We start from the raw sequence: 288,358 nt of genomic DNA on the forward strand, positions 1-288,358 counted from the left end.
CAAACCATTTAATCTGTTCTCAATGCATATCAATATTTGTTTGTTTGTGTCAATAGGTGCTCTTTGTTTGAGATCTAATGTGGAAATTATCCAGAGCAAATTTGGTGTAATTTAAAAGACATCCATCAGTTTCTTTGGAGACAGAAATGAAGATCTCGGGGCTGAGCGGCCATTTTTTTCTACCAATAGAAAAAGATAAAGTTGGCCTCACATCTACAACGGGAAACAAATTAATGGAAAAAAGGACAGCAGAGAAACACCGAGATGGAAAAGTCAAGTCAAGTGTCTCCAGAGTCAGTTAAATGATGTATATACTTATATGATATTGCGGTGCCCCCTCCTCTTTAGCTCTGGTAGACTTTGCCCCTCCTCAGTCGATGATCACAGCAGAACAAGCCAAGGCTGCATCTCTTCAATCACCGCAATCAAACAGAGGCAATCGGCATAGCTAGAGAAGTAAGAGAGAAGCTAAGCGAAAGCCCCCTGGGATCGCCTTTTTTTTTTGTTTCTTTTGTACATGAAACATGCCAAGAGGTCTGTATTTGTGGAGGGGGGGGGGGGGGTGTTCATTCTACAAATGACATTTAGCCACCCTGCCGTTGGCACTGGAGTCTCGTGCTGCACGGTGCGTGGTGCTGAATGCAGGAAGAACAGCTTGGCGGTTCCCTCAGGAGCAGACCTGCTGACTATCTTGCAGCTGTGCTGAGAATTGTCATTTTTGAATATTCACATATTTAATCAGCCAACACACTCAGGCTTAGTACATAAAAACGGAAATTGGGCTGGTTAGTCAGCTGCGTGCGAGGGAGGGCTCAGGCACAAGAGAATCAGGATTGTGCAATTTAGGAGATTGATTTTACTTTTACAGTTGTTGATTTGTCATCACAATGAAGTGCGTTTGGTTTGACTGTGAAGTTTCATAATTCACATTCAACCACAGATTGGTCTCCATTAGCAGTGAGCACTGAATGACCCAGCTATTGTTAGAAATCATGAGAAAAACCATTGGACTCTCCCCTTTGTGTCCGACCGTTGAACTCCTGTAGGTTTACGACCCATCCTGCAAACAACTGTCAAAAATTTGTGAAATCAGAAACCAAGTTTTTCGAGCTGGTTTGATATAACAGAAAAAAAAGAGGCTGTTTTAGTTTGTTCTCGAAACAAACTAGCAAAAAAAGAAATATATGCAGGTGTGAATCAGAAATTGAAAATCTGAAAACTGAAAATCAACGCATAAAATATCTGGCCTCCTTTTTCCTTTTTTTTGTGAGGCATGAACTAAATGAAAGTGATTACTAAAAGTAAAAGACTAAAAGTATTTTAACAAAAATTGAATTCTGCCAGGAGAATAAATATGCACGCTAACAATGCGAAACCACCAAATGTTTCTGATACAGTGGTGAGATTCAGTGGCAGCATCAATTAGCTGTGTGCATTGCTTTGACCTGTCACCGGGACATCTGAGCACCTTTTATCACCGAACACAGTGTGGAGTGTGAGAGGCATCATCTTTAATCATGTGTAGTTGTTTTTTTTTTTTTTCCTATCCTTTTTTCCTTCTTCTTCTTCTTCTTCTTGTTTTCTTACTTGGGTAAAAATATGTCCCTACACCATGCAGAGTCCCCAGACAGCCATGTTGTTTACAGCCGATTAACAAAGGGAAGGGAAGTCAAGACTGTGACACCAGTAACGTGAATGAGGTGCCACAATACGACCGCAGGAACACAAGAAGAATTTCAAAGCAGCAAGACTAAAAGAGAGAGAGCATGGCACAGAGGAGGAAAGAAAAAAGGAGGGCAAGAGGAAGACAGAGCAGCAGAGCTATACCTCCCTGTCTAACTTCACTGCCAAATCCTTCCTTACGGAATAATAATACAGACAAAATTAGCAGATTAGCAAGATTGTGCAGCGTTTTGCAGACATATTTTTCATGGGGCTTCATCAGACTATTAGAGCTGAATGATAGCAGCCATTGCTGAATAATGAACCAAGCAATACAATAACTTAGACTCTATTCAACTCGTTTCAGCTTCATTTGATGCACGGCAGCTGGATCTGAGTCACCTCACTTGACAATAGTTAAAATCCTTCCACTCTGCTGGGCTCACGGTGTTCTCACTTGACGTACACTTTCATTTGGATGAGACATGCTGGTGTTGTCAGGCAGTCAAGATGCTTTGTGACAACTATGCTGACTCTGAAAATTTTGTTGATATTCACTTACTACTGGATATATTTATATTTCTATATATATACATACATATAATAATGTACGAGTTCATCAGCGCTCAAGGTTTCACGTAAGTGCTATTAGTCTGACAGTGATGCTGTAATTCGTCAAAATGGTTCACTTCATCTTCTCCACTCATTTTCTAACTGCTGCCAAATTTGAAAAATATCTCAGTGGAGTTTAAACCAATATAAAGCCCATTAGCCACATAGTGTCACCTTTAATGTTCACGAATTATATCATGTCGTGATATTGTTTAATTTGTGCAAAACTAAAATGAGATTTTTTAACTATTTTACAGACATATAGAAAAGAAGTATTGATTTTCCAATTGAAGGCTCAGCAAGAAAGCAAATCAGTGAGTTTCCCAAATTGCTGACCTGCTTCCTTAAAAACAGCAGGCCCGCGAAAATAGCAACTGTAATTAAAATCCTGATATTGTAGCATAATATCCTGTCAAGTAAAAGTTAATTTGTGCATATTTAGGTGACAAACTACCACAGATTGTTGCTTCTTGTTCTATTGGCCATCCACCAAGGTGTAAGCAAGAACAGGCCACACACATACTGTATAAACAACACAGCATGCCCGAGCGTTTCCTTTCCTTGACCCTGAAGCACGTGTTTGACTCTGCAGACATTTTCTGAGAAACTAATGAGAAATGACATGACAACTAGCGGAAACAAGATGACACATCGATCCAACATTACTGTGGGCCATATCGCGTCTACATTTTTCTAATACTCTAAAAATACACTTCAAAAAGGATGGAGAGTCTGCCAAAGGATCAAACAGGCACAAGTGGTACACCAGCTGGTACCACGGAGAATACCTTGGATTCCTGCAGCACAGCAACTGACGTAGCCAGCACAGGTCAAAGGATTAGCAGGTTTGTTGGTGACAAAGATGAGAAGCAGGAAGAAAGAGGAAGATAGAAAGTGATTGCTTCTGTTTGAGGTACTTTCTCATCAGCCATTTGCTGTTGTTGTTGTTGTTGTTAATTTAGTTTTTTGGGGGGATTTTTGGAAGCAACTACAACTTATTTTTACAGCCTCCTTTCCCTGAGATCGGTGGTATGCCTGTTTGGGTAAAACGTATATATATCTTAAAAGGTAAATAAACCTAATTAGGCTTAAATATATGAATATTCAATAAAAAAAAAAACACATCACAACGTATTTATTATTTTTACCTGGAAGAGCTCTGTCCTAATTATGCCTTCGTATAGCGGGATCATTGTGAGCGTTATCATGGCTGAATCATAATTCAATGAGATTACATATAACATCAGTATGACATGCTACATCTTCTTCTATAATTAGATTAGCATGTCTCGTCCCTGAGGAGGCCTCTGTCAGTTGGGCTGTATTATTCTCCTCTTCTGCTCTGCTCTCACTAGATGTCTATCATCACACCTGAACAAATAAGATCACAGCTCTGTGCATAGCACTTTTGCTGGGAAAACTTCAACCAGCACAAGAGTATACTCAGTAGGCCAACATTCACCCCAACTGAAAATTCAATTGACAATGAAAAATCCATGGAAATTGTGAATTCATAATGTGTCACCAGGACTCGTCCAAAATGGAATTCTGGGCTAACGAAAATCCTGCCTCCATGTCTTCACAACAAGGAATGAAATCATAAGGGTCTGCATGGGATTTGATTGATTTGGAGATATCACATCCTGCACAGAAAATACTGGTATACTTTTAAGTTTCAATATACTCTACTTCTCACTTAGTCTCACTTTGCTGTAATTCACAAAAAAGTATGGAAAAAAAAAATATTCAGGTACAAACAAGCATCATTATTCAATTTCGGAGACAAAATGTTTGGTTAAAAGATTTTCACTTAACAAATGTAAACTGACAATCCAATTCATTTTGTTCCACCATGAGAGTAATTCAGAATAGTGCAAGTAATGTCTGCTGGGTCTGCTTCTTTTTTTTTTTTATGTCTTCTTCTATACTGTCTTTTGGGCTGCTCCCAGATTTGCTCTTAATTTTTACCTGAACAGGTTTATTCCCTGTTGGTGTCATTGTGGAGGATGTTTTTGGCAGTAAGCGAGTTGGAAACCAAAACGAACTCAGTTCAAGCCTGGTACAGTTAGTATCTGCAATTTATATCAAAATCACTCACTCACGCACTCTGGACAGGTCGCCAGTCCATCACAGCCAACACACAGAGGCAGACAGAGACCAACAACCACTCACACTCAGAATTACGGACTAATCTAAACATGCATGTCTTTGGATGGCGGGAGGAAACCAGAGTTATTACATCTGTCAGTTAAGTTTGTCTCCTTGTCAGTTTTCTAGTATTTCCTGTTTTATTTGGTACTCACCATTGTCTCTAATTTCCGACTCCTTACTTTCTGCCCCTGTGTGTTTCCCGCCCTGATTACCTGCCCTGGCCCAATTGATTTCACCTGTCCCTCATCACCCCTCCTCCCTTGTGTGTGTATATAGTCCCTGTGTTCACCTGTGTCTTTGCCAGATTGTTCTCTGTTTTAGTCATCCAGCGGGTTTCCTCTGTTTCTGTGTATTGAGCAGTTTTTGGATTATTGGCTTTTGAGCCTGCCTTACCCCCCTGTACCTTTGCCTGATTCAGACTGACTACCTGGTGTTAAAAGACCTTTTGTTTATACCCTCCTCACGCTTCTGTGGAGTCTTGCTCTTGAGTCTAGATTTGTTGGCCTGGCCCTGATAGGAGGAAACCTATGCAGCCACGTGGCAAACGTGAACACAGAAAAAAAACACAAACGTATGCAATTTTAGCTCCAAATGAAAATTTCTGACTGGTCCGATTTGGGTTGGCCAGTCAGCTAAAGCCTAAAAGGGTTGCTGAATTAGTCCCCCTGCCATCCTGAGCAGATTGTGTACATCGGGTTCTTTGAGATTTTTTAATAAAAAGTAGCTGCTTGTGACTAGAAACCACATCATGAGAGCAGTGAGAGTGAACAATAAAGTGACAAGCTGCAAAACCAAAAGATCAACCTGAAAAACAAAAGAGCTTAGGAAGAAGTCAAAAGTGAAACAATTTTTACAAAAGGTGCCTTTCAGTAACACAGATGTGAGCCATTGATGTTATACGTTGGCTGCTTTAAAAGCCAATCAGATGACACCATTTCCATTTATCCAGATTTTTTTTAACCACAGCTCTGTTGTACATCCAGTCATGCAGCGAGGTGAAGGGGTGGAGCCTGATGAGGAACCTGTGGCAGGACAAGACTTGGGTGGATACAAATGTCTGAATAGTTGACCTTTTGTTGCTCCTCACTGTCTGTGAAAGCTCCATGGAAATAGAAAAGATAAATGAGAAACATTATTTCTTGAACTTATGCCTCTGACCTTTTTCTACCACGTTCTCTCTATTTTTATTCAGACTTTATTCTTTTCTTTTATTTATCTACATTCTATTGACATTCAAGGATACAGGTGAATACAAGATTATGTTATCTACTTCTGACAAAGAAACCCGCTGAAAAAAAGGAGGAAAAACACAATGAAAAGTCTGTTTCCTGTTCTTGGAGGAGTGGCAGGCAAATGCTGCTTTGCAAGCCCATACTTTTGGGTCCTTTCATATTTTTGAAAGCTCAATTCTGTTGCAAAATCACTCACGTTTCAGGTTTTCATGATATCCATTCTCTAAAATGGTAAAGATAAATGAATATTATATGTTTCTAAATCACTCTGCTTTTCTGCTTTGAGTGACCACAATATGTATTAATGTTCGTATGTGAGTTGGAGGTGCCAGCGCAGAGATAATTTGACCAGGTTAAAATGTATAAATGTGTGGCATACAAGTGCTGAATAGAAGCACATAAAGACTCAAGGCTAAACAAGAAAAATTAGACAGCTTGTCCTCCATTTCCTCTATTAGGATTCATTTCACAGGAGATAGCTATCAGCTCAGTGATGTAGGTAGAATATATTTATTTTTTTCACCTTTTATTTATTTATATGTAGTTTTAAATACCACCCACGTCTGCTCCACATTCCTCTTGTCTCCTCACTTGTTAAGATCTAGATACTGCAGCAACGGAGCTGATAGTCTTTACCTTTGTGAATCATTGATCCAAATGCCTTACGATCTGCATATGTAGCCTTCTAAAACTTCAGAACTAACAGGAGAGTTTATATATATATATATGTATTTATTTATTTTATTTTATTTTATTGGTAAAATATTTATTTTTGCGAGAACAAAGTCAATGCACGAGCTTGAAAAAAAAAAAAAAAAAAAAGCTATAATGGCAAGAATTTGGTGCCACAGGTTGTGCTATCTTGAGTTCCAAGCAGAGAATTTAAATCATCCGAGCCCACAATCCGAGAACAACTGGTGAGGTGAGATGTTTGGACCACCTTCAGTAATACTTGCACAAAAGCTGAAAATGCTGAGAAGGTAATATTAAAATTAATCTTAACAAGGCTGATAAACAGCAATGAAAATGATGACTAATCATGATCACTAATGTAACCAGAAAGTTAAAGCTGTTACAGCCAATCTGGTTTGTTTCGGCTAAAACACGGAAATCGTGGATTATGTTTGAACATGCTTTTTGTAATGTGTGAATCAGAGTGAGAAGCGGCCTGTGCTTTCTTGCATCAGCTTGTGTCTCAGATGGTGAACCAGAGAAACTTCAGTAGAGGCTACAGTGGAGGGAGATGAGTCTGCACTGAAACCGTCCAAGAGGCTTCCCTCTGCAAACACATCCTTATTTAGAACTTTAGAAATGCACATAAGACACGGCTGAAGCTGCTGAATGTAAGTCTGACTGTGAACAAAGGCTCATATATCACTGGAAATTTACTAAAGGCCTCAGTTTTGGAGAAAGGAAACGAGGCAGACTGAAACAAATGCAGATGGCCACATTAATTTCCAAAAAGCATTCCATTTTATAGTCTTTAACTGAAGAAAATGCATGTGATATATTCATTTTATTCTCTGAAACAGAATCACATCACTTTTTACGACTGAAGCCTGAATTAAATCACTTGCTGAACAAGGACATCTATGGGTCATACACAATAATACAGGTTCATGACAGACAGATGTTACCTTTGGTGTGCTTGCTGAATCACAGTGTAGGACAGTGGTAATTACCTCAGTTTGTTTTCAGAGGTACAAAGTTGTACATTTACGAAACCCTTTAATACCGTTCATTTATCACATTCATAATTTCCCCATGATTCAGTAAATACAGCCAATGCACATGCTTATTTACAATAAATTGTATCTGTCAGAATAAAAGCTCCTGAAGAAAAATTGCTTGCATGTAGGTTTAGCCCTGCTGTCCTTTTCACTCAAGTGCTCATGGCTCACAACATGTGAGATAGAAATGACTCACATGCCTCAGAACAATCTTACAAATGGTGAAGGAAGGAAGGATGCCGAACATTAACCTGACCTAAGCTGCTGTTTTTCTTGAGGGGATTTTATAGGGTTTGTTTTTTATACTTAAAATTGGACTGCATACTTCAGTGGGAGGCATGGACATGCATGGGCTAAAGCTATTTAGCCAAACTGAATAAACTACACTAAACTACAAAGTGTTTTTTGATGTCTTTGACCCAGTTAAGTTGCATAACCGGGGCATAAATGGAATTGTTCACTTCATTCAGGGGATGAATGACTACAACGCATACAAGAATTACTCATGACTGTGCTTTAGTTATTATTTGTTTTAGTTATTATTTTTTCCTTTTCAGGCCAGAAATTACATCACACACTGTAAAGACCACTTCATGTCTCTGAAGCCTCTCACTCAAACAGACAACATCAAGGCGCACTTTATGGGAGTGCTGATTTTCCTCATCGTGCTCAATCAGTAGAACATTTAGCGGTTTTGAGTTAGAGTCAAGAGGCAGTTTTGACCTTTGAGGCCCGAACAAAGAAAGATTAAGGTCTCCGAGTGATAACAATGTTAAATGTTGCATCGAAGAGTTAAATTATATTTGTCGAGCCGTGAACATAAACTGTCTATATTTCTTTTACATACCTAAAGGGAAGATTTTGTACTCGTGCTTTTCAACGTTACGTCATGACTCATAAAAACTCTCATTCACTTTTGTCTTTTTGAACATTTAAACTCAAATAATGACTGCTGTGATCCTTTCATTAGCAAATGATGTTCCCTATCAAACTCAAAGCATTTTCCCTTTATTTGCACTGTGGCGTTAAACAAACCACCAAGTCTTTAGAGCACTTGACAGTTTGAGAGATGAATAAATAAAGCAACACTAAGACATTCCTTTATCCGAGCACATCCCCATAGATCCGCCTAATGACAGCTGCGGATATTTAACCGTCCTCCTCAAACAGAATTATTTCAGTTCTGCTTGTGCCCGCTCCCAGTCTTCATTACTATTGCATGGCCCATGGCCACTTTTACTCATCAAGACTGCATTACATTATTTACAAAATGGAAACAATTGAAGGAGCACTGTATTACAGGACTGGGAGTCACCCATTAAAAACCTTATCCTAAATTATGAATGAGCAATTCATTTAGTTTGTCATGTTTCATAAAGCACCTTTATATATGAGGGTTTGTTTTCAGAAGAAAACAAGCACAGAGAAAAGGACGAATTCGGGACAAGAATTTTTTATTTGACTTGTTCTCGACAGACATTGAGCAAAGAAATACTTACAGAGGCTAATGGGATTGAAAGATTTCCAACAGCGCCTTCATGGCTGCAGGGAATTCAGAGAAGATGGGACAATCCGACGGACAGACAGACTCAATAAATGGTTGGCTAGAGACAACGTCAGTCAGATCAGCTGATGTAACCAATGTGGACACTGAGGTAACCCAACTCAAATGACCTGAGCCGTGGAGAGCAAATCCTTTAACTTAAATTTCCAGCATGATCACTCTAATGCACTGAAATGCCAAACATGAAATCAATGCAACAATAAGCCCCCCAAAAAGAGCCACACTGCTATATATATATATCTACAAGTGATAATCACTGGCCAATATTCTTCACAAATCCTTCACTTTGTGTCTAATTTTTCAAGGCAGCGCCCCGTGTTTGCTGACTTGGATTTACATCATTGTTAGAGATAGAGCCAATTCCTCTGATCTTCCCCATCAGAGGGGAGAAAATGTGTATACAGAAGATAAAACTGTATTCTAAAGGTTTGCCTCACCTAAATTAAATACTGGCCCTTAGTGATGTCTAGCCATGCATATATCTTTGGTTTTATTTTCAGTCTTTTAATGAGAAATCTGTCATCCTGGTGCAATAATGGCGAATAAAATTTTGTCCCATTTACATTTTTAGATCATCAGTAGAGCCAACTGTGGACTGTTTTTATTGCAATGGATGTTGCAGGGGTTTTTTAATGTTATTTAAAGGAAGCAGTTCAAACAGTGGAGGAAAAAAGGAGTCCATCGCCTTGTTGATATGTAGTCATGGAAGTTTTTACCTGCTTTATTAAAGCTATGAAATCAAGTCTGTCCTCTGGGAAGCTGTAAATCACCTGTATTAGTTTGTAGCAAGGACTTTACAAACAAAGTGATTTCTTATCTTAGATCTCAACATTACAAAGGAAATTGATAGAAAATCATCATCATGCGTATCAAATATCTGCAAGACTGAAGTAACTTTTTTTTTTTTTTTTTTTTATCAGAATTGTCCAACCAGCATTACAAGAAATTACCTTGCTTCACATTGATCTAGAGAACGTCATGCTATGATCAAGGTTTTGGTTTGCTCGTTGGTTCTTTGAAGCTTGTATTGATGTGCAGCTTCACATGCCTGAATAATAATAAGTGAGTCCTTTAGCTGGAAATTTCAATGACAAGTATCAGAGGCATTTCTAAAATCGTTAAATGAGAACTGAGGCGGCAGCTCAAGGTGCTAGAACAAATTACTTTGCCACCTAATGCAGTTTATTTCTAGAGATGGGGATTTTATTATCACCCAGTGTTGCCAGACCCATCGACAGAGACAGTGTAAGGTTAAAGGGAAACAGGCTTGTCAACTTGTTGGCAAGGTTTAAGAGGAAGTTTTCATTTATTGAGTATGTGTAAATGAGAAGCAGGAGCGCATCAAACCAAAAAAGAAACATTTATACTTTCACCTAGAATGATCTGAAAATGGCCTAATGAATAGATTACCAAGTAAAGGTTTTAGGCACCAAAAGCCCATTGGTGATTTAAGTTTTTCCCCTAAAATTGCTAGGCTCTTAAGAATTTATTTATTTTCATATTTTGATGAATTTCAGCCAATAATGTAAAGTAGCACAATTAGCATAGTGATTAGCTGTGATGCAGCTGCCTTGGAGCTGTGACTACGGAGAATAAGTCTGAGTCCAGCTGTCACGTAGAATAAAAATGATAGATTGTTACTCTAATGGAGAAAATAACATATCAAAGAAGAGAAATTCCAAGCCTTCCTTAAACGATTTCAAAGAAAAAAAAAAAGAAAAAAAGAATGGCAGCACATGTCATGTGAGAATTGGGATGCCTTTCTTCCTGCTACAATGGGCTCTGGCTCAGTGTGAAAGCCACAAAGCACATCGGCGCACTCACTGTGCGGCAAGCAGGTGCCATGTACCGCCGTGTACCAGAGGTGTGGCAGACTGAGACAATGAGCTCATCATTGCACCAAGGGTTCAGAAAGCCCCAGCTTGAAAGGAGGAAGATGGGGGGGGGGGGGGGGGGGGGGGGGGGCAGCCATGTAGTGTGATGCACTTAGAAGTATGGAGAGACTTCAATTGCTCAGCTACATCTCAGTTGAGAGAACACTTGTGGGATGGTGGCAGTTCAAAGAGTGGAGAGTATGGCAGCAATTTAATCAAGGTACAAAATGATGGCAGCTTGGCCCTTGACCAAAAACAGATTGGAGTCAGGTAAGTCATTAAGTGTGCATTGTTCATTTTCCTCTGGCAGTGCACTTTTTGTTTCAGGTAAGTCTTCCATTTATAACTGCCAGAATGATTTAAACCAGCGTTGTAAATTGTGATTTGTTAAGCTTTATCAGCTAACCTCTCTTGTTCTGGATACAGTGTGAGAGCCACTGAGACCTGTGAGCAGTCTGGTAGTGGTCCTGCTGTGAGGGAGTAGTCCATATTGCTCTGTTGGCTATGCTTTCTCAGATCTACAGGGGAACTCCATTGCTCGCTAAACGACACACCGCCACCTGTTCTCATTTCATCTCTCCCATCCTCGCTGTACTTCTTGGACTGCCAATGAAGGGCAGAAACCCAGGTACTCCATGAGGAATGGAGACAAGTTTCCCATTCAAAACATTCCCTATCTATTTGCTGATGGCCGCCACCTGTTCACCCCCCCCTTTTTCCCACCACCACCACAACACTGCCACACACACGCCACACCTTGCTCCCAGGATGAAGGATGGGCAGATTGCTGGGGGGATGAGGGTGGATTGTCACTGTCACAGGGGGCAAAGGAGGGAAGGAGGCAGGTAATCCGTGTTGCTCAATGGCCCCCAAGTTCCAGATGTCACTCTTTTTAATGACATAATTATGACAGTCTTATGGCTCCCCTTGGCCTCCAGACTGCACTGGAAGCAACGCACACTGCACAAGCACACACAACCACACACTTCCTGCATATGATTAGCATCCAAATCTTTTGTTCCTTGCCATTTTTAATTACAAAGATGTCTCTCTTTAACCTGGGTAGAAAATATTAATGTATAACATAATATAAATTTCTTGGTGTGAAGTAAGATCACAAAAAGATGTGTTATAGATGACATTAAGTCATCAGTCAAATATCAAAACTGGCCTGCCTCTTCTTTTCCTGCTACCCCGGAGCTGAGGCCATCTGGATCAGCCATTTTCTGGTCATTAACGACACTCACTTCTCAAGAATCTTGCAGCACTTGCTCTTCTCTGAAACCGAAACCGTTCACAGCAAGATGCACTTTGCCCACTAGATTCTATCTTTGCTTGGTGTTGGAGAGACGCTGCTTTTTGGAAAAGGGGCCGTGATGAAAAGCGTTTTGATGTAGAGCCACACTCCAAAACAGTGTGAGATGTGCAAAGTGGAAGCCAACAAGCCAACTTCAACAAACATGTTGTCCCAGAATACATGGGAAACTGTGACGAATGAGCAGGACGAATGCCACAATGAGCTGTTGTTTCAGCATAGACCTGGTAATGATGAAGGCAGTCCCGACCCTAACAGGGCTAATTGGGGTTCAGAGGCATCTAATCCATGATGTACGGAGAGGGAGCGGGTCTCTGTGGTATTTGGCTTTGATGGCATGAGATCACAAGCATAAATAGAACTGCACCTTTCACTCCGGACTGAAAGACATCTGTTGCCAGCAGGTCACCTCAGCTTTATCATTACCAGCTAGACCGATCAATGCTTTCCTGGCATGACAATTTAAAGCAATATATGTGTTTGCTGGCTAATTCAAGCTGTCAACATAATCCCTGTTTGAAGGTGAAAAATGGATGCACCACACAGTGCGCCAGATGGTGTGAATTCATCGTCAATCTGAGACAGCAGACATGTGATGGATGGATTCCCCCAGAGTAAACAGTTTCAAACTAAGAAACCACACAGAGAGCAAATTTGCCCTCAGATGAGTGCTTTTGTGCCAACATGCGGTGTAAGAACAGTGCATTTGCTTTCTTTCACTGGTTATGTTTTGGACTTACTCGGTATGGTGGAAAGTGCCAATCAAAGGGAGATGCAGTCTACCAAAAGATAAAAAAAAAAGGGGTGAGAATAGTGTATGTTAACGTTTTCAAATACAGGACATTCAAAATGAGGACTAACACTCCCCAATAAGCAAGCTAAGCTTTCAGGAGTTGGGGGCTGTGTCTGTGTTTGTGTTGGACATAGCTGACCTATTTTTGACTCACCTGTGCACCTGATGATCATCCCACTGATCCCACCTCCTGCTGCATAAACACCCAGTATGGACGTCTTCTTCTGACTTCTGTGGTAAAACTCTGTTGCCAAATCCGGGCTTAAATGTGTTTCATTGCTCATTTCGGCTCAAACCTGCTGTCTGCTGCACTTCAGGTCTTCCAGCATTCACCCGCTCAGCTCCAGCCACATCCGGCGTCTTTGGTTCCTGTGCACCACTGAAACGTCCAATCCCGGATCTCGCCATTTGGCCTCCACCAGCTGCTCAACTGCCCACATCCGAAGTCTGGACAAGCAGACAAACACCTATTAGCATCCTGACTACCCAACTCATGCCCATCCCTACATAACCTCCACTATTTACTCTGCTCCCCTCCTCATATAAGAGACTCCGTCTCATTCGTCCCATTCAATTTCAATTATTCTAAATTGGTGCTAATAAACTGGTTTAATCTTATCTGTAGTGTCTGAGTCTGCACTGTGGGCCCAACAACTGTGACAAACACAGATGGACCCTGTTACAATGCTTTTATCTTGCTTTTATCTTACTTTCATCTTAACAATCTACCAAATGAGGATGTCAGAAGGCTCTTCTGTAGTACGGGGAGTCATCTCACAGCTCTGATGGCACTACTTCTAAAATCCTGTTGGTTTTTAGGGGGCATATATTGGTCAGATGGCCAGAAATAAGCTGCAAAGAAATGCTAATGCTGCTCTGCGTCTCTTGGACATGATTCAAGAGCTTACCCAACAAGACACTGTTTGTCCTATTTGGACAAAGTGTGAAACCCTACTGTGCAGCTCATTCTTTGTGAGGCTTTTGAGATGTCTGGTCTGGCAAACAAAGTTAGCTTACCTTAGCACAAAGAAACCAGTAACCCTGCCCCCATTAGCGATGGCAAAATCCCCATACCAGGACCGTTTATAGCTAACTGACACATTATCTCATATTATTTTAACACAAATGGGGGGAAAAAAAAAATTAACCTATATAAAAGCAGTGTACATATTGTGGTTTCTCAGTGGGTTTTGGACCGTTAGTTGACATAATTTGGTTTGAGATTTAGCTTTTTCTGTGAATCAAAGAAACTCAATATTAAGTGGCGCACTCCAACTTTGATTCACTGCTATCATAATGTTTGCTGAAACAGCAACACATCAGACATTTTGGCCAGAAATGGCTCCCTTCCAAATTTACCTAAACAACAAAGCAGTCTGAGGAAGTAGGCAACATCCTGAGTATGAGGTGGCAGAGTGAACAGGTTGAATATCACGTTTGCCGATAACTCAAAAACTGCTGAGATGCTGTGTCACATAATGACAAGTTTCACTCCTCCAGCAAAGAAACGTTTCTCCTGGTAAATTCTAAATATAAACAGCTTGAAAAGCAAGAAATAAAAAAAAGTAAAAAAGTAACAGTGGATAGCAGAGACGAGGGCTTTTATGGTGGTGGCATCTCCATATAACATGCGACCACCAATGTGTGCTATGAATAAATCATGATGAAACGGGCAGAGCAAGAGAGAGTAAACAGTTGTGCATCTTCACCTCAGATGCCTGGAGAGGCCTGTCAGACACAGCAGTTAACAAAGAATACCTCCTCATCATCATGCCGGCCATGTTTCAGGATATCCAAGTCCAAACCTGACACCATTACCTCGCCCCCACCCTCTCCTCCTCTACAATGCAAGAACTCTGTTTCTCCAGAGTCGACTTAAAGTGAAGTTAAAGCAAGGATGGTAGCATGGCTGCTAATCTTTCCCTAGAGTCTCTGCTTCACTCAATTGCATTTGTAAGACCACCCAGTCTCTCTGTAATTTAGGCAACCAGAGCTCTGGGATTAGCTGCAAATTTGTACCCACTGTGGAAGGAATCTCTTTAAGACCTCCATGATTTGATCCATTAACACACCTGCAAGCACAATCAGGCTCCTGTCAGGTGCATCACTAGCTCCAAGCCAAAGAACGATCTGAACTCTGTTCAGCAATAAGTCTAATGTTGGTGATATCAGTAGGAGGGGAGAGGGGGGAGAGGAGAAAAAAAAAAAAACACTTTCAGAATATAGTTTTTTTATTTATAATTTATACTTGGCAGATACAAAAACTCTTGAACTGTATCCAAAATGTGCAATAAATCACTGTTGATTTTTTTCCAAAAGAAAAATACAAAAAGACCATCTACTTTGGAAAGTTGACAGTTGACAACTGATGTAAACTGGAGTGAACTGGTAATTCTACAGAGGGTTTTCTAATTGCTACTAATGCTCTTTTAACTGACTACGGTGGTTAACAAATTGCAAATCTGCTTTGCTCTCCCAGGACGATAACCAGAGTTGTCAAGTGTACATACATCTACACTGGTGACATTCTATTTCCCCATTGTTAAATACAAGAAAGGCAATCATATCCATAAGCAGCACAAATGTGTCCAACACATTAAAATGAAATTAGTTTGTTTTCTTTCAACTTGTACCAAGATGCTCACGTGTGGAAAAAAAACTGAAAGGGAGGGAAATTTCCAAACAATGTTGTAAACAATCACCTTCACGCACAAAAAAAAAAAAAAAAAAAAAAAAAAAAAGAAAGAAAATAATGTTCAAGCTTGTTAAGTGCTTAACAGCCGTTATTAACAAGCATTAACCTCTGGAATCAAACACTGAAGGCAATAATGCTTAATAATAAACAAAATAGGTATTTTGAGGAAAAAAAACAAAACAAAACAAGATCACAGCAGTAAAACCATATGAAGCTGGTTCCTGCTCGTCATTTGCAAATGAACAATCAAATACAATTAAAGCAACATTGTATTAAAAAACACTAAAATTTTCCATTCACATTTCAAATGAAACACACAAACACACACACTCACTCAAAAGAAGACAAATTAAATTTATATCCATCTTCGTGCTCTGATCCCATTCCTTGACAGCCCATGAGCATTAGCAGAGGCTTAGATATGATGCTGGTGCCTTACCCTTTATATCCCACAGAAATGACAAAATCAAAACAATACCATTTAATCTAAACACTTATATGAACACATATGGACAAATGTGTGACTTTATTTCTTCTTCCTTTTTTTTTTTTTTTTTTTTTTACAGTTTTTTTTTTTTTTTTTTAAATGCCATCTGAAGGACAGCTCCAGGCAGGAGAGGATCCAAGCGTGTCAATGGAGAATATTCAAGTGCAAAAATGTGTCAATGGTGTTTCTTCTATGATTCTCATGCTTTCTGAAACTGGTTTGCAGGCAGATAAAATGGATACCTCAAACAAGTGTAAATTCCTTTTTTACAGCCCGATCCTTCAGATGGCAAATGTCATAAAGGATTGACTAAAAGATTCTAAAAAGAAAAATACATTTCTTGTACACAGAATGTCCAGCCAATGTTTGTAAAAAAAACAAAAACAAAAACAAAAACATTCTTCTATACAGCCAAACACACATCCTAAATCCTTCATTCCTATACAACTCAACGCTTTAAAATGCTAAGTCTTTAAACATGCAACACCACTCAAAGTTCCTATCTACTTTCTGCTGTGCTAGATTCGTGGTAACTTCCTCAGACATCAACATTTCTAGCTCACTAAAACTACGCGCTAACAACCTACCAAAGTTGTCCAAGAGACCATTTTCCAAATACTTTTAAGGACACTGATGTCAAAAAAGATGCTCATTCATAATGTGAAAAAAAGAATGCAAAAACAAAAAACAATTCCCTGTCAAAATATCCATATAAAGCACTTGCGTAGTGTACTGTGTGCTCTTCCCTTTACTCTGGCAACAACAGCCCAGTAGCGAGACAATCTGTGGTGTAGTGCAGCTCTGTGGGGACTGAAGGACAATGTGAAAAAGCAATGGTAAAAATTAAATGTTTTTTTTTTTTTTTTTTTTTGGAAACGGGGAAATCGTGTGACACTAATGATACCATGCTGTGATAGAACTTTTGCCATTGCCAGAAACCTAGCAACACTCCCAAGATGGTGAGAATGACTTAACCCTAGCTTTGCCAAATCACTTGACCTCAGCTCATACCATTTCCCCCCCCAATTCCTTTGATCTGCGTCCAACTCAGTCCTGGCATTAAGAGATGAAAAGGCAGCCATTCCTGCATACAGATGCAGGTCAATTGACTGTAGATGGGTTTTCATTTTTAGGGTAATTGAGGGCAATTTTCTTTACATCTGAACTGCCTTCAGAAAACACAATTGTGCATTTAACAGCCTTTTACTTGGGGGTTGCACTTTAACAACACAGCCAAACTTTTACACCCATTTACTGTGACATCTTCACTCATTATGAACAACTCTACGGTGCCTCTAACTGACAGTCTTAAAGCCTTTACTACATGCAGATACAAGCATTACAGACAGTGGCAAAGTTGTTGGGCCTGAGCTGCGTTGCAGTTTTTGTAACATTCCTAATGCAGACTTTTAGTGTTAACACATTTTGAAGAGTCTATACATCGATTGCTGTCGTTTCTGCAAAGAGCGCAACATGAAAAATCCAGCATCGTCAGTACCTTTAGGCTTGTACAATGTATAATGGCTACATGCAGCCATATAATTTAAAGCTACTTTTCTAACCAACTGTTAATAGCCTCTGGCAGACTAGCAAACTTCAGCCATCTTTTGCAAAAAAAAAGTTCATGTTGTGGACCTTGTGTGTACGACTCCACGTTTTGTTTTTGTTTTTTGTAATGGTAACATGTTTATCGTTAAAACTTCTGTTTCATCTTACACCACAAACAAGACAAAGCACACATCAGTAACTATACTGATGCACAAATGCAATGTTAATCTGGTGTAACATGCAATGACAGAATGCAATAATGCTTTGTGAGACAACATCCACTTAAGAATTAGGTGTGTAAATTAAGTAAAGAATACCATGAATGCAATTTTGAGCAAAACTGGTTTTGCTTCAGCTTTTTACAACAAATAAATACAACAAACTGTTGGGCACTATCACTTGTACTACAGAGTCAGCTAGCATTTGCAATTCAAGTAATTGCATATTATGAATGCAGAGTGGTGTGCTAATTTGAACTCTGGTCATGCTGACATAGATATTAGCATTGCGTAATCTACGAAGTAATAAGATGCAAAAGATGATCAAAATTGGTCAGTCGGCTGAAAGCTTAAAATCGGATTAAAAAAAAAAAAACCTCACAAGAGGAATCCCATTTCACTTCAGAAATCGGTTCTGAAATGTACAATTTGGTGGATAAGAATTCAATAAAATTAGAAGGGGAAACTTATTTTTCTGACTGGCCCAACTTTAATGCAGATGGCAAGATTGTGAAAATTTGCTTTACTTGCACAGCTCGATGTTACACCTAACACAAAGCATGCCTAACGTCTGCAATTAATGTATGGGACTAAGATAACTTGACTGTAAACCTCTGCTATATTTTTGCAATAGATTATGTGCTGGCTTGTGTTTTTGGACGTGGGGGCTCCTAAAACCAGCGATAAACCCCAGAACAGTGTAATGGAGGACTAAACAGCAACAGGGTCACCTAGACACAAATCAAGAGCCACCAAAACCAATCATGTCAAAACTGTGGTTGACTGTAAACCTTGTGTAAATCTCTCAACTGAACACAAAAGTGCAAATTGCTACCACTGTCTTGTCTGTGTCCTCAGTAGTGCTTCTCCTGCAGATAATCTTTCATCTTGTTAGGTAACGGCAGTTTCTGGATCAGGTCTATTCTAGTGTATTGTCTAATGACAAAGCGACAAAGATACTGCAGGGAGCGCACTTGCATAAACCGAGATACTGGGTTGGTTAGTCTGACAGGGTAGGTTGCAGACCCTGGCAAGCGAGACCTGGAATAACAAAAAGCTCCATTCTCTGAGTCTTTGATAGAGTGTTCAATTAAGTCAACAATGGACGTGTGCCCCTCCACATCAGGCTGCTCGTAGAAGCTGAAGCGTCCATTGGAGTGTTCGATGCGGGTATGGAGGGTTTTGCCTTGCGACCTGAAACTCAGGCTGAGCAGGTACCTGTCGTCTGAGCTGTCTCGGACCAGGAATGAACCATCAGCCAAGTTGACAAGCTTTTCCTCTGCTTCCCAGCGTGTGATGGGGCCCCAGTACCAACCCTGCCTTGCCAGCTTCTTCAGCTCCTCCGTCAGGCTAGTCACAACCATTGGTCCACTGCTCTGGACCGAGTCATATACCCGACTGACCCCAGGAGCTGAATTCGGGTCAAAGTTGAGGTGATGTCTTACTCTCTCAGCCACCTGGCTGTCTGAAGAGCTGAACCCCGAAAAAGTCCTTGGGATATGTCCATTACTTGCCATGGGTGGCAGGAGTGGAGAGAGCGGAGGTGGGACCTCGACTCTAGAGCTTTGGAGCATTACACCAGCAGAACCAATGAGAAGACTATTAACTGAGGTTTCCATGAAGAGATCCGGAGGCAATCCACTAACCAGTTCATGCTCATCTTGTCCCTGGTCTGTGTGGAGGGACCCATTATCTGCTTCATTCACCACCTCCATAGGAGATGAGCTGTCCAGGCAGAAAGAGTGGGACCCTTCTGGGTACATTCCCTCATCTAAAGGCATTGTGTACTGGATGTAGTCCTGGGGTGTCAACCCCAGCACCACAGGCACATCATTTTCATCAATATTTAGATGCAGCTCACCATTTTGTGGTTGCTGGAGATTCTTTAAAGATTCTGCTTGGTCCTGAAAGAGCCCTTCCATCTGAAAATCATGAAATTCTTTACGGACACCGTTTAAGCTGGGACTGGGTCTAGGTGAGTGAACCATGGCTTTAACTTTCACTTCCATCTTAATACAGGAATCATCAGAGTTAACTGATCGCAGAGGCCACGGGGAGGGGCTATAATGGTGACTTCGTAATGATGCAGATCTAAGGGGTCTCTGGGCCTTCACTTCATTGAAGCTGATAGGTACTGAAGACGATGAGAAGGTGTCCTCGTCATCCACAGAGCCTATAGCAGGGGAGCCTCCTTTGACTTTTGCTTTTTGCTTGGCAGACAGCCTCCTCTTTAGCGATCCCATCAGACTTTCACTCTTTGATCGGCCTTTACTCTGGCCCCCTTTGTCGTCTTCGCCACCAAGGTCACAGCCAGAGAGCTCTTTGGTGTAGCAGCCCCCAAAAAGTGACTCTTCCTTAGAAAACTCTGTAGTCACTGAGGGCTGCTGGAGCATGACAAAGTCACCCTCCTCTTTGCCCTTTATGCTTAGGGACTTGCGAATGGTCTTAAGGCTTATCTTCTTCATTCTGACAGGCCCTCCAAAGCGGCGGCATGGGATGGCTCTCCTGGTTTCCCGATGAAAGTACTATCCACAGTGTCCTCCCATCAGGCCACACAAAACAATTCATGCATACAGTGGAGCCATCAAACCCTGCATAAGCACAAAAAACACAAACAAAATTTTGATATTTTACATTTAGTCAAAAAAAAAAAAAAATGTGCACACTGCAGGGGAAAAAACAAGGGTTGCATGTATATACATCCATTAAAAAAAAAAAAGGTATAATACAACATTAGGTTTCAGCAATAATTTCTTGAAAATCTCTATTTTTTCTGACAATCAAACAATCATTTCAGCTTTAAACTCGATAGTCCATGCACGACACACTTATCTTAAATTCCAGGTTTGTTTTAATATGATTTATATCTCTACTGATCGCCTAGGAATCACTAACCCTTTTCATGCACTGCCCAGTTTTAGGGAAACAGAGTTAATTTAGTCATAAATCATAAACATTATATTTCATATGTAGACTATTTGTGACCCCTGGTGTCTATGAACCTCAGAAAACAAGTGCAATTTAATTCTCAGTCAGTGTTGCTGATACCATTTAGGTTTTAAGACTATGCATCCATTGCTTCATTGTTTACTATGGTCTGTATTCACACCTACATCATGTCACCAACCTCAAAAAAAATAATTACAAATAATAAGATAAATGCAAGCATTTGCAGTTTATTGTCACGTCCTGATTAAGTGCAATGATCTGTAGCACCAAACAATAGTAAAATGTGTCATGTCCAAATGCTCATTGACCTCACCATATAAATCTAATAATTTTATGAAACAAATGAAAATCTTTGCCTCGCTGTCTGTGAAAGACTATGACAGAAGGAGACTCAAGCTGAATCTGGAGACATGTGCCACTTGAATCGCCTAAAATAAAGCTGCTTGATAATCAAGACAGTTGCAGTCCGATTACTCACCATTATGTGCAAGAAAATGGTGACTCAGTTGGATGGGTCAAGTTCCACTTCCACCACCTTTCATTTGATGCTATGAAAAACAAAGACAGCTGAATCGAAAACTCCTACACTTGTCATTCATGGGCCATATTTAAACAAAGGGGGGGAAAAAAAATACACAACTCGCATCTGTAATACTACTTAGCACAAACGGCGTGTCACAATTAAACCAACCTTAGCAAGATTTGTCCTGACCTGGCAAGGCCTGCGCACACAACAGCATGCCTTTAGCTTAGCTCTGCAGGTTAGCATGCACCTTCAAAAACAAAAATGTTGAACCTTAGCCCTCTAAAATCGACCTAACTGCTCATCGTCACTGTTTAGGGAACAGGAAACGACACCAAGGTGACAGATTTAGCCAGCCAACCATTTTAACCGACGTTGTCTTGTCTTACATGCTAATGTGTACTCGCTACCAACCAGTTAGTTTGTTAGCATCCCTGCAATCAGAGTACACCTGAAATCTGTACAGGTATGTTTTAATGCGCACCTCTTGTTGCCTCTTACCTGCTTTTCTTACGAGGCAAAAACAACCCAGTGGTGTCTGCATCTGTCTTGTGCAGCACCTTCATGAAAGGGGTCGCTCCTTGGACGAGTGTTGGCTAACGTTAGCTCCCTGCCTCAGCTAATCAGCTAGCCTTGTTAGCGCTCAGTGTCGAAAACATTGGCGTTGCCTCCCTCTGCTCAGCCTCTGCGCCAAAAACAGGGAGCAAAGAGTGTATGCGGCCGGATTTAATGCGTCTCTAAACGTGCACGTTTCCATCGCCCACTAGAAGGACACAATATTGTGTCATCTTTCCGGCTGGCTTGGCTAACAGTTTCTTAGCTCACGGCCTCTTCCTTTCTTCCTTTGTTGCCTGTTGAATTGTGGGAGCTGATTCAGATGCAGCGAATCAAAGCAGCTCCAGCAAGTTTTACATCCCGAGAGCAGACAGACACAAGCCGGGCCTGACAAAGCGTGTTCACAGCTTAATTAAGAAAAAATAATAATAATCAGGACCTAATATTTAAAATCATTTTTCCCAGGCTGCAGGTTTGCTAACATCTTAAGTCGTTTCTTCAGCAAAAGAGAAAATTATATCTATATATATAAATAGGACAAAGCAAGCATGTGATTTGTGGCATATGTTGTATATATATATTTTTTTTTTACTGGTTATAGTCTATTAATTTTCAAAATTGTCCGAAATCATCGATATGTACTCCGTCTTTCATCCAAACTATCATGTCTTGATAGTCTTCTGTAGAGAAATGTGATGACTCATTCTTCAAATATATATATGCATCTTATTTTGTTTCTCTTTGTTTATGTTCTGTTCTTGCTGGTTGATGGTATTTATGGTATTTGTAATAAGATACAAATCGGGAGGTTTATAATATGTCCAAATTAAAAATGATTGAAACAAAGTATATTTCAATGTTTACATTATCAGAAAAACTATCAGGGCTCTCTTGTGATTTATTCCATACATTTATCAAGCGTATGCCATGAGCCTAAAGTAATAATAATGATTTCATTTTCCACAGCATGTAAGTGCAGAAATATCGCAGAATATTTCACTTTTCCTACTTAATGTCAGCTGCTCTCTGCCTTTGCGGAGGAAAGTCTGTCTAATTTGTATTCTAGAAACATCAAATTGGTTCCTGAAGTGTTTTCAAGTATTTGATACAGCAACTAAAACTTGAACTCTGAAATGATACATTGGTTGCCTAATTAGTGTCAGTATTGTTTTAAAGTAGATTGTGTTTACCACTGGCAGACTAATTTGGCCCATATACTGAACATTACATTGTTTTTTCCACACTGTCAAGTGTATGGCAGTCCTTCCCCAACCTGCTTAGGGCAGCTGCGTGCAGACAGTCTCTATGCAAAGACTCTAATTACCAGGCCCTATTAGGGTTGATCAGGCTGCCTCCACTTGATGTGTTGGCACAGGAGGGGAGGGCTGGTGCATGGGGGAAGAAGGAGGGGTGGCAGATCTTAGACATAGCACCAAGGACATTGTGAGGCAAGGATGCTGTGTTTCTACAAGCTAAATTAGACCTGACAAACAAACTTTAGTCTGGTTGATATTTGTTGCGAGACAGTAAAAACAAGTTGGTATTCAACTGTGGGTATAACTTATGTGTTTTGTTATGACAGGGTAAACAGATCAACCAGTTAATAATAACAGCCTGTTTAGATTTTACATAAATCAAATGTTTGCTTTGATAGGTTGATTAGAATTGAGTATCTGTATGATTTTGTCAAAAATAACATAGAACAACCCACAAGGGCCCTTAGAGCATCTCTCCGTGTGAGCTGATCAATACTTCCCAAAGAATTTGAATTTATTTATAAGCACAACACATAACACTGAATCTCAAGTCAAGATGCTACACATGAAGCAGGCTGAACAGTTTAATAAGATACCATTGCATGTGGGGGAATTCCTTGTATTTCATCTTAATTTCAAATGAATGCTGCATCAGCCATAAATTATTTGCGCAATATGTCTGTGCTTCAGTCAGTTTGACTCAGTCCTTTGACTTGACTCCTTTGCTGATGGGGGATTGTCAAGGGCCCCTCGGTGCCCACCTTCATATCCTCAACACTTGCAGTGGAGCGGAAGACGGGTACAGCAGGCATGTCAAACAGTGACAGGGCCAGTGGGACCACTTGGGTTATGTTTCTAGAGTGACTGGAATAACATAGGAAAGGTTAGCCTCAAAATGCAGTCTGAGCATTTATGATAAGCATGATGTCCCTGTCTGCCTCATTCCTTTGTCTCACCGTGACTTCAGCAGGTATCTTTTTTAGCATCAGTTAAAAAGATCTAGTGACCAATGGCTAAATCAGAGCATCATATCATTTTCCCCTTCTTTCGATGGGAGATATTCAAACCTGTTTAAAACGGTATAGAATTTTCTTGTCCTGTTCTTTGAGACTTTAAAAAATATAGCCCTTGATGTCTCATTATTAATTCTGGTAGTAATTCCTTGGACTTTGTTGCCATATGGGGAGCTGGATTTTGGACAATTACAACAATTATATTATTAATTAACTGATTTGACCTTGTTTTATGCAAGAAAACCACAAAGTAAACAAGCAGTCTCCAGCAGTTGTTGTGAAACATTTGGTGATATATGATTTATTTTAATTTAGCCTTCTCTTTTTTTATTTACATAAAATTAAAGTGCTATGCAGAAAAGGATTCTACATAAATTATCAAGGGAAAAGTGGAAATCAGAAAAGAGGGAGGAAAATGCATTTCTTATTTTATTCTTTGCACAAGGGTAGTTTGAGACATTCTTTCTCTTTGGGTGTACACATTAAAAATGTTATTTCAGACTTTCTGATATCCACAATAGGATGAGTCAGTGTTTTTATAAAGAAAAAAAATAAAATCATTAATATTTGCAATATTTTACAAAGTCAAATTACCAAAGTCATGTTTATACAGTCTCCATTCTCTTGTGTAATTGTGGTGCTAAAGTCCAGAGACTGACAAGCTTTGCTTTTAAATTTGGCTTCAAAGTATTCAAACTGGCATCGTTTCCACTCAGCGATCAGACTTACATTCACTATTAGCCTGAGGTGTTTTCTGGCATGTGAGTAGTTTAGATTGATGTTGAACAACTGACAGATTTTCTGTATGATTTTAATTATGTAAAATTCTTGAACTGCATATTAAAATTAAGGCAATTAAAGCTTTGGCAAAGTGGAAAACATTAAATTTAAGCCAATGCTCACAGAAATGTTAACAAGGATAAGGAATATATTTTTTGGGAATGAGGCAAAGAATCTGAAAAACTGTGTGAAAAAGCATATCTATTCCCCTTTGAAGAGATGTACAAGGCCAAATGACATAAACCTTGCCCCACGTTTTCATTTATTGTAAGTGACATTTTGCTTTGAGTCTGCCATTGATTGTAATAAATGATCCAAGACTGACAGTGTTTGTCATATAAAAATGATGTGATGTATTGTTTGATGCAGCCTCAACAGCTTTTGAGAACACCTACCCTGACCTGGGGCAATGTATTTTTCCTTCAGGTAGGGCCTACTCAGCTGTTTGGATGTCAGAGCTTTCACTCTTGCTGTACATCTGTAGAATGTAGAAAACATCCATAAAACTCATTCCTATACACTGCACGAGAGGCTGAGGAAACTGGTATAAATTTTTGAACCTCTCCTGGTCAATGGGGCCTTTGGCAGGTCCATCAATATGACTCTGGTTGCGAAGACAACCGCTGTTCCAACCAACATAACTTCATTTTAAATTCTGGGCAAGATGCAGAAAACAAATATATCGTACCAAACTGAAGAGATGTGTGTGAGTTATTTTCCATTTAGTTATAAAGTTGTCATTCAAAAACAGTGTGTCAGATCTTAATATCTGACTTACAGTGTAGTAAATTTTATGTGTAAAACTCAAGAACAACAATAGATTTATGTGATGTTGTCAGAGACTATGAAGAAAATTATCAACCTAAATTTGAATTAACATCAAACTTAAGTAGACTGTTGGTTAAATGTACCACATGGATTATGGAAAGATAAATAATAATTCTCCTTCAACTTCCTTAAACTCAATATAGCTGATGGTAGGGTGCACGGCCGAATTAATTCTAGTCTGAGATCCCTCTGGAATTTTCAAAAGCTGTGTGATCGAATTATTGTCAAATCGAATTTTCATTAGCTAAGTAGTTAATTATCACCTTGTTGGTTATGCACATCATATCTCAAGTGTGAGAGCTGATGCAATTAGTGCAACTCTTGCATAGAGATTGAAAACAATTTATATTTGGACTTGTGTTAGGAAGCAATGCACATCAACTTTGAGTTTTGACACCATCAGTGTTTGATAAGATTAGTCTAATGACAGGACAATGTGGCTGCTGTCTAAACTTAACTCAACATGCCACCAATTCAAAAGCATTCAATGATTTGAAGCATGACTTGAAACACTAATGATCTGGGCAAGAAAAATCACATTACAATGTTTGCATTCCATTTCAAAAGACCAATGATGTGGCACACCATATGAGTCAGGAATAAAAAGAGTGAACAGTGAATGTAAAGGTCAGCTGGAGATGTCATTTGATCAACTGCGTTAATGTGGGGCCCATGGCAAATGTTCTAAGTAGTACTGATTTAATTTCTCATATTTTATATCCACTATCATATACATCTATAATATCATGTGACTTTGCAATCATTGTTTGTAATCAGACTATATAAAGTTGTTTGTGTCTTGGGCGCAGGTTTTGGATCTTTAGCGTGACATTGTCGATTATCAGATCTCTATGAGAAATGTCGAACTTCTTATAAACACAAGTCATGAAAATATACATTTTCTCTCAGATGTTTGCATTGTGGTCGCAGCACCCTGTACATACATGACTTTTAGCAACGGATCAGTGACTCCTGGACGCAGCTGCTCCTCTTGAACGCACCCTGGCCCCCCACCGGAAGCGGAGTGACGCTGGCGCGGTTGTTGAAAACAAAACCGGGCAGACGTTGTTGACATGATACAGGCAGGCAAACACCTGCTGAACTAAAAAAAAAAAACTTCAGCAGCTGATGAAGATTTCCCCCCCTTTGTCTCCAAAGGGAAGCACAATATTCAGCGGATATGGACTTATCGGCCCTTATAAAGAAAATCGGTAGGTTCTCTCAGCAGCTGGAGACCAGAGTGATGACTTACGAACAAAATGTATTAGCTGCCTTCATGTTTGATAAATAATTGTAACTCTTCCTAAATGTACATTTTTAGCTGTCTCTATTTTTGCTGATTGTTTTTTTTTTATGTAAAACAGAGCCAAAGCTAACTGGTTTCGCTAACATTAGCTCAGGACCCAAACTTCCTTCTCCTGCCACTCAACGTTTAGCCAACTTGCTAGCTATAAACAAAACTTAGCTAATTCTGCTGTAGTGTCTCTTCACAACTTAACAGCCTGCTTCCCACAAACTTCAGGCCACTCTTTGGTGGAGATAAGAGTTCGAGCACTGAAGAGCATCATCTGCAAGCTGGACCATTCCCTGATTTCCGTGTCTGACATTGTCCAAGAAAAGATGCTGTTTGTGTATCTGCTCGAGTGGTTTAATTTCCCCGAGGTGCCAATGCAAGAAGAGGTCCTTGAGCTGCTCACAACTTTATCAAAGGTAAATAACTCAACGTGTTATAAGACCATAATCTTGAAAGGACAGTGTGTTTAGACAGGGGAACATCTGATCTGTTCTGTAGCTGACCCTATAAATGTGTAACAGAGGGACATAAACTGTGTGACTCTGTGTCTATATGAAAGCCTGTCAGACTTTGGTTAAAGGGAGATTTTTCTTTGCCTTTTTTAATGTATATCACAAGTTTCATGATCAACATTGTCTTGGATAGTATTCTGAGATGAACAGGCTGTCAGTCAACGGGTGATGTGCTCACATTTGTTAGTACCGAACCAGTACTCCCTTGCTGCTTAATTCTAGACTCACAACAAGCAAGATGTTGGAGAGTGGAGGAGGCCTGAGTGTAGCAAATTGCATTCATACAGTTGAGAAGCAATGAAAGCATAGATCACTTTTCCAATGTCATGGAAGGGCAGAATTGGTTCGAGTTTGGATGTGGTTTTTAAATAACATTATACTGAATATAATTTTTTTCTATTTCATGACTATTTGCTTTGTAATTTTAACTTCAAAGCATCCTAGTGCAGCCCAGATGCTGAGAGACGTTGGAGCAGTGGATTTTCTCACCCAACTGTCTCCTAATGTGGAGCCCAGACTGCAAGCTGTCATCAGTGGAACCCTGGACCAGCTGTTCCAACTACCTGAGCTACTCCCCTGTAAAACAATTGTTTACTCACGCGGACCACTTGACACAGCTCCAACAGGTGTTACAATTTAAGCCAAAAACTTGTTGGTGTTAAGAGCCTGTGCATCTGCAAATGACAAAGGTTTTATAATGTAATGTTTTAAAGACGTGGGAGAGGATAGTGTAGATTGCAATTTTACTTTACAGACGTGTTTGATCAAATAATAATAACGGTTTATAAGATGTGATTTTAACAAACCAGGTCTCACTGTTTTAGCCCCCACAATTGCTCCACCTGAAGAGGATTTTCCTAAAATGGGATATTTCCACAAGAGTTTGCCACCCCATACAGATATACCGGCTTGCAAGATAGCAGGTACTCCAATTTTGAAATAAAATCCTTTTGCCCATTTTCATCTTGAGTTTATAAACTGATTTCTTTAATTGCAAAACATCATGTTCTGTTTGTTTCACAGTGCATGAATCTGTGAAATGCCTGAAGTTTTCTGTGTTCCCATGGCTGACTTTGACAAACACAGACAGACACATTCTGTCATCAAATGAAAGGTTAGAGACAGTAGTGTCTATGGCTAATAAAATAATAAATGCTTAAATAAAATGTAGTGTAAAATCATGACTTCATTAACCAACTTCACAAGTGTTCATTCTTGTTAATTGACTGACTGTTAGATATACCATTTCTTTTGATACAGTTCTTTAAGGAGCAACAACCCTCACTTGGTACGGACCACATGTGATCTTCTGTGCGATGTCATCATGCAAGACTTTCCTCCTGAGATCTTCCTGCAGAGGCCAAATATAGTTAAGGTACATCATATGACCATATTCATGAACCCAAGGAACAAACCTAAAGCTCTACCAGAGAGACACAGTTGGTGTGTAGGACTATTTTGGTGTCAACTCTAAGGTTACACAGATTTCAGATTTATCACTGAGTTCTTAATTAGAAATGTCTCTACCTCCTTACTCTTGCATTGCATAGAATCAGGCAGATACAGCTGAGTAACTTCATTTAATGCTCACTTCAAACATTGCAACTGGGAAAAATCTGTTGTACGATCTCAGCGACTTTGACTGTGACGTGCTTGTTGGTACCAGATGGGCTGATTGGAGTATTTCCGAAACTGCTGATCTCCTGAGATTTTCTCACACAACACCCCTTTGAGTTGATTTAGAATAGTGGGAAAACCTAAATGCATCAATTGAGCAGCAGTTTGGCAGACAGAAAGGAAAATGGCCAGATTGGTTTGAGTGGCCATAAAGGTTCCAATAATTCAAATAACAGCTCCTCACAACTGTGGTGAGCAAAAAGCAGCGAACCTTGAGCTTGATGAAGTACAACAGAAGAAGACCATGTCAGGTTTCCCTCCTGTCAGCCATGTACTGAAATCTGAGGCTTCAGTGGGAGCAGGCTTAGTGATGCAATCATATCAACGTGGACCAGAATCTCAAAGAAATGTTTCCAGTGTCTCTCTGGACATCAAAACATGGAGTGGACTTCAAGGAATTGAGGCTGTTTTAAAGCAAAAGGAAGCTCTATTCAGTGTTCGTATGGTGTTCCAAATGAAGAAGTTTTTAAAAATAATTTTTGTACCTTGCAACAGAACATTAGAATTGCTATCAGTGCTGCCATTTTAAATTTAAAGGCACTTTCAAAATGTGTACAGGTTATTTTTGTTAATTGAAATTCTAGAAGCTCTCGGTGCGCTGCCCATAAAAAGACAAATTTGCATTTTCTAAACTTAAAAATGCTGTTTTAAAATCATTCAACGTGGCTGTCCAAAGAGACAAATGAAAAATGGCCTGTGCATTTGCTCTAGGTTTGGCCTTCTACTATAACAACTGTCATTCAAAAGATTTTGCATTCTTTCTTTACTCACATCAATTAGAGGAAGTGTATTGTTTTGAGGGCGCAAAGGCTTCATAATGGATTTATGATGGTCACTCTAGCCGTTGCCAACCTAATATCCTGTCAAATAGTGGCCTTGAACAAAACATCAATTTATAATTCTGTGTCCCTGATCCTGTTGGGGATCAGGTTGCGGAGACCTCTGGAGACTTACTCTGCTTCAGCAGACACTAGATTGCTGTGAGGATAGCTTGGTCCTGATATACTTCTTCAATGGAATGAAAGTCCTTGGTGGAATCTTTTGATTTTTTTTTTTTTTTTTCCCGCTCCTACGGGTTTCTGGGATATCACATTCAGTAAAAAATTAGGTGTTTTGAACTGTCCTCAAAGAAGTCTAAATGGCTTTGGAGGAATGCCAGCTGTCCCATTTTGCAAATGGAGCATGTGAAGTTAATCCTGTAGCTAAACTCGTTCAAGTGATTTAATCTCCTACCATCTATGTAAAAATGGGTGTGACTTTTCTTTTGGTTGCTATAGAATGTCTTGGAAGAGACATCATCATGCCCCATGAGCCACTGTGAACATTACTAATTTGTTAATAAAGTGGTGCATTACATTTCATTGGTCTCACAGCTGTATTTGCATACTGTCACCCAGAAGTTTCATCGTCAAATACAAATCACGATGGGGAAGTGCTTGTCTTCTGGTGGCTTTTTTTGCCTCTCCTTTGAGTTACAAGAGCTATTAAGCTAAATTAAAAGACTTGGATTTAGAGACATGACATCATTAGCCACAGAGGGTAGAAAATCTCAATTTGGAACGAATTGCTCTTTCAATAATTCAATTACTCCTGCGCTTTTTATTTAGTCAACTTTATTACAACTTTTCTGTCACTGTCTGAGTTTGTTTTGTTTGTTTCAGCTTGGGCTCTGTTTTCTTTCTTTCTTCTTGTAAACTAGCCAATATGCTGACCCAATGTTGGCAATATCCTAACTGAATATTACGGGCTATTTTTGCCTTTACAAATCATTCCATTCCCATAATTCACAGTAATATAAAAACTCTGATATCCCATTCTTATTTCAGAGCCTTCTTTCCCTATTAAGGGTGGGTTCAGGTAAAGGTGAAGCAAGCTACCTCCACATGCAGGCTCTTTCCTGCCTGCGGCAGCTTTGTACAGGGCTGAGGAGGAAACTGCGCTTTTATCAAGATCCAGGCTTCTACTCTACAAAACAAGGTAGCATACCATATGAGTTAGGGAGTTGTACAGATCTTTTCATAAGTATTTTTTATCACTATAGTAGTGTGCTTAAACAGGGATTAGTTCTTTTTCTATGCAAGTCTTGTTAGTGTATGTGTTGTACTGTATGCTCCTATAACAATCCCCTGATGAAAATCAGCATTGCAATAAGCCTCTTATTTTTTATTTTACATTTCCAAATGATAAACCTTTAAAGAAATCAGCTTTTTTATATGTATGTATGTGTTTCTGTATACAAATGTGTGTGTGTGTGTGTGTGTGTGTGTGTGTGTGTGTGTGTGTGTGTGTATATATAAATAAATGTACAAACACAAACGCACACACACACACAGTAAAGCTATATCTATCCAATAGTTGTATGTTTCTTCTAATTGAAATAGGGGTAAAAAAATATATAAATTTTAAACTATTGCTCCACTACGGATGAATTTCTCTCAAAAGGAAATTTTAAATTTCACCATATCATCTCTTTGCTTTGTTACACAATTCTGTGCTTTAGATCCAGTGTCCCAGAACTCCTCCTTCTCTTACTCGCAAGAGGTTCGTGGTACCCAGCGTTCACAGGACTCCTCCCCAAGGGAGGAGTCAAGGGAGGAGTGCTCTCCCCGGCCCTCTGTAGTGGGACGCACTGGACAGAGAGCCCGTGGGGATGGCCAAGACGGAGATGCAGCTTCCAACAGGTGTGAGCAAATGAGAAACCCTGGGGGATCAATAAATGACATTATGATAAAGAAAAAAAACTGCATCCTCTGCCCCTAATCATGATGTGTAGAGGCAGAGATTCACTTTGGCTTCTGTCTCATTTCTCAGGGATTAGTGATATTGTGTCGTCAGAACTGTATGCTTCTCATAAGTACAACTTTGTTATGATTCCACATTCTAGTTAATTGTGTTCATCAAATCTTAAGTGGACTGCTATTCCTTTTAAACATTTGTGCACAGTATGATTTTTTTTTTCCAGCTTTGATAGTGACAGAATAGCTTTTGACACAAGGAAATAAAACTGCGTGGGAGAGGGGGGTCTTATTTTTCCTCATAAATATGAATAATACAGGGAGCCCTCTAGCGGCTACTCTGTAGTGTTGAAAAATCACTTTTGATTCCCGTGATGGCATATTCAGTTTCTATGATCCATCCCTATACAGCTCATACGTCATTCCTTGTATTTGAGTGGTCCAAGGACAGATCATGAATTTACAGTTGTCTCCCTCTTTTCTGTGATTCATCCAGTAGCAGCTCGCACAGAGGTGGAGTGGCAGCCCAAGCCCCCAGGCAGACTCCTCAGTCACCTACAGATGTGGCCCATTTGGACCTACCTGAACTAGGAGTAGAAGATGACCTGGAACTGCAGTTACAGCAGCTCACTGTGGCCCAGTTCACTGTCGCCACCATGGAGCATGCTGTACCACTTCTTAAAACAGGTAGGAGTCTCTCTCTCTTTTTTTTTTTTTTTTTAATAACAGAGGTTGGGGAGAAAAGATTTCCTAACCTATAGAAATCGGCGATGACTGTCTATTCCTTTTTTTGTTGGAAATACTGTGAAAATATTCCTTCACCTGTTTCCATACATGACGATGTACTATCAGCTCTTCTCAAAAAAATCCCACCCCTGCTCTGTTATCTATCTTTCACTCATTTCTCAGAGGGTTCGCATGTGTTCCATTGTGTTCTGGAGCTGCTTTGCAATGCCGTCCTCCTGCTTGGGGACAGTGTTTGTGAGCTGGTCTGGGACGATCGCAGCCTGGTGGGGATGGAGCTGGCAAGTCAAAACACCGCTCATGACAGCCTCTTATGTAGATGAATTGATACACTACACTGAAAAGGGGAAGTGGGTTGGCCACTAGACGATTGGCTACACACGCAGGCGTACCGCACTCAACTGTCAAGGAGAACTGTAGGCATGTGATTGAGCAGAATGAATTTTATAAGGTTATAAAAGCTTTCTGCTGGTTACAAAGAGGATCTCTCCCACACAAACACATACACACACACCTCTCATGGCCTGTACCCATGGGTTTATCTAAGCACAGAATTGTTGGGTTAGTAAATGTCTTCATTTATTATGTGTGTAAAATACATACAATAGAATGTGTTGAACTTGTGTGTGTGTGTGTGTTTTTTTTTTTTTTAACCATGCACAATCATTTGTTATCCTCCCTGACTGTTTAAAGAGTATGTTCCTCTGCAGGGGGACTTATACACTTGTCAAGTCCAGGCCCCTCTGGCCCTCTGCTGTTTAATACATGCCCAGAGCCTTGCAGCCTGAGCACTGTTTTGTCATCTTTATGTGGAGAGCAGCTTTTCTGTGCCAGACCTCTAGGTTTTTCCTATGGGAATGGACCTAACTGTTTATGTCATCCATAGCAATGCACAGGGCATCTACTGCCCCCTGCTGGCATTTATCTCCTATTGTTCAATTTCTGCTCTCACTACAAAGTGGCTGAGAATAGATTGTCCCAATTTATTCATACTGAGATAGGCTGGATCTCTATCTCGTCCCAAAATAACCCTAAAATCTGATTACATTCAATTCATAACCCCTGGAATGAACGTTTTTTTCCTCTTGGCTCTCAGTCAGTAGCTGTGCATTAGTTTGTGTCTGTAAATGTGAACGTGCATGTGATGTGCGTGCTTTGGTGTGTTTGAGTAGCTTGTGTTCTTTTGGCCACAGTTCTATTTGTGTGTGTGTGTGTATTTTAGAAGGAGAAGCTGCAAGCTTTCATGGGACTATTAGGGGATATCCTGAGCTACCACCAGAGCTATGCAGCAGACATTCCTGCCAGTTCTCAGGTTCACCACAGAATTGCCTACACAGGTACTGCCATATTCACCATCAAACTCCTACAGACTATCCTCCCCCCCGAAAAGGTGAGTATGTGTGGCGGACTAAATCTGTTACTTCAAATTACCTCTGAATCATCAGATATTAATTTTCTTCTCCTTGCACAGGCGAGTGACAATCTCCCAGAAAGCATTGCAACTGCTATTTTCCACCTATGTCTGGACACATCATTGGGAACTCTCCTACCCAGCGTAAAAGAGGCAGCAGTAGCCTATTTGGAGCAGGTGAACCCCGACAGCCATGACCTCTACAGGCAAGTGAACCGTGCTGCCCTCTGGATGGAGTCCACTTGCAACTTTATCAAGGAAGCACAGGCTGAGGTATCTCATGTAGACATGCAACTCTTTTAATTAAGAATAATTTAATTTGTATATGCACTATATATTAAATTCATCTATTTATTTCTTTATCAAGGGAGAAAAGAATTGGTTGGAGTTATTAGAACTGGCAGACCAAGCCATACATGGCCTTCCCTTTCACCATCACTTACCCATCATCAACGAATGTGTTTGCATCTGCTCTTACCTGTAAGATACTATAACTTTCTTAGTTTCTTGCTATGTAAGGTCAGTCACTTTTTGTACTGTGTTTAAATAGCAAATATTTAATGTACAATTCTTTTGTTTTTCCATAATTAGGTGGAAGTTCGATGAGCCGAGTCCGCTCCTCCAAACAGAGAGTCAGAAACTTCTCCTTAAGCTGCTGTCTCATCCCTTACTCCCTGTCAAGACGGAAACCTACACATGCACTCTAAACCTGGTCAAGGTCAGAGCAAGCCATCTTATCTAGGCAGACACTGTTTAAATAAGTGTACAGGGCAATAAATAATATGCCAGAGTAATATTATGGGTCTGTTTGGTGGGGCACCCATATGGAAATAAGTAGAGTGAAGATGGATGAATAACACATCTTTGATAGAACTCAATAAAAATACCACTTGACATTTGGATTGGGTCCTCTTTTTCATTTTACCAAGCACTTTTTAGAGTGCATGGCTACATTTAAAGTGAATTGAAGCTCTTGTATGCATGCACAAGTGAGACGATAGCGACACTTCATGATGTGCTTTGGTGTGATTATATACACCACCAGGACTGCCTTGGCATCCAGAACGTGTCACGACAGAATCCAGGAGCCTGTGGTGGAGTCAACTTCCTCTTGCACTACAGGGTACTCTACGAAATAAGCACTTTTGGACTCCAGGACTCTGCAGAAAAGGTAAGTGTTCTTGGCACTTGTGCTTAAATTAGAACCTATTAAGCTCTTTGGAATGAGGTCATTATGGGGTTTGTTTCTAGTCTGTGTGGGTTTAAAGGAATAAATGCAGGGAAAAGCAGGTACTTATGGGAGTAAAGGTGCTGAGATGATCATGTCTGGATTAAAGGGAATGCTAAGTGTACATTTCTTTGAGGTCATGTTAAAATGTCAAGACACACTGGAGTCATGTAATTTAGATGTTTAAATGCTGGTAATGCTAGTAAGTGCTTGATTTGAAGTGCCTTTGTAAAATCAGCAGCTTCTGTGATCTATAGGTGAATGTTGCTGCCAAGGATATCCTGCTATACCTTCTCAAGGGACGATTGATGATGACAGCCTCAACCTGGGACAGATTCAATGAGGCACTTTACCCGGTCATGCCCATATTACAGGTGTTGTGCTCTTTGTGAAGACTGTGCTGTATTTGTTGTACAAAGCTCATAAAGCAGCATAATATTTGGAACTTATTACATTATATTTATACAGCAAGGGTGAATGGTGTTCATTCTCAACAATGTAAACTGCTATGATCAAAAGTGCAATTTTAGCATTCTTGGCCCACAAAGCCTGCATATTGAGCTGCCAGTGAGAGAAATTTAGTTATTCTCTCATTTACATATTTTGTGTTATATTGTTTCCTTTTTGGGGAGAAAAAAACAAGCTTTTATTAATTGTTCAGTTTCAGGCAACAGAAAGCCTGGAGATTCTTCATGAATATACATGAGATTTTGACTAGGCTGTCAAGTGTGATTTAATTCAAGGAGGCCATTCAGAGATAGGCCCGCCATGTCAACAAGGCACAAAATGAAACCACCCGTAATCAAAGCGATGCATATATTATTTACTGTTGTGCTTCTTAGCTGGAATTCCCCATCGTTAGCCCCATTGTCTGCCAAAGCAGCCTAAGAAGTGTGTTTTGTTTGCGTGTGTGGCAGGGTTACGCAGGCACCGAAGACTCACTGGGAAACTGTGTCCTGCTGATAAGTGACATGTCGGACGTGGCAAGAGACAATATGTTTCCAAGTGCAGCCAAACTAAAAGCAGCACTCCGGCTCCTTTTCACCAAGCAGCCCGTGTGAGTCTGGCCTCTGGGCTTTTCTTTTGTCAATGTGTCTGTGACGCTATGTTGCTTCTGTGTGAAATCATTTGATTAATTTGTTTGAGTATGATGTAGATGTTGGCTTGATAACAGTTGTGATGGACATATTAACGCTGTCTGTTGCTGTCAGGTGACGTGCTCATCAAGTCATCTAAATTCTCTGTGAGGTTTGTGTAAAACAGCTATTCAGTCCCAGTCTATGAATATTAATGGAGGCAGAAATTAACACCAGACACTGGCCAAGAGACAAGCTCTCAAAAATTTTGGCAACAGCTAATGGATTTGTCTGCCCTGCCAGACACTTTTTTGATAATTGTCATTTGGATGCGGTATTAAAACAAAATTAAATATTGCTGACACTTGCGACTGTGTACCAGCACAATGAAGACAAAACTTTGGTTTATCATGTAAAATTGTAGTTGTTGTTGTTGTTGTTGTTTTTTTTTTTTGGCTATGATATTCAATTCCATTTTGAATCCCCAACAGTGTGAGAACTGCTGCAGTGCAACAAATCCTTCCTCACCTAACCAGCACTGATGAAGCTCAAACACCCAGTCTAGGCCTGGACCAATCGCTTATCGCTGCACTGCCAAATTTCTACTGTGTCAGAAACACGTTAGATATCTCATTGGATAACAGCAACAAGTCTGTACTCAAGGTATGAATCTAAAAATAGTTGCATATATTTTTACATGTACAGAAATAAGTGTTTACTTGCTGTGTTTAACAGGTGGAGTCTGTGGAGAAACTGTACAGTATCCTTTCATCAGACACCATTGACATTTCTCTGAGAAGATCAGCTGCAGAACAGTTGTGTGTGGTGCTGCAAAGTAAGTTACCTGTACAAGGTAAAAGAAAGGAGAAACGCTGAGAGATGGATTTTAACCAATAACTGGCTACATTTTGGCTCTTTTCAACTGCGGTATTTTTGGTCCCAGAAGACGTGTGCTGCGTTTTTCAAAGTGGAACCTCATAAGTTCCAACAAATCTATAACTATAATAATGTTACTGGAAAATGTACAAGTATAATGCAGTGGCTAATATTTCATAAGAGAATAATATTGAGCTTGACATTCCATAATGAGATACAGTATCAGTCAAAAGTTTCTCATTCAATTGAATGTAAATGTGTGTCCAACTGACTCATCCATCTGAAATGAATTATCGGCTGCATAAAAGGCAGTTTAAAGTTCTCGATTAACTTTCATGCTCTTGATAAAATGGAAAACAACTTCAAAAGTTTGTGTGATTGTAAGTGAAAACCACAGGCTCTCTTCTCAGCACCATATGTTTTAGACAGGCAGGAAAAGCAAATCATTGTCGATTGTTATCTCTTTGTTACTACTGGTTGAATTTATCTCTTACCTTCCTGCAGACACAACAATGCACCCAATCCTGAAGAGTCTTGGAATAACAGATAAAGTGATTTCCTTAATTATGGGGTGTGTGAACACGAACAAGGTAAATACAAAAAAAATTATCTGGTTATTATTTGGTCAAATTAAGAAGTTGACGTGTCCTGATCAAATTGCTGTTGAAGCCAAATACACCAAACCCTCTGAACTGCTATCATTTCTAACCATTTCCTCTCTCATACGTGCTCATGTGAATACATGTGTGGCCTGGGTTATATGTGAAGATGTGAAGGGAAATCACTGAGGCGTGCATGATGGAAGGATGAAATGGCCTGTATTAATAGTGTCAGACAGGCCCTGGTCAGCAGGGAGTTTTGCCCTCTAGTTACTGCAGTCTGCTGATCATTCCAAGGCTTTGAATCAGAAGCTGCTAACAGGGATAATTGTCCAGCATGTACAGCTACATGGAGGTGGAAGAACAGGGCCACAGAGAATGACTTGTCTCGGCTAACAAGGTTGTGTAAGAGGGATGCCTGCAGGTTGTTTTTGTCACAACCTTCCATTGCCGGCAACCTGCAAAGTCACAAAATTTGGATTTAGCTTATGTGAAGTGACAGTGATGAGATCCTGCACATTTGTATGTCTGAGACAGAGCATGAGGATACGGAAAGGAAATGTGTGCGTTTTTATGTGTTTTCCCTGCAATTAAACACCAAGTGTGTATGTTGCTGTTCTCCCCAGAGCATGGATTGCCTGCTGGAGCCTTGTATATGTATCCTGAGGAAGCTGGTGTATGCTGATCCATCTCTGAGGCACAACCTGGCACAACACAACCTCCTGCTCCTCACGCTGCTCAGGGGTATATTCACCAGACAGCTCATTAAGTAACAGCTACACACAGTGTGTTGTGTAGCTCCAGGGCACATTCTCAAAAAAAGATGACAGGGCATCCATTGATGCATAGCTTTTAACCATGTTTTCACACTGTAGTAGTAAGTGGCAGATCAGTATGATGCAACCGGTTGCTTTCGAGCTCATTCATTTGTAATGTGATCGCTTGTCAGTCCCTAATTTTAAATCAAAGGGTATTACATTCAAATTATAAAATCATCTTTGTGACTATTTTGGAGCTTTATTCAGATTTTGTACAAAAATACAATGGAGTCTAATAGCTGAAAACAATCTTCCATTCAAGTAAATTGGAAAGAGGGCATTTTTAATACACAAAATAGTTTATGTTTTTTCATAATATCATAATGTAAGCAAAACCAGTAGTGTGGTGGCAATCCTATTGATGATTTCAAAAAGTGTAATGAAATTTCAAATATGAAATTTGTGTAAATTTATTCATGAAGTAGGGATATGAAGTTTAGATAGTGGTTATTATTTATATTGTTGGGGTTGTGTCTCCATTTTAGCATCCTTGATTTTGAAGGAGAGCAAAAGCAGTGGAAATGAGATTGCTGTCCTGATGAGTTTACTGCTATTTGATGAAGTTGCTAGCATTGAAATGTGGTGAGTGTTTTTCTCCCCTCTATCAATGAAGCCATCCCTCTAATAACAACGGCTAAGTCCATGTTGCGGCTAGGTCTTACTTTATCCTCTTCTGCCACATTAGGTCAGACAAATCCAGTGCAGATGTGACACTCACGCCCTTCTCCCTACCACTGACAGTCATACGCAGGTAAAGTGGACTAATAAGCATTGAAGGGTGACTTTTTCAGGACTCCCTCACCCTCACCTACAGCCTTACAGTCAATATTTGCAACATTTTAATCTTTCCTTCCAGGTACAACATCCCATTTCAAGCAGCGAGTCATCACGCCGTTAGCCCATACTGCTGCATCCTGCCTTCGTCCTCTGGCCTCCTGACCTTGGCCCCGGCCCGCCAAGCCCTGCAGGTGGCCTGGAACATCGCATGGCATTCTGGGATAGACAACCTGCTTGAGGAGTTGTGTGGCTCCTCTGCCAAGGTTCCTGAGTAAGAGCTGTAATGTTTCTTAAAAACTTTAAATAGTTTACAGACCAAGGCAGATCAACGTTTTTACTTACTACAATCATATTTATATGATGGTGAACTAGTAATCTGTAGCTATTTGTGCTTTTACAATCCATTAATTTCTCTTTATTTATTTATTTATGTTTACATTTTTCTAAGATCTGCATTGGTTTTAAATTTTGTTTGTCTCACGCACGACAGACAACATTTCCATGGAAGGATCTCTTGAACTAAAGAAAGAGCCCTCTGCATACCCCACTAAACATGTTGCACTCTTTTATGAACAATTGTAGAAGAAGTTAGTTTCAGAGGCTTGCAGTCTTGAGGGTTTCATTTGTCTTCATTTATTCCTGATGTGACCTAATTCAAATAGATGAGGAGGTCTCTCACACAGTTTCATCCAGCTTGATTACAGAAAAGACATTTAAAGCACACCACACATGGATCAATTTATTTGAAACAAAATTTTGCACAGTAGTGTCATTGGGAGCAAAGTACATGTTTAATATGGGTTATTCAGAAAATTGAGGCATCTTCCTTGGACTCTTTGTCAAGTACAGCCTTATACACTAGTTTAACCCTTGATGATTTTGCTGTGTCTTTTGAGAAAGCCTAATAAAAGAACAATTGTTTCCTTTTTTGTTTTTAAACATAGTTTTTCCTGAGAAGTGCCTCTTCATTTTAGCTGGCATGATCATTGCTGCCTCTGCTTGTTTCAGTTGCAAGGGATTCTCAGAAATCATCATCTCTCTAAGGATGACTCATAAATGTCTCATCCCTCCAGATTGGTGATCAAATATGTTTGTTAATTCAGTCATTAGTATGCTTCTGAGCTTGCTGCTTATGAAACATACTTCTCAGTACATCAATAGTCTTGTAATCGGATTTTGAATGAATTTCTTTTTAAGCCATTTACATTTTGTTGCCCACAGTTTTCATCCGAACTTGAAGCTGTCAGAAGCACAGATTTTGTCACTAAAGGCAATGCACCTTCATGCTGCACTGCGGGACTGCATCCAGGCCATTGTCACAGCAGCAGGTCACAATTCTGTCACCTCTGCCCTCTCCAAGCTCAGCCTCTACTTGCTGATTGACAGACTTGCCACCCCTCACATCCCCATCCACAGATGTAGAGAAACCCTTCAATCCCTCAGTTGGCATACAGCAATGACCAGGTACACTGTCCACAAATTTAAAGATTCATGTGCAGTAGTTTCACATGCTAATAACCAAGTTCGTAAATATGTCTTGTTAATGTTTATGAATGCAGAAAATAACAGGAGGGAGAGTTTTATGGCTACCATTATTATTACTGCAGCTGTAGAACAACACATTACTTGCTGTGAACCAAATGCTTTCCATGGCTCAGTGAGAACAGTATGTCTTTGTCTTTTGTCTCAATTTGGGGAAAATAAATAAATAAATAAATAATATTAGTCGTGCTCAATGCCTTTTTGCTTTACAGTGGACTGCAATTACAATTAACATTTCTCTGAGGAAATAGGATGCATTATTTAATGTTCTACCCTTTAATGATCTGCATATTTCTGTTCAGTAATCCCCTGATTTCTTTCAGTTTTTTGGTGGTTTTCTTCACTCTGCAAATTTTATTTGTTTTTCTCATCAAGTAATGTTTCGTTTTTATTCTGAATTTAAAATTAAATTTACTCAGAAAATTTGATTAAAATTCAAAATAATAATGAGAAAGACTCCATTAAAGTACATTCATGCTATTTAGATTGTATCCAGCACTTAGTCTGTCAGTCAGTCAAGTTTTTTCCATCTAATAACACGTATTGTCATTGGTATGTATATTTAAAATTTCCTCTGTGCCATGATGCTCAATCAATGTATAAAATAGGGAAAAGACTGGTGGCTAAAACCTTGGCTTCCTTTCCAGGGTATTTTTACTATTATGAGAATCATGTTCCCTTTTTTTGACTTTGTCTTTGCTGTTTCCCCCTCCAGGTTTCTCCAGGTGCGCCCAGCCTGCGTTGAGGACGAGAGGTTGCTGGTGGGCATTGTTGCATTTTTGAATGCCTACTTCAGACAGACGCACACTGAGTCTGCATCTGACCCAGAGGACAAGGACCTATGCTGGATACTGGAGCTGCTTGTCAACCAGGTAGAGATAATTTACACACTCTGGACAAGTCTGAAACAAAAATCTCACTGCAGTGCTACAATATTTAATAACTATTTAAGGTTTTGGTTTTATCATTCTATTTAACTTTTTGACAGTGGTATTACTTTGAATATACACTGCTGCAGCCTACCGTTGGTGGGTGTATATGACTGCACAAGATGTGTTTTTGTGTGCATATCTGTTAGCTAGTAATCCATTTAGACACTTTACTCTCCAACGCAGAGAGCTATATACCTGTAATCAAAGCTTTAATAAATCACACACTGTCAGTTAAACCAAACATATTACGCTCTCATAACAACAGAAAAGCTGTATCACAGTGAACCACCTCAGTCCTGCAGCAGAGATTATTTCCCAAGCTCTTAAAACAAAGTTAGATTCATAGTTTTGCCCGAGGAGAAGAATCACCACACTGTTTTACCAGGGAGAGCGGCTTTTAGGATTTAATCAGTCTCACCTTGGCTTTCTCATTAATGTGTGTGTAAACAATAAGCCCTCCCCTGGCAGCTAAGGCAGACTCAGATTGAATGCCTGGTAGGGGTGAGCAGCTCTGCTCTGCTCCAACTTTCCTGTAATTACTGAGCTGTTTCAGGAACATCTGTCGCTCCCGACACTGGCATTAACTATCTGCTCAGTAAGAAATTCTGCATCTCACTTTTGAAGCAAGGAGAAGAGGTACACCCATCAGCCTCCTCTCCATCTTTCCTCAATGGGTCAATTTGTCCGAACTGAAGGGCAGCAGATCATACGTAGAACTTTTATTTACTATTAAAGTAAACTACTGTTATTACTATTAAACTACTAAAGTTATTAACCGATCTAACAGGTGCATCCTATCTGCGTGTGGTGACACAGAACACAAGAGTGTATAAAAAGAAACCAAAACTCAAAATAGTAAAAAACTAAATAATGTATTTCAAAGGTATCAGTACCCAACATGTAACAATAAGTAAATTAACTTAAAATAAGAAGTAGTTTCACATTAAAATGGACTAAATTAACAATAATGACAGAAAGTGAAAGAACAAATAATTAAAAACTGTCGGTGTCTATTTATCTATCAATTATACAGGAATCAGGGTCCCTCCTAAATTTGCTGCTTGTTGTGGAGACCCAGACTTCATCTCAGGGTCCAGGGGAATCAGAGGAACTGAAGAACCATGTTAACCAGAGACTGCAGAGGGAACTCACCGGCTTTTTTAAGACTTTACTCCTCTGCCTAGCACACACCACCGACAGGTAGGTGGCTCTCACCTAAACACTTGGTGAGCAGTTCAAAAAATCTTTCATCTTGCCTTCTAGTACAAAAAAATATATTATTTTGAAGTCATACAGGAAAATGTGTAAGTTTTATGATGAATTAAATTTTGACTTCATCATAGTACATGAGTGGCTATGAACTTATTTTTCAGTCGCTTATCAATAATCAAGTACTGAATATCTCAGTTGACTGCCACTCAGGGCTACAGAGGCACAACTGACCTGCAAAGACCCATCTTCAACTAGCAATATGCCATAATATTTTCTAAATCAATTCCTTCACTAGAAATAAATGAATTATTTACTGTGCGTCTATTGGAATGTACTCTCAGGTGGTGCTTTTCAGCCTTCCTGTGGTGTTGGAAAATTGATTACAATCCAGAGGAAAGAAATTATTCGGACGAATTCTTCCACTGTAGGGGAATTTTTGCCTTCAGTTAATTTGTGATGGAAATGCTGCTGGCTCACTTATTTACAACATGACAATCAATGTCAGTACACATAAGAAGCCACACATTTGTGACAAAGGCTTGTAATGCCGACTGTCTACATTTTCTTTTTGGGCTCTTGTCACCTTCCTGACTGTCTGGTTTGCTTGAATTTTTTCCCTCTCCCTCTGTCCTTTCTTGTCTGTCCAGGCTATGTCTGGCATTAGCAGGCCCTTTCAAGAGCCAGCTGGCAGTCTGCTTGCTTCGCAGCCTGCGGGTGTCTGACGCCCCACGCTTCTATGGCCTTCCCAGCCTTGAGAGGACACTGCAGGGCATGGTCAGCCTGACTGCCCAACCTGGCTGGAGCTCATACTGCCCTGACCTAGAGCCCATCTCCCTCTGCTCCAAGTATCTCAGCGGGCTATTGGAGGTGTGTGCATGTGTTTATGTATGGCACGTGTTCAAATCTGTGTCTGCACAGTGATTTGCATATGTTCAGGTGTTACATTGGTGTAAGCACGCCTGTCTCATCAGAGATGAGATGGTGTACAAAAATGAATAAAAGAAAAAGCACGGTACTTTCTAAGGAATTAATTAAATTAAGAGAAATGTGGTTATGGGACATGAATCACAGTTAGAAAAAATCTTGTTGATTTGATATGCCATACTGTGAAGATACTGATGAGATTAATCAACCTTGCTTATTCCATCTGTTCACTTGTTCAACAATCCATTAAATAATAGTACAACACACTGTAGACCAACTTGCAGAGCAGTCTGCAACACAGAGGTGTCCAAACTTTTATTTTGCCTGGGAAGGAAGCCCCCTGTGGAATACATTATTGTTTACACAATGTGCTGCTTTCGTTAGATGAAGACTAAAAGTTCATTTCATCAGATATCTAACTTTTTCACCTCAGCTGTCAGACCCACCTCTCACCCAGTATCCCTGGCACTGCAGGACCCTAAAGCTCACCGGGCCTTGGGCTCCTCGCTCTTCATCTGCTCTCCAGTGCAGGCCCAGATTCTGATGACACATCAAAGCGAAATAATTAGTCTCTGTTGTGTTTAACTTTTCTGATGTTGTGAGTTGCATGACAAGTATACAATACTCAGTTCTAAAGAAACAAGTGCTGATTTTTCAGTCAACTGACTTTGTCTTTGTTGTTTAAATGACAGAAACTGGGAGCCACTGTGATAACAACCATTTACTAAATCCAAATAATATGCTGTTCAGCCAGCCATGTTTTTGCAGGATGAAAAATTCTGGATGGGAAACAAGAAAATACATGATTACTCTACGCAGCTCCTTTTTTTTTTTTTTTTTTTTTTTTTTCAGTTTTCCCACTATTAATCTGTGTCCTTTGTGCAGGTGATCTCCTCATTTTATGTTGAATGGGGAGGCAACTCCATGTCTTTCATGGGGAAAGGTGTGACAAAGAATGCTGTCATCTGCTTGCTTCATCTGTCTTATGAGATGTTGGCTGAAAACAAGGAGAAGGCAAGTATTAAGGCTTGCAGTGCTGTGGGGGCATAGATAAGGAACTGATTGTCACCATACCATAAGCCATCTTTTGTCGTATAATTGACTCAGTACTACACAATATTAAAACATTGGATTTCAACCAAAGCCTTTCTCTGCTCCAGGACTTCATTTCCCAGTGGTCTTTGGGAAATGAGGCCGCCACTGAGGAAACTACTGCCACTCATTTGGGTTTGGCCTGGCTCATCCCACTGTGGGTGGACCGAGATCAAGAGGTGCACACAGTGTCTGCTTTCTAATTTTCTTTTGTTTAAAGTACTTTGTGCTTCAACACAAAAATACCCTCACAGTATGGGAAATGAAAGTCTTAAATATTCAACACTTTACTTTCTTCTCTCATAAGATGAAGGTTCTAGATACTTTGCTTTTTGGGACAAAGTGAAGCCCATGAGAATTGTGCAAAAACTCACAGTAAAAAAGAAACACAACATCAAATTCTGTTTCCAAAAATACATGTTCCCACACAAGCCATTCTAACAGGCTCCCTTGATGAGGTAGACTCTGTGTTTGCCACCATCAATTTAAATGCTTGTCTTGTATTATGATACTCGATGTGCCCAAACTCACTGCTATTATTGCTTTAGATAGGTCTCTCGTGACAATAACAGCTTCCACCTTGTCTTGAGGTTATTGTCCTACATCCTTCTCTTTCTGTTTTTTTTTCTGCATCCTCAAACATCCACTGTATTCTATGTCTTCCTTCTCATGTCAGGTGAGGTTTGCCAGTTTGGGTTTGGGTGGAGCTCTGTCCTCAGTGCCCAGCGGCTGCCAGGCTCTGTGTGCTAGCTGTCAGAACATCAGCGGAGGTCTGTGGGGCACATTGCTCAACATCCTCTTGGATCAGCAGGAGAGCAGCATGGTCCGCAGGGAGGTAGGAAGTTGGAGCTGCCTCTGTGCTTTCTTATTGTCTGAACAGCCCATTTTTTAAATTCAGAGTCAAAAATGAGAATGCCACACTGATCATTTTCTTATGAGCAGATAATTGACAAAAGCAAATATTATCCATTGCACATTGTCAAAATTCTGTGCACACTGTCTCTTCAGTTTTCACTGTTTCATACAAGTTAGTCTTATATCACTTTGACTGAAACGATGCTCAGAAAGTGTGGCTGGCCTCTTTTGTACTACCAACCAAAACAGGCAGATGGCAGTGTTGCTGATGTAGTCTCACTTGCTCTAGTGTGTGTGCATCTCCTTATTATTATTATTTTTTTTTTTATATATATATATTTTTTTTTTGTGTGTGTGCCCAGGCTGCATTTATCCTGCAGAATTTGCTGGTGATGCCCATGCCTGCCAACGCAGAGGAGGCCAAGGACTCCCACTGGCAGGTCAGCAACTCTGCCAGCCAGTTAAAAAGCTTGTATAGACCATGAACTGTTTTCTCTCTTTTTCTGTTTCTGTCACCTCCCTCCCATTCCTAACTCCTCTCTCAGTGAGCCCTGGAGGGGACAAACCCAGGGTGTTTCTAGAATTGGAGCTCTACTGGGGAACAGGCCTTCAGCCTTTACATCCAAAATAACAAGTTTAAACACCAAGAACATCTTAATTTTCAATGTCAGAACTCATGAAGGGAGCTGGATGTCAGAGGTGATAAAATCTTCTTATCATCTAAAAGCAAGGCTTGCTGTTTGCGAAATCTGCTCCAGTTCTAAGTGCCAGAAAAATGTTTATCAAGAGAGATATTCATAGCACGAATCAAGCCACAGTGAAAAAGAAAAAAAAAACCTCTTAGATTTGGTGATTGCTATGAAGGGATTTCTTTTTTTTTTTTTTTTTTTTTGTGGGGTGGGGATGGGGGGGTAAGTATGACAAAAAACTAGGACGCAAAATGTCATCAAGTTAATGTTAAATGCCTGTTGTATCACTGCCGCAACTGAACCTACCAAAGGAAATTTCAGTTATATATTCAAAGATATATATAGATTTAGTGACAAAGGTTCAGAGCAGTGGGATTTTATTTTTGAATTAGATCCTGTTTCTTATGTTGCTTTTGCTTTGTTTTGTTACTCTTTGGAACGGAAACATCAATTTCTTCTCATCACATCTTTCCCATGTTAACCATCTCCTCCTCCAGCACCCGTGTGTCCATGACGAGGTGTCTGGCATCTCTTTGGTGGGTCTTCCAGCCCTGCAGGCTCTGCTCTACCACTGTCAGTACTTCCAGCATGTGGCTCTCTCAGCTTCTATATGTTATAGAGGCAGATACACTTTCCACCGACAGCCTTGTGTTGGAGCTAGCAGTGATGCCATTTCTCAGGACAGTGATTCACTGTGTAAGCTCGATTCTTGTATCAGTTGTAAATTCCTATCCTTTTCATGAAATACAGAATGAGAAACAAGCCATTACTTTGACAATATGGGTTTGAAAATTTGCAACCAATAGTTTTACTGAAGTTTCTGCAACTTTTAGTTTTTCAGATGACATCAGAATAATGTTTTTTGTTGTTGTTGTTTTTTTTTTTTTTTTTTTTTTTCATTTTGTATTTGTGTAGATTCTGAGAATTCTCTTTCCTACTGGAGATGCAACCCACCAGCACCCACTACCAACTCCAGCAGACCCTCCAGCTCACTCTCTACATCCAGCACTGTGGTCAGTGATCTCCTTTTACCATCTGATACAGACATCAACAAATAAAAAGCTCAGTGAAGTCAACTGGAACCCCATATCTTAATGTTTTCCATCACAGATAAGAGGTTCAGGGCCGCACACTCCCAAGGCTGTCTCCTCATTGAGAATGTCCGAAGAGGCTCCTGCCAGCAGGCTGATGGCTCAAGGTACTACAGGGGGAGTGTGAAGGTGGATTTGCAGTCACAGTAACACTACATGGTTTAGTTCTTCATGCAATATAAACCAACAGATTTTCCTTTAGAAGCAGCGAGCCTCATTGTGGTTTGTGATCATTATAAACTAAAGCCATTCCCCACTTTTGTGTGTTTATGTTTCCCATTTAGAAGGTAGACTGATGTTCCCTGATATATCAAGTTTCACGTTTCCACCTTTGCAGTTAGAGTATCTCTTGTCACAGGGAGAGACGTGATCCACACAGTGTTCGGACCATTGGGAAGCCTTCTCTATTAGCTGTCTATTGATGTGTTTCATAGGCCAGAGTGACACAGAGACCAGCGGCTCAGTTACCTCCCAAGACTCCCGACAGGGCGAGCCCTCTGCCATTGAACCCGTTGTCATGGTAACTCCCGACCTTCTCACTGCCCACTGTGGCCTCCTGACTAATTTGCTGGACATCCTGTCAGATTATACCCTCACTGCTATCCGACACAACCGGCTCCTCGAAACCCTGGCCAGGTAAAAGGCCACATGCTCAGTGCCCACCAACAAAACATATAAAAGAGAAGAAAATTTAAGTTAATTGTAGTCTTACTCCCCTTTTTCTAGTATCATGCAAACATACAATTCATACATACAATGTCTATTTTGTTCCTCAGTCTGATGGATATCAGGCTCATCGAGAAATGTCTGACTGAACTGAAGGCACCAAACATCCTACCAGGAGAGAGAGAAGATATCAAGAGCCAGGTAAGGAATACTCTGTCCTGAGGTTATTCTGCTTTATTATTATTAGTAGTAGTATTAGTGGTATTATTATTATTGATATAACTTATTAGATTTTTGTGTGGCTGGAATACCGAACAAGCTCACACAACTGATGTTGCAGCTTGGAAGCTTTTTTTAGCCTTCCACGGCAAATCTCCAACCTTTCCTACTCAGTTAATTGTGCTTATGTATTTGATATGTGTTTGGTGTTTCTGTATCAATTTTCATGTGTATGTATTACTTTCTAGTTTGTCACCTTGCTGCAGTTCCTGTCCAGCTTCTTTAAGCTGCTGCAGTCATGTGTCACATCGAACCAGGAGCTGATCCCTGAGCTGGACTTCCTGAAACAGCTGTTGAACACTCTGGTTGCAGTGCTCATGCTGGACATCAAAGGATTAGGTCGGAATCTAGTTGGTAATTATATAGTTTATGGTGATTGTTCAAAAACATTTCACCGTATCCCCTGTACTGTATATGTCCTGTCCTGTATGACCTAATCCGAGTCTTATGCTGTCATTTGTCCCATTCTGTGTGTTGTACATTGTGATCTGTGTGTGACTTTGTGAATGTCTCTTGTCATAAAATTCGTGACTCACTCTTTTCCCTCTTCAGATGCGGCTACCCGGGACACGGTTTGTGCATGCTGGGCAGCCGCGTTTATGCTCCTGGCTACACTGGTGAGGAGGGACATCTCAGCAGTGTACCCATCTGTCTCTGCTGCACTGGGGAGACGCTGGCAGACATTTGCAGGTACACTGACCTTGTTCAGTTTATGTGTGTGGCGTGTGTCTATGTGTTAACGTGGCTCACTAAAAAATTTATAAAATGAAATATTTCTTTCAATGTAATAATTTGTCCCACTGAAATGGAAAATATCATGTATAATTAGACATTATTTTTTAATATAGATTATCTTCTACTTTGGTTAAAATGTTGGTGTTTTGTTCAATTTGAATCACCCTCTGCACTTTAGGAGTCAAGATTATGACACATAATGAAATTGGGCTGCAAAATAATTTCTCTCTCAAGTCATAAAGGCTGATGATTATGATTAGGGTAATTATGGTGAATGCAGCAACTGGATAAATAATTATTCGCATTTTAGGTTTTGTGCAGTTCACTCTGGTTCAAACAAAAGAAATTATATGATAATAAGGCAATTGTTGCGCCATTACCGACTGTATTAACTTCCCTTAACTGATGCCAGGATAAGATCATTCCAGCCTGTCTTTGTATTGCCTCTTCTCCTGCTCATCCCTCTGTGATTAATGGTGCAGCAGGGAAATGTGATGAGTCCAGTAACAGATGAATGCTGAGCCTTTGTCCATGTCTTTATGTCTGTGTGTACATGTATAAAATATCCGGGTATCTGCGTACACATTTAAATTATTGGTGTATTCTCCACCAGTGCAGACTGCCTCAGTCATGGACAAATAATCAGCTGTCAAGGGCTCTCAACAATAAATTTTCCATTTTATCCTATTGTGATTCAGGATGTACTGCCAGGTCATTCATTCCTTTTTTCCCCCCTGTGTGTGTCCCCAGGAACATTATCAGTGTGTGTCACTGAGAAGTTTGCAGACCCCCTTCTCCACACAGTGGCTCTGCAGTTTGTCTGTACAATTTTCACAGAGGAGGCAAAGAGTCGGGGTGTAGAGGCCACAACGTCCAACTTGAAGTGTGAAGCTACTTTGTCTGACATTGTGAAGGGCCCCTCAGCCAGCCAGCTGTGTGAGCTGTTACTGCAGGTAGGCAGAGATGGTGATCCATCCAGACATTGGTATATAGAAGAAACTGATGAAACTGGTTACTTTTCTATGGTCAAATATTTGTGTGTGATCATGGTAACATTACAATGACTTTCATAATATTTGTGCTCCTGGACTGTTAATTGCAGAGTTTTGATAAGAGGGCCTTTCAGGACCCTTTAAAGAAGCTGACAGCCAGAGCTCTGATGACGCTGCTTTCATGCAGTCCCACAGCTCAAAAACATGCAGCCAAAGGTAATTTCTTTTAACTCAGGCAAAAATTTGTCAGTCACAGTTTATTTAACTGTTTTTTCTTTTACTGCTTTAAATTAAAAATGAGTCAACAGCCAATTGTTTATTTCCCCAAAAGTGGTTTCTTCAGGTAAACCAAAATGATTTAGCTCTCTCCTGGGAGCTTCCAATATCACAAATATTTAGTTTAAAAACTGACTATGCTCACCCTAATGAATGTTTACCATCAATCAGAACTATGTTAGGTGATTATGGTGCACATTTTATGGTCAATCTTGAAATGATTTGAAGTTAACCAAATTAAACTGGTATAATTTTATCCGTTTTTGAACCTCTGACTTTGTTGTGTTCCAGCTGGTTTAATTGACAGCTGTGTGGAGCAAATGAAGCAAACTCACTCCCAGCTCCTCCTGGAGTCCGTCCGACCCGGCAAAGTTTCACACCGCAAAAAGGTGAGCTGAGCTGAGACTGGCTGGGGTTTTCCAGTCTCAGCTTTTCTGTGCTGCCAGTGTTTTTTCCATCAGGTAAAATAACAATCTGAATCCAGGATAAATTCATTTTTGGATAAGTATGTTGAACATTGACCTCCTCCTTCTTAAATAGTAAATGTGCAGTAATGGGTATTTTTATCTTGGGGTGATTACAAATATTGATCTTTGTGTTGTGTTTTATATGTTATCAGGACGAGGGCTATTTGAAGGAAGTCAAGCTGTCTGTGGAGATCCTGCGGAGTGCTCTTTACTGCAACGATGAATGCAAAGTCAGCCTCTGTGTTTGCTTTTTAATTCCCCACTACTAATTGTTTTTTAATGGAACCTCAGAGAACCAGTGCTGTGCCTGTAAATGAGATCTGCCTAAATGTGCATGGCCCTGCTAACATCTCAGCAAGTTTAGCTTTTTAAACCCTGTAATGGCATTACTTACGAAGCATATTATCTGGTTTTCATTCTCTAAGTGGATTTTAAGTCACCACTGGTTACCTCCGACTAAATAGCCGGCAAGGCTCCACTACCGTGCTCACCGTGCCTTTATTGTGCTCCCTACATGTTTTTCTTGCTCATTTAAAAAAATACTGTTGTGGCATTTATGTTGATTACTTCCATTTGTGTTTGTGCTTTGTGTACATCATGGTTTCTCAAATACATTTTATGCCTATAAGCAGTTGGACATCTGAAATCATATGTTTGTGGGCATTTTTCTGCATATATTTTGTATGCGTGGGTGTGATTTGTTTACATATGTTTGTATTTCTTTGTGTAGGGAGTGGCTGCTGACGCTTGCCTCACAGTGGCCCTCTATGCTCTTTGGCCTTGGTTGCTACTGGACGACACCACCATGGAGGCAGTGCTGGAGCTTTTGTGTGTCTATACGGCCAACTGCACTACGGGTCTGTATGCGTGTGTCTGTTTGGACTGTCTGTATGTCTTATGTGTTTGTGCAGGCATAGTGCCTGGCCCATGCCTGCCCATTGCCACTGTCTGTGGTTAGCAATCTGACTGAGTCACACACACTGTGCACTAAGAGCCCCATTGTCCTCTCCACTGACCACTGAACAACATTGTGTCTCACTGTATAAGACCAGGCCCTGCCTGCCTGCCAGTCACAATGGGCACAGTGTCAGGATCTTCAGATCAAACTGCAAGGCTGTCTCACTGTATGTATGGCAGCGGCTTTCAGAGAGATGATGTGGGAATGACAGAGCATCTCTGAGTTGCATTAAATGTCAGTATACCATCATGCAAATGTGAGAGCTGAGCATGTAGAAATTAGAACAGAAAAGGATTTATAGGAAAAAAAAAAAAAGCTTTTTGACTGTGGAAAATGTGAGATTCATGGGAAGATAAAGGCAGAGACATTTTACTTTGATAAATGACTTGTGGTCCCTTTGATTTGTCTATGTGTGGATGCATGTGTGACTGATGTAGTTGTGCAATGGAAATCAGTTTGTTTTTTGTTTTTTTTTAATCAGTGAAGGACAGGAAGTGTCATGCGTTATACTAGAATGTGTGGTTGTGGGTGCGTCTGTTGGATCGGCACCGGTTGCTAAGGAGGTGCGTGCGCTCTGAACTAAACTCACTCGCTTTAGACCCCCCATGAGCTCAAGCTGTGAAGTACCAGAAATCAGTGAAGTCGGGCACAGTATTTCCCTAAAGGTTAACTGAACAGCAGGTTGTGTTCAGGCTGCGTGCAGCCAACCTTAGTATTACACCATCCACCCTCAGGCTACCATTTCATCTCCTGAGACTGCTACATTTCTACTGAATGTCTCATCTCCTGTCTGTCTCCTTCATTCAAGGCTTTGTTTGCACTGCTAGCTGTTGTTTTCATCTCCATCACGTATTTTCATAGATATTTTTGTATCAGCTTCAAAACTGGCTCCCACAGACACACGGGGCGGGGGTGGGGGCGCAACATAAACAACATATTTCTACACTTCTATGGAATGATCAGCTCTATATTTTTCATGTTTTTGAAAATGAATCCGTTTTTGGACAGTGGAAACGCCTTTGCCTTCACATCAGTGAAGTAGATTCATTATGAAGCAGGCCTCCCTTGTCAATTTCACGATGCACCAGCTCTCTTGACAGGTATTGAGATAACCTCAGGCAAACATCAGTATGTGCCTGTTGCTGTATGTTACAATTTTATGGGTTTAGCATAACCAACTAACTGTCATGCTCTCCACTAAACAGCATCAATCAGTGTCAGACCTTTTCATTTGCTGTATCTGCATGTGCTCCCTATTGTGACAGCAATTAGTGATGTCAGTTAAACTGGTGGAAATATGTTGAAAAGAGAGATTATTTTTTTTTCCCATTTGTAACACTTATTTGTCTGTCTGTTTGGATTTACATTTCTGCATGACCTTGTAATAGAATAAATTGCAGGCATAGCCTAGGGCTTAATTTTCCTCCCTCCAAGAGTCAGAAGGTTGTCATCATCAGTCAGCGTGCTTTCATGGTGAATGAAGATTAAAAGCCAATTAAAAGATGAAAAACTTTGAGAAGTGTTTTAAAGCTCTTAAGCCTAAATCAGCTGTTGCCTTTAAACTCTCACTGTTTTGAGCAGACTACGAGGGGAGTTCCATTACTCCTCATCGTTTTTGTCATTTGGCTAGACAGCTTTTACATCAAAACAAGCTGTGCATGTGAGCGTGCAGGGATGTTTTGGTATGGCGGTCAGACAACCATGCAGGCCAGTCTGTATTTTTGCAGCCACTGGTGCCTGCTGCCCACCGAGTTGGCGTTAGCATAAACAGAAAGAAGCAACCAGTTCCATCAACAAGAGGAAAAGTTTCATATTTGCATTTGATGCTTCTTGCTGCTATAAGTGTCTAGTAGAGCAAGAGTATGTAGGAGTGGGGTGTAACTGAGTTACTATAATTGAAATACAAGTTTTAATGTTTTAGTTTTCGGGATCAAAATGCAAATACAGAGAGACTAATGCATGCTTGTATCACAAGTAGGCTAGACTACTGTAATGCTCTCTGTTCAGAATGCTGTATGTCCTGTTTTCCCTGATTAGAAGGGAAAGTAGTGGAGAAGCATGCTTGTGGAAGAGCAGCTATCAGAGTGTGTATGTGGCCTCGTTGGCTAAATAACCTTGCACATCGACAGTATTTCAAAATTATTTTGATGATGATGAGTTGTGAAAGTGAGTTTCCTCTCTCCCAGCATGCAGTTCTCTTTGTACCAGTGGTCCTGGAGTCCCTCCCGGAATGAAAGGCACCTCCAGTAGCTCTCTGATGCACGCTGTCATGAAGCTGGCCTCAGGGGTCGCTCCAGACAACAGCCCTGTCCAGAGGCTTGCCTTCTATCTTTTGGCAAACCTTGCCATATCCCGCGACTGTAGAGGCCTCCTGCAAAAGGTGCGACAAGGATTACCTTAGTGGACAAGACATAGTTGCTAAACGAAAGAAACAGTCAAACTGTGATTCATAGTCGAATTGCATCAGTTCCTATTCCTAAATACAAGCAGTCAGATGATCCACTTCAAATGAATTCTACAGTTTTTTTAAATTTAAATTTTTAAACTGGCTGTGAAAACAAGTTTACAAGTCAAACAAAGTGAACTTGTATGACATATAGAATAAACCACTTGTTATAAATAACACAAGCTTCCTCACACAGCTTGTCTGAAATCTCACCTTCAGTGTTAAACTATGTTGGGTGGGGAAATATTGTCTGAACTGGGGGTTATCCCTTCATCATCTGTCGTGACTTCTTCCATTTCAGAATAACTTCCTGCAGGCCTTTCCTTCAGTGCCAATGCCCAAGGCAGGTGGCGCTAAGGCAGCGTCCTTAGGTGGAGGTGGCACCCTGCTGGGCCTGTGGCTGAGGTTGCTGGTTAGTCTTTCATCTGCGGAAGACATTCAGCTGAGTATCCTCAGGGTGACTGGAGCCCTGGAGCTCCTGGCAGATCTGGCACCTCACCGACGCCACGCACTGCTCACACTTCACAACCTCTGCTTCTGCCCTGCCAACAAGCCACCCATCATCGCCAATGGTATGGAAGTAGCAAGTACAAACATAGAATCTCTCTCTCTCTCTCTCTCTCTCTCTCTCTATATATATATATATATATATATATATATAAAACTCTCTGCACTCAGACTGAATGCAAAAAATGGTGAATTTGACTCATTGAACTGGAGCAACGCAGATTAAAACTGACCTGTACTCTGTGTAAAGATGAATGATGCATAGGTAAAAAAGAGGAAGGAAGCTGCAGAGACGGTGAAAACCATGAAATGCAAGCTGTGAGTGGGAGTTAGGGGCCCACGTTTCCTGTACATGTTGAATAAATCACTTTGAGTTGTTTTGTTTAATTTCCACGTGCATATGCTTGTGAGGCTTGTGAGCCAGATATTGAAGTGGTTTGGTTTTCCTATGTTCAATATGCTCATTTATCCATGTCAACAGTTTTCTACAATATAATTACAATCCTGCTTTTGTCTTTCTGATTTAAGGAATGTAGGAGTCTTTTTTTTTCAGCAAATTGATGGTTATATCACACTTGAAAATCTCTGTTTATCTGCTTGTCTCTGTTTCAGACAAAGCCATGAAGGTATTGTTAAGCTGTCTGGAAAGTAAAGAGCTGGAGACTCGCTGTATAGGAGCTTCTGCGCTCTGGGCGTTGCTCCATAACAATCAGAGGGTACGTAAAGACAAACACACACTGACACAAATGTACATGCACCCTTAAGGTTTAGTGACCCTGCATTTATTGGCAGGAGTTGGAGTTTATCGCTGATATTTGTCAAATTAAATCCTGAAGCACCTTTATGAGATCTGCTTCTGTGTGTGCTTTTACAGATTTACAGATTTATTTATGCCATTGTACACACAGATGACTCAAAAATCAGTCAGCTTAGTCACTCAACAGCAGAACTCTTTCTAATTTGCCTTCCTAATTTCCCCTCAAAGGCCAAAGCTACTTTGAAGCATCCTTCTGTGCGACTGAGAATTGAAGAGGCCCTTAATGTCTCTAAGAAAGGTATGGATTTCTTCATTTTGAATGGAATATCAGCATCTGTCTTGAAACTAAATCTAAACTTATATTCATGTTAGCTGTCTTTTTTTTTTCCTCCTGACCTGCAGATGTGGAGACCAAACAAGAGCCAATATGTAGCTACCTGCTGAAGTGCCTTGAGAACCTCTCTCAGCTCTTACATAACTAATATTATTTATATTTTTGTATTATGTTATTCTAAATTTAACTTTAATACATTTTGATAATAAAGCGCTAAATGGCATATTTCAAATACTATCTTGTTTGGTCTGCTTTCAGTCTTACAAGTAGAAACAAAGTTTTATTTTTGAGAAGAGGCCCTCATTCAGCTCAGATCTTTGCCAACTCAGAACATGCAAAAGTTGTTTTTTCATGCTTATGTGAATATGTTTGGGTGTGCAGTGCTATAATATCCTTGCTAGCCTTGACATGTTTACATGCTCAGTGAAGAAGTCCGAATGTTGATGTTCACTTTTACTTTACTAATTATAATAATGAATATAATGAAAGCCACAATTAATGAACACATTTTAATCTGATGCTGGTGGCAGAGTAAGGGTCAGAGCAAGCGAATAGCAAATCATCTGTCAACCAATTTTCATGGCAGTTATTAGTTGAGAAATTTCAGTTAAAAAAAAAAAAAAAAGCATCCTGTTGGCATCAGAGGAAAATGGTATCACTCATATTTGTCTTCTGGGGAGCATGAATGTCCGTGCTAAATGTAAACGTTCTTCATTAGATGGTTACCAGGATAAGACTGAGTGAACTTTCTCCCACACTAAGTTGAATTTTGATTTTAAGCTTCAAGCTTGAATTCTGTTTGTTTTTGTTTTTAATTGTAGTGGTGTACAAGATAAACACAAGCTGCTTCATGATTTGCTGAAGTTTAGGCAGCTGCTGCAGCATTAGTGCAAATTAGAAAACTTTACTATCTGTCCCACTATGCACTATTACTCCATAAGCTTGCCTCCCATTGCCAGCCCTGGCGACAGAGTGCCCCTCTGTGTGGAATGAGCTAACACTGGGCTGCCATGAAGTGTGCCCCACTAGCTCAAGTGTTTCTGTGTAGCCAGAGAGTTAGCAGGAAGTGCAGCTTGGGTGCCTCTCCACTTGTCTGATCAATGCAGCTTTCATTCTCCCTCGGTGGGGCAAGATGGAAGCTGTACAAAAGGACCACTGGTACTTTGTGGTACTCATCTTTCTCCCATTTCTTAAAGGTATGAATTTGATATTTTTTCATTCATTATAATTACTTAATTTTTCCTATTACAGGTATATGATGACAACTGTTAAACGTGATGATCATTGTTGGCTTTCAAGAGATAACTAAGTCTTAAATCAGTGAACTTAAGATGGTTATTTTTGATATTTAATGATGAAGAGTAATGAGTAATTAAATCAGGGTGGGGTGGGGGGGTTAGATGCTGGTTAATGTTAGTTTAGTGTTAGTTGGAGTGCTTGTTCTAATAAGTTCAATGCTGTGAGACATTATTATTCCAAACCTGCACAAATACTTTGCAGAGCGTCACTGAGCTTGTAATCCTCTGTCATTCAGCCCAGAAAAAAGGGGCTTTGGAAACTTGGAGGCTCGATCAGTGACCATTGTTAGGTGTGTTTATGCGTACCGGCTCAGATTAACCTCATTACATAAGAGATGGCCTGGGAGGTGAGTGGCTGTGAAAGTCCTTTAGACGAAGAAGCACTTTACATAGACATGATACCGACAGCTTTAAGGTGTCAGACCTGATACATGTAAAATGACATAAAATAATTCCAAAATCTAAATAAAGTGGAGATTTACAGTGAATTTAAGAAATGTAAGGTCTTCAATGATGTGGGGATTTCTAGATTTGGTCCAGGTTCACGTTCATTGACAGAGTGCACTGTCTCCAGTTGCCGTCCAACAGAAAGAGGTTCTGACTGTACGGCTGGAGGAGGGGATGGTTCTGGACTGTCTGTGTCCCTGGGACGGCAACCTCAGCATGGTGTCCTGGATTAAACTGCCGGACAAGTCTCAGGTAGCTGTTTTCCATCCAGAGTACGGCGTGTCCCTCCCTCGTCATTACAAGGAGAGGATAGAGTTCCTGAGGAGCACGCCTATGGACGGAAGCATTTCAATGAGGAACGTCACCCATCAGGATATCGGCCTTTACCACTGTTCTGTTCAGACCTTCCCCCAAGGACCCTGGACCAGGAACGTCCAGGTGGAGGATTTAGGTAAAGTATCTGCTTCACGTCATCAAGTGGCTCAGTTTCTTGTCTCAGCTTCTATTTTGAGAATATAAATGGAAATTACATCACATCTACTATGTAAGAAATGAAACTCAAGATTTGGCGGGGATTTTTTTATTTTTTTTTATTTTTTGACAAACTGTTTCCTCTCTTCTACCTACCTGTGTTTGCAGATGAGCCCCCTGAAGATGTAGACATCACAGAGGCCCCCACCCCGGTCACCCCAGAGGTGACTGTAGCAGACACAGTGCTGGTGGCAGAGCAGAACAACAACCTGACCATCAGCTGTGAACACAAACACAACGGTACTGTTCACCAGGTCATCTTAGAGCGGATGGCGCACGGCCACCCCTGGGGCATCATCGGTGTGTGTAAGAAAGTGGATTTGGGCCTGGTGGGGGAGGACTACAGCGACAGGGGGAGGGTCAGTTGTGCCGACAGCCTGGACGTCAGTCTGCACCTGACTGGCGTGACCCCTGATGACAGTGGATTCTACCGCTGCACCTTCAGCACAGATGTGGGGGTGCAAACCACCACGGTGCTGCTCACAGTGTCCATGCCAGGTACGGAGGCAGAGCCCTTACTGTGACACCTACCTACCAATCCATACCAGGAAAATGTATCTCATGCATTACTGAAGCAAAATGGAAACACTGTGTTGTGTGTGAAACCACAACATCCTGAGGCCCCTCTCTGAGCACCCTCAGTGTTACTCTGAAGCTGTATTTGTGAGTGTGTTCATATGCATGCTACATTATTTTGGTCCTTATTTCATTGTTTGTCCTTTTTTTTTTTTTTTTAACCAGGTGGATTCAGCCTGTCTGTGTACATGATGTATATTTACATCGGAGCTGGAACTGCTGGGCTTATGCTGTTGATTGCCATCATCATAGTAGCGTTAAGACAGAGGTAAGATGCTCCTGCAAACACAAAGTACCAGTCTGTCTATTCTCTGACATGCAGTTTTAAACTCAGGGCTGAACAGCTTAATCAAAGGATATAAAGCAGAATTAGGCAGAAAAGAAGCTCAGCTTGATCTAAAAGCAAACATCAGAGGAATAAATGCTTATAATCACATTGTTAACAGGATGTTTGCTAGAATAATTCCTGAGTGAATTGTTCTAAAGTGGCACATTAGATTATAGACAATTTGCAGGATTTTCAAAATTTCTCAACCTTTGAATTTTCACCTTCTTAAGAAAATAATACACAGGCGCTCTAAACGAGTCACCAATAGATGGACCAATAGGGAGGTCGCACTCCACATCCCCTTTCCTCACCTCTCCCTTTGTGGGAGATGCCATAGTGGCCTTAACATAGAAACATGAAAGGACCCATCTAGCGCCAGTGTCTGGATTATCCCGACTGCTGAAGACGTTTGATTCTCAAACACAGTTCAGAACATCATTGTGGCGCTAGAAAAATGACCAGAGGATCACTAAGTCTGGAGGGATCCTCCTCTGGGGACCTTAGAACCAAAGCGGTGGCTCCTGTAAAATGTTTCCTTTAAAATTTGGTGGAGTGCAATGTTGATAAATGCCACAGTGCTGTCAGATGGTGGCGTCTCAGGTGCTAATATCTGACGTTAGTCTAATCATCACTGCAGGAAGAGAAGCGGGAGAGAAGAATACAGAGTAAAACTGCACCCATCTCAGAGACAGGTGAGCCTTCCGTTATTCATTATATCCACCCTCGTCTTTACGTTTGACACCTTTATGACTCTCCCCAACCTTCTGATGAGATATGCTCTTAATTACAAAACCATTACACTCTATTATTAATCTTATTTGACATAGTAGATCCCATCAACATGTAACTAACGTTTCTTTAATAACTAACCACTTTTCAGTAACATGAATACAGCAGCTTGTCAAAATTTAGATTAAATACAGTAATTGTTGGCCTAAAAATTTCATTTCATCTTATAAATCGTCAACAATCATATCACAGATTAATGATGTTAAAAATCAAATTCTTAAATGCTTTTATGTAGGTGTGATATAAAATAATACTGAATAAAAGTTGTCGAATCTTTTTTTTTTTTTTTTTACTTTCCTTTCAGGCCATCTGTGAATAACAGCTGTGATCCAATATGATTTACTGCTGTCTCATATTTAGCTTTTTGAAGTATATATATATATATATATACCATGCTTTGCCAAGCTGCTCCCATGTCAGTCCTATCACCTGCCACATGTCTTTGTGTCACACCTCAAATACTCACAATATTTACCGCATATTTACAGCCGCCCTCCTACAAGAACAGCCCTGTGTGTCCGAGGATTAGAAAGAAGCCCAGGCAGATAAGAGCTTGTCCTGTCTATGCCAATCTACAGACTGTACGATCGCACAAAACCAGACATCAGCCTCATGATAAACCATCATGTGTATGACGTACTGCTTGATGTTGAGAGCGCAGTTTGCTATCTGCCACAGATGCTGGTGCGTGCTAGGTGTTTTCCCAGACCAATCATCTGCAGGAACAAAAATAAAAGAATGTGAGAAGCCCAGAGCGCAGTTTCAGGGATTATGCTGACACACACTGATGCTCATAGTGCAGTTTAAAATACATGAACAGGCTGGAGCTCGTGTAAGCCTCAGAAAGTTGACAAGTTTGGTCAACGCTGTCCTGCAGTAAAATGCAGTGCGTGCTGCATAATTACTTCTGGAGAAATGTTTGTTTTAAGCAAAACAATATTTGACAGTAGCCGTCATGCAGAAAGAGCAGACAAAAGCCTGTATAATCATTCTTTTCACTTCCCTCACCCCTGAGTAAAACGATTAACAAAAGCTTGTGTAATTGCTCTCCTTTTACTTTCATCCCTCCTGGTTTCCATTCAAATCCTTACAATGGTGTCTAATCATCTAACAGGAAAGAAAAGCAGCCACTCAGCACTGTACCATCACTTGAGACTGTTGCGCTCCCCAAAGGGCTCTCTGTTTAGCTTGGCTGCATTCTAGTTGCAACATGCTCTTATTGTGAAAACTAAACTCTAATTAGCTAATCCTGTGCTTCAGTTTTTTGCTCTTTAGCTTCAGTTTTATTTACAAACCTTTAGCTCTGCTTTATGAAATGTAATATAAAAAAATATATATATCGTAAGATGTCACAAGTTCTCCAAGTTGTATGTATTGTTTTTATGATTTTCCCCTCATGCTATTGTAAATTAGTATTTATGGTTTACGGTAGTGCTATTAAACTGTGTGTTGTTTATGTGTAATGTGATTCATTTATCTCTGTAGAAATGGAGGCAGTGGCAGAGGCAGTAATGGATATGTGGGCTATTCCGCTAGGAAACAAGACAAATGTGGACAAGGTAGACATGTGAAACGAAAAGGGACAATATAGTTTTGAAAATTGCCAGTTTTTGCTTCCTTATCTCGTCTTTCTGTTCCCGAGAAAACAATAGACAGGCTGGTGCACATATGACTGTGATACCTGTGATGCTGTGTGTGTGTGTGTGTGACCAGCAGGACTTAAAGTTGACTGACTGTAAACGACACACTGATGTGTAAATAAAAATGAGTGCCAAAGCCAATAAAGCCACTCGCTTATTTGCTGCCATGGGGGAGTGTGACAGAAGGAAACTGAAAGAATAAATGCTGTGACTTAAGAGGTTCTTGGAGGAAATCAATCAGCTTACTGTTAAGTGTTGCTCATACGTTCTGTAGCACGCTGGTTCACACATCATGTTTCACTTGTGCTTAATCTACATGAAAAGGGTGAATTACAATGTGTGGTTTGCTGAATGGTTTGCCGAAGAATCTAGATTCTAAGCTCAACTAGCAGACAGCGGGCGGTGGCTTTACATCTACTGTGCTGTTATTTTACCATACAAATCCAATCCCCCTTTTCTCCTGTCAGTGGGAGAAGGAAAGAAGAAGGCCGATGTGAGATAGAACATTCAATTTATTACCATTTTCTCATCAAAAACATTACATATGTACAATTAGTGAAAACTGTAGTCCTACACTCAAAGTGCATTTAACACATATTCTGACAGGAAGAGAACACAAAACGTGGCCGACACTAACACAATTGTATAGTAACAATAACAAAATTATGACCTGTTGTACCTACAAACGAGTGAATGGCTACAATAAACAACAACAGCAACTGAAAGATGCAAATGATAAACGCTATCAGTTCACTTCCTGCATTCATTTAACTCAGCGTAGCTCTACTACTCCAGATGTAGAGGAATTATTATACATACATTTGCGCTACGATAATATTCAAAGACAACTAGACAACTACTGAGTGACTGTCTTTCTGTCCTAAAATCTGAAATTAAAGCTGACCCTTTTTTTTTTTTTTAAGATGGGAACATTATTTGGGGCTCAAATTGATAAGAAATTTCAGTTCTCTTAAATACAATATACAAAATAAAGTGGCTGCAGAATTCAACTTTAACAAAATCAGTGCTTGTACATTTGTTTCAACTTTTCCAGGGATCTAGTGCCTACTTTATTTATTTATATCTATAAACCCAAGACAAAGTGAAATCAACAAAAAAAAAAGGGGGGGGGGATTAAGGTTGTCAGGGCTGCTTCGCCGCCTCAATCTGTCATTAAAACGTCCTTTATTTTAGAAATTGCTGATGTGATTGCTGGATTTGAAAGACTTCTTTACTGAAATCAGGTACATTCATTTTTGAAGCATCAGTAACTGCTGACAGTCACCACAAGGATCTGCAGTTGAGTTTTTCTGTGTTTCAGGTGAGATACTGCGTTTGACAGTGCGGTCTACAACATGAGGAGGAACACAGGACTTTTCAAAGCTGATGCGATGCTACAGAGCTGTCGTGTCCACAGTGTTAAACTCAGCTCAACGGCGCTTTGATTGGGTTTAAAACTGTGGTCTCTGTCAAAAGGCACTTCTTACTGAAGGAGAACATTATCATCACAGCAGTCACATACTCAATGATACATGCAGTGGATTTTGTTAAAATATTCTGTTTTCTGCTGATATTGGCTCTTTTGTGCAACAATGTCGACTCTTTTCTTTTTGGTTAATACTGTTCCAATACAAAGGATGGCAAAGATAGAATGATATAGTTTCCCCCCCCCCTTTTAAAAAAAATGTTACATGGACTTGTGATGAAGCATTTTCCTTACTTTCAGAAGAATAGCTAAATGTTTTGGGAAGAGCCTGTTTTGTTTGTTTTGATAAGAAAATCAATATCACTCCCGTCTTTATCTTTATGCTCACTGTAAAGGTTAGCATTGTGCAAAGAGAAACAGTGCAAATAGTTAACAAAATGCACAGGCCAGCCCCTCCACAGCTCCACATTAGACCATCAGTCCAAAAGTGACACCGAACAAACGCAGGTTATCATTTTACTGCTGCTTGTCCCCGTCTTTCGTCTCTATGCTCGGCTAAGCTGCACGGTGGAGTGGTGTCAATATTCTCATCATACTCTTGGCAAGACAAAACTTCCAGAATATGAAACTAATCCTTTGATTATTTTGACTGTAATTTTGTATGTTACTGAGCGAAATAAACTAAGGCTATTACTTTTTCCAAGTGGAACTCTTGCATGAAGATGACAGGTAAAACCACTATGATGTTTTAGAAATGTTTTATCGCCTGGCACAACCTTCCCCATCAGGTCACCACCATTTCACTTCCCTCCTTTTAATAATGAACCAGTTATAAGATAGCGTATGAGGCTAGGGAAGAGTTAGGAAGCTATTAAAATCAAATTACACTGCCAGTGCAATGTCATTTTGGCAGCTTACAGGGAGAGATGGCTGTGAGAATACTGCATCAGTTCTGACATGGCAGTCCCAAACTCCGATATCCTCTGAGCACATTTCTGAGTGACTTTTTCCCCCTTTCTCTGTTTTTTTTGTATGAGACGTTGATCAGAAATGGAGTTAAAAGAGGCAAAAATGTAGATTTTTAGTCCTGAAAAGATTGCTGAGGCTGCAAATGGCTGAAATGAGCCTGATGTCACTTTGCCTGCTTTAGAACCAAATCCTTTTATATATTATTTTACAGTAGATCATTGCTTCTATCCTCTTGTGGGGTGTAATGCAGTAACTAAAAAAAAAAGGATCATGCGGCCTAATGGTAACATAACACACTTTAAAGCTACACTTAAAGGATTTTTGGTGCAATCATTGAAGCTACTGCTGCTGTCACACAACGCACACGCACGCACACACACACACACACAAAACGATCTTTTTTTTAGGACAACTTTTCATGTACCTCTCGCTCTACAGTTGACACTATTGTTAAATTATCACCAGGAAATGATATATTACACGTTTCACTATACATATTTCTACATCCTCTCTACAGTAGTGGGCAAAGAGTCCAGTTTTGGTCGAGCAATTCTCTGTCATTGAAGGGGCCTCAGGCTGCAACTGGATTCACAGCCACTAGAGGGTGATGGCGCCTCTTCTTGGTGCTGGATCTCCTCCTGTTCTGCCTCAGCAGACAGAAAGCTGGAAAATGTCTGTGCTCGGGGGATAAAAGTCATTGTCAGGCCAGTTCCTGTGGACAAAAAGTGCAGAAAGGGTTGTGATGTTTTACAAAATAAGATCATCTGTTTTGTTTAACTTGATGTTGCATTAAAACAATAGGTGCTGTTTTAGTGGACAGCAAAGTCATAACTGTTGCGTAGCTACTGTCCATGCCAGTATCTTTATAAAGAAACTAAGATTACAAGATCCTCCTGGCATTTTTATTTTAGGTAGGCTGATCTTTCAGAACACTTTGATATCAGCGATGTTACTGCGAAAAGATAAAGCTCAAGCTGTACAGTAGAAACAGTTGTCACGAGAAAAATCAACCTTTCGCCTCAAATAGAGAGCAGCATTTTCTCAGACCGTCTGCTGTCTTCTCGTTCTCTGCTCTCTCTCCCTCTGCACATTAATTTAAATGAATTGGACCGATTTGTTCTGCAGTGCACATTGGTTAACTGCACAGAGAGGGAGTAATGGATACTTGTGGGTGGAGGGCTATTCTGTGCCACTGTGAGGCCATTAATAATATATTAGAACGCTGTTTGGAGACGTGCACACTGAGGTAGGTTGAGGATAAAGTGGCTGGCAAGCTGCTGATCATGCACCCAACAAGGAAGAGGTGGCCAGTGATCAATATTTCAGGAGGAGCAAAACCTCACACAACACTGTAATCAACCCTAACCTATAGCATGTATGATGCTTACTGATGCAGCTGGCTGGGGGAAGTCGCCGCATGTCAATACATTTCAAATCAATTCACGCACAGAGGTTAATTGAAATTTGATTTCCAAATAAAACTTTGACTTTGTTTTCTTCCAGGGCCGAATCGTCAACATTGACAAAGAGATAATTTTCTCTTCTGCTGTTGGTGCTGAAATGCTTATTAGCAAATCATTCATAATATAGTGAATACAAATACTCACACACAGGCTGCTTCTCCTGTATGTGCAGCCTACAAAGCCAGTGAAATGCACTGCCACCTCACCACAACATGGAATATAAAACATGACCCAGTCAGCCTGGCAAGCTTTGTCAAATGGCTTGTGTGAGTGTGTTGGAGCAAAAGTGTTAAAAAAAAAAAAAAAAATCAAAAATGGGATGACAAATGATGCACAAGTAAAGAAAGGACAGGCAGGAAAGACAAAAAAAGAGCATTTTCCTGTGTGAACAGCTTGCAGGAAGAAGCTCAGAGGGGCCAGTGTGGGTGTGAGGATGAGACCAAAACAGTACCAGCCACAACAGGTGAGAGACACACACACACACACACACACACACACACACACACACTTCTCTGTCTGCTAGTCTTTTCTTTTCACCACTCCCTGAAATAAAGAAAAATGGGATAGGATCCTGTCTTTAGGTTGTAAATGCAGCTCAGTCCTTTTTCTAGAAAACACACTGCAGGTTAAAAAAAGGAGGGTGGGGGGTTGGGCCGCCTCTCTCTCCCCTCCCCGCTGTACTTAATAGATTGCTGAAACGACTGGTGCGCAACCAGGCATATCCTTTTCACATCTTTGCCAAGACAATCCCTCTCTTCAACCAAGGCCAATTTGGGCTGGAAAAAAGAGGCAGGGAGCCGAGTGCAGACAGAGAGGGTGAAGCAGATCTCATCATCTCCTTGGTCATAAACAGCGGTGTTTGTCATGTGGTGCCAGACCCCTGCAGAGAGCCATGCTTTTGGACAGGACACACAAATATAGACATGGTTGCAAAAAGAAAAAGAAAAAGAAAAAAAAAGATGAAAACAGAGTGAGAGGACAGTGTCAGCATCTCTCCTCTTCTCCTATTCCTATGAGGAGCAGACAGTGATTTGTCAGTGCCTTTTCATTACTGGGGAAGGTCATGTCACCCTATCTGGCCTGGGGTGGCAGCTGCTGGGCTGGGCACACACACACACACACACTTTGACAGATACAATGGTGGACCAGGACATACTAGCATCTATTCATGCATACATGTTGACAGACACGCACACCTGTCTGCACCTTCCTTCCTCACAGTAACTCAAATAGAAATCTTCTAACAGCTGTAAGCAGAGAAAGAGAAGTCGACTGTACCACAAACTCTGGATGATGCAACACTGCTGACATGCACATTTGTGGTGTTTTGTGTGTGTTTGTGTAGTAAGCCAGCTGCTAGAGCAACAATACACAACTGCAATAAATAAAATATCAATCCAATGCCTCCTTAAAGACTTGGTCAGCTAACTTAAATCTGGGTTCAGATATTATAAAAAAAAAAAAACTTTCTATGTATTGTACCAGTAGGGACCAAAACACTTATCCCTGGCTGTGATGAATTTTTCATGGGATTCAGTTGTTGAATCTACATCTGCTACATTCCATGTCGCCTGTTGAAGATAAGATAGTGTTATCATCCCACTCACCTATAATCTTGTCCCTATGCCTTTGATACTTGCTCCCCCTCTGTAAAATCCCCTCATATCACTCCCAGCCGATCAAACTAAGCACAGCACTTCATTCCATTAGAATTGCTAATATTACCACTAAATTGTGGAGCCCAATGAAATGCAGAGAGGGAGAAAGAAAGACAGAAAGTGTGTGTTTGTAAAGTGGCAAAAAAAGAAGCTTTTCCATTGCAATGCTCGGGTTGGTAATCGAACCATTTCTGACAGGCGTGTCATCTTGCTTTTAATACCTGAAAACTCTAATGTGCCCTTATTTCAATGCATCAGCAAACTCCAGGAGCACCAAAGCTGTACTAAAATACAAACAAGGGAACAACGGAGCTCTCATTCCCTCTCCATTCTTTCCTCTCCCCCCACCAGTCGGCAGATAGCCACCCATCCTGAGCCTGGTTCTGCCTTTATGTGCCTCCAGCTCTTCTCTATGTGTATAGTGACTTTGTTATGATTTGGCACTATAAACATTCAATTTCACGTGATTTGATTTCAGAGGTGGGTGTCAGTCAAGTTTATAGTTTGTAAAATTAAACTATATATCTTTGATTTCATGAAAAAGTAATATCCTTGAAAACTGATTTTTGTTTCATACAAGATGATCAAGGCAGTTTTTTTCCCTTTAACTTCACCTTCCTATTCTTTTTTTTTTTTTTTAATAAAAAGCATTGGCCAATTATTACTTTAAATTATGGCCAACAAGGCTTCTGTGATATGTTTTTGATCCATTTCCAGATAAATGAAAAGCAAATGTGAGATGCAATAAAACAGTTACAGTGCTTCATTCAGCATGTCACCCATTAACTAAAGCAAAGAAATAAACAAATAGGTGAATAAACTTCAACGGGACAGGAAACTGCGTTCCTTAATTATAGCCCAATACCCGCAGGGTATTTGAAAGCAACACGAGCATGACTCAGCAAATTTACTGTGCTGATTGGATATTCGTCATGCAGTGATAAAGCCAAGCAAACACAGGCAGCCATCGTGGTCCAAATTCCTAAATTCTTACCTGTATTTGCACTAAACCATAATTTCAGAGATTAATACTGTCATTATTATTGAAATAAATATATCAACAGGTGACCTGTGACTATGACCTCTGTATGAGTCTGTATGTATCTAAAGACAGGACGTGTACTTTGGGCTTTTTCCAGTGTTGAGTCATAAGAGATCACGCTAAGATAATCCTAATCAGTCAAACCTTTTCTATAATTGCCAGGAACTATTTATCCATAATACCCCAAAAACTACATGTTTAAGTTGTCTAAACAATAATGTAAATCCATCCATTATCTTTACTGCTTATCCGTTTTGGATTACAAGGGGCTGAAGCCAACCGCAGCCAACACTCTGGACAGGCCACCAATTCGTCATCACAGCGCCGACATGCAGAACTAAACAACCATTCAGAACTCAAACTATTCAGAGCCAGGTGCAAGTCTGTGGACTGCCCACACAAGCACCAGGAGAACATGTAGGCTCCAGAAACTGCACCACCATGATGTTAGTATTATAAGTGAATGGTGTAAGATGTGAAAGAGCTCCAGGGAAGTGGAGACCTTCTGCCAACGAGGAATCAATGCCATTATTGTTCTGGCTGGCGTCATCTCAGAATGTGTTTGCTTGGCTTAAAAGCAGCACCATCACCTGATGTTTGTAAGTTGCCTTTAACAGTCCAAACACCCCGTGTCACAGGTTAAACTCCTGTCACTCCCTTGAATTACCTTGTCGTCCCCCTTGTCTGACAGGACCCACGTCCTCAAACACACTGATGCGTTCAATTTATTCATGGGGAAGGAGGGGAGATAATGGTCCCGCTGAAAGTGTATGAGCATGAGAAGGTGGAGGATTGTTCCCAAACAGACAGACACACAGAGAAAGTGTGGGAGGACCTGTGGACATGCCAATGTGATGGATGAGAGAGATGCTGCTCTGCTCACTAGACTTTGGAGAGGAAGAGTTTAAAAAAGAGAGTTTACTGAGACTGGGCCTATAAATAATGACCCAGAGGTGGAAGCTTCTCTGTTTAATGTATATGAGTAAAAACACGATGATGTTTGGGATGGAAGACTTGCGTTTTGCTTTTAAGCTTATCAGTCCACAATTAAATGATAATGAAAAAAATCCAGCCTTTGCTATGCAAAAGAAAATTACGACGTCAGAGCGACTTTCATCTTTGCCTGGCTTTCTGTTTTGCTCTATCAGTGAAAGCCAAAAGGCCCATAATCCTTTGATAAGTCTACTAATAAACTAATACCATGGACAGAGCGTAATCTCATCAGCGCGCTAAACACCTTTCTGCCTCTGGTCTTCATCTAGACACGCGCGCACACACACACACTTTCTTATGTATATGTGTACTTTAAGTCCTTGTACAGCACTGAGCCTAGATACTGTGCAGCATCTACTGTGGGATAAACGTATTTAAAGTGACTTTTATCTCTTCCTCATTTCCACAGAGATGTATTTTAAAGAACACACATTGTATATTAAAGAAAAGACTGTGAAACTGAAAAGAAAAAAAATATTGGACTCAGTTCAAAACAATGTGATAGCAGTCAGTATTACTTAATAACATAACATAGAAACATAAGTTTAAGCCCTAAGTACTAAAACTGAAGTATAGAGAGGGAAGGAAAAAAAAAAAACACAACTTGAATAAACTATGTAAAGTAGTTTGTCAACAAGAGAAGTTCAAACTGGGAATATATAAGTGGATGTGTCTCAAAGCATTAATTATTAAAAACTATCTGTGGTTTGTGAATCTCTCCCCTGATAGGCTCAAATAATGTTATTTGTCACATAAACATGTTGTAATCTGCAAGTAGGCACGAATAGTCAGACAAAACTTCCCATCCATCACAACTAGAGATTCTGCAGAGGTAAAGATATCTGGAGACACACATACATGCATTCATGAAATCCCTCATTTGTGTGATATTTTTGTCTTTCTGCTTCTTCACCCGTCTTGCCTTCACCTGATCCAGCAGGCTCCACACATTACCACTGACACCAGCTGATAGAGACGTATCTGTGCTGTGTGTATGGTGATTAGTAACTTTGTGTCTGTACCTTGGTAACTGTAGAGATCTCCCACGCTGTTCTGACGCGTGATGTGCTGCCAGTAGGCGCTGCGTGGCAGGGAGATGGACTTGGTTAGTGTCTCTCTGGAGTGGATCTGAAACAGAGAGAGGAAGCTTGCAGTGTCTCTATCGTTCTGTCACTTTCAGTCACTCATTTGCTGGAGAGAAAATTGCTCTATGCACGGGGCTGTATATTTCTGGTTGAATGGCACGTTTCCACTGCGAATTGGCTGTTTGGGGGGTAAAAGCAGGATTTATTTGAAATCATGATGATGTTGTGCCACGGGATGCTGTGTTTTAGCCTTTTTTTTGTGTGAAAGTAAAGGCTTTATCTTCCAGACAGTAAACAACTTGAAATATTTCAATTTTTTGTGAAAGAAATATACACTTACTCAGCAGTAAACATGTTATTTCACATCCTATAACAGTGAGTGGGGAATTTTGTGTAGCAATCCATGTGATTTATAGAGCTGAGGGTAAACGCAATATTTGGAAATGTTCCCAAATGGTGGGGTCCAAGAGCAAGGCCATATGGTCAAGGCTCATCAAGCACTAGGCAGGCCTACATAAATAAAGAATAAAGATGGTCACGGGGAGCAGGGGAGGAAGGAAGGAAGGAAGGAGGGAGCAAGGAAGGGATGGAGGGGTGTTGTGATGGGAGGCGGGAGCCAACGCCAGGACCCCAGGATGTCAGAAGGCTCCTGGACCAGTCAGCACTTCTGGGGGAGCAGTGCCTACAGAGGACTGTGTATCCTTGTGTGAGCGTGTGTGTGTGTCTCTGTGTGTGAACAAACGTGATTCATTGCATTGAAATGCTTGTTTAATCTGCTTAAATCAAAAGATGAAGAAATCACTAACAAAAACAATGTGTGTGTTTTTTTAGCGCAAACATTTCTTCTGGAATCAGATGCAACAGGATGATTTTGTACACATAGATTGGTAGTATGTTGACACTTGCACTGACTGTCAGCTGTTACTAATGTTGGCAGTAGGAAAAAAAACTGCTGCCCTCTTTTTGAGCTGCTGTGGGGATCTGATAAACAAACAAATATGCAAAAATGTACCTGGGAGCTCTTCTCCATCTCCTCCATCATCCTCTCATGCTGCTGGGCAATGGCCAGCGTGGCCGAGTGGACCCGCTGGTAGATCATCTCCCCCTCCCGTGTCTGGAACGTGAACAAACCCTCTCCTGTGTCACACATCCTGCGCCAGGAACACACACACAGAGACAGAGAGAAGTACACACACTTTGATCGCGCTCACTCTTGGATTGCTGCTTTACAAATATGCACGGCTGAATGTGCACTTACAGAGACACATAGATATAAAAGCATACGGAAGTCAAACACACACACACATACACGTACATAAACAAACACAAAAGCAAGCAGATACAGTATACAAACAAAGACACACTTTCAGAGGCACCTGTCACATCATTGCCTGACAGGCTCTGCTGCAAATGTTGATATCCTGGGATGTTCTGGATACCCAAAGTTGCTTTGTTAAAGTTTTTATGGAATTTTTTAAACTAAGTTTTTTTCCCTCCCACCGACACCATTTCAATCACACTGACAAAAACACATTCATATATCTGCATGCATACACACCTTCCGGACTCAAAAGTAAACCAGGTGGAGTCGCGGCCATATCTGCGCAGAGAGCTGAGAGGCCACATGACAAGTTTTAGGCGAGCATTGTGAATGTCCCACAGGTAGATGTTTTCATGGGTGATCTGCATGGTGCACTCCCCATAGATGTCCAGGTTAGGGGTGGGCATTAGGTACACATTGAAACGTTCTGGAAAGATACAATATAATGAGAAAAGTGGCATTTTGCCTGTGGTGATCAGAGGAAAAAACAACAACAACAACAACAACAACAACAACAACAACAACAACAAAAACCTCAAAGGCACTACAGTCCATGAACAGACCATGCAATTGTGAAATACACTGCAGTAATATTTTTGCTTTTTGGAGGAAATTTGCATGAATGGCATTTAGGGAGCTGAACCTCTTCTCTTGTTCTCTTTCTATTGACTGCTGTCACAGTAAACAGGCAGATATATAAATATCTTTTTACCTTTGGGCAGAGCCAGGCTAGATGTTTCTTCCTGCTTGTAGTTGTTGTACAGAGCTAAGCTAAATTAGCCTCTGCATCCATATTCAGCACACTTAGTACTGCACACGGGATTAGTACTTATGTAAACCTCTACAAAAAAAGTGTTCCTGAAAATGTTGGATTTGTCTTTTAGGCTTAAAAAGACTTGAATTTGAAAAACTATTTAAAAGTACTAAGACAAAACGGTTGATTTTTTGGATTATTTCTGTTTCTATTCTTTAACAATGATTCCAAATCAAGCTGCCCAAATTAAACAGTTACAAACAGAGTTTGGTTTAAGCTTAAGTCTTAAACAGGGTTACATGAGAGTCTGATTAAGAAAGAGGATCAGCTTTTCTCAAGTGATGGACTACTCTTCATTCTTTGCTGTGTGGACCTAAGGTATGGAGTATTAAAGAGATGGGACATTTAGATTTGACTTTTCTTCTGAGAACGAGAGAACAAAACATAATGTTGCTACAAGACTGCAGCTGTATATTCTTTCCTATAGCCTATAGCACTCTAATGTTTATTAACAATACACTAAATTGCCTTTGATAGTATTTACTAATGACTTCAGGAACTATTTAAAAATGTTGTTGTTCTTATATAGCGACCATTGCAGCTTTTTATTTACTAGTCTAAAAGAAAAATCGCTTTAACTTCTTGCATCAGAAGCCTTACAATAGCAAAAGAGCTTGGCAAGACTAGTAAGTAAATGGCTGTTAATGCTAATAACATTGCATATGTAGCAGTAGCAAAACTTACAAATAGCTCTTTTAATAAAAGTATTTTAAATAGTAATTTCTTTGACTTCCCATAGAGAGGGTGCAACCATCCATTCGCTGAGCTGGACTGAGATCAAGGAGCCAAATCTGCCTGTTCGCTTTAAACTAACCCTCTGAGGCAGACAAAGAGAGAGGAAGAGCGATAGAGAGGAAGAGAGTTCTCCATAATCTAAATTAGTTCTCACTAATTACGCTTAATGATTCAAAATAAGCCATGTGTCTGCAGTGGATAGAAAATGGTAGTGTCATAGTGTGGCATATTTTTAGGGACAGTGAAAATGAACTCTGATCTAATTATCAGCCCCTGCTGTTTGGGGAGGGCCACTAATTGAAACGTGGTTGCAGGCCCAAGCCTCTTGTTCCATTCATTACATGCAGCACAGAGCTGCTGGCTCAGTTTGTCTCCATAATACACCGCTGAAACTTTTCTCCGAGCACAAAACAGCAGGGCTTCGGCCACAAGAGCAGACAGGAACTGTGTTGTTACAGTTCATCTGCTTCACCACAGCACAGTCAAAAATGTGTGTATTGGTATTTATTGAAAAAATGAAGCCAAGTTATGCTGAAGAGTACAATTTGCCCTTAATCGCTGCTGTAAAATGAAATCAGTTGAAATGACGCCATATTCTTTTCAACTGCTTGTCATTTTACAAGTTTAAACTGCTCTTCTTTGCCTGTTGCCTTTTCATATTCAAATCACAGAGAATATGCTCCACTGTGATTGTTGTGCCCTGTTGTCTCCTTCCTGTTCCATTTCCATTTCCTGTGAGTGGAATGTGTGGGGAAGCACATTTATTTCACATGGCTTTAGGAGCCATAATCTCATCCATCTCTGTGACAAGCTTCATTATGAGCGAAGCCAGTGATGCACAGCACTTCTCATTAGGCCTGGAACAGAGCCCCAACCGCAACCTGTGACCTGTGCTCCAATTCACACACACACACCCAAATGTATTTGTGACATTGGACAAATGTGCAAATGTTACCAAAGAGTGTTACAGCGGACTTAAAATCAGGTATTGACAAAAAATGTCCCCTATTAGTCGAGCCTAATTGGACAGTGACTGTTCTGCTTCCCTAACCTTCTGCGGGCTGAGCTGCATTAACACACATGGGCCTGAACTGCTAGGACTAACTGCATGGTGGCAGCTGAGTGAGAGAGATTGACCCTGAATGGCTGTCTGTGTTAGCAGGGACTAATTGGGCACTCACCGTTCTGCTCCCGCTGCACCCCCGCTGCTAATAGGTCTGGCTCTCCCAGGCTGATGTCGTTGAGACGGCTGCCCAGGCACTCCACGCACAGCAGCTTACACCATTCCTCAGCATCCAGCTCTGCACACAACCACACAGAGGCACAGCGTCAAACACACACACGCTTCCCCCATATGCAACACTGGACATAATAAAACATGTTGTCCAGATTATACTGCCACGGCTGTGCTGCCTGTAGTGTGTTGACTGCATACAAATCACATACGTATAAATCACCCAGGGAATTTCAAAATAAAATGCTACATGCACGGGACATAAGTACAGCTAACAGTAACCAAACGGAGGGGGGGGGGGGAGTGGATCAATTTGATTGATTTGCTGTAGATTAAAAGAGGCAGTGGGTTCAGCAACAGCCAAAGACAGATGAATGTTAGGTTTTCTCTACCTCCTTTGCCAATGCTCACTTCCAATACTGTACAATGTAAGTAGCTCTGCAAGGACAATGTGGCCAGAGTCCCAAGAGAAACTAGTGATCATCTACCAGGTCAATAAGACACTTTAGAGTCTCACAAGCCATCATTAGATAATAGATAGATAATAAATATACCTCTGGATAATCATGGAAAACTGAATGTACTGAAAATTAAATTATGTCATGAAAATGTAATAAATAATATTGCAATAGAATGAATGTGGGTAAATGAAAAAGCATTCTTATTTACTTGGTTGTGGAAGGTTACATGAGTAAATAGATAACTACCACATTAAATATGAAGCAGCAAGTTAGCTCTGGAAATTATGCAACAGTTAGCCTGGCTCTTTCCAAGGGCAACAGATAGCAGCTAGCTGACAGTTTATTCCTTTTTTGTTTAGTAAAGACAAAACCTGAAGCACACAATACTGACATTTTGCAATAGGGTGAGCTGACCGCTAACAGATAATAGCTATGAATTTAAGATATTGACATGGAAAACGCCATTGATCTTTTTAGTCTCTACCAGAAGGGAAGTGTAGCATATTTCCAAAAAAATTGTTATTTTAAGAATCATTTTGTAAAAACTTTAAAACACTATAATTGTGATTACTGGCACAATTTAAATACATGGTTTGTGTTTCAGGATTTACGTTTAGTAAATATTAAGTTATATCTACTACTTGTGGCAGCTGAGGCTAAAAGGAGAGGGATTTTATTGAAAGACAGTTTATTATTATTATTATTATTATTTAATTATTTTTCTACATCAGATGTTAAGTTGAGGCAATTTCATGAATAAAATCCGGAAGTTTTTTTCCTCATGTTAAATTAGAAAAAAATGGTGTTTACAATGGATAAGATTTCCATTTGTTTTATGTGAGCTTTTGGTGAGAGTTACTGAGGTATGAAATGAGGCAAACGCAGGAGTTGTTTATCTTTGTGAAGAGCCTTAACTCTGGGCCCTGTGGAATTCAGGGATATGTGGCTAGTGATGTGTGCAGAGACGTGGAAATGTGGGGGCACCATGTTGCCATGTGTGGGAATGTTTCTGTGTCTATTTATCAAAAATCTTTTTTTTTTTCCTTTTTTTTTGCTTGTATAATATGTGTGAGGAGTTATTCTCACTTCATTCAGTTCAAACTGTCTTGTGTAACCACAGGCATAAAGAAAAACGGCCTGTTTGTCAGATCACCGCTGATGTCCAATGGGACAGATCTTCACAATATTGTGGGGTAAAGGAAAGGTCTGCTGCAGGCTAAAGCGCTTCATTCACACACACAACACAATGCAGAAATAAAGATGTATACGCACACACACGCACACACACACAGAGCTACAGCAGCTCTGCACCACCTTACATCTTTGCTCATGCCTCCCAAGATTCAGCCCTTCTCATTCAGTAACTCTGGCCTTTAAGTGCCTATAACTCCCACACTTTTAAGGCCACTGAGTGGAAAATCGGCTAAACAAACACTTCATCAGCACTGAAGCAGCCCTGCTAGTCTGTATGCTATGCATGATGGAATATAGTAGGAGGATGTCTCTCTGTCTGTCAGAAGGTGTAGGTGTGTGATGGAAGAGGATGGAGATGCATTTTATGTCAGCAAAGAGCAAACAAGAACAGAAAAGAAAATGAGGTTGGAAGAAGGCAGTGTGTGAGAATTGAATAATGAGAGTGAGGATACCTTGTTTTTCCTGCTTTTTGCAGCAGGCTATGACAAATGCGATGTATGTACGCGGTTGTCTAAATAATTTCTCGGATATGATTCAGCAGTGGAATTTAAGGAGTTGACTCATTCGGTACTATTCATATCTCATCTCTTCTTGTATCTGCAGGTCACACTCTCAAATCTCTTTATGGTTTGTATTTGACAGACGCATCCAAAGCACACAACTGTCAAAACATTTAAGATCCGCTGTCGTCGTTTGTTCAGTGCCTTGTTTCATTGACAGCACGCTAAACAACATGACACCACTTGGGTGGAGCTAATAAAAAGTTATTTTTGAAAGTAGAGTATCAAGAGATTGTCGTGAGACCTTTTTTCTTCTAGAGAACAGGCAATGCTTATGCCTTTTTGGCATATTTGTATAGATATCTTGGAGAGTAACTTGCAGTTTACTCTCCAGTTGCCAGTTTCAGTTTTCAGGTCCAAGTTCCCATTGATGCACTGCAGTAGAACAGCTACACAGCAAATCAGCAATCCAAAGTACGTGTATGTGTCTCATGTAACCTGACGCAGCTGGGCCTGGGAATATTAGTTGTAGAATGACTATTTTCACTTTTTGAATTGACTCAAAGAAGTCCAGAAGACCCATTTTCACAAAAATTACAATATTTTCCTGTGTTAAAATGTCATCGTGAGAAAAATGTATACAAATAAGAAAAATTTAAATAGAAAATGCAAAAATGGTGAAGGAAGTGAAGAACTCTGGGAGGTCAGTGGGCTCAGTGGATGTGGGATAATAAAGACATCCATATGGTGTGTTGAGAGAGAAGGCTCTACACATGGAAATGAGCAAAACAGAGAAAGAGACAGACTGAGCCCCCATGTGATACAGAGAGAAAGCGACTTCAGCACTCTAAGTTCGATAATCTTCCCCCTGCGGTTTATTGATGCGCCTCTCCATCAACAACTATTTCATCATCACACATGTGCACACACACCCACAAGGCTTGAACGATTGTTCATCTTCATCTGTTAAGTGGTAGCACATGAGGTTACATCCACCTTGTCTGGCTTACTCATATCCTGCATTTGGACCTTAAGAATGGACTGCTGTGTACATCATCTGGCTTCCTGTCCACGTATCAGAAGCAATCCCTGTTGTTACAGTCCATAATTGGGTTGAAACACACTGCAAATGATGCTCAATATTCTTTTTCATACCTGCAATATGAAAATCAATACTTCGGAACAGATCCTCCCACTTCTTAATACAGCAGCAAATGAGTATGACTTGGCCAAAGTCCAATTTACTTCTGCCTTTTTCATCTCTTTCTTTCTCTCTCTGCCTTTCACTTAGGATTCTTTGCCTACCTCTTGCCAGACCTTTCATAAACCAGCCCTAATCCAGTCCTAATCTAGCAAATGCCCAGCCCAAAAAAGCCAAAGAGTGAATGCTTTCCTCCCATTACTGAAAGAAAAAATTTGAAATTTTAAAAGGAGGAAACAGAACTTACCCGATTCGCAGGCAAACGTCTTGGATGTGTCATCACAGAAGATAATCGCCACTGCATGCTTTTTTGTCTCCCGCGGCATCCGGGTAATGTTCTTGATGTTATGGAGCTCAGTGATCTAAGGAGGAAAGTGAGAGTGGCGGCCGCACATTAAACGAATGAACATGACCAGCTACAGCAGCAGCAGCAACAGCACGGCTGAAAAGCTATCTTGCAGTGATATCTTGTAAGTGTAAAAGTAGTCAGCAGTTTTACAAAGTAAATCAGAAATGTTACATAAATAACAGTAGTTACTTTACCAATTTCACAGAGTTCAGATCATAAATGTTGTTTGCTTGGTGCCTGCACTCAAAAAAATAATTTGTTCAATGTACTTAATATAGTTATGTCAACAATTTCCACAAAACTGTGTTGTGTTCAAACTAATTTAATACTACTATTACAGAGAAAATAATAACCTTATGTGAAACCAACAAGACTGTATTAAGTAATTTCAATATTATCTGGTCAAGTTAGCCTTAATTGATCAGGCAATGTTCAGCTAACTAAACAGGTGTTCATAACACTGACCTAACTCACTAATGTAAATGTAACTCAGCTGCATTGAGTAACACTAATTCAACAACCCCTTGTAGTTCCAACTTAACTAACTTGAATAATCCGTACTTAAACAGTTTTCATTGTTATCAAGTTAGTAAATAGCGTTGGACTTACTAAACCTAGTTATGTCAACAATTTCCACACAATGTAGTTAAGTAAATTCAAATTACAATACATTAGTTCTGTAGAAAAATGTTATTTATTACCAACAAGCACAAACAAACAAATTTAAAACCACAAACTTTGAATTTGCGAGAGTTATACCTTTAAAAATGCTCCTGCATATCAAACAAACGTTGTTTGTATAGCTTATGTATAGCTTATGTATAGCTTATTTTTATTTCCCCATTTCTAAATAAAAATGTTTATATTAAAATATTTTTTATGCTATAAAGTACTCTGTTTTGTTTACAGTTAAATTTGTATAAAATGCCCAATGAAAACAAAAATCTCTTCCAGGACCTACAAAACCAAACCAAACCTTAAAGCTATATTCTTTTCCCTTTTTTCCCCTCACAATTACTGAACACTGTACGATGAAACATTAGATACTGATTTTTTAAAGATGAACCATCTACATGAATAGGGTGAACAAATGTCAAGTAAAAATACTTCAAAAATATTTCTTTCCTCCCTGCCACTTCAGCATTGTAGGGGTAAAAAAAAAAAAAACAAATCAGTGCAGTGTTTTCTAAAATTAAACCACAAAGGGAAAAAAAGTCCAACATACATTTTCAACAGACAGTACCAAATCCTATGAACGGGAACTTGGTCAACATTTGATCACAGCACCATAAACACGATTTCCATTTGTTTCTCTCATCCTCCTTGCTACAACGTTCAATATTCACCTATCACTCTCCATTTCACATTGTTGATGTCCACTTCTGCAACTGACATGAATTCAAACTTCTCGTTTGTGTTTTTCAATTTTGTTACTGTCTCTTCTATTTGTAAACATTTTCTTAACTTAACAACTTAACATTCAGTGCATCTGATCCACTCTTCACTGTTCACAGTTCAACATGCAGGGTCCAAAAATCAGTTTTATGTCAGATGGTCTGAGATGGAGTTTGTCCTCCAAGCTTCATCTGTGCTGCTTAGGAGCACTACACTTGTCTAAAATGTTCCTTCAAGTAGTTTGTTTTTTAGCACTTGGGCCTTTGTTGAGAGTTTCTTGCCATCTAGTTCCATCACAAGTTTTTGCAGAACCTCAAATGTGTACTTCAGGTTTTTTGGATAGCTCAGGTCCAGTGAGTACATGAGGCCAAACAAAATGGCGACTGCATTTGCAATGTTATCAAGGTCATGGAGCACTTCCACACCTTCAATGATCATCCCAACATCTGCCAGGCCATCTGTAGACTCTGCACCTTCCATCTTTATGGCAAAGATTCCCAGGACTGTCTGGTCCATAGCCTCCTGGTTGTCTTCAACATCCTCAAACACAAAACAAATACACCTTCAGTTACAACATACACACCATTTATTATCTATCCAGCCTTCAGGCAATCTGATGCTTTTTTCTTGTTGTCCATATATATCATGTTTGGATCCAAGGCACTAAGGAACTGCCAACTAAGAAGTTTTGTATGTGTACCCTAAGCCTGCATGGTATCTTATTCTTCTGTGTGATAGACTTGTCAAAAACTACTAAAATAACAATCACATTTTCAGTTTCTAGAGAGAAAGTACAGTAGAAATCAAAGGCCAAAATACTCACCATGTACTCTCTTATGAGATTTTCAGGGTCTTCATTGAGGTAAACCATTAGTGCTTTCAGTACACAGGCTCTTCTTGTTTCAACAGCATCATTCTGCAGCAGAGAACAAGGGAAGTGTGTAAGAGAGGTTATATTGGCATTGCATTGTGCAGCAATTACCACTACAGATCATCACTGTTCAGCCAAACTGGTCAGACTACTAATTTTCAGCCCTACAGTAGCCAGCTGGTTAATCTTCATCATAAAAAATAAATAAAATAAAAAGTACCTTATCCAAGTCTGCCATGATAGTCCTTATTTTCCGCCCTGCTACTCCTCCTTTACTTTTGAAGATTGTCATCAGCCGTGTAGAATGATGATCCAGCTGTTGCATGAATTTCGATCTCAGTGGTACAGTGGTGATGCGAGTAAACTCTGCTTCTACCTACAGACATTTAAGAAAGTATAAAAACATCAACACAATACAGGTCAAAGAAAACAATCAAATTACCGGACCAACAAAATGTTGTTGTGACTTCCTAAGATTAAAATGTTGTCACGTGATCAGGTACTGTGTGAATATAGAACTACAACAAGGATATCCCTTAGTTATTTCTCAAAATATCTCAAAAGTTATAATTTTCAGATATGATTCTGTTGCCCAGTTCCAATGACCACCACATGCTTGCAGTACAACAAATTTGACACAATTATTTTCTTTTAAATTCATAATTCTAATTTTCATCTTTGGGTGAAGATTAGAGCAGCAAATAATCTTGAGATTTTTTTGCAGACAAAAAAATGCCAAAATTGTCCAGTTTCCCTCTTACTCTGAGTGTCTGTGTTGCAAATAAACAGACATTTGAAGACATAATTTCAAATTGAATTCATCAAATTGATGAAAATAATCTGTTGTTGCAGCCCTAGTGAAGATTCCTTTTAATGTCATCCCTTCACCCCCTAAAATGTAAAAAACTTAGTTATGACTGACCTCATGTTCAGAGAAAAGAGCTGGCCACCTTCTTTTGAATTCAGCAATGAAAGGCTTTTCTTCAATCACTTCATGCCGCCTGTAAGCAAATGTTTTTTCCATTTTCTCCTTAACCACCTGTTGGTTGTTGCTCTTTCTCACTTCGGACAATAATGCCAGTCTCTCTTCCTCAAAGCTCTCTTGGGATTGTCCTGTTGGATAATCTGGACAATAGTTCACCTCTGCTCTTCTAGCTTTCTTCACTTGATTTGGAGATGTGCGTGGATCACCTTGTTTACGCTTGAAGGAATTCACATTCAGCTCAGAACATCCAATATTGCGCAGTTTTGTGCGGTAGTTTGCCATTTTATATTTCAAGCTTATTTTCCACCCATAAAAGCCAGAAACAGAACCTTGCTCCTTTAAACATGGGTGTTTCTTCACGAGTGCTTCAGCTACTGCATCAAATTCAGCATTGTACGGATAAGCTTTATATTTGATTATCTGGGATGCCAAACTTTCAAGAATGTCTGACTTCATTCTTGGACTTGGACTGAAGAGGATACCATTATTTTGAAAGTCAGTATTAGCACGCTGGAGTTGGAGCTCGACATCATAGCCGAACTCAGGCACAGGGAAGACGTCTGGCCATGGCTCACATCTGAGGGACGATGATGATGAGCTAGAAGATGAGAGAATGTCAGTGTCCACAGATGAAATGGAAGCAGTGTCATCCCAACTGGGTTCCACTGAAGACAGGCAAGGGCTAGTAAGAGACAAAGCACTTGGGAGGTAAATCACTTTGAGAGTAGCTTTGTTTTGAATGTCTGAGGTGGACTTCAGGTTTATGAACTCATCAAAGTCACTGTCCTTGTATTGCAGTCTGAAGTCTCCTGACACCTCACATTGTCTCTTTATCTCACTTTTTATTTCCTCAACAGAATCAGGTATTCCTGAAGGCAGGCTTATTTTGGAAGAGTCATTTTGTCCAAGGATGATGCGAAGCACTGCCAATGTAGCCATATTGCTTGACAGGTTATTCTGAAGAAAAGCAGAAAAAAATTATTAAAACCATATGTAACAGAAGTTTGAGCAGACAGCATTCATTCATCATCAGTATGACTATCATGGAGATTAAAAGCATAGGGATAGTGTAAAGAAAGCATCCCTCAGAATGACGCACAAAAGTCAGACACTTGCTTCTAAATTAGCTTACTGTTTATTATGAATCTTGATTTTATATAAATTTACAAAGTCGTCATCAACATTATTTTATGATGCAGTGTAGTGTCATTGTAGTGTTTGTTCTGGCTCAAATAACCTCCTCCTGAAGCCACAAAAAGTCTTGTTCTACTTCTGACACATTAAAAGGCACTCATGTTCCTGTGTAAAAATAGCTCTTTGAAGAGTTATCTTGTGTATCATTTTAACTGTATTCCCATAAACACGGTCAACATCAAAAATAATCAAGAATAATTACCAGACACGTGTATGTATCTTTTAAGGGTTACCATTCGGCGGGTTCCACACTTGTAGTCAACCAGGGGATAGTCGTCAATTAGTTCACTTAATTCAGCCAACACAATCTCTGTTGCTGAGGATGCTTGTATCTCAAAAGCCCTGTAGTGCTCTCTGTACCATGATGCCAATTTTCTGCATATGAAGATCAATGTGTTTTCCAATATACACATTTGAAGTATCTCCACAAATTCAGGCAATCCACCAACTGATCCATGCACAATAATCATTCCATTTCTATATTGTGTGCCATTGGTAGAGACACTCTGTGCTAGAGTAACTGTTGTGAGATCAGGGTATTTTTGACATAGATGAAGCGCCACATCCTCTTTCATGACATCTACAGGAATTGACGAGACATGTGTCACATCAAAGGCTGATCTCGCATAACTCCCTGTATAGATGTGATGGCCAATCATCAGCTGGTGCTTATTTGCCAAAGACAGTGTGATGTTCTTGAAACACTTTGTGTGTCTGACAACCTGTTTGAAAAAACTGTGTTTGGCCTCAAAACGCATTGTCCAAAACATTACTATGGGGCCAAACAGCTTTATAATTTCTGGGTAATGCTCCAGAAAGTGATGTTTTGGTAGGAGTCTGTGACCTGGAAATACCTCCTGGTATCGCTGTCTGTGCTCTGAGATTTTATACTCTAAATATGCCACAGACTCATCACAGTGGACAGGAGCAACCACCAGCTCAACAATATCTTTTAAGTCTAGAATCACTTTCCAGGCTGGCTCATCTTCAGGGATCAAATGACCAATCATAAATGGTAACAATCTTAACAAACACCAATTCTCGTGTGCGTTACCACCAATTGTTTTGCGACATGCAAAAGTATGTGGCACCAAGTGAGGGCGATTTTTTTTGTCACCCCACCTGTATTGAAAGTTTTTAATGTGATTATTAAGGTCAACAAGTGAAAACAACTTCTTGGAAATGAGAAGTCCCAAGCACAGTGCAAGCTCAACAGGGACTATGCCCTCAAAAAGATCATGGACAACATCAGGGGGATACCCTGATGTGACACAGAAGTGGGCAAGTCTCTCTGTGAAAATACAAGCTTTCTTCACACCAAAAAAAGTACCTCCTTTTGCCTGTGCAGTATTAACATGTAAGTGTTGAAGTTCTTTGTTTCTGAGGGTAAATGCACCTGATTTTACTTCTTTGACTTGAGTTTCTTCCCGCTGAGCCGTGCAAAATCTACAAAAATACTGGCCAGAGAAACTTTCCACAAACCCAGCTATTCCATGTGCTGCAAGGTTGTCTGCTACCACACTCTGAAGTGTCCCCTTCACAAATGTACCCAAATGTGAGACAAAAACACCCTGTTGCTCTAGGGTAACAAGATCTTGGAGTAGTGGCTCAAATATTCTGTGATAGCCAAAGATCTTTACATCATCAGATTTACATAGAAGAGCCAGGTATATTGAGGCCAAAGAGGAATGGCTGCCAGGGGGCAAATTTCCCAAAACCCAATAGACAGCACACAGTTTGTGTGTTTTCCGTGATGTACCGAGGGGGTTACAAACTTCGAAATCATCTATGTATAAACAGAGAGAGATTCTTAGTTCCTCTCCTGACAGAAATAGATTATTCTTAAAGTGCTGGCCATCTTCAAAGAATCTGTAATGCTGCTGGTCACTCACTCTCTGTTGGAGTCTTCTCTTTTCAATAACTTTGCTAAGTACATCCTTTTGATTAAGTAGCTGCTGTAAAACCTTTAGCAAAGGGACATACTGAAAACTTCTATTAGCTTTTGCATCAAGTATAAACTCAACTGGATCAACAATATTAAAATGATTTCTATAATATTGCTTCCGCTTAAATGCAGTGGCTAATGGCCCCTCCTTTCCCAAAGCTTTTGACAAAGGGTTAGATGAAGAAAGTGTGCACTTTAACTCTTTGATGAGTAATTGGTCAACCTGCAAATTACGGTTCCTAAAGAAGTCAGCAAGAATGTTGTTAGCTACAGGCACCAGGGCAGAATTAACTAAATAATGCAACTCATTTAACAGCTCATCAACAGCCGAGGCTGGTACATGGAAACAATTCTCCAACTTTAATAAGACAGATGCCAATTTCTGTTCTATAACTTTGGGCACATCCTCAGGTTCTGGGATCAGTGCATCATCTTCAAGTTCAGCATTGTCAAGTGACTCATTACTATCTGTCAGACATGCTCCTCCAAAAGAACAATTTAATGAATCTGCTGTGGCATTTTTCACAATTCCAGCTTTTAAATCATTCAGTGTATATGTCCTATGTTTTCTGTTCTTGTGAGTTTGATATGTTCCGTAAATATTTGTTTGAAAGGAACAATTCTCAAAAATGCAACATATAGTTTCGTGTTTTTTTAGATGGCTATTAACATGAGTTAAAAATTCTTTCAACGAAGCAATGTGGCTATTTGAACAATGGTGGCAGTTGAATGTTGTGCAATCTACTGATTTTTGAGAGGTCTGATCAAAATGTGATCTACACAGGTGACTTCGCAGTGCATTCCACGTTTTAAATGTGCACGGGCAATTTGAATATGTGCATGGATAAGGGTGTTTGCGGCCAAAGTGGCCATGTTTTAACCTATAGTGCTTCAATAACTGATACCTTGTCGTTTCCTCTGCAGCACACTCTCTACACTTCCACATTCATAATACTGGAAATTAAACACAACCAAAAAAAAAAAAAAATTACCATCCCATATAGAGTATTCGATTTGAACATCTGTGGATACTTAAAGGGTAAGTTTGGATGTATTACTTCGTAACTGTACTTACCACTACTGAAGAGCCACAAACAAATCCAGACTGTCCAGTCCTCAAGCTCAGAAATGAAGACCTGTAAAATACAAGTACAGTCTATTAAATATCAGTTACACTTGTGATAAGCAAACTATTATAACATATTGAGAGCAAGCACATGTTCAGTTTTACAGTTGGAATAGCACTGAAACCTGAAAGTGATCATCATTCAACACATAACCAACTCTGGGCGTGGTAAAGAAAGCATTATTTGTTTTATATAAAATTGGTTATTCATTAGTAATATTATTATTTTCATGCATTTTGCACCATCATCCACATTTAGTTATGTATTATTAATGATACAGAATAACCTTTTGTATTCATAAACATATACATGCAGAAATAATAATATATACTAGGATAATATATTACATCAGTAATGTTTTCAAAACTCCTGCAGTACAATCATCTGACAGTCCCACGTGTGCAGGGATCCCTGCCTGGCTCATTCAAACAGCCTACCATATCCCTGTACGCTATGAGAGACAGACAGACAGCCAATCATTTAACAGTTATGTAATTCAGTAGTACCAAAACGGCTGTAGTGAGAACATAAGGCTGAAGAAGCAGAATGGTAATCAGTAGACCTTTATGGTGTCTGCCCCAATTCTGAAGCACGCAGCAACAGTTACGTAGTGGTGGAAAACTAACCATGCTAGTTTAAAATGTCCTTTGTATTTTGCTATCGTTTAGGCTAGGGGTAAAAAACGGTCCAAAATTCATTTTTCTATCACAACATACAGCCACATCTGACGTATTTCTCAAACTCTGCTTTCCTCAAAGGCACTGCATAGTATATTTTATCACAAAATGTGGCTCTATACTTACACACAACGCTATATTCCTTTTCAAATGCTGACTCAGCTCTGAGTGAGCAGCGCAGTCTGTCCTGACCAAGCCCTGACTGAACTCCCTCACTCTTGGACGCCCACTCACTCACTCCGCTAGCATAAAAAAAAAAAAAAAAAAAAAAAACGTCACTCAACTATCTTACCATTAGCTGCTGGCCTGCAGCTAAAACACAAGCTAATGACACTGTTTTTAACCAAGCTGTTTAAAAAACGCCATTAAAACTAAACCAATGTAATGTTGCATTTGGTGAGATGCTAAAACTAGAATTCCAGAATTAAATTGTTATTTTAATGTATGTCTGTCATCTGCCATTTTGTTAATTGGCTAGCTTGTTAGCTAGCTAGCATGAGCTAACATGTGCTCATATATGCTAGATTTTAGCAAGACAAGTACAATAGCACCAACAATATCACTCTAACCATTCACAAATGTTCCAACATCAAAAAAATATACTTACTCAGACAGAGATAGATGCCAATGGATGAAGGGTAAAAACTTGACCAGAACACAGCCCCCGCCAATTTGCACACGGCAACAGTTTGTGGAATCAGCTTCTGAGCATGCGCAGAAAGCCATCTAGAACATTCTTAGTTTGATTGTGCAATTCACTCAACAGTGTTATGTTGCATTTACTTAACTGGCTTCTTTTGCTTTGAGAAGTTTTCATTTTAAGTTAGACTTATTAAAGTGGACTTGGTTTTAAAACCAAACACAGAAATGTTAATTAAATGTAATATATGATCATTTATTTAATTCAACAACTCACAGAGTTCACTTTTTTGAGTGTGTTGTGATGCAGTGTATCGCATGTAACATGATGCCTTTAAAAACAACCTTAATTATTAAAATTAACTAAACCCTTATAGTGCATATACAGTGCATCCACTGTTAAACTGCCTCTCCTTGAAGCTGCTCTCGCAGACAAAAGGGGCTGCGATCAAAAGCATCTAAATCACTTTACCAAGAGATTGCCCATGAATAAAAAAAAAGAGAAGATTACATTTAATTGAATATAACCCACATTTACAGGCCATTTTGTTCAACAGTCTTCTCTGTGTTCACTATGCCTAGGAGATAAGGCCCATTATATTAATGTAGTCCATTGTGTGCTAACTGTGGGCCTTTTGCCAGTGCGTTGGGAATGAATTAGCTGGGCTCTCTGCCCGTATAGTAAAGCTTGGCTGTTTGAGGTTAAAAGAGCAGACCTAATAACATATGTGGTCTGCAGATTTCTTTGCTTGATAACATCATGTATAATAAATTGTAGCCTTTTGTCAGATATCCTGTGCTCAGAAATCCAACAACAGAGCAACAAAACGCAAAAAGGCCAGAATTATAGATTTTTCATTTGTTTCCTTGTATCCCTTTCAAAGATAGTATTTAAATATTTGATTATTTTTTTCTATGAAGACAGTATTTGGCCTCAGGCAGGCTATTCATATATATATATATACCCGACAAAAGTAAACATTAACATCAGGACTTTCTGAATTCCACCAGCTTCTTGTCTCGCTCTCTATTTTTGTTTAGTGCGTAACTGTGCATTTTTTCCATCTTTACTTTATGGATGTGTGTGTGAGAGAGATTTGGGTGCGTTCCCAGCATAAGGCACTGGAGCCTGAGCAAAGTGTTCCTCCTCTCCTCTTCTTTATTCAGAGGTGTAACTTCAATCTCACATAAAGACCAACAGTTGAAAGCCAGATTTAAACCACATAACAAGCAGCTGTGTGAGGAATGGTGAGACAGCCATATCAAAAACTTCCGATAATGTGTCAAATGAGCCAGTTAGGATGCACGGTGTTCTCCGTATCGGCCGACATTTGCTTAGAAATGAACGGACACGTCCGACAGCCGCCATTTTTAAAGGCCGATTTGTTAAAAGACCTCGACGCCATGTTGCCAGCACGTGGCCGACGTGCGTAGAGCGGCGCGATGACGTCAGACGCCATCTTTCTGCAGCAGGATGTCCGCGGTAAGGAAAGATTTCAGCGACCGAAATTACGTTTTTAGCCAATTTTGAATTGCAGCAACAGTCTGTTAAGCACATGGAGTTATTATTGACAAAGAGTGCACTTTAACTTTATTCACGTTAAACTGGTGAGCTGTGGAACATCATACTTTTCACGTTTCGTGTCAACAGAAGTTATGGTTACATTATTACTTGTAAAAATGTCCAGGTTTTCTCTGGCTGGGGGTTTTGCTGTGGTTATCTTAGGAAGAGCATCATCCAAGTCTTTTCTTTTTATGGAGGATATGATGTAAGCAATCCTCGTACATACATTAAACATTGTGTAATTTAAAGTACTTGTTTTTTTGTTTTTTTTTTTTGTTTGTTTTTGCATAGGCAGTGGCTATAATGTCATTTTGAGCTTTGTGTGTCATACCTGCATTTGCCTGTTGGCCAACATGGAGAAAAATATCAGAATCAGTTTTTCTTATTGGCCAAATTTGTTGTAAAATATTGGCATATTGGAGAATGACAGCTGGCTTTTTTTCCCTGGAGACAACCAATACCTATCTGTACATGTCTTTTTAAACATGGATCAAGATGGTTAATCTACAGACTGACATGACCACACCAGCTGAAAACAATTAGCTGGTTTGATCATGTTAGTCTGTAGGTTATCTAAGTTATCTTATATATGAACATCTGTATTCACACATTGAAATACAGCTCCGTCTTTGCAAGACTGTAACTGTTAAAGTTTCAGGAGAGCTAGAGAAATAGAGCACACAGAAAAACAACTTTTCAGTGGGCTAAGAGAATTGCTAAAAATATTCAGGGACAAACGTTCAGACAAAGCTGCACAGTGAGAAAAGGGGAAGGGGGGCAGAAAAAGTGAGGAGAAAAACCAATTCCCTTTGTGTTGATTCTGTAAATCAGCCACCAGTGCAGCCTATTTCCTTCTAAATCACTGCAGCGTTGAATGAAGCCCTCCTTTCTTGATCGTTGTGGCAATGCATTTCCAGATGCGGCAGTGCATGTGTGCACTCATCGCTCACTCCAGCACTTGGTGCGTGAAATGCCTCTGTTGAGGGGGTTACAACCACACAGGTTGCCCCATGTGACAGCATGATGTAGTGGGCAGGGAGGTACTTCATTCACGATATATGGCTGATACTGTAGTAGCAAGGGATTCTTACAGAGTGGATTAAAACCGCTACCAGAGTCATCTCTCAGGCATGAGCTTGTGCTCTGATGCAGTCTGGCAAATTGAGTGTTTTACAGAAAATGCAAAATGTATTAGTATCAAGTAAAAGAGATCTTTTGCAGAGTTTTAAATCAACAGTCAAACTATATCCACATGAGGAACCTGGGTCATAGCCCCCTATCATCTGCTGTTATCTCCTCTCATTGCTGTAATACTCTGTTCACAGTGCTCCTCTTTTGGTATCATCTTACCCACCATGAAAATGAGCCATAATTGGAGTATTTCAAAGGGTTTAAAATGCAGGAACAGCTAAATCATTCTGGATTATTACCTTAAAAATGGATGAAAAGGGCCTGGATAAAAGAGGAGAACGAGATGAAGTTGCAAAATGTATCTTTATAAGTCCTTAACTCCATCGTGTGTGACCAAAAGACATTTTATATGAAGATGAACACAAGTCTTGGTTGGTCTGTGTAATAGAACCTAGTGCTCAATGACACGAAGGGTAAAAAACACCAATCACCTCATCATAAGGACTATGATCAAATCACTCTGATCAAGTCATATCACAACATCATGAGAACACCTTTCATGTTGTTTTAATTAACACAAGGATTTTAAATATCTACTGAAGATTTCATGACATATATGCAGATTTAAAGTGACATCAAAGACCCCTATACAGTCAAGATGAAATGTCAGGGCATCACCAAATCATTGGGAGCCATATTCTCGTAACTATGCTAAAGTAAATTTAAATAAACTGTTTGCTTAGTGAAACTGCATTTTACACCACACAGAGGGGAAAAAAAATTAACACACAAAATGCTGAAAACAACTAGCTTGAAAATGTTCTGTATTTTCCACTATTTTCTGACATTTAGGTGAAATCAAAGCAAGTTAGGAATAACCTGAAGGACAATTACTGATCAGAAGGAAAGTTCTGATGTGTTTCAGTCGCGTGCGTTTACCTTGTGGAAGCTCCTGAAGTAGGCTGCCTTCTCATCTGGATACTTCTCTAACCGACGGGGTCCTTTACTGGAGGCTTTCTTGAACACCAGCCAGCACCTCCGGAAGATCTGACAAGAGAGAACGATGGCAGCCCCGTTAAAGAAACACAATTGTCCTGAAGCAAAGAAATACACTTTGGTAAATGAAGACCCAGACTAAAGAAAATCAAAAACTCACTCTCCAAAGAGGTTAACTGTGACTGTAACTGTCAAAATGAAATTAACTCAAATCCCACTACTCCAAAATGGAGAAATCAGTGCCAAGCACAATCTAAAATTCAAGTTTGTTATTAACCACTAAAATCCACCTCAGCAAAACATCCAAACATCAAAGCAGGTGATCACACCAAAGTAAATATGTAACCCTTTCCAAGTATAGACGGGCATTGACATAAAATAGGTAAGCCTGATCCTCATCACAGTTACGTAATTAAGCAAAATGGGTCCTGAAAGTCATTTTCTAGGAGAGTAAAAAGGAAATGTAACTATTATGCTTCTTTAATCACATGAGTCATACAGGCATAATATTAAGATTATATTTAATTAACAAGCTTTTGCACTTGATATATAGATACTAGTACAACTATTACAATTATTTCATTTGGGGTCCAGTAACTCTTCCTGTGAAGAGTTACTAGGAATTTGTAATGAACTGGGAATGAAGTATGGGCTTACAGCAATCAGCCATTAACAAACATTAGCAAAAGCATAAATAAAGCCACCTTGTCTTAAATTTAATCCAAACAATGCAGAAACACAATCTTTCACTTGTGGTTCACTCTTTGAGTTGGTCTATAAAAATATTAAAGGAAAACAGATATTTAATTAGTAAAAATATATTTTTTGGGAATACAGGTTAGCTAAAATAGACATCTTTTGATGAATTTATAATTTTTACAGTTATTATTAATATGCCAACTCAAACTTCGTAAAAATTATTAATTCATTTTCCAGCTGCTTCATGCATAGACTAATTTATTAATGTATTAATAAAAGAAATATGGCTTAAACTGACAGGAACTAAACAGAATTTCAGAAGGCATGCACAGACATAGACAAATATTACTCCAGAACTGAAATTATAATGAAAAATTTCTAATTCCCCAAATGACTTGTGTTCCTGACAGCTCTGAACAAACTGCATTCTGCTGTATGGGCCTAAAAACTTTATAGCTTAGATTCAACCTGGACTAATGTGCTTACATTTATTAAAGGCTTTGGAGCACTCTCACTTTCACTTTGTCATGCCAACACAACTCTCTCTCTCTCTTTCCCTCTTTGTGGAGCAAATGACCATAAATTGTATTGATTACTGGTCCACAATCTGGCCGATCCACTGGCTAAAATAGATACAAATGCAGCGTGTTGTATATCAGACTATCTCAAGGTCAAATTAGAAAAAGGAACACACAGGCACAAGCAGACAAACACAGTCCCACACTCATTCACACACAAATCAAGCCCTCGCCATGAAATGTTCTTTTGTTTGATTGCTAAGATTGTTCTTCCTACTCCACGTCTCGGTGGACAAGATGCTCTGTTTTCGCTTAATTGTGCCGATGATTCATATTCTTTATGGACTTATTCTTTAGACGTATTTGGAAAAAACTGAATTCAAAAACACCCTCACTCTTTGAAAAAGCTGGTGTCAAGAATTGAAAACCCAATAAAGTCAGACCAGTGCTATTGAGATGGAGAATGAGTGTGATGGCCAATAGCTTATGAGTCCTATGAGGGTGCCTATCTTTAATAGTAGGACCCTTCTATTTCCTGGTGGAGACAGCTGCTATCAGTCTGCCTGATGTATGATTGCCCTGGGCCTTATGGTTGTGTTGGGGAACCATGGATGCACGATTAATTTGTTTACTCAGCTGGTGTGCTTCATAAAATGCCCACTGAGTTGAACTTGGCACTTTGCAGTAATTGACTAGAGTGGATCCCTAGGTCCTTATCGGCCTTCCTTGATGGGCCCCCATTCTAGTTAAGTGTTGCCCAAGCACATTATAAACAGCGAACAACACAAAATGGTGTACTACACACTCACTAATGCACTGTGGATGATCTTCTACAATGTCTATAAAATGCTTTAAAAACGTAAGGAGACAAGGGGGTAGTAAAGCCCTTCTTCAAACTGAACACAATGTTTTTATTTTCATAATAATATTTCTAAAAATGCAACAAGACTGCAGTTTGGATGGAAACAGAGAAATGGATATGAATCCCCTTTTGATAATGGCCATTACTGCATTTGTCTCTTTAAAACACTAAAGTTAAAGCTAGACTGAATTCCCCCTTGGGAGATTGAGTCAAAGTGATGCTGCCTACTTGCCGCACACAAAGTAATTCACCCTAGGAGTGTTCAGATTAAGTAATTATGCCGGCACAAAGGCAAGCTCGGTGATATAGCTTGTGCATAATAAGAACTAGGGGGTATGAATGGAGAGGGCTTAATTGTGCCTGTTCCATAGTTGTCAATGTTTTGTCAAGGCAGCCCTATTCTCAGGCTGCTGTTGGGTCTTATTCAGAGACACTCTTACACTGATTGTAATTACACAGAGATGAATGAGAATCTGCTGGTTTGGTGTGACTCATTTAATGGCAGAAAAGTGCAGAATACACCGTTTGGCACTGAAAACAAATTCACTACTTCCAAGAAAAAGTAAGTAGTTCCCCCTCCACCCCCTGTGGTGAATTATGCAAACTATATTTGAAAAAAAAAACTGTGAATTACACAGATTTTGTCAAAGTAAGCCTCTGTTTAAAGAAAACAAAACATGAAATTGAATTTGGCATGTTTACATGGGCAAATGGCAGATTTGTGACAGAAATGCAACAAAGCTTTGGGCTTTGATTGTTGAAATGAGCAGATGCCAGCTATCCAACTTTCTTTCCAAAGGCCTCTTATAACTGGTTGTAGTTTTGATCTTAGGTCCTGTGAGCTTTGAGTCTTTGATTTTAATTTGATTTGATTTTTGTTTGTCTGTTTTCAGAAGTCACGTCCCATTCAACCACGACATACTTCCAATCAGCCTGGCCTTATTTCAACAAGGTAAGACGCCACAGGTGAAGAAGAATGCATATGATGCTTTTTATATTTGTTTTTATTGTGTTCAGCACTGCATCTCTGAAGTGGTGTTCTGAATCACAATCAAAAGGAATCTGAGAAGAGTAAACAGACATTAGTGGTCACATTGACTTTTAGGGGTATAATCTGATAACAGCGATGGTGGTGAGGTGGTAAAAGACCAGAGGCACAATACTGAACTGACTTTTCACAGAAAAGAAACGGGTACAATGGGTTCAAATAGATTACAATAGCATTGGTCCCAAAATACAGTTGATCCGTTAGGAGCACTCTCATGTATTTGCGCGTGCTTTACAAAATAACTATATATTGCTTTACAAAATAACTATATATTGCCAGATATGTCATAAATATGTGTGCAGTTCTTTATAGAATTCCTAACAGCCAGGTATTACAAGTGTTTCCTCAGAGCAATCAGGGAATATGCAAACTTCAATATAGATTACAAGTAATAAGGAAAGCAGCAGGTCTCATCACAACATGTCTTTTCATGTCAGCAGGAGTCATTTTAAGGGCCATATATGAGCATATAAGTCTGAAACCTTCCCAAAGGCCTGGATTGGCATGTCACATGGCAAGTCTATCTTAGGATTTCTCTCACACACCTCACCTGGGTCGACACACACACTGTTAGCACCATCTCAACACCTCCCCACAATGACAGGTCAAATATAGCTGCAATATTCAAGTCTCTTAAAGACAAAATTATTCATGTGATCTGCTGGTCATAGCAGCACCCTCTGTGATGAGCAAAATTCAGCAGGTCATGAGCATCACAAAAAATGAGAAACCTTATAGAGATTTTAAAGCAGCATTTTATTGTGTATTCATTTCAGTTCTGAGAGGTAGGATGAGCCCACAGGGCTACTGGTATCCAAATGAGACTGGGTCATTAAAATTTAACACTTCATTAACACAATCTTAGAATGATTTAATTTTAAGACAATGTTTTCAACACAACTTATCCATGAGTGTGTTTCTGTCCTCCTCATAACATGCAAACAGACCAAAACCAGAAATGAAGGAGGGATAAAAATTTAAATTTTGACCTTTCTTTATAGTTAAAAGAAAGGTGTCGGGGGGGGGGGGGGGGGTGTAGGGGGTGTAGGATGACGGTCAGTTGTCGTAGGTGATCTTGAAGAGGTGGGATTTCAGTTGACTTTACAATTAGGTGAGTGTGTCGGAGTTCTGGATGTTGAGCAGCAGGGAGTTCCAGAGGGTTGGGGCAGTGATGACAAAGGCTCTGTCCCCCAAGGTGTGGAGAAGCTTGGTGTCGGAGTTGGGGAGTGGCGATGGAGGAGATCCGTGAGGTATAAGGGGGCGCGAGTGATGTGTTCTCTGGAGCAGCAGTGGGTGAACATCCGGGCATTTGAGTTTTTGGAGGACATTAAAAGGGAGGGCATGAAAGATGCTATTGCAGTAGTCTAGTCTGGAGGTGATGAAGCTGTGGATCAGCATTTTGCCATTATACATATGTCAAATTGCCAGTATGACATATGTATCACCTTATCCTTACCAGATAATATACTGTCAGCTGTTACATTTAGCCAAGATGTAGTCAAATGGCAGCAGTTCTAAGAATCAAAATCTTTATAAGATCTTTGTGCAATCTCTATCTTGTTACATGATCAACTGCCTCCACATTATTCAGGAGTAAACTAAATGTATTCGGTTTTCCAACCAGGAAAGGACATATGGATTTCCATTTTTCAATACGACATTATGGAGATCTTATCCCAGCACTACTAGTACAGAATAATATTTGTGTTTTACAATAGTTAGATAGTATACAAACTGAAGCTACTGTCCAAACATTTATCAACTTTGAGCAGCCTCTTTCAAAAGTGTAGACTACCCATGATCTGTTTGCAAGGGACCTCAGATGTTCTGCAAGTAAATTAGTGTTATGTTTCATGTAGCGTTTCCCAGCCTGTCCCAGTGTAACCACTACCTGTGAGTGGAGTTCTTCTTGGTGTTAATTATTAATTCAACTCATTGTCTCGTAAAATTTGTAAATTCAAATTACTGTAACAGACCACGTTGAAAAAACTGAGCAACCAAGACAAGCTTTTTTAGTTTTCTTAATAAATAAGACAGCAGAAATAAAAAATAATAATAATAAAAAAAAAAAAACCCCAAAGCTCTGTTTTGGCATATTCTGAGGTCAGACTAAAGAGAGACCCAATTCTTCATAATACCAAACCAAGAAGGAAAGAAGGAAAGGGTGAGTTCCTAATCCATGTAAGTTCTCTGTATAATCATTCCTCCTGTAGGGATACAGAAAGAATGAATGGAGTTTAAGATTTTAAGATATTTGATTGGGATGTCTTGCAGCAACCTCTGAGGTGAACCCTGAAATACTTGTGGAGTGTCTCCTTATAAACCAACATTTGAATTCCACTGAAAATGCGTAAAATCTGAATCACTTGCAAATCAGTATCCACTAGAACTACCTATTCACTTTGTCTGACCTTGAGCAACTGTGTAAATCTGAATGAGGAAAAGAGCGTCCAAGAGTGTTTTCATTTTGTTATCGGCTTGTAGTGTTGTGTAGACCGTAACTAAAAAGTAAGAAATCTACTTTGTATTCAACATACAAAAAAAGAAATGTGAGACTAGTCAACAATTTGATTGCAGGAACACTAGACTAGATTTGAATAAAATACTCTTCCTTCAGTTCTGAAGTGCATCTCTGTGATTCTACGCCATAAAATAAATAAATAAAAAATAAAAATAAAAATGAGAGCATCATTACACATAGCAACACAGTGTGAAATATAGGTAGCGGCAAAGGCAGCGAACCGGAGAGAACATTTCAAGGGCAATCGCTTCACTTTTAGGGAGGTCTGTCTGTGGTGAGTAAAACACTTCAGGAGGCACTTGGCAAGGGACAGCAAGTTCGTCAACACCAACAACAAGTACAACCACACTGAGACTGTCATACAAGGGAGAAGGGAGAGGGATTAGAGCCAAAATATGATCAAAGAGAGAAATATGGAAGCCGACTGTTTGATAGTGCTCTTACAAAAGCACATGGTCATATAACATAACCGTGCTCTGTGTTGTAATGACGTTTAACCAAACAAAAAGTACTTAGGTTGCTGACAGGTAGTTTTGCCAGAATATATCATATAGCAGAATGTGTGAAGCCATGACTGAGAGGTCTGGTGGAGAATTTAGGAAGCCAGACTCCTTGTGGAACACTAAAATGAGTTAGCTCAGAAGTCTCGGTCAAACAAAGTCCATTCACTTCACAGAGCATTATCAAATTTTGGGCATTATTGAGGAACTGTCTCGCCTCTCAATAAAATATGGGTCCTATTCCCCCCACAGGAAAAATCTGTCATGATTTGGATGAACTGTGGAACTGTCTAAAGATATGAAAATGATTTCCAATGACAGCCTGCTTCAGGTAAATGACTAATCACAAGGCAGAATAAAAATAGCAGCCTGGTAAATGCTCTGGAATATTGAGAGACAATCACAATACATCAAAGGTCCAAATGCATTTATTATTCCTCGGATATTTGATTTTTTTTTTTTTTAAATGGGACAAATGGAGGAAGGGTTTGTAACCTCTCGATGAGTCATGTGTCCTACAACCTGATTTTGGGATGATTTTTTGATGCTCTTTCTCTGCAATAGAGAACATGAGAGCACTTCAATCAAGGTGGTGCTGCAATACTAAGGCATGACGGTAACAGACCAGATTTAGCTTCAACTCATACATAAATTACTATTTTTGGGAGGCCAAACACTGAAAACAAACACAGTATACACAAACATATCACTAATACACACTTTCAGCTACAATGAAGTCCTCCCAAAATTTTGATCTCCAGTATATTCAAGGAATCCAACCTTTCAGCTCGAAACATGAACTTATCCAAAACAAAAAAAATATTTTTTTGTATACAAGACAGACAAGTTTGGTTGGAAGCTCTGCTTGATATTTGAACACATCTTTTGAAACCTGCTCCAAAAGTCTCAAACATGACAGAACCAAAACAAGTAAACCCATGACTTCCACAAAAAATAAAAACAGCAGCCATTTGACCAAAATAATGCCCCAAATCTTCAGCATTTTCCTCACACTCATAAAGTATCTTAAATGTGAATCCAAAGTTGCTGATTTCATTTATCTTCAGCCTTCAACCACACCCTGTTTTTTTTTGTTGTTGTTGGTTTTTTTTTTTGGGTTTTTTTTAAGCAGTCTAGTGACGATTAGTTGTGTTGGTGAAATTAAATATTCAGGTAGAGTTCAAGAAAAGGTTAATTTCTGGATGCTTTATGTAAACAGTACGTGACATGTGCTATCCAGAATTTGAAATAGGCAAATACCAACCTTTACAAATTCAAGTCTAGGCATGAAGGAAACCATGATTATATTTTTCACTTTGAGCATACCTTTACCAAATACGAAAATGCCATCAACACATTTTCCATGCAAGAAGTGTGAAAATTGAGTAGCCGATGTGTAATATGGGCAAAGAACATTTATAATGAAACATGAAATTTGAAGAAAAACTTTCAGTCATTCTTATGAAGAAAGTAGCTTTTCACTGTCTCAGGATTAAAATGGTTTCCTTATTTTGGTTTTTATTTATCTCCACTACCTCCAAATACAATCTCTCAAAGGGCATAAATGAAGCAACAGTACACACAAAACTCGTTGCCATGTTGTGGAGATCAGAATAAATGAAAAGTCTTTTCAGACTGAATAGAGTCAGTGTCAGTGTCAACATCAACAAAAAACCAAAACACAGTCAAATGCCTCGTAATTGAAAATGTCAAGCAATAGCATCTAAATTGGTAGCTGCTTCGAAATCTCAACCTCACGACTAATTAGAATATATTTACACATCAACAAAGATTGTTAACATACTAAATATTAAACACGCTATGTCTGAGATAATAATTATCATTGTTAGCATGTTAGCAAGTCAATATTAGCTTTTGGCGAAAAGGATCACAAACCCCCTTGTTTGGATATGGATTCTTTTAAACCCTGTGACCACAGAGGAAAAAACATCAACAGCACATCCACCTGCTAAAAATGTTTCTGTTAGTTTTTTGTGTTTAACTCCGTGCTGCTCAGTCTTCTTCCGTGTTCAGTTCTGCATAAGCTTTAGTGTTCTCCTGGTGATAATTACGCCTGATGGACTATGACAGACCAGGCCCGGCAATATCAGTTCCCCGTGCTGGCAATCAATTTCAGACAGCGCTGGGGTCTGTGCTGCTGTGTCCATCTTTATAATTTGATTTGTTATCCCGTTGGACAGTTGTTACAGCTATCATCGCAGCAATCACTCCGCCAACCACGACCCCAGCCTCCGGCTCCCCTCCTCAAATCATCGCAGGACTGATGTACCATTTCAACAATTCTCTGCCAAATGTGACAGCTACAAAAGTTTGTCTTAATTGCACCCATGCTCCCTCTGACACTCTCCTCCCTTGCCGCTGGCTGTCACCTTTGACTTCATACATAACTCTCACCCCAGCCCCATCGTGCTGACATATATTTCCTGCATCTAAAATGTTTGGACATCTCATAATTTTGTAATTCGCCCCTGACTACAGCTGTTGGCAGGGCGGTGAGCCGGCCGCGCCCCAGTTAATCATAGATTACTTTATCTGGGCCATTCCAAATCCTCATGTGTAATGCATTGCTACCTCAGCAGCAAGTAATCACTGCCCCCCCAACTCCATCCCAAATACACACACACACACACACATACGCAATCCCTTTCCTCACTTGATCCCCAAGCCTAATTTTTCTCTGTCTCTCCTCTTGCCCTTCCCTCTCTTCTAAATTTCTCCTTTCCCATTCCTCATCTCTTTCTTGTGTCTATGCTTGATTGGACATTCTCATCAAACATTCATGAGCCAAACTCGTCCAGAAATGTAATATCATAGCATTAGAAGCCCTTATTTCATTTATTAAGGCCTTGGTAGCATTACACACAGACTATCCACAGCTGAAAACTAGATCCTGGTCGAAATGTGGCATTAAATATGATGGACAACAGGTACCAGCTGATTCTGTGCCAAAAGCAAAGGAGCCACCTATCCAAAGTGACAAAGGTCGTAAGAGGCGGGTGGTATTAAAATGATTAGGCAATGGGCAATAGAGGGATAATGAGGATGAGAGGATGAAAAACAAAATGAAAAAGAACATGAATGAAAAACTGTGAGAAAATGCCAGTTAAGAGCAGGAATTAAAACAGTTTGATCAAGACAAATTTTCCCAGAATGAAAATTGATTGTGAGATGGTGTTGAAAGAGTAAAGTTTCACACCGGAGCCATAGAGGGAGAAGCCCTCCATGATTAATGATAAATTACACTTTTAAATAGGACTTGTAGTAGATCATCAAGAGTACATCAAAATGACCTCCATGGCTGCGTATTTTAATACTGTAACTCTTCTTATACCAAATTTCAAATCCAACATCAAATATACCTTTTCAAACCACGAAGAGCTACAATCTTAGTATGTCATACAGAACTCCTTTCTATTGTCATGCAAAAAACATCATTGGGCACAGGGGAATATTTCTGCGGCTGTTTCTTATTACTGTGGGGGAGACAGGGGAAATGTTTAAACCATGCTGGGCAACACAACCTTGAGCTGGAAAACATTAGTTAAAATGTAGCACACTGCACGGATCGTGTCATCACAGTTACTGTAGCAGAGCATTTTTTAGGCAAGGCACAAAAATAGCAACCAAATTATTCTGGAGAAGATGTAGGTCAATATTGAAGTTCTTCTCACAGGTGTGAGGACGAAGAGGAATATGGAGAAGGGAGGATTGCTATGGCATTAACAGGGTGGCATATTGCTCATGTCGCAGCTTAGTTACATCCATTTAGAGAATTGCTCATGAACAAAACTGACGAGGCTGAGAGAGGGAGCATTTTTTTATTTTTTTGCAGGAAAGGAGAGGACAATGGATTACACTGTAATCACAGTCCCGTAACAAAAAGCAGTTTCATAATGTTGTTTACTCCTGTATAGTAAAGTTATTCTATCGTATATTTTAGGAACTATTGATTTTGAGTGTCACTGAGGTTGGCAGGCGCTGTATGCTGTAGCGTACAGGGCTGCTGCGGGTTTTGCGTACATGAGTAAAACATTTTCACGGTGGGACAATTTTGCTTTAAGTCATCATTATGACAATTGCCTGCTCTTTAAACATCCCTCATCCAAACCTCTTTATGCGTTACACCTTTCGTCAGCAATCCTCTGTACACACACGCACACACACATACACACACAGAGCAATTTCCATTTAATCCATGTACGCTGGAGCATTCACAGACAATAATACGCAGACAAAGAGGGATTTGACTGTAGCAGAATACTCTTGCCAAAAAGCATCCTGAGACCACCATAGACAGAGAGCTGCAATACATGCCAGTGTTATTGTCTTTATAAGATGGGAATGAGTTGTGTTCAGTGTAGTGTATCATCTTGCCTGGAAGCACAAATGTACAAACAGTGCAAATATTGGCGAAGCCTTATTTTTCTCTTCAGGATGTTGGTGTATGTACTGCTGGCAGGTTCCAGATGAGCAAAATTAGCATGTAGGGCAACAGGTGAGGGGCTGCTACATGGAAACTAAATACACTTCCTCAGAAATGACCCGACTAACCTGAGTGGGAAGAGAATATAAAGTAAGTGGATGAAAGGAGCTCTTGCCTACAACTATCACACAACTCCCTAAGTCGACTAGCTTAATTACCATTAGCTGACCACTTGATTATCATATCAATAAAGACTGTGAAATTGAACAAGGCAAAGAGCACTGTGCAGTGTTCCAGCAAATATATGCATGTTTAGTCGGATATTACGAAAGGCTGAGTGTTTTCCAGGACACTTTGTGCAAGCGTTTGTTATTTGAATTTCATCAGAAGCCCTAAAAGCAGTAATCCTCGTGCACTGGTACAGTCAACCCTCCCAACCCCCTCCCTCCAAGGATTAATTCTAAAGAGGTACTCGCTCAGTGATGTCTGGGCTGCTTCTCTGATATGGTTAGCTGGGAGAGCAGCGTGCTCTCTGTCTGCAATGACTATTCCCTCGCAACCAGAAAAGCAGAGATTTGTGCTTGCTGGAACTAACTTGACTCAGCCGCATTTGGTCTGCAAATCAAAGAGGGCATCATGGGAGTAAACACGCATGTGTGCAAGAGAGGGAGATGTAGAAGTGCACTTTTACGTCAAAGAACCGGGTCCAATGGAGTTTGTCATATTGTTTTTGTCTCATTTCCTTCCAAAGAACACACTCTCTTGGATTAAGTGGACTGTGATTCAGTGTCACTGTGTGTCTCAGCATGAAATCATTGAGGAATGCAATTATCACTTTGTCCAACAGACATTTTTTTCTGAAATGAGAGCGGGGAACTGGGAATGTAAGAGGGAGGGAGGTGCGTTTGTGTGAGTGGGGAAAGAATGGGGTAACACCAGTTAATGTTGACCCCGATTCCTATCTCACTTCAAACTTACTTTTGTTAGATTAGTTGAATCCCAGTTGAATCTGTTGGCATATTAGGTCCCCACAATGATTCATGTTGGGTCAGAAGTTTACCCGATTAACTGCTCTTTCATCTATCATGTGTTTCACTCCAAAACTTTGTGCTGTAACCTCATGTTTTCAATTGTTTTATGACTCTTAAGATCCATTTTTCCCCCTATTATGACCTTTAAATGGTCTGCTCAAAGTGCCACTGCCAAGGCTACTATTGTGTGCTCCATTTCCCTTGGCAGAACTTATCTAAAATTCATTCCCAGAACAATAATTCTTGTGGAAATATTAAAAGCTGCCTAATAGAAAGGGGATCAGATCGCCTTGGCCTGTACTTGAGGTCAATCTGGCTCATTACGATGGAGTTCAAATTTAAAAAGCAGGGCATTTTTGCATACAACATGGATGAGTCAGCTGTAGCTGGGCAGGTACCAAACTGTCGCCCCAGTGCTCAGCAAGAGGTAAACTGTCACCTCCTTGCTATTAAAAGAAGTCCCATGAGAAAGACAGAGGGAGGGAGAGGAGTGGAGAGTACAAACTCATCTCTAGACAATCAGAAACAAGCAGCGTTCCCACTCAGGCAAGTGACATGAACCACCCACCCCCCCCCCTCATCCCAGTTCAAGGTTGAGGGTTTTTTATTTATTTATTTATTTTTTATTAGCACATTAAAAATACAACGCTTAACAATTAGTGGTGCATAAAAACGTGTTTAGTCTGCGGCTTGAGCAAATTTACATTATCAAAAAACACTGATTGCTTGCATTTCAAACAGATGAGGTGTAATATATATATTTTTTTTTTCTTAGTAAGACCATAATAATGTTTACCTATGCACCACACTGAGTAAATTAAGAGAACAGGCACAACGACAAGCCCCTTAACACACATAGACACACAGGAGAGGCTATCTTTGGCTGAAAATTATACTGAATGTGCTTGGAAAGCAGGCTGATGAAAGGTAACAGCAGGAGAAGAACTCATTACAGATCGTGATTCAAATATAAAATGGTAGGTGGAACTTAGAAAAATATCCCCTTTTCCACTTTTTGTGCGGTACATAAACCATGCTTGTCAGCTCTGACAGCTCATCTCTGAAAACCTGATTTGATCCAATTTCTCAGTCACATTTTAACTAATTTGACACAGTTTGAGAGGGAATAGTGACTGTTATCATAAGACAATACTGACAACAACAACTAAAGGCAAGGACTTCTAAAAAAAAAAAGAAAACCATCTGGATAACGAGTATCCCCCCCATGCACACATAGACATAAAAATATCCATGGATATCCAGGTAATAAAGTATACATTGGCAAAATTCCCGCATACTGTATGTGCACACACACACAAACTGAAGTGAGCGTAGCTGCAGAGTAGAGCCCTGAGGGCTGGTCTGTTGATTAATGAGGGGCGGAAGGCGAGGAGAAGAGGATGAAGCAGAAGTGTTAATGGAGCTATGATAGATTCCTTTAGGCCTGGTGTTTTATAGGTGAGTCGCAAGTGTATCTGCACAATGTAACAAGACAGAATCACAGACAACTGAAAGGCCCAAGCCCTGTGTGGGAGGTGAAATATGTGAATCAGATAGACTTGAATATGGAGCAAAATACATTCACCTTTCCAAATCACACAGCTGACATTATCAAGGAATTTAATTTACCCGTGAGTGGATATCAGTGTAATACGACCGATCTTCTTCAACCACAAGACAGAGAATCAGCTCCAAATTTCACTAACACCATTCCAGGGGCAAATCCTGGAGGGCCAGTTGATCATAACAAAATCTATTTCTAAGTTTGTACAGGCCCACTCACATCAGTCTCTCTGCTCCCTGCATGCCCTTCATTCGGGGTGCACAGATGTAATGTAAAGAGCTGCTCAAGGGGGCTCATTTCACCTAGCAGGTAAAGGTTTACAATATTCAATGTTGTATTTAAACGTGATAGCTTGCCAACATTTGGAAGTGTATCTCATGAACTACTGGATGAAGCTTGTAGGGATGCCCTTAGCTTTGTGGGGTTTCTGTTTCAAACGAAAGTTGGACAAACATTTTGGCACGATGACAACTCAAGGTGAAAAGTCAGAGGAATCACAATTCATCCTAAGGGGAACATGAATGTTTGCACCAATTTTCATGGAACTTGTCATGGAACCTTCTAAAATTCAAACGCAAATCAAAAATCTAAACACCAAACAGGAAAAGTCATCAAAGTCTGTCAGCCTCATCCTCGGGGGACTATCACCGTGTGTACAGAACCTACTTATTCATCCATTAGTTCATGAGATATTCCAGTGTGGACTTATGCGCTGAATTAACCAACAATAGGCTCACATTGCAATCCGCCACCGAAAACATTTATAAAAGAGATATTTAAATTTACCCAGATAATGCGGCTGCTCTTTCAACTTTTCCTAAAATATATGGTGTTTTTATATTGCTTTGTGTGTTGACAGGATGCAGGGCTGCTGGGAGTGGAAAGATTAAATAACCATGGAAAGAGGCCTTTTCTAGTGAGCTGTGACTTCTCCTCCAATGGGATTATAGAACTTTGCACTTTACAAAGCAGCTCATCAGAAAACATTGGCAACACAAAGCTGTTATGGACAATACTGGCTTGGTGTAACGCGTCTGTGAACTGATTTCAGGCAAAGAGACAGAAAGCATGGCTGGGACAGCCAGAGAGAGAGAAAAAGATAAAACATGCAGAGGACTGAGCATGTTTTCAGAGCATGACATTGAGTGACGATAGGAAAAGACAGCGTTAATACAATGGGGCATTATTAGATAGCAATCTTTTTCTAGTGTATTCCTTAATCATTTGGATTTTACATAAAATCTACTAATATCAACATTTGTTCCTGTTCATGACAAAAAGCTTTTTTGATAATTAGAAACAAAGAGAATCAATGATGTGAAATGTTCAAGTGAGGTCCAGGCAGAGATTTATTTATGAAAGCAACTATATAATAGAAGCACATTTTTCACAATGAATAATGACTATTGGACTGTTGTTCCTATATCCTGTTAGAGATGCAATTCGTCAGGGCCAATAAGAGCTGGTGATTTGTCTTCTGGTCTCTGTCTGATGGAAGAAGCTGATGGAAACCAAAGGAAATGACCAATGAATATATATCCCTGGATATCAGTGAATTGATGCACTGGGATTCAAAACACCTATGGCAAAAGAGAAAACTAGGTATGTTAAAAATCCTCAATTTGGTAGAATATAAATTCCAATTTCTATCAACAAGAAACATGGACTGAAGAAAAATGTGGTCACGGACTTTTAGAACTTCTCGAAATGATATAATCTCTTTTCTTTGCACAACCCAAGTCACATTTATCCATGTTGTTTGGAAGTCTCAATTGCGACCACGAGTCTAACACAGCTGACTGTGTCTTTTTTACACTCCACTGACAAGCACGATTCCTGGGGTGGAAAATCTCCTGACATCCTCCATTCTAGACGGCCTGTCATTGTTAATAGTGAGTGCATGAAAGTGGCAAGATTCTATCTTAAATGGCTGTGCCATCTTGGACAATAAGACACATTGTTCTCTACTTTTTTTTTGCCTCTGCATTGGTGGGTGCTTGTAGACCAATAAGGGGAACATACCCACACACCAATACAATACACACTGTGCACATGAAGGCCACTGGGCGCTGAATACAAATGCCCTCTTGTAAGTCAAAAAGGGCTAAGAGACAAAGGAGACATAACTGATAAGGAGGGGAGTTATTGTAGACAGACACGAAAGGAAAGCAGCAATGGGAAAGTACTTAGGGTGATCTCTTGATTTTGTCTTCAAATCTAGAGGAAAGAAAAAAATAAAACTGCCTTCTTTGATTGTTCCTGTTTTTGTCAGGGACAACTGTATTTTTTAGTTATTCCATTAGATGTTTGGGAAACAACTTGTATATAAACATTTTTCTTTCGGTCTTGCAGTTCAGTTTTTGTGAGATTTTAAATGGTTAGACATGCTTTCTAGGCACCCAGAAATTTGGCTTTTGTTCAGCACAAATTACCTTTAATGACTTACTGCAGATGACTTAGAAGTTACTGTGTTGCTTCAATTGACTGCAAGCAGACAAGCCTTAAATGTACAGTGGCATTATTGAAAATATTTTGTGGTGTGGCATATGCAACAGAAATTTAAGGAAATTCACTCAACCTAAAATGAAATTTGGGCTATGTAGTGATTGCAAATACGTAAATATAATCTGTAGTGCATTGCCAACATTGGTGTTATCAGCTGTTTAGTGAGGAGTCTGAAAGATTAGACAAAGATTTCCATCAGTGGAGAACAAGGCCAATGCTAACGCTGACTTTGCTTCTCTCTCTATCAGTTTCACCATAGTGACTCAGTGGTATTGCAAGATGGACAGGGCTACCTGGTTAGCATGCTAACTCAATAGCTTTGCAACAAATTGCATTGATACATTTCACACAACAAATTTCAAAGTTTGTACATCTTCATTCTGTCTTCTCACTTTGTTGATTATTTTAATTAGTTTGTGAATTTAGTGAGCCAAAATACTTTTATTATTTATTATTTATTATTATTTTATAGCGTGAATTATAATCTAGTTTAGTGCTTAAGTTAGTTCTTCAGCTGTATTATTTACATTTGTAATTCCGTTCCCTGTAGAGCAAAAATGTGAAGCTTCATGAATTTAATATTTCTAACATGACAGGAGTATTTCACCATGTAATCTGATATGTTCAAGCAGTCAACAAAGGTACCAGTATTCTGTAAATTTCACACATTAAACTTCACTAGAGCCTTTTTACAAGGTCACAGGTGGAGCAATCCCATTAAGTCCAGTGCTTCAGTATTTTCTAAACAAGCAGTCCGTGAATTACAGATGGTTATTTGTCCCAAAACGAACTGTATGCAGACCCAAGCCTGGGAAATGATTTACTGATTTTAAAAAAAAAAAAAAAAAAAAAAGCTATTTTAAGATCCCAATTCACTTCAGTAAATCGATAAACGTGAGTGTAAATTGTCTTTTTGCAAATTATATGCTTGTATTAGAATGATAAATAACTTAAATTTTCAGTCAGCATTATTTGTTTACATCCACACTTTTGGCTGATTGTATTTTCACAGCGGCTCATTCCGGGCCACATGTAATGCATTTTTAATGTGTTTTCTGCGCTGACATTTAATGTTCTGGTTTGACCAATGCACCCTCATAACTACACGTTGGCAGTACAACTTTTCCACATTTGAATTTGTTCTTACTATTTGAAACTACAATAGCAGCGTATTATATGAGGCACGTATGTATATTTTTATGATCTTTCTTTGTTAGTCATTATTTTATTTGGTGAAGAATTGAAAGGACATAAACTGTGCAGCCCATTTGTACTGCACATTTGTTTGTGTTTAAAAGAAGTCAGTGTTTAGTTTACTGTGTGCTTTTTTTTTTTTTTTTTTGCAGTGAAAGCACTTGGTTATAACTGTAGTGTGAAGTAAAGTTTCAACAACTACCTATCTGTTTATGAAATATGGGAAGTGCTCCAGATTGTCTTGAAATATTATATATCTGCCCCTTAGTCAACATCGGATCTACAGCTTCTTTGAAGTGTCAAAACTGTGAATGGCAGACAGACTCACCTGCAGCAAACATAAAATTACCAGTTTTGTTAAGGCTTGAAGAAAAGCTGGACAGACGAGGGGAAAATATTAAACAGCTGACCTTTTCTGTTCACCACAGTGATCCTAAACCTGGAAAACATGCACCTGGACTGAGACTGACACACAACTTAAAGGTCATATTATTCAGCTTTTCAAGGGGGGTCCATCCCACAGATAACATCAGCCGTTTTTCACTGAACAGACAAAAGTGAAGCATGCGGATGATGGTAATATCGCATCTGCCATTTCTCAGACACGGTCGGAATTTATCGTTTTCTCTTTGCGAAGACACTTTACTTGTTTTGTTTAGTTTTTTTGACTCTTGTGAGCATTTAGGTTGTCTCCATGTAGTAAAAAATACTGTATGAAGCAAAGCCACAGGATTAAAATTAATTGAGAATCCACTCACTGTTCTCTGGCAGCAGATTGTTTACTTGTTTGTCGGGCGTATGTGTGTGCCAATTCTTCAACACTGAACCAAGCCAATTTGTGTGTGCATGTATGGGCCTCGCACAGTGTCAGGGGGAATAGCCTGTTGGGGTTATGGAGGGTGCAGTGTGGGGTGATGAATAGGATGCTTTTGTACTCAGTCTCTCAACTGTCTGCAAACCAGTGAAGGAGAGAAAGGTGAGAGCGAAAGGGGGATGACTTGAGGGAGATAGCCAGATAAAGGGGAAGAAGAGAGGAGGGAGAAAAAAGAGGAGTGATAATATGGGGGGGGAGAAGATGAGAGAGACATTGTGAAGTGTGGGGAGTATATGTGAGACTTTGGGGGACAGGAGGTGAGAGACGGGATGGTAAGGTGAGGAAGAGAAGGGGAATGTGAGAGAGGAACTACTTGTGCATTCAAGAACACCACACTGTTGTCTCTTCAGCCAACAAAGAGACAAAGAAGTTGGCTAATGTAGGAAATCGTTCCTATTCATGTCCATGGAAAAAGAAAACACATGTCCCAGGAGAAAGAAAATAGACAAAAAGAAAGCGAAAGGAGAGCAAAAGTGCCCCCCCCTCGCCTTGGTAATTTTGATCACTCTGCAGAACCCAGACCTGACCTCATGGCCTCAACCTTCACACATGATGGGGTCTGGAAATGAGCCAATCATATTGATGGATGCTGATGAATTCAGCCAAAGCTGCTGGTGTTGGCATGGCCACTTTAATGCGTATCACATAAGAGAACCATTCAACTGTACCACTTTCTAATAAAAAATAATGTATAATACATTTTAAATGACACAGCATTACAATAGAGCGCGAGATGGGAGCGTTAGAAGGTCAACTGTGATGCAAAGTCTTGATATGTGATATTTGAGAGACCTTTAAGCACTTTATAAAAATATTAACTACACGAGGAGAAAAACAGCCAGGACCTTTCTGGCCTAAAACTACATTTGAGAAGCTACATCTAGTGGCTCTGACAGCTAAGGCTGGGTTTCAACCCTGAATACTTCACTGTGTACAACAGAAAACGTCTGGGGATCTGATCCTCAGGAACTGTCAGAACCAAACGCTGGCACGTAATGATGATAATTCTCCGACTGCTTGTCAAAGAATTATTTTCACTCCAAACATGATGCTTTTCTTCATCTCATTGAACAGTGAAGTGACATTTTCAGGTCTTATACTTGTGATAAACAAAACAATAGATTAGATAGACAAAATGAGTTCAGCAGTTAATGATAGAATTCAAGAAAATAATTTTCAGATAAATTATTAATAAAAATAATTCTTTGTGGCAGCTCTTGTTTGATAGAGCATTGTCTAAATCGGACTTGGACTATATAGTCAGCATTAAAGATTTAACATTATGCTTCTTATATTATTTGTAAGTAAAACATTTGAGATTTATGTTTTAAAGATAAAATGATTAGTCAACCATTGGTTGGGGAAATAAGGATTTTCCAGAAATTATTTGTCAAGTAAAAATACATATGACTTCTTGTTTTCAGCTTCTTTTACGCAAGGATTTTTTCCAATTCATTTTTCTATGTCCTTAACCATAGTAAAATAAATCCTGGAAAATTTTTAGGGCAAAAACAAACAATTTGAAGTCCCCTTGGGTTCTGTCTTGTGACTAATGTAGCTTAGTAACTATTTTCTGACATTTAATTTACCAGTTTATACATTATTAAAGAAAACCAAACTCCACAGTTATGGATTAATTTGGATAATTATGTCAAATGTGTAGTATTTTGAGAAACCATCATATTGCAGACCTTTGAAATGATACTCAGCCCTACTGAAGATTGTATGGAGGCTGCACTTTTAGCAATTGTGTGCCAAGAAGTTATAACGACTTCCATCATCGTAAATCGAGTTTGGGGTCTGCATGTATTCTGTTTTTGCTCTGTTAAAATGCTCTGTACAGCACATCGGAATAAGGATTGATACATGTCTCTCTCCATAGCCTCAATTATTATTGAGCTGGTCAGTCATTGATAAATGTGAGAAATTACGCAAAAATAAAACAAACTAAATATGATTCCTGAGTTTATGTTGCAAACAAATCAACACTTTGCGGATTTTAGCCAACTCTGAATATAATTCCTCTCTAGCCAGATGTATAGCTGTCCAGCTCACCCACGCACGTGTGTCTGTCACACATTTGGCTTTTCATCTCTCTGAAAAACACAACACGAAAATACTTGAAATTATGCCATTGAGCACCAATGAGCTATTCTTTCCCCACAGCGACACTAATCAAACAAGAGGAGTAATCACAGCAATGTATCACTGCCTGTTGAATGAGCCATAAAAACCTATTCCTACTCCGTTTTGTTGCTTTTGTATCTGGTTGAGCATGCGAATTAGCCTGGAATAACTACAGGATAGATAAATATTTTCTGTCTACCCCCACCAGGGTCCTCTGAGGCCATCGCAGCATGGTTTTGTTTTTTGTTTTTTTTGATGAAACAAGAGTGAACGGTGGAGGGCTAAGGGAGTGGGCGACACAAAATGTTTTTTTCCACAAACAGCAGGATGAGATGTGGAACAGAGCAGAGACATGGCATCCATACCTTGAAGACAGCCAACACAGAATGTATCCCAACCAGTTTTGCAAAGTCAGAGTCCACATGCAGAGCTTTTCCTTACTAAATGCACCAAGTTATTAGCATACGTGAAATGTAAATAAACCGAGCCAACTGTAAAGGGACATGTTCATTTGCATGTTAACAAAAACAATGCCATGTGTTTTAATTTGTTTTATCGGGATTATGTTTTGCAAGTCCTTTGGATGCACTAAGGTTTCTCTTACTCCCTATCTATCTTTGATTACTCCCAAAGAGTAATCAAAGATAGCCTAACTAGGAACAAACAATAGTAGAAAACTGTTGATGAAGCCAGGTGATGATGTGAGGCGGCAGACATCATTAGCCTCCATCATCACACTTCATCAGAGGAGAGGGAGTGTAACCGCTCTGTTAACTTAATGAGCTGGAAGTATGAACAAAAGCAGATGGCTTTATGAGTCAGACAATAAGGCACACATAATTGAATATATATCATTCATTTCAGTGTAAGCAGTTTAGCCATTTTTTTCCCTCCTTGCTGTATCTCAGTGGAAATCCATTATCTTGGAATTGAGGAGCTGCAAATCAGCTAGAGTTCAAATGACACTTTTCATTATTGGAAATGATTCATCGAGGCAGAAAGAAAGTTAAAGTAGAGTAAGGCTGTATTGACTGATAACAGAGTGAGCAGCATCCATTTGTATAGTGATAAACGGCGTTCCAGGTTTTCCTTTTATGTCGCAGGAACTCATATGCCATGCTGTTCATTTGCTCCTAACACGATCATAAAAGGACGTATATAGCCTGTCGTGCTCAACTGTAAGTGACCGCATTAGATTTTAATACGTTATGGTGTAGTTAATATCTGTCATAATACTTCAACAGAATACCTCGGTCAAAAGTGAATGATTTCTGGGGCCCTTTTCCTCTTCTAGCTGAAATCTTTGCAGCCACGGATGTGTCCTAACTTTGCCAAAGAAAATAAAGTTCAACTGTAAACAAAAGACACAATGCCAGTCATGCAGACTTGAGCATCATCTCAGTGTGAGCATAAGTCTTTTTTTATTTTTTTTTGCACAAAGAGTGAAAGTTGGCCGCTGCTCTTGCTGCTCTAATCTGTTTTTCCTCTTGAAGAGCTCCCAGCAGGACGGACTGCCTATGTAGCAATTAAAGCCTCTTTCTTAATCCAGCTGCCCCTGATGCTAAAGGACGACAAACAACTGGAACCCCTCTTCCTCTTCTCTCCCCCCCCCCCCCCCCCCCCCCCCCCCCCCCCCCCCCCCACCACCTCCCTCCTCCAGCAAGTGCCACTGTACTCACCCCCAGCTTCTTGCTCCGTATCCTCACGTATCCCTGTTTGACTATGTCGTTGAAGTTGGAAGCCATGCTGATGAGAAGGGGGGGTGAGGTGGAGGGGGGAGGTGTGTGGGGGGGGGGTATCCAGGTGAAAGATGGGAGAAAGTAGCCTCTGTTTTTAGGGGGGTAGAAGCCTTCCTACTTGAGGCTCGGTCGGTCCGACATCCGGCGGGGAGGAGAGGAGAGCGGAGAGCGACCTGCTCTTGTTGTCAGCGCTCCGGCTGCCCGGCTCCGGCGGTGCGGTCCATCCGGCGGAGGAGGAGGGGGGAGGAGGGAGGGGGGAGGAGAGGGGAGGGAGATACCATTCAGCTGATTCACCGGAGCCGGAGAGCAGAGCGCGCTTCCTGGACCACACCATCCCAGAGAGAGCGGAGGGGTGGGGAGGCACGCTGGAGGAAGGGAGGATGGGGATGAAGGGGTTTCTTTAAATCATGGCAGGAGGCCACCGTCTAATGTGAAAAATGAGCTCGGTCTAAATATCAGTCACATCTCTGGAATGAAATACCGGCCGGTTAAAAATATACCTGCAACTTAAAATGGACTTTTCAACCTTTTGGATGAAGGAATGACACAGTCTTCAGCTGGACAGCTTTACTTTGTGTCCAAATGACCTCAGCAAACTTTGAAATATTGATATTGTCCTAAAAGTACAATTAACTAAATATGTGATCCCATCATCAGTCAGATGCCCACTGTCATCTCTATCATCATTATTATCATCATTATCACCACAGTGGCTGCCGTTTGGCAAAAGGTCAGACCTAAATTTAAGTGACACATTCTTTATAGTGACTGCAATCATTTGAGTAGACATAATACAGATTCAATACAGTATATATACTTTGTTTTCCACTTGTAGTTGAAGATGGGTAATGGTATTGACTAGTTGAATTAATTTATTGGGTTGTAAAAAAGAACAACAGGGACCATTTTCATAACTGCATTATCACTTGAAGTAGTAAATAGCCAAATATGTAATACTATGTTAAATCTAATAATCAGCTAAAGTAAATATTCAACAAAACATGAAGCCAAATATGAGGTTTTAAGTTTTTAGATACCAGATTGTTAAAAATGTATTTTAACAATGAATATGTATTTATTTTTGCACAACAGACCTTACTGAAGTTAGCCTTTGACCGTATGTAGTCCTTGTCTGGACAATACTGAGCACATTCATCCGTATGACCACGTAAATCATGTATAAGCAAGTGCTCAGCGTCAGGATCAAGGGGCTTGCCTCAGTAGGTTCAGAAGACTACTCTTTGTTTAATTTTGATGTAACTTTTGAAATTTGAAATCCCCCCTCAACAACATGTTCAAAGAAAATGTGCAGATATACCAGAGCCTGGTATTTAGATTAATTTGCAGCCTGCTCTGTACCGTGCCTTTTGGTTATTACCTGTCTCAGTATGAATATAATTTCCATATTTTTCACCAGACAGCCCACTAACAAGGTAATACAATTTGAGCTTGCCAGTGTGTGAGCACCATGTGTTGTCATTATTAGGTGGTCCTGAATTGATGTTGTTTGATTTGTTGAATAATAAAACCAGGTAGTCCAGAGTCCAATTAAAGGATCAAAAAAACTGTAAGCAAAACAGACTGTACAGCACTCACATCCACCGCCTGCTGTTTGTGTATTGCAGATACAGTGCTGCAGATTGGCAATCAAAAAGCACTTGAAATAAAGGCACAGAAACAAATTTTGATCTCTGCCAAAGCTATAATCCTGATCATGATGCAGCGAGAGGGGTAGCTCAGGTTGTGTAATCGCACAGTGAAATCTGTGGTATTAGACAGCAGATGGCTTAGGTATATTGATATGAAAGGTTGCTATTACTTTTGTTGATTAAAATGTGGAGAAGAGAGATGGCTTCTGTAACACAGTGTTATGTAAACAACTAGACAGTTTAATGAAAATTGGTCTCCCAGAGTACATTTTCACAAATTCTTTTGTATCATACTTAACCATAAAGCAGTAGAATGTAGTATAGATTAATGTTGCAGCATCAGAAAACAGATTTCATTTTATAAATGAGGACGCAAGCATTAAAGCGCAGCATGCCTTTTGTAGCCTGCACAATTATCCTATTGCTCATAATAATTTATTTATTTGTTGCGCCTTACTGAAAGAAAATATCCCCTCTTGAGAAGGAGGTTGGTCTTTGTTCACTGTGGCAGAGATAGCTGCCACGTTGAAAAGAGCTATTCAGTCGAGAGCCAGCCTTTAAGTCCAGAGGTAAAACTCAACGCCTGTGTTTTCCTTGGTGTTCGTCACATTCACAAGGGCACACAAAACAGCGAGTTGCCACCCCTCCAACAAACAGCTTGACTTTGATAGTCTTTATATCTCCCTGGAAGTGTCCTCAAATTTCAGACTTGTCAAAGTTGTTTTGTCTTCATAATCCTCTCTGTACAACACGGCCCTGTTCCATTCCCACTGCCTTGTCATCTTCTCTCAAGGAAAAAAAGGCTGACAGCAACAATGCCTTTTCATTTAACTAAATATTGTGCTCTGGTGATTGTCATTACCAAGAACTGTCCTACTTTTGGAGAAGTAATTGCCTGCTGCGATACAAGACCAACACCCAGCCTCGCCTCGGGTGGTCTCAGGTAGAGAGACTGTATGCTCAGCGTGCAGGATGCCACACAAGCCAGCATATGGCCCTGACATACTTGAACGGCTGGCATCAGGGTCAGATGTGTTGAGAGTCATTCAAGAGCAGAGAGACCTTCGTCAAGGTCACAAGCAGAGCAGCCAGTTTCTGCTGAGCTGTAGGAAACAACTCCTCTCCAGTATATCAGATTATTAGGCGCTGACCACAAAATCGTCACTGTTTATGATGAATAAAAGCAAGACTGAGCTCACAGAGAAACCATGCCATCCATGAAAACACTAGAGATTCCTAAAAACTGTTTAAGCAGTCACAACTAAGGAAAAAGCCAACTTAAATTGTTTTGATGGTCTGATGAAATATTGAAATTGCCTTTGCATTAGATGCTTAGCTCGTCTCAGTGCTATTTGGCAAACATTCACAAGCTCAAACAGCTAAATAATTAACACGTTCTAAAAAGATAAGCGGGCTGAATGGGTATAAGGAGGAGAGGAATGCTGCTCCACGCTTAGTTGTTTGCCAAGTAAGCATTTCTACATATGGGCAGAGGAGAGAAAATAGAGATCTCACAAGCAGAGTTATGGTAATGCTCTGCTGCAGGTTCCTGTACTCAAGCTTTTTTACAGCAGCCCGTATAAGCCTGATATGTTAATAGGCACAATGGGATTTGGGTGTGATTAAATGTCAATGCCTGGAGGAAACAAAAGAGCGTGCATGAAGAAGAAGAAGAAGGGGAGAAAAGCCAATTTCTCCAAATATAAAATAGAGGCTGATTTGGGCTGAGTAGGTCCTTGGACACTCAAGGAGGACATTGGTTAGTCACATATTGGAGGACGTGTCTAGTCCCAGAGGAACAGGTCATGGCATGTTTGTGATTTACTCCATAACAGTTAGAAGCAGAAGTGGTTGGAGGGCCTCTCTGTCCTTTTATAGAAGGTGAGTCATGAGAGGGTCCTTCCCTTCACTCACAGACAAACATATGACCAAAGTGTTAAAGCCTCTTACCTGTGTTACCAAATTAACCCAAAAAAATGTATGGATATGATTTAATTTTCTGTGTGTCTGTTGGTGATAATTAATTTGCAAGCTAGAATGGCACATACACCTTTAATGCTTCTCTGTTTTAACTGTAACACATCTAAACCTAATTGCTGCATGCATTTACATTCAGAGAAGATATGAAATTGTAAACGAGGGCATGAGTCACACAATGAACTTTAGGTAAACTAGGTACCCAAATGATCATTATGCGAATGGGGGAGGATGAATGGTAAAGGAAGTGAGCGAGGGGGGAAGATCGAAGGAAAACATGCAATCAAATGAGGGTGAAGCAGAGGGGAAATACACAAAAAGGAGGGAAGAGAGAGGCAAGAGCAGGGTTGTGGTGAACAAAAAAGGAATGAATCGCTCTCGCTGTTTTGACCTAGTCTTTGTGTCATTAATTATGGTCCGTCTTGTGTCATGGTGAGCCTGAACCCTTGGTTGGCTCCCTGGAGACTTAACTGTTCTGCTGCTTTTGTGTTTCTCAGAAAATGACCGGTGGGGAAGCTGAATCCACAGTTCATCACACTCACCTCTTCGTGGAAGATAGAGGAGCAAAATAGGTGCCTTGGTACACTTCCACAAGAGTGATGGCAGGCCTATTTTGTCTTCTCTTCTTTCTTTTTTGTTGTGCAACATAGACAGTTTTAAAACTAGAGGCTGAATTCATCAGCTTATTTAGTGAAGGAGTGACTGGTCTTGGATCACTGGCCCAGTCCTTCATGCAGCCATCTCATTCATTTTAATCATCTCTCATACTTGGAGACACTTGATTAAATAGTGCCCATGTTACAATTCACATCAGGTCCTTTAGAGTTATTATTCTGATCTGTCTTCTTCATCATCATCATTTTTTGAATTCAATTTCACATCATTAAAGCATTATCAATGTTGTCATCACATGAACTTGACATTATAAGACTGATATCAAGTTCTTTAGATGCCCTTACTTTTTGAGCTATGTTGATTGAGTTGATTCTCTCTTTGTTTTTATGTCTTTATCGCTCGCCCTCCAGAGTAAGGTCAACTAAACAGCTCTACATGTTGAGGCAAGCAGGAATTAACACTAAAGGACACCCCACGGTGACAGAAGCTGGCATCTAGAGGGTGTGAACTGGGGTCTTCAAGGTTGCAGGATAGCCTCACTCCTTCTGCTGCCACTCCTGATCCTCCACCTCTCTGACCACTGTAATTATACATACATCATCTCATATGGTACTGTGTGTCTCTAACTCATCACAACCCCTGATCCACAAAAAAAATAAATAAATAAATAAGAGAGAGAGAGAGGTGACAGACAAGCGTGACTAATATGTATGCCCTGTAGAGGGCAATATTGTCTGCAGTGAGAGGAGGAGCACTTTGAAGGGGCTGTTAAAATGTCTTCATGCATCAACTGTATGATAATGAGACACTTTTTCAAACACTCCATAAGGTGATGAATGAGCACCATGTAAGCCGTGTATCACAGGGTTTATATTGCACAGAACAAAGAAGCTCTGTAGTTTGTTGTTGCTAGATCCTGAAATACTGAGGAGGGCATCTTTATTACTTTGCATCTCATTTAAAATGACATTGCATCGGATGGCCGGCTGAAGATTCATGAGGTTCCTTGCGAAAGGTATCTGTCATGGCCTCACTCACTTTTAGGATGCTTAATCAGAGTACCTGTGGGTCACATTTGGCTAAAACTGCACCTTGGGAGCTGCAGGTTATTGGCCTCTTTATTTAATTTGACTGATTTAATATAAAACAGGTGTATGCTTGTGCTTTCCTCAATGCTCATGGCTTGTGGGACCTTCATTGGGATTGGCAGAAGCACATGACTCCAATGCTCACCATCCAGGTCAGGACAAAGCCACTATTTTACCTCCTGGGCCCACTTCACAATGGCTCATGTGTGAGCATGGAAAAAGAGTGGAAATCAAACCTCCTCTGTAAATACACGAAAGGTCAGTGATGACGTCAGAGTCCAGGGACGGCCTCCTCCATGATTTTGTGGGCCATCGTAGGCGCCTGATTCGTTGCACCTCTCCATATTTTGCACTCTTTGCACTCTGACCATGATCCCAATATGAATGCAGTCACACACTGCTGTCATAGAGGTGTTTTTGATACATAGCCAACATCATAAGTCTACCTGCTCCACCACGTGTTGCAGGCAACTACTGAAGGCTGCTGACTTGCAATGTTCCTTGGAATCACAGCTTATTTTGGGATTCCTTTTGATGTAGGGTGCTGTGAACTGTAGTTTTTGGTGATTTTCTTTTTAAATTTTTCATACTATGCTCTTCTTCCACTATTCATGGGCCCCCTGGGCCTTGGCCCAAGACTCTCCCACTTCCCCTTTCTTGTATTATGTCTGACTGCAAAAGAGTATGTGTGCTTGTCTGCCATGCAGGCTCCATATTGCTGGTCCATGACTGTCAACTGTACTGCATGTAGCTTTTCAGACTGTTCCTTGTTGTCTTGCCAGGCGTCTCAGTCTCTGTTGCAGTTCTTTCCCAACATTTGCTTTCCTTCACTTTGCAAACAAGTGTTTGTTTTACATGCAGGTCATCTGATTGTGCCTTTGATAGAAAAGCTCCACATGGCACATTCCTGAGCTATAATTTTGTTATTATTGTTCTAATGAATGTAAGCTTAGCTGATCCACATCAGGACGGTAAGCGGGAAATCTTTCCTATGTTAGACAGCTGACTTGTAGAAATGTCCCTCTGTTAAAGTACGCCTGCTATAAAACTCTGATCCTCTGAAATATCTGGAGACAACTGGGAGGCTTAAACGCCTCCAAAAGAAATATCTGAATTTGTTTCTTTAAATGCCCAGATTTGATTCTGACTTGTCATTATTTATTCTGAGGGGCCGATCTAACAGCAGAGCAGTCTGGGAGGCAGCCAGCCCCTCCTGGAGAGGTACTGTAAGCACAACTTTCCCCTTTTCTGCGGTGCTTGTTTGAGGAAAGGCTTTTACATGTGGCTCACATCTGCATCCAGAGCATAAACTACTTCACTGACACCTAGTTATACAGAAACAAATATCGCAGTTAACATCTTGTATGAACAAATTGTTGCCCCCTGTCTTGACACAAGTAAGATGAATGCATGTGCAACGCTGTGTGCATACAAAGTCACATGTTTGCAAGACCCACGGAGACAATGAGAGACAGCACAGCATATGAGTATGTAGATGTACGAATTGAGCATAATCTGCAAGGAGCAGCTTTGACAGATGTTCTTAATTAGGTTTGTTCCCCTGAGTTTACATGAATCTTGCATATCTTTTAATTTTCTGTCAAACCCTGTTGCCTTTTCTCTTGGAAAGTCTCTTTTACTGTACTTGCACTGGACTGAGAAACAGAGGGACCGTTTGATCCCACTGCCTCCTGCAATTAACCTGGTACAACACACTGGCCAGGTCCGAGTTGGTGACATTGTGTAGCTAATGTGACTTCAGCACTGCACTGTGCTGTTCCAGGATTCAATATGCACCACTTATGCTCCCATTACAGATTATACCAGCATACCATTCACTAGAAGGTAACAATTGGTTTGACAGTATTAGGTTACACTGCTGGCACTACAATGAAACAGACATTATTCTTTAAGGGGGGATTCAAGCAGACTAGTCATCCATTCAAAGGCAAGAACAAAAACATTTCATAGATCTTCAACCCCCTCATCTTCTGGCTCGTGATTGACTCATCTTGATGGTCAATTTGAATCGTTATTCTGGTAGAACTAACTTGAATGGACTGATGCCACAGTTTTGAATGCAAGCTTACAGCTTCAACTTCAGTAGCAGGCTGCGGTACTCACAGGATAGTTGTAAATGAGCGGTCATTATAAATCAGATGTCTAAGATTTGTCTTAGGTTTGTTTTAAAAGTGCAGAGTCCTAAAATAACTCAATAATTACATGACTCACCTTGCCACTCAGGAAAAACTTATTTTTTTCTCTACCAAAGTACCCACTCCATCTTTGCAAAAACACATTCACAGTGTGGCTATGTACATGTAATATTTTTGGATCATGAGGGGAAAAAAACCCACTCCCTGTCAAATTTTATGTTTTGTTCATCTGCCAAAGCAAAGCTTTGACAAGAAGGAACACAGTCATTACCATTGGCAACCATAACTTTTCACTTCGGTGCTGACGGCTTCCCTGACTGCATCACTGTTATCTGATTCCCATCCAACCACAGTAGGACAGGCAGCACAGAGAGAGCACATAAACAAACACGTGAGCAAGTGAAAAAATACAATTAAAACCAAATGTACAGCATATGCACACACACGTTGAGCACAAACAAATGCAGAAGCACACACAAACACTGTCTGCCTCCTTTTTTTTTTTTCTTTCCCTCTCCTCAGGTATATATGGTTTCTTTGACACAGTCTGCCAGTCGGCTGCCATGCAGCGCCACATTTAGCTCTGCAAGGAGCGCCAGACTGCAACAGAGCAGAGCACAGTGAGGAGGTTATTAATGGCCTTCCTTATTTTAAACGACATTGTGAAAACACTGGTGGCACCATGCAGACCCTGCTAGCTGCAAACTTGTCCTTCATCCCATCTGTCTTCACAGCTCTCTCCTTGGTCCTAATGGGCCTGTGGCTGTCGCTCTGTCAGTTTACTCCGAACTGATATGTTGGACATCTGCCTTAATTCTTTGAAGTCAGTCGCAATGTGAATAAACAAAAAAGAAAAACTAACTATATCATATAAGGTCCCAAAACTGCCCCCAAAATGTCATGTTTTTAAAATATAGCTTCTTCTCATAAATAGTGAAATGATGGTGAACTCTTTAAATGGTGTTTCAGTGTCAGAATCAATACGTCATGCTGTTTTCTCTAGCCTTCTGGTTATCTCTCTGGCCTTTACTCCCTCCTGAGTTTTCTCCACTTCGCCTTCCTCCTCGTCCCGTTGCCTTTCATTCCTCAGAGCCTCTGAATGCACTCATCACCGCACCCTGCTGTGAGTTTTGACACCTGTCTGATGTATGCCTTTCTTTTCTTTCACAGGACCTAGGTGCACATGGGCGGCCTATCAATCACTTGGCAGCCCCTTCTCAGGCCCAGCCAATCATCAGTGACTGGCTTTAATCTAAACATGATGTGCCAGGGCATGAAATGAGTATGTGTCAGACCGAGCAAGCACATGCACATTTTTTTGGAGCATGATGCTTCTCATGCAGAGTGTTTGTGTTTTTGGGCAAGTGTATGGTAAACAATGAAGTAATAGAAGATGTCAGCCTCCCAATGAAAAACACGCACACACAGAACTTTTCCATGTTTCAAGACCAATAAGTTCTTTCCCATATGTTGTGTCAGCGTGGATATAGCACATGCTTTGCATCAGCAAATACCGTGGCACACATGGTAAATGTATATAATTACAACTGCTGCACCTGCAAAACCGAGAAAATTCATTTAAACAAGATTGTTTTTATATTGTGTCACATAGTGTCAGTGGGTGAGTGGTTGCATATTCAACTTATTAGGATTTAGGAGTGCTTGTCTGAGGAATAACAAAGACTGACAGCTTGAGTCACAACCTATCACGGCTCTGCAGCCATCATAACACTGTCGGACATCGACATGGTGGAACCCATTATGGATTGGTCATTTCACTCCACTGCTTAGAAGCAAATGAGGAGTGACGACTGTACTCCCAGGTGATGGACTGTAAAAGGAGAGCTGGGACATTTAAAATCAAATGCTTCCGCCCTCTGTGGTGTGTAGGAATATATGCTATGGATATGGGCAAACAGGGGGGCGTCACATCGTGAGAGACTTTCACATCAGTGGCGAGAACTTCCTGCTTAATTTTCACTATGGACCAGGAAGTATGGGTGATTGGATTCAGTCAGCATCCAACCCACTAAAGCTATCATGTCAGTGGCGCCTTGAGGTACTTTGATGTTTTGGCTCTGCCTGCTTATCCACTGGGTTAGGGCAAAAGTGAAATGACTCATTGGCAGTGAGGTTTTGGTGCGTTGTTGTCAGTTTTAATATGAGGATATTATAGTCCATATGGACCAATATCAGATGAACCATTCACAGTCTGCTGACAGTCTTATAAAGAATATGTCAGTGTAGCTTTTTCATTTGTGGACTATTGCGAGAAGTCAGTTCAATAACTGTACAATATCTAAGGATATTTCACCAGTGTGCTTATAAAACGTAGATGGTTGAACACAGCCAGAATAAGGCGATGCAAGTAAACATGCTTTTGACAGATTTACTGGCATTAATCTAAGAGACATTTGTCAGATACTTGAAGCAGATGCTATTCACTGTTGGCATCCCTAAAAGATCTCAATGAGTTCTACATAACACATAAATAGATATTGGAAAATGCATTTTAACCTGAGGGATAACAAATTGGCAGAATGATTTAAATGAAAACAGCACTTAAAGAGAGATCTGTGGAGATTGGAGTATTTTATTGCAAAAAGAACTTTTCCTAACAACCTGAGGTAGGAAAATATACATAATGCACAAAGAAACAGAGACACCAATACAATGAATTGCCCATTATAAAGATTGTAGCTTGAAGGAAAGCTGAGAGCTGGTAAAAAATATGAGCAGGTATATTAGCTGATTTATAATAACCACTATCAAACATACAGAATGAAATAAAAATGTTGCATAGTAATTTTTCTCTTTATCAATGTTGAGATATAGAGGCATCCGGTAAAATACAACATAGTGAAGTTAGTTCAGAGAATGACAACTCCGAGAGATGAATGTACTTCCCGACCTGCAGGGAGTTCAAAGTGTAAAGTGGAAAACACATTATCTGAAAAAAACAAAACAAACCCCAAACCCCATCACACTTGTAATTACAATAACAATACAAAAAATATAACATATAGCAGCATCCTTTATAAATCATATCGATGTAAAGCATAATCATATAAAAATAAAGGTATTATAATCTGTTCTTCAATCATTTAAAAAAGTACAAAATATGACAAGACACCTCTCCAGAGCATCAGTAAAAATGTGCCAGACAATAAAAATGATATTCATCCTCAAGTGCCATTATATTGATATATCATGGGGCTTCTATTATCAGTATTCCTACAAACCTACTTTTTAAAAAGGCAATGACACAGAGACAAAGCATGTTTAATTCAATCGACAGATATGTACAACAAAAACTGTAGCAATTCATTCAGGGACAGTTTCACACTAAGGATGACAAAATTATAACTCCATGCGAGGGAGAAGAAACAGGTTCTTATTGTGTATGTGTCAAGTTTTTGTTGCTGGGTTTACGCTGTCATGGAAATGACCCCTAACCCCTGGAGTGAAGCAAAGCCAGAAACATTTCACTCATTGAGTTTGACAACAGGGCTTGATTGCCGCCTATTCAACAGCACAAGTGCACTTTCTGTTTGGCAAAGCCGCCCTCTGGGGCACTCAAATCACAGCAAACACCCGGAACGCCTTCCCTCCCGGTGGGTTATGAAGGCTGCAGGGAACAGAGAAACAAGAGGAAGAGTCAGCCTGGGTGCGGCAAGTGTACGAAACGGAACATGTCCCAGCCTTTTGCAGAGACACGTAGATGACAGACACACACAAACAGATAGACTTTGGGTTTTTACAAAAAAAAAAAAAAAAAAAAAAAAGTCCACGACACCCTGATGACAGATTGGACACAAACAGATAGAGGCTGAAGCTCCCTGAGAAAACAGATAAACCAACCATTTTTACACAAATGTGGGGGACTTCATGTGTTAATCCAGCAAAGACAGACATGTTGTGGAGTTAAAGCAGACAGATAAATGATGGGTAGATAACAGACGTAGACATCTCAACAGAGTGACAAAGATAAATGTGGTGGAGAAAGACAAGGAAGACAGGGAGAAGCAAGGCCACAGGATATACAAGACTGTGAGTGTGTTTGTGTGCACGTGTGTGCGCGTGTGTGTGTGTCCTCTGCACAGGTCATGTTAAGAATAGCCATTCTGCAGAACACAATCAAATCATGGGCCAACGGAATTTTTTTTTTTTTTTTTTTTTATCTGTAATGGAGCACACTACCTCGTATGTGGGTCACTTTCTGCTTTAAACAGACACTTGGTGCAGACATTTAACCTTAATGCTGCCGTAAACTGGCACAAATTTAACTCACGCTCTCATTATTTGCGACAGCAGAGTGTTTTCAACAAATCCAATCTGACTAAACGTTTCATGAATAACAGAGCCTTTCTCATTATCAGCTCATCTCCTGACTCATTTCTCAATGTCAAGAAGGGCGACACACTCCTCTTGATGCTGAAGAGCTGCATGACTACCTTGGGTCGTACATTTTCCACTGTGGAGTTTAACGAAGTGAATATGTCATTATCCCAACAAATTCCATCTCTTGTTTCCTACTCTCTGTTAGTACATGGCACTAAACAAGTTACATTGCTTACAGAGTAGATGAAAGAATATAAAAAATATACCTCTAGCCCGACAATGTAGTGCTCGATTTTCTCACCTGTTATTTTCTACCAAGACGTATTAACGCGTTTTAATAGCCAGCGGTTGTCCTCTGTCAATTCCATCCAATCTTTCCCATTTTACTATTCTTTTGTTTGATGGATGACCAAACGTGTGGTTGGTATTTGACATATTACCAATAGTGGCACATTTCTAAATTATCTGAGACTAAGTGCTCAGAGAAGAAGAATATGCCATACATCGCCTACAGCAGACAGTTCTATTTAACATAACAGGATTTTCACTGATGTGTTGTTCTGTCTGGTGAGACTGCATTTGGAGACTGATGGGAAAACAGCCTTCACCAAAAGAATGGGCTCTGACACAGAATCCATTCCCTCTCCCCTCTGTATCATTATTTGGTTCAAATTTATTTACTATGTCACAGGGACTAAGTGAAAACTGTCTAAAATTTAATACAATATTGATCCTTTATGAAACACTATATTCTCAATGCATAAGATTTCACTTCTTTTTTGTCTCTATCTGAGCCACTTTATTAAGATTTAGACCTTTGGCCTTTTTTTTTTATATTTATTTATTTTTTGGGCTTTCTTCCAAAAAACAAACACATATCAGAACCTCACGGATATGCACTCTTCTTTTCTACTCTAATTGCCAAGCAATTAATTATCTTAAATGAGAAGCATGCTAATCACCCTCCCATGTGTAATACATAAGAGATGTAATGAACTGCCTGCATCTTGAAAAGATTAGATTCACAAGGGAGGGCAGAGTGGATAAATTTCTGTGTACCTGAGAGCCATTGATTTTTTCATTCCTCCTCTCCGAGCCCCAGAAAATTAACCCCTTCACTCTTCTCTTAAGATAGAGTTCTGGCATAGGACTAGAAATCCCCTTTAACAATTAATTCTAAAATTCTAAAAATAAACTGCATGCCCAATATTAATAAAGGTATTTTACACCAGGTTCAATTTATGAAACGTACCCAAGTATCTTCAGCAAGGTTTTAAAGCAGCATGTTGGCTTTTGAAAGGTGGTTTATATATGAAAAGTAGGACTTAAAAATACTTCTGGTTAAACCAAAACTACAAATGACCCTGGAACCCCATATATGCTACATTTCAGCCTCACACACACACCAGACGTTACTTGTAGACTAGCAGTGAGTTATCACATACCTCTCTGAGCTAATGCCATTTTGGTATGAAGCTATGTAGAGTTTTCGTTTGTCCACTGGCATCACATCAATGTATCCACCCACATCGTTCCTGATGACTCCGGCATGGACTGCTGCCCAGCATATACTGGACTTCTACAAAGGAAATGGTGATTCGTTTATTTCTGTAAACTCATAAAGAACACAAAGAGGTTTTTTACCATTTCAGTTTCTGAAAACAGGGACTTACATCAGAATATATTCCAGTGCCAATTACTCTGGATATGTGAGCTTTTTCTTCTATGCAGCTCCTTGGGCAGTATAACCTAAAAGAATAATAATTGGGTACATGGGTAGTGACTAAAAACTAAATAAATGTGGGAACCTCATGAAAGGCAGTGATGTGCAGGCGGACAGTCAGTTTCATACCTTGGACAGTGTTTTGCAGGCTTCTGGTATGGACACAGCTGTGCAACTGTAGTCTCACATGTGATGGCTTTGACTGCAGGAAAGGGAGACAGTGAGTGCCAACAAACACAACTGCAGCACAGCAGCTAATGAGTGAAATTAAATCAAATATATCTGTAATTAGTGTCATATTATTGTCAGACTAACCTGCAACTCTGGAAACTGTGAAGGAATTAGCACTTTGATATTTTCTGTCGGGAGAAAAGACAAGCAGACTGACATGAAACTACATCGTCTTTACTTAATTTTATTATACTTGAGCAATTTTGCTTTCGGATATCATCAGTTTGAAATGTAATTATGCATTCAGTTGATATATTGTAGTCTCACCCTAAAGACTGGACCCCATTCTTGTTGGATTTGATGAAAAAGTCTTTTCTGCCTTGTCTTGTTACGTCCATCCAACCTCCATCATTATCTATGACACCAGCATGTAGACCAGCTCTACACACACTAGATTGCTACAAAAATAGCATTCATGACATTCACATTAAATAATTGTAAGTAGTTCTTTGACATCCTACTCAAAGAGACTTCTGATGAACGCAAAGCTGTTAAATGGCATAAATCTGAATGCCAATCAGACAAACAGCATTTGAACTTCACTCACCATTTCATAATATACAGTCCCAACTACTTTCCCTGTAGCATCTAGGCATCCAGCAGGGCACTCATATCTGTAGATAAAAACCAAGAACGAGATGAAATGTTCTGTATAACTCTTTTTGTTGTTGTTGTTGATTTTACTATCATACAGCTGTCATACCTATTGCATGGCGTCCCTTTACACTGATCTCGAAGCTTAGTGTCACAGATCACAAGCTGAGCTGAAACACAAACATAAAGGTTCTTTTGAGGATTTGCACAGGAGAAAACATGCACGAACTTGCTGCTCCGATGCCTGAAAAGCCTTGTTGAGTTGAGAGAAGCTCAGTGAAGACTATTGTTGTGATGCTTCAAGAAACCAAAGAGAAAAATTTCTGCCGCAAGGTTCAGGGTGGTCAGCAGTACTGGAGGAAGTGTCTCAGCTTTCAAGCGCAGGCCCCTTGCACTGTGGAGAGGAAGCCATTTAAAAACCACAACGAGCCACTCTCACCCCTCAACCCCTCTCAGCCAAACCAAAAGCAAACACACACTCAGGGGATCATGCTAAGACAGACCTCCCCTCCCTGCTGCAGAGTGACTTGCAATATTAGGTATACTTCAAAAACTGTCAAGGTTAATCAGGGAGATGACAGATAAAGAGTACAGAAAATCGAGGCAATTTAAGATAAATTGCAAGAAAATATTTCTGGCCAAAGCCTCTTTTTTTGCACTTGTTATCTATTATTGCTTGTTCAACACTGAGCAGGCAGATTTTCACATTTTCTTCGGTTTTGACACAATTTTTGAACTTTTACACCATTTATTATTCTACAATTCTTACCACTCAGCACCTCCCATAGCTAGAACCAATTCTAACCCCCCACCCCACCCCCATTTCCTTTTTTTTTTTTTTAGATGTAACTAGATCCAAAGCAAACAGTTGAATGGCAGCTTACACATCTGCTGTGTGTTGACCACTTCATTCTTCTGGAGATCCTCTGTGGGGGGCTTGGTGGGAGCTGGGGCAGGGAGACTGGGAGGCTCGGGTTTGGATGGCCGGGACCAGGGTTTCTGCGGCGTATGGGGGGCCTCCTGCTCAATGAAGTTGTTTTCTTCTGTTTCCTCTTTTGGAGGATAGGAACTGTCATCTTCAAGTAAATCCACAAAATCAGGGTATAACAGGCAAGATTTTAACCAGGCTTCCATTCTCATTTGTACACTTTCCTCACATACCTTTGTAGCAGAGGTTGTCCTTGCAGCCACCTCCGTAGCTGGGGGGGCAGGCTGAACAAGGTGTGCCATGTTTGTAAGGTGCATGGCCCCACCAGTTTCCCCTGTTTAGGTCACATGATGAGAAGGCTTAAACAGAGTAGATACTGCTTAAGCAAAACCGATTTCCTTTTGCTTTATAAACCAAATGATAGTGCTGCACCAGAATGACGCAAGGACAACGTGTCCTCTTCGAGCCCGTTTCTTCATCATGTATCTGTAAAAGGATATCAAAACAATTGCTTGCTTACTTTGGTGAGTAGTTGCAGACGAGATAGACGGCTTTGGCCCAAATCTGTCCCCACACATTCATGTTGTAGCACAAGTTGATGGCACAGCCAATCCGACTGCTGGTGGCCCAGACCAGCTGAAAAACACAAACAAACACAAAAAAAAAAAACGACAATGAAACATAAATTATAGTCCATCTGTAAATCCCTTTAGTTTTCAGAATGAACCCAATAGTTTAATGTAGCCCTATGGTAACTACCTGTGTATAATGAGTACAAACTGGGCCGGAGCATCTGAAGGGACAGTAGGGATTACACTCCTGAGGGTAAGGGAAGGAGTAGTCCTTTACTTCATCATACCAGGCTTGCACATGGAACGTGGGTGGACGATACCTGGAGAGATGAGTCACCAATTAAAAAAATTTATAAAGCAGCATTTCAGTTGTCTTATGTCTCTGTGTAGGAGTTAGCCTTCCGGATGAGAGCTTTGAAAAAGCAAGTCCTTTCAAGAAACCTACACACATACACACACACACACACACACACACACATCTGACCTCTATGTGTTGGTTTATATTTGAATAACTGTTAGTGCAAAGCAAAACAACACGTGTATATGAAAATTCATATCCTTTGTGTATCAATGTGTACCATTACACACATGACGGGCCGCAGCCCAACAACTACGAGCCTGGTATGTGCCCCAGAGAGCAGGGGAGGAGATGGTCAGAGGAGAGCGGGGCAGGTGGGCTTAGCTTATGTAATATTGTGTTCACGTCATAATATTGGGCAGATTACCATCATATATCCGGCAATAGAGGAATTATTAATGGTCATCTATTACAGGCCGGAGCATTGATACTTACAAATGATTCAAATTAATGATCTTGATGAAGTGTCTCATACTCTTTATATCCGTCAACACTACGAGGTGTAGCTGTACTACTGCAGAGGGTGAGAAACACGTTTTGTTTGATAGGTGAGGGAAATGCGAGGCCGTGGCCACAGCCGAGGAGAGCATGTGCTGCAGGGAGGTAGAGGCCTGCTGGGCCTTAGTGGAGAAACTCCCCCCCAGGCTACAAGTGCAGGGCTTCACACAGCACCTGGGATTTGATGCTTGCTGTCTGAATCCCTCCGTGCTTCAGACAGCCTAAATGCACTCTCCAGGCCAGCAGACACGAGTATGTTATGTTTAGGGCAGAAATAATTAATCCTACCGCCTCCCACACTGAGTGATGCCTACGTAATATGACGCAGTGTTGGAAAAAAAGTGTGTTTAGAGGCTTAGCTCAAAACTGTCACTTTTTGGACTAAATTTGCACTCTTATGTCTAAAACATTTTTTCAAACCTCCATTAACTTTTCAAAGGGTATTTATTAGACACGATTATATATATATATATATATCTCTCAAAAAATGTTTAACCTGCCATATGCCCTTTAAATGGATGGCAGCCAGGACTGACACTCGTTTGGCACCAGGTGCAGTTAACTAATGCGATTAGACTCCAGCAGCCATCTTTACTGAGGACTGACAGGATTGTTGTTGAACACGGTGCCTTCAGTAGCTCCAAAACAACTGAAGGAGCTGTGCTATCCTACTTAATATGTAACTACTCTCAGTTGCCTGGTCATGAGAGACATACTCAAGGTGGGTTAATTAGCTAAGTTAGCTAAACTAAGTTAATTAGCTCTTTGGAGATCATTTGCCAGTCTTTGAACTGAAACCAAAGTGGAAACATCGTGAACACCCCGATGTCTGAATAATAGTGTTTTTTTTCTCCCACTCTTGACTGAACTGAACAATATAGCTTAAAAATAATGTCACCAAAACTGATTTACGACTTCATTAATTTCTTTCCTTCTTAAAGACAAACTACAAATGACAAAGAAAATTATTAAAAATAAGTTTACCATTGGTTTTTATTCAGGTTTTTTTTGGGGGGGGATTTTGACCAAATTTCCTCTTCAGATTAAAGCCAGCACGAGTAAAAACGTCTTATTTCTACCTTGCCTTTTCTCATCATTGAGTTGGGCAAGGTTTTTGTTCAAGTGGTGTTGCTGTAAATTGCCGTAAGTAGCTGTCCAAGATGGCTCTGCACTCGCTCTGAACTATGAGAGCCCATGGGGAGCGTCAGGGGCAGAAATGAAAGAGAAAACTGATTTACATTAAAACACATAGTGTACTTCAACTACAAATTCAAATTAACCAATAATGTGGATTTATCACTCAGCCCTAGTCCTTGGTATAAAGTTCTCAAGGTAGCAGAAAATGGAAAGGGTACAATAAAATTGCACAGGTGAATTTAATGCATTTTCCAGTTTCATTCATTTCCTGAAGAAATGAATGAAATTGAAACTGATGATGAGATGTGTGGGTTTATCATTCAATAATGGTATTTAATTGGTTACATAAAGTTAAATACTCCAAATCAAACAAGCTATCAAGCATTTGTGATAAACTAAAGTGTATTGTCACACCCAGATGCTGCTTGTTTTTTTAGACGCATAAATTGTGAATGCTGAACTTTTGTTTACCTTCCCCAGTGTGCTCCCAGGTTCTGGCCAATCTGAGGCAGTAATCCGGCAGGACCATGTTCCCACAAACACGTCTCCGCCCATTCCTCTGCGGTGCGCTCCAGTTCTGTGTCCCACACCTGCACAGAGCATGATAAAAACAGGTAGGTATTGAATAGTGAATAATGTTGCTATTTATGGCAGAAGATTCAGGGCTCTGTACTGCTGCAGAGAGTTCAGCTCGACCTACTCAAAAATAACTTAATTCAGATCAAGTGGCAAACCACTGTGATGTCACCTGCTGATTTGTGAGTGACTTTAATGAACTCTAGAGTTTGTAATTCGCTGTTTTGGTGAGTAGAAGAAACCATCTTCAAATGAAAGGGTTTAGCTAAGGAGGATTTGGCCTGCATTCACCTGCCTTTTCTCTCAAATGAACATTATTTTCAAATGAAGAAGGCTTGAATTGGATCATTTGGAAGATGTTTACTGGGGTAATAAATCAAGTGAGGAGTAGGGCCATTTTACGCATAGACTTCAATACAATCTGACTTCTTTGTATACCCAGTGGAGTCAGCTCCAGGATGTTCATTAGATAAAGCACTTCTGCAATGGCTTCAGTATCCAGCCACATAATCTCAGACCATTTACATACAGCCAGGGTGAAGAAGCTGCTGTAACTGCACTGACTCCTGAAGTAAAGGCAGAACGTTTGTTAGTGCTGTATATGAAGTTTTCTGACTTTCTAGCTTTCCTGGATAGGTTTTCATTCCTCTAAGATTGGGTGTTATTCCAAAAATGTAAAAGCTGCTTTTCCTTAATGTAATACCTTCCATATGTCTTTGGTGAGATGTCTTGGTGCAAGCTTTTGTTTCACTTTAGCGCTGTCTGAATTTCCTTCTCAGTCAAGTTTGGCTCTGGTTGGATACTAAGGGATCATATTACCATTCTGGGGTTTTCTGGGAATGCAAAGAGTGTCCTTCCTCCCTGCTGACCCAAATTCTACCAAAAATATTGGAACAACACCAGCTGTAATTCTGCTGAAGGACACTACGTGTTGCTTTAAGTGTAAACCTTAACGTTCACCCTTGTAGGCGTATTTGTAATGTGACATGTTTCTATGAGAAAGCTAATTAGTTTGTGTGTGTATAATTGTGTGAGCACATGCACTGGTAAACCAGTATAGGTGTCAGAAATTTGCACATTTCACACATTGGGCCAGGAAAGCCATGGCCCTACCCGCTCTGAAATCTCATCCAATAACAGACACTAAAATAACTCCCTTGCTACCGCCACCGCCTCCATCGTCCATTGCCCACTTTCAGTCCCACCAGGGGAAAAAAAAACTGCTGGATTCTATGTTACACCCGAAACACACACCTACCTAACAACAGGATGTCTGGCAGTGCTGAAAATTAACTCTTACCTCTTAAGTTTTTTCACACTCCCGTTGAAGGGACTGATTTATATAATCGACAACACCAGAAATATTGGTTGACAATCACGCAGTGTGGGACAAAGTGTGGGACTTGTTACATGACTGGCATATTTAACAAATAACCAACTGGAGGTATGGTGTATATTCATTAATTCATCTCCACACCAGCAATGAGGGATAGTACATTGTGCTATAGCCACCTCAAGTATAGCTGCCATGCACAACAATGATACACAGAGACAGACTGAGCCAGGGCTAAAAGAGAAAGCAGAATTTGTTGACCTGAAATTGTATCTCTGCGCAGAAATTACCACCGCAGACCATGAGTTGCAAATCAGTGTCAGCAAGTCAGCATTGTCCCCCGTTGTCCCTGTTTTGTAATTTCCCTTTTGCTACTACTGAAAGCTAATGATGCTTAAACAGAAAGAGAAACACTGAAAAGATTTAAGCGCAGTCATCATCAGAGGTAGCTGATATAACCTTGATTTCTATCCACACCGTTTTTCGCCCTTCGATTTTTCTCCACGTGACCTCCTTGCTCTATAAAATAATCAATGTTTACACTGATAAGCAGAGAGGAACGCATTGTATTGAGCCGTGGTAACCGCAAAGTGATCTGCAAACTGCAGCACACAGGACATTCTGTGCTGGAGCAGGGTCAACACAACAATGCTTTTTAACATTAAGGAATGGTTATGGCTCAGAAAACAAACTACCGTAGGTTTGCAGCCAAAAATTCTGGCAACAGCTTCATTTTTGGGATTGTTACTGATTACAGGTTCAATCGCACATACGTGATTTGTTATGCCCATGAAGTATATTTTAAATAAGTAGGACCTTCACAGTCAAAGAATTCACGCTGTAATTATTCCAACTTGCCAGGAGAGCAGACTCAGAGAGTGTTGACTGTGTTACATATGTTTCAGCTGTTAAATCTGTTACAGAGTCCAGCCAGCTTGTCAAGCTGCTGTTTGTACAGCTAGCCCTGCAGGGGAGACCTTGCAACCAAGACGCCCCACCACCCACCCCAACCACACTTCTGCTGGGGCCCGTAAAGAAAAACACCTCCCTTGCTAAAGTCTTTCAACACCGTGCACGCTGCATTGTTTATTTCGCTTAACACCTCATTTGTGGCCGTTTTTCCATTTTCTTTCCTCTTCTTTGGTCATCTGGTTGCATTCCAAAGGGCACAGAGGGGTACTTCCTTTGCAAGTTTGGGTTTCCTGTTCATAATCAATGGTGCATGCAGAAAAGTACTGAAACGAAGGGGAACGATATGGGAATTGAAGAAAGTGAAGCTGAGAAAAACATCTCACAGAATAAAGACCAGGTGATAGAATGGAGAGAGGAATAAGACCAATATGTAAAGGAGCAATCTAACAGGAAGTTTAAAGTTACAAAAAATAATAACTAAAAAATATTGCACCTGACATTTAAAAAAAAAAAAAAGGGGTGTATGCGTGGATTTCCATGGATTTCCTGTGCTATTTTTCATGGATTCGATTTCAGCCCATTTCAATTTATATAAAAAAAAACCTGCATAGCTGGAGGCTGAATGTGAACAGGAAGCTGTCTCATTAAGTGGCACCATAAGTGATTCAGACAAGTACCTTTCGCCTGATATTTTGGCCTGATATTGAACTTAATTATATTGTGCACCTGAAATTATAAGAATAATAAGAAAGAAAAGCTCAAGAAAACATAGCTACCTCCAGCTGAACAAAAGCAGTCTGTTTTCCTTATTGCCTGTTCACATTTCATTAATCAATAATGGTAGTTGGTGTAATTTATAACTTGGTGCTGGACACCAGCAGAAGGAAGCTGAAGAAGGGCTTTCCCAGCATTGCTGACACGTGCAACTCCAGAATTAGTGCTGCAACAAAGGTTTTACAGAAAGTTGTAGAGTCAGAAGTGTATGGCAAGACTTTGAAGAGATCTGAATCTGAGATAAATGCAAAGGACATTCCCATCTGGACAGGATGCAGATCTAAGATTCCGATTTAATCTTTGGTACTTGTACTTGTCCCCATTTTCAGAAACTGGAACCAGAAAGTGTTTTGTAGGAGTAGATATATGCAAAGGATAGGCAAAGAAGACATTTTGAAAAAGTGGTATATTGAGTTATTCCTGATGTGCATGAAGCTTCTTAGAATAACTAGCTGAGGGATGACTAGCATTGCCTTATTTATTTTACATATTTTAGTGCCCCTGCAAAGTGTTTACATTCTAAGCATTACATTAAGCATGTTCAGATGGGCTTTTGACCTCCGCTGTGATACAGCTCGTAGCTTGTATATTTATGACAGCCATTTCGGTGAGGCCTGGGGAGTTTGGTGACATCATAAAGTGGCATCTTGGATGTTTGAGATCATTTTCATTTCACCTGAGTACGAGCATGGGTGTGGAGTAGTTGAAACCTTAAAAACAGACTTAGACTAGACAACATTTACTACTGGGGTCTGATGAGGACTCAGTAAATTAATACACTTGATAGTTGAAATAAAGTAAACCAGTTCAGCACAACAGGGAAGTGGCTTAAATACAACTTCTGTCTACATGGCCACCATTAAACATCTTAGATAATGTTAACTGACACAAATGTATTAGTGTAGACCTCAATTATAAACTCTAGACCTCATTAGGCTTTACAGGATGTGAATCACAACAGCCACATTAGCCAACAAGGAATTAAAATGACATTTGCAGCCCAACTCTGAATCACTGTGAGCAGTCAAAAAATGTCAATACGGCGTCATCCTAGAGCCCAAACAACACCCCTGCCAAGGTGCAGCCCTGCAAGGCCAAGTTAAACATCAAGGCAGGTGAGTTCCTTTCTCCAAAGATGACAACTGTTTGTCTTACAGCACTTCAAACACTGCCACTTGGATGTTTATACCTGTGGGACATTTGAGTGAGAGGCAGAACTGCTGTCCCCCCATATTTGAAGCTGCATTGAAGTTTTCTTGATCGCCACAGAGTGTGAATGCTTACCTGGGAATTTTTAGGGCCTCTGTGTTGGATAATGATAGAATGGGAACAGAGCCACAGGGATAAAAGAGAGGGAAGCAGAGAGACAGGGCGAAAAAAAAAAGGAAACAGATGAAGGGGGGGAGTAAAAAGGGGGATTTGAATTGATGCTATCTCTGAGTCTCTGTGATGATTGCCACAGAGGGTCACTCAGGTTATGGTTTCAGACAATGCCAGACAATAACAGAGCTGATGGGCAAATGGAGATATATGTGCACTCGGATTTGAGTGGGAATGTGCATCTGCATGCACGAGTGTGTAAAGAGAGCAGGGAAGCATGTCTGTCTTCCAGCAGAGTGAAGCTGTGAGCTTTCTGAAAGGTGACATGAGGAATATGGTGCCCCCTTTCAAAACAAAGAACTGAAAAATCACTGAAAATTCAATTTACATTTGACCCGATCAGTTGGCTGCCCGAAAAACACTGACATCGACAAAATTGCAAATAAGATTTTGGCAGTTATTTGTAAAAGTCCTTGTGTTTTCTCATTATGTGCTACTTCAAAATGGAAGTTCCTTTTCTTATTTCCACCTGCCTTATTTTTACTCAACTTCATCTTCTTTTCAATTATTCTGACACCTGCTTTCCTTTTTTCTCTCCCTACATCTGTTTTCATTGCATCCTCATTCTATTTGCAAATCTCACACATCCTATTTTTCTGTTTTCATTTACCTATTGTACCACTTGCTGGCTTTCTCTCTCTCACCCCACCTCTTCTTGTTGCATGCCTCTCCATATTTCACCCCTGGGTGCCCCTGCAGCTAAAAAAACCAGCCAACTGTAACAGGAGACAGTAGAAAGGGGCTGTACACTGCTAGCTCAGCATTTCTCCGCTTGAGTGTGCCTCAACCAGAAGTCTGCCAGGCAGAGACACGCACACACACACACCAAGGGTCCTCAAGTCCAACCTCTCAATTATACAATTACACAGTCCAGCAACTGCCCCCAGCACTAACAGTTTATTTGCCTTTGCCATAGAATAATATGGCCTTTTGTTCTGCAACTCTTTAAGCAGGGATCAAAGGAAGATAAAACTTCTGCACACTGTATTGATTTTTAACCTCCTAAGTACTGTTGGTGGCAACGTACTGTGGCTGGTCAAGCAGCACCTACACATGTAATGTATTTGGAAAACATCCAGATCTGCGGAACGCCGACTTTAAAAGGTATGGTGTGTGTGTGTGTGTGTGTGTGTGTTTAGTGGGGGGTGAGACAGCTGGTAAAACAAGCCCCGGTGCCGTGCTCTGACTCTAATTGCACTGTGAAAGTGATCTGGTGCTGTGATGGCCAATGGACAAAGTCAAACAAATCTGTTGAGCATGACTTTAAGAAAAAAAAAAAACCTACTAGTAATGTGATCATTGGCAAGTTGGGGGAATTCTTCTCTTCTAGCATAACAACCCAAGTCACATGGGTGTGTGTTTGTGTTCATGTGTGAAGGTGCTTAGATGCTGGCCTGCTGCTTGTGCGTGAGCCAAGAGGGACAAGTGCCAGAGTGGTCTGGTGACTGGGTCAGTTCACTGAGCTATATGGCCAAGAAGTGTGCAAAGCTCTTAAGGAGTTCAGAACGGGGTCGACGTGTTTAAACAAAGTAAACTCAATTAAGTTTAAATGTAGTACTTCATTTTACGGTGCACACATGGCTTCTGTGCTTTCTCCATCCGCTTACCATATACTCCATGTTGGAAGCAGGAGGGTACACCTGGCCTCTGAGCTTGTTGTGAAGGTCCAGGATGAGCTGAGCATCACTGTCCGTAATGGCCCTCTTCCCCCTCTGCTTGGCCTCCCACCAGTCCCCATCTTCATCCAGATACTTGTCCAGAATCTGCTGCCAGCCTGTGGAATTAGGAGACATGACCATGGCAGCGGCTGTCTGGAGAAGCAGGAGCATGGACACGCCCCTCAGACAGCACAGAGATTCCATCCTCATCCTTGGAAATATTGTTGATAATGATGATGGTGAGCTCAGATTTAAGTGGGGTTGTTCGGGGAAAGTTGCGGGCCAGCAGCTGGGAAATGAAGTGAGAGAAGTCCGGAAAGCAGGATTATTGGATGGACTGGAATTGGTGTTCTGTGTCAAATTTGCTGAATAACTTAGGTCAATATTATACTTGGTGAAGACATTTCATTGGCTTGGAGACACTTGGTCTGGGGCAGAGCCACAGGAAAAGCTCATGGGGTTCACTGAGGGTAAACTGGAAGGCTGTGGATAACTAGTTCAAATGTGGATGGGAGACTTTCCTGCTAGTGTTCGACTTGGTTGAATATTTCACAACTTTTAAGGAAAGATTGTGAGATGTTGGAAAGAAATGATACATTTTAGATCACAGAAAGAAGTGCAGCTGAGACAAATGTGCACAGAATAATAAAATGAAACTAATGTAGCCACGTTATTGTAGCTTTTATATGTGACAACACTTTGAGCTTTTTGGCATGCACGCTGCAGAGACTCACCTGATGGGGGGAAAAAACTGGAGTCATGCACATTGAAATAAAAATGGAGACGTGTGATGCCATGGAGACTTGAGAAATAATTTACCTTCGATGAATTGTAATTGAGCCCGCGTCCTCAGATCCTGACAGAAATCTGGCTCTAGGAAAACTTCTGCAGCGAGAAGAAGAAGAAAATCCCCCTTTAAAGTTGCAGAGCTCAGGTGGAGCGGAGATGGCTGTCGCTGTCTGCTCTGCTGTATGAATCAAAGATGCGATGTGGTCTCTTCACTCCGGTGTTTCATCAGTTTGAAAGAGAAAGTTTGCTCTTTCTTCTTTCGGGATTCTTGAGGCAAAAGTGCAAAACAGCATCACTTATCCACATTTTATCCTCAACTTGGCTGCGCTTTACGGAGAACCGCCCCCTGGCCACGCCCCCTCCGGAGATGGACCCGGCCCACTTCGGTTCGTGTGCTCGGTCTGTCCTGTTTAACGCTGGCTCAGGATGCGTGTTTATTCCTTCTTTCTATCTCCATCAACTTCAAAATTAGCTCTTTTCATATCGCAATGCACAGAAACTGTACACTCCGGCAAACACAGACAATCCCATAATATCCCAGCAGATAGATGTGTTGTTTATTGGACTTTATTGGAGTTTATTTTCACCTCACCTCTCTGTATTAGTTATGGAGCTAGATCTTTAGGATAATCTCTCTACTGTACATTCTGCCATGATATGGATTCTATAGGATTACTGCTATGTGGTTCTTTCTGAGGTCTACAATAGATTTCTCCTTCTTCTTTTCACTTTGCAACTGACTTTAGTCAACAATCAACGTAGAGTATAAGAATAAAAAAGGGGGGTCTTGCAGCAGAAGTGGTCCCATTCTCCTGAGCCAAACTGTTCACAGGAGACTCTTTTGGGGAATTAAAACACAAACCGACTCTGTGTTAATTCCAAAGCCTGAACTTGTCGTCACCGTTTTCCCCTTCTCAGCTGCAACAGAGTGTAAATTCCATAATGGAAACAGGCAGGTTTTGTCTTTTGTCATCTGGTCATTTTCACTGGTAGCTGTGGCACAAGTGGAAACAGTAGCTAATCACTAGGCTCCTGCCCCCCCCCCACACACACACACACACATACTTTCCACTGTCGGAGACAAAATTGTCTTGTGTTTTACCTGACAAACATAATAAACCAAAAGCTGGCCCAGCCAGCATTGATTTTGCTCAGTGTCTTTTCAGTAAATCCCCTTGTTTCCATGACTCTGAGTTTTTTTTTTCTTTTGTTTGTTTGTTTGTTTGTTTTGCCCTTACTCCTGAAACATCAAATGACTCTTGGATTAAACCGACATCTCCCTTGCCCCCCCTCCCTCTCTGTCATTATGGCAATGTTTGATTTGGCTAATATTAGTAAGATTCATCGTTCAGCACTATCGCTGAACACCGAGGGCATGAATTGGTTTGTGGGGTGAGAGCATACAGCGATATACAGGTAATACTAAAAAAAATATTCACATTTTTAGAAATACATGACCCTCCCATCTTCTCCTACTCAATAGATTCAGTTTCTTGACCTTATTGTAAAACTGCTCCCCTTAGTCAAGTCATACACTATGCAAGAATGATCAAATGACCACATAGCATCAAAAGTGAACGAATTGGATCCACATGGCTTATATATTAGCATGTATTATTATATGTAACTTTATTGACCTGGAACTAGTTTTATCAAAAAGGTAATTTAGCAAGTGTTTTATCAAACCTAGTGTCCTCGGTCGCCTTCAAAAGGTTGCGAGTTGAATCAGAGGGGGTTTGACATGATTTAAGTGTAAAAGACAGAAGTGAAAAGATAACTTCAGCGAGACAATTTTGTATTAAGGTTGGACTTTTCTCTTATCTTTGCTATTTTTGTGAAATAATGGGTGGTTTATCTCTTTGGGCCTCCATACTTATTTTAATTGTACAATCTGCAAAGTTAAGAGTTCAAAGAACAAAAAATCTTTATATCTGTGAAAATTTTTACGAAGTCACATAAAATAGAGACACAAGTACCTCAAAAATATAAGACTTGAGTAAATGTTCCACTCCAACACGGGGAGGGGGTCCGGTCCCTGGAGGGGTCCTGTCTATGTGTGCACTACATGTCTAGTTCCTCCTCTGCCTCCTTTCATGATACTGATGATGGCAGAAATGGAGAATTAGTGATTAGTGATAATTAGTAGTCACGGCTCTGCACCTTAGCCAGCCCAGCTTATGCTCGTGTAGCTAGCCGCCCCACTGTCGCCGGTGCGGGCCAACCTACAGCAGCTCCTACGGCAGCCGAGAGAGTTTCCTCCCAAGCAGCCAGGATCTAGTCAGGGCGGCTGGGTGGCCATCTGAGGCCAGAGGCAGTCGTAGTCGTAGGCAACAGACCAGTTCACCAACAGTTTCTCCCTCAGAGCCCGGATCATACTAAAGATTAGTTCAAAACAAACGAACGGCACATCAATATTGCCAAATCAGTGTGTGAATGTTGGAGATGACAGAAATGGATAAAAGCCTCTCTTTTAAGGTTACCTCTGCTGTCTAACCTACTTCTGATACAAGGGCCCTCACATCAGGGACCCACCGCATACTGAACTTCCATAAACCCAGGGTTTACTGTCTGCTCCCTGGGTCAGTAGCAGGGGCCTCGGCCACAGCCCCAGCAGCAGCCCTCTCCCTGCGGTCAGACCCAGGAGACTTCTCCCCTTCTCTTCTACCACAGCTGAAATAGCAATGCTCTCTGCTACCAACTCCCAGGAGGGAAGTGCTGCCGAAAACACTCATTCATCTGCTACAGAATTAACGCTGCTCTACATTTAGATGTGTGTGTGTGTGTGTCTGTAAGAGAGAGACAGGTAGGAAGAGCGTGCATGCATTTGTGTGTGTTTCACAGGAAGAGAGTGAGGCTTGAAGAAGCAAAAGAACTACAGGGTGAATGTGGGTTCGTTTGACAGACAGAGAGGGCTGAGTGTGTGTGTGTGTGTTACACACATGCCCTCATCACATAAAAAATGTCAATACATAAAACATGCAATTATTTTAAACACTCAAAATAAGTTTTATGGCCTTTGGATATGAACTGACTTATATTACGTTAAGGTTAGAGCTGAACTACACAAAGGCTGACTGTGAGGGCACGTCTCTGACCATGAATGAGAAAATGAAATTGTGTGCATAAAAGAAATATTTACCAACTGCTCAGGGATTTTTATTACAGCGTGTTAATTTAGGTCAGGCCATCTGTAATAGTCCAGACATGCCCTGATTAATGTTTAATACAATGCTTGCCAGTAAATATACACCATTTGTGCCTGTGAAGGAGCAATATAAATGATTTCATGCTGGGGATTCTGGTATTAGCTGCCTTTCATGAGATTTCTCTTGATTAGCATTTCTCTTTTTATTTTTTTATTTTTTTGCTGGGTCTTTATATCCCATTTTCTTATTTCTGTTATTACTTAACGTATTACCTGCATCTTTCGGTCTGTTCACACACAATTTCCTCTTTTCTCTTGTGCCACACAAACATTCCTCCCTCCCCTCCCTTTCTTTCCTTGGTCTCTTGTCACTCAGTTGCCCCCTCATGTTCTCACTATCTCACCCACGCAGTCACTGTTAAGCCATGGGTCCACATTCTCTGTACGCTACTTCCTCCATTAAGCGTGTGGTCTTGCAAAAAAACAAAACAAAACACGAACCCAACAGAATGCATGAGCTGTGCCAGACCCCTGCATCCACACAACAGTAGCCTCTGGACACAACAGCAAACCACACAAACACTCTTGAAGAACACTTTCTCTTGGCCCATGTTATCTGGCACATTGCTCCCTAATGGTTCTGGGTGAGCTGAATTGAGGTCACAGCGTTGGAACAGTGTTCGGGTGAGAATGGGAGTAAAGAGCATCAAGGTCATTTGGCAGACGTTCTACATCGTTGCTTTTGTGACATTATCAGCAGTGTTGAGCAGAAGGCAGCCTCAGATAGGCACTGGGGGTCAGTTTGGCCTTAGCTTGTCTGCATCCACCCCCTTGTGGTAAATAGAAGTCAGTGCATATGTAAACAGCACTGTTCATTTAAAGGTTTCGCTGCAGGCATTTAGAGTTAATGACTATTTCAGAGGACTGCTTTGTATGACATAATGATTTCCCGTTACAACAAATACGCTTAAGAAGCGGTATAGATTGCATTTGGTGTGATATACTAGCTTTCTAAAAGAGCAGTTAGAACTGCAGTTGTGTTTTTACTCTTGGCTTTGTCTTTGACACGTACCCCACAATATTAAAGTAAAATCAAACTTACAGTCTTTCAGCAGATGTGTGACACGTTCTAAGAAAATTCTCATACAACCACCAGGTGTCAGTGTCCTTCAGCATGCAAACTGCACAATACCTTTCAAATGAAGTGATTCTCATGGTGGAAATAAGGAGTGAAAAAGCCAAAAAATTAGCTCATGATGACAAACTGAAATGTTTCAGCTCCCCCAGTTTGCAACCACAAAGGGAAACTCAGGAAATTTTTCCTGGAATGTGTCTCGATCTCTTAATAGTCCGATTGCGAGCAAACAAAAGGACTGTAGTTTTGGTAAACTGATAATGTAGATGCACTGGGAAATGGGGTTATTGTGGGTACCCAGTGCTCCTTTGTTTTGTCATGTTGTGTGTTTTCTCCTTTGTGTTGAAAGCTCTATGAATAGCTGCTGTTGTTGAAATTCAGCTCAAACCAAGAAATTTCACAACAATGCAGAAATAAAGTCTGGTCTTTGTCACCTAATATCTTCTTCTGGATAGAATATAACAAGCACATATTTTTGGTGGATTTGATGTGTTTGGTGATTCACCAAAGTAAATATGGCTGACCTACTAGAAAATATGACAAATGACCATTCAATGAGTCGTATTATATCTGATATAGAGAAAAGTGAATTTCCTCTTTAAAAAAAATAAATAAATAAATAAATAAATCCCTTTAGAAGGCATTACCTAATGCTAATCTACACTATGAGCGCAAAGCGGTCAGGACACTATAAGTCAGTATCAGCATCAAAGCCTCAGCAAGCTTGTTGACAACAGGTATAAAAGAGAGTTGAGACTGAGTTAAGAATGCCCATCTGATTATACAGCAGTTTCCCAGCACTGAGCTTCTGAGAGGACATTGATTTTGGCCCACATTTTGCTACTGCAGGATGTCGCTCATCTGGAGTCCCTGCTTGGCCCCATGCAGAGGCTAATGGGGCCCCACCCAAGACTGCAGAAGTATAAAATGGGCAAAAAAAGCACACGGGTCACCTTTGCATTAGTTTATGTTCTAGAAGCGAACCAGAATGGTCACGTCTAGTCTCGTTCAGGGTTGGACATGCCGCAGAGCTCTTATAGCCACTTAGGTGGAGTGTAACTGTGCCAGAGACTGACATGTTCATTCATTATCAATACTGGAGCCAATCCAGTAAGGGGGGGTGGGGGGTACGCCCTAGAAAGGCCATTGGTCTATTGCGTAGCTTACAAAAAGAGACAAAGCATTATCCATGCTGACATTCATACCTATGGGCAATTTAGAGTTGCCGGTTAACCAAATGCACATCTTTGCAGTGTGGGGAATCCTGGGAACCCAGACAGAAACAAGGAAAACATGAAAACAGAGCACAGAAAAGCCCCAGCTGCACAATGTGTGATTTCTTTTAATGTCAAATACGAGATGAGTATAGACTATACAGTTTCAGAACAGTTTTATGACATAACAACAGCTTCTGACCTTTGTAATAAAATGGAATATGTGACCCGAGGTATGCCAGATATGCTTTATTTAAACTTAACCAGACCATGAGAGGAGCTTACTTTGCCAGGGAAAAGTCACTAGACGAGAAAAGTGACCCTAACATAAGCCATTCAGCTTCAAGTATGGTGTCTTATTTCATTCTGGCTCACTGCATGAAACATCAGCACTTGCTTGTGTGCTGTTGGTGTGGGGACGACATGTTAATTCCACCAGGAGAACATGGGAGGAATGAAACATTGCCCCACATGTTATGGTCACCCTGTCCTAAATATACAGCACGAAAAACCAAAATAGGTATCTGAGACACCACAAATGATTTGTGTACCTGAAACGCTTTATTTTTTACTCCTTGTTTGAAGTAAGGGCAACTCCAGCGTGAAAAGGACTCTAAGCCATGCCCTACGGTTAACTCTGCTGCGCTGGGAGATTTATGGTAGCAAAAGGGTTGTAGCATGTACATGCCAACATTCAAGGAGATCCCAAAACATGCTTTAAGTAGCTGACATCAGTCTCTGGGTGAAGCATGCCAACAGACTCCCACCTGACCAATGTCAGACATGGATACAGTCAGATTCCTTTATATTTAACGTTACGCTGCAAATATCTGTGGAAGCCCTGTAAGTGAGTGGCCATGTGAAGGGTGATTATAGTACAGGTAATGTAAGTGCATGTTCTTATTCCCTATACGTGGTTCCTATTTAATAATAAGTAGGCATCGAGGATATACATTGCTTTATTGCTTTGGTACAAATTTCCTATAAAAGCACAGCTCGGTTTAGTCTTGACCTTGGAAACAGCAGCTGACAAAAGATCTCAACTCAAAGTTTTTGCACTTGTTGGGCATTCAACTGTATCGCAAAGCCTTTCTTTAGAAAATGGGATTGGTATTTCTTGCTTTTTGGTGGTGGGGGGGTGGTGGTCAGGATCGGGAGTGGATTGGGAGTTGAAATTTTGTAATCAAATGCTGATCTGAGGTGAACAATGAACTGTCAGGCTTAGCCAGAATGAGCAAACCAGGCAAACTCTTGATGCTCGAATAATAAAGTGAACATTGTGTTAAAAGCTGGCTTGCAGGAAGGAGCTCACACAATTATTACCATCTAAAGTTTTTAATTAATACTCAAGCACAGCTCAATCTGACCAAACAAGCTGCGGTGTAACATATCAAACATTTTTATGTTTGATGGACCTGAGCATTAACTCCAGGTCCGCTCTGATATCTTCATGTTGCTGTGTCAGCAGTGGATTTTGGAAAAGGTTTGAGATTTGGACTGGGCACAGGTTGTGTTTCATCGGGTAGAGCTCTAAGAGGAGAAAGGTATTTCTCCAAGAGATTCAGAAAAGAAAAAAAAAAAGAAATTGAAGCCTCCTCGCATCACAGAATAGCCAAGTTTAGTGTGTGCAGAGGTTGTAAAGTACAGAGATGATATATGAGTGGCGGGACAGTTGTAACTATACAACATACCTTTCAACAAACCTCTAAACTCTTACAACGTTCCCTTCGCTAAAGATTTATCCCCTTTTTTCAGCTCTACACTCACTCAAACTGCAACTCTTTCTCATTTTTGTTATTATTGAAGGTAGGAGGTTATTTATCCATTTAGAAAAAGCATCCCCTACCACAGCCACTCCCTGTTAATCTGTCTCCCTGCTGTAGTCCCTGTAAAGCTTTCACCATCCTTTCAAATGAATGTTTCACCGTCTTCACAGCTCATGGAGATGAAACTGTTTCGGCAATAACAGTTTATCTGACAGGTCAGTAATTCACACGTTATTAGGAAAAGCAGTGCACCTTCAGATTAGCTTTCAGATGCGTCATTGTGGGCCCAGTAGATATTGGCACAAGCTGATAGAAGGAACCAGTTAAAATGGATTTATGGCTACAGCAACTGGAAACTGAAAGTCTGTCTGTTATACTCACTCCTTTTGGTCTTCAACTGAGCATTTAATCTTCTTGTTTCGCCACTGAAAATTGGAAAATGTACACTCTCAACATTGAAAGTTTGCTGCTTAAACTTTTAAAAATGATAATGTTGCTGTTAAAAGAACAGATATAAACAAGTGTTAAAATAAGCCCCCAAGTTAAGTTCCAGTTAACTTGTAAATGAAAGGAGGTCAATTGGATTTTTGTAGCCATGGCCCCATGCTTGTCTATTTTTCTCTGAAGGGGACTGGAGTTTAAAAGAAGAGAATCATGTTGTATCAAACAAGACTGGAAACTAGTGACTGAGACCATAAACTTAGAGGCCCCAGAAGCTGTGTCCATTTACATAAACGGTTTGTTGTCTTGTCATTTTCCAATAGTGACTGTCCGTAGCCTTCAGCCTGCACTGGGGAAAATACCCCTTTAAATAAACGGAAAGAATCACAACTCAATTTCAATGGAAGCACTGAAGGGAATTGAAATGTTAACTGAAGTGAAGATGATAAATTGAGCTGAAAGATTTAGTAGTGGAAACTCTGGGAGAATTAATTGTGACAGTTGAAGCGAATAAATTGATGGACAAAGTCATCATTGGCTGAAGGGGAGTCACTGTAGTGCAAATATGAAGAGTGGATGTTATGTGACTTAGAAAGAGTTGATGGTTTTTGTTGTTGTAGAACTGAAAGAGATGGAGTGTAAAGACAGGAGCTTACAGAGGAATTAAAATATGTCAGTTGATGTTGTGGTAGTGAATACATTAATAATGATGTAAAAAGTAAAAGACAAACTGTTGATGTGTTATTTGGCTTATAGTGCCTGATTGCATCTGAACTGTAATTTGATGAGTAAAAAGTGATTCAACTGACTCACTCAATAGATGAAATCAAGTCAGTTGTGAAAGAAACTGAAGTAAATGTAGTGACAAGAGTTCAAATGACTTCTGTATGAACAGTGAAATACACGAGTAAGAGGAAGTGTCAGTTCAATTGTTAATAGGACTTGAAAAGTCAGCTGAGTCAGGAGTGAGTGCACCTGTTGACACCGGATTAAAGCAAGCCAACTTGAGGAAGAAAAAGCAGTTGTGGCCACTTGGATTTTGCAAAACAAACAAACTGCGCAAAACGTTGAATTTTAAGTATTAGAAATGCTGAAAAAAATAGTCCAGCAGGTTGGTGATTAAATTCAGTCAAAATGTGAAGTATGAGTAGAGCATGTGATGTTCTGTTCTCTCAACGACATTTAAACGGAACAATATGTTCATTCATTAAGATAAAATAAATTCCAGGAAGATGTTGAATATTTTATCGTCTATGATATGGACAAATGGAGTCTGATCAAAATGTGAGCACTAATCACCGATGGGACTGTGAATGGGAGTGTGCAATGGCCTGGCTCTACATTTACACTCTACTGCAGGTGTTTTCTGACCTGTCAGTGACAGCTTTCATCTTAACCCAAATACATATCCTTAACCTCTGCCTCCACCACTGATGCATAAACCAGGTAAATGTCGATAGCAGGTCGTCTAATTCAGCACTGCATCCTGCTTTTCAGTTCTCTCATGTGCCTTTTAAATGTGCCTCCAATCATCCGTGTGACTCCAGCCAAACCCCACATTTGCTCAGACAAAAGGATTTTTCCCATGCATTCTAATGTGTTCCTCGACAACTCTCTGCCTGTTGCTTCCAGAGAGTTCTTTGGCTCAATGGCTGAAGCTACTTAATAAAGCGCAGGGAGCAGTTTGAAACCCTCAAGTTATGCAAAGTTTAGCATGAAAATGTGAGCCCCAGACTTCAGCCTGCCAAAGTGCATTGCTGTGCAGCAACCGTTTGAGTAAGGAAAGATGTTTTCTGTAGCCCAGCTTACACTTGAGCTAATACAGATGTTTATCTAACAAATAAAACATGTTCTGGTCCTTTGTTCATTTGTTTTCCTTATAATCTGCTGATGATCGCCTAACTTGCCCAGACCTTAATAAGACAATCTTTACCAGAGAAAGTGCAAGGACTGCAGCATATGCCCAACATATGAGTGCTTTTCTTCACGATGAAAATGGTAGAGTTGTACCACAGGAAAATGTCTGCGATCTTCTCAGGCTTTGGAAGGAACACATTCTCCCTCTTTCTTCCAGCATTGGACTCAGCTCCTTGTCGCTCCCACTTGGAGAGGTCAGTGGTTTCACAGGACCAAAATCAAACAACAGGGTCCTCTGAAACTATCAGTTGTCTGTTCATTTGTGCAGACATGGATGGACAGGGCCAAAGTCAACCTTCATTTATTAGGATTGAGTTGTGGCCCTGATATATTTTTCTTCTTTTCTTGCAGCCTTTGATCGACAGCACTAGAGTCTTCGCAATGTCACTGTTGAATTTAAACCGCTCTAATCAGTATCAGACATGAGGAAGAGCTCTGACATGGCAGACATTTCACAATGATATTGTTTTGGCCAGAGGCGTGTGTGTGGTGAATTATAGAAAACAAAGCTACTGACAGACATCTCTTGAACGGGAAGGACTCTCATAGTATTCAGTAGTTGTTTCAGTATTGAATGTACAACGCCGCTAATCAAGTGAATTGATCTAATATGGATGCAGTAGCTCATCAGCCTACTGTCACACAGCTGGAGAAAACATTCCACAAGTAGGTATTAAAGTGCGAACATTGTTAAATAAAAGCAAGATACTTCCTGCCATCCTCACATAATGAGGATGCCACTGGTCCGGAGCAGGTTCTGCCTGTGGGGCTCTGAATGGGCTGGGCCCTCCAAAAGAGGAACCAGGCTAGCAGCTAGCACGCAGGGAGCAGAAAATAGGCGAGGTCAGGAGCAGAAGGCTGGTCAGTTTTCCAGGGAAAATACTGGAGAGACGGGTCAGAGGCAGGCACGGTCGGTTACAGGGAGTCAGTGTGGAGAAAAGTGCTGGAACGTGTCCGATGGATGGCTGAGGGTACTGAGCGGTTACTACACTGGGTGAAATATTTTAAAAATAGACTGCACATATGTGTTCTTGTTTTATTAAAAATACAGAACAGAACAAGAAAAACAGTTCACTGCATAAATAGCTTGTTGCAGATATTGATTTAAATACAGTCAGTGCGGAAAATGTTCATTTCCTGTTTTGTAATACATTATTTTCTAATTATATATATATATATTTTTTTTTATCATAGTGAAATTATTTTGTGTCCTCATCTTTTCATTGCATTGCAGATATGTGTGCTTCACTCCTTCCCAGTGTTGTCACACTGAGAGACTGTCCAGATTCTGATCCATCCACCAAGTCTGGAGGGTTTAAAGCATTTACTTGCCAATATACCGCCATAGTGCTTAGTTCATACAACTTGATTTACATTATGGTAAATTTTCTTCACCATTCTAAAAGTTGGCATGCAAATGAACCATATTCAGTACCACTTTAAGATATAACTATATGTACAATCCTTTTACAAAACAATAAACAATTAATATCAATTAAATATTTCCCATATAAAAATGAATAACTTACAGAATACTTGAAGTTTAAGGATAGTCAAGGTGTAATGGTTATCTACATGTACAAAAAAATAGTAATTTCACGGTATTTTGGAAAATTTACCAAACAATTAAGGTGCACTTGTGTGCCTAACTCCAAAACCATAGCTACAACATCAGTGAAAAGTTCATTACAACATACATACACTGCATTTGTCCAAAAGTTAAAAACATTTATATATATATTGGTATACAGTTAACCAATATACTCTGTAACAAATATGATTATAGAACAGATATGTGGGTCAGACTTACTGTATATCTAATCTAAATGAAAAAACACTGAGGAAATGCCCCAAAGGATGTAATGCCAGTAATGCAACACAACCTAATCAGTGCAGATTAAAATGCACTGTGAAAATGAGGAAACAGATTTATGACAACAGAGGTGTGTGAAATAAAGACTTGTCTGTCTAACTGATGTATGTTCCTCCCGTATGCAGCTGTGATATGCTTTTGACTTACAGTAAGTGCACTTTTGTCAGCAAAACATTTGCTGATGTGTTGCAAGAGAGATATGAAAAACGGCAATGGAGACGAGTGTGAAGTCTGTCTTATCTAGAAAAGGTGGACAGCGGTGACTCAGCTGACACCACCAGTGTAGGTTTTCCCTCAGAGGTCGAACGCTTTGATCTTTCTATCACAACATTCCTGTGAAGGCAGAGCACACAACATGAAGGTGTGATGCCCGTAGCACCAGAGTGAGCACTTATGAGCAGCTATGATGGTGTTATGTTCTCCATTACCACATTGTCAATGGGAAACAAAGAAAGTCAAAAAAAAACAAAACAAAAACAAAAGCACAGTTTGTACTGTGTTTAAGGACGCATTTTACATATAAATTATATTTCATCACTTGAAATTGTAACAAATTATTTTACAGTTTATTTACAGGTCATCAACACTAAATTGTCTGCTGCCTTCAAATGTATGTTTGTGTCTTTAAATAAGCCCATATATACAAAATAGTGTGGTCCAAGACTGTTGTGCAAATCCTTACGGGATTAAGATAATGTCTCTGTGGTACTGTGGGTTGTCATCTTATTTCAGGAGCAGACGCCTATTTATTTGAACCAGTGCAGGTAGTTTGTCTTGAGAGTAGGGAAGCACATGTTGTTGCTGCAGGAGCCCCCATAGCTGGGGGGGCAGGCGGAGCAGGGTACGCCTACTTTGTACGGAGCTTCTCCAATCCAGTTACCCCTGAGAGACAGTAAAAAAGAAAGTCAGTGTGCTTTTTGAATGACCGTAGAAAATATTTATTAACTGATAGCGAACAACATTTGATATGATTGAAAACCCGACAACGGTGACTAAGTAGATCTTGAGGTGAGATTTTTTACAGATGACTTGACTGAGGAGTCAGAGTTCACAAATTGCACCATATGTAGTGCTAGTAGTGACTAAAGTATATAAATCTACATTTTCCAGTTTCCCATTTGTGTTACCACCAGTTGGTATCATTCATATTGCTGCTTTTTGCAAATGAAGACAACATTGACCTCTGCAGGTCAGAAAGTAGAACTGTGTCCAAACCCACAGCTGTGTGGCCTTAATAATGGAGGCCATATTTTGCAATTAGCAAAATTAAAATAGGTCATCGGTGTCCTGATCCTGCTACTATTATATATGTCCTAAACCAATGGATTAAAGAGCTGAGGTCACAAGTCCGTCACAAGTTCATATGGGCTTTGATTCATGGAATTTTTTTTCTTTTTTTTCGGGAATTTGTCTGCCTTGTTGGTCTCGGAGCTTTACAGTACCGGCTCACAGGCTTGCATTGGGGTTATCTGAATCTCTGAGCAACGTGGGTGGCATTTCATAACTCAGCACAGAACAGAGTGGGCTGTGTCGGAATTAAGCTTGTGTCAGCTTGTCGCCATCAGGTGAACAGGTTCACCCGAGTCAACAGCCGTCCTTACTGCATGCAACAAACACTACACCAGATGGATGGCGGTACACTTACTTTGGTGAATAGTTGCAAACTAAGTACGTTGCCCGCTTCCAAACTGAACCCCACACATTCATATTGTGGCATGTGTGAACAGCACAGCCAACTTTATTGGACGTTGCCCACACCATCTGCAAAACAGACACACAAACAGTCAGGTCGTGCCACTTTTACTCCAACTCAACATTATCACATTTCCTATTGATCAGTGTGTGTGTACCTGTGTATAATGAGTGCACATGGGTCCATAGCATCTGAGAGGGCACCGAGGGTTGCAGTCACGGGGATATGGGAAAGAATAATCCTTGACCTCATCATACCAGGGCTTCACTAGCTGAAGAATGGATCGATAGCTGTGAACAAAGGACAGATGTTGTACACAACACAGTATAAATATACATATATAAATCCTAACCTATAGTGAGCACTCACTATGCACTTTTGTGTTCGCCAACAGTGATTATATTTAAGGAAAGATTTACTGAGATGGTAATTTAGGTGCAGCGCAGCTGTATTCAGGGGTGACAGATTAATCTTGGCTCAAGTGAACAGTGATTAAAGAAAAACAGAGTTGAGTCCGGCCTTTGTTCTGATGTTTTCCTATGAGCCTGAAGTTGTGTTTTTTTCCCAGATGTGTGTACACTAAGGGTGCATTGGCTTACTAAAATGCTAAATGATGCTCAGACTCAGTCTGTGGTAAAATGGATAGGGTTTGACCAAAACCTGAAATTCATCAATAGAAAAGAGGAAATGATGATGGGTGAGCTTCATCAAAAGGACTCTACACCATTAAACATGGCTGCAATTACAAATGTCAGCAGGATAATCCTGAAGATGCTTCAGAGAGTCAGAATTTGTTGCCAAACAGCAATGCTAACACCAAAATTCCCAGCAATATGTTTAGTTGTTTTTATGAAAGCTATCCCATCCTGTTCTGTCCTTAAGAATACTGACTTGGAGAGTTGAGTTTTATTCATTTTCTTGTTAAGGGGGACATTACCTGGAGCGAGCTAAATGATTCCAGCCCCTCCTTGTCCATTTTTTTTTTTTTTTTTAGAGAAACACTATAGAACTTAAGACACAATGAGGAGTCAGAGTAAGCTGTACTCCCTGGAGCCTCATGTTGCTCCTCAGTAAAATGTAAAAGAGCAGGAGCACATGATGGTGTCCTGCGTTTCCAAATGGAAAGTCAAGACCTACTAAAAGGATGCGCCTTTGTCCTCATGGGTCATGGCTGAAAACACAGCCTTTGTTTATTTGAGGGGTCACAGAAGCATTCCTCAAGCATTCACTAGGTCAGCACAGAAACCCTTCGGAGAGAGAGAAGGCAGCAGCGACCATGACTGCTGAGAGAGTCATCCCTGAGAGAAGGAGCAGATGTCTGCGAGGGGAAGGGGGGTCAGTGGGGTCAAAGTTCACTCACCGTCCTGTCCTGACGGAGAGGTTTTGACCCAGGAACCTGAGGAGGCGAGGCGGCCCATGCTCCCAAAGGCAGGCGCGAGCCCAGTCTTCAGCTGTCTTAGCCAGAGCATCATCCCACACCTATCAGACAGAGAGACGGGACATGAATGATCCAGACATTACATAACACCCACAAAAGATCAACACTGGACCCTTTATCCCGGTGAGTTGTGACATAAGACTGTATTTTAGGAGCTCATCACAATGTCACCAGTGTTACCATAGCCACATGCACTTGCATACAAATCGGCACATAAGAGGAGAAAGTTGGTTGCCAGATATGCCATCTGCAGTGACTCTTTCACTGGATGTATCTTTTCTGTTGTGTGTGGAGACCAACACAGAAAGATAAACATGTTAACCTCAATGATCACATTTGTCAACTGAAATTGTAAAGTACTTCAGAGCATTACTCTCATACTTCCATAAAATGATAATGAAATATATGCTGTATGGGTTAGAGTTGGCCTGACTCAGCAGCTTTGGGATTTGCAACTGCACAAATGTTTCCTATCATGGCTGTCTCCATACTACACTGATGTACCATACAGGAAGTGACCAGGCTCCTTTGGTGGTCTACAGCAGTCCAATCTACTTAACACCTGAAGGTGCCAAATGACATGCATCGCTTAACTTACATTCAAAACTTCAAATTTGATGAATATAAAAAAAAAAAAAAAATCAGTTTCAATAAAACTCATTGATGATAAGGACATTTAGATTTCAACATATGGCTGCAGTAAAGGTGAGCACTGATTGGATACACATGTTGGAAGAAAAAAAAAATGAATGAAAGCTTCCACTCACCATGTATTCCATATTGGATGCCGGGGGAAACACTTTCCCTCGTACTTTATTATGATACTCTAGAATGGCGAGCATGTCATTCTGACTTATATAACGCTTCCTCCTGCTCTTGGAGCTGCTGGGGTCTGATCCGGAGCTGTGCCCTGCACCAACACCGGTGAGGTTGCCGGCCGGCAGGGACGCGGACGCAGCAGGGAGAGTCGTTGCCAATCCACTTGCTCCGCAGGAGATGCACAGAAATATCAGATCTAAGACAAATAAGTGAAGTTTCATTTTTCTTTTTCTTTCTTTCTTTCTTTCTTTCTTCTTCTTCTTCTTCTTCTTATTTTCTGGCTTTATAAAACGGCAGACAGAATATCCCGCGTCCTGGACTGCTCTGTGAAGAAACCACAAAGAAAGACAGCATCATGAGTTCAGACCCGCTGATACAGAACCTCAAACCTCTTCCTCTGTGACATTCCCTCACACAGCCTGCTCCTACCTTCCTCTGACCGCTAAAAGCTTCAGTGATGGCTCGGAGAGAGAGAGGGGAGGGCTGCCTGGCGGCCACTGAGGAGTTTTTGCGCTTTGCAAACTTAGTGAGTGCTTCGGGAGAAGTCCGGGCTTTTGTGGCTTTATATACAGCAGAGGACGATGCAGGAAGTGCGCCTGTCTCCATGGTAGACAGCCCCTCCTTGTCACCTGGAGCACAGCATCATTTGGAAACACTGTGCACTGGCTTCTGTCTAACCTTTCCCCAGATCATGCCTAGTTTCGTCAACACTGTGCTTTCAGTTTGTGCAGATTTATCACTGTGTCCATACTAAAGAAAAATAGAATCATGTTACAACTCCTTCCTGTGTGTAGTTGGATGTGATTTGATATATTTGGCATGGTACCTTTCTAAATCGGCTCAGCAATCTTTCTTATCAGCCCCGTGTACAGGTGACCATGCCTACACCTCCCTGGTCACTGGTCAGGACGCCCACACAATGTCAGTGGTGGGAGGAGGGCCAGCTTGCTATGAGTCTCATCAGTGTGAGACCTGGGTCCATGTGTCCCATTACTCTTCTTTTGTCGTATTCACCATACTGTAAATATTACACTTGTTCAGTGTGTGGCTCCAGCTGTGTGGTTTGCGGGGGCAGATGTAGAGCCAAAGAGAAGAGAGGGGGGAAAAAAAAAAACTTCTGCAGGTCATAATTTTCATTGGCAGCTGGAGAACAAATTAAAGCAACGTGACGCAGGAACAATTTTCCTCCCCCTTTTTTCTCCTCTCTCCTCCTCTCCTATTGCAGACAACTGGTGCTCTCCCAAAAATCTTCTTGGAAGTGATGGACTTTTCAGGTGCTGGAATTGCTGAAAGGGATATATCACTCAAGACTTGTGCACAGGGATGATTTCTTCTCTGTTACACTCCTTCCATACGTTTCAGCTGCTTTACCCTCCACTGCTGTCCTTCCTTTGCGTACTGAAGAGATCACCGCGCTGGAAAGTTGTCAGTTAGCAGATAAATCATGACAGATTAGTTGAGTATTTCTACTTTGTAGACCTCATCCAACACTCTCCTAATGCCAGGGCACCAAGCAGAAATATTTTTCTCCTGTAGGTTTTAAAGTTTTAGAGCTTTTCCTAAGGAAAAACTTCCCTAGGATGGTGAACATATGCTGGCTTTGAATCCAAACTCCTTCATTTGTCCCAAAGTCGGGAAATTCCAGTTAACAGTGCCTTTATTTTCAGAACTGCATCATAAAAGGCAACATGTTAATAGTCCAACAGATGTAGTCTTTGATATGCATTTTACCAAAAATATAAATGAAATATCTGCAAATATTTGTTTGCCGAGAATTTCCCCAGAGCTATACCCTGCAACCCATCTGGTCACTTAACCCTGGCAATGTATTCGAAAGTTGTAAATTAATTCCAATATATATTCTAGTTTGTTTCCCTATTTTCCTGTTATGACTATGCACCATCCCATCTGCTCAGTATTTTCACTCATCTTTTCATCTGTTATCAATAGTCAGGCAGCGCTCAAGCCAGCTCAGCCGGCCAGCCACAGATTCTGATCAACACGGCGCTGAGATCATATCTCCAGGTTTGTCCCCATATTATGATGCATATCATCGCATTATCTTAACATACACCTGTTTCACAGCATTTCACACCAATTTTAGTGTTTATTTGACAGTAGCCTCTCAAGCCAAGACTAAACAAAGCAAACAAAAGTTTAGTTTCATTGTAGAAAAGCTGGAAACAGGATTGAATAGATTACTGTACTTTAATAGCATCTATCTTTTCCACTCAGCCTCTCTCTCTCTCTCTCTCTCTCCCCCACACACATAAACACACAGTCTCTTCACGTGCAGCCTCCTCAAGGCCCCAGATGATATTCCCTCAGTCTCAGAGTGCTGGTCCTTGTTTGCGCAGTGAACCCAGTGACTTCGAAAGAGGTCGAAGCATTATTATCTTATTATCAGTCGAGTAATTAGGGCATTATTTGGGGCACATGCTGCTCTGAGGGGCCCTGGGTCTGTTTTGGAAAGGCATTCTTTTTCAGACAGAGCATTTATTTACCTACAATATATTGTTCCAAGTTTCCCCCATGCTTCCCCCCTCTCTGGAGGCCTCTCAAAGCCCAGTGTTGAGGCCAGTGTAGCAGAGAGCATGAGGTGCAGTACTGAGCAAAAGGGAGAAGGGAGAAAATAGAAGAAGAATAGACTGCAGACCAAAGACAGACTCAACAAGTGTTGTATTGATTATTTTCTAGATGCCAGACAAATTCAAAACTGAAGGAAAAGGATTTGGAGTACATAGGCTTAACATGTTTTTCAGTCTCATGATGCAATGAATTTCCTAAACAACAACTTTTGCAAAATTTTCTGCAAGTTTCAGGAAAAAAAAAAAAAGTTATTGAACAGTTTTTGACCGAGGTCTTGAGCACTGACTTGAACAATTTAATAAGACATACTCCTACAGATGGCTCCTCACTCTGTCTACCTTTCCAGCAATCAAAGCACATGCTGTAGACTCCAACTCAGCTGCGCACCCCACCCATGACTATTGTTACTGCATTGGCAGATTTCACGGTGCATGGGAAAGTCACTAAGGGATCAGCAGCGTGTGAATGAATGGATGAAAAAGACATTGAATATGGCCTGCAAAAGCAAAACATTTAGGAACAGCTTGAAAGACGAGATATTAAGATATGGCTCGTGTTACTCGCAGAGCAGCTGTGATGAGTTGTATTGGGATAAATGTTTATTCTGTCATGCAACAAATCTGATTTGAAGGAACAGGCCATGATTTTATGAGATACACACTTTGGTTTCTTGTGTTGGAGGAGAAGATTGATGCTACTCTCTGTAAGTATACAGCTAGAGAGTTACAGGGAGAGACATGAGGCTAGAATCTGTCCACAGGTTAAAAAATTATTTTGACCGCAGCTTTGATTGCTGCAGGCACTAAGTCTTAATGGCAAACTAAGCTAACGTTCCCCTACCTCAACCAAAAATAAAAAAAAAACAAAAAAACAAACAAAACAAAAAAAAAAAAAATTATGTTGGAGGAAATGAAAAAGAAATTATCCAACTTCTGTGGATCCTTGTAGACTAAAGGAATGTAAATAGTTGAGGAAAAGACAGACGGACTTCTTGACCACGCCACCATTGTGGCTGTGCTACTGATTTCTGATGCCCATAAAGATATATGATAATCATTTCATGCAGTTTTTTGCTAATTGAAATTGAAAGTTTAACTGTGGGGAGTCTACGTTAGAACGTGTAGCAACTCATATGCATTTATAAATTCATGTTTGCTGCTACACAGTACAACTAGTCACCTTTTCAGACACTGAGTTTTCACCTTCAAAATCTGGTCACCTTACTGTACATACATAAATGTCTGGTATAGTAAAGGTAAAGCTACTCTACCCTAACCCTAACCCTAACCCTAGCAGCAGCTGCTCATATTTTCTTTCCATAGCTTACCTAAGTTTACCAAAAACTGCTATCTGGGTTTTCCTGGTCTGGTTATTCACCCCTTTTTTTCTCAGGCAGATGCTGTCACTTCCAGGAGTTACCGTTACCAGTCCAACCTCTGGAAAAACACAAAATTTTGATACATTTGGACAGAGTTTTGATGACTCTTTCCAGATTTCCAGTCTTCACGCTAAACTAAACTAACTGACCGCTGGCTATAATTTCACATTTATTGTACAGACCGTAGAACAACATCTAACTTTTCAGTGCTGACAAGAAAGTGAATCTCTTGTTACAAACAATTTTTTGTAAGTAAAGTATAAATGATGGATAAGTGACTAGTTTGATAGTATTTGTTACTGCAAAGCAAATGTAACACAACAGAATGTAACTGTTGTTTATATTGTTTAGATATTTGAATTGTACTTTTATTGGGACAAGTTTGGGGCTGGGAAGCTGTGATGTCATGAGCGGGTTTATGTTGGCTGAAGGACAAAAAGAAAAAGTGACATTTCAAGAGTTGTTAACGTTGGGAAGAAGCCCAGTGTCTAACTTCAAGCCATCCACAAGCTGCTTTCTTCCACATGTAGTATCAACAACATTGTATCAGTGGAGTATACAGTTACATAGCAAATACTGTATGTTTCACACACTGCGAACTTACAACAGGGTTAAGCCTTTTTGATGGCCAAAAAAATCAGTGGGTGAGAAAGTTCAACCATGTGTCCTTGTTAGAAGTTCAGAAGTGGATTGTTACGCCTCTTTTCTCCAAAGAGTAACAAGCACTGTAATTAAGTCAATAAATATCAGTCTTCTGATCAAAGAGTGCCCTCACTGAACGGCAATTTCATTCAAAATGAAATTCCTGCCGTGTTTTGACTGTATATACACCAAGGTGCTAACATAACATCACTGATAAGGTTTTATTTTTTCAGAGGGTCCAAGTGAGGGGCGTTACAATGCCAGCTGGTACTGTACCTACAGTACTTCCAGCTGAAAGATCAGCCAATATAACCTGAAGCCGCACAGCTTCATGTTTACTGAATGGCGAGCTCCGCAAACACAACTGGAGGGAATCTGCTCCAGACTGCATGTTTTCTCCTGTTGTTGTCTAGATACAAGTGCGCCTGTAGTTCTGCAGCTCAGAGGAGTCTAAGGTGACTTTGTCCCCAACCTCATTCAGAGGAAGGAAAAAGACTGTCAAAACCATTACGGCAATATAAAGAGTAAACAGTAAGTGGCACTCAGGGTGAGATGCAGCAGGTTTTCGAAAACCAACTTTGTTGCAGACAACATTGGTAATTCCTACAGTTAGGTGGCAAAAGGTTAAAGATAGAAAATAAATGAACTGTCCAGCCGCTGCAGCACCAGATTTATACAAGGACCTGTAAAGCACTTCAAACAATCTCACTAAACATTATGCCAGTAGAACATACATAATTAAACCCCCCCTTTCCCCATAACACTGTCCATAACACAGCAGAGTGTGGGAAAAACCTGAGGGATTACTGGAGGGGGAACTTTTTCTTCAGGAATAAGTCACTCAGCTTGTGTATCTATTTTTGACATGTTACATTCCTTTGCCCCCAGATATTCTCACCCATCTATAAGACATTTACAACCATCTTTGATGCTCAGGCCTTGTAAGACTGGACAGAGACAGGCTGCGGTCACACACAGACATTTCTCAAGAGGTTCAGATGTCAGGTGAGAGAGACATGCAAACATGAAAAATCCAAGAGGACCTAAACTTAGAGCTGAGACGTTTTATGATGTATCTTCATGACAGCAGGTAACAAAAACTATCACCTGGGACTCAGGACTGCGCTGCCAAAACCAAAACAACGTCTACAGAGATTTCTGAAAAGCTGTGCTGTGCTATGCCAGGAGATAATGTTTCATTTTCTGAGTGCAGATATTAAAGCTAACATTTTTAAACCAAGCGGCCTAATTGTTCAAAAATAAATAAAAGTTTTATCAATTAACCCAAATTTCATAAATCATATCTGTACATAAGCTATACTTCACAGCAAAAAAAAATATTTTATGGAAAAAAAATAGAAGCGCATCATAGGACTGATCCCTCCACCATGACGGACAGACATACAACGGACGTGTGTACAAAATAAACCAGCAAAGTCGATCAACAGAATGGACACTCAAATAACAGTAGTATTTATTGTAACCATGATCTGAAATTAACAAACTGGTCCTGGGTCAGACAGCATCCTCTCCACCAGGATGTTGGTAGAGCAGACATTGGCCATGATGTTTTCACAATATATTTGTAGTTTGACATTATGTTTGACATGTTTAATGAAGAGATCCACATCACATGTGTTTGAAGTCTTTCTGAAAGGCCACACTGGAGGGCAGATGAAAGAGTGCGCTAAAGAGCCTGGATTACAGCACATATTTTCAGGCAGTCTTTCCCAAAAGGCATCTGTGATGCTGCACTTGCTTGTTCATGGCAAAGAAAATGAAGGCGAGAGAGGAAGTTGAATCCCTAAATGTAAGAAAAGGGTTGACAAAAACACCCCCTCTATAGAGACGGATGTGTTCAGAGGGGGGTCTAACACAATGTGACCATTCAATGGAGAGTTCAGTAGAAAGTGATGCCACTATTTTGCAAAGTCTATAAGGCTAGAAGGGCACAAAGGACGTAATCCCTTTCACTGACAATGGACAAAAAGACATGAATGGTGGCTAACATTTTGAAGGAAAGCAATAAATAGCTCTTCTAAATATATAAATCTATTCCTTTAAAGGGTTCTGCAGTCTGTTCTCATAAAGTGCAACTACAAGTTTAGCTCTCATGGAAACTAGTAAAATCTGTTAGATGTTAGATGTATGCTGAATGGCCATCTGGCTGGCTGGTTCTGTGGCTAGATAGGCCTGGATGCAGTCTAGACAGGAGATGAGCAATGAGCTGGGCCCTGGCACAGAGGGCCTGTGGCGACAGCTCTCTGGGGCAGGGCAGGGCCTCTGGGACTCATGTCCTTTATAGAAATAAGTCATGCACTGAATGGCCCGGGGGTTAAGACATCTTGGTCTTTGTGATCACAATACAAGATTCAAATTGATGCCATAAATTAGCTTTCTAGCTAACTGAAGTTGATTTTAATGGCTATACCTTTTTCATCCCTGTCCTGAGGTCATGGACTGCTAAAATCTGTTTTTCATATGATCATAATGTTACTCAGGATTTATGGTTTGACTGAAATTTTCCCCGCTACCACTGAAAAAGTGTGCATTATCACAAAGCGGAGAAAAAGCTTAAGTCCCGATCCCTGTGTGGGTGGCTTAAGGCTTGATCCTCGCTTATTTGGCACCTGGTAAGGGCTTTTGTGTGGCTGGGAAGCACAGCTGAGCACTGAAACTTGTAGAATTTGTGTCCAGAGTGCAGCTGTGTCATCTGGTGAACTGTACCATTCATCGTTAAAGAATATGCAAATTGTTATGTTGGATTATTTTTTATGTCAGCTTTTCTTCCTTGATCCTATTAAGGCCTGTTCAAGCAGCTACCTGCCAGAAAAACCATGCAACAAAGTACAATAACACAAGCAATGCCATTGTTACACTATTGGTTGTTCTTTTCATGATCTAAGTAGACACAATTGTTGGGGAAACCTTCATCTTAGAAGTTTAGATTTATAAATGGATTTCCATGCTATGGATTTAGCAGAAAATGATTCAACAAGATGTTGCAAAAGCTCTGACTGTATTCTTGTTGACTCTGTTGTAGGCTATTTTAACATGCCTGTTCCAACACGTTTTGAAATATTGAGAGTGATGGAAACATTTGTATTTCCTCCGATGTACAGTATTGCTGGATGTGGATCTTTGCATTAGTCTTTTGAATTAGGTCAGTGAGGCCAAAGACATTCAGACCTGGAACTGAGGAAAAGCTAAATGTTTTATTCGAAGTTCCTCTGTGTCTACAGTTCTCCCACAGTTGTTGTTTGCTCTCTTGATTTTGGCCTTGAGGATGACAGAAATCTGGAAATCAAGCCACATAGTCCGTAGAGACTTGAGAGCACTATGTACTGAAAGAGCTTTGACGCTGGATTTGAAACAGTCTCTCATTTCACTTCTTCTCACATTTCATTTGTGAGTTATATGATATCATAAAGAAGGTTAAAATGTTCTGTGTCAAACAAGCTTGCATACTTGTCTCATTTGAGTTTAGGTCCATGACGTTGAATGTATAATCAGTAATCAGTCATTAGTAGTCCCTCGCTCAGGCCATAGTCATAATGACATCAGTGTTTGTATTGGATCCTTCTTATCAGCAAATCCAGAGCTCTCTTGTGATCTGTGTTCCATGAAAGTGATGGATAATAACATGAGGCAAGGTCTCAGCAGATTGCTGGGAGTCCCCTCTTTTGGCCTCTTTACTCCATCATCCCTGATGTACTGTTTCTAGGTTTTCCCAAGTTTCCTAAGTGCAGCTGATACGACTGGTAACCATGTCTCATACGTTATTGAATATTTCCCAAATACGAGGCCAGAAACCATTTGTTGTTTTGGGTCAAAGGTGAAGAATCGTTCATATATATTTTAGTATTTATTTGATCTGTCAAAAGTATTAGAAATACTAGCTGAGAAGCTGAATTCTTAATCACCCTCTCACTTGGTCTGTTTTAGTCCAAATAAGGTGACCTCAGATGTTTTGAATTGCACCCCCTTTTTTTGTGGGAGGCTTAAACCCGCTCAGCAGGTGGTATTGCTCATGAGAATTTACGGCTCGGTTCCTCAGGTTCAGTGCAATCAAACAAAATTTTATGGAGCAAATACTGAGAGGTCATGGTCTTTGTACTTTGATTGCACCATGACAGAGAAAATGGGTTCATTTATTCGATCGCACCTGCGACATGTTTTCTGAAATTCCAAAATACAGTTTTCTCCACATGGAATAGAGTGTCTATCCATGTATTTGTCCATGGTACATTTCCATTCAGTTAAATTATGGGGCTTTAACTTGCACTAACGTTCAGTCAAAATTTCAATCTTTCCAGTACTTGGAAGTAGAGCCCCTTCAGCTGTACTTTATGTTTGGTAGAGAATGTTACTTTAAGTATGTTGGCATGATGTTCGCGTTCACTGTAGTTCAGCCTCAGTTGACTCATAATCCAGCCTCATATAATAAAACCAAGACAAGGTCATAAATTAGTATAAATTCGGTATCCAAACATGCATTCAAGACACTCAGTTCGAGAAAGGGTGAACACAAAAACAGGGTCACACAAATCACTGACGTATTACCCTGTGCTGCTAATTGTAGCAACAAGTCACTGCAGTAACAGGCTAATTTCCAGTAGACAGAAGCAACAGAAGGATGACAAACACGGGCCCAGATTTATCATCTTAGGAGTTCATTTAGCCCAGAAAAGATGTGGTAAAAAAACTGTAAGCCAATATAAGGTCTCGCTGATGCTTGGATCACAGCTGAACTACTTCATTTGCAACTGATCTGGCTAAAATTCTGGCTAAATAAACTTCATCATCATGAAATCGACCATGTGGCAGGTGCTTTTCCTGCACGGACTCTGACCACCGTGTAGGTGCTGTCCGGTTCAGGGACCCATGTCATCAAGGGATCAGGTGACAGCTTCGCCAGCATCAGCCAACACCAACAGCACACCAGGAAAACTCCCAATGCTCCAGATTACCAGTCTCCTTTAATGCACCAATTCATTTTTGATGACTGAGGGCTAATGGGTAAACTTCAGCTTAGTCCTGTGACACGCAGCAGTAATGATCACTCACAGACATCAGTGATTATGAATTGTCTGTCGAATTATCCGTTGTGGCACAGCTGAAAAGTCAAACATTCAACGTTGACCCTCCTTCATAAAAAAATCTATCACCCATTTCATTCGTAATTGTTTGTGCTGATAGCGTTCCCTCTTTGCAGTTCTGCTGTTTAAATTAACGAGGGCAGAGTGTAATCAACATCTTGAACCTTGGCTAAGATTTCCAATATTAATGATCTCTGTCAAACCTTACATCATGCAGGGAATGTTTTGTAATTTTATCCTTCTGAATCTTTCAACATAGTAAACTTTCTCTTTGTTTCCATAAACCTTTGACCCATGTGGCGTAAATAAGCAGGTGTGTATCTGGCTGTTATGGATTGTTTTGTGTCTTCTCTGTAACACGGAGTCTCACAATAATCTCAAGTGCCAAATAGTTTCACACTCTACGGAGTGAAATTCAGTTCAGGGAAAACAAAGGGCCAAATTCAAATCAGCCTGTGAATTCACTTGCGTAGATTGAACCTGCCACTGATTTAGAGTCTGTCTCCTCCTGTAAAACATTCCCAGTTTGTTATCCCCTTATTAGACCAGCAGCACAGCTTCGTGTTTTTTTTTTTTTTTTTTTTTTGCAGACGGACTAAAGTTCACGTCATGTCATATTAGAAGAAAGTTAAGCCGCACTTACTATGAGGACCATCCAAAGGTAATTCTTCTTTTTCACATCATTGTGATGTAGTTGAAAACTGAGTCCTGTGCCTGACCTGAGCAGTGTGTTCAGTGATGTTAATGGATCCACTTTTTCCTTTGATGTGTTTGGCAGCAACTTTGAACCTTTTAATGTTTTATCACTGTCAGAGGAAAGTCCCAGGCTCAGTTCATCTTACAGCATTATAAGTCCTCAGTATGTGATCAATGTATTCCAGGTGTTATTTTGTGAGCAAGCGGTGTAATTCAGCATTTGATCTATTTTCATTAATTTTATTTATTTCAGCCACAGATGTGGATTGTGCTGTGTGTGTTTGGAATAATGTGTGGTCTGCATATTAACATTTTTCATCTCTATGAAAAATCTTTTGAGAATACAGCGATATACAAAAAGGCAAACTGTTATTGGTCCTTTTTTTGTGATATGTTTGTGTGTTCAAACACAAAATATGACAGCTGTGAAAATGCCAGCTGGGCATCACGCTGCAAATTAGCAAGCTAAAAAGCTGCTCAGGTGATTTCAATGTTAATCGCAACACTTAATTACCTTAGGAAATTTGCATCTTCATTCGTTTTATACATGATATTAACTTTGGCATGACATATCTAAACATCACGTTCACATTGATCACATCAACCACGGCACTGAACCTCCCGTCAGTTTTGTTTAGTGGTAATTCCAATGACTGAGAGAGAAGGGCAGCGTTACTTAGTTCAGCTTCTCTACTCTAAACAGGAAACAAATGATGATGGATGAAATCTGAAAACATGGCAGTCCATTCTGGAGCAAAGGTCATCTTCACTCTGCACTTAATACAAATGTAAGTTCAATTTCCCTCTTTAACCCTGTTTTGCTTTTCTTTAACTCCTGCGGGAAATATCTCAGTTTTTAGCCAGTAAAAGTTCCTCGAGAGGAATAACTGCATTCTCTGACAAGTCACTAAATGCCTGGTGGATATTCGGAGCTGGGCAAGTGGAATACTGTGGGGTTTTAGTTTGCTTCAGACTTCCAGCTGCTGATAAGCATAAAAGTAGCGGGCGATTGATCCAAAATAATTAAAGACACCAAAATTACTATGATCATGAAATGCTACAGTTGAAATAGTCCCATTTGTTTCTTCTTCTTTCTAGTTGTTTGCAACATTATGTTGTTGTGAGGTTTTCTTTTGTACACAGTTGTGAAGTGCTTAAATACACTCAGTATCTGTCTTCCCAAAGCTGGACTGCTTGTTGTGGCAGCAATTGCTTGTTATCAACCAGGAAATTTGTCTGAGGCTTGCTAGGCCCAGCGCTGGTCAGCCCTGGGCCAAAACAAATCCAACTAGCTGCTGGATTTCTGCTCTGGTTTGTTCAGCAGTGAGTGTGTACGAAGTATTCCAGCATCCCTGAAGCACATACATTTCCTGTCATTTCCTGCTATCGTGCTATAAAGGTTCATCAAGAGACACTGCAGCTACACAAGTGGCGAGTGTTTGCATGGGCTGCACGTGGTTCCAATTAGAACAAGGCCTTTTCTCGCCTTATTGTCGGTTCTTATTGCCTTTAAGCACACAAGCATCATCAGAATATCTGATCAAAATTGAGCCCACAAGAGGAAAGAAAATGGCACTAGCCTAAACTGTAAATATCTTGCTTCTTGTGGTTGCTGGCAAAGGGAACCAAAGAATATGTTGTCCTTGGAACAGCAGCGTGGATGCAGCGAAAAACCTACAGCTGTCAGTTCAGTGAGAGCAAATTCAGCGGTAATCTTCAGATAGAGACAGAATTCAAAGTAAAGCTTGTTTTTCACTGCGTTAAATCCAGCCTGGTCTGTCATTTTATAAGCTGCTATTTGTCCAACATGACAGAAAAAAAAAACCTTATGGTGATTTGATTGACAGATGTGAAGATGTGGGTTAGGGTTAGGCTTTTGGGCACACAACTGTCTTCACACATCACAGAGGAGCCGATTGCTGTGCCAACCTCACCGCACCCCATCGAAATGTAATATATGCTAAATCTTATATTTTAAGTGTGCCATATATAACAAACCAAAGACTTGTTCAACATTTTCCTGCTTTTATGTTTCTGCAAATGAGGCGTTGAATAATATCCTGGCAAATAATAATTTTTTATGCAATGATACGTGATGGGGTTACGACCAGAGAAAGACGACCCCTCTCATTTTTTACTATCTGTTCTTTAGTGTCTGGTGTGGCAGAACATGCATGTTAGTGTACGTGAGTCCCTCTCTGCGCTTATAAACACACAAGATGGTACAATCCACAATGCAGCAGGCATTCTGCTATAAGTGACCTTTCAGGATTCCCTCATTTGAAGAAACCATATTTTCCGGCTTAACAAAGTAAGAGATAAGACAGGTAGAATGTCCATGCAGCATAGAAGCTCAAATCGCAGTTGGGAGGTGGACTGTCCAACTATCCCTAAAGTTTTGAAAATCTTTTTAAAATCCTCCGTTGTTTGCATCACTGATCTCAGCAGATGAAATTCAAACTTGAATTTCATTCCCAATCTGACCATGGAGCCAATACTGGTCTGCCTTTACCAAGGTGGACGGGCTCCGACGAAACTCAGAACTGACTTTTTCTGGATGGCTGCATGATTTTGCATGTCTCTTGGCAAACTTCACTGAACTTTGGAATAACAGACTGTCCTTCCAAGAATGACACCATCAGTTCAGCAAGTGCCCCAAAGCAACTACTGCTCATGTTCGGGTGACAAAGCTTCTACCAGACGTGGCAATTACAAGAGGAGCAGAGGAGGAGGCCGGGATTGATGGATGGAAAACACATCTCAGACTCCAACATGAACAAGCCTTGGGCATCGTTCTGGAGAGTAAGATCAACCTGTGTGTTGCCATTATTGGGAGAGCTTGTTGGACTAAGTTCAACTCTGGTGAACTTTGTCAAACTCCACTAAATTCAAGATAAGACTTTGGTGATGGTTGAATAAGAAAGACAACAATAAACCACTCAGCAGGAATCTCAGCGTAAACCGGAGTTGAAGGCAAATATGTTCTTCATTTATGTTGGGCTATTCATTTTTATAACTCTCTCCATATAATTCTTTAGCAGTGGGAACATTTTCTCATATGTTTTTAACTGTGGCCATGTTTTTATTCTAGCACATTATTCACGAATGATTTCCATTCCCATCAACTAGTATTACACCTCGCCCTCTATTCCTATTGTTATTGGACGGACTGCGGTTCAGCAGATGCAGTGTCCTTCAGAGGTATTTCTCAGCACTGTTGCAATGACAAACCTTTCTGTGCCCTCTGACCCACAGAGTTCAGTCCCCAGACACACAGTAGCAGAGTGATTCCAGATGGATGGAGTCTGTGGCAGGAAAGGCGTCGCAGTTTGAGCGCCATCGCCACCACCTGGGGTTTCAAACATATTTCAAGTTTTACCAATCCCAGTAAAAGCAGTCACTGTAGGGGCGATGAAGATTATTTCAGTGTCACGCCTTTAAAAGCCTGAAGACTTGCAGACAGTAAAGCCCATTACCTAAAACAGAAGCAGGTGTTATATGTATAAGAGATGAATTTTCTTCTCCTCTCTCAAAGCTTTATCGCTCCTGCGAAAGTCATTGCAGTCATTGTGCAAGTGAGTGTGTGATGAGGATGGAAGGTTTGTGAGTCTACACTATCAAATGACTTCTCACCCAGTAAAATTTCCCTCGCTCCAATAACGCTATGAACTTTCCTCAAAATCCAGTACAACACGTGTGAATATGCTAATGGAATAAACAAGCCCCTCCATAGGAAAAACAGGTTCACTCTCAAATTCACTCCATTCACATGTCAGCGTGTATTTCCACTTCCATGCCTGAAGACAGAAGGGGACAGAGGTCATCCAAAGACCTGTGACCACTTGGAGGAAGAAACATTTCCATAAAGGCATTAGTCACTGTAAAAAACAAATAACGGTCTCAGCAGTGATCCCTCAGTCTGGAGGAGCCACTTTCTCTTTCCCGCTCTCATTTCACAATTTTGTGTGGGCATGTTTGGCTGGAGGAATCACTGGGAAATATTTTGTCTTGGACACAGAACCAGTTAATGCCAACTGCCATGAGGACACATTAGCGCACAGAATTATGTAATACTACCGTACCCACAAATTTCTACGATGAGATCAGCTGGCAAAATCTTCTCTTTCTTTTCAGTCACTATTCGTAATGCATGGTTATAATATTTCCCCGAATAAAACACCAGCGTGATTACTTTTTCTGGGCCAGGAATATATTTGAGGTTAAAGTTGAGAAGGTGCAGGTGAGCAGCCCACCCAGTAATAATATCCAAAAGTGTTGTTGATCTGTGCGATATACAACTCTGTGGTACACTGGATGCCCTATCACAGCCAGTAGCCACGTAGCATAGCTTATGCCAACTGGATGTGTTACGGTGCTTTCTGTACTGGATATGGGAACTTTAACCTGCTAACACAACGTTTGTCAACCTGTTGTTTGTGCTACAGCCAGAAAGGAAAACCAAACAAGTAAATTCTGGAAAACAGAATGGTACAGGAATTAAAGTTGTTGTTTTTTTTTTTTTTTTTTTTTTTTAATGAATGTTGTTTAGATCGTGGCACTATAGAAAAGGGCAAACAATCGTCCTCAGGGGTTCATGAACATCTGCACAAACGTTTGCAGCCAAGCATCTAAACATTGTTGAGCTACGTCAGTTTTGATCGAAGTGATGGACAAAACAACAGACCAACAGACTCACACAGAGCTTCACTGCAAGAATGAATAAAAATGGAAACTTCTGGTCACAGTTTACAAAACTTTATTTGTTATACTGAAAATCATTCAGTTCACAAACATTGTGAAACATTGCGTAGATATGGCTCAAACTGTTCAGTTCAGTCAGGCGATACAGCTTTATATCAGCGTAAACGCACATTGTCTGCATCCTTCCAGCAAAAAAGATCTGTCTTTTTCAACAGTCACTCCTCATATTAGTTAAAGTCTGGAGCTCATAGACACCACAGAATGTAAACAAAGACCAACTGTACATAAATATATCAATTTAGCATATAGTTGTATCCAAGTGGCATCTAAGAAGGAATCCACAGGCTGCTGCATTTTGTTTTAACTGGATGACTTTGAGCTCAAGATTTGTCTCAAATCCTCTCCAGCTGGAGGGGCAGCCTTTACACCAAGCATCGCCGGGTGTGAAATGGATCATTTCATAAATATTTCTTTGTTGTACCTATGCTCTGTAGCCAGAGCATGTGCAGGGATAATGTTATAGGATGGGAAAGAGACCGATTTTTGGATTTTGTTGAAGGTGGACTGAATTGGGGATTTCCAACCTCCCTGAAATGTGCGTGTTGATAATTTTTGGATTTTTTGTGACTTTTTTGTGAGTGTGGCATATTCATTACACGGAGTGAAGAAAAATTAGACATTCAGCCAACCAAAAGTGCAGATATTAATTTGTGGTTGTCTTCCACCACCTGTTTTTATTACTTTTATTGCCGAAAATAAAAAAAATTGTTTGAATTCAGGAACTGCTATACTTATACTGCTCTTGCTCTGAGATTAAAACAAAGACTTCATACCACCACTTGGTTTGAATTTTGGCTTTTGTCTAACATGTTGCTGCCAGTTTAAGAAACTGACACAAGTCAATCTTCTCATTTATTGTTTGACAAAATATACATTTATGAAACTCAAGTTTACTGAAACCAATTCCATCCTTTTATTCCTCAAAGCTGTGAGTTGTCCATTTCTTACCAGCATGTGCAGTGTCAGTGATGTGACCCATGTCATCAAGACCAGGCTAAGGAAACACATTCCTGGAACTCGACCATATGTGGAGGAAAAGCAGTGGGTGGTAGTGACGTAAAACGCGCTCAAAGAACATACTATTAAGACCCCCACAAACAATATTCCCTTCTTCTCTCTTTCCCTCTCATCCCAGCCTGGAAGGCTGGACATATCCATTTAAAATATTTGCAAGTACCCCTAAATGGCAATAAACAGGAGCTGCATCTGCTTCAAGAACAGCTCAGAGCAACCAAAACGTCACAGGGGTGAAACCGCCTTCAGCTCAGCTCACAGTCATGGTTCCTTCCAGTAAACTGCATCACATAGTTAAGCTGGTCAACAACACAAAGTTACGCGCACAACCGTGAATGATGTTATGTTTTTGTCATTTCCCACAAGAAAAATATTTTGAAAACTGATACATTTCTTTGGCTGAATCTTAACCACGTCAAGTAAGTGGGCTTTTGTCGAAACCTGCTGTGTCTACGACTGGTTCTTTTCCTGAGTCGATTCCCTGTGGATGTAGCTGCCAGTGTTATTGCAGTGAGCCATTAGAGAGATGACGCAGCCTGGCACAAAGATCAGTGTAGTAAAATACATTCACAGGAGATCACACACACACACACACACACACACCAGGGTACATTTTATCCACTGGCAGAGATTTTGTGAAATAGGCCTGTGGGGATTGTTGGAAGAACTCCCTCAAGCAGAGGGAGGATGTATCACAAGCCTGATGGATAGGTGTATCTATGTGTTCCCATATTTGTGTGCTCATGGGCAGGTTCAACAAATTCTACGTCATGAATTGGATTACTGGTTTTGTTATAGTATCCTTCCTTCTTTTTTCTTCTTCTGTTAAAGAAATAATAATAAAATAAGGTTCCTGATGTCAGGTCCCACTAGATGTAGATTATTTTGGAGTCCATTTTGGCTTGTCACTTCCTGTTTTATTTTGAAGCCATTGTCGCAGCCCTGTCTTCCTGTCATGCTTCCTGCCTGTGTGATTACCTGGCCCCGCCCTAATGTGTTTCACCTGTGTGTACTGGAGCTGTGTTCTCTGTCCGTGTCTGGACGTCTTGTTTTTTGAGTCAGTGTTTCAGCAGTTTTTCCAGAGGAGTCTTCTGTGTATTACCTATTTTTCTGAAAAACGACATTAAGATTTTTGCAGGTAAAAACACATTTTTGAAAATAATTACAAGACTGTGATTAGTTCTGCGGTGACATTCACATTTTTTGCTTACATTTGTCATGTGACTCTTTCCCATTGATCAATTTCTTGCTTCAAAAGTCTTTTCACAGTGTAAACCAAAAGTATATTAAGATGCATGATTCTGCTCAAAGCAGTTTATGAATGGGTTTTGGAACAAGTCCAATTTAAAAGCGAAAGTATTTATATTATGCAACTTCACTGTGTGGAAACTTTTTGGACATGTGAGGTTTTACTGCTTTTATTGCAGCAATAAATTAAAATCTCTGATCACTTGAAACAATTTGGAACGCTTTCACAGTGTGACCCTGGTGAACTTCACAGTATTATCTCTTCCTTAAATGAAACGAAGAAGGTAGAAGCAGGTTGTTGGTGGGGACATGGTTATATTTGTATGGTAATAATCCATTCACGTAGCCAGTATGCTTGACGGGAATGGAAATAAAATTATCCAGCACAATACACCATCCAACCCTAAATTCAAATAGTGGTTACCCACATTGTGGGCCAAATAAAGCCAAACACAAATTTAATTGCCTGACATACAATCCGGCCTTTACCTCATTTTACCCTTGCGATGTTCAGTTTTGCTCTTTCCTCAATGAGATGCAGATTCTCCTCCTCAGACAGAAATACTGTACAACTGTGCAGGTGTTCCCATTTGCTTATGTAGCATTTGAATCTCACCTCATTTAGTTCACAGCGAGGTTTATTTTTGCTTGTTTGGTTGGAGCCCCAGCCCGCCACTATGAGCACAAGCTGTGTCGCTCCAGTGTAGGTGAGCTCCAGGACATGGACTCTGTGGTGTCTGGCCACAGCGGTCACAGCCGATCTTGGGCTGAGTCTGGGTTGGTAACAGAGGCACAGGGCTGGGACAGGAAGTGGTCAAACACTGAGTCTGTTGACAGGACTGATCTTAGCAGTGTAAAGCGTGTGAGAACAGCATCACAGTGGACAATGCCTATTTTCCTGCTCCTCCTTTTGTCTGCTTTGACTCACAGAAATGTTTCATAAATACTCTTCCACATGAAGACACAGTTTCAGCACATTAATGAACTAGCACATATTCTGTCTTTGTCACCAGTCAGAACAACACCCACTTTTTGCTTCCTTGGCCCCTCTGTCCTCTATAAAGAGTTTGTTGGCTCAGTTTACAAACATTAAGCGTTTTGGGCATAAACTCAGCATTTATCAAATAAAAACATGAGCCGATTAATGCAAATTAAGTTACAGTTAATAAGGTTACTTAAGGTTAAGGTTAATGGCAGAGTTAGGAAAGTGAAGCAACTTGTTTATACCCTGTTTGGAGATCTAACCACACAATACTGATAATTGCTTATTGTGCTGAAAAGCATCTGACTCACATGACACAGAAATTTTGGTCTGACTATTGGAACAGCTATTTGACAAAACGTGTAGCAGCATGCCAAAGCATCAGCATCAAATGAGATGAAGCGGAGATCAATGGTTCACTTTATTGTGCATGTTCCTGTTTAGATGGATTGTTCACTCTCATGGCAACGATCATTTTCTAATATCTCATTTTCTCCACTTAAACTTTCCTTTAGGTACTCATTTTCTCTGGTCTACTCTAAAGTGAACATTTAAAAAGGATGATGGATGAGAGGGATGACAGAGTGTTTGTGTTTGGTCCCATCTGACCTTAATTCTGTGACTTTTCATGACAGGGCAGCATTGACTTGCACATTCCTATTTGAACATACACATCGCAGCATTACGCAGACTGAAATGTGTGTTACAGAAGGACAAAACAAATAGCTTCTCTCCCTTTTACTCGTAACAGCTGTGCTTGATTAACCACAGAAATCCCAGTGCGTTACATTTTCAAAATAACATTTGAAAGTGAGTTCAAATTTCCGTTGCTGTTTAGATCCAGTTGATGCTGCCAAATGTACCAGGACCCATACAGCTGTGTGGAAGAATGACACGTATGGCAGGCTTTTCAAAGAGGTCTGACTGAAACACAGTATTTACATCTTGTTGGTTTGGAGTGCAATTCCATATCAGTGCAAATGTTTGTTAGTACAGTGCTGCCATCCAGAAATGGAGCCCTCACACCAACCCTCCAAACGCATGAAGTCCCTGAAGCAGCCTTGTATTTTCTCACTTTCAATGCCATGGTAATAAAACAGGTGAAAACATAGCTAAAACTCAACTGGACACCTTGACAACTTTTTTTGAGTTTTTTTTTTTTTTTTCCAGAAGTGAATGGAAACACTGCAGCTCTCTCTTTCCAGGGCCGAAGTCAAGCCCACAGTTCATACTTGATCATTTATATTCTATCAGTTGAAACACGATGCGACCGCCGTGTCCTCCCATCGCCTGCTCGTCCGTTCCACGCCTCAATCTACTGCATCTGGTATCCCATGCTTCCCTCCGGCAGGTAAGAGTGAAGAGGAGACAGCTCAGCTGCACTGGAGGAATGTCAAATACACTATATGACGAATGGGGTGATTAATGTACTTTGTCATAACGCTGTGCTGTTAACTTATCTGGATAAGGTGTTTCTAATGTGACCATGATGCGTCTGGGGCTGCTATTTCTTCTCTTGCTTCCAACTTCTTTTTTCTTTTTCTTTTTTTTTTTCATAGAATATACGCTCAATTAAACTGAACTAAAAAACGCAGCCACAGGCTTGAAGTGGGTGTTCCTAATGGTTGGGAGTTCCAAGTGTGTCTTTTGAGTACAGCCAGCAGTATAATAGTGGTATTACCTTATGATGTGCTTATACCTAATAATAACCCAATAATGTAACTCCTGTGCATGACTGCAGCAAAATAAAACCAGGATCAGTTTGCATTAAGTTCAGATTTTTTATTTTTTTATTTTTTTATTTTTTAATATTCACAAAATGTTACATTAATAAAACTGTATTTATTGTAAACCTCTATTAAGAAAAAAGACAAGAACCCTTAACATGAAGGCAAACAGTCACGGCATATCTGGGAAGGGGTGAAGGTCAGGTCCAACTGATAGAAAACTCACATCCGATGCCAAATATCCATCGATATGTAGATGAGCACTTAGAAAAAAAAGAAAGTTTGGAAGGTAACTTTTGAGTTTATTTTGTCACCTTGATGTTAATCAGCTCATGTTTTTGTTTCCACTTGGCAGCTGCGGTAAAATACCTGCTGTGAACTTGCGACACCACCTGGTGCAAGATGCTTTCGAATTTAAACCAGTGGAGGACAATACAGCTGCAGGTAAGCAGCTCTACACAACAGCAGGAAGCAGCGGCCTCTGGAATCCCAATGTTACATCACAACAGCGAGCCTGTAAACACCTTTGGTGCAGTAATAGCCTGTCTATAGGACAGTTGGGATGGAGGGGGGAGGACAGTGACTCAATAAAGTTCAGAATTCTCACCTGCCTTTTGGAGCCGGGGATGTGCAAAATGAGAGGCAGGTGTGATGTTTGTCAGCATGTCACTTTCTCATTATGAATGAGAACGTGATGATGTCAGCTTGACAGCTCAAAGATACATGGCGTTCTGGGGCCTCAGTGAGACTCGGCTATAAACCGTATTTAAATGCATTTCAATTTCTGTGCTGGAAATCATAATAATCGGGCTGCAGTCCAGACCCAACCGCCATGTAATTTGGATCATAGACTGGCAAGCGAGAGCATTCCAATAACAGCTGCTACCACTAAAACCTGGCAATCTCATGTGAGCTCTTGCTCACTCGTGTTCCTTTTATCGAAGTCAATTAAAAAGGAAACTCATATCATCCATGAATTGACCATAAACCAAAGGCAACCAAGTGGCTAGTAAAATGCAACAATTTGCCATGAAAATGCCTTACAGGAAGCGTGTCACTGCAAAATCATTACTATCACTTCTCTTGCCCTCGTGCAAGCACAGTTAGCACTTCATTTCCTTGGCTGCAGTCTCAAGATTGAGATTTCCAAGGAATGGGGGGGGAGTCTCTCCACTTGGCTGGTGTTAATGGGTTCAGGCTACTCGGAGAAAACAGACCTCTAATCCTCCACGGATACGGTTGTGTCAATAAAACCCTCTGCCATTTAATACCTCTCTTTGTAACAGTGAAATACAGCTGAGATGCACTGCCAAACGAGAAACTTTAAAAGCCCATTTTATTAAATGTTGTGGCAGCATTTCTAGCCTTTTTTTTTTTTTTTTTTTAAGTCAAAAGAATTGAAACAGGCATCAAATAAACACAGGATTGTGTGGATGTCTTTGTTTCTTGTCAAAGGGATAGTACCATACAATTTTTCTCATCTCTTTACCACAAATGCATTTACTTTGCAAGCCGAGTGTTATAATTATAGAACTGAACTTGTGCCTAGGCCATTTCTTCCACTGAGCGGAGGGTTATTAAGTACACGGAGATGCAACTATGATTTTTTTTTTTTTTTTTTTTTTCCCCAATTTGATTTATGTCTCGCTTGTTCTTGGATGAAATTTGGTCATGCAGACACTCATTGTTTATTCGTTTGTTCTTTCAACAACAGCATGTCATTTTGGGAATGTCTGCTGGACTACAGAGGGGCCCTGCACAATGAGGGAGTAGTGAAGAGAAAGGCAGGCTTCCTGGGAAGCACTTGTGACTGTGAGTTGTACAGCAGTGTTTCGTTTCATTTTCAATGCTTTGTTTTTGTCCTCATATCACACTCCTGTCACCTTTGATCAGCTCCTGTCAGGCATCTACACAGTAGACAGATGACCTTTAGTCTTATTGGAGGTGGTGTATGGGAAAATTTCAGTGGCTCGGGGCCAAAGCCACCAAACATAATTAATGTTAATGACATACAGTAAAATAGTAGCTACCCAGGTTGCTCTCGAATGTTGTGTAGCTTAGCAGATTGTTCATTTTTAAACAAGTGTTTCTCATTATGCCTATTGTGCTTGGCAGGGAGACTGCAGAAATCTGCCAACGCAAAATCTGCTTTCCAATGCCTGCTTAGAATACCATATATAGCTTCACCTGTTATCTTGCTCAATTCTCAGAGATAATCTCCACATTCGGCATGTTTCTATGTCTTTGGGTTTTTATATGTGCATTATGGCTAATGACAAAGCGCTTTTTGCATATGCACTTAATTTATTTCTTATTTATTTGTAGAATTTCTTTTTGCTTTTCTGTGACTCCAGTGATGACCTTAAGTTGCACTCTGGAAGAAAAAGGATCCATGCATGGATTGCCAAGTAAAATTCTGAAGTAATGAATTATCAATGATAAAAAAAAAATATAAAAATAAAAAATAAAATAACTTAAAATTAGTCCTCTTGCAGGCAAGTCTGGTTTTCAAGTGGTCGGAGTGCATGCCATGTAAATGCAGTGAATCCACCTAGGGCCCTTTGCTGCATGTCAGTCTCTCTCTCCCTCTTTTATGTTGGCCCCTCTGCCAAATGCTAACTGAATTAAGGCATGAAAAGCCCCAAAATATAATAAAAGTTGTCATTTTATGAGCTTGAAGCCAGAAAAGCTTCATTAGCTCTGTATTTCAATTGTGCAGCCTGCTTTCATTGTGAGCTTGAAGTTGGGCTGGAAATGTATTCATCCTCAACGTTAGAAGCTCTGCTCCCTGTAAAGCCTTTCCTTTGTCTGGCAGCCATCTTGAAACTAGCATGTTGGTTTGTAACAGAGATGTGGAATTTGTGACACACTGATGAGAGTATTCCAGCTTTGACCTATCTCTGTAAGTGGAATGTCTCTTTGAAGATACGTGGACATTTTAAAGAACTGTACCACCAGTTCAAAGGTCACATACAAAATGACCGAAGATGTCGACAGCATCTGCTCACGTGAGCGGCACAACGTGAGCAGCCGAAATAAAGAATCAGGTCATTATACATACACACACACACACATCCTGTTTCCCTCCTCAAAGATGATTTCTTTGACTCTTCACATTGTCACAGATTTTTCCCCTCAGAAAAACATATTTGCCCCTAACAATAGTCAGATTGTATTGTTGTGATCATTCACTGCCTTTTTGAGGTCATGGAGATGCAGATGATTCAGCTGATTTTAATCATTTCAGTTTCTGAGCTAAGTTTTCCATGCTGCTCAATCTTGAATCCTTAAATTTGCACAATGTTTTAATAAGTTCTTTCTGATTAAGAAAGGCAACAATGTCATTCACATTCTATTATAACCAAAAGGAACAACTACAGAAGGGAGAAGTCATGCATGTGTAGATGTCATGATTACTTCTCCTCATGGTTTGGTGATTTAGGAGAATTTCCTCTTCTGCAGAGAAAAAAAAACAGTAATACTGTAACTATTTGTGTGTACATGTTGCACATTCAGGAATTGTGTATCAGGCTAGCGTTGTTGGATTTAAACAGCTTCACTACTCAGTTCACAATTATACTAGTCCAGATTTCATGTTTTCTCTCAACTGGATTGTGGTATAGCCTCTTTCTCAGAAAAAGGCTGTCTTAAAATTGAGAAAGATGACAAAAAGAAAAGAAATACAAAAACCTAAACACATGATTGCACCAGAATCCAATTGTCAGAATTGGCTTCACTGACACTGATGACTGCAGATTAGTGATGTTATCCAATGCTTGCATAAGAGGTCATCAACACATCTTGTTGTATCACAGAGGTGTGTTTAAAAAAAAAACAAAAAAAACAAGCTGTGCTCTTTAGAGGCCCTCTAATGAATTGTCATGGTGATCTGTACAGTATATGCTGTTGCGTGATCTCTCTGAAAAAGTCTAAAGCAAAAGGCATTCACAGATAGTTCAGTGTCCTGGATATCTCATAGGAAGTTGGAACATGTTGCCGATGTTTCCTCTGTCTGCCAGCAATAGAGAGAACACCTGTGGCTGTCATCTGTGCTTTTTCTTTATGTCCCAGTGCTACTACGAAACATGGGAAGAAGTTAGAAAGGTGCTGCTAACTCCCTACCTGTTGACCTTGTATACTCCATTTCATTGGAGAAACAAATTTTCTCTTTTTACTTGCCACCAAGTTGCTTTACAAGGACAGTACAATGTTCCTGGAGGTTCAGCGCTACCCTTTCACGCAGGGGCTTCAATCAAACAGAAGTGACAAGGCGAGGATTTCATGCCTCAGCAAGTGCAGCAGGTGATTGATTAAACCCAAAGCTCTGTGTGGTGTTTCATCCCCAGCCCAACTTTTTTTAATTAGACTTTTTGTCTGAACATGGGAAGTTAAAAAAATTCTAGCTGGAATTTAAAACTGTATCGCCGATCAGTAGAACAGGCAATGCCCTGCAGTTTCACCAGTTAAATAAAGAAAATCTGCAAGCAGCAAACCTGAGCTGCTTAATCAACAATGACAACAAATGTGGTGACTCATGGGCTGGCTCTCCACACAGCCTGGCCATGTGCACACCAGAATCGTGTGGAGCAATGCCAACTGGACCAGCTCATCCGATTCCCTATGAACATAGTAGCCTGTGGTTGTATGACTACACAGGAAATTAAAAAACAGACCCTTATTCCACAAATCACTGTATCTCAGCATGCACATTTGATAGGGTGTGTTTGAACTAGATCAAAGAAATGACACTTTCTCTAAACATTCCTTCAGTTTGATACTTTAGACTGTCTTGTTTTGTTTGACTGTAACTGGTCAGGGCTGAGTACGCTCGGTGTAAATAATGGTTTGGTGAGCCCCTTCTACCAAACCAAGAATCTGACAAACACTCTTATTTATAAAATGGCTCATGTTGCCCACTGCTACGCCTGCATTTGGAATCACCTGATCTGTGCGTGAACCTGGTGTCCTCATTGTGGGGTGAGGATTTCTGAAGTGCTGCTTCATTTAGATGGTGGAGCAAAGCTAGTTGAAAAGGAATTGCAAAAATCTCCATACTGCAGAAAAATGTATTCAGTCATGTCAGACAGATGCTGGCACCAAGTGATGACTGATTAATAAAGCTCCTTTAACTTTTCCATTCATAATAAACTTGGTGCATAATATGTAATCAGTATTTGATCATAGTGATAACATAACGTTGACTTAAATGATTGCATTTTTCTTGATTTACTCTGTCAGCGGCATTTTTATAGCTTTACCTTATTTTAGCAGATGACAACATTTTTGATTTCCTGCTTGGAAGGTCAGGCCTTATTGCCTAAAGGGGTCATGGGAGAGGAAGTTTTCACAACAGGAGAGGTGGGCTCACTATTTACGTTAGGATATCCGTCTATAGGCCCATGGCAGCATCCAGACCCCCTCATTTGGTTTGTTCACTGTGACATACACAGCAGGTGAAGCAACCTTTGCTGACCTCTGAACAAGACCAACCATCTTTAGAGTAAGAGTGACATTAATCAAACGGATGCAGGGACACAACAACATACACACTAAGACTCACTCCTTGCTTTTAGTCTGCAGTCTCCTTAGTCAGCCATCTTTAAAGCCACATCTCAAATCTACACACTTCTCATACCAAATCAGAGGAGCACAAAAAAGCAGAAAAAAAAAATCGTACTCCCTGCACATCATCCCCCCGCTGAGATCACTGTGGGCCATTTGCATTGAAATGGCTTACCTATTATACACAGAAAAATTATTAACACAATAAAAACCTGAGGGTGTGTTTGACTTGGCCACATCTGGCCAATTGAAGAGAGATTTATAATGCAGCAGGTCCACTCCAAAGAGCATTGGGTATCACCTCCCCTGTGCAGCCATGTTTATGTAGGCCAAGTTTAAATATTTGAGGAGCACATGTGGGGATGAATGGTGGCACAGGATTTCATCATAAAGCTGCGAAGGGTGAGTCAGCGGGGGGCCATTTTAACAGTAGTGTCAACATCATGAGATCCGCCTCTGTCGACTCAGCAAACAGTACGCTGCAGACACTCCAAAAGGCGGTGACGGCTGCTTTCTGGAAAGGCTCCGTGGTTTTCTGGGAACACCTTTGTTGGTGCCAATAGGCTCTGGACATCTTCCCTTTTTTGGTTCTGAGTTGTGTGTCCAAAGTAACCATAGAGGAAAAATAATGGAGGGAGATACGAGAGAGAGTTTAATGTCTGATGCAACAGCAAGTTTCATTGGAGAGTAATGACAGCACTGCAGAAACGGCAAACCAGCTGCTTCTCCATTCACTGAGATAGTTCGTCTTGCCATGGCATTCCTGTGTCTACAGTGTCATTATGTAATGTCACGATAGTCACAAGGAACAAATGAAGCTCCAACATCTTTTCCATTTGTCTTGACCAGTCGGTGAGAATAGATGCCTCCTATTGCTTCTGCAGATGTGATGAGAATGTGATCTGATGCATCACTCAAACATTGTTCCTCTTTCCTGAACGCTTCATTGTCCTCAGTTCCTCTGCTCATGGCGTTCCCTATCACTTCTTTCTCCAAAGCTCTTCCTAGCCATGTGGCTCATAGCCTCTGCATGCAAAAAGTGTCTGAAGTTTCCATGCTCCCACTCACTCAGTCACCAAGGCAAGAGCCACATCAGGTGGTGTTATGCTATCGGCTACTGGCTGTGTGGGTTTGTGTTTACCCAGCCTGCCTGTCTGTGGACAACTAGCTCAGCTCACACATCATCACGCTACTGTCCACCTGTCACATTCACTGCAAACAGATTTTCAGCACAGCAGGAGATCCGTCCTCAAAATTATTACTCTACCCAGAACCGAGGTTATGTGGCTCATTTAGTAAAGTTCAGGACTGGAATAGTCCCATTCACAGATGCTGCCCTGGAATCACAGCATCTGCTCAGCTTGCGGCACTCTATCTTATCACAATAATTTTAATTAATTCTCATAGGTGTCCATTTTTGCTTATGGCCCCCCCCCTCTCAGTTGCATCACTGGGCATATTTCTATCCATTCAAAGAGACACCTGCACTAACCAACGCATGCCCTCTGACGTAGATGCTCCCCAATGGGGAAAACAGAAAACAACAGTGTGAACAGGAAAGGTAGTTAAATAGAGCAGAAGAGGGAGAGTCATTGATTTTGTTTATTTGAATATCAGCAAAGAGACTGCGTAAGGTTCTGTTAGTGGTCTGACCCAACGCCAGTCACCCTCTCTAACATACACCAGGGGGGTTTAAAGACGCTTTAAATGGGAATATAAATAATCCACCAGTTGGACTACATAGTATGGTACAACAGACACTTTGATACAGAGGTGACTCAACTCTAAAGCCACATCACCAAGGAGTCAGGCACTGCAAGGTCCCACTGTTCACACAGTCCCATTTACTACAGAACCCTTCACACTCCTTTAAATCTGGTTTCGAAAGACGTACACAGATAGAGGCAGTCAAGCTTTGAGGTGAATGCAAGTACCTGGAAGATACCAAACTCTGGTCCACCTTGTTGCCCAAGTCCATACTTCAACCCCCTGTGCATGTAAAATCAGAGCATTAAAGCCGTCAACATGCTTTACTCGAGAAGAAATAAAGCTTCTCTGTCTGATTACATGGTTTTAGTGATCTCACATTAACATGCTTGACCCAGGTGCCAAGTCTTTGATCCAAGTCCTGCACATACAGATGACACAATTCAGTCTTTCATAAACCTTCTATTGGAAGGAGAATTCAAATGAACAATAGCCAATGATCAATGAGGAAACTTTATTGTTTGTATAAGATGTCTCACAGTGATGGAATTGGCATGATTGGTACGGTCTGTGATCCAGTGAGCGTCGATCATAAATATTAGAAGCATGTCCTTTAAACTTTAAGCTCATTCATCAAAGCTGTCTGCAGCTCGTATATTTTCGTGTGCCTGGCCTTGGTATAGAGGACTGTTTAATGATACAGTAATATTCTGACTGCTTATTCGAATCATATTGACTCTGCAACAAAGAAAAGAAATCACTATTGTTTTGTAGGCTGAGTGAGGACAACTCGGTCCAATAATTGCGAACCACCTGTTGGACTTTAAACAACCGACTATCAAAATGTCAGGATGAATCAAGTTAACAATATCTGACCACGTCCAGCTCCAGGAGGAGGTTTATTTTGTTAGCTGGCTGAATTGGTTTTTGGCTATAGAGCTCTTTCTAATATATATGATTGTGTGTTGTAAAGAGAAGTAGTTTTCTGAAAAAACAAGTAATTTGAAACATACAGAAGGTTGGGCAGCATCTGCCCCTTCCTTATTGGGTGAGTGTTGTTCTCCAAATTATTTAGTGTTTGTTTAAGGAAATGCTGCCCTCTAGTGACAACAGGTATTCATGTTTCACTTCTTTACACAGGAAAACACACACGGAAACATTTTAATGGTACAAGATGAATTAATCCTATTTTCCATACCCAGCACTTTAATGAGAGCGCCATGCTGATGTGGCGTTGGGTCTCCCTTTGCTTTCAAAAGAGCTCAAATTCTTCATAGCCTGGATTCTGCAAGATGTTGCTGCATGCCTCAGCAGAAATCCAGATTGACATCTTCATCTTTTGTTTTGCCACTGCAGCCTCAGACTTTTGTTCCTGGTCAATACAAGTAGAACCTGAGAAGGCACATCCTCAGATTCAGATGCCTTTCTGTTCACCATAGTTGTAAAGAGTTATTTGATTATTATTATGTGAGCTCCTGTAGCCTGACGTCACACCAACAATGCATTTCTGTCTCTGGAGTTGTCCTTTACCAGGTCTTCTTCCTTTCATCCTATCTGGCAACAACCTTCATGCCATGGTCAAAGTTCGCAAAATCACATATTTTGTCCATTAAGATATTTGAAGGTCCTGATCTGTCTGTGTGACTTCATGAATTACATGCCCTCACCTGATTGGCTGATTGGATATTCACATTTCAAAGCAATCCCCTTATATTTCCACCTTTTGTCACTCAAAGTACTAAAGTATTTCTCTTCAGATGTTACGCCCTCAATCCCCTTTAAGAGTGTTCAGTTAATGCTTTGTGGAAACATAAGCCAAAGATATGAACTAATCTCATCCTGTTCACAACCTTTGGTTTAATATAAAGCAATATGTTATGACTTTGACCCCCCCCCTCTCTCTCTCTTAACATTCCATCTGTGTGACATAACCTTTTAGCAAAAATTATGTAATTTTGGTTGCCATTTGCAAGCTTTTGAATTTCCAGAGCTAGCTCACTCCTATGAGCTCACAGTTGTTTGACAGCTACTCTAGCATGTGGCTCTAACACGTGTGAGCTACACTATACCCACTGAAAACAAAGGCCAGTCTTTGTTGGAGGGTTTAGCATGTGTCTATTTTAAAAGAGGCCATGTTCACGTGAGGCGGGGTTTAAATCAAAGCTGAGCATATGTTAAATGTCAGTGTCAAACACGAAGGTTTTGACTGGGCAAAGAAAATACTCTAGATGTTGATTTGCATTCAGCCTCCAGGAAACGTGATTAACAGTCGTTAAATGTTTAGATGAGGAATTTTAAACTGTTTAAAACAAGTATGATATATGATGGTGTATTAAATTATGCTGAGTCATGAATTTTTAATGCCATTCTCAATCATACTTAATTGACAGGAAACAGTGGAAAGTGTTTGGAATCAGTTTAATCTCAGACAGATGTTGCACATGATGGTCTGGAGGACATTGTAAATAAGATTGGAAAAACAGTTCAACTGTTGTTACACGGATGAATATTTCAAGCGATTCTGCGTCAGTAATATAGCACAAGTCCAAGTGTGATGACAGGAGCTCCTACAGAGTTGTGGTCGTTTGTAGACCAAACAATTTTTCATACAGTACGCTGTGCAGACATGATCACAAAAAGCATGTGCCGGGCAAATTCCATCATACACATATGGACTGCAGTGAGCAGACAAATGAGAAAGCAGATGATTGAAGGTTTTATCGTCATATTAATGATTTAGGTGCATATAAAGATGTCTGTAATGGTGTTTTTGCATCTTTTGGCCCATTTACCATAAAACATATGGGCCTTAACTTTGTATCGACAATTTTATTTTCGTAATACATAAATGAACTGATCGCTTCTTCATGGCAGCCATTGCATTGTGTTACTTTCAGTAAAATATGAACATTTGTACTGCTTTACTTTGCCAGTCCACATTTTTTCTTTAGATTCTCTTGCTTGTCAGGGAGGACTGGCACATTTAGATGATATTACAGTCACTCTGAAAGCAAACTTCATCTGGAAGGCAGCCAGACCTTCCTTGGCTTCTGACCAAAGTCAAAAGCCAAGGACCAAATTTGAATTATTTATTTGCAGCCACTAATGTTTCCATACATTCATGGCTTTCACCACTGTCTCTGTAATGCTACTAAACCGCGCCAGATGTGACACATGATATATAATCAATGCAAAACAAAATATTCAAAAACAGTAGCATGGCTCTTAAGTCAACACTGCAGCAGTCACATAATGTGAATGATTAAACGGGCAGATTCGCTGTGATCCATTTAACTAAAATCTGTGTCTTACAATTAAATACAGCTGACTTCTGCTAATTAATAGTATTCTTATTGTATGCGGTTTAACTTTTTAAAATGATTTAAATTTCTCTTTTTAATGTATGCCACCTTTCTCATGCTTTTTCTGTTTCGTTGCCTCTGAACTCATCGGTTCACTCCCAAAGCACCTTCACATTTCTCAGCTAAAGAGAGTGAGCCTCTTTTTCATGTAAAGAAAAGCAAAGTATGTAACTCCTCCTAAAATGCTGATCAGCAGTGTGCTGCCGAAAATCACCGGTGCATTCTTCCTGGCCACACGAAAGGCCACAGGCAGAACAGCAGAAATCAGGATGTTGTTCACATGACCCAGAACCCTTCTGAAGGCCGGACGCTGCACCACACGCTCATAGTATGTTTCCAGGTTGACACGGTTACCATTGCCCCAGTAGCGACGGGAGAGGCCGAGGAACTTGAGGCGGTGTAAAGTTACTGCCAGAGAGACGTCGGCCATGCTGAAGAACTCACCACACAGCCAGGACTGGCTGCCTTCTTCTGCAGGCAAGAGTTATGTTAACACAACGTGTCTCTGTTCTTAGTGACTAAGTAACATTAGATTGTCTTTACCTGGCGTTTCTTCAACCCTCCTCTGAAGCTCCGTCTCTACCTGGTCCATCACACTCTCGAGTTCATCCAGAAGCTTCTTCAGGTACTTCACGTTATCATGGTCAAACAACTTAGACTGCAGAAATATTTTCAGATTTTTTTTACAGTGAGAAAAGGGAGAATTAAGAGAAGCAGTGACACTAAACAAGCTTAGAAAGGCTAAGCAAGGTTGAAAGGCTCTCAGGAAGCTCTGATCTCCTGTTCCTCAGTCCATATTTTATAAAAACTACATGTATCAGATTTTACTCCGTCTGTGTCTGATTTAAAGTGCTTAAGAGTTTAACTGAGTTTATTTTCCATCATGAATCACCTTCAGTCTCATGAAGTTAAGTGAAATTAAAACAGAAAAACCAACAAGCATAATTAAAATGGACATTTTTGAATTACAGATGGGGATATTATTACATTTAGTTTTAGCTTTTGCTCAAGCTAGCTGCTGCTATATCAGCAGGTATCTAACACTAAACACTTTTTGGCTGTCTTGTATTGAGTTCAACAGAGAACACAAAATGTGACACTGAATTGAGTTGGCTTTGACTTTAACTCTCATAGTTATGATTATGTTTTTAAATGAAAGAAACAGAAGTTTCCCGTCTTAAACATTTACTTTTTATGAAATGACCTTTTAGAACAGAAACTATTAAATAATAAACAAACCCAACCATTCCCATCCATTGACTTAAAAAAAACGTACTTTTAAGCGTCTTTGTTTTGCTATATAAGCATCTTTGAGCTCTGGGTTCTGCTCTGCCAGTTTTTTCAGCTCCGACTGTGTGTTTCCAATCTGTGCTGTAACACAACAGGAATCATGTTAGATATGAGGAGCACTGTGGTAGATTATAAAACATTACTGTTTAAATCACTGACACATAATCAGAATCAGACGTTTTCATTTAAACTACGAGATGGCCTTACTCATCTAAGCAAAGTTCTACAGCCATGACAATAACTTTGTTGCTCCCCCTTTGCTTATTTCTACCACAGATTTAAGAAGGCAGAAGAAGCGGTTAGGGGAAGGTGCAGCAGGATGAGTGCAGTGTGAGCATACCACAGAAAAATCTGCACAGCCTCAATGATGCTATCCTGGCATGAAGAGCGCACGCCTAAAAATGTCCGACTACTTTCTTATTCAATAAAAGAAGCAGCTATCAAAAGCAGGACCACGGATATGTTTACTGTACACAAGAGTTTAAGCTGTACATTACTATATTACTCTGTACGCACTGAGTATCTGTGTTTCTTACTTCGTATGCATGTGGCTGCATATGCTGGTATGTGGGAGTCCACTGTGATCTCAGGGTGGAGGATGGAGCCATGGGTGTAGGCATCCATCTGTAATGAGTCCAGGAGCTCTCTGTAGTGGGATACTCTGTGATAGTATGTACTGCCCTCTTCAGGAACCAGCTTGGGAGTGCCTTCTGGAAGTAAGGAGTGAGCAATGGGATCAGTTGTGAGGCAATCAAAATGACTTTGATTTCCTCACAGGATGGCACAAGGTGGTTTAAGGGAGGATATACAAGCTTCAGCAGTAAGAGAAGGAAAATGTGCGTGTTTTATTTTTAATTTGAGCATTTAAACAGGTTGTCATTTTCTTAAACAAATCCATGCTTACCAGATTTTCTCTGCTTTGAAGTGACTTGATGAGGCGCTTAGAACAATGCTATCATGGATCGTTACAAACCAAGAACAAATGAAAGCATGACTGAAAAATTAACAGATTACAAATTAAAACAAATAAAAACTAAATGACTGATAATAAGCTCACCAAGCAAAGAGAAATAATAAAATACTGTATGAAAACTTCAGTTCATGAGGCAGCAAAAGAGTCTCACCATCATTGAAGCTGTTCTCGAGGTAGTCCATGATCTGTGTTGGGTCACAGATGACGTTGTCATTGTGGACTAAGACCGGCACTTCACCGGTCGGATTCAAGCGCATAAACCAGGGCTCGTTGTGTTCACTGAGCGGTAGGCTGACATCATACTCCTCACAGTGTAAACCCTTCTCTGCTATGGCCAGACGCACCTGCAAAGCATCAACTCTGATGTGGCTGTGTTGTACTTTTAAATCGAAGTTCTTGCATTGCATTACAATCGAATGTATTGTCACCTCTTCATCAAAGCTAACACTAACCATAACCTATTTCTGCATTTCGTAGCAGAGTGATGAAGTAATCAGGATTAAGTATCAACCAGCAATTCAAACAATCCTGTAAACCTCTTTTCTTCTTCATTTAACAAAGTAAATGCCACATATGGATACTGGTGAAGAATCATCAGAGGCTCTTGTTAAACCTTGCTATAAATTAAATATTTAAAGGGAAACATCCAAATAAATAGAAAGTATGCTTCGTTGCAAAAACAAGGATTTGACCAACAGAAGTAAGAGCAGTGTCCACAGTGGAGTCCCGATAAGTATGATAACACCACACGGATTTTTCTAGATATGCACCTGAGGGAAATGTGCTGATGCAGTGTGGTGGTTTGTGTGGTGATAATGTGTTTTGTGTGGACGTTGTGTGTGTTTGTGTGTTTGTCAGCTGAGCAGCCGCAGCAACGTCTCTAATTAGAGCTGTGATGGGGAGCTGTCCACCGGACTGTGGTGCTGAATCCACGGCACTCACCTTCTGAGAGTTGAAAGACTGCGTCCAGTGATAAAGCGTTATTTTAGAGTCGGCCTGTGTCACTGGACCGCTTTGCTGCTCTGCATCTTCCTCTTCTGCTGGCACCGATTCTATCAGAGCAGTTTTCTCATCTTGGGAACAGCCAGAGATGTTTTCCGACGCCATTTTATTTGTTAGTATTTTAGGGGACAAGTGAGGGCAGGAAGTACGTCACAGGGCGACAAGTTACACCCCCTGCAGGCACGGAGTGTAATTTTAATCTATTTAATTTCATTTTTTTTAGAGATTCGAAGGAACTATTTCAATAATAAAGAAAAAGCCCACACATTTCTTTTGTGGCGTATTGTAATTGAGTGTCATCATTTATATTTTGTCTCAGTGACGTAGTATTTCAAACTTCTTGTTTTTCTCAGTTTCCTAATTTTGCTCTTTGGTGTTTTCATTGTTGATGACTGCAGTATTGGGCTTCTCAGCCTGCAGTTGCAATACAATGCAATACAATGCAATACAATGCAATACAAACTGTTTTGTGATTACACTTAATCGCGCCTTTACCTTGCAGTCAGTACATTTTTCCAGCAGAGGTCGCTATTAGAACTTTATTTACAGTGCAGAATACTGTTAGTATACAAAACATTTCACTTAATGCCAATACTATCTGAAAGAAGCCCGTTGAACCAAAAGAGCGTCTGTCTTGCTTCCTTCACTATCTTGGGGAGACATCTGGAGAGAGAGTGACCCACTGGCTAAGTTAAGTCCGGCGTTGACTGAAGTTTAAATTACTTTTTACACTCAGTCAAAACAAAAAGTTACTGGCGTTGACAAATGGCATTAATTATATATGAAAAAAAAAAGATCAGGCCTGAGGCGAACAGTCGAAACTACTGATGCAACAGAAACGAGGTAGGTGTCCCCTAAAAGCAGCCTGTTGGTGTGTGTGTGTGTGTGTGTGTGTGTGTGTTGCACAAATGGTACACAGCAAACGTGTAACTCTGTGAAATAAGAGATATAACAACTGAAACAATCCAAAACACAACAGGATCACATTTCAAAAACTCATTGTGACTGCGACGGGAGGTGTGATTTGAACATTCAGTGCAGTTTATATGAATAACTGTCTGACACAGAGGTGCCTTATTATTGTGGAGGTGGGGGGGGGGGGGGGGGGGGGGCGGTCCTTGTGGCGTGACGTTGCGATTGGGGCCGGTGTCTTTCTTCAGCCCTGCCTCACCGCCTCTTTCTCTCCCTCTGTGATCAGTGGGTGAGAGGGGGGAGACCAGCAGCACACATCGGAGAAGCCGGCGTGCGCCTCCGGTAACCGACGCCCACGATTCATGCCTCCGCACAAGCGCATGCCTTTTGCATTACATGTCGGTGTCTGGAAGTGCCGGCCCGCTGTACTCACCTCCTATTTTTTTTTATCCCTCTGTAGGCATCAACCTGTCGGCTCATCCTATCATCACACCGCCGGTCCTGGTCCTGGGGACGCCTGAGTCTGCAGCAGCGAACGATCCGCTTTATTTCCAGCCGAGATCTGAATGACGGGCGGAAGGTTTGACTTCGACGACGGCGGCACTTACTGCGGAGGGTGGGAGGATGGCAAAGCCCACGGACACGGCATCTGCACCGGACCCAAGGGCCAGGGAGAGTACGCCGGCTCCTGGTCCCACGGCTTTGAGATAGTGGGGGTCTACACCTGGCCCAGCGGGAATACCTACAAGGGCTACTGGTCCCAGGGGAAGCGGCATGGGCTCGGTGTGGAGAATAAAGGCAAATGGATCTACCGCGGGGAGTGGAGTCACGGGTTTAAAGGTCGGTACGGCATCCGGCAGAGCCACAACACGCCTGCCAGATATGACGGCACCTGGAGCAACGGGCTGCAAGACGGATACGGGATCGAAACTTACGGGGATGGAGGTAAGGAAGTCCCGGAGATGTGGCCCATTGGTGTGTTATATGGCAGTGAGGATGCTCAGATCAGAACTGAGAGAGGTTGATGGAAATCCATCAGTGCACGAAGCTGAGATTGCGCACTGCGTTATCAAGGACCTCCCCACCCAAAAATATTATTAGAAATCTCCCTTTTTATGTGAACTTGTTTGATACCCTTTAAAATAATGTGCCCTCTCTCATTCCAAGGCGCATCTCATTTGGCAGCTGGACTCATATGACAGTGGGAGGGAAGGGACTCCTATTGCCAGCTCTAGAAGGAGTTTGGAAATGAGAGCAAATCATTCTGTTTGGAGCCAATTATAGTCAGACTATCACCTGCTTGTCTTTCATTGTCACATTTGAACCTGCACCCACGAAGAGTCATATGAAAACTTTGAGGGTAATCCTGGTGTTTCCACTGAAACGGAACTTGTTCTGTATTTTCCTGACAGTAACATAAAGTGCTTCTTCTGGTAGAAAAATCAGCTGTTCTGCAAAGTGTCAAAGCACTGACCTGCCTAAGTCAATCCCCCTGGTTGCCATTTTTTTTTATAATTAAACTTTAAACCTTTTATATTCTAGACATTTTGTTTTTCAGTGGCAAATGTCACACAAGTCTCCACCTGATTGCACATTAAGTCAGGCACAAGACAGATTGTGGTCAGGCCAAGAGTGAGACCTGTCAGAGCGCCGATCACAGTTCAGAGGTTGTATAGAGTCCACAAACCTGTGTCTGCTCGGGGAGACAAGATCCCAAGTAGTCTTCAAGCACTTGCTTTGGATTCCGTAGGCCTGTTGTGTATCAGAGCCGCTGGGCAATTTGTGAACATCATCTCCTCTAAGGTCCCGCGACCCGGAATCGGAGAAGCAGTTGAAGATGAATGAATGAATGAATGTCCCTTAAGGCCTTACAGCGCAGAGTAAATATCCCACATATGATGGATACAGATGGTTGGGCTTGGGAAATCAGCTGATCCTAGAGGATCTACAGAACATCTGGCTGTCTGACCCCGCAACATCCTGATAACTTGATCTGCAGGGTGACCGAATTGAACTGCAGCGCAGAGCCAACCTGTTAATCTCACAATGTTTATCCATCTAAATTCCTGCTCCGGCTAGTGTATCGCTTTCTGTTAGAGTCTGACCATTATGGTATATTTCATTGTATGAGACGAGTGCGCCCAGTTAACAAGCCTTTCGCCCTCTCAGGCTCACTATTGAAATACGATGCTCTGAAGAAGCTACAGTAGGCCGGCACATGCTCAATAGGCTCAGCAGCACCAAATGGGATTAATGAAGTATTTCTCTCATTATGTGACTCATAGCAATTCCCTGTCGTCAGAGACAAACGGATGGTGGTGAACACGCCTACTGTCAGTGGGGGAGTTAGTGGTGGCCTGAAAATAGGCTCCAAGCTGACTGATTCACAGTCATCCCAAGTGATCCTCAGCACCAGTACCTTAATCAAATCTCTGTGATTGAGTTAGTTATGCTCATGGTCCCAGATCTGAGGGGATGGAAGGAAGGCATTTCATTAGGAGACATTCTCTAGTGAGGCTCCTCTGTGCCCCCATGTGTAATCGCTGATGCAGTGAATATCTAGCTGACAAAATGCACACCAGAAAATAGATGAACCCTCCTGTGACCATAAGTACCAAAATAAGCACAAACCTTCTGTAACTGAGAGGGGAACTGTTACCTTGCAAAGCTTTTAAAGCATGCATATCTTCAAATATGCATGTGATAATCACTTCCCTGAAGGACTCAATCGTCTAAAGAACCATTTTAATGACCATTTCATTTAATTTTACATTTCTTGTCTCTTTCAGATAGTTTTCAGAAATCCCTGACTGAAGGTTTTTTTCTAGGCTTATGGGCTATCATTGAATATAGGTAAAAGACTAGCAGGAAAGAAGCACGCATTGCCTTTTTAAAGTCAATGAATAGACTATGTACTAACTGGCCAAGTGCCACCTTCTCATCTCACTTTCCTTTTCACATTCACAAGTCATCTACATATATACCACATATTTAGACGTATAATGTCATGACTTTGATACAGTGTTGCACTGTGCCAGCTTGTGATTCCCAACCTAGGGCACTGGACCCCTCCGAAGGGTCACAAGATAAACCTCAAAGAGATTTACGGGATAGGATTGAAGCAAAAGGGAAAATGAGTCTCTAGTGAATTGAATCACAAGTTACTGACGTTAACAACGTATGGCAAAGAGTTCTAAATGTTAGAAGTGTTTGGAGTCACTGCTGTGAGTGCTGTGTCTCACTGACCCATATCACCTTTGTTCTCAGGTACCTATCAAGGCCAGTGGATGGGCGGGATGCGGCATGGCTATGGCGTACGTCAGAGTGTACCCTATGGCATGGCCACCGTCATCCGCTCGCCTCTCCGTACATCCCTGGCTTCGCTGCGCTCTGAGCAGAGCAATGGCACCGTACTGCAAGACCTCTCCTCCCCTGCTGACACGCCGACAGGCAGCCGTGGGGGCTTCGTCCTTAACTTCCACTCAGACAGCGAGGTCGTGACTGGCAAGAAGAAGGGCCTGTTCCGCCGAGGCTCACTCTTCGGCAGCCTCAGGCAGCTGAGGAAGTCTGACTCTCGTACCTCAATCTCTAGCAAGCGCAGCTCTGCAAGAAGTGATGCCACCATGAGCCGCATCAGCTCCAGTGATGCCAACTCTACCATATCCATCGGTGACGGCGAGCTGCCAGATGAGGACCTACCTCTTGAGGACCATGTGGATGCCACCACGACCGAGAGCTACATGGGTGAATGGAAGAATGACAAACGCAATGGATTTGGTGTTTCAGAGAGATCCAATGGGATGAAGTATGAGGGAGAATGGCTTAACAACAAGCGCCACGGTTATGGGTGCACAGTTTTCCCAGATGGCACCAAAGAAGAAGGGAAGTACAAAAATAATGTGCTTGTCCGTGGAATAAGGAAGCAATTGATTCCTCTTAAGAACCCCAAAACCAAAGAGAAGGTGGATCGGGCTGTGGAAGGGGCGCAAAGGGCTGCAGCCATTGCCAGGAGTAAAGTGGAAATAGCAGCTTCCAGGTACCGTGTTTGTTTGAGTTCATGTGTGTTGGTGTGTGCTGAGCAAATGCAACAAAAAGACAATCTGGATGTCTTAGGGCAGAGGTGTCCAAATCCAGTCCTGGAGTTGCCACTGTCCTGCATGTTTTAGATGCAGCACACCTGATTCAAATGAGTGGCTCCTGATCAGACTTCAGCAGAGCTTGATGACGAGCTGGAGCAGGAAACATCTAAAACATGCAGGACAGTGACCCTCCAGGACCGGAGCTGCACACCTCTGTCTTAGGGTGTTGATTTTCACAACTGAACAGTTAGAGCGGTGGCATGTTTGACAAATATTTCCTGGTATGACTGAAGGCTCAGTCTTGTGTAAGTGGAGTCCGAGCAGCTCCGACCTTTATACATCACAAACAGTCAAGGCTTTTGTGTAACCAGTGTGTTTATCCCTGGAAAAGGTTCTGTTTCTATTCTCTGCCCATATCTTCCATTCCGAGGGAGAGGGCTCAGGCATCATGCGTGTATGTATATGAGTGTGTGTGTGTGTGTTTGTGCTGGCCTGTGATTGTATCGGAGAGAGATCTGTGTGCCTCTGAGTTCATGCGTGTGAGCAGTATAGCCATACATGTGCTCGTGCCTAGTGCGTCTCGTGTGCCCAGTAACGGTACCTGTTCCTCTTGCCAAGTATTGCTCTGATGTGGCATCTGCTCTTTAACAGGTGGATGAGATGTGACCTTTTCATTTAAAGCCTCCCTCCTACTGGGACACAGTTCAGGGTATGCAGCATTGCTTTGACATCCTCTGGTTTCATTGCATCAGGGAATTATTATACTGAAGACTGTGAGGATGTGTGGAAGATGGGAAATGGCCCCTGTGTGTGTGTTTGTGTTTTCCTCTCTCTCCTTCTTTCTTAGTGTTGGCCATGAATTAATACATCATCCATATTGCAATTATTTTGGCAGATACTACAATATTCAATGCAGTTTCAACTAAAATTATTTTTTTAGTTTCCTTTTGGCCAAAAGAAAGTAAAAGAATGATGATGATGCAATTTTTGTTGGGCTCTTTACCAAACAAGCATTTTTCTCTTACATCAGGAGAAAGTGATTTGCAACCTGGGCCATTTCTGTAGTACAAGGATTATAGTGCTAATAATGCACAACTACAGTGCAAGCAATTTTGTCTGGACTCAAAAAAAAGAGGAAAAAACCCAAGCAACCTCTTTGATATGGATATTGTGATTGCAGATATTGTGATTTTGATTACTTTGATTAACTATGCAACCCTATTTAAAACCCAAAAGTACATTTGTGTTAATTGTATTCCTCTGTCATACACATTAAACTCAAAAAAGGTGCTTACAAGTAAAACAACATTTTATTAACATTATTTTTTTATTTTTCATTTCCTTTTCAACCTCTCATCCATCGAGGTTGTGGGGGGATGCTAGAGCCATTCCCAGTTGGCATCTCGGGCAAGAATGGGGTACACCATGGAGAGGTCGCTGTTCTATCACAGGGTCAACATGTAGGGTCAACTCTTTTTTATAATGTAATTCTTCTCCAACAAGCAGGAAGAGGAAAAAAAAGTAATCCTGCAGATTTGGATTTAAGACACTGATTACATAAAATACTCTTAACATGCCCAATATTAAAATTGCTGCATACTCTGTATTCCATATATAAGACCATGATATTGTGAATCTGTATCAGTGAGGACCTGTGCAGTTCAGGTGAACCTACCGGCTAAACAGAAAAATCATGTGTTGAAAGAGAGAGCAAGCCGATCTCTAAAGCAACAATTTACAGCAGAAGTAAACACATGACCTAATGCATAGCGCTAAAGCAACCACAGTGAAAGCAGTCAAGCTGATAGGAAGTGTTTATGGCAGCAAACAAGGCCCCCTGTATGTAGTAAGAGATCAAATTACTGTCCAGTACGTTCCTCCATGGCGTGCTTCTGGAAATCTCAAAATAAGCTCTTCCTCTCTCCTGACAGAAATCAAGATTTTTTTTTTCTATTTAGGAGTGTATTTGTGTTATAAACAGCCAACTGTGGCAGCTGTAAGCATGTTATGTAAGTCTCATTATACAGTGCATGGCAAAAGATGCACTCCTATCGACCCGGTTCTGGTCACATGACTCTCTATCTTTGAATGTGGAGCGTTCCCGGTAGATCCACAGGGAATGAGGGGAGGGAGACCGAGCTAGTAAAATTACAGCGGAAGCAAAATGGATTGAAGTGAGAGAGTAAGCAGATAAATGTTGATTGAATAAGTCAGTAGATGCAGCGGATGTGTTGAGCAAGCAGTTCCTGAGGACTCTGGAGAGGAGAGGACAGATATAAAATAAGAGCAGCACACCCACCCCTCCGCTGCAAATTACTGTACAGAGGAGCTATCCCATCTGCCTCTGGGGTGAATTTGATGACCTCATGCTTATGGTCATCAGCCAATCAATAGAGATCTAGTGTGAAGCGGCACAGTGGAGTCCTGTGTCCCTCATTCAGTTATTGTGTTACTCTTATCTATGCAAAATGGACTTTACACACATCGCTTTTAGTGTCCTTTCTTCTTGCCAGTCTGTTTGCATCTGTGGTCTGTGAGACGAGATAAGTGAATAAGTGAAAAGTTTGCTACATGATGAAGCCTAATTATCAGAGATCCACAGCGGAGGTATCCTGGTGGCTCAGCAGCGTACACTTTATAATCTATATATCTCTTTATAAACATATAACAAGATCTCCCTATTAGTTTAAAGTATAATGCAGGTATTTTTTGTACAATACACATTCAGGTGAGGGTGACTTTATTCATTAATTTATTTATTTGCATCTCATGTCCATTATTATGTTGCTCCTCTGGGTGTTCTATGACTGTCGTGGCTATTAGACATCAAAAACTATTTGACGAGCAAGTGTTGCTTCTTCCAGATGGCCAGGCGCTACGAAAGCTGTTGACTTAGCAGTCTTTTCAAGTGTTTCAGCCATTGTTTCATTTGCAAGGCAAAAGGTTGCAATACATCCCCCAAGCAGTGCAACTTCTTTAGGGAACTCTGGATGCTGCACTAACTCGATACTGGAAAGTGATGAGACAGTCTGAACAGTCTGAGGCTACCGGGTTAGCAAGCTAGCTTCAGCTGAAGAAAAGAAGTAGTAAACACAGCAGAAAAAACGGGGCAAGCAATAAAAACTCTCAATTGTCAATCACATGAAGTTATTTTTTTTCCCAAAGTTTTACTCGAGAAGTTGTACAAATGATCAGAAAGACATTAGGTGGCATTATATATGCATTTATCTACACTCAGGTCACACACACTAACACACACACTCTTTTAGACAAACGCATAGAGTCAGTGTGCATGCGGCGTCTGCTGTTCTGCTAGTGTGTCAGCAGTGAGTACTGACTAAATAAGGCAAGGCATCAGTTGGCTTATCAGCACCAGCCAGGAATATATACCCGTCCCACAACTGATATAGCAGCCCGCCATCTCACTCACACTATCACCTCTCCCAAATGTGTGTGTGTGTGTGTCCATACAAATGTGCAGAAAAGATTTAAAGAGAACAGGAGAACCTGCGTCTGTGTGTGGATGTGAGTGATGAGATAAGGTGGCTATCACCTGGCATGACAACAGAGAAAGTGTGTGTGGTGTGTTTGTGTCCAGGGGTGTTTGTTTATCACCTGCTGTGGGATGACCTCAGTCACTCACCACCTGCCCTTTTTGGACAGAGTTATAGATCAGCCTGTGTGAACAAAATAATCCCAACAGTACATCATGTAAGGTTCCATCTTGGCTCTGCTTCTTCTGCTTGAAATAGGAGCAGACGAGCAATCGCGTGTGTTTGATCTTGGTGCTCTTGTGGCGGTTTTATGAAGTGGCGCCACACACCTTTCTTAAGTATGTCAGATTTGTCTCTTTATGAAGTGACGAAATGTACAGTAGCAACGAGGCACGAAGCGTACAGTAACTGTAACTGTGGGATGTACTGGCAGCTGTCTGAATCACGAGTCAGAGTAAAGTAAGCCAGATCATATAGTATATTTATCCTCTAACATGGCTCATATTCAGGGAAAGGTGACGGGGTGAGGTAACCCATCATTTATTGCTGACAGAATCAAATGCTCATACACGTGCATATAAAATAACTCCCCGTGTGTTTCATATTATCTATATCAATAACATGAATGCCTCATTGCCTCTTGGTTTGGATGAAAGAGCTATAAATAGCGGGGTTTTTGAAATGCACATCCATCATCAATTAGTTGAGCAATATTTAAATGACTTGCAGAATAATCAAATTACAGCATGTAATGTGATCTTTGTGTACTTTACCACATTATCATTACACAAAGTCATAATTAGCAGCCTGAAAGACGTCAGTGGATGAAACCATGGAAGAGGTTTCAGTGATGACATAGCCTCACAGTGAAATGACCCAACTCGGACCCAACTCAATAATTGTAAGAGTTTTTCTGATATATATATATATATATATATATGTGTGTGTGTGTGTTGTTATTGATGGATTTTATTTACCAGCAAATGTGAGCAACATATTTCAGAATAACTTTCTAAGGTTTCGGCCATGTAGCAGTTCTTAGGATGGTCAATCTAACACCACCGGCAGTCTCAGCTGTACTTTGTCTAAAATGCCAGTTAACAAATGTTAGCATGCTTACACAGAGGAGATTAAAACCCGACTGTAAACTCTTGCTCCGAATCATTTCGACAGAATCAACACAATAGATTTGGAGATCAACAGCATGATGAGATATAATGTGCTATTAACCTATTCAAGGTTATAATATAGGCTCAATAAATTATGGCCAGGAATCAAGGCAGAGTCCTACCTGTAAAAACATTCACCTCAAAATAAAAAGAGAGCTTTGACCTTGTAATATAAAGAATAATATATACAAGATAGCAGCATTTTAGTCAAAAGAAAGCAAGAACGCCTACACAAGAAAATAAGTGGCTCGCTGTGTTAATATTCAAAATATATAAATGTCCCTGTACAGGCAGTTCAAATCAGTGAGGATAAATAAATGATAAAATTAGGATGTATTTGTTGCTTTTGATACACGATCCCAGTGAACCTAAAAAAAAAAAAAGTTGAAATTTAGAAGCCATATTTCTTTAAATTCCTTCATCTTCCTGGAGGGAGGCAGTAGGAAGGTGAGAGGAGGGAAGAAATGTTTGGCAAAAATCCATCTTCAGTCCAACGTCCAGAAACAGAAGTTTGCACTTCTTCTTGGCAACATGAAGAGAATTTTTAAAAGAGAAGGGGATGCAGAATTTTTTTCCTGTATAGGTAAATTAGCTCACAACACAGGTTCGCTGTGTGAAAGCTTTGTTCTGGAGGATGGCGGTGGCCTGTGTTAAATCGCTGTGCGTCTGTGTGAGTGAAGCACCACGATGAGTCAACAGCAGTGGCGATAAGATTGGGTTTCGCCGACATGCCGTTACACCGTGGTGCTGTGGTTTGTAATCCTTCTGAGAATGGCACATATTTCTGAGCTGAGGCTTCTCAAGAAAGACCGGGATGAGTCAAGCAGGCGGGTGGGCAGAGAGAGGAGTCATGTGGAGTCCAAAGCTGTTATAAAGAGGTTAGATCATGTAGTGGTTCACCCGCAGTCATTAAATATTTAAAACACTTCTTCAGCTGGTTCTCCCCACTTGTACGCTTCCTCTTCAACTTCTCCTTGGCTTTGCTTATTATGAATTTTCAACAACACAGAATTGCTTTTATTATTAAAAAGCAAATCCTTCTTTGTGTAGCTTCATGTCTCTGTGTTAACTGTAGATGAATATTGCATAATACTTTGATCAAGACAGAAATAACAAGTTTAGGCAAACTTTGTTTCAGCTCATTAAGCATGCCCCAGGATTTCCCGCTCTGTGTGCTCACGTGTGCTTGCTATCCTCCTGGGAATTTCCCTTATGACGTGGCGAGATATTGCATAAAGATTTCCGAAGTCAATGTGCAGTGGAGTAGTCCCTTCACCCGCACCTGTTTACATCATCATTAATGTCAATTCTCAAACACATGAGTGACATCAGGCTATGAGGTGAATCCAGACAGAGGTCATTGCATTGTGAACCAAAAAAAAGATATGAGATATAAATGTACCATAGTTCAACATCAAGATGCCATCCTGAGTAACTGTTGATACAATCTTACATGTGGTAACCTGTGCATTGTTTGGAGCCAATAATTTAACTGTTGACTTGCTCCAGAGGTGTCATCACTGGTAGGAAACAAACCTGTGAAGTCCTGAAAATAGTACCCACAGCAGGCGGTCTTCTACAGCTCACACAGCAACTTTAAATACGAACTGAGGAAGTAAAAATGAAGTATATATTTGTATGTATGTATTTTTTTTTTTTGCATTCACTTCTTTGAGAAATAATTTGTCTCTTATTTTAGTTACCTGCACATGCAGTAATGGGCTTCTGCATATCTGAGACATAAGCAACATTAAAGCTGTCATTTTAGTTAGTGTTGACTCAAGTCTCCTAAAATCTGTCTGTTTCTTTCTTTTTTGCTGTTGTTGTTGTTGTTTTTTCGTACCTGCTGTCGCAGCAGTTTGTCTTTAGCCTCTGAATTCTAAATGTGCCCCACTAAATCTGTTCAGCCACTCTGATTGGCTAGCTAGGCCGCTCTGACTCCAGATGTTCACGGATTGGATTATTATCACTTCTTTTGTTGATTCAGAGTATTGCTTTTCCACAGAAAATCCCTTCATGACACATGCAACTACTCTTGCAATCACATGCAGATACGGTACTGTATGTGTGGCCGTGTTCATCAGGCATTGTCTGGATATTTGTTTTTATTGGGGCCTATGTTGAAAACTGAGAGCATGCCCATGCAGTGAGGATATTTTCATCATCACTGTTCACTTTTCTTTTATTATCACAATGATGGACAATTTGATCCACTCAAACTTAGAGTTGATGCTTTATGGATGCTTTTTATGATATGATATGATTTCTAAACTGTAATGCTTGGGGATTTTTCTCAGTAGTCAATGAAATAGTCATAAAAGATGTAAGGCGCAAAGATTTCATCACAACTTCTCAGCAGTGGGCAGATGTAACCAAATACTAATGCTTCTTTGGGCTTTGCACTGAAGAGGAAATTGATGCCTGTGTTTTGTGTGTATGATGAGAGAGAGAGTGGGAGCGCGTGCATGCATGCAGACAGTGGGGTGAACAGTGGCAGGAGATTGGAGGAGAGAGTACACACCATAATTAAAACAGTTCCTTAAGCTCAAGTGGTTGCCAGGCAATGTGACCTTTACTCGCACAGGTTCAGCTTTGGATGTTAAATGAGGCACACCATGGAGTGGCTTTGAGTGTGTTTGTGTGTCCATGAGAGGTTGCATGTGAGTGTAAGCGCTCAAGATTACACCCATACAGTAGGCTGTAGTGTGGGTTTATTCATTTGCAAATGTATTAAAACAGGCCAGATGCCTGGTTGGACAGCTTGCTTGAGTGTCTCCAATGGTTACCATGGTTACTGCCTCACAGACATCATCATCATGTCAGCCATTTGTTGATTGTCTTTTATAAAGTAGCACAGTGAAGAGGCACTGATAGTTTACGGTTGTCTTTAATCAATAAAAATAGTCATAAATTTTATTTAGTAAGTGCATTTCAAAGCACTCACTGACAGTTCACAACTAAAAACAAACAAAAAGCTAAATTAAAGTTTTTTTTTTTTTATAAACTATTACAACAGAATATGTTAGTTTAACAAGATGAGTTTGAACTGCTGATTTAAAGGTAGAAAATGAGTCTATATTTGGAAGGTGTGGTGGGCGGGACAGAGCAGCTGAAGCTTCCAGGTCCAAAGGAAGACAGACGGGCAGGAGGAACAGTGAGGTGAAGTGAGGAGGAGGAGGATCTGAGCGTGCAGGAGGGAGTATGAAAGAGCAAGGCTGTGGATAGCTTTAAAGGTGAGAAGCTGAATCTTAAAATCAGCGTGGGAACGTATGAGCAGCCAGTGGAGCCGCTGAAGAACAGGGCTGATGATTTAAAGCTTCTGGAGGTGATACAGGCAACACTATTCTGGACCCGTTGAAATTTCTGGAGGGCTTAGTGTGCAAGACCACTGAGGAGGGAGTTGTAATAATCAACACTGATGCCCTCATTCCCAGTAAGCTTTGCTTCATGATGGCATGTCTCAGTAATGGCCCTTTCCAAGTGTCAGAGCTGATTTGTGTGTGTGAACATTTGCATGAGAGGTAGTTAATTTTTGAAAGGAGCATTTGCTTGCTTGTGTATGTGTGTGGACACGGTATTTGAGCATTCGATGTGTGATGAGGTACTACCCCAGGTTAGGTTGCTGAATTTGTCAACTCCTTGGTTCCCTTGGTAACGGCTGCTTGTGAGTCTGATAACAGATAGATACTTCAAACAGTGACAAAACTGGAGATGCAGGAGTGTGCTTCTGCAGCACTTCAGGGAATTCAGTTTAGAGTCATCATTTTCACTCTTTTTCCCTAATTTCATTTTAGTGTTTGTTACGTAGACTGTCCATTAACAGGAATTTAATAAGCAAACAACAAGGGCAAGAAATATTCTTTTCTGTTTGATATTAATTCAAATTGAATAATTCTGGTCTGGGATTATTTTTTGACTCTCATCCAATGCACTGCCAATGCCACAATGTACACAATTCATTGTTCTTCATCTGCTTATCCATTTCCGGGTCACAGGGGGTGCTGGAGCCAGTCCCAGCTCACACTGGGCGAGGGTGGGGTCTCCCTGGACAGGTCGCCAGTCCATCACAGGACCAACACGCAGATACCAACAACCACTTGGACAAATTAGAGTCACCAGTTAACCAGTTAACCTCGTGCCTGTGAGGAAAACCACACAGACACGGGGAGAACATGCTAATTCCCCAGGCCAGGAATCGAACCTGTGACCTTCTTATTGTGGGGCAACAACGCTAACCACTATGCAACCGTGTTGCCTGGTACAATGTCCAGTGTTTTCTTTTTCCTTTATTAAAATCTTTATACTTGGCTGTGTCTAACTCCATCAAATAATTGTATTCAGAGACTGTTTTGGCTAAAAAGTTTTAGATTGTGTTCAGTAATTTCAAGGCTTCAAGAACGGTAAATGTGAGGTCCTTGTTGCTGTCGCAGACAGGTGCATCTGCGTTTATAGTTGCTATTGTTGTTGCTGCTATTGTTTCCTCATCAGAAATTTATGCAACAGTAAAATTATATCATCCTCAGCCCCCCACCCCCAGGCCATTAGCTGTATCAGCTGTGACCATGTTTCACCAGCAGTGTTGACACACAGCGCAGAGCTGAGGTCTGAATCCCTGCCACTGCCCTTCACCAGAACCAGAGGGATCATCTCAGCGAGGGATTGTGTGTCGCTCTCTCAGTGTGTCCACGAGGACTGGCATCAGCAGTCAAGGAGAACGTATCAGACCTTCAACATAAGAGAACTTGAAAAATGCTCCACAAAACATACCCAAAGCCGTACCTGTGGTGATGTGTGTGTGTGTGTGTGTGTGTGTGTGTGTGTGTGTGTGTGTGTGTGTGTGTGGATGAAGGCCAGGTGCGGTCTGAGAGTGCAGTGCAGAGCTCCAGAGCAGAGAACACCGGTGGGAGATTAGGTCTGTTTGTAATCCACAGCTGAAATTTAAGTAGAGTCGAGAGATTTTTTTTGTTTTTATTTTTTTCTTTTTTATTTAATCAAAACTGATTCTACTCATTGTTCTTCCTAGAAATGTGCCTGTTCGGAAGCAGGTTTTCAATCTGTCTCTACAGCCAAATGCATTATTTTAGGACAAATAATAACTCACTGGTCTGTGCGTTGATTGTGAAGCATAGTTTAGCCAAAGAGGGGGGAAACCAAAACACCCTTTTTAGGGTTGGCAACAGATGATCACAAAAAAAAGAAAAAAAAAAAATCATGAGTTCTCTTCATTTATACTATCAGCATGTTTTAAGGTTGTGAACGTGCACGGGACACACATACTCACCTGCCTTATGTGATTTCTCGTGTATTAGGAAATCAGGGGCACCACCAGTCAGAGGCAGAGTGGAGGAGGGTCTTTACAGAATGCAAGTGGGAAAATGATAAAGCTGCACATGTACACACAGAAGGACAGGCCTGCTAAATGTCAGGCGCACTGGTGCAACCAATGGAAATGTTTTACGCTGCTGCAGTGCTCTGTGTATTTGTATTTTCCAAGTTAAGTTATTTATAGACTCAGTGGTGAAACCAGTGAGGGTCCTTATTCAGATGGCTTATCATTTCTCTCAGCCAGGAATAAGACTAGTAAATTCACTTATCCTAATTGAGACAAGGAGCTGCTTTTTCTACATTTCATATATTTACTTTTACCGAAAGCAAGGCCAGAAGAGGAAGAAAGACGGGATGAGCCTCGAGCCCCATCTTGCCAAACAACATTGATGTAAATGTCTTCAAGTACACTGCATCTGTTTAACATGACCATGCCCTGATATTCTCATTATACAGTGCCATAGCTCTCCCTTCAGGATGAAGTTGGCTTATCTCATAAAACAGCCGCTCTGTCTCCTACTTAAGCCTCATTTACTATAGCCATTGTACCCCGCCGCTGTAGCCCCTGGTAATGTGAGTCCAGACCTCAGCCCTGGAATTATTCCTGAATAATTTCAGAGTTGGTTTTAGCTAACCACTAATGGTGTTAGTCATGCTTCAGTAATCCTGAATTAGCACCAGGCGGGAATTCAATAGCAGGCCTGTATGAATATAGGTGATATGAGCAGGGCAAGCTAAGTCCTAAGTGCTAATTTGTGCAGACTTTCTGTGCTGCTGCTTTGGACCTGGGGACTGTCTGGGCAAGATACAGAGTAGTAATTTCTGTCGATGAATAATATCCCATAACGAAGCAGATCTGTGCTCTCAGAGCGGGAGTATCACTGTCCAAATGGACTGTTCTTGAAATATGACTTGCTGTAGAGTACTAGTGCTCAGTCTGGATGATTAAAGACGGAGTTTTAGAGGCAGATTTTAGTGCTGATGATAAGGTCAAGACTCATCTTTTACCTTTTTATATACAATGCCAGTCATCCTTCCAGTGACCAAGCTTGGAACAAGGGGGAGGGGAAATAAATCAGTGTGATGGAGGAAGGAAGATGAGGACAAGCGAAGGGGGGGTCGTGTTAGAAGAGGCACAGAAGGGTAGAAAGGGCCAGTACGCAAAGGCGGGGGTGCAGAACTGTGTCAGCATATGTGAGGAGAGATTTGTCAAATAGGCCATAGCCTGGGGAGTGATAGACTGAAGCTTGACTAGGGGGGATTTGCACAAATACACAACACACAATCACACACACACACACACACACATAAAAACACATGCACCACAGATATGCACGTACTGTATCCTGGAGGAGTCCGAGGCATGACAAACTTTAAAGGAGGATGCACCGTGCCTCATGGGAGCTGGGGTTTGAAATTTAACCCTTCAGTAAAATTAGAGAGGCTGGGATGCGTGCCTCAGCAGTTCTAAATATCCAGGAGTCTTCAGAGGGGCTATCTGCCCAACTCTCTCGCCCTCTCCCACCTTTTCTGCTTTTTCTTTTTTCTTTCCTATAGCTCTTCCCTCTTTGTTTTTCTTCTCATCATCCTCTGTCTCAAACACACACACACACACACACACACACACAGTCTCACATTCCACGAAGAGAAAGAGCATCCACCATACTTGCTGCCAAATTGACTCAACACTTTCCACACAATTCATTTGTCACAATAATGAAACCGCCAAAGGATCTCGCCAGCCCGCCATCAATCTCATCTCTTCAGTCCAAATGAATTGCTACAAAGTCTTTTGTCCCCCTCTATACTCTTTCCAAATTTCTACAAACTTTCTGTCTGTGTGTGTTTGTGTTTGAGTTATTTGCATTTGTGCCAGCAGGTGCATTTACGGATTCAAATACCTTGATTTGCTTGGACCCAACCCCAGCGCTCAACCAGAACAGAGTGCCTGCAGTGCCCAAAACTTGACATGAACAGGTGTTGCTTTATATTCAAAGGCAGATCGACCACAAGAAGGAAGACTGCAGACTGTCTGACAAGTTATGAAACTTTTCCAAAGTCACTTGTGAGCTTGCAAATCCACTTTTTACCTTGAATCTGGCCTGAACTTGCTTATGTCTCTGGTTAAGATTTGAGTCCTTCTCGAAGAGAATGTGATCCTGGAACTGAAAGTGTGGCCCAGTACGTTTTGAACCAATCACATTCACCACCGCCACAGACTGCTACATCTTTTATTAAAGATAGTCTAGATACATTTTTGTAGTGTAAGCATGCATTAACTGTGTGATGTCCCTCAACTATAAATGAGTTTTATCACCTTTCAGCTTATTATTTTGATTTTACAGCCACTTTGATTTACTCTCACTGTTTGCATCAGTCCTTCTAAATCAAAGCAGGTAAAAGCTATATTCATGTATGCTCTTTCCCTCCAAATGATAGTAATGACAGAATGATAATAAAGATAATGGAGCATTACGCAGCTAAAGAGCCAGCTCAGGACCTGGTGGGTGCTAAGACAGAGATAAAAGGAGAACGATGTGGATTAGTTAAATTAAAAGTTTCCTTTATGGTAGATGTTTTGATGCCAGGAAAAAAAGTAGCATACCCTTTCATCTCGCTGCCCCACATGCCAATGCTTTCTCGCCTTCCATTTCACTTTTCTCCTGCCCCACTGCTCTGTCACAGCTCTACCCCCATCACTCTCTGCCTGTCACCTCCCACCACCAGACATCCTGTCTGGGAACGGTCTACATCGCTTCCTGAGGCTGCCCGTGACTTAATGCCCGCTCTAACTAAGGGGAACTGTTAAGATCCCGAGAATATGTCACAGGCATGCTGTTTACATTTGTGACGCATTCATGCCTCCTTTCGCTCGGCAGCACATTTCACACATTTCATAAATAGATGCATGTATGTCCTTGGTGTAGCATGTATGGCTTTGTGAAGCATGCACGTCTGTGGTGTGATGTAACTGGAATGCTTTATTCTCAGTTTTTTAAAAATAAAATGCTTTCAAGAAAGTAAAGCTATACTTGCTTTTAGCCACAGCAGTGAAATTCCTACATGTCACAAATAACTCAGGGCAAGAATCAAAGCTTCGTGTGTTCAACAGTTTGTTACTGTTTTTAAATCGAGAAATCTGCAGCTGGCCACTGGTTCCAGACGATGTGCCACTCGTAAACAGAGCCTCAGTTTGTCCTCTGTCTGACGGGGACGCAGGGACTTATTTCTAGAGAGGAAGTGGTCCATCTCTGTGGCCAGCATATGGCTCCTCATGCATTTTAATATCTTACTGTCCTGGCACATCAGAAACAGGACAGCCCAGAGTCCAAGGACAGGGAAGTAGTCTGAAATAGAGACATCTGTCTGTTTGGGTCACTCTGACAGAAAGACAAGAGGGAGGGAGGGAGTGGAGGAGTCGGGGGGGGGGGACACAGCATCAATAGATGAAGAAAGATAAAAAATAAAAAAAAAACAAGAGCATTGATTGAAAGAGGGAGGAGATGGTGAAAGAACGAGGGAGAGGAAGATGGATGAGTGAGGTTAAGCAGGGCGTGAGGCACAGCTGTCAATACTTACAGTGATACTTAACCCATCTGGTTGCTTGCATTTTATGTTGCACTGTTTGTATTGTTTTTGCATTTGCTGTCGGGGCTCCACTCACTATCTGTTCAAACATAAGCGACTAATCCACCAGATTTAACTGATGCATGTCATATTGTTGCATGATTAGTTGTATTTTCTTTTTTCTCTCTCTCTCTTTTTTGCCTTATGGCAGCAAAATGCGTGCTCCCTCTCTAAAGCAAACTCTGCCCTTCTCATCACAGGTGTCAGTAATATTGTGGTTCCGTGCGTAAAATTGTATGCTTGTATATACAGTATCTCTTTGTGGAGTTTTCAAGGGATTTGTTAAGCAGGTCACCCCCCAGCCTCTGTCTATCTCACCACGGTACGCGCCTGTAATACCTCTTAGCTAATGCTAAGCTTACATTGATCCCAAAACACATTACTCTTCTGCCTTTTCGTTTTTGAGTTTAGCACATGTGGATGCATGCTTTTCGTCAGGTGGTGTTTGGTAGCTGTGTTGTTGGGTTTTTTGTTTGTTTTTGTTAGATGGATGCACATTGAGCTGGAAAGCAAATATTTCCCATAGGCCCTGAAAAATCTTAAGGTTTCTACAATTTTAGATGTGGAAAAGAAGGGTTGTTTGATATGATGATATGTGTGTCTGTTATGCACCCTTGAGGTATTGCTCCTTTGTGGTCCTGCAGCAGTGCAGTGTGCTTCAGACTGGATTAAGGTCTTACTTGAATGCAGGCCTGCTACATTTGGAAAAAAATAGGATTTGGATTTCACATAAGCACAAGGGGAGGTGTTGTATTATCCCCAAGAGGAACAGGCTGAGTGATACAGCTCAAAGATGGGGAGGGAGCAAGAAAGAGAAAAAAGAAAGCTGTCTTGTCAACCCTGATGATGAAGGAAAGTGTCATAGTAACAAATAACTTTTATCATGTTATTATAATGTCACAACGTTTGCTTCTTTGTAATTATCACTTCTTTTGCCCAACACGTGTTCCTTCTTCTTTTTACTTTTACCACTATGTAACTTAAACCTTGTCTGTTTGTGTTCCTACAGAACCGCCCATGCCAGAACAAAAAGTGAGGCTGCAGACCAGGCTGCTATCTCTGCTGTGCAAGACTCTGAAATTGCCCGGTCAGTTGCCAGGGAGCTTTCCCCCAACTTCTACCAACCAGGTAACCTTTAAGGACAAGCGTCTATACACAATACATGTCTCTGTTTTGTAAAGCGTAGTCCTGTAGTGGCCATGCACAGACGCCACTAAGCCTCAGGGTAAGTGCTCAGCAAGTTTCTGAAACGTTAGTCGATATTGATACTTTACCACTGTCCAAAGTAACTTAGACTGCAGATGCACAGGAGGGCTGAGAGGGTCAGATGTGTTCACTGCACTAGGTGAAATACAATACTTTGACTATTTCAAGTGGCTAAATTTGTATGAATGTTTGACTAACTATGCATGCAAGCATAGTTTTCAATGTGGTTTTCAGACAGTCTAGACATCCCCGTCATTTCTAATGCTGTTGCAGGGACATTCAACACGCAGCTGGTTCACCCCAGACAATACTACACATATCCAGCAAAAAGCTGAAAAATCTGTCCTTACCTTAAATTTATGAGTAACTAATCATCACTGGTCCATTGAAACCATGGTTTTATATATAGTTGCTTCTGTTGGGTATTTTGCATGAATAATGTTGTTTTCACAGCTTTAGAGTTTAGAGTTTACATGAGCTGTGTCAGGGTCAGTAATGAGCTTGTTCTGGGTGTAGCGGTTTGGTGTTCCAGCACTGTAATCGAAGACTAGAGGTATTGAGGATGATTTCTAACACCACAATGGAGGACTGTGTCGTGCTGAGACAAAGCACAGCCTGCTTGAAACAGACTACTGTATTCTGGATAGAAGCCTAGTCTTTGCTCTCAAAGAGCTGTTGTAATAGCTCTGAAATTCTTTCTAAAATTTGATGCCTTAAAATCTGCCAAAAAAGTGAAAGCATGAAGTTTCCCTTTTCTTTTTTCTTTTTTTTTTTAAGATCATGTCAGATCACATAACTTGTTCTTAAGCCGGGTATATATATGTCTTACAGGTGTATGAGTGATGATGAAAGAAAACTTATGAAGGGCTCCTTCTCCTAATACCAAGCAGTTTTCATCATTGGACTGCTTGAAGGTTTAACAGGCACTCTGTCAATTTATACTGCAGCTCATAGCACAGCCTGTCAACTCTACTCTGTTTAGTGCATTTACTAGGTAAGCTGAGTTTCACAAGGAATTGCTGGAGACGCAATACTGCAATAAGTGTGAGCTCTATTTTGTGCAGTATAGTACAGTATAGTACACAGAGGCCTGCGTCCTCCCATGACCTGTGAACATTTGTGATTCTGCTTTGATTCAGTCTTTGGATTCTGGGACTATTATCTGTTAAAACTCATTGAAGCATTTATCCACAGTATTTGGTTCAAGGTTTGAATTTGTCACAAACTGTCTTTGAACAATTGACGTTCAAGAATGATGCCTGAAGTGTTTGGTCGTACCTGTTTGTTTATTTTTATTTGCAGTGTAAGAGCTATACCTGCCTGGCCCACTCCTCCAATGGATGTCATATATTTAGGCCTATGAGCTAGCCGACCTTGGGCCCTTGCCAAAGGCCACCACGAAATAGTGGGTGACAAATAGATTGACAATGGGATCCATTCAAGCATGTCCCTGCGCTAAGCCGCAGAAATGGCCGGCCTGGCCAGAGAGGTCCTGCAGCTTGTTTGTGTTGTGGAAAACAGTGGTCATGTTTGGATGGACAGTCGATCTCTGGTTTCCTAGTCTGTTCAGCGACCGTTCTTGCCTTTTAAGTCAGATCATGAATGGAAGAGTGGATGATGTCATAATTATGTGCAATGTGGGGGGATATCTGATCCGCAGTGTTCGAACGCCCAGTTATGTAAGCATATGTCCGGTAAGCCTATGTAAGCCAGACAGGCACCTGCAAAAACCAGATCCATTTCACATAATAAATTCCAGACTTTGATTTTTATTTTAAGTAAAAAACTTTTTTTATGCGATCTAATTTAAATTTTCCTTGTTTATAAAGTAAGAGCTCCTTCCGAGAAACTAGTTCTGTGTTTGTTGTTGGTCCATGGCCAGCTGTGTGGCAGGTTATATCAAGTTTGAGTGTAAACAATTTCCTCTATTTGCTATATGCTGGTGGTAAGACTACTGGTGGAGCAAAATGCACTTTGTACTGTGAAAAAAAAAAAAAAAAGTCAGTGAAGTCAGTGTAGAAACAATTGGTTCTTTGTTAATAATCTTATCTGTCATAACATTCCAGTCTGAAAATTTTGTTCAGTCCACGGATGTGCATTAAAGGAATTTGTGAGACTTTCCCAAACTAATCTGCCCTTCTTCCTCCTTGTCGAGTTCTATAGCAGAAATATTCTCACTTATCCATTCTCTCAACTTTGAATAAGTCCTCTACAGTAACAGCCAGGGGTCCAAACTACTTGTTGTTTGTAATTGGTGTTTCAGAGTCATAGCAGGTAATCACCCAGATTGGGAGCGTACATTTCAAAAGGGAGGAGAGGGTCGCAGGGAACAGCACCTTGACCTTTATGAGTGGTTCACACACGGTGTCCTGTAGGGGGAGCAGCAAGCGTTAGCTGGGCGGGGCCTGTGGACATGACGTTAATTGGGCTATATTTGGTGCCGATGTGTGCTCACTGGAGTCTATTGGAGACATAGCTGAAATCCTTATACCCTCAGAGGAGCTTGGGCCTCTGCAGGGCCGTTTGAGAGCACCTGTCCCTTCCTTCAGCCAGTTGTTTGGGGGGAGGGTCAGACAGTGGCAGGTTTGGGTGGGGTGGGGGGGGGACAGGGATCCTGCTCTGCCCTGTTTGACCCAGTCAAGGTACACTTAGGCCAGGTGGAACTATAAAAACCAGGACCTGTCAGGGCTGAAAGCCAGACATGAGCAGGTGCTACTTTATATTCACGGTAGCAGGTGTCCAGGAGAACCTTCAGGACATCGGCTCACCTCAAGTATGAAGTTATTGTGAAACTTCTTACTCTCAAGGGTAAAGAATAAAAAGTATTTTTAAAAATAGCATAAGGTTGATGATACATTATCTTCATGTAAAGATAAATGATTGTTTCGGCCCTATATGTTGCAAAGATTCTTTTTCAAGGTCTCACTACTTAAAGAGTTTCACATATACTTTGGCGTTGTATTAAGTGAAACAAACGAAGCTATTCCCAAATATGCAGATATATTCAAATCTATTATGTCCTCCAGTTTTGCTGGTTGCTGCTGTTTCTTCATTTGGATTGGACTCTTTTCAAGCATGTCCTATCTATCAAATTCATGTCAGTTCATGTTCGTTTTGACATGTGGCTACTGACAAACAAAACACAAGAAGACAGTGATTACACAGACAATGGGGCGCACTTTATTTGCATGTGTGTGTAATGGTGCAAATGTATTTGTGTGTGTGTATATGTGAGTGCTACAGCAGTAGATGTAATATGGGCATAGAATGACAGGTCCCCCTGCCCATCTGCCAGTGTGAGTAGGAGTAGGAAAGCGAAAATCTAAAAAAGCTACAAATTGAGTCATGAATCTTGTGTAGAGAACATGCAGAGACCACAACCCACAGAAAGGATTCATACGGATACAACACAACATAGTAGGAAAAAAATGTTTAATATAGCCATAGATATATCCAAACCAGGAAAGTGGTAATTGTTTTCTGTGCCACTTGGAAGACATTGTATTTATTACATTTGTCTGACATAACAAAACTTTTATTGCTGTCACTGGTGTCTGCTCTGGGAATAGGATGTAAAGATAAAGCAGCAGCCAAGACATCTGCACACACACTTGAAGCTCCCCTCTCCTACTGCTGTTTGTCTCATATTCAGGTCATTTAGGGTTAGGCTTGGACTTTAACAGCTGATATGTTGTGTTTGAAGGCCTGAGCATATGAGTGTATGTGTGTGTGTGTGTGTGTTTCAAAAGATTTGATTTGAGCACATTTTCTTCTGACAAAACAGAATTGTTATCTATTAAATGCTGACATTAAGAAATGCATTTGTGGGTATTTGGGCTAGTTTTGAATATTTCTGTCTTGACATGACTAATTCCATTCAGGGCCTATTTCAGTGACCCCCAGTGGAAGGCTGCAGACTCAGCTCAGTTGATCAATGCTCAGATGAAAGAAACACCCCGGCCATTTGGGTAATTGAGTCCCACTGCATGTTCCAGGTGACCTGGTGGGGCACTTCCATTAAATCTTAACTCACTTGTCACAGGGGGAGCCACACATGCATAAATATCTGCAAAGCAACCACACAAGAGTCCAAAGAATATTGACGACTCAAATCTCAGAATACAAATGTAGCTTCTTTTTTTTTTTTCAGGATAGGCTAAGCTAACTCGCTTTAATTTGACTGCAAAGTTCATGGGGGTGTGTGAAATTGAAGATGCAGTAGTGAGGTGGAAGTCCTGTGTGAGTGTGGGACTTGGGGTCATTTTAGTGGTGAGAACCATCCAGAAAATGCCTGGAAGCCCTCGCAAGAATCTGTCCCCAAACAGAGTGAATTGCTTGGGCTGGCCCATGGAGCCCTATCTCTTATTGAGTTATAGTGTGAAATTAAGCTTGGCAGATATATTAAGCCTCGCAGATGTTCGAATGTCCCCCCATCACTTTGTAGTGGGCCTTATTGGTTGTGGCAGTTATGAAACAAATTAGGAATGCCATGCAGCTGAAAAATACCCCAGGCTTATGCGTACTTAGGCCAAAAAGATTACGCAGCATGGCCGTTTACGCTGATGCAGGATTGGATACACTTGTTCATTTTTGGATATGATGTTTGCCTAATTATTCCTAGAAGTGATAAGTGGGAAATCTAAATCAACATTAATTCTTCTCCTTTATTATTTCCAAATTTAAAAGGTGGTGTGAGACATCAACTTGATCACATCCTTTTATTTGTTATCGCAGATGAATCCTTTACCCGAACAATAACTCATTTAATGCTGAATGCACCAACATTAAAAACAGGTCCATGCAACAATGGAACATTTATCATACAATAGGGATGAATTAGAGGAAAAATTAATCAAACCGTTTTAACATTATAAATCAGTTATCCCTTCGAAAAATATAAAAGAAATTGCCTCTAATTTACAGATTTTGCTTTTTTATAATGGCTATATGAGATGCAGATCCTGTTTTACCATCTGATGAACTTCAAACATAGCAGCATTGTCCTCGTCTTAGTCACTCTGACACCATCTAATTTAGACGATGTGAAAAAAGAACAAGCAAACAAAGAGCCTGATGTCGCCAATAAATATTAATTCAGTGCAGAACAAAGGGACAGATGAAGTGCAATTTTTCTCACATAGAAAAGGACATTTACATTTAGATTCCGGCATCATTATTCACACTTTAGACGACCCATATCGAAAGATAAGAACATCAGTCCATAAACTCCTTAATGAGACAGAAAGTATAACCTTCAGCAGACAGAAAGGGGCATCGATCCTCCTTAGATCGACTCTTTATCTATGACAATTGACAAGGACCTTTCCAGAAAAAGGACATAGAGACAAAAGAGAATGACTGATGGTAAAGACCTACAAGTGGGTTCTTTGTGAAATGCTGTTTGTGAATCTGCATTAATCGGTCTTTGTCTCCCTCTTTTGCTCCACTCTTTGGTCTTTGCAGAATGAGTTTATATATAATATCAGTTCATGAATATGTTAATTAGTAACTATCCTTAGGGCCAGTTTTGGTTTGAATACAGCTCTCAGTGCATCACTATGGTCAGGCAGAAGTGTTCAATCTGAGTCTCTCTAGAGGCATGTAGCAACAGTCATCTAAAAAAAATCCTGGGATTCAATATAACCGATTAAAGCTAATACCTCTCTTCAGAAAAATGAGAAATTAAAACATTTTGAATGTATTTTGTTTACATTTTTTGCCAATTCACCTTGATTGATTTTTTTGTTTTTTTTTTGCTGATTGGACATATACATAATAATAAAATATAATAATATAAAATTGACATTTCATATTGAGCTTTAGATATAAATATGAAACGAGAGTAGACATAATTATCCTGTTAAAATAAATGTTGGCCTCATCATTGATTGCACAGACATGAAAATGAATAAAATGAAATGATTATGCATCTTTGCTTTGTTCTGTGACTTGATGCAGGGCCTGACTATGTAAAACAACAGCTAAAGGAGCCCGTGGAAATTAAGGAGGTCTCAGTTGAAAAGAAAGACCACTCCCCGAGCGATTCTCCCCATTTCTATCGTAGAGGAACAACTCCTCCTCACTCCCCAGTGACCAGTCCTGGAGGCACACCTCCCCCCTCGCCTCACTCCAGCAAGAATAAAGGTCAGGTCACCAACAGCACCAGTCGCAAAACGAGTAAAGAGGAAAAATCAGCCCGCAAGACAAGCAAAGAAGAGAAGTCCAGTCATAAGACCAGCAAGGATGAGCGGTCTAGCAGAAAGCTGAGTAAAGAAGAGAGGTTGTCTGTCGCTGATGGCCCCAAAAGTTCTCACCTGCCAATAGATGCTCCACCTAAACCGGCTAAAGTTCAGCAGCCTACCTCTGGATCAGCTGCTCCTCCACAGCCTCCAGCAATTCCAGTGAACGGACAGCTCCACACCGAGTACCACAGTTATTATGTCAAGACCCCTACAAGAGGACCTCCACCTCCAGAGCCTGAGGAGGATCCGGAAGAAGAGCCTAGTGCCCTGGCCCTGGCACGTATGCCCCCACAGCCCCCTAGATCATTTAGTACCCCCACTCCTAGGCCAGCCTCCATACGGGAGAACAAGAGTGACCAGAAACTCAGGAAGCAGGATTCCCTAAAGCCAAAGAGCCTCGCAGACACAAAGAGAGCCAGTATGGAAATTGCAGAAAGCGCAGAAGAAACAGTGAGTATCAGCAATAAGACATCAGACACTTTATAATGTCATTTGATATGTTTGCAAATACTCTTACTTGTTTTCATGCCAGTGAGGACTGGATTTTTTTTTTTACACGTTCATTGTACAAATAAGCAAATGTTAAATTAATTGCATATAAGACAGAGCTTTTGATGTTATGGTTGATGTAAAAGCTGAAATTTATGATCTTATGTTTTGCAGGGTCCCAACTCAATCCTTGTTGCTATGGTAATGCTGTTGAATATTGGCCTTGCAATTATATTTGTCCACTTTCTGACATGATGATGCAGTTTCTTTGGTAAGTTCCTTTATTTTTCTCAACACTTCTAAAGAACTGAACAAGAACAGCAGACATTGTGGTTCTTAGGTTTCTTATTTTCTGCATGTTGTGCTTCAATGTGTGTCCACAATGTGACAAGCAGCCAATTAAATACAAATAAACTGTTTTATGATGCAGTGGAACCATGGCAACCGGTACAGTTGCATCGCCGGGCTTGACAAATGAAAATGGTGCCAGTGGGACACAAGGATGGCCGTAGATAGAGAATCAGCTTGGCACCGAAGAGAATCGGGAGGAAGGTATAACTAACAGCAACCTGTCGTGGGCCTTCTTTAGGGCCAGCCCCGTGAATTAGCACTCCTTTGGCTTCTCTAAAAGCTGAGGTGAAATAGTTGTGTCTAGTGAGATTTAAAAAAAAAAAAAAAAAAACCAAAAAAAATAAAAATAAAATGCAACCAAACATACACAGTCTGAAAAAAGAAGTAATTGAAACCCGCACGCGTGCTGATCCAAGCACTAGTCTCTGTAGCCCACTGCCTTGGCAGAGATAGCGGTGGGCTATTGGACTTTGCTGGAAGAGTGTGGAGATGCACTTTTAGATGACGGGAGCAAACAGCTGCCTTTCTATTTTTCCATCTGACGTTTTGATGGGGCAATGTGATGTGAGCCCGTCGGTCGGGTGGGGGAGAGGAGGACAGTCGCAGTGGGAGTGTGCTTGGGTGTTCGGAGCTTTTTCAGGGCTTCACACCACTCTTGCAACAGGAAACTGGGCACGGCCATTGGCAGCAGTCAGTGCTAGCACGGTCACTAGCCAGTCTTACTTGGTTAACCCAGTCATCGCCGCAGCTTACTCGAGCTCCCTCCATTGGTACGCAGGATACACTGCTTTAAAACACTCCCCATGCATGGTACAGTTTTAACGTTTTGTTTTTGTTTGTTTTTTGTTCCTTTGTAGCATTTTTTCGTTCATTGTCATTAACTGAATGTTGGTTACCTGCAGTCATATGCTTGTAGTTGAAAAAAGAATTCTCATTTCAGAATGAGTAAATAATTTGTTTTCCCTTTTCTTTTAAAACTTTACTCATTTTTAACAGCTTAGTTGTAATTTGACATTACACATTCATGTTACTGAAAGTGCAATATGTTTTATTTTTCAAAGGAAAACGTATAGTATATTTTGCCAAAAAAGTGGTTGTACTATTATGAAAATATGATGTTCCATTTATTTAGTCAAACTCTCAAAATTTAATATGTTTCACTGGAGAGAGTTTTGATTACCAGCTGACATTGTGTTTGGAAAGGAGGGTGAGAGTGTAGTAGCAAATGTCTTATGTTATTTATTAAATCAAAAGGACGATAATTTCATGCCAAGGCCATTTGAATGCTTTCATTCTATTCTTTGCTTTATTTGTTTTATTTCACCACTAAGATGCAAAGATGCAGTTCACACAGCCCGTTCGTTTGGCCCGGCAGTGCTTGCATGTTTATGAGACTGGATAATTATCAGTCTTGAGGAATATATTCAAGTTGAGGCCATGAGGAATGTGGCACCAGGGAGAAAGAGAGATGCCTTTAAAAGTCTTTAACAGTACTACTGTTTACCTCAGAAAAAAGATGAGGAAGGTGGGGGGGAGAGATGGCATCCTTGTCTTAACTTTGTTGTTGTGTGGGGATACTCTGACTGACTGTTGTCATCACATGAATCATGCTTTTAACTTGCCTCATCATAGCTGCTTGTAGTCTTAGTTGCAGGTATGGCATGAGTTTATTTTATTTTGAAAGTGGTTATTTATATGGTTGACATTTACAGTCATCACCACAAAGATTAATTATTTATTCATTGTACAACTGATGTGTTTGTGAACACTGGTTATCGTAAAAAGGGCTTTAATATGACTATAGGGTAATTTGCTACAGTTCAGTTTTGAAGTTAACAGTAGATTTTATTTGAATAATCCTTCAGCCAGTTAGATGTTTGCAAACTGTCCACAATACTACTATGGAACTGACTATTGAAATCTATACAATAAGAGCAGACCAGACCAAGAAAATAAATTACTGAACAACCTAACCTTGTTCACTTTGCCCTTTTTTTTCTTTTTGAGTTGCTCCTATCTTCACATGAGCATGGTGAAGACTGGAGTTATGGGAGGTTTAACAGAACAACCTGTTCATGGGATATTTTTTTGAAATGCAACATTGCATGTTGGAGAAATTTATATATAGATTATTATATACTATTTGTAAGGATTTTTACAGAGCACAATCCAGAATCTGATATGAGTTGGTATTTTTCTAACAATTTGCACACCTGTATTTTGACAATGAATATAACTTGTTTGTAATTGGTAATGTAATGCACATATGATAATGTTTGACAGTGGAAAAATGCTTTATTTCTAATTGGTTGTACTGTATGTACCATTTGGGGATGTGAAAGGCAGATGTACTTGTTTGAGTATTTTAGGAAATAATGAGGAACTGCGGGAGACTTTTGATATCTCAAGGTTCATTTTACCCCACTGATTTGTGCAAAGTCTTTGGAGATGAAGTTATGTGTATAACAATAAAGATGTTATGCCTTGTTAAACTAAACTTTGTTCATTTCTGTTTGTGTGTCTCTTACAGTACACCACACGTTTTGTCACTAAAAGTCATGATCATTAAATATATATGGCGAATAATGCATTACTGCTACAAAACCAACATTGTTCCACAAAGTCTCTCATTGGTGGGGCATATAGAGTTACACTGTCATAAAATGTACAAATGGATTTGAATTGATGGATGTAAGGATTTTCACTTCTCTTATAGGAATGGTTCAAATTCCAGTCTCATGTTCACTGTGCATCTCCAAGGTTCATCGGCTCCTCAAAGCTTAGCCTCCTAGTAATTATGGCCTCATGGTGACCTTCTCGTAATGAGATCCACAGGGAAACGTCCAGGCATGAAATCAAAGTATCTTTGTCGGGGTCTCACATTAGCAGTGCTAGCGCAGACAGGTGCCGCAGTTTGCCTTGGGTCAGTTTGTACTGTTTCCACTACTGATCAATCTTTGATTAGTGTGATGTTAGACCAGCAGTGGCACCTGCGTGGAATCAGCAACACCGTGCCGTGCACTTGCCTGTGCCCTCTCCCCTGCCCAAAGTAGACACAGCAAAACCTGAAGAGTTTTGCCTGTATTGGTGTTCTGCAGAAAGTATCAGAATAGCAGTAATTAATTCACATGAAATGTGATGCGTATTTAAGTGCCAACATTAAATGTGTTTCGTTTGCAGTTTTAAAATTATCAGGTGCCTTATGGTATCGGAAAGCTATATTCTGGCACTTAATGAATTATCCAGCCACTTAAAACCCCTATGTGAAGCTGAACTTGTCAGTAATAGTATAGAATATCTGTTACTATTCTAATATGGAACTTCACGCTGGGCAAGATTTGGTTGCACAAGCAGTCCTGGACAAATATAAACCAAATCCTTATAAGCGCATCCTACCTTCTTAGAGGCCATTTAACAAATTTCGGTGACAGCTCTAATGTTGACCAGGATCAAGAATGTACGATAATCCTGTTTATATATAGCAAATGTGATTTCACCATCTGCTGCACAGGGTCCATAAAAATTCACCTCAGGACAACATCAAACTTGGTACCCCCCGAGACTCCCATTTTTCATCTGATGAACTGAAAGGTCACTTCATGCTGTTTTCCAGCAGTTTTCCACCAAGTATCCATCCAAACACCCCAAATACAGAATAAACTGCTGTTCTGTTAACTGATATTTAAATGGGGAAGAAAAGAAAAAGCTATTGATTTATTCAGAGGTGTAAATACATTCATGTACATACAATTTTAATAATTGCCTCTAAAATCTTGGATTATTGTCTGCTGTTTTGTTGTCCACCATGATATTGATCAATTGATATGTTAAAAATTTATTATTTACACCTGCTGAAACTGAAATGAATTTTAAAAACTTTAAAACATTAATAAACATGAGAGACGTCTTGTAACATCAAGGTCACAGATGATAAGATGCTGAAATACCTATGGTAGATTTAAGTCATGGATTGTGTATATGTTGTATTTCAATACTAAATAAAGTGATTGGTTGAAATACTTTGGCAAGTCATTCAAGTAAGTTGCCTGTTGTTCTGATTTTAAAAAGTCATAATATTATAACATAGTAACCATAACGCTTTGTTTTTTTTTATTTGTTGAGTGTCTGTGAGGGTTAGTTTGGTCATATAGCATCTCAAGTCTGGCACTCCAGCAGGGGTATATTTAACTTTTCTCTATGAGACCAAGCCTCCATCTTCTGTTTAAAATGTAGATTGGTTGTGCTTCTAAATTTGGATTAAGGCTAGTAAGCAGTGAGGGGATATAAGTGGCGAGTTGTTTTGTTTGTTTGTTTGCTTGCTTTTTTAAAAACTGATGCTAAGATTTCAGTATTCAGCAGATCCCCTTTCCATGCCTGGCATAGTTAGCTTAGCTTAGCTTAGCATCACTTCATCTGTTAAAATTAGACAAACACTTAAACACACATAAACCTATCACTCAGTCATCTGAAATAAGTTATTACATCTATTTTATCATGTAAACATGCTGGTCTTTTTTGTCCTACTAATGCTCCTACTGTAAACACATTTCACTTATATGTCATTTAGGCATCTTCATGTCCTCGTTATTTGGTGACATGAATTATGATCATTTTATTGCAGTTGCCTGTAGGACAAGCAAGGCCTTGACACAGTACAATAGCCTCAAGCTATCGGAAGTAAATGGTTGTCATGTCCACTTATCTGTCTGTTATGCCATTTGACGTTCTCATCATGTGGAGTAAGAGCAATAGACTAACACTGTTTTGTTGAGACAAACAAAAACATATAAACAGATGTTCATATCATTTAGAGCGTATAAAAGATATTTTTCATGGGCCTCAGCCTCTGCTTGTTTTTACAATGTGAGCAAACCATGTTATCTTCACAGATGCAGTAGTTAAATTGGAGGCTTTGAATAATGTGGTTTACTATAAATGAGTGGGTCAGAATAATATTGTATCAGTACTTGAGTTGAAGAAGTTGAATCAAGTGGTTTCTGTAAATGTTACAAATCTTTTAAATCACATTCTAACACACATACAAAACTAAAACTAATTATCAAAATAGTTGGATCATTTTATATTATTCAGCATGATGGGAAATATAAATTGTTTACATATAATTACGTTATTGAATCAGTGTTGGTTGGGGTATTTCATGAGTTGGAGCCGCTGATGCTTCTCTGCAGCAGTAGTTCATGAGATTAGAAGCAACATAAGAATTACAGGCCACTATGACTCGCTGCAGGCAAAAGGGACAGTACCCTCAAATTCATTGTGACAAGCCTTATCCTCTTTTCAGAGAAGAAATGCCCAAAGATATTCCTCCCCCATCTTTTCCTGTCATGGCTAAAATTCTGACCTGGTTTCATTCAGAGCTCCTCAAATAAAGCCGTTGTACTGTTCAGAAATAATCCTTTGTGGTAACATTTGACTAACTGTGTAACTGTAACAGAGATAACTGTAACTGTAAGAGATGGAAAATGTGATGTGCCAGTCAGGTTAAAGGTGATATTTCACTTAACATACCACACCACACCCACCTTCGCATAACTTTTTATCCCTGATGAGGAGCTAAAGGGAGGAAAAATATTCCAGCCTTTTTAAACCAATTGAATATGATTGTATCAACACATTTGTCATTTCGCGTGCAAACCATGTTAAATGTGACACATTTGTATGTTTAGGATGTTCAACAAACACACTGAACTACACTAACAAGTAATAAAAATTGACAGGTGCCATTTTATAGCAAATTAACTGCATCCCACCATTTACAGAATGGCTCGTGTGTGTGTGCAAGAAAATGTAATCTGAGAAATTATATGGTCAGTGTGTTAAAAGGATAGATGATATCACTTAGCATTACAAGAGTGTTTGCATATATTGTGCGTGCATGTGCATGTTGAGGAAGCCCTGTTCTACGAGCCCACAGAAGCCTACCCAAAATAGAGCCGAGAGCAGCTGCAATGGGGTGGGCCGTATCAGAAAGACATCAAAGCGACCACCGCCATCCGCCCGCTCTGATCATGAGCACTAATTGTGTAATGGGGGACTGGAAGGTCAGTGATTGTTTTTGGTTGTGTATGTGAGAGTGTGTAAAAGTATCAGTGTATCTTTGCTTGAGCCAACAGGCAACACAAAGAATCCACCCACAGGAGGCCACTAGAACTTTCTGGAACACACACTTGCTCATGCTCAACATTGCTCAACGTGGCATTACTGTAAGAAAAAATACCACATTGAGTGTCACCTCTGTCACCACCACAAGCAAGCCTGAATAATCTGTGGAAATTTTCTCTTTGTACCATCTGTGAGTCAGTAATGTAACCATAATAATAAAAATGTGAATGTACAGTATAGAATAGAAGCATTTAAGCAAAAATAACCTTACTATCCTCCATGAAAATATTATACTGCACCTCTGGGTCAGACAGCACAATTTACAGGCACACTCAATAATCTGCTCTTAGTGTCACAGCTCAGATAATTCTGCGTCCATATGGTGGCCTCAGATTTCAACAGTCATCACTTTTCCCACACGAAAGAGCTCCAGGGAGGATCAGGGCAAAGTCACATTCTAAACCTGACCATGACTACACTGTTGCTACTTCTGAACTGTCTTTGGTCTTTGATAGGCACACCTTTACCTGCTAGATCAGAGTTTTTCAGGTCCAATGAGTTATTTGTTACACAAAAAACAAACTAAATTATGCCGTTTTAAAAATATGTGTCCTTTAGATGACCCCACAACATTATAGCACCAATCAGACAGATAAAAACTCATATAATTGACCTTCCAAACATTTACCACCAAAACAATGTAAAAATTCTGAAATGATTTATTTTTTACTGAATGGAATTTGGATAGTCTAAGATGTTGCAGAGTGCGTGCCTTTTGTGTGTCTCATTCGTTCTTTAATACAGATTTGTGGGTCTGTAAAATGTCTTTGTCGTGTCCAATCACCACCTGCTCTTGAGCATCACATTCGGTGGAGACAGCTAAGGAGGTTAACCCGGAACACAGACGCCCTCTACAGGCTAAACAGGAAGATGAGCTCTCTGAAGGCGACCTGTAAACCTGTGTAAATTTAAGTCTCTACATTAAAAAACAAACAAACAAACGGAAAATAAGCCCAACAACAACTCATTGCATAATGAAATTTACGATGTTGTCACTTATCATATAGTTACACTTACATTTACACAGCAGAAAGCTAAAATGGTGATATATGATTATTATTATCCAGAAAAATTTCCTGTTTCGACAAATGTTTTCACGTACACTTCATTTTTTTTATAGCAAAACTAACATTTTTGCAATCACCACAAATATTAAAGAAGACCAGGAACGTTTCTATTTTTAGGTGAAACTACGGAAGACATTGTTTGCGGACGGGTGTTCATACCAATTTGTCCCGGGTGTCAACAGTTGAGGTGGCTAACGTTAGCTGTAACGTAATCTCCGGCCCACATTCTCCGGCAGAGTGGTAAGAAACACTGTAATGTTTCCGTCACATATTGCTGTTTTCTGGCATGTCTCAGACTGTTTATCTAACATGGACTTTCAACGCTGAACAATAATTAAAAGAAATTAGTTCATTTCTTTAGCTTGCCGTTAGTTCGCTAGCCAATCCAAGCTAATGCTAACGACTGCAAAATCATTTCTAAAACAGTTAGGCCCGTAAAATAGTTGACTGCTTTAATTGTTAGAGAAGATATGTTACAATTGTGCTCATGTAGTTGTATTGAAATAAAGGCAACATTGTGTCACTTATTAGCTATCCATGTGAGCCAGCGTGACGTCAATGTTAAATGGACAAATATAGTTTAGGCCCTAGTTTATACTCGTGTTGTACTGCGAATGCCACCGTCCAGTTTTGGCGAGTTTACGTTGATTAGTAGAGGTTAAATCTTGTTTTGTTTCTTTCCAGGGATAACAGAAGCTCTAGAAAATGGGTAAGTGGTTTATTGACCTTAATGCTGTCTTATTACCTTCCCAGAAGTTCATAATGTCGTTTGCTAATTTATAAAATGCCTTTTCATATGAAGGAAGATGTTTGCTCATTTAGAAGGCTCTCATTTGTTAGTGTGTCTCTTTTTATAACAATCACTCTTGCCAGTTGATCAAGTGTGTGTTGAGGCATTTGACTTATTACTGGTTGAGATTTGTTAGTTTATGCTTTTTGGCAGACGGTGAAGAAAGAACCTATGGTGGCTGCGAAGGCCCAGATGCCATGTATGTGAAGTTGATCTCTTCAGATGGACATGAATTCATTGTGAAAAGGGAACACGCCCTGACATCTGGGACTATCAAAGCCATGTTGAGTGGCCCAGGTGAGGATTTAGTCAAATTACTGTTTGGTCTACCAAGAGTCAGGGTTAGGGAATAAGGCATTAGGCAACTAGAAAAGAAACTCAGAACACAATGTTTTTATCATTTGTTCTACTTTATCAGCTGTGTGTGCTCCTTTTTCTATGAGCTGTATATATGGCACTAATTGTTAGGAATACAATCATCAATGGACCAAATTGAAATAGTTGACATCTGCTAATACTCTATTCCAGGATTTTATATTGATAAATAAATTAAAATAGTATAAAAATGTATACCGTGGTGAATCTTTGCTTTACATATGTTTGGATATTAGACTGGCAAGAGATTGCATCTGCTATGTTTTAACATCATTATTAATATATAGGTGTTACATTTTTGGTCCAGTTGGTGGCACTATGTGCTCTCCATAGTACTTGACACCTTCTATTAAAAATGGTTCAATCTTTCTTTCATATGTATTAACTCTTTGTATATTAGTAGGCAACAGCTTGCTGAATTAGCAATGAGTTAGCTGTTACATTCAGTATGGGTTATTTAAAGGTGCATTTGATAAATTTTCCATGTCCATGTTGTGTTTTTTTTTTTGTTTTTTTTTGTTTTTTTACATTGACACCTGCTGTAACCCTCCATTTGCAGGTCAGTTTGCCGAGAATGAAACTAATGAAGTGAACTTCAGGGAGATACCATCTCATGTCTTGTCGAAGGTCTGCATGTATTTCACCTACAAGGTTCGTTATACCAACAGCTCCACAGAAATTCCCGAATTCCCCATCGCTCCGGAGATTGCACTGGAACTGCTAATGGCTGCAAACTTTTTGGATTGCTAAAGTTAACAAAAGGTCCTAAGCTTAAAGCAATTTTTGATTTTCTTTTTTTTCTCCTTTTTTTGGGGATATTTATGTTGAAATGTCATGTAAACCACAAAAACATGAATGACTATATCACCCTGGGTGTTTCTTTTACTATTTCGTTTTATTAGTATTGAAGATTTTTGTTTAAATATAATGCATTGATATGACACGATGTATCCCTCTCCTAAGAATGTGACATATGTATACCCTGCCCCAAAAGTCTTTGTCACCTCCATCTTAATAAAGCCCTGTGTGGGGAGCACTTTGTTTCCAGTTGTTTACCTTGTTCCATGTGAAGCAGCATACTACTTTTGGAAAATAAACCTGTATCAGTCCTTATTTTTATGTTTTGGTTTTACTGAAGTGAGAAACTTCAAAATTTTTCTACTAAGAGCTGATGAACACATGTATTTTAAAGATTACAGAAAACATTATGGACAGATAGTTATTGCAAGTGTCCTCTTTTCTGGTTTGCATGGAAAAATGGAGGTACTGACAGTTTACATATAGTTGCACAAGCAGCATGGTCTTAAACGTGTACCAGCAAATGTTCAGTGTAGTTAAAGATTAGTGCCATGCTTTTATAGTGATTGGGAAGAGGCTGTTTTAGCTGTTATCTGGCTAATGTGTCAACTATATCAGGTGGAGCTCACATCACGTTTCCATTAAGAGCGGACAGTTGCTTTTTCCTGGAAATGTAAGGAGACAGTCAAATGACAACATGCTCTAAACTGCTGGCACAGTTTAATGCATAAAATGCATATACACATGCTGTTTTTTTTTCTTATGCACCTTAAGTTGTGGCTCCCCAATTTCATTGTATGGGCACCTGTGCAATGACAGCTAAGGTAATCTTAGCTCACTTTAAATTTGGGTTAAGCTATCTGTTATTACATCACTATATCTTTTCAGAATAAGAATGCGATTATATTGCAATAACAGAAAAGAAGTCGATCTGACAGGACGGGGGTGCAGGTCATCTCTCCTTGACCAGAGGTCATGTGCTCTGCCATCTCATTTTCTATTATTTATTTTTTTTTTTCATGATAAAAAAAAATTTAATAAATAAATATTCTGTAATAGGAAAGGTAAATAATAATTGAAGGAGTTAAAATGATTGCGGGGTGACAGGGGTCTCGGCTGTGATGGTTCCAGTCAGCGACTTGTTTTCGTCTGCCTCCCCCCACAAAAAAAAGTGCTCCAGTCACGTGACTCTCTGACGTACAGTCCTCCGCTCTGCACTGATGCAGGGGGGTTCCATCATGGCGTCGATGCAGGTAAGACTACTGTTGACAGCGATCGCATATTTAAAATTTTGCCGACCTTCACTCCGCTCCCTCCCGGTAGTTTACCCACCACTTCGTTCGTGGACACGTATTTATTCGAGGGGGCGATGACAGCAAAGGAAAAGCGGTGACATTTGTCCCAAACTGTTCAGCTTTAGCGCTAAGTCTTTGCTAGCAACACAACTAGCCTATCACCATCATCATCCACAGCACCAAGTCAAAGCTAACACAGAAACCAGCTTCCTGGAGGCAAAAGCTCAATGTGTTTTTGTTTTTTAAATAGGTAACTTATATTTCTTCGCAGCAGCACAGGGGTGGTAACGCAAATGATGTGGTGTTATGAGTCAAAAGTAATTTTTGTCCTCTATTTTGTAACGGTGTTGTGGCTGTTATTTGGCTGACGTTAACATTAGCTGGCTAACGAGACAGTGCGCAGATTGAGCAGTTGCAGTTTTCCCTTGAGCTGAACAGGTGCACCGATTTTATGAGAAAACTGTCCAGTCGAGTGGGATCTCACCTTTTCTGGCTCATCGTTTCGTCTCATAGTAATTGTTTGTTTTGTACAAACGCCAGCCGAGTAAAACAACCCGGAGTTTTGCTTCCATTACATTAACACATGGCGTCACAGGACTTAGACGATAAAAGCGTCGCCATTAAATAATACACACACATAATTTATATTTTATCACGGTTCGGCCATAAATTAAATGACTGGACATGAATGACATATCCCTCTGCCTGCCTTTTGTTTATTGTAGTTAATATTTCAGTTCCGTGATGCAATGTGACATTTAATGGAGTGTGGAAGAAACCTAAACACATTCTCTCCAACAGAAAAGGCTACAAAAGGAATTATTAGCCCTGCAAAATGATCCACCCCCAGGAATGACGCTCAATGAAAAAAGTGTACAGAATACCATCACACAGTAAGTGTTTTTGTTTTGGTATTATTTTCATTTGATGCGATTGACATCCCAATTTGACAGCATTTTCTAACACAGTAAACATGAGGGCACTGACACCTAAACCAACAGTATTGAATAGAACAAGGTTGGATTTATGAATAAACATAAATCACATATGGCTGTGTAATGACCCAAAGTCCTCACTATAAGACTAGCAAGGTCAGAGGTATTAAGACAGAAAGGTCTTTCAGCAGTTACTGGTGAGTAAGAATTGGGGTCATTCCAGTGACTGACACGACTGGCCCCTCACTAGAGTGTCTCTAATGCACAATGCCACCGTTCGTCCTTATAAAATATTCAATGGTTGGCATGCAGGAGTTGGGTTAGGGTAGCAAGGCGCTGAGGCTGCTGCGCTGACCTTCGTGTCTGGATGTCTTGGTGCTCCCTTAAATGCCCGGGAATACTTCACCGCTGTGAATCATATTGTGTGGGATAAGCAGGAAGGAAGAAGAGTTGTCATCCTGTAAATGGACTCGATAAATTTCTGGCTGACATTCAAATGTCAGGCAGGTTTGCAACGTTGAGTTTGAATGTTCTTCTAGCAATTTTTGGTCAAAAGAGCTACAAAATGTAGACAGGCAGGCTTCCTGGTCAGACTGAATGAATGTTATGTGTTTTTTTCTAACTCAAGTCTTCCAACCAGTTTTGCTGGCTTCTTCTGAAACTTGTCATGGTATGTATGGGTGTGTCTTTTTCCTCAATTCTGTTCGTAAAAAGTCACTTCACTATGGCGTTCTGTCATAGTTTTCAACAGTAGTGGGGATTTTTAGGCTTTTTATCACCCAAGTCATAATGTAGTAGGTTACAAACAATATGTTCTTGCTTGACATTCAAGATAACATTATCCAAATATAGAGAAAACCTGACTGGTGTCAAAGCTATGTGTGTGATGGATGATAAGGTGACAATGTGTTTTTTCATGCTATACCTTATGTTTATATAATACACTCTTTCTGTCAGTGGTGTATTGTTTGATTACACTGTCTTTAAGTTGACTGTGTGTATAGTGCAGGCTTAGCTTCATGCTGGAATTGCACAGCCACTATAAACAAGAAAACTGCGTCTTTAAAACACTGTAGTCTGTCATAGGGGCACTCAGTTTATTTTTTTTTTGCCTCAGTTTCACGAACTATCTCAGTGTCAGTGTCAGGGATTTATTTTTGTTGACTGTATAATATAATCACCAGGCTTTGGGAAATTTGAGCAAAATGTCCTTGCAGTTCTTTCTTGTGTTCTATGTGGGTTGCCACATGTGTAACTCAGCTTCATCTACACTGATATTTCCTTTTCACTTCTGGGGAAAAAGGTAATTCCTTTAAGACGTTTTGACCATTGCATTTTCGTGCAGTGAAGTTTTAAAGACAACTGACCTTGTATGTAGATATCAGTGTTTTTGTGCTCAAGGCTGGATTTTAAAGGCACAAGGCTATAAACCCCAACTACAGCCACAAGTATCTTTAGTGTCCTATCTGCTTGGCTGGAAGAAATTAGGTCAGAGATTGTGATGCTGCCATCACAGTTCCTTTTTCTTCTTCTCTGAGGTTTCTGCTGTGGCAGACACTGCCCATAAATGTTCTGCTCTGGTTTTTAATTTTTGGCTTGTTTACCATTTGAATCTCTGCGCGATTCCTGAGATTGCACATCGAGAGAGTAGACCATTGTTAATCGCAAATTACAAAATCAAGTGTCTGTGTTCAATCATCTGTCCTTGTGAACCAGACACTGAAACTGTGGAAGCTCAGTCTGCGCAATTCTTAAGTCATTCTACAGACGCAAAAACAGATTTTGTGCACTGGATCAATAAAGTATCACATTATTACCAAACCACTGTTATAACCCACCAAAATATTGGATGTCAGTGGACTGAGTCAGGCTAAAAGCTTTTGATTATACACTTACTGCAGCATTGGCAGCTCAAATTGTGTGTGATTATTTTTTTATGATAATCAGCTGCGATTAATTCAAGATGTCCTGCTCATGTTCCAAGCTAATCTACTCCACAGAGATGAGATAGAAAATAGAGCATGCTATTAATCATTCGTATTAGCCATTAATCACTCTTATTAATCTATAATCAGAATGTAACACAAAGTACTACAGAGGCTGATGGAAATATTGTTACTTTTGTAAGTCTTTGGTCATAAACCAAGGTATTTAACACTGAATTTGTTGACAGTACAAGATGAAAAATATTTGAAGAGAGGTGCTAATCATTTTTAATATTGTTGCTTTCTTTAAGGTGGATTGTAGACATGGAAGGAGCACCTGGCACACTGTATGAAGGAGAGAAATTTCAGCTGCTTTTCAAATTTAGTAGTCGTTATCCCTTTGACTCACCTCAGGTAAGTAGAAGCAAGCATTACAGTGTGTTTATGTGTGTGCACATGCTTAGAACGGCAGACATATCTAATTGGGATTTCTTTGAGAGATATTGCATTTATGATTTGATTAGATTTTTTTTTTTGTTTGTTTGTTTTTTTCCAAGTGCTTTTGGAGGTTTGTTGTAATTTCTCTGATGTCAGTGATCTGTCAAACATCAGACCACTGAGTAATAAAGTTGTATGTTAGATTGCCAAGGAAAGCCATGCTTATGCCTGCCATGCAATTTATTAATTGTAACATCTGAGATTGCAACAGTTCAACCTTAGTTTGTGCTGAAAGTGATATATTCTTAAAAAAAAAAAAAAAAAAAAAAAGGTTTGTCCTGTTCTCATGGAAAAACTCATCGTGTAAGTGCTGCTCATTTATCATCTCATCTTGAGTTCATCTTCCTCCGCTGCTACACAAATTAGTTTCAGTGTGAACACCATTAAATGAGCAGATTTGCATTTTGTGCCAAAATTGATATTAAACTGTACTGATGAATTTCCATACTTAAAATGAGTGATACTGCTGCTGCAATTGACATTTGTGTGACAATGTTACCTTTGCCACACCACATTTTAAAATATCACTGTGTGCATTCTTGCAGTAAACACATCAGCTCTGCAGTTGTTGGAAAAACTAGAGCCAGGAATCACTGACAGAGACACCAGTGGAGAGCTTTCACTGCAGCCATGTTTGAAGGGCTTAGTTTAACTCAGCAATCTTGTTTCCCTCATTAGAAGCCTCCCTGCCTAAAAATAGAGGGAGGCAAAAATAGACCAAATTTGATAAACTTGGCTACTTAGCTAATATTCTCTCAAATATGAAGGGCAGGCAGTCAAAGTGGTCTTTGGTAAGACTCTGTGTTATCTTCTGCAGTACTTTATTGTGTGAAGATTTTCAAAGTAAATTCAAAGTAAATTAGTGGTTGCATATATGCGCAGCGGTTTTGAAAGCCATTGACCCTCAAAGCAAATATTATAATGAGAAAAAAAAAAAAACAGCACCAGCATTGACCAACCCAGTCTCCTGTACTATATAACTTTTTGTTTTCTGTTTCTGCTGAACGCTACCATAGAAGTCACAAAGTACTAAAGTACTAAGTGTGTTGTTAACCACATTCTGTGTAGACTGACCAGTTGTAAATGTGGAAATTGTCTTGGCCTGGTCCAGCACTTTACAGCACACTTTTGCTGCCAATTTTCAACAGTGTCATGTGATTTGTTGAAACTTTATCATATGGATTGCAGGGCTGTTTTTCTCTGTTTTTTCCAGGAAATATCCACTAGCTAATTGTAGTATAGTTTTTGGCCATGAAGAGTGAGTTTAAAAAGCTTGACATTATTTACACATTACTTCAACTAAGGATATAACGCAGTTATATTTGCAGTTTTAAAAAGCCTATCAATATTGCCTAAAGTGCAACATTTCCAGTTGACAGTGATATAAAAACCTGAAAATCTTGAGAATGTGTAACCTGAGATGTTTTTGTTGGAAAACGGTGATGGTCCTTTCATAATGAAAGTAGTTGGTAAAACATTGAATTTATACAGTACAGGAAAGGAAGAGATCCAAGAGCATGAGCTGAAAGAAAGTGCGTAGCTTCTTGCTTGCAAAAGTGAAAAAATTGAAACGTGTGTTGTATAAATCCATAACTGAAGCACACATGGATACAAACAGGAAGAAATTGAGTAGAATTGAAATCGGATTGGAAAGCAAAATGTAGATTTCCTATAATGCCTTTCTGCTCAAAGCCGGTGCTCAGATCACTCAGCTTTATGTTTAACAGACCCTTTGGTAAATATTTTTGCAATCTCTCTGCAAACAAACTGCCTTCATTTATCTTCATGTTTTAAGTGTACTGTCATATATACTGCCTGTACCGATCTGTAACCCACCCCCACCGCCAGCCCTGTGAAGTGAAGTGTGCACTCACCCATGAGGCCGTATCTGGTGCCAGATTGCCTCAGCCCATTGTTGTCCTTCAGTACCCACCTTATCCACTGTCCCATCCCACCACTTTAGCATTACAATCTTGCATTCCACTCATCATCACACTCCCTTTATCTCCTTGCTTAGCCCTCAGTCTTGTAGCCTTTAATGGATAACTGCCTCAGATCCTTTTTATTGAGTGTGTCTCCTCTCTAAGTCTCTTGCTCTCTCTTCCCCTCTCTCACCCCATGCTGGCCCCCACGTCCTAATCCCAGAGCCTCATGTTGCTGTTAGAGAACTATGCCAAAGCTTATACAGCAAGTCTCATTATCTTCTATCATTAAAGGAAAAAAAAAAATCAGCTTTAGACCACCACCGTAAAAAAACAAAAAAAAAAACAAACAAAAAAAAAAAAACTTAATCTTATTTTTTTGATCATCTGATGCTCACAGCTTCATATGTTCTTTCTTATGCCATATTCAGCAAAGAATATTAAGATTTGTTTCTGTTTGTTCCACTCCCGCAGGTAATGTTCACAGGAGAGAATATACCTGTTCATCCTCATGTGTATAGCAACGGTCACATCTGTCTGTCTATTTTAACGGAAGATTGGTCGCCAGCCCTCTCAGTGCAGTCAGTTTGTCTTAGCATTATCAGCATGTTGTCCAGCTGCAAAGAAAAGGTACAGAGCCTGTACTGATTTTTAGGTGGGGGATAATTGTAGTTATCCATGTAAATGATATCTTTTCTAAAATATTAAATCTATATTCTTGTTTTCTTTTCCTGCAGCGACGACCACCAGATAATTCCTTTTATGTAAGAACATGTAACAAAAATCCAAAGAAGACAAAATGGTGGTATCACGGTGAGTCATTTCCACTGACATTTTTTCTGATTATGGGGCAGAAGTAACAGCAGTTGGCAGTTACCCTAAGTCATGCTCATAAATTATGTTTGTTTGCCTTTCCAGATGATACATGCTAATGTACAAACTTTGTAATAATCGTAGAAGAAAGAAGTCCTACTGAACTACATAAAGCACTTTTTAATCATTCAGTCTTTGAACTCTGACCTTTGACTGGAACAATGGACACCATGTGCTGGAGGCTCTTGACTGCTTTTCCCCAACAGGCAGATGGATGCATGTTTTAAACGGCTGTAATATATAGAGAAAGAAAATAAACCAACGTTTAGATGCACCCAAGAAGGAATGTTCCTGGCAAAAAGGTAGTAATGCAGCGAGTGAGCAACGTGGATTTATAGTGAGGTAATTATAATTCCTGTTTTAAGAATATTATTATTGGTAATTTTTTGTTTATGTATGGGTGCATTATAAGGTCCTTTTGTTGTGCAATAATGACTGATGGATGCATGCTTGGGCCTACAAAGAGAAATCCAAATCAAATCGGTTTCTGGAAGGGATCGGACCATTACTACCCCAAGAAAATGCTTCATCTGTTTCTTTTTTCTTTTTTTTTTTCTTCTTCTTCTTCTTATGATATGCACTGTGAAAGTATCTAATTTAAAAAGGCACTATGAGTACATTATTCCCAATTTGCAGTTATGCTGTAAACAGTCCTCCACTTACTTATCAGGTTAAAAGGTTTTAGTTTGTAACCACTTTATCAAGCTTTCACACCATTTGCATCATCTTCCAAACCAAGACCTTGTTGCAGTTCTGTCTGATGTTGGTACTGGAATATAACTGATGCGATAATAGAGAAGTCAGCCAATGAGCTTTGTGAGCATCTCCTTGTAAAGTTGGGCTGAACCTGCGTTGTGTTCACTCCAGCCTTGATGTGCAGCGGCCTCTCCAATTTAAAGAATGTCTGTGAGAGAATATTGTGGCATGCTCCATTTTTATTTGTAAGATACTTAAAAAAAAAAAATCTCATGCTTTAATCTTCTATAGCGTTTGAGTTTAAATGTCGCAACTTCTTTTTTGTACTGTTTTTCAACTAGCTGATACTTTGAAAGGGGGGGGGGTTGCTTTGATGGGTCAGTATGTTTTTGGATTTTTTTTTTTCTTTTGTATTTGTTATTTAATTTAAATCTTCGTTTCATCTCCAGAACGGTAGGGAGTGGCAAAAAAGGAGAGTCTTTCTAGAAGTTGTAAAGACAAGGCTTTGTGATTCCCCCTGGTCAGAGTTTTGGCTCAGGTACTTTTTTCAATAAAGAGATCACCTCTAAAAAGATACCTATCAGATATTTTGAATTTACCTATATTTTCACCAAAAGAGACTGTTATGTTGTAAACTTATAACATGTCTGAAACTATTGTATATAAGTCTTTAAATTGCTGGATGATGTGAAAGAAATTAGTAGATGATGCGTTTAATTTATAGCAGAATGATAATAGGAGTGCTTTATGGATGCTCTTCTGCATCTTTTGGTAATTAGGATGTGTACAGTCAACAACGAACACTACTGTTTTAAAAAAAAAAAAAAGTTTAGTAGTTTTACAGTGGGGATGCATGCAATTTTAAACCCCACTTTTTCTTATTGGCATCAAACATTGTGGCAACTTTTAGTCTTTACATAATTTAGGTAATTTATGGGATGGATATTGAAAACCTCACCTCCAGAGGCTCTGTAATTTGTAATCACTCCATTCCTGAAGAAATGTTAATTGCCATCCAGTCAGAGATACTTGAATTTTCCCTTTTGGGTTGTTTGTATTGCATTTGCTTTTTCCAGGGTCTAGCTGAGTTTCTTGAATGAACTTGAGTGAATGTGATGATACTCTAAACTGTAGAGGAGATTACCACAGCACACTGCTATCTCAAAACTATATTGATATCTTAAAGTCATCTATTTAACCAATGGTGTGTTGTTTTTTTTTGTTTGTTTGTTTGTTTGTTTGTTTGTTTTTTTAAGAATTATCAGCTTCATTATAACGGTATTGTCTGCTGTCACAGTGCTGTGAGGTTTAAGATGACTGGACTGAAATGATTATGTAAATGCCGTCATAGCAGCATTTGTGTGGGGGGAAAAAAACCCTTCACCCAGTTGGCAGTAGAGAAGTAGAGATTTGAAAAAATATGTTACCAGGGTTTGGATGTTTTCTTGTTTTTTTTTTTTTGTTTTTTTTTGTTTTTTGGGTTTTTTTTTTTTTCTCTTTCTTTCCTTTTCAATGTGGTTTGAAGTCTTAGCTTGCAGGTTGTTGTGAGCGATCAACACTAATGAGGGTGTGTTATTTGTATTTGGCAATTTGTTCTGGGATGTGCAAGCTCCATGTAATAGGTGCCTGTTCATTTTCATAATCAATAATAAAAGCAAAGATTCACTTTTAGTCTGGCTTTGTTTGCGCAATGTTTGCATATTAAACACTTTTTTCCCTGCAACCTGTAAAAGCTGTGATGGGTTTTATGCTGACGTACACTAAAATTAACCTGTCCCACTATTATGGGAGTGTAGTATGAATGTTTGGTGGACTGTTAGCTTTTACTCATATTTCAAAATTCTAATGGAAATCTGTCTACAAATACTGAAGGACAAAGATGTAATTGTTCACTGCAACTTTACCAATGTACTGTTTACTAAACTATGATAAACTCTAATTGGCAATTTTTGTGTTAAAACAGAAATCGTTTTAAGTGTTCAAATCATTTGAAGCCCCTGATTTGCACCATCAACCATGTCGAATCACATGACAAACCAATAATTTCAGAGAGAAGAACTGAATGCATGAGTGCAAGCGCAGACAATAAGATTATATGTCCAGTCAACATCCCAGTTACAGGTATTTTTCTCCATCACTGTATGTGTGCGTGTTCTTGGCCCAGCTTCGCTGAATTCCTCCATATGAGCATTCAGTTTTGCTCAGTCAAGTGCAGCTGCACGAAAAATGAATAATTGAAGGATTCTTGTTCTGCTATGCTGTACATGTGTGAGAGGTGAAAGACAGAAAGAACCTTCTGTGTCACTGTACTACACCCAGTGTGTACAGGAGAGTATACTTGTCCCTGAATGAGATGAAGGCGTCACGATAACTACAGAAAGGGTGGTTTAATGGCGCCATCTATTGGTCACTATAATGATCCTCGTCAGATTTCCCTGTGAGGAGGCCCCACAGTTCATTCTTTATTATACTTTCCTTTACCTCTCAGTCATATCACTGGACGCGGTCTTTCTTAAAGAATCACCAAACTGAATCAAGACTGTGATCCAGATAGGTTTGTCTGCAGCAGCTGTCTGCAGGCGGACACCTGTTCTGCCAAAGTGCTCTTGAGCATCTGTAATGGCTTCTACCAGCAGCAGGGAGCGCTGTTCTGGGGTGTTGATGTGGCCTGTCTGTTAATGTGTCTCCAACCAAAACATTGCAGCTTTGGGATATTAACATTTAGACTCAATGTCACGAAATAAACGAAGAGTGAAAATAGGCCAAGTAAGTCAATATTCCCCAAATTTATAAATGTACAGCCTCATGGGACATTGAAATAATACTTGCATTTATGAGACCCATTACAGAAAAGATTAATATTTACATATTAACCCAAAATATTAATGCAGTTTGCATAAGTTTGCAAAGATTCATATTGGTTGTGAATCAAAGTTGTACTGTAGGTTTAGAGGGAGCACACCAGGAACGAACCATTGACAACTCCGCGGGGGTGGCTGATTCATTCAACATTCATGTCAAACTCGATCGAGGGCACGGTAGCGATTTTAAACGCTTAAAATTAAGAAAATAAACAACAGAAAAACTTCATACACGACTTGTTAAATTGATCAGCCATTTTCATCTAACGGGATGTGTTACAAAAAAAGAATTCACCCGGACAAATTACGTGGTCCGTTCCCTCTTCTATCCAGTTCTCTTTAGTGTTTGCCAATGTTGGAGGTGTAACTGGGGTCTGGCCCTGGACAAAGGTAAAATTACCCTGAAATATCTGTCCCTTTGTTGTCAAACGCTTTGTGGATTATTCGTCACGGTGTCTCCAATACATATATGATGCTGCGGTGGGCTGAAATCCCCAAGACTTTGGCGGAGGATGGGGCGGTATAGTGAGATGCCAGCTAGAGGGGTGCTCGGCCGATCAGCCATGATGAGCTTTAACCGGCTAAACTAGCGCAACTGGAGGCAGCTAGCTAGACTGTATCCATCAGGAGGAGACGCGGTGACATGTCCGTGACAGCACGCACGCCCGTCCACTCCGTCGGTGTGTTTTTAGGAGCTGACATTAGCGGAAAACACCCGTATTCCCGTCCGGTGGTGTTAGCTTCCTGCTAAGAGGTACTCGGTCGGAGCCGTGGTGTCGGTTCAGGGGGGGTAGCAGACAGCCGCGTAGCTCCGTCTGTCAACCCCAACCTAACACAACCTCCGTGTCCAAATCACTGACGGAGCCAGCCGTGCATTCACTGTGGTAGGGAGGGGGCAAGGAAGGACGGTGACCCCCACAACCTCCCAGGTGGAGGGGGGAGGTGGGTGGGTGGGGGGGGCATACGGGATGCACCGAGGAAATACACCTCCAAGAATCCGGCTGTGTGCAAGTGCTAATGAATTGAGGTCAGGGCGTCATAGTCCAAACTGCATCCTTCTGCTTCCTGCTGCCGCTCTCTTGTTTACATCAGTGCAGCCTTGGCCCTCAGCTGTAAACAGTGTGAAGCATCACTTGTGATTGCGATCTCAGGGTGACGGCCATTCAAACCTCAGTCTGCAAACTGTATCCATCACCGGTGTGAGCTCAAAGACCTCTCCCGATCACATCTATCAGTTAAGCAGTAACTTAATATTTGGCGATACAGTTTAGGTCAAGGTAATATGTCCAGCACTTGAAGGGATCGGGTCCAAACTTGGTGTTTCATTAAGTGTCCAAGGGCCAGTTGTCTGTCAGTCTCTCTGACCTCTGTGGGGACATGAGATAAATTCCCTCTGCTGCCTGCTACATATTAATCTGAGACAGTAGTGTGGGCAAGACGTTATGTGACAGTTTGTATCTTATTAACTCAGCTTTTACATTAAGAATGAGTGCATACTTGGCTTTAATATTTGATTGGTATATTTGGTTTGAGTGGTAAATTATATTTATTATTTTGCTCCAGCCGTTTCAAATAAATTGTCACTGAATGTCCATTGTCTTTTTTCGGGCTGCTGTCGCAGGATTCCCTTCTTTTTCCGGAGAGCTTAGCAGCAGTAACATGAGCAAAGCTCCTTCAAATAAAGGTTCATTGTCTGGGTGTATTAGCTGCCAGTGGATCAGAATGTGAGATAGGCCAAGGGCGGCTCATTTTGAACCCTGTTCTACAGGCTTTGCCCACAGAAATGACAGTGAACCGCTTTTAACTCAGCAAAAAGTTTGCGTGAATTTCATATGTTTCTATGTTGGCATTGGTCTAGACAAATGCTAAATGTCTCATATAGTACGAGATATACAAGTAACCTAAGTTATTATAAATGTGATTTATCTATTTATTTATTTTTTGCAGGCAGCTAAAATCTTCTCACTATTTAAAGGAGCATTTTAACAAGCATTGCCACAAATTAAGTTATTTATTCACCTGTTTGATTGTTGTTTAATTTGTCAACAGGATAATGCCTAAGGTACCACACCAGATTGTACAAGACTTAAATTTTGGTTATGATATGATAATCAAATTTTAACCTTCTCCAGCAATCATTTTTGGATTTCAATGAGATATATGACATACTGGTGTCCTCTACACCATGCTGTATACAGTCTGCAATGATCAGCATGTTTCAAACCAACTTCTAAGTTATTAATTGTCTGGTTTCAGGAATAGAGCATGGCTCAAGTGAAAGTACAGACCTCAGCACCTCTGGCTGGTCCTGGCCTCTCCCCCGGAGTTCCCCCAACGGCCATGGCCAGCCCAGGATCCCTGGGTCTGCAGCCCTCAGTCAACGGCACAGGCCCGGCCCCCACACCCGTCTGCCCTGCTCCTGCAGTCGGATATGGGGACGCCCCTGTGTCTGCCACATCACCAGGTGGAATTTTAAGTTGTTTGAATGATTTCCCTTCGAATAGCAATAATTATTTTCTGTTACTTTCTTGGTTTTAATTGCTACAGACAGTATATGAGGGAAATTATATTTTATTATTGCCAACGTTGTGCTTTTTTTTTTTTTTTTTTTTTTTTTTTTATCAGACACACTCATCATTTACTACGCTATAAATTTAACAATGGAATTCTGATATTGATTCAAGCCATAGAGGAAAGACATTTTCTCCTCAGCTTCTGACCATCTTCACTTTTAGGAGAAAAACTTCTCAAGATTACATTGCACCATATGGTACAAATCAGATAACCTGAACTATATACTTTGTGCTAATGTCTTTGCAGGGATTGGGTTATGGCTGTTTTTCGGTCATTTGACATGACAAGCACAATTTGTGTCACACCATATTTCTGACTTATGAATACTCCACAAGATGCTTGCTGTATTGTATGAATAACACACCAATCATTGAGCCAAATTATGAAATGTCCTACATCAATGCAAAGATATTTGTGCATACCTCTTACACTATAATAATGTTTGTGTGTACTTTACGTACTCTGTTGTGCTGTGCTTTAGGCCCGCCCCAGGAAAACATGGCAAACCCTAAAGAGAAAACTCCAATGTGTTTGGTGAATGAGTTAGCCCGTTTCAATAGGATCCAACCACAGTATAAGCTCCTCAACGAGAGAGGCCCTGCACATGCCAAGGTATTTCTAGTTGCCGAAACACCACATACATTAGAGGTCATTTTCGAGACCTTTGTAATTTTATTTTATTTTATTCAATACAGTGCTAACCTAAAGTGCTATATGAAACATTTTTTGTAAACAGAGAAGCCAGTTGGTCACTCAAACTCTTGCCAGAAAAGCAAAAACATAATTTCTGCTGAGGGAAACCTTTATTGCCGTTCTTCGTTCTTCTGTCATTCAGATATAACAGACACTATAGCAACATCTATACTAACCTCCTTACCTCATTACACTTAAAACATGCTCATAAACGCCCATAATCGTAATCACCTCCTCCATCATTAGAAGCTGATTGGGCTGAACCACTGTGGTTTGCCTACAAATGAATAGCTTGAAACCTGGCAAGATGGATACTTGTTTATGAGTAATTCAGTTGCCTCACAAGGCTAAAGTCAAGCATCTGCATAAATTACTGAAAGTGCCAAGAACTTTATGTGCTTCAGACTTTTTGAGTATGTTTTTATGGATGAATATTGGTATTTCAAAATACACCCAGCTACTACAACATGGGCTCCAATGGGATGTCGATATAAAAATATTGTTGCTTTTGGGAAATGTCTTTCCCTCTGGGTGTCACTGTTCCAGATCTTCACAGTGCAGCTGACTCTCGGGGAGCAGGTGTGGGAGGCGGAGGGCACCAGCATTAAAAAGGCCCAGCACTCCACAGCCGCCAAAGCACTGGCCGAGAGTGTCCTTCCCAGGCCAGCGCCCCGCTCCCCTAAAGTGGACGTCAACAGCAACCCAGGTATTGCAACCGGAGCAATTTACATAATATAAGATAATTTTTTTTGTCATATCATATGCATTTGTACACATGGAAAACTACATTTAGTTTCTCAGATTACCCACATCCCTTAACAGTCAGGTTTGATGCTCTGTTTTGTTGGTGTGAGTAGAGTTGCAGCTCACATCGCTCATGCTGCCATGTATGTTTAGTTTAATGTTTACTACTAAGAAAGAAGTTGTGTGTGAATTATTGCCTTTTTAACTGTAATTATCACAACCAATGATGTACATTTGATAACATACAGGATCACTAAAAAGTCAAATTGTCACTTTTAACCAAAACACAGATCACTTTTTATTATTATTTTTTTTTTCCACAATATACTATAGTAAACGATATTTAGTGCAGCTGCAATATTCAATTACCTTCTCGGGTTGTATAACTCAACTTGATAGGGAAGTAGCCTATACAGAGATAGAGGTAGACAGCATCGCATATATCTATTAAATGTTGTTGTGTCTAGTTAAATCCCATTTTCTACCTTTTTGTGAGTTAATTCAGCCACAGTTTGAGCCAGTAAGAGTTTAAATGAATAACTGAGACCACTTTATTCCTAGTTAGTCATTTATTGTTGCATTGGTGCCCTCTGCTGGTTCATGTAGTTGTGGTGCCTAGGGTGGTGTTGAAATTGAAATACTGTTTTTTATTGGAGGGAAATGGTGACAACTCAAAGGCAACATATCAGAGCGAAGGTGTCTTTGATTTCCTACTGAAAGGTTGATCATAAACTTAAGTGCTAACAGTATGAAATAAGCCAAGGCATATGTGTCATGATTATACTCGCATTATATTTCTGTCTCCATCAGTAATGGAAAGTTTCAGTATTCTTTCACTTTTTGGAGATCGTCTTCCAGGCAAAACTCAAATCCTGTATTTATTTAAATAATTCATGTTCAGAACAAAGCTAATACAGATCATCCTACAGAAGTAACGTCTTATGTTTTTTCTCTGGTCAACTTAATAGCAATATTTTATATTCCCTTCTCTCTGTGTGGGTGAAAAATATCATAACCAGCTCTTAATGGGGTTCAGAAGGTCCTGTGATACCTTAGGGAACATCAGTGGGAATCTGTATGTTTAACAGTATATAGAGTCACAGATTCTTACAGTTCTTAACCACAATCCAGACAACTTCATATTTTCAGCTAAAACATTGCAAAACTTTTGAGGACAGTTGAGGTATTTGTGAAAATTTTCATATGAAACAGCATTTTCACAGCTCTTTGGGTTTATTTTAGATATCCTAGTTTTAATCCTCCATATCTAATGAAGTCTTTCTCATACATTTCTATACAGGCAGTATAACACCCACAGTGGAGCTGAATGGTCTGGCAATGAAGAGAGGAGAGCCAGCTATATACAGGCCTTTGGATCCTAAGCCCATGCCCAACTACAGAGCTAACTACAACTTTAGAGGGATGTTTAACCAAAGGTGAGGCTTCTTAAACTGAATTTACTCAGCTGCTGAAACTGTCTAAATTTTTCCAAACTTCTCTCTCTGAAAACCTACATCTTTTCCTTGAGAATCTTAATTTTTCACCTGTAGTGTGCATTAATTGATACTGGAGTGAAGATGATGGACAAATGAGTAATATAAGGAATTTAGGAAGAATTAAGGAATCATGAATTAAGACACAGCTGTCGTTGGAAAAACAAGTACAAACAAGGACACAGGACAAAGTTGTGTTTATACTATGTTGAACATCTGCACACATAGTTTGATTAAAACATTTCAAGCATGAACTTTCGGTTTTTCTAAATCCTGGGCTGTCCATTGATGGTGTAGACCAAAGTGGCCAAAAATGGTCAAATTCTACATCATTCAGAACCTCAGAGAGACGTCTTAATCTTTCCAGGGAAAAGTGAATTGTATTGCTAACATTCCTGCCCCATACCTCATACAAATATAGCTTCTAGTTTGGAAACAGCTTTGCTCTCCCCATACTACCATTTGTTGAAATTATTCACTCTAAAAGGTTTCATTCACATAGAATGCTTTATGTGAAATGAAGAAGTTGCTTGAAAGATAAACTTCTCAGATTTTTCCATCGTTCTTCAAACACCTTCATGTCTTTAATCTCCCCCTCTGAGATGTGTTGCAGACATGGCCATCCTCTCCATATGTTGTCGAAACTGATAAATGTAGGGCCCCTATGGGGCCCATTTGCACTTAGTCTCTGTCAGCCTTCTTTTCAACTTTTTTTTTTTTTTTTTTGTTTGTTTGTTTTACTGGAACCATCCAACTGTTTCCAAAACTTCATAAAAATGCCACAGAGGTGCAATTGATGATCACCTTTGCTTTAGGGAAGGAATGTTATTTAGGGTCTGCTGATGTGTAAGGGTGCCTGTCACTAAATCCACATTTACTTTGGAAGCAAAGGGAATGATGCCATATTTAGGCTTAAATTGACAACAAAATGATAATTACCAACCAAGGGAGGAAGAAGAAATCCAATAGGATATAATTGCTATCATTGCACAATCTACAACCACACTACGTTTCTCTAGTGCATCACATAGAAGAATATAATATATAAAGAACAAAAATAACAGAAACCAATAAAAATGAGGAAAAATGTAATAATACAAGACAAAGTTATAAGAACATTTAAAAAATGCATATTTCACGGGACTGAACCGATTGCAAGAGCATCCAATAACATATTAAAAATGTAAAAATTGTGTATGGTTAATTATTAGAGTTCAGTTCCCTATTGGCACATGGTTAAAACTTTCTTTCTCTTTTTTAAAGATTTGAAGCGCCTCCCAGAGGGCAGCAAAGTGAAAAGGTGGTGAACAGGCTTTAACGAGTCTCTAATAATGTTTGTAGCTCAGCAGAGGCAACATGTGTTGTAAATGTCCTGTAGTGTTTGTAACTGGGTGCAAATGATTTTCTGTGCAGCTTTGATTACTCTCAGAAGGGCTTTCTTGTCAGCTGCTGTGCAGCTAACAAACCACACCAGAATGCCATAGGTGTGACTATTTTCAATGGAACAGCAGTATGCTTTTTGTGAAAAGCATAAATATTGTCTGTTTTGTATATACTTAAAGTTGGCTTATCCCGCAGCCTTAGTCCTTGTGAACATTTAACAGAATGCTGAATTTTATGGTGTTGATAGGGTCCCAAATATTATATTTTAAGAGTAGAGGCAAAGTGACATGTGTTGTGTAAAGAGTTTACAGAATGTGAGCTACATGGCTCCAGAGAGTACACTGCCCCTGAGAAGATGACAAATTTGATAAACATTTACTTATTTTTAAATTTGATCTGCATCAAGTCATTCTCAGGTGTTGGATAAGCCCCCTCCAGATGGCAGTGTTCCCTCATTTTTAAAATCCCAGCCACTGATTTTACAAGGTGATTGAGCACCCATTTTGTAACGTGAATTAGGAATGTGGTAAATTTGTGTAGTTTATTTTATTCCAGTTAGTCCTTTGCTGTGCACTCTATAAAACAGCAATGACAAAATTGTTTGTCTTAAACACTGAAATGTAACAGACAAATATGTAGGCTTGTTTAGCTTTTCATATAAACTTTGGCTCATTAAATTCCTATGCTAAGATGTTTTGATGCCAAATGTCTGGGATTTAAAATGTGAATTAATTGCCAGAGAAGATCTGTAATTCAGTTGCAGAGTTGGGTAACTCAGTCTAGTCAGCAGACAGTCTAGCATCTGGCTCACATCTATCTCATCCATGCAGGAACAAACAAAGGGTGAAAGACAAATGTCTAAGGGGCAGAGGAGAAAATCTGTTTTCCAGCATGTCTGTCAATGTCATATGTCATAGTGATGGGTTTCTAAGAGACAGGCAGTATCTATTCCTCATGGTGTGTTTTGTTTTCTTATTCCATTTTGTAAGCAGGCGAGGCGAGGGGGGGGGTGTCTGTGAACCACAGAAAAGATAGGAGAGCATATATTATCCCAAGGTCACATATGTTTTCATGGGGTCTCTTTTTTTCAATGTAGTTGAGCCCTGGATTAATGAAAGCGGGACCTTCTGAATATGAATTCTCTTCATAAGATGACTGACTATGTGGTAGAGTGACAGGCCATATCCACAATCAGTCACTTTAATGACGCTGCAGGGAAAGGAAGGTTTCCATATGCCCATGTCCTTACCTATTATGATGAATAAGAGTGATCCAGAGTCATGTTGATGGAAAATCTTACCATTAAAAGGGCAGCCTGGCTCTGATCCATCAGCGCTCTAATCACCACCTAGACCAGTATTGATTCATTCAGAAAGTGCCCTGATGAGAAAATATGGTGATAATATGAAATGTGCATTTATCTGCGTCTTAATGAATCTCATTTATGGTGAAAGGCCTGTGCATAATTCCTTTCCACCCAAGTCCACATTTAAATCGTTAATTTTTCGCTGTTGGTGCACCAACAGCAAAAAATTTATGATTAATGGTTATGACTGTGCACGCACAGTCATAACCAGGCCTTTGTTTTCCTCAAATGCTGAACATATTCAAAATGATGTGTGTGTTACAGTTGATTCATTTAGATGCATGGATGTTATTTAACATTACAAGGAAATCCACCCCAAATGATTCACATACACAGTCACTGAATCAAAAGTATATTTGTGTTATCAAGAAATGTGGTTACATCAATGTTTGCTTCACGGACAATCCCTAATTCCCGTGTTATCATTGGAACACCTGATTCCGATGAGTCATACTTTGCTCTTCCAGTATAGACATCCATGGCACTCCCAGCTTTCCTCCTGCTGCTCTTATCCCAGGGGAGCGGGGGCGCCTGCATCCTGGATTCTGTCAGAGTCGGAATTTGGATAGAACTTGCCCTGTTACACCAAAGCAGAATGGTCAGAGGCCGCCCACTTTCTCCCACCCCTCATTTGGTTATAACAGTAACATTATGTCAGCTGAATGACTGGGGTTGCTTTGCTCTGTGACATTTCCTCCTGTGATGATGCTCAGATACTGAGCTGCTCGTTGCTGCTTTCTTTGTAGGAAACTAAGAGGGAGACATGGTCACCTGTTCTGCAGTGAATCATTACCGACAGGAATATTGTAATGGCCATTCTCAACTTGGAAAACAAACACAAAACCTACTTTTGGTTTTTGTTTTTAAAGTTGCATTACCCAACATTTTTTATTTTTATATTACAATGGAAAAATGACAACTGCTAGTGTAAGGTGTGGCTCCTAATGACAAAATGCCATGAAATTATCACCATCTTCTGAGGTAATTTTTGCGTCTTAAAGGAAATGTTGGAGACCAAACTAAAATTAAAAGTAGAGTATGTTTGGTTGTCCTTGATGAATGAAAACCATCTCATAGCTGGAAGACGTTCTGAATAACATCACAAAGGAAAACAGTGGCACATACACACCCATACACACACATATACACAGGTGTACTTCGTCAGTTACATTGAGCCACTAAAAAAGGCAAATCTGCCCTGAAGTACTTTTCAATATTAATCATTTATCATTTCCTGTCATCTCTTCAGTCCCCCCCCAATCTCCTGCTTGGGTTTATGTTTTTTATATAGCTCTTTGGCCTGCTGGGCTTTACAATCACATGTAGCCTAATCGGGACACCGTGTACTCTCGCGTCCGCTCAGGCATTCCACAGATATGGTTTCTCTTATCCATCCCATCATCGCTGCTGCCCTAAAACATAAGGGCCCTGCCAAAGCCCACAGGGTAGAGACTTCAGAGGTATAACTTTTTATTGCATTACATTTTTTTTTTCAATCACAAGATATCAGTAAATCAAATGCATTCACTCAGTTAGGACATAAATTTCCATGGGCAACATGCCAGAACCAAGGATAATCTGTCCTAATTTTACAAATGGGTGTAAACTCATAAAGCAGTGTTTTATTGAGGAGACTGGGGGTGGAGGAGTGGAATACAAGTCCAACATAAACAAATGCTTGGAATGATTTGTAGTCAACAGACTCAATGACATAGAAGTCTGGTCTTTCCTTTCATCTCCTCTCCTCCGAATGGAGTTTTGTGTTTATGTATCCCTGTGTGTCCTCCTCTCCCTATTTGCCTTAATGTATTGAATGAAAAAATGAAGTTGAGATTCCTTTGTAGTGAACACAAGTAGAAATTCCTTTATTAATGCTGCTTGCTTTTGGCTGTATGTATGTATGTATGTATGAATACTCACCACTTGGACTTGTGCCTTGCGTTCTTTCCCAGGATTTTTGACACAGTCAGTGCTTTTGCTGTATTACGTGTTGGAGTTTGCTCTACCTCCTAGCCAGCTGAGCACTAAATGGTTATCAAGAGAAAAGGTTAACTATTCAGATGTTTCTTGGGTGGACAGACATAAGAACTGGTTGTTACTGCAGATTGATGCATCACGTCTAGTATGATATACTCTAACCCTTTTTTTTTTTTCTTTACTTAGTCCAATTCGACCCTCAAGTATCTGTACCTCTTCTCTTACCCCAGTTTCCAGATATCAAACATGAAAGGCAGCTTTTCCTTTTTTTCTGGAGACGCTGATTCCAAAATACATTTTTACCTCCTTTTAGGCTCAACACACACTCAAGCTCCCTAAAGCTGTCAGTGGAGGAGGTTATCAGCAATATAGAAATATTAAAGCTACCTGTAACTTTACTTTACTTTTACTTTACTACTTTAGATGGAAACACACTGGTGGTTGACACACATTCGCATTTCCATGTGTCAATATGTGTTATTTTTCACTTTCCTGTGTTGAGACAAAGTTTGTTCTGTTAAGTGCTGCTGCAGCCCGTCAGTGATCTTTCCAGTTGGCGTGCCATTATAAAATAGAAGAATGTGAACAATGAATGTGTGTTGTGCGTTGTATATTTAGTCTTATTTTGCTACATCAGCAAAGACAAACCACACACAAATTTGAATCTTAGGGGATCGTGTAGGTGTGTGTATCTGAATAAATAAAACCTAAAGAAGTAAAAAGAAATGACCCAATGAGCTAGAATGTGTTTTATTTTATAATTTCTAAGCTATATAATTTATTATGTAATCAATGCATGCTGCTTTTGTCTTTGCATACACATTCATGTCTGATTCAGACTAAATCTGGAATACTCACTTATAGCAGTGTGTTAATTAATACCATCATACCAACACAGTACCAATACCAACACAATCATTCATCGGTAAAATTATTTATTCTTGTAAATAAATACTGGACTTTTTTCTCTGGGAATGTTTGTGATGTTTTAATTCAACATGGCTTGCATAGAAAGCTAATCAGAACAATTTGGTCAGAGCAAATTTCTATAGCTTTTCCTAAGAAAATTGTACATGAGCATTTGGAGTACATTTTTGAAGCAATTAGTTGTTCTCTCTTAATGACAGTGGACATAAAACAGCAGGTCTCAATGTAATATTCTTAATGAGGACAGCAGGCTCTGATTTCTAGCCAGCCATTCCTCACTGCCAGCCAAGTCTTAACAGTTGGCACTAGAAGGGCATCGGGGTTAAGAGTTTTTTTTTTGTTTGTTTTTTTTTTTGCTGTATCGCATAAATGCACACATTGTGTAACTGTTTTGTGCACCTGATTGACTTTTCTATTAGATAATGCTATTGTTTGATACGATGCGATACTTTGTGTCGGTCGGATGATCAAAGAATAGACTATTCTATTTGATTGGTCAGAAGTTGCTTTTAGTACAAGTGCAATAAACTGCCTTTTTTTTCTTAACGTACCTTTTTTTATTTCTAGTGTGCTACCTGTCAGTTACTGTTCTGTAAATCTATCATGCTTGGAAGAAACACTTGATGTACCACTGTGAGTCGGCAATAAAGAGCAACAGGAGGGCCTGGGTAGGTTTACATGGGGGCTGACTTGGGAGCTCGTCAGGGAAGGAGGGCACAGAGAGCGCTCACTGATTAAAGAGCTCATACAAAGAGAGCTTTAATCTCTTGTTCAAAACTTAAACCACAACAAACATGAAAAACAATGTCAGACTGTCAGATTGGTCGATTTAATTAAAATTGTTTTTGAAAGCTCTGTTTTATGTGCACAGTCTGTTGGCCATTTATAATAAATAGCTGTTGTTAGTAAAAGCAGTGATATGAGTATTCCAGATGAGACACCAGCTGTCTGCAGGAACAGAGGCACACCACTATATCACATTGCACTGAAGGTATAGGAGGGATTAAATGGATTGCCCCCATGACAGACTTTAATGAAAACCTAGAATGTTATGTTTGGTGATGTTAAATGATGTTGAATGAGTGCTGTTTCCACACATCTAAAGCCTTGGAAGGGGAGCCAATGTACGAATGACTCCGCTCACTCACTGCACTCACTTGTTGTCTGATTAAATAACACTGGCTGTTCCTTGTATGTATCTTTTGAAAAACATAATCATCTGAGGGCCGTGTGTGTGTGTGTGTGTGTGTGCGCGCGCCTGCGTGCGTGAGCGAGCTCCATTGGTTGTCATTTCAGTTGACACTTTAGGTGTCTTCTTTGGTATGTCTGACCCAGTTACATAGTCATGTTTTACATTTTTTTAGGGTAGGGGCTGAATCAACATACTGAATCACTGATAACTAGGAAAAAAAAAAAGGAAATGCTAACATCTGGGCTTTGCCGTCAATGTGAATGGGTCTTGCATGCATGCACATGGTCAAATGACTCACTAGCATTCCTGGGTTTTTAATCAGCTTTGATACAAACAAAACACACAGGTGTAAATGCATGCCAATTTTTGCCCATTTTCTGTGTTGTGATGCCTCTCAGGGCTCAAACACTGTAAGCAGACCTGCCACCTTCCCATTTTGTCGCTGTTAAACCAGGAACACAGTGGCCGCACTGCACTCAGGGAAGAGAGAGAGCTGACCGAAGGCTTTCACAAGGAGAACCAACGTTTTTTCCCTCAGCTCACTGTTTACACTTTGTGTTTTCCTCTATAACTGCACAAGCAAGTATGTAACAGAGAAAGACATTTGGGGATTTAAACTACCTTAACTTTTTTCTGTGCATCATGGACAGGGGCCACAAAAATATTGTTTTATGCACAATTATGGCTCAAGAAATGATTTAATTTGAAAACCATTCCTATAACATGACTTGAAATTGCCTCTCCTTTCTGAATTCAACCACAGATATTGTCCAAGAAGCCTCAAATTCACCCTGCAAAATCCTTCACAGTGGGAGGAGGTGGGGGAGTATGTTTACTTGACTAAATGGGGTGTTTTCTCACACCATTATATATCACTACATTAGGAACTGTGTGAGGCAGAAAAGAAGGAAAGCGATCAAAGATGCACACAGGGAATGAAGTATGGAGGTTGGGAGGGAGAGAAAACAAGTAAAGATCTGGCAGGAGATTGGAAGAAAACGCAGCTGGTGGAAGAGTGAGTCTGTCCAAGTTCCTGTTTTTTTTTTTTTCCCTTTTGTTTTTTTTTTTTTTTTTGGGGGGGGGGGGTTGTCTTTATTTTTATTTGTTTGTGTTTTTGTTTTGGTTTTTTTTCCCTTACAGATTTTTGTCACTTTTTTTTGCTCAGGGCTCCAAGTCAGTTGCGTGTGTATATATAAATAAGGTTTAATGCATACAGCTATTTCTGTTTGCATGTGAGACCAATGGATGATTGTAGTCAAATTCAGTGATATTGAAAGTGGGCTTGCACATTCCCTCATTGTTTATTATTTGTCTGTGTTTTTGTGTCTGTGTGTCATAGACCAAGTTTGGTGCAAAGCACTTCAGTGCTTTTTGTATAATCCTACTGACAGGCAAACAGCCGTGGATGAAATATAAATCCCTTAGTGGAGGCAGTGACACATTCATCCTCTGGAAGTTCATAGACTACTCTGATAACTGTGTTGACAACTGTGCGAGAGAGGTGGTGGCCTTGGTTGTGGACAGAAGTAGGGTTCACAGATCCTACTGTGGGCTGTTGTAAACCAACCCCAAACAACTAATTCAAGTACTACTAACAAAACACACATACCTCATACTTGTCTTTCACCTGCTGTTGGCTTTTCTTTCAGTTTTCCTTTTTCCTCTACTTTGGACTTTTTTCAGTGCTTCCAAGCCCCATTTTCAAGTCACTGAGGTCCAGATGAATGGTGCCAGTGGATGCCACGTTTGTGGTTGGATGTTTTATTTTTCTTTCACTTAATGCAGCAACACCGCATTCACCAGGCATTCATTGCACCACCTGATGTGCCTTAAAATTAATATACAGTCTTGCACTGATTGCCCCCAAGGATTTATTAGAGTCATTTTGCACAGAGCAACAGGCAGTGAACTTGTTGCAGTGTGTAAGCACCTTAATGCCAAAACTGCTGCCAGTATCAACAGTCTTTTGTAGCCTAATGAGTATCCTATTTAATATTTAATGATGAATGGGTGGTATAGGTGACATCCTCTGAGGTTTCTAATAACAACCAAGGCTGACTGGGATGATTAAGTGTGGCATTATATCCTAAACAAGATTGAGTTTGATCTGTTTTTGTCGGCGAAATGGCAGTTTTATGACTTCAAGGAAGTGCTGCATTTGGTTTTGATTGCTGCAGTCTCCACTGGTTTGCCAGCTGAAGCTGTTGAAATTTTCATGGCTTCTTGTCCACGGCCATCTGTAACCGGCCAACAATTGCATGTGTTTAATTACAGACCACATATTTTTATTTTTTGTTAAATAGAACTATGCAAACTTTATTTCTATCCAATTTCAGCACTGGCTTAAAAGAAGATGAAGAATACCCATGATTCAGTTTTATTTAAGTATTTTGTCAGACTTCAATTGTTCCATTACTGTACCACAGTAACTGCAGGTTTTTAACATTTCCCCTATACTTGCATTGGAAAAAAAAAACAAAAAAAACTGACGTACACAGCTACAGGACTAGGGTTTTAATTTGTGTTTTTGGCCTTATATTGATAAAAATGTTTGCATTACCTACATGATGTGCCAAGTGCAACAAAAACATTTGTCTTTCCTTCACAGCCATTTAGAGAAAAAAAAAACAGTTTTCCATGCCCCAGCAGAAAGCAGTTTCCATGTGAAATGTCACCCTGTCATTTATGGTGGTAATTGCAATACCATATCTCCACTTTGCCAGCAACCCTGTGTGTGGCCTTGAAGACGTCTGGATCTTTGGATGTGTCTATCTCTGTGTGTGTTCATGAATCAGTCTTTGAATGATTATGATGAAATGGCAACCTTAACCTCAAGTATCCCACATTAAAGAGAGCTGCGGGGCTACAAAGTCGAATTCATTACTCACTGCTTAATGGTGGTGAGTTATCATTTGATTGAGTTGCAGGATCAGGTAGTTTTTCTCTCCCTAACTCAGTCCCTTATCCCTTCGTGATACCAGAGACACACATTTGCACACACACACACACACACACACACACACGTCATCACCGAAACACAGCGGTGGGTTTTCTTATTATTATTTTCTTTTCCTTTCAGCATGCCGTAGACCCACCCTACAGGTGTCCTGGTTCAGTTCCCTCTCTGTAGTAATAATAACAACAATAATAGCTGATAACACAAATAGGGCAGATCCAGCCAGCATGTACTGGCCACAGTGGACTGACATGATTTTCCTGCCTTGACTGTCTGCTTGATTTTTGGTGTGTGTGCGTGCGCTCGCCTGTTCTTGGCTGACTTGCTTGTGTGTAAGCCACTACTTTCCCACGTTGTGGAGTAGGGTCTCCCACAGGCTTCCCTCCATGTCCCTCTCTCTTCTCTCTTTCTTTCCGTCCCTCTTTCTCTCCACTTACGTCTGCCTCCTCTCTCTCTCTCTCCCTCTTTCTTATCCGTCTCTCTCCTCCTCTCTGCACCTGTACTCAGTGCTCCAGCCCCAGCTGCTCCCATCTCAATGCTGTTGGCCAGAGCCCATGTTGCACTTGGCATGTCCTCTGAGACCCTGGGGCCACACTTGACGTGCGAGGGCCAGGCAGGCCCCCGCCCAGGGAAGGCTCCCGTGGCTAGGAGGAGCCGAGAGCAGACGGATGAGAGGAGGGCTGTGAGCTGGAGAAAGACCTGCTGTAATTCTTGGAGTAAAATGCTGACTCATGGTTTGGTCTGTGGGATAGGAGATTGGGGGAAGAGATGATGACAGTGAGAAGATGGGAAGTTCATTCAGAGGAATGACACAATATGAAGTTTTACCTTCTAAGAGTTACTGTCAGCGAGGAGAGACAGTATTTTCTGTCCTTCAATGGAAAAATGCCAGATATTTTGACAATTAGCCAGAGGAGAGCTTTGTCAAGTTCAAGGAAAGTTGCAGTTTATGTTAACACATTTCTTTCAATAATGTCAGTTTCTGTCACTTATTGTAACACTTAACTCACCAAAGTATTGGCTGATATCTGGGAACATCATTATCTGCAACTTACCTTGCTGTAAATCTGAAACTAAAGATTTTGCTCTGTAAAGTGTGATGGATATTTACATGAGGCATATTGGCATATGTGGAAGTTTGCATGAAGTCGTATTATTAGGAATGATGTCCAACACTATAAAATGAAGTTCCAGGTTATAATAAATTCTTAACTACGTTTTAACCTGTGGTGACATTGGCTGACACTGACATTTTCCAAAGCAGCCTTAAACCTATGTCTGTTACACAATAGTCAAAGTTTAGCACCACCACTATCCTGACATTTTTTTTTTTTTAATGAGATGTCTTCATAGCTATTGTGTAGTTATTTTGTGATGTGTTGGGACATTTGCTGCAGGGTGCTTTAAAGATGAACTCTATCGACTTTGCTGATCTCCAGACTTTTCATACATTCCCATCATCAGGTCTTTGGTGTCACTCCTGTATTTACTTTCAGGAAAATGTCTCCCAGTTGAATTGGTAAATATGAGTCAATGATTATGAAAAGCTTACTAACGACTTTGGTCATCTGTGACCTTTCTACTACCACAACACTGATGTTTGTGGTATTGGATGGAATACATCAACCACTGTTAAGTACACACAGTGGCATCCTTCTCAGAATTGCGATAACTTTGCCTTCCCGTCATAAGGTTGAATTTTTTTGGGGGGTTATTCATGATATTCGTACAAGCTAAATGACATCTTTGTTTTTAGTGCATTGAAAATGATAACATGCATAAGATGGTAAACATTATACCTTCTGTATGCTATATGGATATATAGGTATTGTGAAAATGTTAGCATGCTGACATAAGCAATTATTTATTGCAATTTATTATTTAAAGCACCAATGTACAGCCTCACAAGGCCACTAGCAGGTCGGTAGACTCTTTGTTTTAGTACATTTCAGAGATACAGAAGAATAACATGAGCTTAGTTGTTAAATATTTTGTGTATACACAAGTGAAGGCTTATAGTTTTCATACAAATTAAGAAGTGCTTGTTGGGCTGCTGTTGAAAATGTTGCTGCAACTTCATCTTTTCATTTAATGGTGCATTTGTGCATTTGGTTGTGATAACATTTGTGTGAAAGTTTCCAGTGTAATCAGTTTTTCCTACTCAACATTTTCAAGCTTCTCGAGTTCCCCAAATTCCCACACAAATTCAATCAAGTATTACATCTCACTTCTCATAGCTGCTGCTGTGCCAAGTGGGATGTTGTGGTATGACTGAAAATGAATAGGTATGTATACACAGGAAGAAGGGATATAAATACAACTCTTTTTCTTATTTAGTTTTTTTTTTTTTTTTTTTTAAAGCACATCTTGAAACAAAATCTGCCATATTGACTAACTTCTGATCTTCATGTTGTTATTAAAAGGCCAAGAGCTGGGCCAAACATGAATAACTGCTCTTATTTATTTTGTGTCTATTACACATTGTTGTATGTCCTTGTGAATGGAAGCATATACTGTCAAGGAAGAAAGAGGACAGGGAGAAGAATATGAAAAACTTTGGATTTCTCTCTACTAGCTTTCCCACTATTTCTCTTTACTTGTCTGCAGTCCTACAGACATTCTCAGCCATTCCCCCCCGGACCCAGGAGGGGGTATCACACACGCGGACTTGCAGACCTCTAAATCTCTTTGTCGACAACTCAGTCCCGCTCTGTCACAACCCAAAGAAAGAGAGGAAAATCTATGTCCCAAGCAAGAAGAAAGAGGAGGGGATATATATGTCCCTGTGCTTTGTTAGGCATCCCTAAGCTGAGATTCAATAGCGAGGCATTACTCAAGTGGTTGGCCAACAGGCAATTGTGTTGTAATTGACCCTGATGAAGTGATGAGCCTTTAATTTGGGAAAGCTGTAAACGGTGTGAATTAATAACTTGGCTCACAATGCTGGAGCCTCCTTTTCCGTGCTCTCCTTCTCTTTTTTTTTATGTGTTATGAAAATGTTCACTCAAGGCTGTTAACAATAATATAATTTTATTCCTGATTTGATGTTGACGTTTTTAGTATAAACATTCAAAGCTGTTATTCTGATCATTCCAGGTACCATTATCCTGTTCCTAAGATCTTCTATGTGCAGCTGTCCGTGGGGAGTCACGAGTTTATCGGTGAGGGACGCACCCGCCAAGCAGCAAGACACAACGCTGCCATGAAGGCCCTGCAAGCCCTACGCAATGAACCTATTCCAGAACGGCCACCACAGGTAAACACACACACTTGCAGCTGCTGTTTTCAATACTGTTGTATTACTATGAAAACATTGCTAAACTATCAAAAATAATCTCTTGTACTACGCAGTGACAATAAACTGGATCTAAACTGTATTTTCTTCTTTTAATAACCGTTATTCTTATTTAAAGGTTACGGATGCATAAATCCATATTTTCACAACTTATCTCTCATCTTCATCCACATGATTTTCACATTCAGCGTCACACTCCCTTTGGGCACTCCATGCAGCCTTTCATGCGGTGCTATGTGTTACCAAATTATACTCATTGCTCAATCATGTTAAGTGATTATACTGGAAAACATTGCATTTTAACTGTTGCTGAAATAATAACATAACTTATCAGCCAAGACATTTGTGTTTATCTAGTGATCATTTAATTATTTTAGCTCTCCTATGTAGCTAACATATCAACATTACATATTTATTAACATACAAAAAGCAGTTCCATTCCAACCTAATGGGACGCCATTCATCCACATTCCACTCTCCACTTAAACTGTCTGCCAATCATCCCAACCGTTAGCCTTCAGCATGTGCTTTCTCCCCAGCAGAACCATGTCCCTCTATTTAACCCTGTCTAACTTTCTTTCCACATAATGGAAATTATTTGCCCAGCTGATGTGTTTGTGCTCTTCCTGGACAGGCTCCACAGAGTGTTATGCAGTTTTTTTTGCTCTTACTTAAGTGAATGCATAACCAGCTTTGATCAGATTGAATCCAAATCCACCTCATCTCTAATTACTCTAATGTATAATTTAAGCCTTTCAATCTTGAAAGTTTTAGCCTTCACCTGGCAGGGATACATAATGTGTCCTCTTTTTCCCCTGTCCTTTTTCTTTCAGTCTACTCCCAATGTCACTGTACCTTTCCAGAGTTTCCCCACAGGCATAGCTGTTAACTGTTGTTATCATCTCCCACCGGAAATCAAATTACCCCATATCCTCAACGCCTGGCATTGCTGATGGTTATTCAAAACGTTTTGGCTCCTCTTACTTGCCTGACTTTCTGTCTTGTGGCGTCGGTCTCCATAAATGAGCTCTTTGTTTGCCAGTGCTTCTGAGTCTTGTTTTACAAATTGAGGCACATTGTGTCTACAGTGTATGTCTGTCATTCTGTCTCCATGTGAGTGTGTGCCTCCTACATGTGTAAATGCGTGGACACCCTCCGGCTAAAAGTGTTCCTTTTCACCACGGGCTGTCAAACCTTTATTTTGAGGAAGACCACAGGTAAATATCAGTGACCCTTTAATTAGAGTGTTTACACACAGGTAGAGCAACAATATGTAACCCTAGGAAACACAAAAGAAATACCTCCCAATTTTACAGGGCTTCAGGCAATATAGGAAAAGAAAAGGAAACTGCTGACTACCTCATAAATCGAGTGAGTTTAGATACTGGAGATACTACTGAAATTATGACACGTAATTTTAAATAAGTGCACTTCCTACCTTGAGAAAAAATTGTGAATGTTTATGTTTAATTGGTCGTTATGGAGGGAAAATTTGCCGCTTCTAAAAGCAAGGTTACAGAAACACAACATGGTCAATGTGAAGAAAGACTTTTTCCCCCCTTTAAAATAAAATTGTTTCTGTGAATGATGTTCTGTCCATTGGGAGTCTCTTTAATCTTTGATCTAGAAGGCTTTTCTGCTATTATGAAATCGATTTCCTTTGAGCACAGACGTGATTATGAAGCACTCTGTTCGCCCACAATCACTGTTCATTCAAACATGTCCTCCAGGGAGAGTGTTACCCTCTCTGAGCAGAATTTGGGTTGTTTGCTTGCTTGTACTTAGCCAAGGACTTTCCATTTGGAGCTCACTCTGTCTTTGTTATGAGGTCACTGATCTGCTTTGTGATTCAAATTTCAATATGAAAACACTCCCACAGACGCATACAGACACTTAGTGATATTGCAGCCTTGAGAAAGGAGTCACAGTATCAGACTATTCATCATACATATATAGACAAGCACACACACATATATTAAGAATTCTGGGAACAACAGCGGAGAATGCAAACCATGAATATATGATAATTGGACGGAAGTAGACCATTTTGACCAACTCACTGGCAGGTTTCTCTTGTGTGCACAAATACACACAAGAAGCAGTGTGAAGTCTTTCGTCTCTGTGCGGTAGGTACATCAAACCATGTGAGTGTTGCCTGTGAAATATAAGAGATCTCACAGTATGAATCATACAACAGGTATCAGGTCACATAATGAAAAAGAAGAAGGGAGAATGAGCCCAAAGGGAAAGACGACAGCCTTTCAGACTTAATCAGACAAAGAGCTGGACATGAAAAGATTAAGGTCCAGACAGTTCTGTATATTCCCATAGACAATCGGGACAGAAAAGCCCATCACATGGCTGATGAGATTATTCCTGTGGTTTGTGTCTATCAATACTTTAATTTCAGGTGCACACAGTAAAGAATATATATATATATTACTATTAACTTAGTAAAAATTTATTCAAAAAGTATTAAACTGACAGAAGGCTCAGACGAGAGTAATCAGGGAACAAGTCCACAATTGCTTCCTAGATTTATGGGTGTGAAGGTTTGTGGATCAAAAAAAAGAAAAGAAAAAGACCAAATATTTTTAACATAGCATTGTTGTGAGGTCTATCTGGATTCAACAAATATTTGCTCAGTCCAATAAAATCTGTTGGTCCCATCGACTTTAACAATCCTGTCCTTCTAAATCCTTGTTGTCCAGTTTCTGTTTTCAGGGTGAGGTGGATCTTGATGTCCACAAATAATAAATCTAGTATCTGGAACAGACAGTTTATGTAAAATCATTCTCAAATTTAGTGGACCACCCCTAAAAGAGACCCTCCTGTGCAGGCAGAGGACTGGACTATCACTCATGTCAGGAATACAGTTCAGTCCCATACTACATAGGAATCTTCAGCAGAAAACAGACAGGCTACTTGTTGCAGCAGGTTGGCGGACGGCCACTATCCAGGTGTGTAATACTGAGAAGTCTCAGTTAGATATGTGCTGTTATACTATGGCCATGGTGGCCCTTTCTTTTTCTTTTTCTTTTTTTTTTAACACAGATTTTCTTTTTCATTGCCGTGCTAATTGCTTAAAATTTTTTAAAAGCTCCAAAGATAATATCCCATTATTGTTGAAATTAATCAAAAGGAATATATGTCTGGATTGTTTATGTTCAGGGTGTGTAATTACAGATGGTGCTTAAAACTGGGAAACAAGAACTTTGGGTGGAACGTATCCAGAGCCTGCTTGAAGTCGCCAAACGTTGTCAGATGATGTAATTTGCTAATTAGCATATTTATGACCTCACTGGGTCATATTTGAATTCTCCTTAGTGCTCACTGGTTTCAGCCCTTCATCTGTTTATGTGTCTCCTACTCTCTGCAGTAATTTAATACAGCCAGTCTCCCATTCTCCTCGACATATTTTTATGTGTCTGTTGTCCAACAACAGAAGTTTGAAATTGTGACTGAAACGTGACCCATTAAGACGACATAACTATCAGTTACTTCCAAGCTTCTTTGAACTGTTAAAATGTTATTACTGTTCCATCGGCAAAATCCCTAAACACACAGTTGCTGTACCTGTATTTTGGCTATTTTTACCTGTGCAGTGATCACTCGTAGTGATCATTGCACAGTTTGAAACAAAAGACTATCATGATGTAATAGGAAATGTTTTTGTGCTGAATCATTTTTAAAAAGCAACAGCTGAAAGGAAAAGCTCAACATCGAGCCAACCAATAATGTAATTTAATCACTCACTCAGTCACGAACAGGCCCTGTAGACATTTTATTAATGCCATTGCAAAAGAGTTGATGTCCTCAATTCAGCTTTTTTCACATAACTAATGTGACGTATACTAAGTTCAACATTCTCCACAGTTTTTTCTCCTCAAACTCCCTCTTTCCTTCCACGTATTACTCATTTACTGGAAAACCTTAATACTTCCAAATAGGAATTTAAATGAAACTGTTCCCGCTATCATTTGCATTTACCACACCAGACAGATTTTATCAGTCAAAAATTACTAACTGCTGAAACTTTGCTTCATTCTTTCAATGTTGCATGACTAAATTTTATCTGTAATTATGGCAACAGTTTATGATTAAGATTTTTTTACACCCCAACAATTCTCTCTGTCTGTGAGTGTGTGTGTTTCTTGCATTCAGGCCAGAGGGAAAGGAACATCAAGTTGAAAATGTAGTTAAATGGAAAATCTACTAATGAGAAATAGTTCTATGACTTTATTGGGTGTTACAGAGAGCGTCTGCTGAACCTATTACCCAGAGGCAACACAAGTGAGCAATAATGATCATGACGTTCACTTTGATCTCTGATAGATTTGTTATGTTTTGATGTGATTTTCAGAATGCAGAAGAGAAGGGGGAGACTGAGGAAGGCACTGATGCCAGCAAATCAGAGATCAGCTTGGTCTATGAAATCGCCCTAAAGAGGAACTTGTCTGTTAACTTTGAGGTGAGAAACATATAATATATTGACAACAGTGGATTTACATTTTCCCACATAAATAAGCTAAAGCAACCATTATCACTGGTATTACATGAATTCTAATTCATGTTTCTTCTGCATGAAGTAATCATGTATAATTTGGGAAATGAAGATAAGTACCGTGGAGTGTGGGGATGTACAGTATGATGAGTCATTATATATTCCCTGGGTTTGTGCAATGTCACAGGGTGGTAAGGATTACAAAAACTAAACAACTCATTTGCTCTTTGAAAAGATAACATAAAAAGCCAAAGGAGTTGCAGTGATAAGTTTCTCCCAAATAATTATGAAACATGATGTACGTTAATCACATGCTTATCCAGTTTTGCTTAGTTTATATCAGTGAGGTCATGGGAATTTCTGCCTTTTTAAGCCTTGTGATAAATTTGTCTTATTCACACTAATGTAGAATGTTGGTATGTTTTCTAGTGAACTAGATTCGACTTGGTAAGTGATATTGCCGATCGATGTGAGTCATCCAATGCAGAGTTATTCACCTATTTAGTAGCCATCCTGTACATTCCCATTAATGTAAAGTCTATTTTTCAATAGAAGTTAGTGTTAAAACCTCTCGTTAGAAACTTGAACCAATATACATTTTCTCCCTTTGTAGCTCAATTTCAGCACTTATTGGAAAATATGTGTGTTTATTGTGATTATTTGGTATACCTGTAAATTTGAACAATGTTGATGCTACTGTAAACCAACTTCTCTTTGCTTGACAGCTTGAGAAAATCTGACTTTTAAAGCATTTTCACTCAGTCTTCACGGAAGTCTCTCTCGCAAAGGAGAACTCTGTATATGTTAGATAAAAAAATGTCTGCTGAATATCAAAAATCAAATGATCTCAATATCAGTGCATTATATATAAGGGTGTAAAGTTGTCCCTCCTGGAGCTGATCAGAGTAAAATAACCTCAGTTCAGCGCTTGACTATTTGTCACACCTGCAGCTGGCAATGATTGAGCTGCAACCCTCTCAGCAGGTCCTGATTGGAAGTTTTGCAGTTTATTGCCGTACATTTGTAATGTGAATGCCAGGTTTTGTGTATTCCAACAGATGAAACTTATTTGCTGTCTAAACATTTCTTAGAACTTAAGGAATAGATGTCATCACTTCTTCTTAGACAGCCCATCATTCCCATAAACAGCTGTGGGAAATCCTTGTGCTTGTATGACGGTAATAGATTTTCCTTTTCGTGTCAGTAAATTCTCAGTCACTTTAACATGCAGTGACCATCAGAGGAAATGAATCTTAAGCCACCTCTGCGTTGGCTTGTTTGTTCAGTCACTGTGGTGTCTGTGTGATAAGAACATATTCTTATTCACAGCCGCCTCTGGGAAAAGCTTTTGGCAGGGGGTCATGTCCTTCGATAAACTCAGCTGGGAACTGCCCAGTGCTGCTACAATCTCCCACTGGCATGTCCAGCTGGATGAGGTATGGGTTAGCTGCCTTACTCAGGATTTTACCCTTATGAAGTAAGATTCCTCTGGATGTTACAGGGAATCCTACTAGTGCTTTTCTAACCATTAGAGTGCCCCCAACTTTTATAAATCCACAAAGAACTTCTGGTGTGTCCTTGCATGACCTGCTGGTTTCGTTCTCCTTGGCTTTCACCACATTTCAGCTGACTCATCCAATACTGTCTCCCTCATCGCTCCCTCTTTTCTGCACTCTGCAAGGTGCCAAAAACAAGGGAGGCTCAGTTTACTCTGCATGCCCCCTCCCTTCCTCCACAGACTCCCTCCCTTCCACCTCTTTTACCATCTTTCCCAAAAAACACACACAGGGCGGTAGCGTGTTGAGGCTAGGGGCATAGGCGGATTGGGGGTGAGAGGAAATGTAGACTGGGATGGAAGGAAGGGAGGGAGACACTGATGACTCTTTTGATTTTTCTTGCTAATAAGAGTTTACACAACATTGGAAAAAATATCTGGAAAGCAATTCAGTGCTCCCCCCCCCCTTTCTCTGTTCAAAACACATTTGCTCATCAGAGCATGACATGGGCATCCTTCCTGGAACAGCCATAAATAATTTCAGCCAGCTAAATCTGGATTGATGTGATTTAGTTTCTGTCACATCTTTGTCACTGACAGCAATTACTCCACTTTCATTTTCACTCCTTCCAAAGTGGAAGCTGAGAGCCCCCCCCCCCTACTCACTGTTATTCTTTCACCATCTATCTAAATTAATAGTCTTTGCCTATTTCACAAGTTTTGTCAGAGACAGGAATGTTTTTCTGGATTTGTTTACACGCTGCAGTTAGATTTCATGACTTAACAAAGACAGAGAAAGTGGAAACTGTTTTTCTTTCTGTTATTCATGAAGATGTTAATTTTGTTCTCCATCTCTGGCTATCGGTCACACTGCATTTGCTTTTCTGTCCGATGTCAAACTCAGCTGTCTGAAGGCCAGGATGCAATCATCTCTCCTGGCATAGCATACCTTTCTGTCCACCTCATACTGCTGATAGCTCTCCAGCAGATTCATTTTCATCCTCAATCAGCATGTTGCGTGCAATACGCTCTTTCCCTGCCACTCTGCTGTGGCTCGAGACCAAGTATGAATTACATGTCTCTGTAGGTCTCTTTTTGCCCATTGGTTCTATTACATTATAATTCATTAGAGAAAGGTTGGCCTCATCCCCTTTCCTGCCATGTCACATCCTCTTTACGATGTCTCCTTTGATGCTCTGAGAAGAAACGGTGCACTTCCAAACCCCAAGTCAAACTGTTCAACTCACAGACATACACGCATAGTTACAGTATGCATTCATGGACCTTGCACAAAACCATAATGGTCATCTCTCATGTGAATGCCGTTCGTAGCCATGTTTTCACATAATCTCATCCCTACCCTCACTGGGGCATGAAATTACTCGTGAGTCACTGCATGCAAGTGTCTGCTTTCCCATCCCTCTGCAACGATGAGGGTCGCCGCCACCCTGAGAGGCAGTTGGCTCATTTAATCCGCCCGTCAGGCAATATCAAACAGATGTCAGCATCAAAGAGGAACCAATCTATAAATCACAGCTTGTGTGTTGGATCCGAGTCTCCTTTTCCAAAGAGGACACAAGAAAAGAGGGTCCGGGCCAAGAACCACCCATCTTACAAGAAGCAGCTTCCCTCAGGGCTTGTCCATCCACTACTCATCACAAAAGAACCTTTCTTCCCTCTCCCATTCCCCACCATTGTCCTACCCTGCTCCCATAGCCTCCTCTTCAACAGTACCTGAGGTCTCGCATGCACATATCCTCAGACTGCTCAGGGTATTAATATCTCTATGAGAAGCTGAAGAGAAGGCCTCCCATGTTTGAAAAAGAAGAGATGAGGAGACAAGAAGAGAAGAGAACTGAAAAAGTGTTTCCTGTGCACAACCTGATCCTTGTCATTACGTGGGAGACAGTTGTGTTTGTGTGTTTGTTTGCATGTATGTGTGTGTGTGTGTGTGGGTGTGCGTGTAAATGAAAGAAAGTGCTGAAATCCCATCGGCATGGCGCAGATCCCGTGTCGTCTGCCAGGAGACTGACTGCAGCTCGTCTGCCGCCATCCTGGGCCAAGAGTGTATGACGTGTGTACAGATGCAGGCTTTGTCTCATACTCTTTGTTGACTATATATTTTATTGGTATAGACTACGTTTGTGTTCTTGCTTTTTGTTGGTGTGTTGCATGTTATCACACTAGACACCACACAATAATTTTGAAACTGTGCGTTCAGAAGTCCATCACTTATTCTGCGGTATTATTGCAGGTCCTCAGCCTGTTTTGGATGATGAGAAAAGAAAAGCAAACATCAAACAACCCCATCCTGGTTCACATAACTTGAAGAAATGATACTTGCTTGTGTTTGTGTATGGAAAATAAGCCTTTGTGCAGATCCATCCTCTGGTGCAAAGTTGTTTATGTCTTGGTCAACCTATTCTCTTCCTCAACCACATAAACTGAGCAGTTACACATGTTTAAAGGAGCCTGAAAATCTGGGCAAGTAATTGAGTATAAGTGCAAAATAAAGAAGATTCATCTTCACAGAATGGTCCCATCCAAATCTTTAGGTTTTGTTGCTAATATTTATTTTCTCTTCTAACCTAACGTCAATCAACCTGTGGCCAGTGATGTAAAGTATTGTTATCGGCACCATTAACAAAATTGAAACAATACTAAAATGGGTTGTTTCCGATCCCACAATGCTGTAATACATGAGAGCCTGCCATGTTGTGTTTCCTTTTTCTGGTGATGAGCAAAACCAGAGAAGATCCCCTGAGCAGAAGAGAGTTTGGCTGTTGGCTCAGACAGCTAGTGCTCCAAAGCAACACACTTCCCTCCATACTGTATACTAACTCATTGTGCAGGAATGCTGACAGGCTAACAGGTACATTGACAGCAGACTCAGGCCCAGTGCCAGCATTGTTTACAAGAATGTCTTGTAGTTACCCACTTGCATTTAAGGGTGAAATACAAATTTATGTTAAATAAATAAATAACATGGACTACTTCATTGTACATTACTACAAGGATGTGGTGTGTTTGGCCCAGTTGGCATAGATCTGTTGTTTTATACATTTCAGAAAAGATTGAATACTAAATCAGGCTTGACTTTCCTTTGTTTACATTCTGTGCATCAAACTTGCTTTGTCCTTTTAGCTGGTCAATTGTGCAAGTACTGTTACATAGCGGGGAAGGAGGGGCTTGCACACTTAAGGCTTTGTTCTCTCCAAGGTCTGCTATTAGTCTGTGTTGATGTGTGAAGAATTTGAGGAATGCTCAAGGTTCTGCTTATCATTTTAATCTGTTTTATCGGTCACTGGGTTCAAATGAACTGTTTCTAGATTGCATCTGATTGCTACAATTTGTGCTTTCTACACCAATAATTGAGCTCAAATGAAGGAGAGCAGGAGAGGGTGGGGGTATGAGAATGTCCAAAGAAACACTTCCACACAGTGACAATAGCTGGAGAGAGAGAGGGAGGGAGAGAGTCAACAACCTGCAAATTGAAAAGGCGACCACATTTGCTGAAAATGTACTGTTGGACTCAGTAAGTGAGTGAAACCTAATTCTTCTGCCAGTGTGTTTTTCTAAATAAGGCTGGGGAGAACCCCACCTGCTACACACACATACACACATTTACACACTGTTCTCGGACTTCACAGGAAGTGGATGTGATTGCAGAAGCATGACCTAACGCCAGCCGGTGTTTGTTTTAGGTCTCCCAGGTGACTAGAGGCTAGAGGAAGGAAACTGAGCCTTCATCACTAGAGACTGTCATCTAGGAATATGTTACTCTTGATATGTGTGCTTGTACATCAGTGTGTGTGTGTTTCTTGTATATGAATAATGGGTGGGTAGCACTATGACCATCGAGAGCAGATGTTTTGGACCACCTGGTGTAGCTGCTTACAGAGCGGACTGCACACAGATATATTCAGATTAATCTTCTGTCTTTTCTGCTTTGTCTCTTGTCTGTTTTCTGAAAAACACTTTGTGACCAAGTCATCCACTTAAACGTTGTGCCACCAGGTGTTGAAGGAGAGCGGCCCCCCACACATGAAAAGCTTCCTCACTCGTGTCACTGTAGGGGAGTTCTCTGCAGAGGGCGAGGGCAACAGCAAGAAGCTGTCGAAGAAGCGTGCTGCTCTGGCCATCCTGCAGGACCTGAAGAAGCTGCCCTTCATCCCCACTGTGGAAAAACCCAAGACACACTACAAGAAACGTACCAAGACCATCCTCAAGGTACAGCAGCTGGGCACAGAAAGAGTTAATGAGTAAACACAAGTTGTGTTTTCATTCTGTGATTGCAAACGGCCATGTAATCCAAGACAAAGTCACACACCATACAATCATAACAACATCTCGTACAGCAGAATTATTCAGCACCATTTTCACTTATTCAAACTAATCTGTGAAATTTGATATTACAAGATTTCTTTTACCCACTAATTTCCTGTGTTATCCCTCGAGTAAATTTATCTTTTTAACTATCTGTTGAATCTGATATCATATCCTTTAATTTTCTCTTATCAGGTAAATCACCAAACCGCTGATCATATTTAAGCAAAATAAATGAATATGATAGTTGGAACTTATAATCATGCTTCTCTATTTTTCTACCAGACAGGACCAGACTATGGCCAGGGCATGAACCCAATCAGCCGCCTGGCCCAGATCCAACAGGCCAAAAAAGAGAAGGAGCCCGAGTACCTGCTGCTGTCAGAGAGGGGGATGCCCCGACGTCGGGAGTTCATCATGCAGGCAAGTAAAAGATTCATTTAATGATCTTTTCAGTTTTGCAGCATTGTCAGCTTTCTTGCGACAACACGGTGCTACCAGTTTCCCGACAGATTGAAGTCTAATCTTAAATGAGTTAGAGAATGATGGAAATTATGAGTTCAAACGACAAACAGGAGTCTAATGATGTCTGCGTATGCGGATGTTGGTGGATGAAAACTATATCTTTATTACTTCGTCTGGCCCAAGTTTGAGAATGAGAACATGCCAATGGCAATCACAAAAATAAATCCTCTCTGTCTGGCCAAAGGAAACCAGCAGCAATATAAAACCTCTTTACACAAGAACATGTTTCTTTGTTTCCTCATGGGAAAATGATCTGGTTTCCTATTTCTGTCATGTCTGCTTGCCTAACAATAAATATAACCAATACTCTCCATGTTGGAGCCCAAGGCCTGAGGCAAATAGGGTTAACAGCATTGGTATGCATTAGGTCTGTGTGTTGCACCAACTACAGTCTATGCTAGTTTGAGCATACGTTAGGGTGGAAATCCAACGCTGTGTAGTTTTAGTAAGTTTCACGCTGAACTCTCTACTTTGGTCACTTGTGCCATCTGCATACATAAACTAGAGTTCAAGAAACTTAAAAAAGAGCCCGACAATGCTCTAGTAAATTGGAGAAGGCAGCATAGAGTTAATACACTAACATAAGATAAAATATAACACAGTTAATAGTTACTAATGTTATTCATTATTAAATGTATTTAAGGATGAAAAGGTATTTAAATTAAAGTATAACTTCTTGCTTCTTAACGCTTCATGTAGGTTGAGGTGTTTTGCTATGTAAAGAGACCGAAACTCTTATCTCTTGTATACCCCTTTTCACTACATGCAAAAGGATGAAATATAGATTTTAGGCTTTGAATCTTTGTTTATCTAGAAAGTAGTTTATAATTGAATGAGAAATTCAGTTTTGTACTCCCAGACCTTCTTCTACTCCTGTTACCTCCTCTGCTCTCTCTACTCTACTCTCACTTAACTTCTCTGTTGTCCATCCTCTCCATTTCCACAGAAAAGTTCTGTTTAATATTCATTATTTTTACTACATGCAGTTAAAGCTCAGAATAGAAGAAGATCCGTCTTTACAGCCCTGTTTTCCTTGGTGGAGCAGCCAACTCTCTTATACTATTAAATTGCCATTTCAAGCTGTAGTTTCTAGTAAAGAAAGAACACAAACTGTCTTCTGTGCTTTCCAACTGCAGTTGGGAAGTAAGGAGCCAGTATTCATTAACAGAGCCAAATTTCATGGTCTTGTTGCAGCAGTGCCCTTTAATCCTTAACAAAGTTATGGATGATTTACTGTTTATCACTAATCCTGGGAACAGAGCAAGGACTTTTTTCTGGGGAAAAGACCTCGACAGTTAGATTTTTCAGAGCAGCTTGATGTCATGTATAAAACAAGCCACAACATTACAAGAAGAAATTATTGTGATACGGTCATAGTTTGGTGGTAACCTAATAGATTTGATTGGAATTTGTAACATCTGGGGGTTAGGATTACCCCCCATTTACTCTTACTCCTTTTAGGGCATGCTTACCAATTGCTGTTATAGCAATATTACCCATAATTTTTTTCATTTAAAGTTTTACTGAGCTGCTAGCCATAAGCCATTGCACATTCCCTTAACACTGAAACTGAAATTATGAACATTATGTAATTTCCGTTTTCTTTTTAAATATTCTTGCAGTGAGTAATGTAAATGTTTTGTCTGAACTATTACTAGTCACTAGATTACTGTCTAGATTTCAGTGTCGCATGTGGGAGTATGTGTGGATGACAGAATTATTGGAAACTGTTGTCTGTCTCTGGAAAATACAAAAGTATGCAGAAGTTGGCAGGCCTGCGATAATGAAAGACATTTATATCAAATAGCTATTATATATTGTTAAGAGCAAATATGTTGTCTTTTGCTGTTGCTTTAATCAGATTCAACCCAAGTAAGGGCTGTTTCTTTGCTTTGTTGCTGGCACAAGACAACTGGTGTAACCCAGTCCAGTTTAATTTATGCGCAACATTTTAATAGCCGTTTCTCTTCCTGTGTCTGTCCCTGAGAGTCAAACTCTCACTCTCCGGCTCCCTTTACGTAAATCTTTTCTTTCATAAGAAGAACAGAGCTTCTCTTAGCATCAGGCAGTAATTCAGCCTCAATCCTACTCTCCATGCCTCTTTGATACACACATTAAGTCCTGCAAGTGTGTTCCTTTTGTGCAGTCGCTCTTCTAAAATTTCCACATTGTTTCCCTCAGTAAGCAGCAGGACTCAAATGAGTCTCTGTTTTTGCATCTTTTGTCTGAATCCATCAATAGTAAGGATTGTGTCAGAAGCCTTTGTGGGGCTGATCCTATTATAAAATTTAGTAAGTTAGTTATTGTGTTTATTTTAGTAATTATGTCTTTTATTGAGGTTTTATTTCTCACTGAACGTTGTGGCCTACTTGATGCATTTAGACGAGCACTTTGAGTGAGTGCACTGAGGCCTGGCCGGTCACAGGCTTTGCTCCCAGAATGTTATTTGTACAGTGTAATTGTCTGTTTGTATAACATAACGACGTCTGATATTCTCTTGGAAAGATCTGCTTACATTCTGTGTAGACAGATTTAATGTTTTGGGATCACTGAAAAACAAACAGTTGACTTGGAGCCTTTTTGTGAGATTTAAATTGTACGGCTGGGTCGACTCAGAAAATGAAGCATCAGTGTGAACACTAGAGCAAAGTGAAATGTAAAAATGTAAAAGCAAACATTTACATGTTAATCTATTGTCATTTATATTCACATCTGTATTACGTGTTTACGCACTTTGAAACGTGCCCTCGCTGTGTCCACTCCTGTTAATTTGCATCTGTGCACACACAGGTGAAGGTGAATAATGATGTTGCCACGGGAACAGGGCCCAACAAGAAGGTGGCCAAGCGGAATGCAGCCGAAGCGATGTTGCTGCAGCTGGGATACAAGACCTCCACAGTCCCCCAGAACCCCACCGAGGTATCGTCTCCACAGACTCCTTTTTAAGGCAAATGTATGTTCTGCAGCCAGTTTACTTACACATCTCCCACTACATGAGAAGATTAGCTTTCTTCCAAGATTGTGTTCTGCTGAAGCAAAGGAACTTAAGTACTTATAAGGTTTCTCAGAAAAGATCATAGTTAGGGGAAAGGTGTAAATCAGGGCTGACCCATGATATCTATAATTGCATCTTCAGAAGAGATAGAGTTAATCATACAAGTTAATCTTGAAGGTTTTGGCTTGTTTTCTTTTATTTTGTTTTGTTTTTGTCACATAATTGATTGGCCATTTCAAATTTGATTGTTTTGTTTGAACAACGAACCTGTTGAACCGATCACTGTAAACGGAAATAGCAAATACTCACATCAGGATGACTAGAAAATGTTTTTTTTTTTTTCCTTTTGGCTTTAGAAAGCTTGATGTTACTGGTGTTTTTGTCCATTCACAAGTTGGTTGATAAAATTATTTGCTTTAGTTTCAGCCATCACTAATTGATCTGAAGGAGTGAAGAGAGAGGGAGGGAGAGGAGAGGGGCAGACAGATTAAGCAATTATGATTTTTTTGTTAGTTTTTTTGTGTGTGGGCGCTAAATTGGACACACTATCAGCAAGGCTATTGGGATGGGGATGCTGGCCATGTGCACCACCCTTATTTGGTCTGTACACTCATCTCATCATTAGATTCATCACGAGTCCCAACACTGCTAACCTCTTATGTAACCTGTTCAGCTCCTCTGAACCGCAAATGTTTTGCAAGCCGCCATTGATCACCATCATCTTTATTCACCTCATTGGTTTTTAAGCTCAAGGGAACAGAATTAGATAGAGATTATGTTGCATAACAGCGATTCAGAAACCAGGACTCATCCAGCATTCCCTAGACAGCTCATTAGCTAGATATGAATTGCTGAATATATCTTATTCAGGCAGCCATACCATACAGTCAAAGGATGACACATTACTCTTATCAGATTGACTGTGAAATTGAATTATATTCTCTAAAGAAACCACAACCCAGTTTGCAGCCAATGCTTTGCTTTGCCATAGTCGTTATATTAAACAGTCAAGTATTCAGCTCGCTGTTATGCAGTTGCCGTTCAAAAAATTTCTGACGCTTCACCACAGCATGTCTTTAAAGCTGCTCAACCCTGCACGCGCTCAAAGTGCTCTAGTTGCAAGTGTCAACGAGAAAATGTCAAATGTTGCACACAAGTTGTTGAATTTCTGTTTGCATTATTGCACGTTTCATTTGTTAGCCCTATAAACCATCACGCTTTGATGTCAGAGGTTTTAGATCAATGAGAGTCTTTACTGGAAATAAGCAGCAAGACATTTCTCATTACACTCAAGGCAAAAAATATTTAGACAGAATGGAGTTAGTGGCTGATATATGGCTGATACATTGGCTTGACATCTCAATTAGAATTAACAGGACGGCCTACCTGTCTTTAAATCCTTAGACAACCCTGATCTTGGGAGAATAATTAAACAAGATCCTGGTTTGTAGTATAAATTTTCTCTCTTTAGATATCTCTCTCTTTTCCCTGCCTCCCTTTTTGTTGGCAGCCTTGCACTAAATTCTCACCATGGGACAGTGGGTGATGTGTGCCTAAGTATACTTTTGTGCATGTTTTGTTTTTTGTTTTTGTTTCTTCTTAACAATCGCGTCACACACATCAGAAGTAATTTGTTGTTTTTCACACACGTGCGTTTGCAGCTGTGTGTGTTTGTGCAGACACACACGCATACCACAGTAGAAGAAACACAATGAATAGGAGCCTTTTTTTAGTCACTAAACATTGACAACCCCCTTAATTAAGTAGCTGGCCTAGACAGACACTAGGCTCCTTAAGCATCCCCTCCTGTGAGCACTTGTCTCTTTGTGGCCCGAACAGTAGGAAGGAACTTGTCTGACATGCGTGAAGGAGCTGTCTGTTCATGATTCTACATCTCTCTTACCCCCCCACCCCCCACCCCCAATCTCTCCTTCTCTCTGCATCACTACAGTTGGACAACAAAGGCTGGAATGGACAAAAGGCGTCTTTTACCGAAACGACAAGTAACAGTGAGTATCCGCACGTCTCCCTGTGTCTCTCTCCATTTCCTTCTCCTCCTCCTCTCTGGCTCTCCATCGTTCCCTCCGTCCTGCAGGTGGTTTTAGCCGACAAGATGGCCCGGCGTTTAATCTTTGTGACTGGTCAATGGGCCTCTGACTGTCAGCTTAATCGGCCGTGCGTCCTCGTGGGGAGCCTGCGAATTCAGGCTCATTCACACAGGCTTACAGGGCCAGCACACTGAGGCCCTCCAGGGTGTCTCCCCATTGCCTTCCTGTGCAAAAAACGTAGCCTTTCACTTGGGATTAACACACAAGCACACAAGACCACAGTTGCACACACACATTCCATTAATCCCACACACACACACACACACACACACACACACACAGATACGAACCATACAATGAGGCAGGATATGTGATTATATGATAGTGATATATGATCATCTGGGGGAAGATATATCTCACTTAGCTATGTGTGTCTACTACATGGCAGCTGTAGGCAAAATAAGATGCAGACCTCAATAAAGCTCCTTTGAAGAAATTGCTGCAAGGGAAGTGCACAACTGCCCATTAAACAATATTGCTGTATAAAACACTAAATACAGAGGTATCCACTGTACCTTGCCAAGGGCCGCCTGACTTGCATAATCTTACAAAAGTCGACTTCTTATAAAATCTTCAGGCCGTTTCATGGTTTGCTCGGGCCCTTGTGCAGATACAAGTAAAGTATATGCTTGTTTTATACACTATATTCATGGAGTGTATTCCACTGTATTCCATTGACCATTCTTGTTAAGATGCGCTGGACTTCTTCTTTTTTTCTTTTTTTTTTTTTACTTTTTCTTTTTTGTGCAGCCAAATGCAACAACCAAACAGGCTCTTCTTCTTATGTCAGGAGGTTGCCATCATGTTTTCTCTGCAGATCTCTGGCATATGTCTGCCTTCCTATACCCCTTACTATATACAGGCTTAAATCTCCTTGAGCTTTGAAAATCAACATGTCAAGCACCAGCGAAGACCCTGTTGACCTAACAACAGGGTCTGCACTAACAAACACCTAAGTCTGAAAAAAATCCTCCTCGCCATTCTCACTGGTCCTCCTCATTTGAGAAGATCCTCTGCTTATGGACATTTTAAACCATAGACAAATACAAAATAGTTTCATGACAGGAGTTTGTGTATCTATCCTGGAATGTGATGGCCCTTAGGGACATTTCATTTACAGTATAGAGGGTATGGACTCAAAGGGCCTTTCACAGAAAAGCATAAGGATATAATTTTGTAAGAAACAGCTGCTTTCTATCAGCTGTATCTGTTGTTAAGCTGGCTTGTCTGTAATCAAAATAAGAAACAATGAAAAATGTTTCCTCTCACCAACATAAAAAACGCTACTTCACATTCTATTCTCGGTTGTTTTCCTGGTCTCCATTGTCTGGCAGTACTCTTATTTTATTATTTATTCCACATGGTGTGAGCCATATGCAAGTTAATATTTACTACAGGTGAAATAACTTGTGTTAAGGATTCATAATCGCTGCGTTGCTTAAGCAGATTTATGATCTTTGTAATACCTGAGCTTGAGTTGTTGTGATGTCTTGGGAAAAAAAAAGACGAACACAATGCAAACAATTTCACTCCAAATGCCAGCAGGTTGAGAAAGAGCAATTTAGGGGACTAATACATAGTCTGTGAGAGGTGGAGTGGAAAACAAACACATAGCCTTATTAGATTTGAATGTGCTGTCGTTACTCGGATCTAATGGAGGCTTTTTTGCACTTCTGCCAACACGGGGTATCCAGCTTCAGTCCAGAGAGAATAGATGTGATGTTTCAGCTTTCTCATGTTGAAAAGTACAAAGCGGGGTGTGAAGACTAATCACTCTGACTTATTGTGTTTGCTTCATGCTGTTCCAGACTTAATATACAGAATACAGATTAGAAGGGAGCTCCTGCCATAAATGAAACAGCACTCATATCTGTGCTTTAGTCCAGTTTTTGGAATAGTATATCATCTAAATTGTGTGTATAGGTAAATGATTGTTTTCTTGGATAAACTGTTTTGGTGACTGTGGTTTCCATGGTAGCTGAGATTGCCCAATACCTCCAGAGTGGAACCCCCAGGAAAAACAAAGTCTTCCTAATTTGGTGATTATTCCCAGTGTTGGCTGGGGGTATGTTTTTGGTCCAGTGCCATTCCCAATCTGAGTTTATCTCACACTAAGCACGAGGCTTGACTGTCTGTTAATTACCTCTTTAAACTTGCCCAAACCACACAACACTCACATGACCATAATGTCTAAATAATGTTTATTGCATAAACACCATTTACAACTCATTTAAACAGATGCTTGCTGTTTTGTGTGTGTGTGTGTGTGTGTGTCTGTGTGTGTCTGTGTGTGTGTGCATGCGTGCGTGTTTCTATGATTGGTGAATGGAAGATGTTTCTACTCCATATGCTTTTTTGATGACTATATCATGTTAAACTGGGAATAAATAAATGCATCTTCATCTTGCAGCAAACTCAGTAAAAATGTAAATGGTACATTTGTGTTTGTGTTGAAGTATGTATATGGAAAAAAAAAATACTTTTAAAACAGACATTCATGTAAATGTTTCTAGATCAAGTTCTTGACAGACTTTACAGAAGTGTCAGGATTAATGAAGTTGCTTTTTTCCTACCAATAAGAAGCACCAATAAACAATGATTTACAAATTGGTCCCAGTTTTATTAGTATCATGTGAGCTGCCACATGTGCATGTGTGGCATGATTCACATCCTGCTGTTGGTATGACACTATTCCACTGATTGACAGTCAGTGGCAGTTACGTTCCAATAGCAGTAGATGTGCACCAACAAAGGCACAAAAGAAAAACAGCGCTAGCAAGGACATCCAGATAAAAATGGTGTGCAATATGCAGTTTTTTTAAAATGTCCGGCTTTGCAAATATTGTTATGAGAAAGAAAATACATTTAACATCATTTTGGTTTTCTCAAAGACACACAGACAAACACTGCATGTAAACAAAACTTTGTTTGGTCTACATGAAAACTCTACATGCCTATTAGGTGACCTTTTACAGGCTTTTAAAATTATACTCTTTATGATTTCAGATGCTATACTATACTACCACGTGGTTGCTTTAGTGTGTAATTCAGGGACAGTGAATGAATGCTAGTCACAACTTGCTCTACAAAAAAAGTTTCTTAGCTTCATAGTTTTGCTATTTCAAATAAACAAAGACAGTCAACAAAGTGTAAGGGTCAAGGGATTGAACATATTTATCAGTGACTGGTCACGAGAGAGACATGGAGAATGGAGCAGGTTTACTCAAAGGGTCAGGGTAGTGGGGGTATTAAAAAAAAAAAAAAAAAAAACCTGCTCTGTGCATCACCATTGTGCTTGTTCTTGTTGCACTAATTCTTCTTTTACAAAATACAACAGTGATTAAATAGCAATTAAGTCCCAGAACTAGACTATAAACTGTGTGTGTATTTGTACATCCTGGTCGTTTGCCCTGTTTGTTCACCTGAAAACTGAAAACTATTGACGACTCCCTCCCACCTTCATCTGGTGATGTCAGACTCTTTCATATTGTTTCATATCAGAAACCTCAGTGATTCCTAGATTTTCATTCCGTGGATAACAGAGGATAATTCAAATCATCATCATTATAAGAATTGTCATTTCCATGAAATGATGTGCATGCTTTGTCTTTGGGTGTCAGTATGTAAATACCGGAATACAGCAACCCAGCAACGGTCAACATTACCACTTTTATATAGAAAGGCAGAAGAATGACAGAGCACAAATATACAGAGTCGTCCTGTTTTGTTGTTGTTGTTTCACAAGTCCATGGCATCACAGGCATTGTGATGTGTTTTCCACATGGCTGCCGTGCAGTGAACTATAGCTATTCCCTACATAAAGAGCAGTGCAGCATTATGTAAGACAAACTGGGAGAAATTGGGTAAATGTGTCAAGGGCTGTCCATTTATTGCACTGTACTTCCGTTCTGTCTCCACACAAAAGCACACACACCTCAGGCACCCACAAGCATTTGCTCTGTATATGTAAGTGTGTGTGTGTGTGTGTGTGTGTGTGTGTGTGTCCTTTGCTCTGGTGAGCTGTGGGATGCAGTGCTATAACAAACAGTGTGGCTTAGAGACAGGAAGAGAGAGCAAAAAGAAAGAAGTAAGAGGAGTGATTTTTCTCCTTTCTATTCCCATGGGTATTGCAGCAGGGCTTTTCACTCGAGTTGCCACATTTCATTTCCTGGTGTGCGTGCGTGCGCGTGTGTGTGTGTGTGTGTGTGTGTGTGTGTGTGTGTGTGTGTCAGTTCTCTGTGTGCATGTGTGAACTATGTGAAGGTCTTGCTCCACCATGGTGATTTATAGTGGTGGGCTTCGGCCCTATCTGTTTTCGATCAGTCTCATGCTTGGCTCTGGCTTCCCTCCAGCACTCCCCTGGCCCACTGGACGCCGAGTCTGGGTGGGACCCTTCTGAAACTGCCTGGAACCAGCACCACAAACACACACACTCCAAATCTTTTGTTCCCCACTTCTCAGCCTCAGCCCCCCACCCCCCCGCTCTCTCCTTTCTCTAGTTCGCTTCCACTTCATGTAGACAATTTCACAATCACTGTCCGGCATCCTCACGCACAAACACACTTTGTCACTCTTACTTATTCGTTCTTGTTGTCTCCTCCTTTGTCTCACTCACTTGCTTTTCCTTGCTCTCACGCTCTCACTTGCCATCTGACACCAGCTTCAAGTACTGAATCACATGCAAACATCTTTACATGCACACATACACACACTTAAGTGGACAATCACACACACTCACACGGATCACATTCACTGCCCCCCCTACGCCCCCCATACTTTTCATCCATTGCTGATGTCATGTTGGCTAACACCTTTCATTTTTTTATGACGCTACATTCAGAACGCACAGGCCTGCAAGTTTTACTTGTGTAAATTCAAATTAAAGTTGTCATCAGGATTGGGAGGGGGGGGAAAAATCCTAGCAGTTGTGTCATTGCTGGCGTGGGGCGGTTTGTTGTAGTATGAGTAATAAGTCCTGGATTTCATTGCTGTTTCCTTCAGCTTTTCTGCTCTTCTGGATGGAACGCAAACTTCATTGTTCATAACATTGTCTACAGGTTCCCAGAAACCCTAGACTAGAGAACGCAAAAGGTGTGTGTGTGTATGTGCATGTGTATCTGTGCATGTGTGTGAGCATGATGGTAACTCAAACAGGAAGTGGCCTGTCAGTCATGCGCTCACTCCAGCGCTTTCTTCCAGCTGTTGGTCTGTACGCACACACAAACAAGCCCACAGACGTACACACAGACACATACACAGCTGGTCTTCCTGTCTCTAGTGACCTTGGCTGGGCTTCGGAGGCTACGCATGGTTTTCACATTCACTCATCCACACCTCCTATTTCATTTGAACTGGCTCTCAGCTCATCCTTATTTTTTTTTTATCCCCTCTATCCCTTCACACGTTGCCATCCTTTCTTCACGTCTCATGTTACTTCCATCACTGCAGCCCCAAAGTGACAAAAGTCCTAAATATCAACCCGCTGCTGTTTCCTTCTTCCACCGGTCAAGACCATTTCTGGACAGTGATTTCCGAAAAAGCAGGAAGCCAACAAAAACAAATTTGATTTATCCAAATGGTCTGGATTGCAACATAGGCTTACAGCACTGTTGGGTTTAGCTGGCTTTGAACCACAGTTTGTCTGGACTGAGCTGCCTCCTGTTAAATAAAAGCTGGTCAGACAACAAAGGTCTACTGGGATGTTTCCTCAAACCATTGAAATGTACCGTACTCTCATGAGAACCCATAACTGAAGGGGCCTCCGAGTTCTGCTTTTGCAGAGACGTGTGTGAAGCTGTGAAGCAGGTTTCCAGGTTTAGCTGATGAAGTCACAGGCATTCTGCTGATTTTAGACTCTCCGTTTGTGTCTGTGTGTTTGAGACTGAAAAAGAAAGAGGCTTTGTATGTTTCCCAGTAGACACTTTGATAGTGCTCGGAAGTCCCAAACCACATGAAACTGTCATCTGTGTTTGGTGATGGAATGCCAGTTTAGGAGCCAATACACACAAGGGAGACGCACACCTGCACAAACTAGAGATCTTCTGGGTTCGCACAGGTCTGAGGCATGGAAACCTGACCTGGGATGTTGTGAGGGTCAGTTCAGCTATTAGAAGCAGAAATACGCCTTTACATCATTCATGTCACATGGAGGCTAATTATTTTAGTTTCTATGGCCTAATATTTGTTATTATGACACCAGGTTCTTACGTGTTGCTACTCTTCTTCACTACTTGACTGCATTAATTGATCCAGCTGCTCCTTTTGTTTGCGTTCCCCGTCTAATAGGGCTTCTCTCTTTGTGAAATGTATTTTTTGCCATTGCTGGATGGTGAGTGGAAGAGGAATATGTGCTTGCAAATAATATTGACTCTTGAAAATGAGTGGAATAATAACCTTTTATCTCCTTTCTCTCTCCATCGATTTCCCCTACTTTCGTCATTTTGTTTGCATTCATTCTCTACCTACTCCTACTTATCTACCTATTCCTCTCAATTATTGTCTTCGTTGCTTATTTTGTTCTTTTTTTCCTGTCTTATTCTTCATATCATCCCACTCTTGTCTTTCATCCATCGTCTCTTCCCTCCTCTTTGACCCCTGCAGCCCAGAAAGGACTGCTCCACCTCAGTCCTGACGTCTACCAGGAGATGGAGGCCAGCAGGAAGCAGGGGGGCAGTGCTTCGGGACCTGGCAGTAGCAGCGGAGGCTCCGTCAACTACATAACATCCAAAGACATGGGGCCCTGCTCTGCCCCGCTGCCCCCAGGACACCCTCCATACTACAGCGGTCCAACCTCTTCTCCCAGCCCAACCGCTACAATGGCCAGAGAGCTGCTTCTCAATGGCCAGTCACCCACTTCTGATGCCTCGCTGCCCATAAAGGGGAAGAACCCGGCCCTTGCCTGTGGCTCAGTGCAGCCAGCACAGCAGCTGGACTACCTGGCTCGCATCCAGGGCTTCCAGGTGAGATGCAACAAGATGGATGTGCTGTCATTAGGGTATTTATAGAGCCAGGAAAGGTTGCATCAATATCTCATGGTCCAACTCGGATGTATTGATTGACCCACTGAATTTTACTGAGAGTTTTGCTTTAAAATAGTTCAGTTTGCACGTTGCACTATGCTAATTCCTTGTTTGCCCTGGGTGAAAGTCCCATCATGGAGACGTCCATGCTGAAAGGCATACAATTGTTTCCAATTTCACATTTCTTTCACTTGCAAAATGTTGGCTTGTATTTCATTTTAACTGGCAATTGGCAATTAGGTCATAAAAGTCATGATTTAAACTTGGTAGAAGCTGCAGGCACCCTGTGGTACAGTCATGCATGCTAAAGTAACAGCACAGATGTTATTGTAACCCCACATAAATATAACAGTCACACACATACATCTCTCTGGCCTATTGTTACTGTGGTCAACCGGTCTGGATAGAAACATACACTGACAGACACACACACACACACACACACACACACACACACACACACACTTACTACTAATTAAAACATCTGCACTTAGGAGATGCTGGGCTTCTGGATGAAAACACCTACATGTTGTGCATAATGTAATCTCAATTCACCTGTAACTACTCCATATGCATGTTTGGTTGGCAGTAGAGGACAATAATGCTCATCAGTGGCTTTCCAAGAAGAAGAGAGAAATGAGAATGGACAAGTGGACCTGAGCATAGACTGACTCACACTCACTGTGGACATTGTTGTCAGTCAGTGGATTTAGAGCTCACAGGTGCTTCTGTCATTATCAGACTGGACACACACACAGCAGACACACACAATCACTCTTAGTGCTCTGTGTGCGCCTTAGTGTATTATAGACAGCCGACCCTACTTGTGTTCCTTTCTGTGATGGCCGAACTGAGGTGAATACCACGCCACTGATACCAGCGCCTGAACATTGAGGCTACAGATGCTTTTTATCAGTTTGAGGGAAAACATTTTATCTTAACCTGCTGAGGGTTCCTTTGAAAGCCCTTTGTTATTGCTCTGAGCCTTCCTGTGTGTGTGTAACCTGAGAGAGCTCTGCTGCCAGACCAAGCCCAAACATACTTGTACATACACACACACATACATGCAGGTTCTGTTTTGTGCAAATAGAAGAGTTAAGCCTGTTAAGCCTGTGTGTGAAGTTGCAGTACCTGTTGTTCTCTTATTGCACAAACTGTAACCTATTTCACGTATTCATAAATCGATGATCTCACATTTTTCTGTGCGTGTGCTTCTTAAGTGGGGAATTCATGCTGTAATTGAGACATGCAGACAATATGTGTTCCATTGAAGGGATGTTTCATCTCATGTGGGTTTGTAATGAGAACCTTTAGTTGCCTACACTGCCATGTTAGCCTGACTTTTAAAGCTTATGTGCTCTTGTATGTCTGTGGGATAAAGCACCACAGATTTCACATGTTTTTGCCAAAAAACTGCACTTGTCTGCTTTGCCACGGGACACGTAATGTAACTGCTTTGTGCTGGGCTGGCTTTCCTTTGACCACACTCAACAACAAACAAGGACTCTGATCCACCACAATATTTTTTCAGTAATTTGATAACAATCTCCTGGTCTGATGAGTAACTTTGTTTTTGTAATGTAATTATGTTATCCAAGTGAGCAGATTACAATTACTGCACAGCCCTGGATTAAAACAACTAAGCAAGCACTGAGGACATTCTCATAGTGTCTGTTTCAACCATCCAGTTCCCCAGACAAAGGCCCGGACCTACCTGCTAAGCCCTTCTTTTGATTTGATTGGAAAATAGCCTCTGGTGGAAGCTCTGACTGGATAAGCAACAGTGTGCTGTACTCACGCCAGCTTGGAGAAAGGATGCTGGCGCTTACTCCAGTGTGTTTGTGTGTGTCAGTGTGTGTATTTCCTATTAATTTGGCTGGCGTGTTGTTGGCACGGCGGGTATGTGTGCTCGAAGTAGGGCAGAAACAAAGAAGCAGGAGGTAATAGACAACACATGGACCAAAGATGAAGTACTGACTAAGAGCCACGTAACAGATTCTCCCCCTCCTTCTTTGTCTCTGTATTCTTCTCTTTGCTCTGGTTTATTATTGTTATGTTTTAGCCTTTCTACACCTTTATTTCAATTGTTTCCTTTATTCTTAAAGCTTCCACAAATGTACTGTTTCTCATTTTTCTTGCTGTTTGTCTAGTTTGGAGATATTGAAGGATTTGGCCTTGTTACTCTGCCATTACATTACAGACTGCTACTGCTTCACATTATTAACTTTTCCCATTTTTCAAGTGAGCAGAAGGCCATGCTACACACCTGGACTAGCACAAATGTTATGCTTCAGTGCAGATTTATTCTCATGCATGCCTTCACAGTTGGTAGCATGCACTGTATTTCCCAAAGGTTTCTTGACTGCAGTTTTTATCAAATATCTCTCTGCATGTCCATAGCTGAATGTGGGCCGGCTGTGGTGGAGTGATTTAATGGTTGAGCAGATTAATGAAGAAGAGGGGAGTGAAATGGGCAAAGAGCAGATGAAAGACGTGCGTGCGTGTGTGCGTGTGTGTCATCACATGCTGCTGTTATTTGCGGGCCAATACTGAGAATGATTCCTTAGGCACTGATGGCCAAAGTACCACAAGTGGCTGGATAGCACTTTAATATTTGTCCCATATGTCTAAATATTGGATAAAATACCAAACTAATGTCAGTAGCACAGACTTGTGAATTTGTAACCTAGAGGAAATATTTATCTAAACTTTGCTAATACTAACTAACGTAAGATTTCATGAGGAAAATTTTGTTTTTCTTCCTCACTTTGTTTTGAAACTCTAATGTTTCAATATAAGTCATGCTCCTTGGTCATGTTCTAAATTGCATTCTGTTGCCCTGGCTTACACTCTACAGTAATCTGATTTACATTACATTGGGTTTCCCAAAATGCCCAAAACCATTAGACACAGAAGAGCATATCATTATTTTGTTGTGCCTGCTCTTAATCCCATAAGACATATTACTAAGTAGCTGGCAGGTGCAGAGAATGTAGCACCTTTCAGCATTTGTTTGAATTACAGCCCTCCTGAAGTTTTGTGTTGGTTGTGCAAATGGAAAATATGACACAAACACTCTGTGTTGTAACTGAGATTTTAACCAGCCCGTAGAGTTTTGATCTGGTAGATTTGGTTGTTTGATTGCATGATTATGTAAAATGTGTTGGATTGGATCTCTAAAATCATGAATTCACTCATAGAAAAAAACAAGAAACAAAACACAATTGTTAACATGTTCTTGTGGGGCAGACCTGAACTCCAAATGACACAGGATATTGCCACCTGATATTGTATTTGCTAATATCTTCTTGCATGCTTGGCGATCGGAGATCAGTATTCTGTACTATAACATTCGAGGTTTTGTCTGGAAGAGCTGAAAGGTATCTAATGCATCTATCAGCTCTGTCCACCTGCTAAATTCAAAAGCAATAGCACATTAGAGATAGCCATCAGCTGAATTATGTTATCTAGCCATGACAGGCTGAACTTGGGAGATGGATTTACAGACATGGGAGGGTCATATTCGTTGCTGTGCTGGAATCAGAACTTCTACGTTGGAAATCCCATGTTAATGAAAACACTATCCTTGGCGGGTGGCTGGTGTTGATATCCATTCAGTACAGTTCCCAGGATTTCTCTCACTTACATGCTGTTTGTTCTTCTCGATCTCTGCTTCCTTCTTTGGCTGTATAGAAAAACCACTTCAAACGGTACCGACTACACCTTGCATCCAGCCTGGCAGTTTTGACCCTCTCTTTTTTCCTTCCTGATCTCCATTGCGGACTCTCTCTATCTCTCTGTATCAACATCAAACGCCTGATCTGGTACAAATTTTCAAAGACTCTAACAGTTTGTTTCCAACCTCCTTGTCATCGTCTCATTCCTCCACTCAGTGTTTACTCTGGGATTTGCTTTAGAAAATAAATTTTGGGATGGCTAATCCCACCACGTTTGATTTCTGCGGCAGGGTGATGACTTCCAGCTGCGCTCTGCGGCATATTTGTGTGAAGAGCGATCTTCGAAAACAAGTTTTGTCGGTGGTATAAATCAGACTGTTAATGTTGTGCTGGCTCGGCGCACAGTCTCTCTGCTTACATGGTGGCCCTCTGCGTGCATGTCGGTGCGTACGCCTGTCTGTGTGTTTGGCAAAACTGAGTGATGATGTTTTTTCACCACAATCAAGCCCATTTGCAAACCTTTAAATCAAATACCCTCAAGTGCCAGCACAGCAAATTGCAAATTTGAATATGCAGCATATTTTTTCACCCCCCCCCCCCCCCCCCCCCCCCCCCCTTTTTTTTTTTTTTTGACTTGTCTTTGTACTTTGTATTTTGATAGTATTGATCATATTTCATGCGATTCTCAGCCTTGGACAGTGATCACAGTTGTGTGCAGTGCAGTCGCAGCATGCAGAGATTACGGCTGTGCTAACCTGGCACTTTGTTTGGAATCCAAACAAATTTCTTCATTATCTGCACACCAGTTATTGTTCTCAGAAATACTCTGGCCTGCATTCTTCATCAGTTGAAACTCTCGTCTGTACTTAGAAAGTTCTTCCACAAACGGAACAGAATCAGTGTTTTGATAACAATTTTAAATGGAACACTATATTAAAAAAAAATCTTTTTGTGTTGTTTTCAGTGACCAAAACTCCTTGTGGTTGGAAAGTGTTCATAAAACAATGAAAGTTATAAAAAGTAATGTTTCAAATATTGTTTTTGTCCAAATAAAACAAAACAGTGGAAATCAGAAATTTTCCACCTGGAAAGGGCATTTCTGAAAATCTAGGGTCTAATTACCAAAGGAAATGCTAGATATATTCATTCTTTTCATGGTTGGGTAAGAATCTCTCTCTCATATCTCCAAGTTAAATATGTCAACATTTTCTGTTGATTATCTTTGAATAGCATAAAGACTGCAGGCTTCATGCAAAGCTCCATGCAAAGACTTGCTAGGCAGTCAAGATTTGTCAGAAAAATCATTTGCAGAAGCAGATGGATCAAGCAGAAGAGGCTGAAGAATTGAAGGACCATTTCTTAACTATAGAAGAGACACATTTAAAGGGGTATGGATCAAGTTTATTTAACAAGCTGTGATATCTCCTGGTTTTAGCAGTTAATATCATAAAATCAGACTGGAATATTTTGAAATAACTAACGTAGTTAATGAATTTAGCACTTGCTGTGTTTGGATAAAAATTCCAACAGCTTCAATGCAGCTAAGACATTTTAAAAGTGATAGTAATTTGTGATTACTTTAACATTTTTTAACGTTTAACGTTTAAGAAATAACTAACGTAGTTAATGAATTTAGCACTTGCTGTGTTTGGATAAAAATTCCAACAGCTTCAATGCAGCTAAGACATTTTAAAAGTGATAGTAATTTGTGATTACTTTAACATTTTTGGTTGCTTTATCTGCGGTGTAATATTATGCAGCATTGAATGTACTCTGCATTTCCCGTCAGTCACTGACTTTTGTTTCTTGAGAAAACCTGTATTGTGAGTGCTAGGTCTTGATAATCGGCTGGCCTCAGTTGAACTTGTTGGTGTTTTAAGACCTCTCTCTGTGATCCGGTCGAAGTGCACTCAAAATTTTTTAGAGTAGCAGCTTTGTTTGCCCTCCACCTCCTGCCTTTAGTAGAAGTGAAAGGTATTGTAACAGTGCACTTAAAACACCCTTGACCCCTGAGGTCCCCACTGAAGTGGCTCGATATAGACCTCTAATTGCTTCTCAACAACAATGACAGCATTTCTTCAGCTGAGAGGGCTTGTTTGTTATAGCAAAGGTAAAGTTATTTCCGTGCTCTTTGCCTCTCCAAAACCTGCACACAGTCTAGCTTTGTGGTTATAAATGTAGTAATGTGACAGTAAAAAGGATTTGGTTTTTTATTAACCTGACAGCTTCATGTTTATCTAGATCCTTTTTGTATAGGTGGGGGTGAGTCCAGGGGGCTCCAAGTTGCATGGGTATGTGAGGGGCCCTTCATTGCTGCTTGCAGCTTTTATTCTGCATGTACTTTGCTTGCATTTCTGCCATCATGTATGTGCTGAGAAGCATATTCGTTTAAGACAGTCCAACACGGCTCCATGAGCACTATGACTGTGATCGCTTTTTAGTTTGTGCATGTTCATGTTTGTTCGAAATAAAGAGGAGCATTTGAAGAGGAGCCATCCAGATTTAGAAGCCAGATGTCAGAGGTCATTCCACATTAGTGCCGCCGATCAATCGCAGGCCTTGCATAACTTTCCTGCTTCTTTGTCTCTAAAGGAAGTGGATTAGAGGCTGTTTTCTGAGTTGGGACCTGGGATGATTAGTTAGGCCTGTTTAGAATGCATGCACTCACAGATTCAAATAAACATGCACTCAAAACAGACCGGCTGGATGGGAGAATAGGTGGTTTGTTTTTCAAGTGCTCATTATTTTAGATTGCCCATATCGTCACCACTGAGATGCTGATTTCATATTCTTTGATGTGAGCAGATCAGACAAGTTTCTGCCCTGTCTTGAAGTTAGACAGCCTGGTGAATCTGGCTCTTCTTTGACTTTCTCAACAAGTCACCAAACAAGAAAGTCCTCCAGTTGATGTTTGGCGACCTGCCAAATTAACTGTTGTAACTGGATTTTATCTGGTTGCTTCTGAATTTTTTATCTGCTTGTTAAGTGTCATGGGGTGTCTTGAAAGGTGCCTGGAAATAAAATGTATTGTTGTTATGATCATAGAGTAAATCAAGGTTGTTTAGTTAATTATTTTTATCTTATGTGGACTGTTGCTGTAAGGGTTAGGGTTAGTTTGGATCTGTGACCTAAATGCTAACATCAGCATGCACACAGGGACAATGTCAACACGTTGATGTTTTGTAGATAAAATATCACCATGACCTTAGCATGATAGTGATGGTCATTAAAGTCCAACAAAAGAAAATATCACAAGTTGTGCAGAAATTTGGTCATGACCTACTGGACAAAATGAAATTCGGGTGCTCGAAGCATAACTCATGGGTTTTCAAAAAGTCAGCAGTTTGTACTAAGTGTTACTTGAGTCTCTGGACAAAATATAAAAATCTATTCACTAGCTGCTGTAAGTCTTCACTTATTTCTTCACTACTTAAATGTGCTTTTTACTCTAAAGCTTGATATTTATCATCTCTTGCTCTGTGGCCCCTTATGAACAAATGTCTAATTGATTACTATTAACCAAACATAAACAGACTTATATGCTGCGTCCCTGCATACCACAGGGGAATTGTTTGTAATTTTATATATCTGAGCATATACTCTTTCCTTGCAGTATAAGGCTGGTAGAGAGAGTGTGTGTTTCCTCCAGCACCATTGAAGGGCCTCACCCTCAGCTGGAGTCCTGACAGCTTGCAATAGATGAACCTGGCCAAGTGCCCACTGATCGGACAGCATGATTACACTATACATCACAGACTCACAACCACAAGCCTTTATACTACCTAAATGAACCAGCATAGTGGACAATTGCACATGCAGACGCACACACACAATGATCCATATCTTTGTGTTCACACCCATTGTTCTGTTCTTCTTCACACAGGTTGAATGAATCTACAGAAGAAGCACATTCACATGTATCAACACTGAGATAGGATTCTTGTTAACAGACAATTATACTCTTACCCCTAAAAAGTACCCCCCTGTTTTTTCACCCATCTTTCGTTCTCTCCCTTATATGCTGAAATCTGGAGAATTTATTGGAGATTAACTTGTCAGAGAAGGCTTTTTCCAGGACTCACTTTACTACATTAATCATTCATACACACAGCAGATAGCATTCAACAATTTATCACTGTGGGCCCGTCTCCTCATTGGTGGGTGTGTGTTTTATTTACTATATGCAACATCATATTACTGTTCATACATCTGTGTGCATATCACCAGTGTATTTTCCATTATGAGTCTGTGTCTTTAAAGGCAGACTTATTTGTGTCATGCATGCATGCACACACACACACACACACACACACACACATTTTTGTACTCATGATCATAATTCATTTGGAGCGAAAGTACAAATGCATGAAGGAAAGTATACAGACACACACACTGAGGACATCTATGTATGATAAAAGGGAAAACTTAAATCCTTTCAGTCAGTATAAATATTCAGTTGCAAACCAGCCCATACATTGTAGATGTTTTCACCATCCTTTATAATGTTAGCTCCAAATTTTGGTATGTCACAAATTTCATTCATATTCAAAAACTCATGCTTTAGTCCTTTATTACTATGCCTTATTTTGCTGAGGAGGTCAAATGTAAAGTTGTGTTACATTTCCTGTGTAGTTCTGTTGGAAAGCCATATTCATCCTATACCTGTTGCTTTTTCATTTGCTCTTTCAAGCATAAATGGCCTCTCGTTCCTTCTGTCCCTTGTCTTGCTGCACTAGTCAGATATTTCTTTCCTTCCTTCAGTTCCCATAGTTATTTGTGTCATTTATTAAGATGCCTGCAGCTGCCTTGGGCATAAGTAGGCCAGGCAAACACATACACACATAAAGGGACATATACACATGCTAATACACACACGTGCAGGGTGTGAGAGCCAGTGAGAAGTAGGGCAGTATTACCAAAAGCCCTTGGATCTCAGGAGCAGAGTGTCCCAGAGCAGCATCATGTCATAACAGCCCTAATTGCACAGCATTTAGGAATGCATGCAGAGTTAACCTCTCAATGATGAGGGGTCGCCAGTGATGTCATCACTACCTCCTTGGATGCCCCCTCACGATCTCACATACACACCCTTAGATTCGTTTCCCTCCATTGCCATCTCTGTGTGGTGTTGGGTAATTGTCCACAAATGCTCTGGTGCCAATTAGACATGCAAGAATTACATTCAAGTGAACCACTTCCAAGACCACAAGAGTGTATCTCACTGAAACCATCAGTTCTCTTGCCATTGTGTGCATTGACTGAAGTTTTACTGTATTAACTTTTTGAATAACTGAATTTGTCAACCTTTGTCTTCTTTTTCAGGTGCAGTACAGTGATGCGCAGAGTGGTAAGGATTTCGTTACCTATCTGACCCTCTCCCCTGTGCAAATGACTTTCCACGGCACCGGGAGCACCCTCCAAGCCAGCCATGACCAGGTATGTGGGAGTGTGTATGCAAGTTATGAAAAGATGGGTGTCACACTGAAACCACTAGACCAAAGTCAAATATTCTGCATCAAAGTGTGCACTTTATTGAATATTAAATCATGTGAGGAATGGAGTGTCATTTCTTAAAAAAAAAAAATCTACATTAACCTATTTCCAAGCAGAGATTAAAAAGTCTGAGTAACAATATTTTACAGTTGAATAATCTTTATTGTGATAAATGGCAGTGACAAGTTTAGGGCAATGAAAACCATACCTTGGCTAGTAACCATAAACTAAAACACAGCTAAATCTATTGAAAAAACATAAATGGAAAATACACAACAAAATTCCTGCCACATGAGTTTTTTATTGTGGTTGTGTGCTGCTCTGAAATGTGTTTGTGCCAACCTATTGTACACACTTATGGCCAGTACTGTGCCGGGCTTCGCTCTTTCGGATTGGCTTATTCTGGTTCAATGAAGTGGAGCATATAGTGTAGTATATAGGTCATATTGTGAGGAGGCAGCAGTCTTCTATCCTCTTCATCATCTAATTAACAGACGACTTGGCTCTGTGGCTTTGTTGTGAATCAGTAGAGCATCAGAAGCACCTGCGATAATACTCATTGCATCTCTCTCTTATAATCCTCTGTTCCTGCCGCATACAGGCACCTGTTCATCATGATTTTCAATTTATCAAAATAAAGCCCGTCCTGAAATATGATGGCGTATCTCCACAATTTGTGGCATAGCCCTTTCTCCCTCCCTCTTTCGTTTTCTCACTCACTCTCTCTCACATACACCCCATACTCAGAAGGAGGCTCTTTGTCTTGTGTTGCCCAAGCAGAAAACCAGTTGCTTACATTCTATCATCTAAACATAGGACGCCTCTTTGTTCAGCAGTCTTCAAAGCTTTAATAAAGGGCCGTCCCAGCCCTGAATGGGACAGCTGACAGGGGGCTAGTGCCGCCACCGCTAACTGAGAGCCAAGCCAATATAGGCCAGGCAGGTCTGTCTCCTCGGGACCTGTTGTTTCCAGGAGCACTGGGGCATGACCGACTGTTAGAGAAGGCCTTTCTTTTCCTCATCTCTGTACAGTGAGGAGTACGACCACAAAGGGAGCACCTAACAATAAGGGGTCACCCTCAGCAGCCCCCAGACCCCAACACTGAAAAAAGTGGGCCTAAAGGCGACACACATTTACTCTGCTTCACCATGATGATGATGACGCAGGCTACTGTGAATATTTGTTGACGCTCTAATGAGGTCCACAGAGTTACCTGAAATCAATGGAATAGATTCCATCATGAGCAGGTAGACCTCAGGACTTTTGCTGCAACCATCCAGATTGATCCATTCATCCGTTTCCTGGCACCAATATACACAAGCACACACCTTGACCTTTTATCAGTGTAATTAGACATTGGAAATCTCATCCGATGGAACAGAGGATCACCCGTCTAAAAAATGATAAACCTTTCCTGGAGCCTGTCTCTGTTGATGTACAAACACAGCTCACACAGCAACGTGTGGTGACTCCTGTCTGTTTCATTATATGTCTCTCTGGGAATTTCCTGCTGCGTTATCTATGCTCCTGTGGAGGTTTATGTCAGGTAGACCAGAGCAGCTGATAAAGATCAGCAGCCAAAGGAAATCCTCTCTCCACATCTCTGCCCATGATGTATGGAGGAATTATGGACAGCAGCTACAGATAACTCATTGAGGAAATTGCAGTAGGGCTCTTTATGCAAAACAATACGTGATGAGTTGTGAACAATTTAATTTAATGTCTGTATTTACAGTCTTATTGCTCTTATATTGTTTATAAACACAAAATATACTAGATGACATCACTCATGCCTCCACTTTAGGTCATGTTTGAAATTATTCAAATAATAATGTGTGTTCTTGCATATCAGGCTATTAGATATATTTACCAGGTTTTGACATGAAAAAATGAGTAAAAGTGGATAGCCGGAACTCAGAAGTCAGGTTCCGCCGAAGTCTGAATTTTTGGGGTGTTTGTACTTGTGTAAACCTGTTATTTTGTCGTCACAAAACAAAGAGCAAGTAGCTTTTGATTATCACACTTATTTTAGCCACTGCCAAACGGTAGTAAAAGACTGACTTTTACTGTTTTTAAAATAACAAGAGAATATCTGTAATCTGATTAGTTACTGTAGACCAGCAACAACATAAATTGTAGTAACAAATGTAAACAGGGTTACTGTAAATAATGGGGTTATCAGTTATCAAGCATTTATGTCCAAAACTTTGTTGTTTTGGTTTAAAACATGTTTTCAGCCCTGTCTTCTTTGCTACACCAGATATTCCGAAATGTTGTTACTATTCAGTCAAAGAAATATTTTTTTTTTTACTTCTGTGTGACTCAGATCATGTGCAAACCTCCTAAGTTGTTAACGACAACCAGCTTGTTTAACAACACTGGGCAACTAAACTTATAGGTCACAAATAAGTGGATGTCTCCTGCAAACATTAGTAGTGTGGAATTGATAAGCAGAAAACATATGTAGCAAGCAAAACCAATTAACTATGTAAACAGGAAGTCAGTGCAATGTCACTGCCTGGAGCTTAACTGGAGAAAATAACAGCTATGGAGAGACAAGAAATATGTCAAATTGAACTGTTCTTTATAAATTAAACATATTTTATGGTTTTTTTATCATCAAACATTAGGAACTAAAATGAGCTCAGAGTATACTTGAAAATATATAAATATGCTATATTAGCTGACTGTAGTAATATTAATATCTTAGTTTTTGTTATTATGGAGGTGAATTGTGTTACTTTCATTGTTTAGATTAGTAATAAATAGCATTATGGTTGGATGTCAGATGTTTTGAGTATAATAAAATCCTTCTTCCTCACAGTGACTGCTGCTCAGTGAGCTACTCCACAGGTCCACCTGGAAGTCAGCAGGTGTAAATATTTATGTACAAGTAATCTCTACATAAGCGAAGTTTGTTAATTGAGTTATGTGTAAATGTCCTTGCAGTAAACATTTCACAGCTGGGCTAAGCTCAAACTTTGAAATAGCCAATGCATCCTGCTCCTGGAACACCAGGTCCTGATTAATGTTTTCTGTCGTGTACTGTTTTGTATATATATTTTTTAAACTACATTCCCAGTGATTTGGACACAGATGAAAGAGTGTGTGTAACGTACTGGATTGTATGTGAATCAGTAGTAATAGAGATTAATTACCCATAGAAGGTGCAGAGATGGTAATCTGAGGGTAAATCATTTGTGTAACCTTCTGTTGGGACAGTAAACATTAATGATCAAGAACAGAGGTGTT

General features: G+C 40.4%; 11 protein-coding genes across 28 annotated transcripts in view; 6 read left to right on the forward strand and 5 right to left on the reverse strand.

The window, feature by feature from the left end:
• Positions 1–18,250: 18,250 nt before the first annotated feature.
• socs6a (suppressor of cytokine signaling 6a) lies at positions 18,251–22,194 on the reverse strand. Of its 3 annotated transcripts, XM_029529607.1 has the most exons (4): positions 21,855–21,872; positions 21,522–21,603; positions 21,309–21,378; positions 18,251–20,472 (listed from the first exon to the last, which is right to left on the reverse strand). In XM_029529607.1, the coding sequence occupies exon 4, from the start codon at positions 20,344–20,346 to the stop codon at positions 18,736–18,738; it is 1,611 nt and encodes a 536-aa protein (XP_029385467.1). In that variant the 5' UTR covers positions 20,347–20,472; positions 21,309–21,378; positions 21,522–21,603; positions 21,855–21,872; the 3' UTR covers positions 18,251–18,735. The 3 variants fall into 3 exon arrangements, with proteins under 3 accessions (XP_029385467.1, XP_029385466.1, XP_029385468.1); XM_029529606.1 differs by lacking the exon at positions 21,522–21,603 and having other exon boundaries at positions 21,855–22,194; XM_029529608.1 differs by lacking the exons at positions 21,309–21,378; positions 21,522–21,603 and having other exon boundaries at positions 21,855–22,194.
• A 4,711-nt stretch (positions 22,195–26,905) lies between these two features.
• Positions 26,906–56,511, forward strand: rttn (rotatin). Of its 4 annotated transcripts, none has more exons than XM_029529408.1 (49): positions 26,906–26,996; positions 27,308–27,495; positions 28,028–28,217; positions 28,416–28,514; positions 28,615–28,705; positions 28,852–28,966; positions 31,095–31,245; positions 31,769–31,949; positions 32,500–32,690; positions 32,913–33,028; positions 33,970–34,137; positions 34,219–34,431; positions 34,526–34,638; positions 34,750–34,876; positions 35,204–35,329; positions 35,644–35,760; positions 36,304–36,443; positions 36,954–37,125; positions 37,198–37,297; positions 37,843–37,928; positions 38,564–38,681; positions 39,241–39,337; positions 39,441–39,506; positions 39,612–39,803; positions 40,754–40,996; positions 41,790–41,946; positions 43,040–43,206; positions 43,866–44,085; positions 45,028–45,156; positions 45,303–45,413; positions 45,911–46,069; positions 46,452–46,529; positions 47,276–47,474; positions 47,694–47,791; positions 47,889–47,976; positions 48,304–48,505; positions 48,646–48,736; positions 49,003–49,168; positions 49,367–49,504; positions 50,300–50,502; positions 50,652–50,757; positions 51,109–51,206; positions 51,437–51,514; positions 52,015–52,141; positions 54,429–54,622; positions 54,990–55,260; positions 55,808–55,911; positions 56,181–56,250; positions 56,355–56,511. In XM_029529408.1, the coding sequence occupies exons 1-49, from the start codon at positions 26,966–26,968 to the stop codon at positions 56,432–56,434; spliced, it is 6,765 nt and encodes a 2,254-aa protein (XP_029385268.1). In that variant the 5' UTR covers positions 26,906–26,965; the 3' UTR covers positions 56,435–56,511. The 4 variants fall into 4 exon arrangements, with proteins under 4 accessions (XP_029385268.1, XP_029385270.1, XP_029385269.1 ...); XM_029529410.1 differs by having other exon boundaries at positions 49,003–49,153; XM_029529409.1 differs by having other exon boundaries at positions 32,503–32,690.
• Positions 56,512–57,387: 876 nt separating this feature from the next.
• On the forward strand, positions 57,388–63,997 carry cd226 (CD226 molecule). 3 transcript variants are annotated; one of them, XM_029529216.1, is made up of 6 exons: positions 57,388–57,482; positions 58,159–58,482; positions 58,671–59,060; positions 59,304–59,406; positions 60,104–60,158; positions 63,217–63,997. In XM_029529216.1, exons 1-6 carry the CDS (start codon positions 57,419–57,421, stop codon positions 63,232–63,234), a joined length of 954 nt encoding a protein of 317 aa, XP_029385076.1. In that variant the 5' UTR covers positions 57,388–57,418; the 3' UTR covers positions 63,235–63,997. The 3 variants fall into 3 exon arrangements, with proteins under 3 accessions (XP_029385076.1, XP_029385074.1, XP_029385075.1); XM_029529214.1 differs by lacking the exon at positions 63,217–63,997 and adding an exon at positions 60,744–62,793; XM_029529215.1 differs by lacking the exon at positions 63,217–63,997 and adding an exon at positions 61,741–62,793.
• Positions 63,998–64,665: 668 nt separating this feature from the next.
• dok6 (docking protein 6) lies at positions 64,666–112,559 on the reverse strand. Its single transcript, XM_029529403.1, has 8 exons — positions 112,431–112,559; positions 90,808–90,915; positions 78,239–78,353; positions 74,583–74,702; positions 72,090–72,279; positions 71,544–71,682; positions 70,469–70,574; positions 64,666–65,002 (listed from the first exon to the last, which is right to left on the reverse strand). The coding sequence occupies exons 1-8, from the start codon at positions 112,494–112,496 to the stop codon at positions 64,848–64,850; spliced, it is 999 nt and encodes a 332-aa protein (XP_029385263.1). The 5' UTR covers positions 112,497–112,559; the 3' UTR covers positions 64,666–64,847.
• A 9,997-nt stretch (positions 112,560–122,556) lies between these two features.
• Positions 122,557–138,075, reverse strand: crispld1a (cysteine-rich secretory protein LCCL domain containing 1a). 2 transcript variants are annotated; one of them, XM_029528979.1, is made up of 15 exons: positions 137,810–138,075; positions 136,940–137,279; positions 130,829–130,947; positions 128,552–128,684; positions 128,313–128,428; positions 128,026–128,126; positions 127,749–127,916; positions 126,974–127,034; positions 126,818–126,884; positions 126,538–126,668; positions 126,355–126,398; positions 126,169–126,241; positions 125,990–126,065; positions 125,762–125,895; positions 122,557–123,603 (listed from the first exon to the last, which is right to left on the reverse strand). In XM_029528979.1, the coding sequence occupies exons 2-15, from the start codon at positions 137,198–137,200 to the stop codon at positions 123,552–123,554; spliced, it is 1,536 nt and encodes a 511-aa protein (XP_029384839.1). In that variant the 5' UTR covers positions 137,201–137,279; positions 137,810–138,075; the 3' UTR covers positions 122,557–123,551. The 2 variants fall into 2 exon arrangements, with proteins under 2 accessions (XP_029384839.1, XP_029384838.1); XM_029528978.1 differs by having other exon boundaries at positions 127,749–127,940.
• Positions 138,076–148,454: 10,379 nt separating this feature from the next.
• On the reverse strand, positions 148,455–153,737 carry pi15a (peptidase inhibitor 15a). The gene is made up of 6 exons (XM_029529392.1): positions 153,650–153,737; positions 153,169–153,544; positions 152,324–152,442; positions 151,121–151,253; positions 150,916–151,031; positions 148,455–150,152 (listed from the first exon to the last, which is right to left on the reverse strand). Exons 2-6 carry the CDS (start codon positions 153,439–153,441, stop codon positions 150,017–150,019), a joined length of 777 nt encoding a protein of 258 aa, XP_029385252.1. The 5' UTR covers positions 153,442–153,544; positions 153,650–153,737; the 3' UTR covers positions 148,455–150,016.
• Positions 153,738–170,410: 16,673 nt separating this feature from the next.
• On the forward strand, positions 170,411–214,508 carry jph1a (junctophilin 1a). Of its 5 annotated transcripts, XM_029528853.1 has the most exons (11): positions 170,420–170,537; positions 172,468–172,547; positions 172,884–172,980; positions 173,712–173,800; positions 175,071–175,168; positions 188,625–189,109; positions 191,432–192,200; positions 206,868–206,986; positions 213,023–213,756; positions 213,970–214,066; positions 214,226–214,508. In XM_029528853.1, the coding sequence occupies exons 6-10, from the start codon at positions 188,731–188,733 to the stop codon at positions 214,048–214,050; spliced, it is 2,082 nt and encodes a 693-aa protein (XP_029384713.1). In that variant the 5' UTR covers positions 170,420–170,537; positions 172,468–172,547; positions 172,884–172,980; positions 173,712–173,800; positions 175,071–175,168; positions 188,625–188,730; the 3' UTR covers positions 214,051–214,066; positions 214,226–214,508. The 5 variants fall into 5 exon arrangements, with proteins under 5 accessions (XP_029384712.1, XP_029384713.1, XP_029384714.1 ...); XM_029528852.1 differs by lacking the exon at positions 172,468–172,547 and having other exon boundaries at positions 170,411–170,537; positions 172,800–172,980; XM_029528854.1 differs by lacking the exon at positions 172,468–172,547 and having other exon boundaries at positions 170,437–170,537.
• Positions 183,069–187,357, reverse strand: gdap1 (ganglioside induced differentiation associated protein 1). Of its 4 annotated transcripts, none has more exons than XM_029528856.1 (6): positions 187,193–187,357; positions 186,402–186,594; positions 185,814–185,984; positions 185,264–185,358; positions 184,531–184,645; positions 183,069–184,458 (listed from the first exon to the last, which is right to left on the reverse strand). In XM_029528856.1, the coding sequence occupies exons 1-6, from the start codon at positions 187,355–187,357 to the stop codon at positions 184,106–184,108; spliced, it is 1,092 nt and encodes a 363-aa protein (XP_029384716.1). In that variant the 3' UTR covers positions 183,069–184,105. The 4 variants fall into 4 exon arrangements, with proteins under 4 accessions (XP_029384716.1, XP_029384715.1, XP_029384717.1 ...); XM_029528855.1 differs by having other exon boundaries at positions 185,814–185,987; XM_029528857.1 differs by lacking the exon at positions 185,814–185,984 and having other exon boundaries at positions 187,193–187,240.
• A 7,034-nt stretch (positions 214,509–221,542) lies between the features above and the next one.
• eloca (elongin C paralog a) lies at positions 221,543–223,594 on the forward strand. Its single transcript, XM_029529306.1, has 4 exons — positions 221,543–221,636; positions 222,081–222,105; positions 222,340–222,483; positions 223,121–223,594. Exons 2-4 carry the CDS (start codon positions 222,102–222,104, stop codon positions 223,309–223,311), a joined length of 339 nt encoding a protein of 112 aa, XP_029385166.1. The 5' UTR covers positions 221,543–221,636; positions 222,081–222,101; the 3' UTR covers positions 223,312–223,594.
• Positions 223,595–224,565: 971 nt separating this feature from the next.
• Positions 224,566–233,190, forward strand: ube2wb (ubiquitin conjugating enzyme E2 Wb). Of its 2 annotated transcripts, none has more exons than XM_029529583.1 (6): positions 224,566–224,612; positions 225,456–225,547; positions 227,826–227,928; positions 230,409–230,564; positions 230,672–230,747; positions 230,853–233,190. In XM_029529583.1, exons 1-6 carry the CDS (start codon positions 224,580–224,582, stop codon positions 230,864–230,866), a joined length of 474 nt encoding a protein of 157 aa, XP_029385443.1. In that variant the 5' UTR covers positions 224,566–224,579; the 3' UTR covers positions 230,867–233,190. The 2 variants fall into 2 exon arrangements, with proteins under 2 accessions (XP_029385443.1, XP_029385442.1); XM_029529582.1 differs by having other exon boundaries at positions 231,014–233,190.
• Positions 233,191–234,683: 1,493 nt separating this feature from the next.
• stau2 (staufen double-stranded RNA binding protein 2) overlaps positions 234,684–288,358 on the forward strand; it is a 74,380-nt gene continuing 20,705 nt past the window's right edge. The window contains exons 1-14 of one of the 2 annotated variants that reach the window (XM_029528742.1): positions 234,684–234,754; positions 236,621–236,828; positions 237,420–237,550; positions 238,178–238,337; positions 239,676–239,811; positions 252,766–252,925; positions 257,328–257,435; positions 262,981–263,193; positions 263,575–263,712; positions 266,605–266,733; positions 268,761–268,818; positions 275,518–275,876; positions 284,936–285,049; positions 287,931–288,160. In XM_029528742.1, coding sequence (XP_029384602.1) covers positions 236,630–236,828; positions 237,420–237,550; positions 238,178–238,337; positions 239,676–239,811; positions 252,766–252,925; positions 257,328–257,435; positions 262,981–263,193; positions 263,575–263,712; positions 266,605–266,733; positions 268,761–268,818; positions 275,518–275,876; positions 284,936–285,049; positions 287,931–287,933 — 1,908 coding nt within the window. In that variant the 5' untranslated portion in view covers positions 234,684–234,754; positions 236,621–236,629 and the 3' untranslated portion in view covers positions 287,934–288,160. Of the gene's footprint in view, positions 234,755–236,620; positions 236,829–237,419; positions 237,551–238,177; positions 238,338–239,675; positions 239,812–252,765; positions 252,926–257,327; positions 257,436–262,980; positions 263,194–263,574; positions 263,713–266,604; positions 266,734–268,760; positions 268,819–275,517; positions 275,877–284,935; positions 285,050–287,930; positions 288,161–288,358 lie in introns of those variants that run through there. The other variant, XM_029528741.1, reaches the window with a different exon arrangement.

Source organism: Echeneis naucrates, chromosome 20 (assembly GCF_900963305.1).
Source record: "Echeneis naucrates chromosome 20, fEcheNa1.1, whole genome shotgun sequence".
NCBI classification, from domain to species: domain Eukaryota; kingdom Metazoa; phylum Chordata; class Actinopteri; order Carangiformes; family Echeneidae; genus Echeneis; species Echeneis naucrates.

Bases quoted from the DNA above. Each gene is read 5' to 3' on its own strand.
- socs6a (XM_029529608.1), bottom strand. From the start codon at position 20,346: ATGAAGAAGATAAGCCTTAAGACCATTCGCAAGTCCCTAAGCATAAAG.
- rttn (XM_029529408.1), top strand. From the start codon at position 26,966: ATGGACTTATCGGCCCTTATAAAGAAAATCG. The intron at 46,070-46,451 runs GTAGGAAGTTGG...GTGTGTGCCCAG, and splicing joins GCAGCATGGTCCGCAGGGAG to GCTGCATTTATCCTGCAGAA. The intron at 49,505-50,299 runs GTACACTGACCT...GTGTGTCCCCAG, and splicing joins ACGCTGGCAGACATTTGCAG to GAACATTATCAGTGTGTGTC.
- cd226 (XM_029529214.1), top strand. From the start codon at position 57,419: ATGGAAGCTGTACAAAAGGACCACTGGTACTTTGTGGTACTCATCTTT. The intron at 58,483-58,670 runs GTAAAGTATCTG...CTGTGTTTGCAG, and splicing joins CGTCCAGGTGGAGGATTTAG to ATGAGCCCCCTGAAGATGTA. The intron at 60,159-60,743 runs GTGAGCCTTCCG...GCATATTTACAG, and splicing joins TGCACCCATCTCAGAGACAG to CCGCCCTCCTACAAGAACAG.
- dok6 (XM_029529403.1), bottom strand. From the start codon at position 112,496: ATGGCTTCCAACTTCAACGACATAGTCAAACAGGGATACGTGAGGATA. The intron at 72,280-74,582 runs GTGAGTGCCCAA...GTATCTTTCCAG, and splicing joins GGTGCAGCGGGAGCAGAACG to AACGTTTCAATGTGTACCTA. The intron at 71,683-72,089 runs GTGTGTATGCAT...TTCCTGGCGCAG, and splicing joins TTTACTTTTGAGTCCGGAAG to GATGTGTGACACAGGAGAGG.
- crispld1a (XM_029528978.1), bottom strand. From the start codon at position 137,200: ATGAGGATGGAATCTCTGTGCTGTCTGAGGGGCGTGTCCATGCTCCTG. The intron at 128,127-128,312 runs GTAAGCAAGCAA...TGACCTAAACAG, and splicing joins GTCTGCAACTACTCACCAAA to GGGAAACTGGTGGGGCCATG. The intron at 126,669-126,817 runs GTGAGTGAAGTT...CTATTTTTGTAG, and splicing joins GGACTGTATATTATGAAATG to CAATCTAGTGTGTGTAGAGC.
- pi15a (XM_029529392.1), bottom strand. From the start codon at position 153,441: ATGAAACTTCACTTATTTGTCTTAGATCTGATATTTCTGTGCATCTCC. The intron at 151,032-151,120 runs GTACACACACAC...TCTGTTTTGCAG, and splicing joins TGTGCACTCATTATACACAG to ATGGTGTGGGCAACGTCCAA. The intron at 150,153-150,915 runs GTAAGTGTACCG...ACTGTCTCTCAG, and splicing joins GTTTGCAACTATTCACCAAA to GGGTAACTGGATTGGAGAAG.
- gdap1 (XM_029528855.1), bottom strand. From the start codon at position 187,357: ATGGCGTCGGAAAACATCTCTGGCTGTTCCCAAGATGAGAAAACTGCT. The intron at 186,595-187,192 runs GTGAGTGCCGTG...GATGCTTTGCAG, and splicing joins AGTCTTTCAACTCTCAGAAG to GTGCGTCTGGCCATAGCAGA. The intron at 184,459-184,530 runs GTAAAGACAATC...TCTTGCCTGCAG, and splicing joins GAGGGTTGAAGAAACGCCAG to AAGAAGGCAGCCAGTCCTGG.
- jph1a (XM_029528852.1), top strand. From the start codon at position 188,731: ATGACGGGCGGAAGGTTTGACTTCGACGACGGCGGCACTTACTGCGGA. The intron at 192,201-206,867 runs GTACCGTGTTTG...GTGTTCCTACAG, and splicing joins GTGGAAATAGCAGCTTCCAG to AACCGCCCATGCCAGAACAA. The intron at 213,757-213,969 runs GTGAGTATCAGC...TATGTTTTGCAG, and splicing joins CAGAAAGCGCAGAAGAAACA to GGTCCCAACTCAATCCTTGT.
- eloca (XM_029529306.1), top strand. The intron at 222,484-223,120 runs GTGAGGATTTAG...CTCCATTTGCAG, and splicing joins AGCCATGTTGAGTGGCCCAG to GTCAGTTTGCCGAGAATGAA.
- ube2wb (XM_029529582.1), top strand. From the start codon at position 224,580: ATGCAGGGGGGTTCCATCATGGCGTCGATGCAG. The intron at 230,565-230,671 runs GTACAGAGCCTG...CTTTTCCTGCAG, and splicing joins TGTCCAGCTGCAAAGAAAAG to CGACGACCACCAGATAATTC. The intron at 230,748-231,013 runs GTGAGTCATTTC...TTTCCCCAACAG, and splicing joins GACAAAATGGTGGTATCACG to GCAGATGGATGCATGTTTTA.